Source organism: Schistocerca gregaria, chromosome X (assembly GCF_023897955.1).
Source record: "Schistocerca gregaria isolate iqSchGreg1 chromosome X, iqSchGreg1.2, whole genome shotgun sequence".
NCBI classification, from domain to species: Eukaryota; Metazoa; Arthropoda; class Insecta; order Orthoptera; family Acrididae; genus Schistocerca; species Schistocerca gregaria.
In genome coordinates, this window is record NC_064931.1 from 36,502,249 (window position 1) to 36,790,606 (window position 288,358).

The 288,358-nt window shown below is 42.6% G+C and overlaps 1 protein-coding gene across 10 annotated transcripts; it reads left to right on the plus strand.

The window, feature by feature from the left end:
* The first annotated feature begins 40,818 nt into the window (after positions 1-40,818).
* LOC126298657 (heat shock 70 kDa protein 14-like) lies at positions 40,819-234,263 on the plus strand. 10 transcript variants are annotated; one of them, XM_049990079.1, is made up of 11 exons: positions 40,819-41,118; positions 53,226-53,403; positions 53,565-53,645; positions 53,791-54,025; positions 127,291-127,489; positions 172,878-173,039; positions 187,292-187,550; positions 199,590-199,805; positions 225,933-226,133; positions 233,673-233,731; positions 233,993-234,263. In XM_049990079.1, exons 2-11 carry the CDS (start codon positions 53,344-53,346, stop codon positions 234,081-234,083), a joined length of 1,563 nt encoding a protein of 520 aa, XP_049846036.1. In that variant the 5' UTR covers positions 40,819-41,118; positions 53,226-53,343; the 3' UTR covers positions 234,084-234,263. The 10 variants fall into 10 exon arrangements, with proteins under 10 accessions (XP_049846036.1, XP_049846037.1, XP_049846035.1 ...); XM_049990080.1 differs by having other exon boundaries at positions 40,826-41,118; positions 53,223-53,403; XM_049990078.1 differs by having other exon boundaries at positions 40,893-40,984; positions 53,223-53,403.
* The last annotated feature ends 54,095 nt before the right edge of the window (positions 234,264-288,358 follow it).

Sequence of the window (288,358 nt, forward strand, 5' to 3'; positions counted from 1 at the left end):
AGAATAAACACACAAAATTGTACAGTTGATGGCACAAATATGCTTTTTTTTAAATATTCAACAGCTGTAAACTGTCACCTACGAAATGTTTTACTACAAAATGTGCCTGCCCACCCCTATACACACATGTTAAACTTTTCCCTGTCTAGGGGTCAAAACCCCGAGCAAACTATCCCCAAGGACATGTGTGGAGAGGAGACAGTTGAAGAGAAAGACAGCAGACTGTAAGTGTGAAAAAAGGAGACAGTGGGAATCGGAGAGAAAAAGGATAGACAAAGACCATGGCAGTGGAACAGAGATACAGTGAAAGTAACAGAAAAGGAGACTGTGGTAAGCATGAACGAAAGAAAGGGAAGGGCGCAGTGGAGAGACAGACAGGACAAATTGCCAATGGGGAAAAAAGCAGACAGTGAGAGAGAGACATACATAGACAGTGGCAATGAGAGGGAGTTCCTGAGTATGAAGGCTTTAAAAAGAGAGACTGGGTAAAAGGCTTTAGAATGTTCTGTGTTAGAGGGAGTTCCTGAGTATGAATGCTTTAAAAAGAGAGACTGGGTAAAAGGCTTTAGAATTTTCTGTGTTAGAAGAGTGCGAATTCTCCCACTTTGCTGTTAAGAGTCTTTTAAATAGGAGCAAATTTGCCGTTTTTCAGCTTGTAGAACTTTACTTTCGAATTTGTTGAATGCTTCTAGCATGGCTTTCCTTCATTCAGTTTTTGTTTGTTTGCGCGTCTTTGGCTACATTTAAATTTGCAATGAAGTTCTCTTTGCTTTAGTAACAGCTTTGTAACATGGCTGTCGAACCCCCATAACTTGGCTTGAAACTTAACCTGCTTAAGGCATTTTATACAATACTCTTGAACTTCGCCATATAAGTACCTATGTCCAATTATTGTTATCTCTACCACAACAGAACCTAAAACATATCTCTAAAATGTATTTCCAATTTACCAAGTGTATTTGTTGTAGCCATATTGGGTTGGGAGCGAGAGAGGGACAGACAGCGTGAGAGAGAGAGAGAGAGAGAGAGAGAGAGAGAGAGAGAGAGAGAGAGAGAGAGAGATGTAACTATATTACTTCTCCTAAAACAATTTCACTCGCGAAGTATCATTCCTGATCCTATGTGAGGCTTGCTTCAGTAAATTTCTGTACTTTTAAGTGAAGCTAAACCGCCAAAACCAAAAAAAACCAGAAGAGATGTTAACATCTGTGTACGAATACACTTAGCAGCATCCACAAGGACTTCTTATTAGCATGATTCAACATACTTTCACAAGTGAATGTATATTCAACACACCAATACACTGTATGTATCTGACAAATACATGGCTGAGTGTGTTTGATGGCAGTTTCGCAGTGCAAGGGCGACGTTGCCTTCCTCTCACCTATTGCTCAAGCACCTGCTCCTCAACAGGTTAGTCGAGCACTGTTCCACACACCAGAGGTGATTAATTTACTTTTGTATCTCACAAATACGTCGCGTATTTTTAAGTAAGTATTTACAAATGTTTCAGTCTCGATTTTACCCTTCAATTTTCTTTTTAGAATACGTTGAGATATCTTGTGATTGTAGTTATTTTTGTGGAAATGGATTTGTGTACCTGATATGTACTCTTGTATCACTTTGATACGTCTGTATCAATGTTAGTTTGACTACTTCAAATGTTATGGGTAACTTAATTCTGTCCAAGATACGTGTACATAATTTGTTTTTCCAAAGCCCAGTATTTTTCATTGTCAGGTTCAAAACGGCGACAATAACAGTGCAATATGATCTCGGTATCCTCATCGACACCCAGCCAATTCACCAACTTCCATTTGATGTGGTGATGAAAAAAGTCTACCTTCACTAGCTGCACCTCCTGAAAGAACATCAAACCTCATTCTAGAGGTTCCAGGAGAGGAAGTTGACATTAATACAGAATAATAGGTTCAAGAACACGAAGAGAACTGTGATATTGAACGAAGTGTCTCAGATACACTGCCTGATTGTGAAACCAATGAGACCTCTTATGTTTGTCTCAAAAAGCAAGGAAGAAAAATACTGGATTCAGTTTGAGAAAAACACCTTATCCACATAAGAGGAAAGGCAAACAACCTCTTAAGACAACACCCAGGCCCAGTCGGAAAGGTAAAAGAGTCACAGACAATTCTAAAAAGCTGGCTCGGTTTATATGATGATAGCATGTTAGTGATGGTTGTAATGCTCACCAACATATTGATAGCATCCAAAATAATTATTCATGTTGTAGAGGTGCTAAAAAGACCGACAAAATCGAGATAAAAGCATCTATTGACCTTTTCTATATTGCTGGAACTTACAAAGCAGAGAAACTGAACTTTTTAGATTTATGGGCTGGTGCCGGATTCGGGATTTAGATATTCCGTCTTAACATGGGCATCAATATGTTTTGTTTATTAATTCAGACACAAAGATTCGATGACAGACAAACCAGAGAAAAGCGAAAAGCGCTCGATCGCCTTGCCCCTATCAGGGAAATTTTGGAAAAATCCGTCAAGAACTGTAAAGAGAGTTATCAAGTGCGGGTAGGTGTTACCATCGAAGAGAAATTGAAGGCTTTTAGGGGTAGGTGCAACTATACAGTATATACCCTCTAAGCCAGCTAAATATCGAGTTAAAATATTTGGTGCCGTCGATTCAAGCGTGTATTATAGTGCAGCATGGAAATTGGCAAGCAAGGAACAATGGTAGCCCTTTCCAACAATGCCTGGTTGCCCCTCTTAGTAAATCAGGTCGTAATATAACAAACAGCTGACAACTGGTTCAGTGATGTTACTCTCCTTCACATCTTATCAACAAAATTCGGCCTGTTCCATGTGGGGTCTCTGAAAAAGAACAAATGGAAAATTTCAAAAGAAATGAAAGCTTTGCGAGATAGAGAGGAATTCTCCAGCGTTTTCGCTTTTTAAAACAAAAGGCTCTATGGTTTCAAATGTGCCACACAAAAAAAGAATAAAAATAATGTGCTTTTGATTTCCAGTATGCATGTGGGCGGAACAATTGACAAAGGAAGTGGGAAGAAAAGAAAAGCAGATATGACTGCGTATAACAATAAACGTCAAACTTTGTGTGGACATGATTGACAAAACGTGTTCTGCCTACAGTGTCCAAAGAGGCACGAAAAGGTAGCCAACGGTAGTGTTTTCCACCATTCTAAAAGCAACTGGTACCAACAGCCAAGTTATTTGCCTGGGGAACGGATAAAAAGTGCCACCTCGCTGAATTTTCCTTCGTGAGCCAGCAGAAGAGCTCATATAGGATTACTGGGTTAGGCCGTGTCCTACGAGAGCAACGGAAGCGAGCGACATTGAGCGACTTCTGGATACGCGATACTCTAGCGACAAGCAGCAACATCGGGCGAAAACCTTGGGTGTCTTGCTGTATGCGAGCGACCACGTCGCGCTACAAGATGGCTGCTTAGCGCCTACCAGTTGTTTCTATAAAACGGCGTCCTGAACCTGTAAAATACTGTAGCTAGAGGATAAGGCTACAGAATTAGGTTTGCTTAAGAAAATATAGTGAAAAGCAATGCTGTGCATGAAATTAACAAAGGGAGGAATCTCCATGGAGAATTTCGTAAGTATCAAATGGTTCAAATGGCTCTGAGCACTATGGGACTTAACATCTGAGGTCATCAGTATCCTATAACTTAGCACTACTTTAACCTAACTAACCTAAGGATAACACACACATCCCTGCCCAAGGCAGGATTCGAACCTGCGACCATAGCGGTCGCCCAATTCCAGACTGAATTGCCTAGAACCGCTTGGCCACACTGGCCAACTCATAAGTATAGTCAACCACGAGGATCACCAGACAAGTTCTTCGGATACACCTGAATGAGCAGATGAGCATTGGACTATCTTATCAATAAATTAAATAGGAATGTTTTTTACATGATCAAGAACTTTTAACAGCCAATAAATCCAGCAGAATGACTATTACATAACTAACTACGCTAAATACAAACATAAGCACACATATTGATATCACTGAATAATCGCTAGCTGCAGTGTAGGCGTAGTGTATGCAGTTTATAGTTTTATCTGAGGAATAGGTCCTGAGTTCGATTCCCAGCGTTCTTATATTTTTACTGACTCGGTTTACTAAGTTTTATGTATACTGTTTATACTGCATCGCTAAGTATATTTTTAAGGTCTTACCAAAGATCTTGATCTTCACACCTATCCCAGTATATCACACACATTTAATTGCTAAAAATTACAATGAACCATGAAATTTAACAGATATTTGATGTTTCGAAAGTAATTCATCAGCAGTCAGTGTTAAGGCTAAGCCTTTCAATTACTCTAAATAGTCTGTAAAAGTAAAGCTTACAAAACTTTTGAAAAAGAAGTCAAACGTTTTGTGTAATGATTTGTCTAAAAGTATGAAATAAAAAATATTAGGGAAACGTTTGGTGCACCTCATTTTCTGTTCATGATTTCGAGCATTATTCAAAGGCACGTACAGCGTTTCTCTAATCTACTTATTTCTTGTACACGAACCATTTCATGAAATATTTGACTGATTTCTTTCACTTTTTTATAATTTCAAGTTTTATTCATATCTTACTGACTCCTCGTTTGCCTTCCTAACTTACTTAATTCGAAGGAAGCCTTTTTGATATTTAAATATCACATGATAGATTGTATGATTTGCTTAAAAATCTATCGAACTACGTTGTGTATAAATATCGCTCCGTTCATGTTCTTGTTCTTCTTTACTGTATGCTATTAATTTAAGGCACTTTGAGATCTGTTACTATAGATCGATATGGTGTGCTAAGCTCCAAGACTTGGTGAAATTGGTGGTGCACTTGGAAGGATTAGGACAAGGAAAGCTCTATTCAGTCAAGATAGGTGGAGTGTAGCTGTATTCGTCTGCTCGGTTGAGGAATAATTGGGTAGCGATGTTGCGGGGTAGGTAGGTCAATGCCGAGGTGAGGATGGTCTTTTAACGTAAGAGGACTAGATAGCTCTGTGACCGCCATACGCAGGAGATTGATAGAGTACTATGCGCGAGGTCTTAGAAATATGTATAGCGTTGTCTGGTATAATTTGATCGTCTTTATGTGTTCGAGAATTAAGTGTGAATGGACGTGCTGAGCAGTCATCTATGAATGGTCGCAATGATACTTGCAAAGTAGAGGATGTATGGTTTAGCTATGATACTGAAATTAAGAAAACAAGCTGTCACATGATTGGCCAGTGTTGTACTTATTGTAAAATTTTTCGCGATATCAGCTGTGATGTATAATATTACAGTAGATCTGTGGTGTCTTATCCATCGCATCTGCGCATTGGGTATGACATAATGATTGACTCACAATGCTTGCTTGAGTTGGGGGAGAAATTTTGGTTGATGGACCGCAACTTCCAGGGTTGCTAACACCGAAAACGGTGATCCTGTACTTGTGTGCAAAAATGACCAATCACTAGAAATTGAATGCAGAGTTATAAACTGTTTGGTCACTGCGACATATGAGTTTAAATGTAGAGGTGGTCAATCACTTTCGAGGGAAGTCGCTACAACGCCACCAGGCTCTTTAGTTTCCTTATGTTGTGGCTGTCGTTCATTTAAAATCATTCAATGTTATGCTATCGACTGTAAGAATATGATTTATAAGGTGCAAGGTATAGCTTCCTGTGAGAGACCGTGCATCAGTCCGTGTTAATGTCTGTTTAGAATCAGACACTGACTTCGAAGTCGCGGCAGAAAGACGAAATGCTCGGCAGTGTGCAAAAGCGTGTTAGAAAACACTGTTTGAACAAGGGCCAGAGGCAGCTTCTCATTCGCTTAGAGTATGGGTGATCAAACTTTAAAGGGGTCTCTGCAGTGTGTGTGTATATTTAACATTATCTTGTTCATATAGGCATTTGTAGTTTGAGGTGTTGGATTTGGTGAGCTGTTAGGAATTCTTGGATGGTTGCACTCTGAGTTATTTGGGGGGGGGGGGGGGAGTATTGTGAATTCCGTTTGTCCGGGCTGGAGGTGGATCGCATTGGTGCCTTTGTGACTTTTTCACTGTCTGATGGTAGAGGATAAAGATGATAGGGTGTTAAGGATCTGTTGTACTTGTACCTAGTTTGAGGTGTACAACATTGCGCGCATTTCCGGCGAATGGTCAAAACAAGGTCTTGTTGTAGTAACTGAGATCGTTCTGTTCATAGACAGGTTGCAGAAGGTAATAGATATGTCTTTCTCCGAATTAAATTGCAGAGGTCAGATGGGTGAAGATAAATGCATACTATCTATGCTTAGAAAGGGAGAATGGTTTTTTATTATTAAGTGAGTTTTGGTAGGGGTGAATATGGTTTTATATATGCGAGTGGAAATTATCAGCGAAGGGTAATTGACGTTGGGTTCGCTGGCTGGGGGAGACACTGTTTACATGTCCTGTTGGAGATGCAAGGGGGAGATAGAGATCTGCGCTATTCAGGAATTCATATGTGCACTCTATGTCGTTAGACAATAGCTGGAAGGCAGGTATAGGGAGAGCCCACTTCAGCATTCTGGTCCTGGGGCTGAGTGGACGGCTGTTTAGATGGACAGCTATATGGCTTTGACATGCCGCCGGCGGCGCTCGGACACTCGCTTTGTAAGGCGCTATTGGATTAGTTTGAGCATTTAGTACTTGTTTCGGTGGTTATTGGATTAAGAACTGTAATATTGAAGGTCATGTCCTCAGCGAGATCGCTGTGTAATTGAGTAAGTGTGTTTACGTATTTGAAGATATGTTTTGCGAATGGTAATGTTAAGTTGATGGTGCAGTTTAGCTACCACTGTAAAAAAAAAAAAATAGCTGTCTGCTGCTGAAAGAAGGAAAGGAAGAAAGAAAGGGATGACCTTGCTCCCAGACCTGATGGATGAGTTATTAGATAAGAGCAAGTGATAGTTGAATGATGCTATGTGTTCGGATATAGGAGTCTCTAAACGTCAGGACGAGATTTTTTTATGTGAAAATTTATGCAATCTATAGACAGTGATATTCGACCGCTGGGAAAGATGAGTTGATTGGTGTTTAGATAGAGGCTACGTTTGTAATTCGAAAAGAGGGGATGAGAATGGTAAATTGATTGATGGGCATGGTTTGTGGGGTGATATCTGAGTGTCAAGTTAGGGTTGAGGACGTTTGCGTATGTTGATGGTGGGACTGCGTGAGGTTAGGTGCGGTGGGAGGTGTAAATTAGATCTTATTTTTTAAAAAGATGTTGTAAAGTAAGAATAATATTGAGAAGGTTTTTAGATGGCTGGTCACGCGACGAGGCGAGAGCAGGGATGTGTAGTTATGTTTAGTTAAAGGGCCGTGTAATGTCGTGTGAGGAGCAATGCGCAGTGTGCTTCGGTGTCATAGGAGGTAAAGAATGTGCTGCTATGATGTGTCTAGCGTATGGAGGCTGCACTTTGGAATTATCCTACGTTGATATAAAGTTGACTTTCACCCGCGTTCGGTGGTCGCGGCTCGGGATCGCGGTCCTGGACGGACGTTTGTGTGTGCTTTGACCGCTGACGAGCGCGTTGACCGCGCCAACTCACGCTTGCAGAAGCCGAGCAGAGGCTGTGAGAGGTCTTAAATCAGACGGATGGGTGACTTCACGATCCTGTGGGCAGGGTGCAGAGTGGGGGTACCTGCGCACGTCTGCTGAGTTATTTTGCAAGCGGATCTGCAGGCTCTGCTATGCGTTTTTAGGATAGTTTACTAGTACTGAACGTATCTTCACATCTGTGTGAGGAATTATTTAGTAGCAGTTTGCTATAGTGTGTACTGAAATTATGATTGGGTACGTGTCTGTGGACTGTGCAACATGGCCTAGGGCACATCTGGGATTGGTGTTTTGTGATAGCGTGATAGATACACTGTATGGTTAAATACGTTGTTCGAAAAAAATAAATAGAGTGTTCTCAATGATTACACGCGCCTGCAGTGCAGATCAGAGTAATTGGTTTTCCGTCACCATCTCGGTTGCATGCGAGTAGTAAATGTTTTCTCGGCCGTGTTAATCGAGTGTGTCAACGAGCTATGAACTATTCTGCCAATAGACGTGAAGGCAGGTCCAGACCTGAGACGCCGGCGGTATACATGAGAAGAACAATGAAGCTTTGAAATGTGTCGGCTGTCACGAGCGCTCGGAAGCTGAACTTGGCCGGAGACTCTGGAATCCCCTTCCCCGCCGACCGCACGCGCCTGCGGCCTTCCTTGGAGCGCAATCTAAGGCGCATAGGCGATATCAATTTCTCCGGTGATAGGTGCGAATGCGACTGTGTTGAGGTCATGTTTGGGGGAGGCAGAGCAGAGACTTCTGGTCCTTTTGCCAGCTGGTGGTGTTTGGGCGCGTCTGTTGCAATATTTTGCGAGCATGTCTGTGCACTGTGCTGTGCTTTATTGGAGAGTTTAAGAGTACAGCGCTCGTCTGCTGATATTGTGTACTGCATTATTTAAGAGGTGTTTGCAATTGTGTGGTGAAATTAGGAGTTGTTTACGTGTTTGTGGCCTGTGCAGATGACCACAGTCGGATCAGTGGGGGTGTTTTGTGACCAATATACTCCACGACTAAATAAAATGGCTCCAAATAAATAGAGTGCAGCCCTTCCTTACTTCCCCGAGCAGCACAGCACAGTATGAGCTGTTTTTGCGCAATAACGGCAATCTGGTCAGAATGTGAGTGAGTAGACAAATAACTGGACAAATTTATCTGTAGAGGAGTTACAGGTCTGCATTGGAATGAATATCTTGATGTGTGTGGTTGTGTTGCCAAGTGTAGTGCACTACTGCAGTTCAGAAACTGCCTTATGTCAGCCTTAAATATCGAAACCTATGAGAAGTAGAAGTTTCAAAAAGATATGTCGCAAATAAATAAAGTACACCCGTTCTTCCTTCCATCAGTCTATGCACTGAAATTATTTCCAAAAATTAGCAGTTGTTTGGCCATTTGGAGGTAAATGTTTTGCATTATTTACGAACGGTTCGCATGTCTGTAGGCTGTGCTATGAGTTATTTTTAACTGTTTACAATTAGCAAGCGTGTGTCTAGAACATTACAAATGAGTTATGTAGGAGTGTTTTGCAGGTCTGTATGATGTGGGACATGTCGGTGTGATACATATACCCCATTCCTAAATAAAGTAAATTCGTTCCTCGGTCCATGGACCTAGTGCAGGGTGAGTCCGTTTACCAGAAACGTGTAGGAAGAGGTTGCGTGCTAGTGGCTTAGTTTGAAACAATTTTCTTAGGTTGGTGGCGGAAGCTCAAGTGAGCTTTGTTTACTGGCAGGTTTCAAATTTGGCGCTGGTTCCTAGGAGGAGGGGGTGGCGGTCTGATCCTCGAAAAGTAGCTGAAATTTGGGAGTTGAACACGTTTGCATACGTATATGAAATTGTAAATTGAATTATTTAATATGATTAAAAACGAAAATATAGCGGGGTGGTAAGAGTGAATTAGCGAGCGTTCTCACGACGAGCAAACGCGCTGTGATACGGTCATGGTGGATTCCACTGTCGGTCAAACTTTGGCGCCAAACGTATCCTTTGTCCGGAACGCGGTCGACTGGTTCCATCCTGTCCAGCGTTAAGTGCTCGCGGCCGCGGAAAGATTTTTACGTAGTCGGACTCTGAGGCTAGCGCGGCTGAGCGTTTGTGGCGGGACCCTGAGGCGCCACTCGCCGCCTACCTGGCGCGCTGGCCGTGGGGGTGAGCGGGCACCGTTGGTCGCTTGATGTCAGCCGGCCAGGGAGCTGTCGATGGAGCGGGCTCAGCCGGTTGCGCGTACATCAGCTGCGCTCTGGAGTTTCGCTGTGTGAGCATGGAGAAGTCAGTTGGGACACACCTGCATGAGCGTAATGTCTGAAATAAAGAGTCATTTTCCAGGTATTTGCAGAAGGCTATGTCCGTCGCGTGTATGGACGCTGTGTGACGTAGGCGGGGCGGCGGCGCAGCGATTCTACAGTTATTACGCCCGCACGCGAGATCGAGTCAATTAGTGGGCGTTCTAGTGCGGTCCAAACGTGCTGTTATATAGTATGGCGGATTCCACTATTGAGCAAACTTTGCCACCAAAAGTGTAGCACTGCGTTCTCGCTCGCACAGGGACACGTGGTGGACTGTGAGCGGTCGGCATCGACAGGTTTGAACGTGGCGCCAAAAGTGTGGCAGCGAACAGTCGACCATCGTGTGATTCAGCTCCGAGGCAGACAATTTTGACGGGAAACGTGCGGAGGCGACGAATACACATGTGAGCAGACAAGAGGCCGCTGTGACGTCAAACTCGGCAAGTTCCAGCGTGTCCAGCGAAAACAAGTTTACGACGTGGGAGCGATCGCTGGGCTCTGCCCCAGCGCTGGTAGCCGGCCGCTTCACATGACAGGCGTGGGCAGTGTCTCGGCACGCTGGCCAGGGGGTGGCGAGGATTTGAACTAATTCAGTTGGAGCGCGGACGCCGTGGTAAATGCACTGCGATATCAAAGATGTGTGCTGACTGTGTTGGAGAACAAGTGATGACCGTACTGCTTGAAATAAAGTCTTCAGTCCCTTCCCCCCTGAAAAATCAAAGGACGTGACTTAGGTTACCTTAAGTGCAGTTTATTATTTGATGTGATTATGATCATACATGTGATCAATTATGGTGTTGGGGATTTGAATTGGTGATAGGTTTTTGTTATGGATGTAAGGAGACTGGACATCTCGAATAAATATTAAATGAAAATAATATATAGAAGTACAGTTTTCGAGATATTATCGTGTTGGAATTTGAATTTGGCGCAATTTTCTAGTGGAGGTAGGCCTGTAATAATAAATGATAATGAATGATAATAAATGACAATGAATGATAATGAATGTTAATAAATAATAATGAATAATAATAAACAAAAATAAGGTTTTGAAGCCATTATCATGTTGGAATTTGAATTTGGAGGGAATTTTCTAGTGAAGGCAGGTCAATAATAATAAATGATAATAAATGATAATAAATAATAATAAATGATAATAAATAATAATGAATGTTAATGAATGATAATCAATAGTAATAAAAAGACAAGTACAGTCTTTGCATGCATTATCCTATTGGAATTCAACCTTCCCGCCATTTTTTTCTTCTGGAGGCTTAGGTTAGTGGACGTAGCACAATTGGACTATTTTCCCGCCAAAATTCAAAATTCACCCCATTTTTTCTTGAGGTTAGGTTAGTGGACATAGCACAATTGGACTATTCTCCCGCCAAAATCCGCCACCTTGGATGACGTAATGCACTGTTGCCAAGACTACATACCGCCATCTTGGATGACGTCATCGCCGCCATCTTGAATAATTTGGCAACAATTCAACGTGTGCTGGCACCACCCTTGTCCCCCTGCTCAGGACTACCTCTGCCAATCTACATTTCTAGGAACCGTCCGTCAGGGAATCGAAGCACACGATGACTGAAATGTGCCGGCCCCCTGTCATGTTGGAACCACATACGTTGTCCTGTAGGGAGCGTGATGTCTTCCAGCAATTCTGGCCATGCCCTGGCGACAAAATTGTAATATTGCCTGCCATTTAATGGCTTAGGTAGCAGATACGGCCCAATTAAACAGTCCCCAACAACACCGACCCAAACATTAAAGAAGAACCGCACTTGATGAGCGCTAGTGACTGTGGCATGTGGGTTATCCTCACTCCAAACATGCGAATTTTGCATGTTGAAGACTCCATCGCGCCCAAACGTTGCTTCATCGGTAAACAAGACAGAGGATGGAAATATAGGATGCATTTCACACTGTTCTAGGTACCACTGCGAAAACTGTGCTCTGGGTGGATAATCAACTGGTTCCAGGTTGTGGACACGCTGTAAGTGAAATGAATGTAACAGTTGCTCTAGAAGGACTGTTCTTACATTCGTCTGATTCGTCCCCATGTTACGTGCAATTTAGCGAGTGCTGATTGAAGGATCCCGCTCCACGTGCTGCAAGATAGCTTCCTCAAATTGCAGCGTTCTTACCGTGCGACCGCGTCCCTCACAAGGTAATCTGCTAAATAACCCCGTCTCAGGCAGACGTTGGTACACAGCAGCGAAGGTCGTATTATGCGGGATACGGCGATTAGGATATTGTTGTTGATAAACCTGCTGTGCAGCTCGTCTGTTGTGGTGCACTACGTACTACGCACCAACCATATCAGTATACTCTCTGCAGGTGTATCGCTCCATTAGTAAACAGAGACAATGCACTACTACACTGGTGGACAGCAGTTGCCTACAACTGAAGAGCGTAATATGCCCTCTAACAACTGAAGATCGTAATACGGCCTCCACCAGTTTAAATAATCCCCACAGGAAAAAAATGACATTAGGGAAAAATATTTGTTTTGATGTCCCCTACAAACTCCCAGAGTTTGTCAGTTTAAATACTTTTCACCCTGTATACAATTTGACGCCTTGATACAAACGAAGATTTAAATATAATGTTTACTGATAAATCTATGATTCGGTAGTTGTCTTGAATTTTCTTAAATTTAGCAGCCAGCATAGCAATCTGCTGTTTTTGGTGAATGTTGTGTTGACTAGTAGACTGTCACAGCATATCACTCTGTTGGTTTTCCTTTGTGTAATTTAGTTATTTTTTTTTTACTTTGCAAATGCATCATATGTAAAGTGATTGTGTGAAAATGGCATGGTATGTGTTGTCCAATATCTTATCACTAACACAGGATCTATGTTTACTTAATAGTTAGGTGTGTTAGTTTTGAATTCAGATGAATCCCAAGAAGTCTTGCATAATCACAGGCATTTTCATCATCTAATATATAAACTGAAGAGAATATTTAGGTTTTTAGTGATTAACACATAGTTAATTGATTCCCAAATATGTACTAGCTACTGTAAGATGGTCCCTACTTTGATTATTTAAGCTTCTAAGTCTTTTCCAGCTGTGAGAAATGTGCTGACCCCTGTATGTAGCATGATATTACATGACATAATACTAGTCAAGTCATTTACATACATTATAAATAGCAGAGGTCCAAACATGTCATCTTGCATCATTCACTTAGAGAGGCCAAAAAATGCTAATTTAAATCTGTCTTGAAAATATGCTGAATTAACAACTTAATAGTCATGTTATTAAGAACATTTCATATTACAGGACTGTAGCTTATTAGTGTTTTATTGGAGATATATCAACTCTAAACAAGATTTTCCTTTGAGGTTCATGATAAATTGGATACTTTGGCCTGAAATGTGCCAGAAATATTCACTTCACTAAATTTTCTCCATATTTCTTCCTCGGTGCATTGCTTTCCACAGGAAACCTGTATCTGGATGCCAGGTGGGGATGCCAACAGCCATCCTCACAAATATGAGTCCAGTGTTGTATCACAGTGCCATCTCTCTCAGTGTGTCTGTTAGTGCCTTCATGTCAATAACAAGCAGTTCAAGTACATTTATTGTTCATCTTAGGCTGTAGACCATGGCTGGCTTCACTGGCAGAGCATCTGGTGCTTATGCAATGGGTGGCAAGTTTCACAGATGCGAGGAGGACAAAAATATCTTCGCCATAGTCTTCATATTTTAGAGCTGACGTTCCTTAGTACTTTGAAACTATTACAGAAAGTAACTAAAAACGTTAATAGCGTCTAAAATCTTAAATCTTCAGTTTTTGGGGTGAAGACCATGAGGTCTTGAGGACCAATGCACACAAGTAGGGTTGTGTTGCCTTGAGTGCAGAACTGTACTAATCTCTTTCCTGTGTGCAGAAAATGGTCAGCACTTCAACTGTCACCTTGATTGCTTAGCTTGCTAAAGGCTGTCATGATCGGTCAGGTTGTGCCAAAGACAGGTCTCCATTAAACCATAGAAGCATTAAACAGTGCTTGGGGATGACGAAGTTGCTGAAGATATGGGAAGTGTCTGTTCAAATATTTCGTCCTGGATAAAACTTGTGCGGTTTAGTTTAAAAATTTCAAAAAAAAATCAAGTCACATTTGTGAGAAGACAGCAGTGTATTACAACTGAGGAAACTTTTTCTATCTTTGCCTTGGGGTTTAATATCTTTAACAAGAGAATGGTTGGTTATGGCACTGTGGACCCATGCAAAGAGTCAGTATGCACCTACGGCTGTGAAACGTCTTAACAGAGGGAGACCTGCTTGGTTTCCAAACGATTTATTTTTTAGGAGGTAATGAGGTAAGTTTTGTTCGTATTACTGGTCTAAGAAACTATTAACAATCAGTCATTTGAGTCATCGTCATCATTTTCTATTTAGTTTTAATCGTCATAACAATGATGTAGAACTCATTCAAGAACTGGTTTTAAAATTAGAATTGTCATTTTAGGAAGGGACTTGCAGTACTGGCGGCAGAATACCGTAGTGAATGGAGGGAGTGGCTCATTCCATATGAGTAAGCTGAGACACATGTCATAAATTGCAGAGGTGCAGAATCCGACATATCCTTTTTTTTGAAACTTCCTGGCAGATTAAAACTGTGTGCCGGACCGAGACTCGAACTCGGGACCTTTGCCTTTCGCAGGCAAGTGCTCTACCAACTGAGCTACCCAAGCACTACTCACGCCCCGTCCTCACAGCTTTACTTCTGCCAGTACCTCGTCTCCTACCTGCTTCTGTAAAGTTTAGTAGGTAGGAGACGAGGTACTCGCAGAAGTAAAGCTGTGAGAACGGAGCCTGAGTCGTGCTTGGGTAGTTCAGTTTGTAGAGTACTTGCCCACGAAAGGCAAAGGTCCCGAGTTCGAGTCTCGGTCCGGCACACAGTTTTAATCTGCCAGGAAGTTTCATATCAGCTAACACTCCGCTGCAGAGTGAAAATCTCATTCTGGAAACATTCCTTCCTTGTTTTATAAATGTCCTGTTCATGGCTGATGATTAAATCTGTAGGAAAATGCATGAATGTTGAGATCTATTTGCATAGCAATGTTGGTAGGTGCATAGTTTCGTATTTTTTCTGTCTTAATAAAATGAAACTGAGGCAGAAATATTTATCTAGCTCACCAGTGTTTCGACGAGTGTGGGTTCACCATATGAAAATCATTTTGAGGCTGACCAGCAGACCCGAGTTGAAATCACCTAGGGTCGAATGAAGACAGCAAATAACTTCCACAGTCTAAAGGTCTTGAGATGGTGGCGTAAAGCCACCTTAGCAGGTTTCGATTGCTCTTAGTGGAAAGAGAAACAAAACACAGGGTGACATTTAACAATTCACTTGTCTAAACAATAGTTTTTATTTCTTTCTACGTGATTTGAACTAATAAAAGCAAACTTCACAGAGTAGTTTTAGTGTCTTGACTAGTGTTAATTATTTTGGTGGTATAACATTGCAAAAATCAGAGTACAAAGACTTGGTAGCGCTTAAAATAAAAAAAATTATTAGACTTACCCACCATTTTACATGGGCATAAAATAATGTGTCCAGAAACCAGCTGCCAAACTGGGTGATAGGCTGGCTCCTACCACTAAAACTTCAGTCACAAAGCTGATTTAACCCTCATATAAGCTCACATACCCTTTTTGTTTACTTTATGGTTTGCTCAAGTATTACTTGTTTGACATATCTTTACGAGTGAGAAGCAAATGTGTCGAAATTATTTTACTTACAAATGGTGCAGCATTGAAGGCAATATCTTAATCTGGTTTCCTGCATTATCAGGTTGGAGATAAGCGATCTATGAATGTTAAGTTATTGTGTTCTTACACTGAAGAGCCAAAGAAACCTGTACACCTGCCTAATATCATGTAGGGGCCCCGTAAGCATGCAGAAGTGCCACAACACGACGTGGCATGGACTCGACTAATGTCTGAAGTAGTGCTGGAAGGCACTGACACCATGAATCCTGCAGGGCAGCACATAAATCGGTAAGAGTACGAGGGGGTGTAGATCTCTTCTGAACAGCACGTTGTAAGGCATCCCAGATATGCTCAATAATGTTCATGTCTGGAGAGTTTGGTGGCCAGCGGAAGTATTTTAACTTAGAAGAGTGTTCCTGGAGGTCACTTTATAGTAATTCCGGAAATATGGTGTGTCGCATTGTCCTGCTGAAATTGCCCGTGTCTGTGGGAATACACAGTGGACATGAATTGTTACAAGTGGTCAGACAGGACTCTTACGTACGTGTCACCTGTCAGAATCATATCTAGACATATCAAGGGTCCCATATCACTCCAACTACACACGCCCCACACCATTACAGAGCCTCCACCACTTGAACAGTCCCCTGCTGACATGGAGGGTCCATGGATTCATGGGGTTATCTCCATACCTGTATACGTCCATCCGCCCGATACAATTTGAAACGAGACCCATCCAACCAGGCGACATTTTTCCAGTCATCAACAGTTCAATGTTGGTGTTGATAGGCCCAGGTGAGGCGTAAAGCTTTGTGTCGTACAGTCGTCCTGGGTAGACGAGTGGGCCTTCGGCTCTGAAATCCCATATCGATGTTTCGTTGAAAGGTTCACAGGCTGACACTTGTCGATGGCGCGGCTTTGAAATCTGCAGCAGTTTGAGGAAGTGTTGCACTTCTGTCATGTTGAACGGTTATCTTCAGTCGTCGTTCTTGCAGGATCTTTTTCCGGCTGCAGCGATGTCGGAGATTTGATTTTACCGGATTCCTGATATTCATGGTACACCTGTGAAATGGTAATATGGGAAAATCGCCACTTTATCGCTACCTCAGAGATGCTGTGTCCCATCGCCGATTATACAATACCACATTCAATCTCACTTAAATCTTAATAACCTGCCATTGTAGCAGCAGTAACCAATCTAACAACTGCACCAGATACTTTTTGTTTTACATAGGCGTTGCCGACCGCAGCCCCATATTCTACATCCCTACATATCTCTGTATCTGATTATGTATGCCTACACGAGTTTCTTTGGCGCCTAAATGTATAAATAATCCTTCATTAGTCACAATAGAAAAAAACACATACAATCGTTGATAACTAGTTTCGGCTAAACAGCTAGCAAATATTCAGATCACATAACACAGACATTGCTGGGTGTAATTACCAGGATACGTTTCATACATGGTCTGGGACTGCACATGAAAGAGATAGAAGTAGATTAGTTACTTAAAAACGCAATTAAAAGAAAGCAACAAAATTATAGTCTTATGTACAAAATACGGCATTTTTATGCAATTTAACCTCAAAATATTTATGTGGCCTTGATCTGTACCACCCATGCTGTGTTGCCTTCTTTTCGAGACATGTCATGCTATACACCCAGTACAGTAATGAGCAGCCCTATCTATCAGCAATATAAAAATTTGTACATTTGTAAGTATAATTATAAACTCAATGCTCTTTCGTAAAATATAGGTGTTCATACGAACTGTTAGGCATGTCTCCTTGGAACCTGAAAACAAGAACGACAGGATCTAACTCTTTTCATGAAGTATGTGCATCATTGCCTAAATATGTGACAACAAAATGTTGATGACTTAATCCAAACACTTGGTATATCTTACATTCCAATTTAGTACCAGTAGTTTTTATATCTCATACACCACAACTTCCTTGGGGCCCACATGAAGAGTAATCCACCTGTTCAGATCTGCTGGCCACTGAAGCCATGCCTTAGACCACATCTACCAATTAATTTACTGCCCAAAGTGGTAATTACACTTGCTTGCTAAAGTTAGTTTGCTTACACTGCACATTGGTTTCTGCAAACAAACCAATTACTTGCAACAATTCTGGCAATATATCCTGTAACAACATCAGATTTGTTACACCTGATAGGATAGGTTAGAAGGTGTTAGATTTAATAAAGTGTGTAGCGCCAAAAATTCACTGTTGGAATGGAGGGACAACTTTCCATGTGTTTTACGTCTACAAACATATTCTGCAAGCCAGCATATGGTAGGTACTAGTGTGTGTTCTGTACCTCTGCTGGTCATTTACTTTGCTGTTACACTCGCAAACAGAACAAGGGAAAAACGACTATCTATATGCCTCTCTACTAGCCCTTATCACTTTAATCTGATCTTCATGATATGTACACAAAATGTACGTTGGTCACAGCAGAATCGTTCTGCAGTCAGACTCAAATGCCAGATCTCTAAATTTGTTAATAGTATTTCTCGAAAGGAACATCGACTTACCACCTGTGACTCCCAAAGCATCTCCATAATACTGACATATAGTTTGACCCCACCTGTAACATATCTAGCAGGCCACCTCTGAATTGTTTCAGTGTCTTCCGTTAATCTGACCTGGTACACAACAGTGTGTCGCACTAGTGCCATATATGCAGACGTCTTTACGGATGAATAGGTAGTCTCAACAAACCGAAGTCGACCATTTGCATTCCCTACTATAACCCTTACATGCTCATTCCATTTCATATAGCTTTACAGCATTACATCTGGATCTTTAACTGATGTGACTCTATCAGTCAGCAGACTAGGAATGGTGCGTTAAAATGCTATCGATTTGTTTTCCCTACTCATCTGCATTAACTTTACATTTTTCTTCATTTAGAGCTAGTTACCACTCACATACCAACTAGAAATTTTATCTAAGTCGTCTTCTATCCCTCTACAGTCACTCAACGACGACACATTCGCCTACACCAAGCATTATCAGCAAATAGCTGCTTACTGCTGCTTACACTGTCCGCCTTACGAAAATCTAGGAATATGGAATCTGCCTGTTGCCCTTAATCCATAGTTTGCAGGATGTCATGTGAGAAAATGGCAAACTGAGTTTCGTAAGAGCGATGCTTTCTAAAACCATGCTGATTTGCAACCAGAATCTTTTCTCTCTCAAGGACATTTACTATATTCGAACTGAGAATATGTTTAAGGAGTCTGCAGTAAACCTATGTTGAGGATATTGGTATATAATTTTGCAGGTCCGTTCTTTTACTCTTCTTATTTACAGGAATCACCTGCGCCTTTTTCCAGCAGCATGGGACTTTGTGCTAGGCTAGAGATTCGTAATAAATGCAAGCTATGTTGCCATTGACTAACTTGAAACAGCTCATGCTAGCATTATTTTTTCTTGAGAAACATGAAACACTGTTGTTTCCTGTGTACAGTGGCAGCAACAACTAAAGTTTTAGGGAAAATGTGGATAACCTTTGTGATGCAGATAAATCTGAAAGAAGATTCAAAAGATCGCTATGACTTCATTTGTAGTTTGCAAACGGAATGTAAATCAGCGTAATTTGGGCATGTATCACCTGAAGATTATGTAGTAAGAATCGAAATACTTCGTAGTTATATAATGAAACCAGTGATTAAGTCTGTATTTTTGTTGGTATTTTAAGCATACTGTAATAGACTCAACAACCATTTTTCGTTGAACGACAATATTTTGAAAAATGACATGTGATAATTAGTTAACATAAGTAACTTAATAATAATGGTAATACTGGCTTAAGAGACAACAGAATAAATCATCAAAATTTTATTTGTACATTTCCAATTTCTGTTATCGCTGTGGCCATAAATGGAAGTGTCTCATTTGCTACCTCACTATCATTACTTTCTATGCCACCCACTCCTAAATTTTTGTAGCCTGATATATTCTTTCCATTCCAAACTATTTGAAGATTGGCGAAATTATTGGGTATTTGAATAGGACAACATAAACAACACAAAATAACAAACAATAAACAAAGTCTGTATCACAAGTTAAAGCACATCAGTGAGGTGTGGTCCAAAAATACTGTGAATAATTTTGTTATAAACAAAGTAATAAACTTACATAGAAATTGATTTAATCTCATTCAAAGTGTTGCCCCATGGTAACAATGCAATTACACCAATTTTGATTCCATGTCTGGGAGCATTTATGGAAGGCTTCTTTTGGAAGAGCATTTTCCTTTAACCATGGATTTAATTTTTGGGATGAGTCAGAATTGCATGGTGCTTAATCTGGTGAGAAAGGTGGATGTGGACAGACATGAATACTTTTTCGGCCAAAAACTCTCGAATCAAAAGCGAGGTGTGGCACAGCACTTTGTAATGATGAACAAGGAAGTCATTGTCCAATTTTTCTGGTACTTTTCTTTGTACATCGTCTCGCAAATGTTGCAGTACACACTTGTAAAATTTGGCGTTTACAGTTGTTCCCCTTGGAACGATTCTGATCACATTATGCAATCAATATAAAAAAAATGAGAATAGCTTTGATACTTCATATTGACTTTCTTGGGAGAGGAGATTCACCGACTGTCCATTGAAACTCTGAACTCTCAGCATCATATCCACAGACCCAAGTTTCATCCCCAGTTACAATTTTTGACATGAAGTCCAGATCCAAATGAAGACTATTCTTCAACCCTGTGCAAATTTTCCTTCTGTTCATCACTCAAAAGTCTGGGAACAAATTTTGTACTCGCTCCTCTCAATTGCAAATTACCGACTTGTGCACAATGCTACAGTCTTTGGTAAGTTTTCGAATAGTTATTCGCCTGTTTGAATGAACAATTTTTGCCACTTTTTGCACATTTTCTTCTGTTTTTGAGGTTAACACTCGGACGCCCAGACTTTGCTTGCCCCCTCAAACGCCCAGAGGGGACATTTTGACTCCTACCATTTAACAAGAGTTCTTTGTACTATTATTTTGAAATATTAACAATTTATTATATTTTAATGTTTACCAGATTTATAGTCATTTAGTATACAGAGTTGTGAATAAAAAGAACAGACACAAATTATATTATTTATTGACATATAAACAAATTTTAGTGAACCTTGTAACACCCAAACAAGTGGAAGCAAGTGCTAGGCTTTCCTTTGTTCCAAATTCACTAAAAATTGAACTTTTCCTCTGTACAGAAATTTCAGCTACTTCGCTGTTTTATGCAATTGACACTTTTGCATTCAGTTTCCTTTGTACATTTTCCACAAACCATCTTACAAACACTGCACTTGCAAATAGTTTATTACATTTGCAGAATTTACGAATTTGAAATTTACGGCTTTTCTGTAGCATTTCGTCTTCATCTTCATTTTCATTCTTTTCATACTTGTCTGTGGTAATACGAGGAAAGCGACTCTTCAAGTACTCAGAGCGTAGTTCATCTGTAAGCTGCTGAATGAAATGTCTTCTTTTGATCTTCTTCCCAGTAACAGCCATAAATACTACATATTAATTTATTCCTGCTAGGTCAAGGATATTGTTGAAGGAGAGCACTGGCCATCTTCTTGAGGAAGCCTTGACTGAATATTGCCTCGGCATTTTGTCTACTATGTCAATCCCATATTTTGTTTTGTTGTAATAACATACAGTTTGTGGAGCTCTTTTCTCATTTGTATTTATGGTTACACTAGGATGAAGGAAACACATTACTAGCACATTTTGTTTGCTTTCTTTCCTTGATAGACTGTCAACGAAATTTTGTCATGTTTTAAAACTTTTGTGGAATACGGATGCCTCTTCAAGTACTTCAGAGAATGTGGTATTTCTCTTCTTGCTCTATGTACCGTTCCTACAATGGAGCTTGATTTTTCTTTCGATTTTTTTTGGCTAGTTCAGGTTAAGTGAAGTAATTGTCTGCACTGTCATTTCTACCTTTTCCCTGAAAAAGTTCCATAAGTCGCATCACTACATAATCTGAAACCCTTTCTTCTTGGAATTGTGCAGTATCCTTACCAAGATAAGGGAAACCACTGAGTATATACTTGTTTTCAACATCTAAAGCTAACCAGTATTTTTGCCCATACTTGTCAGGCTTTGAAGCCATGAATTGTGTGAACAGGCACCTAGATTTACTCGGGAAGAGCTGTGTGTCTATTATTATGTCACTTCCAGGTTTGTAATGCATTGTACAGTTTTGTATGAATTTGTTCCAAAGAGCAGAAACCAATCCAAACTTATCATTCTGTAATTATACAGAGCGTGTAGACTTCTCGTCGAAGCTCAGGAATCTCACAATCTCGCAGAGTCTATTTCTACTCATGGTTACCACACAAAATGATATGCCCCTGGAATCTGACAATAAGGTGTGAAGGTCTGTACTTTGGTAACCACTTACCCCACGAGCATAAATTATTGCAATAAATGCTTCCCGTTCTTCTGTGGTCAATGACCAGCTGTCATTCGCTAGTACTCTGTGTGCCTCTGTTATAGTACATTTAAAGATTTGTTTGATTATACAAGGTGGTCTGTTGATAGTGACCGGGTCAAATACCTCATGAAATAACCAACAAACGAAAAAATCGGAAATCTCAGCCGGCCGAGCGGTTCTGGGCGCTACAGTCTGGAACCGCGCGACAGCTACAGTCGCAGTTCGAATCCTGCCTCGGGCATGGATGCGTGTGATGTCCTTAGGTTAGTTAGATTTAAGTAGTTCTAAGTTCTAGGGGACATGACAGATATTTTGCACGCGTTGTGTTTAGCGACTAAGAGTAATTCACTAATTGTATGGCGACGACTTTGAACGTCGTGTACAGTTCTGCCACTGGGCACAAGATAAATTACGAACGGTTACAGATTTTTTGCACGCGTTCTATTTAGCGACGAAGCGTCATTCACCAACAGTGGGAACGTAAACCGGCATAACATACACTATTGGGCAACGGAAAATCCACGATGGCTCCGACTAGTGGAACATCAGCGATCTTGGCGAGTTAATGTATGGCGCGGCATTATGAGAGGAAGGATAACTGGCCCCAATTTTATCGATGGCAATCTAAATGGTGCAATGTATGCTGATTTCCTACATAATGTTCTACCGATGTTACTACAAGATGTTTCATTGCATGAGAAAATGGCGATGTACTTCCAACATGATGGATGTCCGGAACATAGTTCGCGTGCGGTTGAAGCGGTACTGAATAGCCATGGCGCGGCCGTTCAACGGATCTGACGTCCCCGGATTTTTTTCTGTGGAGAAAGTTGAAGGATATTTGCTATCGTGGTCCACCGACAACGCCTTACAAAATGCATCAGCGCATTGTCAATGCATGTGCGAACATTACGGAAGGCGAACTACTCGCTGTTGAGAGGAATGTCGTTACACGTATTGCCAAATGCATTGAGGTCGACAGACATCATTTTGAGCATTTATTGCATTAATGTGGTGTTTACAGGTAATCACGCTGTAACAGCATGCGTTCTCAGAAATGATAAGTTCACAAAGGTACATGTATCACATTGGAACAACCGAAATGAAATCTTCAAACGTACCTATGTTCTGTATTTTAATTTAAAAAACCTACCTGTTACCAACTGTTCGTCTAAAATTGTGAGCCATATGTTTGTGACTATTACAGCGCCATCTATCACAAAGTGAAAAAAGTGGTCCAACAAAAACATTCATATTTCTTTACGTACTAGACGAATATGTAATGAAAATAGGGATTCCTAAAAAAAAAAAAAAAACGCTGTTGATGTCCGTTTGACCTACGACAGCGCCATCTAGCAGGCTAACCAAAACAGCGCCATCTGGTTTCCCCCTTCAAGTTAGACAAGTTTCGTTCTTTTTAGTTTTTTCCTTTGACGATTATTTCGTGAGATATTTGTCCCAGTCACGATCAATGGACCTCCCTGTATAATTGTGTATGAACAAGTGCAAAGTACTTGATACAAGTTCATCACTTACATTTCTTTTTGCATGTGCTGTAGGTCAAGGAGATTCTCTCAAAATATTGTGATTAGGAAGACGCCCACCTTGTGAAATAGGCACTGCTTCTATCCAGACTATTCCATCAGGGGCAACTTCTTTATGTCTTTCATCAGATGATGAAGAAGTAGTCACTTGTTCTACGCTCCAAGGAACAGGATTATCTCTTCTTCTGTTACATGATTCTTCGTGATCTATAGAGCACGAATAATGGAACAAATGTTAGGAAGCCACCATAAAATCTAAACTAAGTACAGTAACATTATATGTAGATAAGAATATGATGATTATAAATTAGCAGCAATAAGAATAATATTCTTACTAGACTGTAAACTTCTATTATCTGTATTTGAAGAATCAGAATCATTAGTATTAGATGATTCATCTTCACTCAATGTCTGTGGTAAAATCACTTCCTCTGAATCGTCAGAAAAAAATTCGCCACCATCTGAATCACATTCCATAACTCTTTGTATCTCTGGAAGAATCTCTTCAGCTTGTAAAAACTCTTTCTGATTCATTTCAGTCTCACAATCACCTTTGAAAGGCTGATTCTTACCAGGGAATGACGAACAATGTTGAACCAAGTCCGTTGTTGTCGTTTCATATGGCAATAATATGAACGAAAGCAAATTATTGCAATACAGAGTAAAGTAGTCGAGGCTAGAGAATGCATGAGATAAATGTATGGCATAACTATAAACAAAATTATAGCTTTTTTCTAAAGGGGTCAATATGACCCTTCTGGGTGTTAAAGGTAAAACTGGAAAAAAGTGATATTCAATTAGGCGAAATGCACAGTTTTTAGTATAATGAAAGTACATGCCAAATAAATAAATGTCACGAAAGTAAATGTCGCTTGAATCATTGTTCAAAACAAATCTAACACTTAAAAACCGAAAAGGGTCATTTTGACCCCTCTGGGCGTTCGAGTGTTGAACGTTCAGAACGTTGCTCGTCTTCTACCGGCTAATTTCCGCTTCTAAGTCGTTCATACTACTCGTAAACAGTCTTCAGAATTACAGAATTATGGGCATACACCAATTACAACATTTCTTTCTTCAGCACTTGTTTGCAACGTGAAACAGAACATATTCGCAAGGACATATTCATACGTTGTTCGAAATCCATGATGAGCAGCACCTATGAATCACCTCTTTATCTGGACTAAATTGATGGCCATGAAAGTCTTTCTTCAGGATTCCAAAAATATGGAAATTGCATGCGGAGAATTCAGACCTGTATGGAGGATGTGTAAAGGCTTTCCAGCAAAACTTCTGAAGTGTAGTCGAAACAGCCTTGGCAACATGTGGGTGAGAATTCCTGAAATAACTTTTACATGAGGCATACACAACAATGTTCTTTCACATGATGCATAGGAAGCTGATATACTCATTGCTATTTGACTTAATTTGTACAAATCATGTAACACGAGCTTAAATTGCTCTAACAACTTGAGCAATGCAAGTAAATTGTCACTCTTCACTCTGGTTTGCTGTTTATGTCTTATGATATGATTTTTCACTACCTTAATTTCTGCCTCCACCGAATCTGGATTGCATACATAATTTTCTGCCAACGAAAATGGCATTTGTTTATTGATAAAATTTTCACTTTTTGGAGTTAAACATTTATTTATTTTATTTATTTCGTGTTCCATAGATCCATATAGGAATATATCCCTGGATATAGAACGACTCAAGGTTTTTACAAGTTATTGTTTTGTGCACAGATACATTGATCTATCATTATATTGAAGAAACTGTGAAGTTTAGCATATACCCTTACATATTAGTTAAGATACAGGGCATCTAAAAGAATGTACAGTCATACATAAATTTGGGTATTGTATCAAGTTACACTGTACTGACAGAGTATGATTAATAAATTTTAGAGGTCACACTGTAAGGTTTAAGCAAAAACAAGAGATTCTGTGCATTTTTGCTAAGAGATTCATCAACACTGTAACAACATTCATCTAAAAGGAACTGCTTCAGATTTTCTTTAAACTTTGGCATGTTTCCAACCAGTTCTTTAATGTGCCCTGGGAGGGCATTAAAAATCTTGGTGCCACTGTATAAAACCCCCTTCTGGACCATGCTTTTCGTTTTTAGTTCATAATGGATATCCAGTTTCCTTCAGGTGTTATAACTGTGGTATGAGCTATTGATTTTGAATAAGTTGCTATTTTTTTTAAACAAAGCACATCAGGGAAAAAAATATTAGGCAGGTGTTGTACGGATTTGTAGAGCTCTAAACATATCCCTGCACTAGTGCCTAGGGTGTACTCCACACATAATTCTTATTGCTCGCTTCTGTGCATGGAACACTTTTTTTTTGTTATTGGTTGATTTCCCCAAAATATTATACCATAGGCCATAAGTTGATGAAATAGCCAAAATATGCAGTTTTTATTGTGCTCATTTCCCTAGTGTCTGAAATTATTCTTAAGGCAAACGTTGCTGAGCTTAGCCTTTTGACCAGATCTTGAATATGGTGGTGCCACTTCATTTTGCCATCTCATGCAGACCCAAGAATTTGGAGGACCCAACTTCGTGCTCACCCATTTTTAGGTTCATTTCAATAGTAGCATATATGTTAGAAGAGAAATGAATGTAAATTGTCTTTTTTAGGTTGACTGTAAGGCCATCGGTTTCAAACTACTTTGTCAAATCTGCAAACGCTCTATTTGCAGCCTCATTTGACACATTCCCTGAGAGATTATTAACTGATAAAGTGGTGTCATCAGCAAACATGAGTATTTTCCCATATGCTGTACATATTGCTAAGTCATTTATAAATATTAGAAAGAGCAGTGGGCCCAATACTGAGCCTTGAGGTACTCCTGCAGTAATGGAGCCCCATTCTGAAGATATCTGACCACCATGCAGTCCTTCCACAATTACTTTCTGTTTTCTACCGCACAGATAGGATCCAAGTTAAGTGCCTACAGTTCCACCCATTCCTAGGGTCTTGGCTTTACTCAAGAGAGTATGGTGACTTACACTGTCAAAAACTTTTGAGACGTCACAAAATATTCCAACCATCATCATATTATTATTTATGGTTTCCATAACATTGTCAATAAAGGCAAGTATTGCATCCACGGTTGATACCCCTTTCCGAAAGCCAAATTGGCTACTGCTGCGGATGTTATATTTACTAAGATGCTCACCCATTCTGCTATGCATCAATTTCTCTAGTACCTTGGAGAAAACTGAGAGTAATGAAATTGGTCGATAGTTTGTAGCCTTAGTCTTTTCTCCCTTTTTATAAATTGGTCATATAAGCCCATATTTTAGCCTGTCGGGAAAAACACCTTCTTCCAATGACGTATTACTAATATGGCAGAGGACTGTACTTATTTCTTTACAACAGTATTTCAGTAGCTTGCTGGAAATGTGAACTCCAGAAGAATTTTTACATGTTAAAGACATAATTATTTTTTCTAATTCTATCACTGTAGTTTTCAAAGATACATCTCATCTATTTCCTTAGTTAAGGTGTTATGCAAGTATTCTGTAGCTTTCTTTACAGAACCCTGGCATCCCATTTGGTTGGTGACTTTTAGGAAATGATTGTTAAAGGTATTAGCCACCATTTCGGGAGCATCCACCGAATAGCTCCTAGTTCTTAAGCTAATTACTTCTTTGGCAGATAGGCTTTTCCTCATCTCGCTTTTAACATATTTCCATATGGTTTTCATTTTGTTATTTGATTTGTCAGTTTCCTTTTTTAGATACATACTTTTACGTTTCTACATCACCTTCCTTAATATCTTAGAGTACACTTTATATTGCCCCATCACTTCAGTATTGTTAGACTGTCTGGCTGAGGCATACAATTCTCTTTTTGTTTTACATCAAATTTTGATGCCCTCGGTAATCCATGGCTTAAATGCAGGGTTACATTGATATTCTCTGACTCTTTTATTTGGAAACATCTCCTCAAAAAGATTTGATGTTAAATTAATAAATACATTAAATTTTGTGTTGACATCTACTGAGTTGAATACTTCAGATCAGTCAACTAACTGTAGCGTCTGCCTGTCTGTCTCCATTCTTTATTTATTTATTGGTCTCACATTTTTCCAGGTAGCATTTGGTTTTCTGTTAAGATTTAAATGGGAGACTGTCAGAAGTATAGCATCATGGTCTGACAGCCCATTTAGGACTTGACTGACTGTCAAGCTACTGTGCCTAGACTTATCATCAAACACATTACCAATTAGAGTACTGGACTAGTCAGTTACCCTAGTGGGAAATTCAACTACTTGTATTAGAGTGTAACAGCTCATTAGTTGCTCCAGCTCCATTCTCTCATAACTTTCATTCAGGAAATTTACATTAAAGTAGCCTAGTATTATGACTGAAATATTTTTTCTGTACAATTTTTGATAACATTGCTTCAATCTGTTTGAGAAAGATTCCAAGATCCCCTGCAGGTGCTCTATAAATTGATAATATGACTACTGATACACTATTTGTTGCCAGTTCTATACCACACACTTCAAAGTGCTGCTCAATACAAAATTTGCTTACATCAAATCTTCATGTTGGATCTGCAATACTGAGATGCTAAACTGAATCTGTCTAAACACAACATCTGAATACCACAAGTGACATGATGTTCAGTGAAGCATAGTATACCTGGTTGCTTTTCTCTTTCAATATCATTTATATTTATTAGTAGCTGGTCTAGTGAATTTTTAAGTCCTCTTAGGCCAATCTTCTGATAGAAAATTGTGAGTGGTTTAGTCTTTCTTAAATCTGCACCGTTTTTACGATTAGATTTACTTGGTATCAGGGTACTTTCACTGTGGACATGTAGGCCTAATGTTGGTTTGAGCTTCGGAACTTCTGCTATATCCTCTTCCTCCACATTGAAGGATAGCAAAAATCCTCCTGAAGCCTGGAAGTTATCTTTCTTCTTGACTGATTCACCACTTTTATGGTCGCTGCTGGAGATTCCAATGGTTCTGTCTGGTTGCTGTGTTGAAAACTCTGTATGTTGCTGGCACAGGATACTGCATTTAAGCGAGTTGGAAAATCAGTTGAGAACGAACTGTTTTCGTTAATTAGGGTACTTAGTTCGATCTTTTCTGTAATCAGTTCGTTTAATCTTTCACACAAAAACCGCTTCCCCTCATACTTCAAACGTAATCCATGTACAGTATGCATGCATTTATCTAATGCCCCTATAACCAAAATAGAACATTTTTCATATCTTGAACAAAGCAGTTTAATCCTTGCATTTGTTTTTCTGATCTCTTTGTTATCACACAAATGGTATGTTAAATCATGCCGATGTGGAATGGTAAAAACAATAGTATTTTTACATTTGTTTTGTTCTAAAAACGTGGACAAGCTTTCGACACAGGTCTCAGCTTCATTAAACGCCACGTCATTTGCGCCTGCTATACACACGATAAAATCATTGTCCCGCTACATTTTTTGTTCTAAGTCTACATTTGCTAAGATGTTTTTGGTTTTTGGTCCTGGCTTCACCACGCTGCTTACTTGGATTTTATTGTTTACACTTTGCAGGGTTTCCGCTAACTTTCTTCCGTGACTATCAGCAAGCAAGAGAATATTACACTTCGATTTGGATTTCGGATTGAATTTACAGTTGTTATCGCGCATTTTATTGGGCTTGTTTATCTTGTAACTGTCTTCTTTCCACTTGTCTGGATCGTTTAACTACCTTTAGTTACAGAGCTTCGATTTATGTAGCAATTTTCTTTGTGACCTGGTTTGTTTTGGTACTCGCTGTTTATGGAGTTCATTGTCCTCAGTGTGTAAGTCACTATTTGTCGACAGTACTGTGAATCTGTTTTTTTCGGATAACGCAATATCATTTACAAAGTTAGATACATGTTTTGCCCATCCTTTGCGCTTCTCGAGATTCTCTACAGCTCCAGTTTGCAATTTGCTTACAGTTTTATCGTTAGGAACACGACACACCTTCTGCAGCTCGGTATTTTCATTTCTTAGTTGCGAAATTTCACGTCTTAGGACTTCCACGACTTTTTGTATACTTGAAATGCGTTCGTTTAATTTCGCTATTTCACTGTCACACTTTCCACAATTTACTTTTTTTACGGCAATACTGTAACTTTTTTTCGCTTGATCACTATGAACAACCACACTAGACGCCATCTTGCCTGAGTATGTTGTCAACTAATTTCCAAGTGATTTATTTAATTATTCTGGAGTTTGAGATAAAACATCTCTCAAGTTCATTGTCTATTATATATAAAACTTTATCATATACAAAATATTTGAAACCAGTTGGTTATACAGGTTCCAGACTGTCTTTATTCAGCAAATCACAAACCTATTAATCACAAATTTTTTGCAGCTTTCGAATTCTACCAAGAAAAGCAGAGTCTTTGTGAATATCAGCACCAAGTTTTGTTGCCATATCTACACTCTCTTTCCATACACAAGTGAAACCTAAGCCTGATCTATGCATTTGGTTGAAATGATCACTTGTAGCTCCTACTAAGTTGATTGCAGCAACAATATCACAGTCTTTGCCCTGAAGGAAATCATATATTGATGCACTTTTCTAGAAAACTTGGGAACAGGCATAAAAGAAGAAGAAAATAAAAATTAAACTTTGCACAAAACCCTAATGCTTCTAAATCTCGGTCTGAATTTTCTGCCAGAATGTGTATTAGGGTTACAATGATAACTTCAACTGTCTTATTTATAGCCAAACATAAGCCATAGTAACAAGTCCATCTAGTGTCACTAACTTTTTAATTTCATTTCTCCCCTCTTCAGTTTTCTTGTGCATCAGTAAACATTTTCTGCACTGCTCCCCTACTCATAAAAGTTCCTGCAGTGTCATACAAAAAAATCTGCTGGGTCTTGATCCCTCCACATGTTGCTACTATGATGAAATTCAACTTATGGTTCATACAGCAAATATATATATATATGGCTTGTGTGACTTCCCTGCTTAAAAAAGCTTGAACAACTACACAAGAACCACAAAGAACTGCAGTTTGTGCAACACAGTAATTTAAATTATCTTCACAGTGTGCTACTTTTTTTTATATGCAGACTATCAAAGGAGACGCGTGTAGTTATTTTGATGGTTCAAAGCCTAGATACCTTCGAGAGTGTTACCATGAAATAGTATTCAAAAATGGTTCAAATGGCTGTGAGCACTATGGAACTTAACATCTGAGGTCATAAGTCCCCTAGAACTTAGAACTCCTTAAACCTAACTAACCTAAGGCCATCACACATATCCATGCCCGAGGCAGGATTCGAACCTGCGACCGTAGCAGTTGCGCGGTTCTGGACTGAAGCACCTAGAACCGCTCAGCCACCGCGGCTGGCAAACATCATTCAATTGCAGTTGATAGTTACTCAGTTTTTGAACAGTCTTTTGACTCATAAACAATTAGGTCAGAATACTGGGCTTGTTTTGCTTCATCTGGAATATGTTCTAGCATGATCATGATTATGGTGCTAAGAATTTCATTTTGTAATAGGATGACCGGAGCGAGTGTCGTGGTTGGGGTTGTAAGGCGTGGCTGGGTAGAAGAAGGTGGCTGTTATTAGCTATCTTCCTCTTTATTGTTGGTTTTCCCAATACATTTTCCGATAGCTCAGCCCCACCGCTCGTGTCGTGTTGGAGGCATGCTGATGCACGCAGTCCGAGGAATGTAGCGCCACGCTCGCTCAGTGGCTGCACAGGGGTTATCATGCTACTTATAGGGAGAATTAGACCCAGTTGCTCTTTTGCAGTTACTGAAACACTCGCTCATAAAACTAACCAATTCTGTTTTTCTGCCTTCAGTTTGGGCATGCAAAAATCGATACATACAACAAAATGCAGCATCACTTATGATACTATATTCCAGCCATGGGCGAATTTTGTACCAACCTGGCTGGAATTTTCAATTGTCTCAGTACAAGTGAAAAGAAAAATGCCATAATAGAGGTAGTTTTGATTCATCAGTAGGTTTTGTGGATGTATCACAAACTCAAGCAGATGCTGGGGCTACTGCTAGGAATAGAAAATAAATCGTTACTTTTATTTTCACTCAGATTTTCATTTTACAAATGTTTTAATTCTTCTGCTACTGTTTCATGATCATAAAAAGGTTTTTATCTACTTCAGTTCCTGGATCGTGAAAATTAAACTCTTCAGTTACAGACAAAGAGATTGTAATGTCCTAATTTGGTTTAATAACTTTTCGTTGGCGACTCAAGAAATCTGATATGCTAAGCTGTTCTGTCATGTTACTATGATCACATACAATTCACTACAATAAACAAATCACACACCATGATGATGCTAAATATTATTATATTGTTCACCATTAATGCAAACTATAAAACTCACGTGCCAATAGAAAACAAAAACTGGGGAAAAACTGTTGGTTCAATAGATCGATCGACTGGTTTGCTCACTTGTAGCTCAGCATGTAGGCATCAATATATAGGTTGACTTTAACTTTTTTCATAAAATTCACTTCAAATATATTTGTTTCGGTTTACAGCTATAATACGGGACAATACAAATCTGTTTGACAAATTGATGGAGTGCTTTACCAGATGCCTATAAATATATTCAGTTTATTTTAATTTTAGCTTTAGTATTTTATTCTGAAATTTGACCATCTTTTTTGTGTACATCAGAATGTGGGCCAAGAAAATTATAAGTGAGCCTGGGCCCACCCTGGCGCCGCCATTGTTTAAAGTCCAAACAACACATACCACCACTTGGGCCACCATAATGAGAGAGGTGCCAATATGAAAGGGGCATCAGAGGCGTCACAACCAAATATTTCTCTACAGGACATATCACAATTAGTCCTTTTGCTGTTGCAGACATGCTCTCTCCATTATATGGTGAAGGTGGCTTTTTGTATGGCCCTACTACTCACCAAATGTTGTAATGCCCATTCTGAGAGGTAGCGTTCTGGCCGATACGATATAGTTACTGTGGTGTCACCGCCAGACACCACACTTGCTAGGTGGTAGCCTTTAAATCGGCCGCGGTCCGTTAGTATACGTCGGACTCGCGTGTCGCCACTATCAAGTGATTGCAGACCGAGCGCCGCCACACGGCAGGTCTAGTCTAGAGAGACTCCCTAGCACTCGCTCCAGTTGTACAGCCGACTTTGCTAGCGATGGTTCACTGTCTACATACGCTCTCATTAGCAGAGACGACAGTTTAGCATAGCCTTCAGCTACGTCATTTGCTACGACCTAGCAAGACGCCATATTCAATTACTATAATTACTGTCTTCAAGAATGTATTCTGAAAAGATAATATAGTGAATCATGTACCATCAAGAGCGACGTTCATTATTAATGGATTAAAGTTAAGTATCAAACTAATTACGTCTGCTTTATGAATTCTCATTCCTTGTCATGTTCCAGACCTCACGTCAGTATAGCTCTTCCCTCCTCACGCCTGCCTGCGTGAGCTAAAACGCGTGCATTTCGGCCTCCACCCAGCGTCGGCTCTTTTGCTAACACAAAATTGGCGACGAGGAGTAAAAATGGTGTTCTTAACTATACTGCCATATGTCGTTGAGACTGCCTCGATTTCATTGTGTAATGGCTTCGCCACAATCTCTAGATGTACTGTCCGAATTTTATCGCTTACAGAATCAGCAGACGCAGGCACCACTGGATGCCCTTGGACAGCTCGTCCAGGGTCAACTTGCAATGCAAAACGATGCGGCAGCCGCCGCTCCACCGCTAACGCAGCCACAATACGAAGTTGCACCGACCTTCAGACCTTTTGATGCTGCACTGAAAAGCTGGAGGAGTGGTCACGCCAATTTGATTTCCATATCGCCGCCTACAGAATTCAAGGTAACGAGCGGCAGTCTTTTCTTTTGTCGTCCGTGTGATAGTCAAATTATTTCCCCAGCGCGACGTAGCAACTCTGTCCTACGAAGAAATTTTGTCTGCATTACATGCATATTTCAAACAATCAGTCAATGTAGTTGCGAAATGGTATACCTTCTTTCGTACAAAACGTACGGCGGGTCAGACTAATCGGGAGTGGGTTGCAACCTTGCAAGGCCTTACTAGGGATTGCGCTTTTGAGTGTCAATGTGGACTCCCATATTCAGATACTATGGTATGTGATGCAATTACACAGAACGTTTCTGATGTTCGTATAAGGGAACAGATTTTGAAACTAGTCAATCCCTCCCTTCAACAAGTGATGGACATATTGGATCGGCAGGACACACTTGACTTTTCTCAGGAATCATTTGAAACTTCGCCAGCAGTGTGTCAGGTTAACCGGCCCGCCGGGCGAGCTGCACGGAGCAGTAAACAGCCCTCGAGCGCAGCCACGCCGCTGCCGCCAGGCTCTCAGCCACGTGTGCCGCGCCGGCAAGCAGATGCAGTGCTCAAATCATGCCCGCGGTGCGCTACTAAACATTCACGAGAGAATTGCCCGTCACGCCAAGCTATTTGCTTTTACTGTAATAAAAAAGGACATGTTCAGAGTGTTTGCCAGAAAAAGCTCAGATCAGAAATTCAAAACCATTCCAGGCCCTTTGCTTCGTGCCAGAAACGGAATTGAACCAAGGATACTCAGGCTCGCGAAACTTCGCCCATGGAAATTCATGTAGTTCATTCCACTCCGCCGATTGCCACTATCTCTAACAGTGACTGTGTTCGCGCCACAAATAGTGTGCGTCGACATCGCTGGAACTCCCGTCAAGTCGCTATTGAGTTTGTACAGTGTCAGTTCACGTTGCACGAGACAGTCGCTCTTGTCGTCAGCAGGACAATAAACTTTTTGTAGACTTGGACATTAACGGCAAAGTGATACAATTCCAGCTCGATACCGGAGCTGCAGTTTCACTTATCAATCAAGCCACTTACAAACTGCTGGGCACGCCTCTGTTGCGTGCCGCAAATGTTACGTTAACTAGCTATTCAGGTCAAGAGATCCCAGTGTTAGGACAGTGCAGCCTTCTTGCGACATACAAAGGACAAACAAAACTTGTGTCATTTTACGTCCTTCTTTCTTCTTATGCAGGGAACTTGTTTGGTTTCGATTCATTTCAGTTGTTTAACATGTCTATAGTAAATCAGGTCCTATCAGTGAACCAGACGGTGCCTTCAGACAGTGTTTATCGCCTCTGTGAAGAATTTGCACACTTTTTGCACGAGACCTCGGTTGCGCTAAGAACTATAAAGCACATTTGGAACTGAAAGTAAACACGCAACCGAAATTTGTCAGAGCGCGCAATGTTCTCCACGCATTGCTTCATGAGATCGCAAAAACATTACATGATTTGGAATCACAAGGTGTAATTGAACGTGTGCAGACTTCTCTCTGGGCATCACCCATAGTAATTTTGCCAAAACCTTCCGGCAAATTGAGACTTTGTGTGGACTTCAAGGCAACAGTGAATCCACAACTAGTGATTGCAACTTTTCCTTTACCATGCCCAGAAGACCTTTTCGACAAACTATGCCCAGGCACATATTTTTCGAAGTTGGACCTCGCAGATGTGTACTTGCGAATACCGGTGGACAAAGAATCACAGCGCGTTTTGGTGGTTAACACGCATCTTGGTTTGTATCGATTCAAACGACTGTCATTCGGGTGTGCATCCGCCCCAGCATTGTTTCAGCAATATCTACAAACTGTTTGTGCGTCGGTCCCTACTGCAGCAAATTATCTGGACGATATTGTGATCTCCGGAAAGACGGAAGAAGAACCTTTAGCCAATCTCAAAACATTATTTCAGGTCTTGCGACAAAATGGTCTTCGCTTACGGAAGGAGAAATGTGTGTTTTTTGCTAGTGACTTGCCATACCTGGTACATGTACTCAATGCCCAAGGCATACATCCCAGTCCCACGCACCTCCGTGCCATACAAGACTTGCCTTCACCACAGAATTTGAAACAGGTACAGAGTGTGCTAGGAAAAATCAACTGTTATCTCAGATATGTGCAGCATGCCTCTTCCATTTCAGTTCCGCTTCATCGTTTACGCCGTAAAGGTGTTCCGTTCGTCTGGACGACGAATGCGAACGTGCCTTCCGCCGGTTGAAATCGGCGTTGCTTCCTAATACTTGCCTTACGCCATTCGATCCCCAGAAGCCCCTTTTGTTGGTGGTGGATGCATAAGATTTCGGGATCGGTGCTGTGCTTGCGCACAAAGATGGCTCGCACGATCGCCCTATTGCCTTTGCGTCCAAATTGCTCTCGTCTGCACAAAGAAATTATTCACAGATCGTGAAAGAAGCATTGGCTCTCGTAATTGGTGTTACAATGTTTCATGATTTCTTGTGTGGTCGTCACTTTACTATAATCACAGACCACAAACCTTTGACATCGCTTTTTCATCCGAACAAGCCTGTACCTCCACGTACAGCACAGAAATTCATTCACTGGTCTATTTTCCTCTCGCAGTACCGCTACGATATCTTGGATTGGTCCACTGCTAAGCAAGGAAACGCTGATGCGTTGTCCCGTTTGCCTGTTGCTGAGGATAGGGCACTCGATTCCTCCTAACTTGCTTGCATGTTCATTGATTCGGAAACCAATGACGTGATCGACTCGTTTCCGATTGATTTTCGTCGTGTCGCTACAGCCACAGCTGCCGACTCTGTCCTTGCTTCCGTTCTGCGTTTTGTTGCTACGCAATGGCCCTTGTCAAAGTCACGGATCGGGGACCTGTTGGTTCGCCGGTTTTTTGCTCACAAGGTGAGACATTTTGTTCGACGTGGTGTTTTGCTGTTGCGTTCTGATAATGATCAGTCCAGGGTCGTGGTCCCACGTTCGTTACAGTCCTCTGTCTTAAAGTTTCTCCACCAAGGACATTGGGGTATAGTGAGAACGAAACAACTTGCTCGTCAGCACTGTACTTGGTTCGGAATCATTGCAGCGATTACAAAGATTTGCTTTTCTTGTACGGTTTGTGCAGAACAACAATCAGCACCACCGCGGAAATTCTTTGCATGGCCAAAAGCTACTTTCCCTTGGCAACGCTTACACATCGATTTTGCCGGTCCATTCTGGAATGCTCGATGGTTGGGTGTGATAGATTCATTCAGTAATGTTCCTTTTGTTGTCCAGCTGTCTTCCACGACATAATCTGCCACCATCCAAGCGTTATCTGCTGTCTTTTGCATTCAAGGTCTTCCACAGACAATTGTTTCCGACAATGGCCCACAATTCATGTCTACAGAATTTCAGTCATTCTGCAATGCCAGTGGTATTTGACATCTGACGTCCGCGCCGTTTTCGCCACAGTCAAACAGTGCCGCTGAACGATTGGTGAGGACTTTCAAGTCACAGATGTTGAAGTTGAAAGAGTCGCATTCTCGGGAGGACGCGTTATTGCTCTTTTTGTCCTCGTATCGCTCTCAGCCCTGAGATGGTCGCTCGCCGGCTGAGTTTCTCCACGGTCGCCATCATCGAACCTTGATGTCTTTGCTATATCCGCCGCATCAGGTTCCTGTGCAGCGGCAGACACCTGCTTTTGCCCCAGGCGACGTTGTATACTACCGTCACTATCAAGGTTCACGGCGTTGGCTAAAAGGACGCATTCTTCGCTGCCTCGGATGTGCTATGTATCTGGTTTTGGGGGCCTCTGGTGAGGTGCACCGGCATCTCGATCAGCTGCGCCTCTGTCGTCGCACGGGATCTGCCGCTCGCCGTCTGCCTTCAGCGACGGTGCCGTCCGGTCAACGCCCTGGGCCCCATCTACTGGCTCGCCTCATCCCCATGTGTTACCAACGCTGCCTTCCATTTTGCCCCATGGCGACGCGCCGCCGCCGCCTGTTCTCCCGCCAGTGACGCCCTCTGTGGACGCGTCGCTGCAGCCGCCGGGCGCCCCCTGGGTCACGCGCCGCTGATCGCTCCCCGTGACCAGTTGTCCTCCGACATGGAACTCTTGCCCGCTCCGGACCATATGTCGTCTTCGCCCGTCGGGTGCCCCGGCCTGATGGAGGTCGACCCTTCAGCCCCTCCTGTCTCTCTACGGGCGCATACACAGCATGTTGGCGTGCACCCTGGAGTAGGTTTGCAGGCGTTTCCTAGCTCCCCGCGGTCCGATTGGCAGGGTGCGAGTGGCACAGCCTCGCCTGTTGTTAGGCTCCCCACCTTGTCGCATACGTCAACATGGGGTCCTCCCCACGGCGGGCGGAGGCCTTATACCACAATCGTACGCCGTTTTGCGTGGGAGGAATGTGGTGTCACCGCCAGTCACCACACTTGCTAGATGGTAGCCTTTAAATCGGCCGTGGTCCATTAGTATACGTCTAATCCGCGTGTCGCCACTATCAGTGATTGCAGACCGAGCGCCGCCACACGGCAGGTTTAGTCTAGAGTAGAGGTGGGCCAATCGGTTATTCTGGAGTAACCGTTATCACAGTTCCAGTTATTCTCTCATAACCGTTATTGTTAACGGTTATTAATAACTGCCAAGTTATTTTTCACTAGCGAATACCGAATACTCCGAGAGTTAAATAACGACGTAGTGATAGTTGGAATTTATCAGTTTAGTTATCAGTATAACTGCGAGTAGTGTGAAATGGCAGGAATGTCGTATGAATCGTGTCATAACCTTAGCTTATTAACTCCGGGTACATTTTAGTTGATGTTAGAACGATTATTAGTGTTTCATGTTATATGTTTGTAGGTTATCGGTCGCTATTAGAAATATTATCTTCGCAGCTGCATCAGAAAGTACGTAAAACTTCGCCGCAGCACTGTTTAAGTAAAATGTTAAAAACGTGCGTTTTTAAGTATGAAGTAATATGTAAACTGAGTACTGTAGGTTAAATTCGAAGCTTAATTTCTTGTGCTGCTCACATAAGAGAATAAAGTGTACAAAAAATCTACGTAATGTGACAGATTCGTTTACTCCTGTGCTGTAAAAGCTAGTCCTATTGGGGAAAGTGTGAGTACGCTAATCCAAGTTTTATGTGAGATTTGGAAACTGCTCGATTTCTCCAGCTACAGCATGTTTATAACATATGAAGACATGCAGATCGAAAGGGTTGACAGTGTTACATTTCTGGGACTACAACTCGATAATAAATTCAGTTGGGAAGAGCATACCACATTTTTTTCACTCTTATTATTTCATAAGGGAGCATATTCTGTGGTAGCTCATCAAACGTAGCAAAAGTTTTTTGCATGTAAAAGCGTGTAATAAAAATCGTTTGTGGTATAAATTCAAGAACATCATATAGGAATCTGTTCAAGGAACTTTGTATTCTAACCACTGCTTCCTAGTACATTTATTCCTTAATTAAATTTGTTACAAGTATTTCCAACCAATAGCTCAATAAATAATATCAGTACTAGAAATAGGAACAGCAATCTACATAAAGACCTAAAATCACTTACCTTGGTCCAAAAGGGGTCCAATATTCAGGACCATGCATTTTCAATAAACTGCCAGCAAGTCAGCAACCATTAAAAACTTGGTTTCGGATAAAGTACGGTTTACAGCGTGTTTGAAAGACTTTTTGATACAGAAGTGTCTGATTCCACCCGTCATCAATATGCCGGAAATGGCTATTTTAAGTGTGTCCATGACGTCACTACACACACACACACACACACACACACACACACACGGCAACAAACACGTACATATAAATAATACAATAACATCAACCACCAAAAATACGATCAAACCAACAGGACAACTGTGGGAGGTGGGGGGTTTTAGGGTGAGGACAAGCTGGTAAAAAAAAAAAAAAACACACCATGATCCCAAAACACAAAATGAATAATAAAAAGAAAAAAATACAGCATTCTGCTACACCAACAAAAAACTGCAGGAATCGGACACTTCCCTTGAACACTACAGGTCAACCATACGAGACCATACCAAACCCCAATACCCACAACTAAAAGCACGAAAATTGGAATCGGACATTTCCCTTGACCTACATAGGTAAACCTCAGATGACGATAGCAAAACATCAACACATACAAATATGAAAATGGGAATCGGTCATTTCCGGTGACCTATATAGGTCCACCACAGCTACTGATGTCAAAAAACCAACACCTACAACTGCGAAAAATAAAACCACAATCCCAAAAGTCCACAAATCAATCATCCCTACATAAATTAAATCACATTCCATACTCCATAAACACACAAAACATCACAGCTAGAAAAGAAAAATTGATTACCACCAGCAAATTCCGGCATTGCAAACTAGATCGGCCAGCCCCCCCCCCCCCCCCCCCCCCAACACACACAAAAACCAACTCATTAACACCGTGCCGTAATGACATTCACACACCACAACTACTTTTTACGCCGAAGCAGATGGGTGGAATCGGACGCTTCCATTGACCCCCCCTTCTACTCTGTAGATGAATATAGATATGATAGACCAGCTTAGGTAAAAATTCTGCTATATTTCAGTTTTTACAGCACTTGGTTGCAACAGTCAAGGTCGGGTATTCTGTGTATGATAAATTTATTGAAAGTGCGTAACTGTGTTTTATTCTGACAGTGTATCAGTTCTGTGAATATTAGCAGTTACTGTAATATATTCACATATTTTGACAATCTCCTGACAAGTGATGAGGATAATAATTATTGTATTCAACTTATTATGTTATTCTTCCTGACATGTTATTTGTCGTTCGCGATGGCCAGCGGCTATTTCCGAAGTAACTATCGTCTCTGAAATATCACCGGGGTCTAAGACTGGAGTCACTGTATCAGGTACACACACACAGTTATTCCGTTACCAACTTCCAGGTTACCTGTAATGGTAGCCGGATAACTGCCAGAGAGCGAGAACCGTGAGGCAATAAAGATAACTGCCAGAGGAAAATACAGATCTCTGACAGTTATTTCCATAGTCGCTCGAATTCCTTATGGTACCTCTCTTTATACTACCCGTCCAAGCTAAATTGACATATGAGGCGGTGGCTTAAGGGAACGACCGTACTTGTTAATGCCTGTACTGAAGCTCCTATCAGCCACCGCTCGGACATTAACTTTATTTAATTGTTTGTGCTAAAAGTAACGAGGATGCACGATATAGTACACAGGCCTTATCAACAGATGGCGCGCAGTCTCACAGTTATTCCCATGGCCTATAGAACGCCTTCCAAATGGTCTACCCTCTCCCTAGTTCCTAGCCAGATCTATGAGTTGAAGGGAAAGCGTAGTACGATCTTCGGTCAACAGATGGGGCGAGGCACTGTTGACATTAGACAGTTATTGAAATAACTGCCTGTATCAGAGAAACGGTTATCGCAGTAACCGTGACTTCTCAGTAACCCGTTATTTCTATCAGTTAAGTTATTTTTTGCCACCTCTAGTCTAGAGAGACTTTGCTAGCGATGGTTCACTGACTACATACGCTCTCATCTGCAGAGACGACAGTTTAACATAGCCTTCAGTACGTCATTTGCTTAGACCTAGCAAGGCGCCATACTCAGTCACTATAATTACTGTCTTCAAGTATGTATTCTGAACAGATAATATTGTGAATCATGTACAGTCAAGAGCGACGTTCATCATTAATGGATTAAAGTTAAGTATCAAACTAATTACGTCCACTTTCTGAATTCTCATTCCTTGTCATGTTCCAGACCTCACGTCAGTATAGTGCTTCCCTCCTCACGCCAGCCTGCGTGAGCTAAAACGCGTGCATTTCGGCCTCCACTCGCAACACGGTGTTGGCTCTTCTGCTAACACAAAAGTTACCATTCGATATTTCGAAAACAATCAGATGAAAAAATTTGATTTTTGCTCATCTTATAGTCTGATATCTTCACTCAATAAGGATCTAATTTCTTTCGCTATCCATCATACTTACTGCGCGACGTCAAATTAAGTAAAACATTGCACAAAGTTTGTAAGAGCCTGCAGAGGTAAAAGTGCATTGCGTCAACGTTGTATGTTGTTAATTTTAGCTCTAAAATTGCTGAGAATGAAATGTAGGTAAGATATCGAAATTTTATTTAAAATTGAGAGGAGAACAATATCTCATTTCGTTCACTAGTTATTGGGTTTTATATCCGACGGACGGTCGGGCGCAATGAACTCATTCAGATCCTTGCACATCGGGAATCACGTGGTCATAACAATAGTCTTACCTCATAAACGATACAGGATATCGAAATGACGTTTTTTGCGAATGATAACACGCACTAATGCACATACGTTGTATAATAAATACACCAAACATTTTTATTCAGCAAGACGTGTAAATAACACGTCCACAGCAGCGGGAACTCAACAGGTCAGGACGCAGACGTCCACAGCACAATAGAAAAGCCCAAACGGCGAGCTTATACAAGTCCACAGCACCTCGAGATCGGTATAGCAGGAAGTGTATACACGTCCTCAGCAGAGAACGGGTTAGTAGCGAAAACTGACATGGTCAGATGAGTATGAGAGAAAAGGGGAAGTGAAGTGGGGCACCAAATCATGAGTCACTTGTGTGAAAAAATATTCTCAAACCAGAGATGGGTGAGACACACTCATTACGAAGTATCACTACAAGTAAGAATTTTCAAATTACTAACATATGATAAAGATCATAGCATTTTGAGTAAATGATTTCTATTCGAAATATTGGTCTTTCATCAATGTGACTGACTCCTTACATATTTTTGTAGTTTATCAACAAAACATTCGTTTCCAGACTAAGTTGTCCGGGTGCAATTCTATAATACAAGACAGCGATTGTTGAACACTGACACTGTATTGAGCTAATGGTGCTAGGGACATCCAAAGTGGAAGTAGGTCACTGCATCCACATTCCTGCTCCCCATAGTGGGAATGCAAATTTTGACAGGGACAGGGATTCCGAACAAGGCAACTGCAGTACGTATAGAGGCATCTCACACCCTCTTGGTAGGAAGTTCAAAATAATCCTATAGACCAAATTAGCAACTGCGGATAAAATTTTGGCAGGGGCAGGAAAACTCTAAACTAGTTCATGCTTACTTAGTTACAATGGAAGATGACCAATCTCACCGAAACTTATGCCAATGCCTGGGAGGCCCTTGTTCAGTATTTTTTAAAATTTAAATTTTTCCTCTATTACTCATGTTTCTGGTATTTAACGAATGGTTACGAATGTCTCCTTATCGCTAACCTTTCAGGATTGTTTCTCAAATGATAGAGTCTCGGTAATGGTATTCTACCTGAATGCTATTGGTGGTCTTAAATTGTAGGGCGAAGCAATTTCTGCAACGAAATTTTTCTTTGTATGTTAAATCACGGTCCAATAAAATGGTAAGCCACGTCCTTCACATTAAATGTGCAATGACAGAACAAGCAGTGGGAATGGCCAACCTAAAGAAGTTTTTTTTTTTTTTGTTTTGTTTTGTTTATGCCTTCTGGCTGGATCAACGGAAGCGTCCGATTCCATCCGTCTGCTTTGACCCGTGACGTAATGGTATTGTGGTGTGTGACGTCACTACGATGCAGAGTTTTTGAGTTGGTTGTGTTTGTAGGTGTCATGTTGTTGTATTTGCTGGTGCCCTCTGGTGGTAAATGTAGACGTACTGAGTTTAACGGGTAATATTGTGTTGATTTGAGTTTTGGTTGTCATCGTGCTAAAGTGGTTTTGAGTTTCCGTAGTTAGTGCGATAACGTGGGTTGTGAAGTACTTTCAGTGAATTATTTAGGCGAATAGCCTAGGAAGAAATTGACTCCTTGTGAGAAAACGTAAAAACTGAAAATTATGACCGGAGTGTTGCGGCATTTTTTGTAACACAACTCGGAAAAAAAATAATGAAGGAAGACCTTAAAGAATATGGTACCATTGTCTAGGTGAAAGATACGTATGCATGAGAGAATACAAATTTAGGCTGAAGTTCTGTAGAAGCCAAATTATTTTATTGTTGCCAGTGCCACATATGCTTTCTGTGTATGTGATTCACACACTTTTAACTTTTGTTGCAGAGTTTTAAAGGTGGAAAGAGAATGTAGCAACACATCAGGAACATTCGTTATGGTCATACAGTGCAGTATTTGTTTCATTCAGTCCTGCACTGCTAGTATGTTCTTACATCCATGTCCCAATTATTAAAGCACGATAAGATGGGTTGGAATGACACTGACGAAATTACATACAAATATTGTTTAACAACAGAGATCAAGGTACTACGGTGTTTGCTACGACTTTAAACAGCTTCTACAACACTAATTTATCACCCAGCAGGGGCTGCAAATCTTTCGGATACTAAAGACGAACGCAAAGTAAAATGATCTCGCGTTCGTAATATGCAGGTATCACAACAGTTCACATACCATATTTCGATCACTGCACCTGACTTGGTGTAAGGCACAATGGACCCCCATATTAAATATTTACACATCTAAATTGTCACCAAATGAGGTAGTGCAGTGGTTAGCACACTGGATTCACATTCAGGAGGATGATGGTTCAAACCTGTTTAAGGCCATACTGATATAGGTTCTTCGTGATTTCCCTAAATCGCCGGGATTGTTCCTTTGAAAGGGCACAGCTGACTTCCTTCTCCATTCTTCCCTAATTTGATGGGACTGATGACCTCGTTCTTTAATCCCTTCTCACCAAATCAAACAACCAATCTAAATTGTCAGTATTATTATTCTGTAGCTGTACAAAGCACATGTTAGCTAAAATAATATGCCTATCAAAGGTCATAATGTTAATTTAAAGTCTAAAATATAATTCAAAAATACATAAGCTTCATTAGCAATATAATGTTTATGATAATGTTATTTCCATATCCAAAATGTCTGTCAAAAATACATAAAGTGTGTAACTTGCAGTACTTCCATGTCTTGTAATATTTATCAATAATATCTAAGCACAAATATTGATAACGCCAATATTGTTTCCACGTTTATATCATCTGTATTATTGATCTACAACACATGTTAGTTAAAATGATGTGTCAGTTACTGGAAGAGTGCAGTTTTTGTATAACTTACACTTGACACTTAAAAATGATTATGGTCTCTCAAATTAAGTGTCACAGTGCTATTTCCAAGTCTAAATTGTCTATATTATTAGTCTACAAAACACATGCTAGCTATTATAATGTGTCAGCTACTGGAAGAGTGCAGTTACTGTGTAACTTGGACCTGACGCATAAAACAAGATTGTTGGCTCTAAAATTAAGTTTGCAATGCTATTTCTATGCCTAAATATTTTGATAATAGTACAAAACACATGTGGATGAAAATAAAATGCTGCAGTAGCTGTTGACGCTTCATCCTACACCTAATTGAGGCTGTGTTGCAAGTATAAACTGAGCAAGCATCAGTTTAGGAGAAAAGAAAATAATGCACCAAGAAAAATATAATGAAGGTTATTACCTGGCTACTATAGCTTTTTCAATTACTTTAGCTTTTCAATTACTTTTGATCTGGGATCTATCTGTGGTAGCATGTTTAGCCACCATCACATTTTCTGACCCTTGAACATACCATACTGTACCTAAAATGGCACAGTTTAATGAGCTCTTTAATGTGTTGTATAGCTTAAACTGCAAGACACAAATATAACTATGAAAACTGGATAAGGTTCGATACAGAGCGGAAATTATGATACCCCAAAAATTCGATTATTGCACCAAAATAAAATGACTTATGAAACTATGTAAAGATTTTTTTCACAAAACACATATGGACTGTATATCATAATATGCAAGTATAAGTGCAGGTCACAGAGCATGGTCGAAAATTCAGTCTTTGTACCAAAATAAAATCGTCTGTTTTATTTATCAAAATATGTAAAGGTTTCACTTACCAAACATACATGTCACTACTGTCATACTTTAATTGTTCTATAACATTTTAAAAAATCACATGGTTCACTTATTTGGACTACTGACATAAGTTATAGGCAAAACTGCGCTTGGCAACGAGTCTAAATCGATTGTTGTACCACACTTGAAAAACACTAAAAATTGTTTACATTTTTTATCAAAAAGTTAGGGTTTGTTCCACAATATTACAAAACACACTGTCACTGTCACTGTTGCTGATCTAACTTATAGCTTAAAGTGTGTACTTGTTGAAAACTGCTGTCTCACAGTGGAAAATACATGACACTTTGAATTAGCACACTGAACAGTAATAATAGACATTCATATACGTAAAAAATGAGGGCTGTTAAGCTGTTGACTACCCACTTTCAACAACTTTTGAGTCATCCAAATATTATAGAGACTCCAAGTTAGTGTATCAACTTCATTTTGCAGTAGAAAATGTTTGGCATTTTCTGCTGATAATGCTAACTTATGTTACTGCACAGTGGAGAGTACATGACAATTTGCCCCATACATCACCATTTTACAGTAAAATAGTAACAAATTGACCCCCTACACTGCCGCGCAGTCAAGGGCGTCTTGCCATGGCTCGCACAGCTCCCTCCGTTGGAGGTTCGAGTCCTCTCTCGGGCATGGGTGCATGTGTTGTCCTTAGCATAAGTTAGAGTAAGTAGTGTGTAAGGCTAGGGACCGATGACCTCAGCAGTTTAGTCCCATAGAACTTGACACAAATTTCAAATTTACCCCATACACAGGCCTGTTACAGCAAAATTGCAACAAATCGCCCTATGCATCGTTATGTTACAGCACATTTGTAGCTGATTGCCACAATACATCCCCATGTTACATAAAAGTGTAACAAATTCCACCGTACCCCGAATCAATGGTGACAGTGTGTGTATGTGATATAACCAGAGAGTGGTTGTCAGCTACTGAATCCCAAATAGTATTCTTAACACTAGGAGTTAACAGTATGTGTATGCCTAACTGCCATTACCTCAGTCATGGTGACTATCACTATGCCAAATGCATGGTGGTGCTATCAGGGCAATGATGGTCAGGTGACATGGCGAGTGCCATTAGCCCAATTAAGGTGTCTACCATGAGCTCAAACGCATGTTGGATACTACTGGTGTCATGATAGTAAGTTTACATGATGATTGCTATTATCCTGCTCAGTACAACTACCATTACTTGTAATGTATGATTTTACTCAACAATTAAAAAAATAATGCCCTGTCAGTTGGTCTCAGCTACTGGATCTCAAAACTATACTCTAATACCAAAAGGTTGTAGTGTATGTGGCATAACCTGACAGTGAGTGTCAGCTACTGGATCTCAAATAGTATTCTAACAGCAGAAGTTGACACATGTGGCTATAACCCAACAGTGAGTATCAGCTATTGGATCTGGATCTTAAACAGTATCCCAAACACCAAACAAAATTCCAAAACATGGGTCCATTCATCAGCACTACTTTACAAAATTGTAACAAATTGCCCCATTCATCACCGTTGTTGCACGAAAGTGCAAGATATCACAACTCTTACACAAAGTTATCAAAAATAGCCACATTCATAAACATTCTTGCACAAAACTGTAGCAGACAGCCCTTTTCATTGTCATTGTTACACAAACTGCTAAGAAATTGTTTCATACATTGTCATTTATGCTGAGATGTATACATATTCTTAGTTAGCAACATATGGTGCAATTTGTTACAATTTCATGACGTATGATACAATTTGTTAGTTTTGTGAAACACGAGGTGTATTGGGGTAATTTGTTATAATTTCGTGTACCAATAACAATGCAGGGGCAATTTGTACAATTACATTTTATGCCTAATCTGCCTACATAAGTGACTGGTCAGCATAAATGGTTGGCACACGGAGGACCTGGGTTCGAGTCCTCCATACTGCCAAGGATTTTTCCTTGGTGGAGGGCTGGTATGGGATGTACTCAGCATTGTGATGGCAATTGAGGAGCTACTTGACTGACTAGTAGTGGCTCCACTGTCCAGAAAATCTGCCAAAAGGCCAAGATAGCAGTGTGCTGATCACATGTCTCTCAATAACACGTCTGCTTGACACTGCAATGCAGAGGATGACACGGTGGCCAGTGGATAGCCCTTTGGCATTCATGGCCTGGCCAGGAGCTCGTTTCTTACCTATAACTGTATGTAAAATGGGAGAACTGGTTACAATTTTGCTGTATCATGGTGACATACAGGGTGTTGCAAAAAGGTACGGCCACACTTTCAGGAAACATTCCTCACACACAAAGAAAGAAAATATGTTATGTGGACATGTGTCCGGAAACGCTTACTTTCCGTGTTAGAGCTCATTTTATTACTTCTCTTCAAATCACATTAATCGTGGAATGGAAACACACAGCAACAGAACGTACCAGCGTGACTTCAAACACTTTGTTACAGGAAATGTTCAAAATGTCCTCCGTTAGCAAGGAAACATGCATCCACTCTCCGTCGCATGGAATCCCTGATGCGCTGATGCAGCCCTGGAGAATGGCGTATTGTATCACAGCCGTCCACAATACGAGCACGGAGAGTCTCTACATTTGGTACCGGGGTTGCGTAGACAAGAGCTTTCAAATGCCCCCATAAATGAAAGTCAAGAGGGTTGAGGCCAGGAGAGCATAGAGGCCATGGAATTGGTCTGCCTCTACCAATCCATCGGTCACCGAATCTGTTGTTGAGAAGTGTACTTATACTTCGTCTGAAATGTGCAGGAGCTCCATCGTGCATGAACCACATGTTGTCGTACTTGTAAAGGTGCATGTTCTAGCAGCACAGGTAGAGTATCCTGTATGAAATCATGATAACGTGCTCCATTGAGTGTAGGTGAAAGAAACTAAAATGAGCTCTTAAATGGAAATTAATCGTTTCGGGACACATGTCCACATAAAATCTTTTCTTTATTTGTGTGTGAGGAATGTTTCCTGAAAGTTTGGCCGTACCTTTTTGTAACACCCTGTATAGGGGCAAAGTGTCAAGTAGCCTCATACCTTAACAGTACCCATCATACATTCAGGGTAATGGTAGTCACCATGTCAAATGACCATCATTACGCTCGGTAGTATCAACCATGGAAGTCACCATAATTAAGATTGTGACAGTCACAGTCTACTGTTCAGCATGTTATTTCATCAAAGATTCTTGTAGTCTCCACTATGTAATAGCATAAGTTAGCAATGTCAGCAGAAGATCAAGAACATTTTGTAATACAAGATAAAGTTAATACCTTAGCATGGATGCACTATAATGTTTGGCTGACTTTCTAAAGTAGCTGAAAATGGATAGTTCAAAGCATATCAACCCTCATTTCCAACCTGTGTGAAGGTGTATCAATGTTGTTTCATTGAGGTTTCATGTAGTTTGAACTGAGTGACAGCATTTTTCAGTCCTTGGCAAGTGCACTTACAAGCTGGAAGTTAGGTCAACAGTAATGTTACATGTGTTTCATAATTTATACAACAGATCTTTAAATATTTTGATAAATAATGCACACACATTTTGTTCTCTTTAAAGCATAGTGCAGTAATCAAACTTCGCTTGTTGTGATGTGCATCTTAACCTATTAGATATATCAGTAGTGCCAATAATCTGTATTTTTTTAACAATATTATAGAAGAATGAAATTACTTCAGTAGCACCTTTTATGTTTTGTACTTCATATACACACATAGTTTAATTGCTTCAAAGACTGAATTTTTGTTAACAATCAGAGACCTGTAGCTGTACTTGCATTTTGATAAATAACTTTGTTTTGATAAAAAGATTGCATTTTCAATACCTGGAATTTTCATCTTTGTGTGAAACCTTTTCCATCTTTTCCTATTTTACATTATGTATTTGGTACTTTTAACAGAGCAGGAAAAGATAGATTGCTACTTGCCATACAGATAACCTGCTAAGTTGCAGATAGGCCCAATTAAAAGACACTTACACATAAGCTTTTGGCCATAGTCAATTGGAAAAAGAGAAACACACACCATTCATTACTACAAGCAAGCACACCTCACGCATAGTCCGCCCAGATAGCCGTGCGGTCTAATGCGCTGTTTCCCGAGTGGGAAGCGTCAGCGATTGAGGGCTGGTTCCCCTTATTCCATCTCAGTTACACTATGTCAGCGATTGCTGCACAAATTCTGTCTCCATGTACGCGTACACCATAATTACTCTACCACACAAACATTTGGGGTTACACTCGTCTCTGGTATGAGACGTTCCCGGGGGGGGGGGGGGGGGGGCAAATGGGGGATGAACTGCACAATAAACCTGGGTTTGGTGTGGGGCGGCAGTGGAGTGGGTGGACTGCTGTGGTCTATTGTGGGGTTGTGAACTACTGAGGGCTATGGCAGGACGAAGCCTCTCCATCGTTTCCTGACTGCCAACTCTGGCAGCACAGGCTGGAGTGCAACTATACTGTGAGATAGAAGCACTGTGAGATAGAAGCAGTAACTTGAGTGGGGTGGGGAAGGGGAAGTGCTAGCAGTGTATAGGTGAGGGAAGAGAGGAGTGCCATCTTGCGGGGTGTGCAGGTACTAGAACGCTACCAGGCACAGTATCAGGATGTTGTGGAGCAGGGAGGTGGGGAAAATGGAATGAAAAAGGAGAGGAGTGGAGAAAGATGGGCAGGTGCATTAGCAGAGGATGGCAAAGAAAGAGTGTAGGCGGTGAGGATGGGGAGCAGGTAATAGGACAGAGAGAGTGGGAAATGTTGGGTGGAGGGTGTGGGGACAGTATGTTACCATAGGTTGAGTCTGGGATAATTACAGGATCACAGAATGTGTTGTAAGGGTAACTCCCATCTGTGCAGTTCAGAAAAGCTGGTGGTGGATGGCTTGATTAGTGAAGCAGCCACTGAAATCAGGCATGTTATGTTCAGCTGCATGTTGTGCCACATGGTGGTCTACTTTGCACTTGGCTATAGTTTGGTAGTGGCCATTCATCCAGGTGGACAGCTGGTAGGTAATCTTCATGTAGATTGTTCTGATTCCTATGACATTTAACTGGTGAATAAATAATGCTGAAACTTGTAGTGCAAAGAAAGATAGATAGCTCCATGTCATGCATTTAAAAAAATGTATTAGTCATTTACAATAAAATTCAGGCACAATGTGAGATATACAATAACGGCACATTACAATATGTAAATACACCGTTTTTCTAACCGTATACAAATTACAGGGTGGTATTTCTGTTGTCACAATAAACTGCCAGCACATACAAAAATGAGAACTTTGAATCCGGCCAAAGGTATAGCTTGTTAGCGATGCTTTAAAGTTCTCTGTAGAACATTGTGTGTGAATTCCCAGTTATAATTTAGTTATCAGAGGAAGAGTAAATTATTTTTGGACGTATCTACTTTTGCATGTATGGGTACACATACAGCAACCTAGAGCACTTAATACATTAGATGAAATGTCAGCAGCTGTTTCCAAAGTGGTAGCTTCAATGTGAGCAATGTTTGACATTCAACTAAATCAGTTTCCAGAGGATTAGATCAGATGAGGAGAGGGAGGCGGGAAGTATTTGCTTGATTCTGTGAGGAATGTAATGAAAAAGGACATTAATGGATCATTCTATGTAAACAACACAAAGCAATCCTTTCAAGTTAAACATCTCTGATTTCTGCCACATTTTCTATGTTCAGTCATCTTGGTAAGAGATGAACAGCTACCAATCTCCGCCATACACTGTCAGATGGCTTGCAGTGTATGGATGTAGAAGTATATGAGAACCCTGTGGAAATTACAGCTCTGCAAACAACTAAAATTTACTAGAATTGTGATTCTAATCTATATAAAACAATGGACTTACCACCAGAAAATTAATTTAGTAGGCCCTTGCATTAATATGCAGTATGACGTCACATCCTCCAACTAACCTTTTCCCTTCCTACCCCAGATTGTCACCAGCCAGCAGTCAAGGTGACCTCGGCTGTAGGGGAACCTTTCTTAACTTAAATGTGTTGTATCCTAGAGACTTCCATAGAATGACATGAAAGTGTGTATATGTGCCACTTCCATTTTCATTTATCAGTGCAATATAATGAAACTATCAGGTTTCTTTCCATGCAGAAGGAGGTGTGCATAGTAACTGTACTAATTTCAAGTAGTAAAGGGTACCCCTTACTACTTGACATTGAAACTAAATAACTCAAAATATACCAGACAGAATATATAAATATACTTTTATGAGGATTGGATAGGAAATTTACGTTTGTAGTATAGATTTTAATTAAAATTGTGCCAACCATCACCACCTCACACATTATCATTAGCACTTTCGTCAGTGAAATTAATTTCATAATTACGTTCTTGAATGTGCAATGACAGAACAAGCAGTGGGAATGGCCAACCTAAAGAAGTTTTTTGTTTTGTTTTGTTTATGCCTCCTGGCTGGATCAACGGAAGCGTCCGATTCCATCCGTCTGCTTTGACCCGTGACGTAATGGTATTGTGGTGTGTGACGTCACTACGATGCAGAGTTTTTGAGTTGGTTGTGTTTGTAGGTGTCATGTTGTTGTATTTGCTGGTGCCCTCTGGTGGTAAATGTAGACGTACTGAGTTTAACGGGTAATATTGTGTTGATTTGAGTTTTGGTTGTCATCGTGCTAAAGTGGTTTTGAGTTTCCGTAGTTAGTGCGATAACGTGGGTTGTGAAGTACTTTCAGTGAATTATTTAGGCGAATAGCCTAGGAAGAAATTGACTCCTTGTGAGAAAACGTAAAAACTGAAAATTGTGACCGGAGTGTTGCGGCATTTTTTGTAACACAACTCGGAAAAAAATAATGAAGGAAGACCTTAAAGAATATGGTACCATTGTCTAGGTGAAAGATACGTATGCATGAGAGAATACAAATTTAGGCTGAAGTTCTGTAGAAGCCAAATTATTTTATTGTTGCCAGTGCCACATATGCTTTCTGTGTATGTGATTCACACACTTTTAACTTTTGCTGCAGAGTTTTAAAGGTGGAAAGAGAATGTAGCAACACATCAGGAACATTCGTTATGGTCATACAGTGCAGTATTTGTTTCATTCAGTCCTGCACTGCTAGTATGTTCTTACATCCATGTCCCAATTATTAAAGCACGATAAGTTGGGTTGGAATGACACTGACGAAATTACATACAAATATTGTTTAACAACAGAGATCAAGGTACTACGGTGTTTGCTACGACTTTAAACAGCTTCTACAACACTAATTTATCGCCCAGCAGGAGGTGCAAATCTTTCGGATACTAAGGACGAACACAAAGTAAAATGATCTCGCGTTCGTAATACGTAGGTATCATAACAGTTCACAAGGAAAAATTCACCCATTAGAAATGCAAATACTAATTACGTCTGTCATATATGGAAATATCCGACTTCTTTCATTACACATTTCTACATGATCCCACTCCTTTGTTCTTTAATTTTGGTGAGATGATCACAAATAAATAGGCAATACGATTTTGGCTTGTTTATGCACAGCCTTGACTTATCCGCGTTATTACCGACAGACATTCCTTTACGGAATTAATTATACTAAACGAGTTGATGGAAAATAGCACTCTTTGCAATTAACTAATATCATATTTTTAAGCTACACAGAAAAAACACTATGAAACGCGAAAGATAATATGGATCACAATTTCATTTTTGTTTTTTTATGAAAATGTTATCAATTAACAATTCAGTCTTGATATTTTTATTTCTTTAATATGCGCTATTTCGCTAGTGGCATCTGGAAAAATGAAATTCGTACTAATTACTGAATATTTCCGTATTTTTTATTTTTATGACTGACATATCTCCCCTTCTAACTTCCTTGATTACGTCTTTGACAGCAGAATACTACTTTGAACGCTATGCAGAGGAAAACAAAGACATGTGAATATTTGTGTTTTGGCGGCAGTAGTGTGGTGTTCTCGCCTCGTGTAAGGTTTGTCGACGGCGAAGACTAGCAAAATGGCTGGTGTTTTTGGAATTCACGTGGGTAATTCTTCAGCATGCTTGGCGTATTGTAAGGTTGGTAATGTTTTTCGTATTTGTTGTTCACTGAGAGTTTCTAATGTGCCAGAAGTGAAGTTATGAACGATTATTCTTCTAGCTCGAATGTATTCGTGAGAAACGTTCTAATAAGATGATATCAATGTAACTTTGACATTATTTTACGTTTTGTTTCTCAGGATGGGAAAGTTGATATAATAGCCGATGACAGTGGCAACAGAATAATGCCTGCAATAGTCGCGTTTGTTGACGGTGAAGAGGTAAGGAAATTTTGTACTAAGCAGCAGTTTATTTGAATAGTGTCCTCTAAGCTGAAATTGCCTGTTACTTCTTAATTTACTTGGTTTACCACTGTTCCGTAATTCCGCTTCGTGATCAAAATTTAAGAGATCGATTGTGTTTCAGACTGTTGGTCTCCCAGCGAAGGCAGCTCTTGTTAGAAATGCCGCATGCACCATTGTTAGAAATAAGAAACTCTTAAATGACCGTATTCCTGACGACGAACTTGAGAATCATATAAAGTCAGTGAAATGTAAAATAGTGACTGAAGGAGGTTTGAAATACGAAATCAGAGATGAAGACAAGATCGTCGTGTATACCCCAGAAGGAGCCATGACGTGCATATACAAGAAGCTATTCGGTATGTAGAAATGTTTTTATGCGTAATGCCCCGATCTCATATTCCTACGAGTAGCTAGTATGCTTCATTCCGTGTAATCTCACAGGCTGTGAAAAGGTGGCTATTTCAGAATTTAGTCATATTTGGAACATTGATGCCCACATGTCTCAGTAGTAAAACTGCCAAATAACACTGTTCTAACTCTAGCCATTTTTGATAAATTCAGGTTTGAAGATTCATGTGTGGGTACCCAGTCATTAGTTGGGAACCAGTTTCCGTATTCTCAGGCACTTGCTATTTAGTAATGAGGTGACCTACAGACGTGAAGTATTTTAGTCATGTACTGTGTGGGTCATTAAGTTGATATATTGCATAAAAAGTACGATACATCTCTGTTTTTTATGAAAAATGTTGAGAATTGCTCTTTCTCCGTGATGTGCTTTACATGTGTGATATTTATTTTTTTTTTTAATTATAACTTCGCAGAGGGGAAAAAACACAGACTTCATCTTACATACTATGACTCTTTAGTGCTAGTATTAAGTATAAATAACAATGACAAACTTTTGGCATTGAAATTAGTAGTTTTTGACTTCACTTGAAGATGACTCCATCACAAAAAAGTCAAATTTGACGAATTTCAAAGTCCTGTGGGGTACATAGATAATTGAATCAAAATATGATTTTTGATGAAATGTTTATATATGTCAGCAATCTTAACTGCAAAGAATAATATCCAAACTAACTTTATTCGTTGTCAAAGAATAAAATGAAGATGTCAGTTACATATGCCACCCACATTTAGCACTGCAGGGCATTAATAATAAAAACGTGTATTCCTTGAAAAATTGACCTTTAGGTCAGACCTGTAAACAATTTAGAGCTGAAAACAGTTATGAATCATTTTTCTCAGTGTATATGTTGTATTTCTCTGTTAAGTGTCTTTCCTGTGTAAAGAATTAAGGGACAACGTGGGTGCACAAATGAGGTGATATATCCATATTCGGTCACTGCAACTTAAAAAGACAACTTAAATGAAACATAAGAAATTGTGTAAGCAGTAATGAGACACAGTAATAACTTTAAATATGTACTTGTATGTACATATATAAAAATTTTGCAAAGAACATTTTGATAAACAAATTCAAATATAAAGAAGGAAACTAACTTTAAAACCCTTCCACCTTGCATATAACTCTTTTCCTCGACATCTTGATGCAGAAGCAAAATGAGTTCACTTAAATGTGAGAGATGATATTTTTTCCGAAGCACTTATTGTCATGTTTATACAACTCCTCACTGTGTCTTTGTAATGATGGGAATCTGCCTTACATGTAGCATTGGAGAAGGGGACCAAACAGCATCATTCCAAGCTAGCCATGAAGGGAATTGTAAATCAGCAGTAGGCATGCAGTTAATCTCAGCATCTTTAAACTCATGTGATGCCTGGGAAATGTGTCCTGTGTGCCCGATTTTGTTGTATTTGAAAGCCACATTCTGCCTGACTTGTAACCTTTCTGCAAACCATTTCATGAGCTCCCATTGCAACACTGCTCGTTTTTATATGTTGGAAGTCTCTTTATTATAAAGGTGGTAATTGCAGTGAGTAGTAATGTGTGGTGCAATCATATTACTGGAAATGTCATCGCTATATTGTAACTGTGTTCTGAGAAACCTTAATGTTATTTGATCTGTGAAGAAGCAAAGAGCATATTAGCACCCTGTATTGTGTGGAGTGTCCTGTGAACAATGCAACCAATTTTCCGATATAAGGAGCTCCTAACTCAGAAATGTAGAATTCAGCTCGTAATGGACAGTTTCAAGTTTTTATTATTGTCAGAGTAGCTTCTACTGATGGTGTCTTAGAGCACATCGGACTTGGAGAAAGAACAGTTAAAGAGTCATGGTGTAATTACTGCTCCAGAATGCAGGAGTGGTCAAAAGATGTTACCTGGAATTGTCAGAGAAGAAACAATGATATCTTACGGAAATGATAATATTTCAAGACTTTGTGCAAGGAATTAAAGACTCCTTCCACTATGGTTCATAACATGAAGATTCACATAAAATTGCATGAAGGTTTCCTGAAATACAGGTACAGCACAATGACAGTTTCAGAAACTCAATTGAAACGAGCATTTCTAGTCATTGCTACTATCACCTTTCTAATGAAGAGACTTCCAATGAATGCAAATGGGAGCACTGTTGCTATGGAAACTCGTGAAAATGCTTTTTCGGAACAATTGCAAAATGAGCAGAACGTGGCTTTCAAATTCTACAAAATCTGGTACACAAGACACATTTTCCACCAATCACGTGAATTTAAAGATGTTGAGATTAACTATATGCCTCCTACAGATTCACTATTCCTTTCATGGTCCATTGGAATGATGCTGTTTGGCTACCCTTTGCCATTGTGACGTCTGAGGTAGATGTCCTATCATTACAAAGACATGGTGCACAGTTTTATAAACATGACAATAAGTGCTTTGGAGAAAAATCCCTTTAAGTGAACTCATTTCATTTTTGCATCAAGATGTCAAGGAAAACAGTTATATGCAAGGTGTGTGTGTTTGAAAAATGCAGTTTCCATCTTTATATTTGATTTTTTTTAATGAAACTTTTCTTTGTGGAGGTTTTATATCAGCATATACTGGTATATATTCAATGTTCGTAACGTCTCTCATTATTGCTTGCTGCTTTTCTTACTTTTCACTGAAGTTTGTTTTTAATTTACAGTAACAGAATAAGAATATATCACCTCATTTGTGCACCAAAGTTATCTATAGTAATTCTTTACACTGAAAAGACAACTAACAGTGAAATAATAGTAATAATATAATAATAATAATAATATCATTGAGCTCTTGCAGCAATAGACAGTCATAAGCGCACGTTTCTATATGAACTACTATATCAATGTAATTTAGTTTACATGAAATAGGTAAAACTAGAAATTATATGTTAGAGAGTAGCATTTTCATTTCTAAAACATTTGTCAACTGGGTAAAGAGGTTGTTTACTAAGTAGCTTATACGGAAGCGCCTGATTCCACCCGTCTGCTTTGACCCATGACGTCACAAATATGGAGGAAGCGACCGTCCACTATGACTCCAATATGGCACCTATGACTTAATTACATAAACATAACAAACATGACAATACATCAAACCCCCCTCCCCCCCCCCCCCCCACACACACACCTTCCACAGAAAACCTAATCAAACTAACGAGATAAGTGTAGGAAATTGGGGGCGTTTTGGGTGGGGTCAGTTAAATACACACACACACACACACACACACACACACACACACACACACACACACCAAAATGACAAGACCCCACAACTTTCCCAAGTTCCACTACACACAAAATCCACTGGAATAGATCACTTCCCTTGGTCGACAGAAACAATTGCTACCACACTATAAATCTCAGAAATTTTGCCAGCACCACACTTAATCCTACCACAAATACAAAAAAAGCAAAAACTCACACACTAGAAAATCAAAATTGCAATCAAACACGTCCCTTGACCTGTTATCCTTAAGACATATCCACATATAGCTATCTCTGGTCAGAGACGCCAAAACTTTAGTAAGTCTCATTTCTTCACGACTTCAGCCAACAGCCCACATTGCTGAAGAAATTTTATTAGAGGCAATGCACTGTCCCCCATCATCGCAGACAACCAAAAACTGTTGACCTTGTCAGTCATAGCCATACCTACCAAAGACATAAGCAAAGAAATTTACCAAAATTCACACATGAACTGAAAAGAAACTACAGTAATATCAACATAACAAAACCAAAATCATTAACTCATTGAAATATATTCCACTGAAAGCACTGTCACCACTGATACTACACACATGCAATGCTACCACACAAGTGAACCCCATATGCCACATAACACGCTACCCATAAACACACCACCAGAGAGAACCACCTACCGCAACAATACGCCACCTATAAACACGCTACACACGCAAACTAAACCAAAAACATCACCTAACACTAAATACACCACTAGAGACCACCACCGATCACATCAAAACAACACCTACAAAACACGCCACTCTCACAAACTAAACTGCGCGCCGTGGTGACATCACACACCACAACAGCCTTAAGTCACAAGTCAAAGCCGATGGGTGGGATCGAACGCTTCTGTCGACCCGCTTATAAAATTTAGCTTTAAAAATATTTATAGGCAATTCTGTAAAATCTACCCTTGGCCTATTAAACATCCTTAATCCAAAGACTAGGTAGGAGTTACCTGATTTAGATGATGTGTGGTATGGTATGTCTACATGTGTGCTGTTTCTAGTGTTAAAACTATGTACATCAGTTTTCATTGTGAAATTAGAAACATTGTTTCTAACATACAATAAAACAATATAGATGAATAAGTTTACTATTGTCAGACATTCCAGTTTAATGAAGAGAAGTTTACAATGTTCTGTTTTATCAGAATCTGTTATTATTCTTATTACTTTCTTCTGCAACAATAAAATGTCATTTGCTTAACAACTGTTACCCCATGAAAAAATTCCGTATGATATGATACATTGGAAGAAAGCAAAATTTCGTGATCTTGCATAGTTATTTGGAACATGTCTTTTTAAATTTGTAGTTAAATGAATAACTCTTGAAAAGTCTAGAAAATATATTTTTAATGTGTGGTTTCCAGGCCAATTTATTGTCAGTAAGAACACCTAAATGTTTAGTAGTTTTTAATTCATGATTGTTAGGAATCTCTTAGAGGCTAAAATTAAGTACCTGTGTTTTACTTTAATTTACTAAGAAAAACATCGCAGTACCCACATCCTGCGAGGCCTCACTTAGTGAAAACTGACCAATATGCAAAGATGTTTTGTGTTGGCCTTGTAAGTACTGCGACGTTTGCATATGTCTGGTTATGATTAACCATTAATATGCGCTCATCTGGAGATAGATTGAGTCGAAAGTTGATCGAAGGGTAGCGATTTGAAGGGCAAAAGGGAAAAAAGTTCCAAGGGAACGAAACCTATGTGATAGTTGGGTCAGATTTTACGAGCGGTAGCAGTTTTCTTGCTGTCTACAACAGGTCACGCAAGACTTGATTTTGATTCTAATGGGTATCTTGCAGGCAGATGTTTTTGATGTTGTGCAGTGGTGATTCTCGGTGGCTGCAGCTTCTCTGTCAGTGTCAGCATACCAGTAACAGTTAGGTTCATCATCATTTTGTGTCTGATAGATTGTATCTTGGATTGACAGTGTAGGGCAGTGTTGGTGGTTTTTTTGTGCATTAGTGTGCAAGCTTGTCAGCTTCCCTGTTGTAGCCTGTTGCAATGTTGCTGATGTTGTCATGTGAGAATTTATAAACACACACAGATTAGTAATAAAAACAATAAAGGTCTGAGCACCGATCCTTCCAGCACTCCAGGCCTAACATAAACCAAATTTGACTTCTCGCAATCAATGCACACAACTTGGTGTGCTGTTCTCTAGCAAAGATTGAAACATATTTAAGCTGTTGCCATCAAAACCATAGTAGAATAGCTTATTCAATAAAGTATCATGCTCTGTGCAGTCAATGCTCTGCTCAGGTACAGAATGTAGCTTGGGAAAACCCCTTAGCCTCAAACACATCTAGGACAAATTTTACTAGAGAATCCATTGCATCAGTTGTGGATTTACTTTTTCTAAATCCAGATTATCACTAATTATATCTGATTTATCCAAGTAAACACTAACTTGGAGGAAAGGACAGATTGCTGCTTACCATAAGGAAGGTACATTAAGTTGCAGACAGGCACAGTTAAGACACATACAGCCTTCATCAGTAACACACACACACACACACACACACACACACACACACACACACACACACACACACACACACACACGTCACTGCCAACTCCAACATCTCGAGCCAGAATGCTGGAGTTGGTGGCTGTGTGTGTGTGTGTGTGTTATATTATTTTTTTATGTTTCTACCTGCAGTTTCCATTGTTTGATAAACACGAACTTAATCATAAAATTTTTTATAGAGTACAGGGATTATGGATATAGGTCTACAACTAGAGGGACTGTTCTTTTTGTCTTTTTTTATATATAGGCACAACTCCAGAAATTTCTAGTAGCTCAAGAAACTTACTATTACCTAGTCATATATTTTCACAATAAGTTAAGGGATAAATTATACAGTTAATAACATCTTTCAACAAATTACAAGACAGTTTATAGGTATCAACACTAGCTTAGCTTTTGAAATTTTTCACTATTTTCGGAATGTTTTTTGGACATTCTTCCGTGTAAGTAAACATGCCCAGGGGATGCTTTTCGAACCAGTTATCCATTATATTAAGTGCATTTTCATGGGGGTTTATTTGTGGCACCACTAATATCTTCAATAGATTGAATGCAAAATTTATTAAATTCTTCTTCGGTTATGGCAAGTCATTTTGTTTGGTGTGTACAATAGAGTTGATTACACTCCAGGCTTTTTATGTTTGTTATGGGACTTTTCAGTTTGCTATATTATTTAGTTCATTTGCTTCATCGATTACCTGTCTATACTTGTATATACCTTTATATCTATATATACCTTTAGCATACAATACTTTATGCAATTCATGATAATTTTTCCTTTTTACACCAATGTTCACTTAAATATAAAACGTCCAACATGTTTTCATTTGAAAAATCAGTAACTATTAGATTTTTATCTGCCATACCTTGAACATTGAGGTAACCTGTCCTAAACTCTACTTTTGGCATTACTTTTTTCGTATATACTTAATTGACATAGGACAATGTTACTATGTAAAAGTTGATCAGGTTGTGTTCTTGTGACACTGGAACATCCAACCTGGTCTAATCCTGTAAGTTTTTTATCATCTCAGTTGAAACATAATCCAGAGTACTGATCTGTCTTCCTACCTAAGTTTATCCAATAATATTCTTAGACTTGCATCACTTAAAACACATTTACCTAGTTTGTTGAGATGTTGGCCATGCTTGGTATGCCAAACTCTGCGGTAACTACTATTGTTAGGTAAGGAAACATTCCGAAAGTGTTTACAGATAGCTTTGTACTTCTTGTTGGTTTTCTCCACTTCCTTAGTCACACATGACTACTGAGGCAAATCATGTTGACGAAGCACGTCGATGATGATCACATTGGTGTGGGTTAACACTTAGTGTCTTCTTCAGTGTCGATGTAGCTGTCTTCCTCTCATTTCCACTGATGATGTTCACTCCAGCCATTACAACTACAATTTAACAATTCCTTCTATTTTAAACTCTTCCAGCACAGAAGGTACACTTTCCATTAACATAACTGATAATCCTCGCGCATAACTGTCTGTGTTAATCTTGATTTTACATTTCTTCTTATATACTAGTTTGCTATTTACTAAGTTTTGAGTGTCTTGCATTGCCTTATCAGTTGAGTGTGCTGATGCAATTTCAATATCATCCATGTTTTGCAATGAATTATGTTTGTTGTTAATTGGTAGAACAAAATCCTTCTCATGTTGATGGGTTTGTAAGGATTCCTCTTTGATTTCATAATTTCCCATGCTCTGCTGGACCTGCTCTCTGGCAATCCTTCTGGTTTAGATATATTTAGACATACCTGGTGATTACTCTCTTTCAAGGTATGCTGGAGTCTTTGGTTTTCATCACTCAGTATTTTTAAGTACTGTTGTAGCTCAGCAGTGATTCATAACAAAGAATTTTTATCTTCATCAGATAAGTTTTACAATGTTACTTATTGTATCACCACACCTTGGACAAATCCACTCTGCGCTTTCTTCAGGTCGGTCATTTGTGGTAATGTTTGCACAAGTGAAGTGATTCCAATGATCCCACAAATCACCCAAGATACCATTTCTGTTACATTTCACACACGTTTTGGATCAACCTGTTTTTTACGGTAGCTGAATCAGTACCTACTACTTCGATCGGTGCCATGTTGTGCAACATATATACTGAGAAAAAGACTGATAACTGTTTTCAGCTCTGAAGTGTTTACAGTTCTTATCCACAGGTGAACCACACATATATTTAGGGGAAAAAATTCACAGAATACATGTTTTTATTTATCGGTGCCCTGTAGTGTTGAATATGAATGGCACGTGTAAGTGGCATTTTCATTTTCTTCTTTGCATCTATTGTTGTTACCCGATATGTAAAAATTTCAGCAAAAAATAAAGTTGTGATACAGTTGTCTATGTACCCCACAGGACTTTGAAATTCGTCAAATTTAATTTTTTTTGTGATGGAGTCATCTTTAAGTGAAGGTAAGAACTACCAGTTTCAATTGCCATTTGTACTTGATACTAGCACTAAAGAGTTACAGTGCATAAGATGAAGTTTGTACTGTTCCCCTCTGGAATATTGTGATTTTAAGAAATCACAAATGTAAAGCACATCATGGAAAAGTGTGTTTCTCAACATTTTTAATAAAAAACTGAAGATGTATCCTACTTTTTATGCAATATATCAACTTACTGACTGGCGTAGTAGATGCCTAAAAAAACTTGAGGTCTGTAGGTCACCTCATTAGTGAGTAGCAAGTGTGTGAAAATACAGAAATTGGTTCTTTACTAATGACCAGTACACACCATTGTGTCTTCAAACCTGAATTTATCAAAAATGGTTAGTTATAACAGTGCTATTTGGCAGTTTTCTATTAAGATATGTAGGTACCCATGTACTGAATATGACTAAATCCTGTCATCGGCGCCTTAGGAGCTACCAAAATATAATTTTAAAGGAATGACCCATACTGCTCTTGGATCACAGAGATGTATTACTTTTCTCATCTTGACATTAAGATTTATAAGAAATATAATTATCAGCTTGAGCTAAATTTTCTTCTAGGTATGGCTGCTTCACACTATTTAAAATTAATCACCAGCTGCTGGCTGGAGTATGGTAGTGCCACCTATCTCAAAACAGTGATTGTCATGACAGGTTTACATTAATTTGGAATGCTGCAATTTGATTGTGAGCAGGCAAAGGCAACGAATGTGTTTCAAACATAAAGATTTTGATAACTGATTGACATACAGTGTAGCCTGATGTGTACATTTCCACAGTATCTAATGCACTTTGGCATATTTGACCTTTCTTGTCATGCAAACTAGAACTGGAAACTGAAGTCTAAATACCTTTATTGAGTAATAGACATATCTTCTCCTAGTATTCTGGTACATACAGTGTGGGGCAAATAAAAGTAGCTGGGCAAGAATATACGATTAGACGACCATTTGTGGCAGCATTGACAGAAAGGGAAGAGACATACAGTTACTTCCAGCATGATGGAGCCAACTCCCCATACAGCTGGCTGAACTTTAGAGCACATTTACACAGTCTACATGCCTTACTGAGTTGTTAGGAGAGGTCAGTCTTGTTGCGGCCCTGGCTGGTCAGGCAGGTCACTTGATCTATCATTGTGTGATTAATTTGTGTGGGGAGCCCTCAAGTCTAAGGTGTATGTCACAACCCTCATTGTCTTCAAGAACTGCAGCAGAACATATCAGATTATATTGCAGTAATTCCAGCAGATCAGCTTCGATCCATCTGCAGCAACTTGCTGATAAGCGCCCAAAAGTAGACCAAAAGATAAATGGTGATTACTTTTAAGATCTGCTGTTATCTGTTAATACTGTATATTCTTTTCTATGCTGTGTTTCATTGTACACTGGAACTATGTTCCCAGTGCTACTTTTATTGCCTCATCCCGTAGATTGTAAATGATATTAAAAAAAAAAAAAAAACTCAAGAGAAGGGGTAAGTTATGTTTCCTGAAAATTTTTGATTCAGTTTAATTCTAAGGCACAGGAAAGGGAAGGAGGGTGGGTGTGGGTAATGCCTGACACTGCAAATTTTGTTATACTAGTGATGCCAGTTAAGGGAGATTTGGCGAAGAAAGCTTGATCATAGCCAAATCTCTCAAAACTACTAACTGAAGCTTCCCCACATTTAATGATTAATCAACTGATTCAAAACCATGTGGTGTTCTGGATAATTTATCACTACTACTCCAGTGTCTGCCAGAAAAGTCTTCTATAGTAGCATAGCTAAGTTGGTGGTGAGGATGGGAACACCAGTTCTCCCTGTGCTAATGTCCTCTTCTACATGAATTGCCAATTAGTCGTTTGCTCATCCTCTGACTATGTATGCATGCTGTTGCCACAACTTCATTTTTACAGTGATTGCTATTCAAATATCGCCATAAGGAGACCGTGCCTTTCAGTGGCATATTTATGTGACACTACTTCATCTGATTCATACAGCTGTTAGTGGTACAGTTTTAATTATCTGTTGTTGGTGATTCAAATCAGATGTGTGTAGACTGTTTACAAGTGTTCTTTTGCTGTGCTAGACCAAGTGATTTGAACCACCATCCTCCTGAATGCAGGTCCAGTATTTATTACTGGGAAAGACCAAGTGGAAGTTGAACTTTCTTTCTGAAAGTTTGTGGTTCACACAATCATTCAATCATTCAGATACAGATCTTCTAGGGTTTCCCTAAATTGTTCAAGACAGGTGCTTGGGTTGGTCCCTGTAAAAAGGATCTAGCCAACTTCCTTACCCACCCTTCTACTTACAAGCTTGTGCTTCATCTCTAATGACATTTTATTGTGAGACTTTAAATCCTACTATTTGCACAGAGAGAAGAATGTGTTCCTTCTCTTAAGGTCCCAAATTCTTGGTTGATTACAGTTTGCTGCACTTTCTTAAGAGAAAGCGAACTTTGCAAACTTGTTCACGTATTCTATATTGTTTCTTAATTTTGAGTCAGCTTGAATCAGTCCCAAGATAGATGTACACAAAGGAGGAATCACATAGGAAGTGTATGAATTTATTTATTTATTTAGTTACTTTTTATTTTCACCTCAAGCTCCGTATGACCAAATTGAGGAGCAAATCTCAAAGGTCGTGGAACATGTCAGTACATAAAATTAAAGCATAAAAGTAATAACAGATAAAAATAAATGCTTATGAACCCGAAAAAAGTCAGTCCATAATACTGTCTTAAAGGTCATTAATATAAAACATGAATAGCAAGGACCCCAACACACTTTCCTGGGGCACACCTGAAGTTGCATGTACTACATCTGATGGTGATCTCCATCCATGATAACATGCTGTGTCCTCCCTACCACAAAATCTTCAATTCAATCACAAATTTCACTTGATACCCCATATGAACATACATTTGACAATATGCATAGATGTGGTTGTGAGTAGGATGCCTTTCAGAATTCAAGAAATACTGCATCTACCTGACTGCCCTGATCCATAGCTTTCAGTAAGTCACATGAGAGAAGTGTGAGTTAGGTTTCATATGTTGGAAGTTTACATTCTGTTTGTAATACCACATTATGTTTGAGCTCAGAATATGTTCTAAGATTCTACAAGAAATTAATCTCAAGGGTAATGGCCGGTAGTTTTATGGATCATTTCTACTATCCTCCTTGTAAACATATGTGATATGTACTTTCTTCCAACTACTGGACACAGTTTTTTCTTTGTGATATTAGATAGGTTCTAGTTAGAAGGGAGGCTAACTCAGCCCCACATTCGGGATGGACTGTGATAGGGATTCCATCAGGCCATCAGCTTCGTTCAGTTTTCACGCTTTCAGCTGTTTCTCAGCTCCACTAACACTTACTGCGCTCATCTTTTCAGTGGTAGAAAGATTAAACTGGGGCAATTCTCCAGGGTTTTCCTGTGTAAAGGAACATTTGAAAAACAGTTAATCGTCTGTGCTTTTCCTTTGCTACCCTTAATTTCAGTTTGTATCTCGTATGCGAGTGACTGTACATTAACCTTGGTGCCACTAACAGCCTTTACATACAACCAGAATTTCTTTGAGTTTTATGTAAGATCATTTGACAGTATTCTGTTGCAGTAGTCATTGAAGGCTTCATGCATTCCTTTGTTGACAGCCAAATATGTTTGACTCGGCATCTCCTATCCATAGCCCTATGCTTTCTTTTACACCTGTTATGTAGTAGTCTCGGTTTCTTTAGAAGTTTCTTTACAGTGACTGAATCGTGGAGGTTTCCTCCCATTATGAACTGTTCTACTGGGTACATATCTTTCCAGTGCCTGGCCAACTATTCTTTTAAACTTGAGCCAGAGTTTCTCAACATGCTCCTGGCGTGTGCTGATAGTGTAAAGTTCATCATTGAGATATGTCACTACTGATTTTTTGTCTAGTTTACTGAACATATATACCTTTGTCTTAGTTTACCTTTGTACTTTGGTAATCATTGTTGCAACATTCGTGTCATGATCACTAATACCAGTTTTGATGTAGTCAGTCTCAAAGAGATGAGGTCCCTTAATTGCTTTTTGATCCAATATACACTCCTAGAAATGGAAATAAGAACACCGTGAATTCATTGTCCCAGGAAGGGGAAACTTTGACACATTCCTGGGGTCAGATACATCACATGATCACACTGACAGAACCACAGGCACATAGACAGAGGCAACAGAGCATGCACAATGTCGGCACTAGTACAGTGTATATCCACCTTTCGCAGCAATGCAGGCTGCTATTCTCCCATGGAGACGATCGTAGAGATGCTGGATGTAGTCCTGTGGAACGGCTTGCCATGCCATTTCCACCTGGTGCCTCAGTTGGACCAGCGTTCGTGCTGGACGTGCAGACCGCGTGAGACGACGCTTCATCCAGTCCCAAACATGCTCAATGGGGGACAGATCCGGAGATCTTGCTGGCCAGGGTAGTTGACTTACACCTTCTAGAGCACGTTGGGTGGCACGGGATACATGCGGACGTGCATTGTCCTGTTGGAACAGCAAGTTCCCTTGCCGGTCTAGGAATGGTAGAACGATGGGTTCGATGACGGTTTGGATGTACCGTGCACTATTCAGTGTCCCCTCGATGATCACCAGAGGTGTACGGCCACTGTAGGAGATCACTCCCCACACCATGATGCCGGGTGTTGGCCCTGTGTGCCTCGGTCGTATGCAGTCCTGATTGTGGCGCTCACCTGCACGGCGCCAAACACGCATACGACCATCATTGGCACCAAGGCAGAAGCGACTCTCATCGCTGAAGACGACACGTCTCCATTCGTCCCTCCATTCATGCCTGTCGCGACACCACTGGAGGTGGGCTGTACGATGTTGGGGCGTGAGCAGAAGACGACCTAATGGTGTGCGGGACCGTAGCCCAGCTTCATGGAGATGGTTGCGAATGGTCCTTGCTGATACCCCAGGAGCAACAGTGTCCCTAATTTGCTGGGAAGTGGCGGTGCGGTCCCCTACGGCACTGCCTAGGATCCTACGGTCTTGGCGTGCATCCGTGCGTCGCTGCGGTCCGGTCCCAGGTCGACGGGCACGTGCACCTTCCACCGATCACTGGCGACAACATCGATGTACTGTGGAGACCTCACGCCCCACGTGTTGAGCAATTCGGCGGTACGTCCACCCGGCCTCCCGCATGCCCACTATACGCCCTCGCTCAAAGTCCGTCAACTGCACATACAGTTCACGTCCACGCTGTCGCGGCATGCTACCAGTGTTAAAGACTGCGATGGAGCTCCGTATGCCACGGCAAACTGGCTGACACTGACGGCGGCGGTGCACAAATGCTGCTCAGCTAGCGCCATTCGACAGCCAACACCGCGGTTCCTGGTGTGTCCGCTGTGCCGTGCGTGTGGTCATTGCTTGTACAGCCCTCTCGCAGTGTCCGGAGCAAGTATGGTGGGTCTGACACACCGGTGTCAATGTGTTCTTTTTTCCATTTCCAGGAGTGTATTTTGAAACACCCCCGATTAAATTTCCTTTATTGGGTTTTGAGCAATTTACCGAAACCACCAAACAGTTAATGATTATATGACCGTGTGCTTAATGGAAGAAAGGCTATCAATTTTCCTGCTGTGGTTTCGTTGATATTCCAACCGAGTGCGGCTATTCTGAGACTGAATAGTGGAATGATTGAAAGTTTGTCTATTAAGGACCACGAAGGTTGCAATGTACAAACTGTATTGTATTTTATATAATAACACACAAATTCTGAGGCAGTTCTACCTTCGTCTTACACATCTAATCACAGTTATATCTTTTTATTGGTTGTTGATTTTCAGTACTTCGTCACACGCAATGCTGATGGTTAACATTCACAACAATCCTCACTGCAATTCATGGTTGTTGCTGCCCGACGCGGTTGACGCGAAACACGTAATTCGGCACTTGTCACTTTGTTTCATATCACTCGTGAATCGGTATTAGTGAGGGTCAACCCCACGACGATCAGGGGGACATGCTCACTCGTCGTACTCCGGTGAATTTTACGCGACCACCATTCTTGCCCGTCTTTCCCGCATTCCTTTTCACTCTACACTCTCCAGTACTACTACGCACTCGACAATAGGTCTCACTGCCTCCTGCAGCACTTGACAATCGACTCCTGTCTACTAACGACTTGGGCGTCGGATACTAGCATCTATGCTTGTGGGATCACGGATCCCTTACAATTTCCATCATGAGTGGGGTTCTGAACTATTTGTTCTAGGTAGTTGTCAGCAAAGGTATTTAGTACATGATTTCTGGTCATGTTCACTACTAAGAAAACTGTAAGTTTCCCAATTTATTGTTGGATGATTACTGCGTGATTGGGGAACTTAGGCATAAGTTAACTGAAGTTTGGTTTAAAATTTTCAGATAAATCAGGAGGGGAATGTGGCAATCGATAGAAGGATCTAATCACCACTTTATGCCCACTCCTGATACTGAGTCTTGCCAAGTCAGCTCTTTGATATGCCCATCATCTACAGCCCCATCACTTTTATTTAAAATCCCCCTCCCCCAGCATTCAACCAACCACATTTGTGCTGTTGCAAGGTATTTAGTACTACGAGGACATGCCAAAAAGTAATGCCCCCGAATTTTTTATACGAAAACTCTTAAAGCTTGTTATATAAAACAGATGTTATTACCATGTCTTCATGTCTAAATATTTCTCAACATAAACACAGGTCATGGACACATTTCCACAAATGAGAGACAAGTTTGTAATTTTTATTTTATTTATTTATAGACACAATCACATGTCTATGACACAGTCATAACCAGTTTCGGCCATGCAATGACCATCTTTAGTTTCTAAACGGGGGCATACACTGAACACAGGTTCATGGGTTTGACAACGCATGAAACTGTGTTCAGTATATGCTGCCTTTAGAATCTGAAAATGGTTATTGTATGGATGAAACTGGTAATAACTGTCATAAATATGTGATTGCACCTACAAATAAACAAAAAAAATACAAAATAATCAGTCACGCATTCCATAGACAAGTTTGTTGATACCGCCACTGTAGAATGTTTGACTTCGTTGATGGAGCCACAACCTCACCTCTGCTTGCAACACTTCATCACTATCAAAGTGAAGGCCTCGAATGTGTTCTGTAAGTTATGGAAACATATGAAAATCGGATGGGACCAAGTTGGACTGTGTGGAGGATGATCAATAACAGTGAACTCGAGGCATTGAATTGTTGCAGATGTCGCAGTGCCCATGTGGGGTTTGGCATTGTCATGCTGAAGGAGTGGGTGATTCATGTGTGGACACTCTCTTCAATTTCAGAACCCGATTACAGCATGCTGTTTCTCGTGCACAGACTTGTTTTATGCTCAACTCGGAGACCTCTAGTGGCAGATGGCTGCAAACATGTAGAAGTGAATTATAAAGATGTAGAATATTCATAATTTTCGTTTTATTTAAAAAGTGTTAAGAGTTTTCACAAAAAAAAATTCAGAGGCATTACTTTTCAGCACACTCTGGTTCCCTTGCTGTGTTTGCCCCTTAATTATTTGTAGGACGTATGCAATGTGCTATATTCCCCTATACTTCTCCGAACACATCTTTTTCTCTGCTTTTTGATGTAACATTGATAACATATCCTCCGACCTCCTCACCTTATTCATCTCCCATGCATTAAATGACAGTGTCACCATCAGTCAGTGACTGATGATAACATCCTCTTGGCTGGTAAATATAACTTAACTTTCCAACTGATGATCCTTTGGCACTGCCGTTCCACTCTTGCTGAAGAGATACAGCACTGCCATGATAGGATTCCCTTGATACCCATCTCTGGTGCCCAGCAATCTGGGAAAAGGAAACTAATTATTCTCCCTCTCCCCCCTTTGAAAGATCTGATGTCTCCTGACACAATTTGTTGAATTTATAAATAATACATCCTTGACACGTTTAACACTTGTGTATTTTCCCCTTTGTTACTATGTGCATTGCTTCTACAATCTTGTAACTGGTGTCAAGCCGCAATGCATTTTTCATACTGAGGCTGATGACATTGACTCTGGATATGCCCTGATCTTCCACACCTGTGACACCTTATATCAGCAGAAAACGCACTTTGTTTATTGCACACCCCTATTGCTATATAAATCTCCTCTAACTTTGTACCAACCTAATGGCAGCTTCCAGGTCTGTCAGGGTATCTGTCTGAACCCTCGTAGATATGTTAGGTGGCATGCTCCTGTGGAAGGCATCTAGTGCCCTATTACATCCAGCTTCTTGGAGTATAATCCTGTGTGTGTCTCCCCCCCCCCCCCCCCCCCCCCCTCACCAGCTCATCTGTGTGTTCACTAACTTTCCAGATTCTCTCAGCATAACTTTCCACTGTTTCATTGTATTCCTTCGCTATTCCACTTCACTGCTCATGTCAATATCTAACACCATTGTATTTTTTTATAACATTACCGGAAGCCCTGCCTCCACTCCTCAAATGTCGGTGCAATTTTAAAGCGTTTCATACATGTCACAATAGCTCTTGCTTGTATCAACATCCGGCTTGCCATTTGCAATAGATGACGATCCACCCTACCCCAGATCTTTGCTGTGGCTCCCAGGTCATCTAAGAAAGACATCACATCCTCAGCTGAGAAGGGAGTAATCAAATTAATGGCATATGAATCTGTTGGAGAACTAGCTGGCTTGGACAGTACCACCTCTTCCTTTCTAGTGACAAGTTGCCTAGGCAACTCTTCATTATCTGCCGTCATTGCACTACTTTATTAACCAACAACTGAATAGCCTCCTGCTCTGGGACACCTATGTTCCAAATTTGACCATTGCGGAAACCTTACCTGCAGTACATAACCAATTATACAAAACAACATCACTGTAAAACAATGTTTCTCACATTCGTAACCATACTGTATTATTCACACTTTGATGCCTACTCATTAACTTCTATGACTTGGCACACTGGCTAGCGGATGACAATACATTGCCATTGCCACAAGTCTGATGAATCAGCTGGTTCTAACAACTTCACAAGTGCTACCCATAAAACCAGCTGACGTCCTTCCTTGAACCCACCTCCCATGCACGCGAAAGTAGGGAAAAAAAATTCTTCACTCACGCCACTGTATGTTGACACTGAGAGTTGCGGCTGTGATGTGATGATGCATGAAGCTGCAAACATCAGCGGTTGTCAACTTTTCCAACACTACGTGGATGGCCTCTATGGTGGTAGGGTTGGATGATAACAGCGGTGGGTGGTTGTCGAGATGTTGGCCATCATTAACATGTGAAAACAGCATCTCATTAGTCAAATATTTTATTCAGGCTCGAGCTAAACACTTGAAGTGCTGCATCGTACTGACTATGTCCCCTTGTGGCATGTGGTGAGGACAGTGTGCATAGGACAGCTCAGGCCAGCTGTGATGCAAGTGACCAGAGCAATGCTGACGCCCTGATCTGTGCAGTGGCATGTGCACCAACTATGCACGGCGAGGCTGCTTGTGCCAAGGTCTGCTGTGGGATAGGGAACTCGGTAATTAAAGCAGGGGATATCAGCCCTCAAAAGTGGAACTTGCCCTAGTGGACGAAGGTGCTCAGCACCAGGATACCTGCAGCAGCGTAGGACCCCCCTGCGGTTCCAGGGGTTAGAACAGGCCCGAGGTATTCCTGCCTGTCATAAGAGGCAACTAAAAGGAGTCTCAAATGTTTTGGCCTTCAGTGAAGGCCCCCGAAGGGTTTGATCTCCATTCTCCAAAATTCTTGTGAAAAGCGAGCTAATTGGGTTAGGGAGCCTTACATGGCGCATCGTGTCTCTAGTGCACTGAAACCTTCAGCGTTCTTTATCACCGTGACTTTGCAGTTCCACTCATTCTCCATATGTTTCGTGAGGGTATCTTCCAGCAGGCCTTTTCCTCCATCCGCTGTGCGGTGTCTCTTTCTGCGCTGGCGATGATCATGGACTTCTTTGCACCTCATATCCAACATGGTAGTCAGTCCGTTGTGGTGGGGCTGCAGTGTACCCTATTGGTTGTAGCCCCCTGACAACACAGGGATCACTGTGCTGATGCCTGCGCCGTTAACTCCTCACATATGCCAAGGAGTAGATGTCTATCTCCCTGGTGCCTTTGCTGAAGCTGGGTGGTGCCCATGGTGAGGGCCCCTGGTCAGAGTGGGTGGCATTAGGGCGAATGAGATTCCGTGACGTGTACTACGTCATCTCTTGCTGGTGGTCCAACACCAGCATTCTCTAAATGGTAGAGATCTAACTTTAATGCGAAGAAGTATGACTACAAATCGTGACCACACCAAGGGAGGAACGCCTGGCTAAGTATGGCAGTGAACTTAATTTGCACCAGTATCTCGTACATACAAGAGCTGATGGGGAAGCTTTCATCTTTTTTGTGGAGTATTTAGAGGACAAGTTTGGGTAGGTGGAGGGATTGTCCAAAATGTGATCTGGGTCAGTCTTGATAAAAACAGCATCCTCTGCCCAATCACAGGCATTATTCGTCTGTGACAAGCTGGGGGATGTTTCTGTTTCCATCACACCCCATAAGAGTTTATAAATATGTTCCAGGGTATTCTATTTCACAGGGACTTTCTTTCGCAGTCTGATGATGAGCTACATTCCAATTTAGAGCGGCAAGGGGTTCATTTTGTGCGCCGCTTCCATCGGGGTCCGAGGGATAATCAGGTTGCCACCAGTGCCTTCATCTTGGCCTTCGTGGGTGACACTTTACCTGAGAAGGTCAAGGTCTACTGCTGTGGTGTCAAGCCATGTATCCCTCCCCCAATGCGGTGCTGGAAGTTCTGCCATATGTCTTCCCATTGTACTTCCAGCATCACCTGTCGAGATCGTAGACGTTCTTCACATCCCAATACTCTATGTGAACTTGATATGTAGTGAAACTGTGCCCCTTCAAACTCCTCTTGAAGCTGTGGCTGTCTGGAAATAACAGTCCACAATGTACATCTTCCTCCAGGTGGTGCCGTATCCCTGAACATATTGGCTGCACTGATTCATCAACATATTTTTATGCCCATAACTCCCTTGTGGGGTGGCACCATGCTTACTGGTAGAGGTCGAAAATTTACTGTCTAAACTCGACCTCTGCCTCTTAAATACTAGGGCCCCACACATTTCAGTGTGGCTCATAGTACTTACTTGGCCATTGATTTATTACTTTGCAGCCCAGGACTTCTCCCATCTGTCCACTGGAGAGCCCACAATGACTTTGTGGTAGTGACCACTTCCCCATCTTCCTGTCACTCCTCCGGCATCATTCAGCCAGATGTCTACCCAGGTGAGCTTTAAACAAGGCAGACTGGGAAGCTTTCACCTTTGCTGTTACCATTGAATCTCCCCCACATGGTACCATTGATGTGGTGGTTGAGCGGGTTACCAGAACAATCATTTCTGCAGCGGAAAATGTGATCCCTTGTTCCGTAGGGTGCCCCCAGTGGAAGTCAGTACGTTGATGGTCGCTGGAAATTGCTGAGGCCATTAAAGAGTGTTGATGAGCTCTACAGTGACATGAGTGGTGCCCTTCCCTGAAGCACTTAATAGCTTTTAAACGGCTCCGTGCCCACATTTGCTAACTTATAAAAAGAGCCGGCCGGAGTGGCCGAGCGGTTCTAGGCACTACAGTCTAGAACTGCACGACCACTATGGTCGCAGGTTCGAATCTGGCCATGGTCATGGATGTGTGTGATGTCCTTAGGTTAGTTAGGTTTAAGTAGTTCTAAGTTGTAGGGGACTGATGACCTCAGCAGTTGAGTCCCATAGTGCTCAGAGCCATTTTTTTCAAATAAAAAGACGAAAACTGGTGTGTTAGGAGAGGTACATCTCAAACATTGGGTACCATACGTTGCTTTCAAAAGTCTGGATGAAGATCAGACGTGTCTTTGGGTACCAGACCCCGTCAGGTGTTCCTAGCCTTAATATCAATGGAGTGTTATCTACCAACGCAAATGCAATTGCCGAGCTCTATGCTTGAGCCTCTGCTTCGGAGAATTACTCCGCAGCCTTTCGTACCCTCAAACGGCAGATGGAAGGGAAATTCTTCTCATTCACTGAATATCACAGTGAACCCTATAATGTTCCATTTACTGAGTGGGAGCTCCCCAACGTCCTTGCACATTGTCCTGACACAGCTCCTTGGCCCTATCAGATCCATGGTCAGGTGATTAAACATCTCTCATGGCACTACCAGCGAGACCACCTCATGATCTTCAACCAGATCTGGTGCAACAGCATATTCCCATCACAATGGTGGGAGATCATCATCATTCCAGTGCTAAAACTCGGTAAAAACCTGCTGGATGTGGATAGCTACCAGCCAATCAGCCTCAACATAATTCTTTGTAAACTGTTAGAATGTATGATAAGTCGGCAGTTGTGTTGGCTCCTGGAGTCATGTGGCCTACTGGCTCCATGTCAGGGCAATTTCCACCAGGCTCGCTCTACCACTGATAATCTTGTGTCCCTAGAGTCTGGCATACGAACAGCCTTTTCCAGATGCTTGCTGTTTTTTCTTGATTTGCGAAAAGTGTATGACACTACATGACGACATCATATCCTTGCCACATTGTATGAGTGAGGTCTCATAGGTCCACCCGTGATTTTTACCGAGAATTTCCTGTCGCCTTGTACTTTCCATGTCCAAGTTGGTGCCTCCCATAGTTTCCCCATATCCAGGGGAATGGGGTCCTGCAGGGCTGTGCATTTGAGTGTCTCTTTATTTTTAGTGGCCATTAATAGTCTAGCAGCCATTGTAGGGTCGTCCGTCTCACCTTCTCTGTATGCAGACGATTTCTGCATTTCATACTGCTCCACCAGTACTGGTGTTGCTGAGTGGTACCTACAGGGAGCCATCCACAAGGTGCAGTCATGGGCTCTAGCCCACGGCTTCCAGTTTTCGACTGCAAAGTTGTGTGTTATGAACTTCTGTCAGCATCGTACCACTCATCCAGAACTTAAACTTTACCTTACTGACGATCCACTCACTGTAGTGGAGACATATTGATTCTGAGGACTGGTTTTAGACACTTGACTTTGCTTCCTCACCTTCGTCAGCTTAAGTGGAAGTGCTGGCAGCCCCACAGTGCCCTCCGGTGCCTGAGCAACACCAACTGTGGTGCAGATCGCTCTACACTGCTGCATCTCTACAGAGCCCTTGTTCAGTTCTGCCTTGACTATGGGAGACTGGTGTATGGTTCAGCAGCACCCTCAGCCTTGCAGTAACTAGACCCAGTGCACCACTGTTGAGTTCGACTAGTGATGGGAGCTTTTAGGACAAGTACGGTGACCAGTTTACTGGTGGGGGCTGGAGTCATTCCATTACAGATCAGGCGTGCACAACTGCACACGAGTTAGATCACACACATTCGTAGTTCTCCTGAGCATCCAAATTACTGTCTCCTTTTCCCAACCATCGTGGTTCATCTCCCGCATCGGCGGCCCAGGTCAGGGCTTAAGATTGCTGTTTGCATCCGATCCCTTCTGTCTGAATTGGAGTCCTTCCCTTTACCACCTGTACTCAAGGTCCATTCACATACACCTCCACGGTGTAAACCTAGGCTGTAGCTTTGTCTGAATCTTTCACGTGGCCCTAAGGACTCAGTTAAACCCGTGGCTCTCTGCTGTCACTTCCTCTCAATTCTTGACATGTCCCAGGGCTCTGAAGTAGTTTAAACCGATGGCTCGATGGTCACGTTGGTTTCGCCTATGTTCACAGAGGACATATTGAACAGCACTCCTTGCCAGATGGCTGCAGTTTCACTGCAGAGCTGGCGGCCATATCTTTTGCTCTTGAGTGCATCTGTTCATGTCCTGGTGAATTGAGTTGTTTCTTCTCTGTAGTGACCCCTTGAGCAGCCTCCAAGCTATCGACCAGTGCTACCCTTGTCATCCTTTGGTAGCGACCATCCAGGATTCCATCTATGCCCTGGAATGGTCCCATCATTCAGTGTTGTTTGGATCCCAGGGCACGTTGGAATCCCAGGCAATGAACTTGGTGACAAGCTGGCCAAACAGGGTACACGGAACCCGCTTTTGGAGATCGGCATCCCTGTAACTGATGTTCATTCATTATTAAACCGCAAGTTTTTCAGCTTTGGGATTTAATTTTATGTTTTATATGTGAGGGTGGGTTTTATCATTCTATCTATGTTCTAGTGCATGTCCTTTGTCCCTCTGTGTCCTCCACCCTAGTGTTTTTATGCTGGAGGTTTTAATGTGTTGCAGAGTGGTTGCCTTATGCTCTCGTGATCAGCCAGCCATGGTCATCTGCTCTCTTGTTTTAATCCCTTCTACCTGTTTCTTGCATGTCTCTGTGGTTTTCTTGTCCTATTTTGTCCATTGTAGTGTTCATTGCTCTTCTGTCTTTCTTGTGGTTTTTCCCCTTTCTCCCAGTTTTGTGTTGTAAGTTGTGTTTGTTTTATTATCACCCTTGTGGAATTGTTTTAATAGCAACAAGGGACCAATGACCTAGCAGTTTGGTCCCATGCTCCCCTCTTTAAACCAACCAACAAACCAGTGTAGGATGGTGAATGACTGCATTGTCCTGGCCTTGAATTATTGTCCTCCAGGACAGAAGTCCGCTGTGGCCTGAGCAAGTTGTAGGGCAGCTCGCCAGTGCGAGGGCACCAAGTCCAAGAAGGTGGATTGTGAGTCTGGTGGTGAAGGCTCAAACTCTTGGTGGCTGCTTGCAGGACCAAATTACCTTGTCAACTGACATAGCCCTCTCCTCATGGTTGGCACTGCCAGAGTGGATTCCCTTTAGCTAGAATTACTGGGTATTTGTACTGGTTCTGTGCTCATTTTGTTGCGGCGATGTACTGCTTCTAACCATGTACAGTATACTAAGTCCAGTGCTCAGTGTGGAAACTGGCCATCCACCCCCACTGTAGCCATTACCTCTTGCTGTGTCATTGGTATTGCAATGCTCAGGCCAGTTCAGCTCACAATGTGTGAATAGGCCGGTTGCTGCAACTGCCATGATGGTGTTTTGGCTCCTACCAGCTTCTAAGGTTTCGCACACGTGCTGTGGCGAAGCTGCAGTTTTCGTAGTAGCACACAAACACTAGTGGCTGTGCTACGTACGTCATCAGGCCTGCAAATAGACGTCCTTCCCACCCCTCCTAAAGTGGTATTCTGCTCCTCACCCAACCTCCACAATGTCCTGATCCATCCCTGTGACACTCCCACTCCCAACCACTGTCGCGGGGGTTGTATCCCTGTGCAAGATCCAGCTGTCAGACCCGCATCATTCACTCACACAGTACACCCTACTCTAGTCCTATCCCAGGCTTATCCTGTCCCACCAGAGGCAGGGCCACCTGTGAAAGCAGCCATGTCATATACCACACCTGCTGCAATTCCTGCACAGCGTATTACCCGTGTATGACCACTGCCAAACAGCAACCAGGAGCAGAGTTGACCGACCACCTTGTGGCAGAACACTCTGCTGAGCACAACATGCTGGAGTTCAACAGCTGCCTCACAACCCATGCCATTTGAGTTTTTCACCCAGGTACCAGCCTTTCTCAACTACATGGTTGGGAGCTATCCTTGCAACATGTCCTCCATTCCCACACTCCTCCTTGCATCAAATTTCTGCTAACCCACTGCACCCACACCTTCTACGCAAGTCTCCCTTCCATCTTCTCAGTCACCCTTCCCAGTGCACTTCTCCATATTATCATCATCTGGTGCCTGTATGTCACATTCCTATCCTGCATACCAGCTGCCTCCCTCTTAGCTGTCGGCTATCTTTCCCCAACCCCTCCTGTCGCTTCCTGCCGCCTTACTTCTTCATCTGTGCACTCCCTCCCTGACAACACACAAAACACCTAACCCCAGTATACTTCCTAGACTGCAGGCCCAGTGATGTGTGTTCAGCTGGCCCAATGTAACTGCAAGAGAATGTGGATGTGTGCGCATATATATGTGTACTCTAGTTTGTTAACTGATTTGTCCCTAAGCTAGTAAAGTTTTCATTCATTTTGTCTGCATGTCTGTGGCTCAGTATTTGTACTATTCAGTGAAGTGCCTCATTGATTTCTTAATTATTTACTTCAAGAAAGAGATAGGTATGGCATTTCTGAAGCTACTTACATTATTTCCAAGTTTTAGAGTGACAGTAACTCATGTTTTTTCCCTGATTTGGTATTCTGCAGACATTAAAGGCATTACTAAATAGCTCCAAGAGCCACAGGAATACTGTGTGATGAGTGTTTATTGCCAGGAGTGCCCTAGGGCAGTGTAATAGGACTAATCTTACTCCCTATATGCATAAATGATCTGATGGACAGGGTGAGCAGCAGTCTGTGGCTGTTTGCTGATAATGCTGAGTTGTACGGGAAGATGTCATTGAGTGTCTGTAGGAGGATACAAGATGACTTAGACAAAATTTGTAGTTGGTGTGATGAGTGATAGCCTGCTCTAAATCTAGAAAAAAATTAAGTTAATGTAGATGTGTAGGTAAAACAAGTCCATGATGACAAAATGGAGCAATACCAGTGTGCTGCTTGATACAGTCATGTCGATTAAATAGCTAGGCATAATGTTTCAAAGTGAATGGAACAAGCACATAAGGATGGTAGTAGGGAGGGCCAATGAGTGACTTTGGTCTTTGGAAAGTGGAGATCATATGTAAAGGAGACCGTGCAAACCATTCTTGAATATTGCTAGAGGGCTTGGGATCCCCATCTGGTTGGGTTGGACATCAAAGCAATTTAGAGGTGGGCTGTTAGATATGTTACTGGTAGGTTCAATCAGCACATAATTATTATGGAGATGCCTCATGAATTCAAATGGAAATCCGGGGGGGGGGGGGGGGGGGGGGGAGATGATGTTTTCGCAGAACACTGTTGAGGAAATTAAAGAACCAGCATTTGCAGCTGACTGCAGAAAGATTCTGCTGTTGGCAACATACATTTTGCATAATGACCATGAAGATATACCCCCCTGCAGGTCTGGGGGTTAGAATAGGCCCGAGGTTTTCCTGTATGTCGTATGAGGAGACTAAAAGGAGTTTCACACATTTTGGCTTCCATTCTCCAAAATTTTCCCGTAGAGCGAACCAATTGGGGAAGGGCGCCTTACAAGGTGTGTCGTGTCCATCTTGTATTGAGATCTTTAGCCCACTTTCTCGTTGTCGCTCTGCAGTCCTGCCCATTCTCCATCTCTTGGGTGAGGACATCTTCCTGGGTGCGTTTTCCACTATGCACTATGCAGTGTAAATTTCTGTGTCTACGATGACCATGGACTTCTTTGCACCTGATATCCAGCACGGTAGCCAGTCAGTTGTGGTGGGGCCGTCACGTACCCAGTTGGTTGTAGTCCCCTGACCACACAGGGATTGCTCTGCTGATGCCTGCGCCATTACCTCCCTACGAAGGCCAAGGGGTAGATGCGCATCCCCTGGGGCATCGGGACTCCCGGCAGTGACCATACTGCCAGGTGGCCTTTGCTGTGGCTGGGTGGCGCATTTGGGGAGGGGCCCCTGGTTGGAGTCAATGGCATAAGGGCGAATGACGCGCGACGAAGCATAGTCCATCATCTCTTGCTGGTGGTGAAACACCAGCAGTCTCCAAGCAATGACGAGCTCAACTCAACGAACAGAGTACGACTCCAAATCGTTCCACTCCCTGGCCACACAATGGGAGGAACGGCAAGCTAAGGATGCCAGCGAATCTTATTTGCCCTGGTACCTTGTATGTTCGAGAGCTGATGGCGAATCTTTCAAGACAGTGAAACCTCAGTTTTTTGTTGAGCATTTAGAGGACAAGTTCGGGGAGGTGGAGGACTTGTCCAAAATGAGATCTGGGGCAGTCTTGACCAAAACAGCACCCTATGCCCAGTCACGGGAGTTACTTGCATGTGACAAGCTGGGGGGATGTTTCTGTAACCATCACACCCCATAAGAGCTTAAATATGGTCCAGGGTATCATATTTCACAGAGACCTTTTGCAGTACGACGATGAGCTGTGCACCAATTTAGAGCGGCGAGGTGTACATTTCGTTCAGCAAGTCCACCGAATTACTACCTGTGTGATGTAAAGCCCTATATCCCTCCCCCAATGTGGTGCTTTCATGCTGGAAGTTCTGCCATGTGTCTTCCCGCTGTACTTCCAGCATCACATGCCGAGATTGCGGACACCTGTCACATCCCCAGGATTCTCCAGAAAGAAAGGAAAATCATGGAGTAAAAGACTCTGGTCAGACTGACCTGCACTGAGGCTAAGAGAATATTTGAACGCCTGCATCCTGTGCATATGACATCGTATTAACGCCACCGCTACAACAGTTCTGGCACCATCAGCTCCACCAACACAGGTCACCTCTCAGAGCTGGAAGACTACAGCTGCCCCTTTGATGGTGGAGGTCATTTCCCTCCCTGTTGCTCCTGCACCACCTACTTGGGGAGAAACAACCCCCCCCCCCCCCCCCTCCCAACCATCGAGGACATCAATCCCCACTTCTAAGCCAGTGAACTCCTCTGAGCCAGGGAAACCCAAGGAGCAGCGAGGGAAATCCAAAAAGAAAACCCCCTAAGACCAAGGAAATTGCGGTGGCACTCACATCACGGCTACCTACAACCTCTGCGGCTGAGTATAGGGTGGAGATTTTGGCGTCCACTGAGGACCTAGATCTCTCCAGACCCTCAGACACAATGGATATAGACTGCTCAGGCAATAAATTGGTGGCAGTTGATGACTGTGAGGCGTAAACTGCCTCGTTGAATGTTCCATGCATTCCCCGTCTCATGTCGTCCTCCAATGGAATTGTGGCTGTTTTTTCCACTGCATGGCTGAGCTGCGGCAACTGTTAAGCTTTACACCTGCTATCTGCATTGCCTTCCAGGAAACCTGTTTCCCAGCAATGTAGACCCCTGCACTCCACAGCTATAAGAGAGATTACAGGAACCGTAGTGACTATAATCGAGTGTCAGGTGGAGTTTGCGTTTTGTGTTGTAAACTCGGTTTGTGCTGGAACATGTGCTGTTTCAAACCCATCTTGAGCCTGTGGCTGTCAGAATTACGACGACACAGGAAATAACTGTCTGCAATGTATATGTTCCTCCAGATGGTGCAGTAGCCCTGAATGTATGAGCTGCACTGATTGATCAACTCCATAAACCTTTCCCACTTGTGGGAGATTTTAATGCCCATAACCCCTTGTGGGGTGGTACCATGCTTACTGGTCGAGGCAGAGATGTTGAAACTTTACTGTCTCAGTTCGACCTCTGCCTCTTAAATACTGGGGCGCCACACATTTCAGTGTGGCTCATGGTAGTTTCTCGGCCATTGATTTATCAATTTGCAGCCCATGACTTCTCCCATCTATCCACTGGAGAACACATGATGACCTGTGTGGTAGTGACCACTTCTCCCATCTTCCTGTCACTCCCCCAGCGTCAGGCACACGGATACCTGCCCAGATGGGCTTTGAACAAGGTGGACTGGGGAATTTTCACCTTTGCTGTCACCGCTGAATCTCCCCCACACGGTAACATTGATGTGACTAGCATAATTGTTTCTGCCACAGGAAAGATGATCCCTTGCTCTTTAGGGTGACTGAGGCGTAAGGCAGTCACTTGGTGGTTGCCGGAAGTCGCTGAAGAAGTGTTGGGAGAGATACGTCTCAACCATTGGATGCCACGTGTCACCTTTCCAAGTCTGGGCAAAGATCAAACGTCATTTCGGGTATAGTCCCCAACACCTGTCTCCGGTGTTAACATAAGTGACAAGTTATGTACTGACGCAAATGCGATTGTCTAGTACTTTGCTGAGCACTTCGCTCATGCCTCTGCATCAGAGAATTACCCACCAGCCTTTTGCACACTCAAACGGCAGCTGGAAGGGAATATCCTCTCATTCACTACACGTTGCAGTGAAAGTGAATCCTATAACACCCCATTTACGGAGTGGGAGCACCTCAGTGCCCTTGCACATTGCCCCAACACAGCCCCTGGGCCTGATGGCATCCACAGCCAGATGATTAAACATCTCTCATCTGACTACAAGCGACATCTTTTCGTCATCTTCAACTGGATCTTTTGCGATGGAATCTATCCATCACAGTGGCGGGAGAGCACCATCATTCTGGTGCTCAAACCCGGTGAAAACCTGCTTGATGTGGATAGCTATTGGCCTATCAGCCTCACCAGCCTCAGCAGTTGGATTGGGTCCTGGAGTCATGTGGCTTACTGGCTCCATGTCAGGGCAGCTTCCGCCAGGGTTGCTCTACCACTGATGATCTTGTGTCCATCGAGTCTGCCATCTGAACAGCCTTTTCGAGACGGCAACACCTGATTGCCATCTTTTTTGACTCGCGTAAAGCATACGACATGACTTAGCGACATAGTATCCTTGCCACATTGTATTAGTGGGGTCTCCGGGGAACACACCTGAATTTTATCCAAAACTTTCTGTCGCTCTGTACTTCCTTTGCCCAAGTTGGTGACTCAAATAGATCCATACATGTCCAGGAGAATGGAGTCCCACAGGGCTCTGTATTGATGAGTGTCTCTCTATTTTTAGTAGCCATTAATGGTCTATCAGTAGCTGTTGAGCCCTCCGTCTCACTTTCTCTGTATGCAGACAACTGCATTTCGTACTGCTGCTCCAGTACTGCTGTTGCTGAGCGGCGCCTCCAGGGAGCCATCCACAAGTTTTCAGCCGCAAAGTCATGTGTCATGCACTTCAGTCGGCAGCGTACTGTTCATCTGGAACCCGCACTTTATGTTAATGACGATCCACTCACTGTAATGGAGACATATCAATTCCTAGGACTGGTTTTTGAGGCCCAGTTGACTTGGCTCCCTCATTTTCGTCAGCTTAAGCCTCATTTTTGTCAGCTAAAGTGGAATTTCTGGCAGCACCTCAGTGCCCTCCATTGCCTGAGCAACACCAGTTGGTGTTCAGGTCGCTGTACCCTGCTGTAACTCTACAGAGCCCTTGTCCAATTGTGAATTGACTATGGTAGTGTGGTTTATGGTTCGGCAGCACCTTCAGCATTGCATTTACTCGACCCTGTGCACCACTGTGGGGTTCGACTAGTGACAGGAGCTTTTAGGATGAGTCCGGTGACCAGCTTACTGGTGGAGGCTGGTGTCCCTCCACTGCAGATCAGATGTACGCAACTGCTTGCTAGTTACGCAGCACAAATTTATAGTTCCCCTGAGCATCCAAATTACCGTCTCCTTTTCTTGCCCGTGGCAGTCCATTTCCCACATCAGTGTCCCAGATCGGGACTAACGGTTGCGGTTCGCGTGCGGTCCCTTCTCTCCGAACCAGAGTTCTTCTCTTCACCACCTCTACTTGCAGTCCGTTCACATACGCCTCGGCCGCAGCTTCGTCTGGATCTTTTGCGTGGCCCTAAGGACCCCATTAATCTCGCCGATCTCCGCTGTCACTTCCTTTCGATTCTTGATGTGTTTTGGAGCTCTGAAATGGTTTACACCGATTGCTCAATGAGTGTTGGTCATGTAGGCTTTGCATATGTTCATGGAGGACATATTGAGCAGCACTCCTTGCTAGTTGGCTGCAGTGTTTTCACTGCAGAGCTGGCGGACATATCTCGTGTTCTTGAGTACATCTGCTCATGCCCTGGTGGGTGTACTGACTAATTGAGCAGCCTGCAAGATATCGACCAGTGCTACCCTCTCCACCCTCTGGTAGCATCCATTCAGGAGTCCATTTATGTCCTGGAACAGTCCCGCCGTTCCGTCGTGTTTGTGTGGACCCCAGGACACGTCGGAATTCCCGGCAACGAACTTGCCGACAGGCTGGCCAAACAGGCGACGCCGAATCCACTTCTGGAGATAGGCATCTCCGAAGCTGACCTACTTTCTTTCTCACACCACAGGGTTTTCCGGGTTTGGGAGACGGAATGGCGTAACAGCATGCACAACAAACACTCATTAAGGAGACTATGAATGTGTGGAAGCCTTCCATGGAGACTCCTAGCAGGGAATCAGTTGTCCTCTGCCAGCTCCGATTTGGCCATACGTGGCTAACGCATGGTTACCTACTCCGACACGAGGACCCACCTCAGTGTCGCTGTGGCTCCCAAATGACAGTCATCCACCTCATGCTGGACTGCCCACTTTTAGCCGCTCTGCAGCAGACTTTTAACTTTCCCAGCACCCTGCCTTCGGTGTTGGACGACAGTGCCTCCACAGCAGCTTTAGTTTTACTTTTTTTCTGTGAGAGTGGGTTTTATACTTCTACGTAGGTTTTAGCACATGTACTTTGTCCCTGTGTGTCCTCCACCCTAGTGCTTTTAGGGTGGAGATTTTAAAGTGTTGCAGAGTGGCTGACTTTCCCATTTTATTCTCATGGTTGACCAGCCACTGTAATTTGCTATCATGTTTTACTCTCTTCTGTTTTTAGTGTCTCTCTGTTGCTTTCTTGTCCTCTTTTGTTCATTTTAGTGTTCGTTGCCTTCCCTTCGTTCTTGTGGCTTTTCCTTCCTTTCTGCTTTGTGTTATATGTTTTGTCCGTTTTATTCTCGCACTTGTGGCATTGTTTTGTTAGGAAAAAGGGACCGATGACTTTGTAGTTTGGTCCCTTCTCGTGCCTTTAAACCAGCCAGCCAGCCAGCCAACCAGCCAACCATGAAGATATATATGGAAGCATATAGATAGTAGTTTCTCACACTATTTGCGAATGGAACTGGAAAGGAAGTGACTAGTAGAGAGACAAGATGTCCTTCGCCATGCACCGTGAAATGGCTTGTGGATTATGTATGTTAATGAAGGTCTAGTTAATGAATATTACTAGGGGAGTTCAATGTGTAATGCTACACTTTTGTTCTGAAAACCAGTACGTTTTATTCAGGATTCCAATACATCAGAGCTGGCCACAGTGTCAAAGATTCATGTGTGCAGCATGTGCAGGCTGTGGGCAGGCCAAGACTCAGCCTCCCACTCTGCTTTGCCCAGTCCTTAGAAGTACATGGAACAGCACCACATTTCATTTAGCATTGCAGTTCGGTATTTTTCAGTTGGTAAAACTCGGAGTTCGGCAGAATCGTACTGTCAGTGCCGTTTAACCTTCGCTGTTTGTTCGTGGCGTGAAGGTCCAGTGGCTGTTTGCTCAGAAAGAGGCAATCTAGCGAACTGTCTTCACAATTTGTTAAAATGAATGGGAATGACAGGAAAGAGGGATGAGAATTCGCAATTTGCTTAAGCGACAGATACTACATATTTGCTATGAAATGACATTACAATACCACGCAGAAAGAATTTAAAGATTTAGTTGACAATGAAAGAGCAAAGAATTACAATGATCAGCAGATGTAACTCATTGTTCTGTATATCAAAAAGCACTTTGTGCTAAATTTGCTGGCCTGCAGCATGTGAAGAAATTGGTGATACAAATAATAAAAATTTCTGAAGTCGCACGCATTATTCCATTCAGATTCAACAGTTTTCAGTGGAACTGAATGAAGAGTATGGATACTTAATATATTACTGCAAAGTATGTTGGTTAAGTCAAGGAACATGTCTGGAATGATTTATCAATTTAAAACTTGCTATTGTTTAATTTATTAAGGACAAAGGTGTGCAAGAACGAAAATTAGAATGGAATGTAGACTTCATGTTTTAAATGGATTTCACTGCACATTGCCCCCAGCAAGATGTTGCAAAGTAACTTATATCTGATTTGATGGGGATGCATTTAAAAAGAAAATCAAATTGTTGAATGCAAAGTTTGAAGAATTCAGTGTGGCCTTGAAGGAATTACAAGAATAGTTTTATCAAGATCTTGAGGGCACTGTCAATCTTACATCTGTTTCTGATCTGTTTTCGAGATCATTTGCCATTTAAGTTGAAAGCACCACTGTGCATGTGCAGATGTAACTGATTGATCTGCAAGGTAATTCTAGTTTTAATGAGAAAGCTCTTTGTGTTAAAACTGCCCAACATGTCTGCATTGCTTTCCTCAGGTGGAGTTCCCAAGTCTCCATAATGAGGTTGCAAAAACGCCAGAATACTTTGACTGACATATTTGTGTGAAGGATCTCTTTTCCATTATGAAATTAAGTAAGTTGCGATATGTGGCAAATTATGTGTCAAACTCAGTGAAATTGTATAGATCTGTCTATACACCAACAGTTTGTACCAGATAAAAATCATATTAAGTCTTCAGTGTGCCAAAATAATTAAAAACTACTGGAAATTTGTTGTGTGTGTGTTCTATGTTGTTGAGAAATGTAAAATATGAAACAAAGTAGCATGCAATGTGTCTGTACTGACATTTTAAATGCAGCACATTCAGTTTTCCCTCTTACCCCTCTTTGTGCTCACAGTGTGGTGTGGTAGTGGGGAAAATGTGAAGCAAAGCTAAGCACTTTGGCACTCGTGCCCAGGCCAGACCCATGAGCTGAATTCTTGGCCATCCATGCAATACATCATTTTATTCCCCACTCTTTTGGCTACAAAACCCTATTTTACAACGTAATTCCAGTTCAGTGTGGCAGCCTTATGCCCTCTTTCAGGGAGGGCTTGTATGCCCACATGATACTACTCTACTGGTCGATGTCAGAGCTAACATCTTGCTGCATCAATAACCGCCCCATCATCCATGTACTGCTTCCCATGGAGTGCATCCTTCATTAGGCCAAACTGATGGAAGTCTGAAGGTGCACCACCTTGGCCGGGCTATAGGGTGGATGAAGAGGAGGAGTCCAATGAAGTTTTGTGAGCTCCTTTTGGATGCACAGCCATATGTGAGGCCTTGCAGTGTCATGAAGAAAGATAAGTTTTTGCATTTTTGTGGCGCTGAACACTCTAAAGTCATTTCTTCAATTTTCTGGGGGTAATGCAATACATTCCTGAGTTCACTGTTATGGTGTCAAAATGTATAGGCTCCAGGACAGCCAGGAAATCTGGCAAAAACCCTGGAATTTTTTTTTTTTTTTTTTTTTTTTTTTTTTTTTTAAGTCTGGGTTTTTAGTTTTGAGTTAAATTATTGTGATTGTGACTGGTAAGAACTGATACACTAACAGAGTTTTACTTTAGCCCACTACTACAGCAAACTACTGCACCAATAAAACATAAATGAGAGAAAAACACCAATATAAAACTTAATTTACAAAGAAAATGCACCACTTGCAATAAAACACAGTGCACACAACTGTCTGCCAGCAACAAAATGTGTCAAAGGCTTTAGGACAAAGACTATGCAATACTCCGTAACAACAAACTGCTTTCGATGAGCATGGCATCACAACAGTTTAAATTCTAACAGGTTGCGGTAAAATTTGTGAAACGTGGTTTGAGAAACTTCACTTTAAAAGTAAATATACTTTTATACAAGATAAATTATGTTAAGTGTCAGACTGTGCAATGAATTTTTTAAATCACAGTGTGTTTGACTTTCATTCAAACCTTAACACTTTGTTGACCAGTCACTTGGAAAAATTTTGAGCACAGAAGACCAGCCATTGATGCCACTATTTCAAATTTTGCCAGCACATTTGCGTTTGATATGTCTTGCGGTAGCATTCTCGCTCCCCGAGTACGGGGTCCCGGATTCAATTCCTGGTGGAGTCAGGGATTTTCCTTGCCTCGAGATGATTGGGTGTTGTGTCATCTGCATAATCATCATTCATTCCCATTACGGTCAGAGGAAGGCAATGGCAAACCGCCTGCACTAGGGCCTTGGCTAGTTGGTGGTGCGTGTGTCCTGCATTGTCCTCTACGCTCCTCGGAGTATGGGACCTCACCATCATGTCTTAAAGGGGTAATATACGCTAAAAAAAGACCAATATTATAAGTGAAACCATAGCTTTTCTGCAGCTGTGCTCTATTTATATTAATTTAAACTATAAGTTTTTTCTGATTTGTGTGTTCTCATTACTGAAGAGTGATGTTGGTAATGACTGACTACATCAAATGTCCTATGCTCTGAATGTCTGCTATCATTTGCTGGCAAGGTAACATAAGCTATGACTGGCTAGTAGATGCACATCGCAATCTTGATTTCAGTGCTATGGAAACTAATGTGCTGTATCTGTTGGAATTCGTATTTATACTTTCGGAATACGAAAATATGCAGTGTTCATGTTGCTGTGCATCAAAGATCTTTCAAAAGTGTGTAATTTATTTTGCCGGGTTTCATTTTCTAAAGTGCTGGGAAGTCCTATGCTGGTGTATAAAACCTTTACCATTCAAAGGATTGATAAGTTTTGCAGTTCTGAGGGAATGTATACTGTCACTTAACCTGGAAAAATATGTATTTGCACCTGGGAGCAAAATGTGTATTTTTAACCGGGAAATCAGGAAATTTTTTTCCTTGGCTGCATGGACCCCCTGACCTTGACGGAGGACATCAAACAGAACAACCCTTTTGGAGTCCCAGAAGACTGTTGCCATGACTTCACCAGCTGAGGTTGCAGCTTTGAACTTTTTCTTCGAAGGAGAGGTGGTGTGGTGCCACTCCGTGGATTGTTGTTTCATTTCTGGTTTGAAGTGATGAACCCATGTTGCATCACCTCTGAAGATGTTTGACAGAAAATTTTCACGATCAGCCATGCAATGCGCCAGAAATTCTCCACAGATGGTCCTTTGTTGCTCTTTACAGTCTTCTGTTAGGCGGTGAGGAACCTGGCAGGCAAACACCTTTGAGTAACCCAACTGTTTGCCGAGTGCGTCAGCACTACCAGTAGAGATGTCCAGTTGACCAGAGAGATGTTTGATCACGATCCTTGATCACCTCGAATGCGAGTGTCTGCACGTTCCAACACTGGAGGAATCACAGCTGTGTGTGGCCAGCTGGCACGCGGTAGACCGGACAGCTTTGCGTGACCTTGTTGTGGTGATGACACACACCTCACCCAATGAGTCACCGCACTGTTGGTCACTACCAGGTCTCTGTAGAAATTTTGTACACATCAGTGAATAATTGCGATGCTCTGGTTTTCCGCCCAAAGAAACTTGATGACAGCTCTCTACTTGGAACACTCCTCTGTTAGACACACCTGTTTGAAGGCGGCACCACTTATCTGAATTTCATGAAACTATAGCGACTGAAGTGGAAATATTCCACGGTGTCTACTACTTCTGCATTTTTTCAGTCAAAATTGGCTGAAAAAAAGTGTTGCATTACTTATTGAACGCCCCTCGTACATTCTGACCAGCAGATTTTCCATTTCTGCACTTATCCCTTACTGAGCTTGTTTCCTCTTCAGAGAGGGTTGTAGTCAGTTGTTAGTGTTATCTTACAATTTTGTCCCTTTACATTTCACTTGAATTTTATAGACTATCACTTTTGAGAAGATGGAATGTAGTCAGGAATTCTCATGTGTGTGGGTTAGCTGTATTTGCAACATTTACTTTTGACTGCTTCATCCTATGTTAATTTCTTCAATTAACTTCATTCACTGAACTCGATATGTACATGATGCAGAAGAAACTATTCCCTGTCCATATTCAAATATTTTATCACTGATAGCATGTTTTTCAAATAACCTGTTACAGTAATTAGGTTTCAGGTTTTGTACATGAATATTGTTAGGTGCCCCTGGGAGTAGTTGCTCTCATTCAAGAGCGAAGGACATCAGTTAAACAGCTGAGATGTGACACAGTCGTAAAACTTTACTAGCTGAAATAAGCCTTTTTGGCTGGACATTTTAAATCTACCATTTCAACCAGCCAGCCTGCGGAGACTACAAGCAGTAGCAGTACACTGCTGGACATACAGTTCCAATGGGAAAACAATTGTAAATTCATCCTCATGTGCCTAGAAGGGAATATCATTCATTATGACTAGGGATCTTATCAAGAACCATTAATTTAGAACATCAGTCCAATGGCATGAGAGCTTACTATTCTAGTTTGTCATGGCAAGTCTGATGACATTACCATGGATGCTTTTTGTGACTACTAGAATGTTATATTTCTGATTGACTGCAGTGTCAGCTGGGTGTTAAACTGTAACTTTCTATTTGAGTGGCAATTGTGCCACAATGTTTGTAATGTCATCATCCAGAAATATGTACAAAAAATGACTGGCAGAAATCTTGGTCAAAGTTAGTTCTGTTTAGCACTCACATGATTTGAATGAAACCTGGCAATATTTCAAAATACCATAAAGACACCCTGTAGAGCAAAATTACATAATATATAATGTGAAAATTGTCCTCTCAGTTTCTTAGACTCTTGTCTATGGTGTGTCCCACTATAATATGTGAAACATAACCATAAAAATGACAGTGTGCTATTAATTCTCTCTTTCTCTCTCTCTCTCTCTCTCTCTCTCTCTCTCTCTCTCTCTCTCTGTGTGTGTGTGTGTGTGTGTGTGTGTGTGTGTGTGTGTGTGTGTGTGTGTGTGTAATTACGTGAAACAAAGGTAAAATAGTGTCTGGTGATTGGTGTGAAGTGACTCAAGTCATGTGTCCGCTAGCAAGTAACTTCTACAAGCACTTTCTGAAGTGCATTAGAACAAAAACTTGTGCAAGTTTTCTTCTCCAAGTAACTTTGAAAAATGAATTCAGGAACTTGTTGCAGATACTTGCGAATGTATTACCGCAGGAGTTGCGTCATGAGACAAAAATGGATCAGCTGCCTCTATTGTTACATTATTATTATTATTATTATTATTATTATTATTATTATTGATATTGATATTCTTATCACTGAAGTAAATTTTTTTTAGAAAAAATGAAGTTAAGAAAAAGGAAAAATTTGAGTGAAGAAATGGATATGGAGACATATGTATTTAAGTTATCAAGAAATACTATTGGATGAAATAGTCAGAATACTTTGCTCAGTTTAAAAACTTTCTGAGAATGTCATGTGCTAGTTTTGAACATCTCTTTTCTGTTGTACAATCTAATATTTGAAAACAGGATACAAAAGTGTAGCAAGCTATGTCACCAAGAGGTGACCTTTTATTACTCTTTAAATTTTGCGTACAGGTTCCATAACAAATGTAATGTGTTTGTGTTTCTGCTAACATTAAAAAATACGTAAAAATTTAAAGATATCTACTGTCATTTCACACATCCTTAGGTGCAGTGCCAGTTATATCCATTTCGGGGTTCCAAAGGTACATTTGTTTCACTACATCTGTCTTTGTGCCATTCCCCTTTTTGACACAGACATTTTTATACCTATATTGAACACACAAAACTTCCAGCAACCGGCAAGTTCAGCAAGTACTTATAGTGAAACACAGGAAACTGTTTGCACTAACTTGCAGAAGTTGATGAAACTGGAGGAAGTCAACTTGCTAGCGGTGTTTCCATTTGAAAGAACTTGCAGAAGTAACTTCTGCAAATAACTTGCAGCTAATGAAAACAAGCTATAACAGCAACCTAGAAATATACTGTCAGCAACTTCTGCTCTTGGCCAATGGAAATGGGATGGCTCTGACTCCTACAAAAAATAACGGCAACAAAACTGTACTAATAACACTGGTCTGCAAAAACTTTAAATTCGTCTCTGACCTTTACAAAAATAGTCAGTTCCATCCAAATTGAGGTCGAAGGCTAAGAACATGGCACCAGAAACTTGTTACCTCGTTGTTCAAAGATATTTGTATATGGAACTTACCTCTTTGATCTCTTACATATTTAATTATTTACTTGAGTGTTTCTGAGACACCTCTCATGACATTCCAACAATAGTCTGTAAGCATAGGTGAGTTCCACTTGCGCTGATACCTTTTTTCCGCCGCTGAAATGTCTTGGAGGCGATTTCCATGCTCATCTCTCGCAGCACCCTAATTGCTTGGAATGAAGTTGAGATGTGAGTCCAAAAACTGGATCTCGAGTGACATATTAAACTTAGCTGTTGGTATGTCCTCGGGAGTTCAGTAACAGCTGGACTGTAATTTTCAGCTCTTTCATTTCCCAAAGAATTATGAACAACAGTGTTGAAAGTTTTCCAAACTGCATTCTCCCCTTCAGTGGTCCTATTTAATGTTCCATCCTTCAACAGTTCTCAAATTTGTCATAATAATGGTAAATGCTGTCAGTGTTCATGGGGTCAATTCAAGTTTCTTGAGAAGAAAGTCGTGTCACCACACACATAGTAAAAGCTATTTGCACTGTAAACACATTTTTGTGTTACTTAGTCGAATTAGTTGAATATATAAACAAAATAAATATATTTAAGAAAATTTAGGTTATGATTATGTCTTTTGAACCCATGAAGATAAAGGTTTGCCCTGAATTTCCTATTTAAAATTTATAATCAGGCACACACAATTACACGTATTCACATGCATTACTGTGCGCTGGGCCGCTCTGCACACGTCCTCTCACTGCTGCTTGTGTTGAATTTCACATGTAGTCCATTGTCAAATACTGTTGCATATTTATGCTATAATGAGCTTGAGGATAGGTGATATATATGTTTTATTGAGGTACATCTTCCATGTCTAAGGAGGTCAATAGTTTGGCATCTGAGCATGTGACTTTATACTCGTAAAACTGTTTGTGAACCAACAGGTGGTCAACAAATCTTCTCACGGCAACTGTTGCTGTTATTTATTTATAAAGGCTGACATTGAAAAATTGCTATTTACCATAAAATTAATTCCTGTATTTTCTCAAGGGAGACCTAATTACCATTTCAAACATGGTATTCATTTATTTCACATCAAAATGAATAGAAATTAACTATTTTTAACTAAGATTTTGAGTGTTGACTAGTGTAATGAATGAATTGTCACACAGTTGAGCAGAAGTTTGTCATTTATCAAAAGTTCATTAATCATTCTACTTAACAACAGTATTAGGAACACAGAGATTTTATTTGATTTAATTTCTGAATTATATTCGACATTTGTAGGTTGAGTACTGCACCTTCGTGTGCGGCTGTCCGTGTCAAGCTTGCCCTTGGGGCCTCCTAATCTGTGTACCTGCACTGGCAGCCACTTCCGCAGACTACTCTGTGTGCCTGAGCTCTCCACTCAGCGGTCTACGCCCTGGCCTAAGTATTTCTGGAACTGCGGCAGTCGTGACAGTCTTGCAGTTAGTGTGATCGCCGACATTACAAATAAATGCAGGATATCTGGATCATTATTCCGTAGCTTTGAATCTGGAGATGAATTGCTCGACATACCTAATGTACACTGAAACTGCTCATGCTGCTAACATGTAACTCCTCATCAAAGGCTTTCTTTCATTTGAAATTAGTTCTTGAGAATCGTCATAAGGTCTCAGTATACATCTGTGTTTTATTTGGCATACTGATACTTATCAGATGTTTGTACGCAACTTACAATGTAAATGCTGTAGTATCCGTAATTACCAAACATTGACATTCTTCTGTGCTAGCACAATAATTTACCTGCAAACAACCTTTGAGGGAAGTGTCTGGATGCCGAGACACACTTTTGAAGTTAATCGCTATATTTTGAGAGCATTAACCCAATACATTATCCCCGAGGAAACGTCAAAATCAAAAATTCAATTCTAAATTCTCTTTATATGGGATGCAATTGTTGTTGTACAGTAGAAATAAACAATGATTTATAACTTTTGTTTAAGAATTAGATCAGGAAATACTCAAGTTTCTAAACTACCTAATTAAATGACCTTTTGTGCTTCAGAAACAGGCGAGTGTGTGCAACTGACCAACATGTGCTAAAACACCCTTCCATGTGTAGACTTGGAATTTTTTCACAAATCCAGTGTCCTGGAAAAATAGGACAGCAATCTGTTACTGAATATTACTAGAAAATTGTTGCCTGGGTTGCAATAAAAGATATTTATCTAAGCGACGACTAGTTTTGGGCGAAGCCCATTTTCAAACAACCGTGTCAAAAAGGAATGTGACAAACACATTATAGCTGTGAATAAAACCGTAGAATATCGATAGCTATCCATCTTCTATGGTTTTATTAACAGCTATAATGTGGTTGTCACAGTCTTTGTTTTACATGGTGGTTGGAAAATGGGATTCACTCAAAACTAGTCGCTGCTTAAATAAATATCTTTTACCACAACCTAAGCTACAGTTTTGTAGTAATAATAATGCTAGAATTTCTTTTGTTTAATTAATGATATTTGCACCAAGTTTAAGGTTTAACTTCTACGAAGATGTTGTGGAAGAATCCATAAATTAGTACTAAGTTTTTATTTTTGCACCTTCTGTATGAACATTTGAAGCATCCAGTCTGTGTTTGTCAGCACAGACTGAATGTTTCACATGTTCATACATAAGGTGTTTGTCAGCAAAGTATTTCATCTGGAGCTCTTCAAGCTCAAATAATTTGCTGATAATTTTTTTTTTTTTTTGCACAGTTATGTTTCCCATCTTTCTTTCTCATCCGGCCTTTGGACTGGCAATGGCTAAGTTAAAAACATTTTTTTAAATTTTTGTAATTATTTTTATTTTTAAATTTTTAAGTAATTTTTTTCAGAAGTAAGGGCCTCATTTCATCTTCTAGCTGTAGCAACTTGACTAAACGTTCTTCTTTGTGTGCTATGTTTCAAAGCATGGGTCAACACACGAAGGTACATTGCATGTTTTGCATTTGTATTTCATTTCTTGACACACATTCTGTTTTGAGCAGACTGCTCATCTACACCACAGTCTGTGTTTCTTGGACTGGTCACTTGGAATGACGTGTGAAAAGTGCCTCACAGCAAAGCAAAGAGGATTCTCATCATCAGAGTGTCTTCCTTTCCTATCTCCTCTCCGTCCTGTAGCAAATTTTTCCTAAAGTTCTCGTACCAGACATAAATGAAAATCTGCTAATGAAATTTTGCTCCCTGTCACCGATCTGTGAAGAGTGTGAGCATTCAAAACACAAAGGTTCGCAAGATGGGGGAAAAAAAAACCAAAAAACTTTTAGTACCATTTAACAGATTTACGCACAGATGCAACAGAGCTTAATAGCATATCAGAGTGGTCTACTGCTCCCATATTTGCATTGTAATCAACAACACATTGCGGCTTCATTACTTTTTGCCAGTCGGCTGTTTGTCTTTCTTGTCACGCATTTCTGTAGTGTTGCAGGTAGTCAGCATGAACACTTCTCTCTCGGTGCACCACTTGATGGCAAGCATTGCATCAGTTGACATAAAATCAATTTCTCCTCGTTTCCGTTTCTTTTGTAGCTTTGGAAAGTTCGCCTGTTCCTACATACAGTACCGCATGCTGCTGTTCTCTGGTTGTGAAGCCAGAGGAACAAGGCTGTACTTGTATACCAATTTTCAACATACAGAGTATATCCACGATCAAGGTATGTCTTCATTAGTGTTGCCACAATATCACCAGATTTCCCCAAATTATGGACTTCAATTTCTGTTGTTGTGCCTGTGTATACAATGAAATCCAAGACATGTCCAGTTTTACAGTCGCACAACACAAATGTTTTGATTCCAGATCTACTTCATTTCAAAGTAATGTATTGCTTAAAAGATAAGCAACCTTTGAACAAGAATAGGCTTTCTTCGACACAGCGTTTTCTGTATGGATTAAATGCACTGCGGAACGCCACATGAACTGTATCCATTATTTTCCTAATTTTAAACAAACAGTCATCTCCATGATTGGTCGAGTTGTCACTAAAATGTAACATTCTCAAAAGTAACAAAAAACGGTCACAGGACATAGCTTCGCAAGAAATTGGAGTACTCAGAAGCACATCTCTGGGCCAATATTCCTTTATTCTCTCCCTCTTTTTGTCCACCTCCTCCTCCTCCTCCTCCTCCACCACCACCACCACCACCACCACCACCACCACCACCACCACCACCTTCTCTTTCCATCTCTTCCCCATCTCTCTGCTTAGCCATGGCCATCCACACATGTAGCCCCCCTGCTGGGCATATCAGTACTACCTGTACAACACACCACGTCCACATGTCCCCACACTCTGTCCACCCACTCCTCCTGTCATCTGTCTGTCTGTCTGTCCGTCCGCCTGCTCCTCCTCCCGTCGTCTGTCTGTCTGTCTGTCTGTCTGTCTGTCTGCCCAGCTGCTCATCCCCCCCCCCCCCCCCCAACCACCCTTTTGCCTGTCTGCCAAGCCACTCCTGCCCCCCCCCCCTCCCGCCCTTTCCCTGTCAGCCCCACCGCTCCTGCCCCCCCACCCACCCATCCTTTCCCTGTCTGCCCCCCTTCCCTATCTGCCCAGTAGCTCCCCCCCCCCCCCCCCCAACCAACTTTTCGTGTCTGACCAGCCACTCCTGCCACCCCTTTCCCTCTCTTCCGTTTTCATCCTCTCTCCTATCTGACTGACTATCTGCCCAGCCCTCTCTGTTTGCTCCCTATGAGAGATAGCAAGTTCTAAACTCACAGTGCTGATTCTCATATAGCAAGCAGCATGTGTACCAGATTTGGGTGAAATTGATCCAGCAGTCTAGGAGGAGATGCTGGGCATACATGCTCACATACATCTGGTCTGTTACATATAATGATCATAGTAAATTTAATCTGATAAATCAGTACTCTTCCCAGATGTGAGTGGATGAGAACTGATTTTCTCAGAATGTTGTCTAATATCACTTATGTTATCAGTGAGAAACATGTATTTTCGTAGCTGATTAGCTACTTGTGCTGAATGTGTCGTGCTGCTAAGCCAGGGGTGGTGGGCATTAATTTTGAGGGAGCCACTTTCTGAAAGCAGAGATTAGCAGAAGGCCACACTTTCTTAAAACTAGTGCATGCATTAGTTTACTTCGTATTTAAGAAAAGGTATAAATTGTTACATTAAAATTCTGTCTCGATGGGCCTTACAAAAACCATTAGCGGGGCCCTTTTTACCCTCACCTGTGCTAAGCAAATTGTTCACCGGTGGACCTTCTAAAGTTTGGTGCTACCGAGCTGAAAGAGTGCTAAAGTTCAAAGAGGCTTTTATTCCAATTTGTAGAATCAAATAGGGATAAAAAGAAAAGTTAAAGCTGTCAGCAACCTGAAGGTTGATGTGAACACCAAAGTGCATTACTATGGGTGCATCTATGTGAGGTGGCGTGCTGTTGCCTTCCTCCTAACTTTGAAATAACTTGCCCAGCCAGTTAGAGAAGGACCTACAATTAGATTTAGAATAACTATGCAGCTCACCATTTCTCACAGCGAACATTGCCAGAGACGAAAGAAGTGTAAATTGACAACTAAAAATCCTAGGATTGACAGTAGATCAAACCTAAGGCCTTTGGATCTTTAGTGTGGAACTTCACAATGGCCATCAAGCCACACACATAGTTTGGAATAATTTTCAGGTGCCTTGACACCAGCCGATGCCATCTCTGTCCATTAGGTGATGTGGTGATGTACTGAATGAATGCTGAACTGATCACCAACGTCCCCCTCCCCATGGGGCATGTCACTCTTTGGCTGGTTTGTGTTTGGCCACCACGGGGCCCCAGCCTTTGGAGCACCTTTTCCCTTCTGTGTTGAGCATGTCTATCCTCTTGCTATTATTTTTCTCCTCCCTTGGGGAACATGTCTGGGGTATTATTGGGAATGTTCTGCATTCTGTTGCTGACCTGTGAACAGGCTCAACTTTCTTTTTTGGCTAATTTTTCCTTTCTCTGTTTCCCATCTCCTCTCATTCCTCCGCTTCAGTGTTTGAGGATCCTCCTTTTTTTCTTCTTTCTCCCTGTGCGCTCCTGAAGGTCGTCCCGCACGTCTGACGCATAAAAGGTGACTGGGTAATGCGTAATTCCCTGCCCCTGGTCGACAAGTAGGGTTTGAACATACCCCCTGGTACAGGCCAGGCCCAGGGAGGCGGTGATTGCCTGAGCTGTAACCTTCCCAAATTGCCCATTGGTCCCTCCATCAAGTGTTCAGGTGGTGTGACCTGAGATGTGAACAATCACCTAAGGTGGGTGCGCCCCCTTGTGTAGCGGGCTCCCAGTTGGAAAGAGTGCGCCATCAGAGACGCTGGCAATCGTGGGGGATTTTCTCGCAATGAGTCACTCGTCCTCTCCATCGACATTGATGAAATATAAACATAATGAGGCTACGGATTCAAAGACTCTTCCCGCTGCACCACAGTTCCTTGTGGTATCACATACTGAAGACAATCACTCCTTTGCCACGGTCAGTACATTTATTATTCAGAAAGGTGTTGATGCAATTGCTGGCCCTGTTAAATTGTGCTCTCGTTTACGGAATGGTAGCTTGCTTTTGGAGACAGCTTCTGATGCTCAAGCACTACTACTACTTACTGCCTTGCTTCTCCACGGCTACCCTATTCATGTTGAGGCACATAGAACTTTGAAGCCGGCTGCTGTGGCTGATTGGTTCTAGGCGCTTCAGAGCGGAACCACACTGCTGCTGCGGTTGCAGGTTCTAATCTTGCCTCGGGCATGTATGTGTGTGGTGTCCTTAGGTTAGTTAGGTTTATGTAGTTCAAAGTCTAGGGGACTGATGACCTCAGATGTTAAGTTCCATAGTGGTTAGAGCCATTTGAACCATTTTAGTTCTTTGAATCCTTCCCGTGGTGTAATTACACGAGGTTGCTTGACAGTCTAACCGAGGCTGAAATAATCTTACATCTCTGATCAGGGTGTCATTGCCGTCCATCCTGTAATGAAAAAGTTAGATTCCTACTTAGTGCCCACCTGCACTCTCGTTCTCACCTTCGATTGGGTGGTGTTTCTGTACAAGATTTTAGCCACTTATTTCTCAGGGTCGGGCCGCAGCCCGCTTTGCCGGACATTTTAGCGGATGACGTGCGAGCTGTGGCTCGCATTGTTCATCGTGTATTGAAAAAGGTCGATTCCTCCTTGGTGTCCCCCAGCCATCAGAGATTAAAGCAGGCTATGAAAGCACATGCACGCCAATGCTGTTGACCCCATGGAGCAGGCTGCTCCTGCTTCTGTGCCCTGTAGTAGCGACATTCCACCGTCTGTCCCTCGGTGGATGCTGAGTTGACACCCCTATATCTGTTCCTCCTCATGACTGTCCTCCAGTGGAACGTTCACGGCCTTCGGTCCCACAAAGAGGATTTGTAGCTGCTTCTAGCATCGCAGCATCCCCTTGTACTTTACCTTCAAGAAACAAAATCGTGCCCTCAAGACCACTTGGAGATTCCACATTACTTACTGATTCGTTTTGACCTTTCCCATGAGGTCGGCATCCCATCTCATCTCATGGGGGCGTCATGCTGCTTATACAGGATAACCTTCATAGTCAACCTATCTCCCTGACTACCCGTCTTCAAGCTGTTGCAGTTTGCCTCTTCCTTCCCCAGCTGACTTTCACTCTCTGTATTCTCTATGTACCTCTGTCCTTTGATGTCACCAGGGCTGACTTCCTTCAGCTTATTGGGCAGCTATCTCCACCGTTTTTTTACTTGGTGACTTTAATGCGCATCGTCCCCTTTGGGGTTCTCCCAGGACCTGCCAGAGAGGTGCACTCTTAGGTCACATTCTTAACCAACTCAACCTCTTCTGCCTTAACACTGGTGCACCCGCTTTCTTTTCTGATTCCTCCCAGACCTATTCCCATTTGGATCTATCCTTTTGCACTTCCCAGCTGGCCCATCATCTTGACCGTCAGGGGGCTCAGCATTTAGTTGCTGGGTACGGGCTTGGCAACCCCAGGGTCCCTGAGCTGGGGACTGCGAAGTGCCACCAGTTCTCAATACCGTAAGCTCTGAACGTGCTTCAACAAACACCGTAAGGCGTGACGGTGGAACGTTGTATGGTACAGAGCCTGGGGATCTTGGCTTAACTGCCTGGGTCATGAGGATGATACAAACCTCTATAAAAAAACCTCAATCTAAAGTTGTGCTGTGTGCTGAGGAGATGCATGGCTGTTGAGGTAGAACAGTTGCTAGCGGGTGACCTCTGGGGAACCTGCCGCCTCCAGGTTGTATTAGGCTTACTCAGGCAAGTGGGGCTCTGTCTGGGTGGACATTCCTTTCCCTAGCTGCTTGTGGGACCACCATGAAAAGAAATACGAATAGTGCACAAGCATGAGTCTCTAAGAAAGGGAAGTTCAATGCCTTAACGTATGGCCCCCAATCGGTCCCTTCCCTGCCTGCACCAAGAGAGGAACGGTGGTCTAATTTACCCGGTGAGACATATTCTCCTCGATTTCTGATTTGCAGCTGAATGGGTGGGAACTCATTTCTGACCAAAAAGCCTCAGTTTTTTGTGGAAAATTTAGAGGACAAGTTTGGAGAAGTTGAGGGCACATCTAAAATGAGGACTGGAGCAGTCCTCATAAAGACAGAAACCCCTGCACAGTCACGAGCATTGCTTGCTTGTGACAAGCTCGGTGATGTTGCAGTCTCCATTACGCCTCATAAGAGCCTCAATATGGTTCAGGGACTTATTTTTTATCGTGACCCGTTGTCTGACGACGTGCTCCATGCAAATCTGGAACGCTGCTGTGTCCACTTTGTACGACGTGTCTTATGGGACCTAAAGATAGTAGGGTCACCACCAGCACCTTCATCTTGGCTTTCGAGGGTGACACTCTGCCGGAGAAGGTCAGGGTGGTGATATATCAATGTGATGTTAAGCCTTACGTCCCTCCTCCCATGCGCTGCTTTAAGTGCTGGAGGTTTGGGCATATGTCATCGAGGTGTGACGCCAACACTACCTGTTGGGATTGTGGACGTGCCTCCCACCCCAATGTACTGTTTTCCCCACCCCCTGTTTGCGTCAACTGCGGACAGAAACATTTACCTTGTTCGTCAGACTGGGCGGTTTATCAAAAAGAACGGAAGATTATGGAGTATTAAGACCTTGGACAGGCTCGCTCACACAGAGGCTAAACGCAGGTATGACAGACTTCACACTGTGCGCATTTGATCGACGTTTGCTGCAGCAGCTTTGATGTCGCCATCCCTGGTAATGAGCCCCCAAGCTCGACCGCCTTTTGTGGGCCCTCCAGCCTGGCCATCTATTCCTGCCCCCCCCCCCCCCCCCCCCCCGCCCCGTAGTTGGGGGAACACCCTCTTCCATTGCTCCCCCGTTTTCAACATCGGGAGTAATCACCGCTCCTTCACCTCTGAGCCGGAGAAGTGTTCTCCTCCTCCTCCAGCTCCCCTCACTTGCTTGGTGCCCTCCCTTCCACAGTTACTGCCCCTCCAGATGTCAGCCAGTGGCTGAAAAAGCTGTAGGGCTTCCAGGTCTTCCTTGGTCCCTGAGACTGGGTTGGAAAAGCCCACCCCTCCTGATAAACCAAAGGACAAACGAGACCCTACCAAAAAGAAGAAAAAGCAAAAGCAGGAGGACGTAGAGACAGAAAAGGAGTTCACCACTGCACCTGAAGATGATGTGGAGCATCTAGCGTTCACTCAAGAGCTACATGTTGCTCGACCTGCAGCTCCTATGGAAGTTGATCAGGCTACTTCGCAATCGGTGGCGGCGAGCGCTTCTAAAGCGTGACCTATCCCCTCCAGGTTCTTTCATGTCTTCACAGTTGGATGCCATTATCCTTCAATGGAATTGCCGAGGTGTTTTCTACCACCTTGCTGAGTTGAAACAGCTTTTGTGCCGCTTCCCTGCCACTGTTTCCTGTTCGGCGGACCCCCTCCCTTTGTGGTTACTGGGGTTACTATAAGAACCGCATAGAATATGACAGGGTGTCTGGCGGTGTCTGTGTTTATGTTCTCGCCACTGTTCCTAGTGCTCCAGTGCCACTTGACACGGCTCTCGAGGCTGTGGCTGTTAGAATCAGGGCAGGAATGGAGCTTACCATCTGCTCCCTCTACCTTCCCCCAGATGAGGCTGTCCCTCTTGCTGACCTAGTTGCCTTGGTCGCCCAGCTCCCCCCTGCCACTCCTACTTTTGGGGGACTTTAATGCCCACCACCCTTTATGGGGTGGGGCCCAGATCTCGGGCCAGGGTAGGAACGTTGAGGCTCTCTTGGCACTGCAGGACATTTGCGTCCTTAACACTGGTGCTCCCACATATTTTAGCTTGACTCGTGGCACATAATCGGTCAGTGACCTCTCTCTTAGTAGCCCAGGTCTTCTTCCATACCTCAGTTGGAGGGTCCATGACGACCTCTGTGGTAACGACCACTTTCCTATCCTGGTTTCTCTTCTTCAGTCCCAACCCCCTGACCAGCTGCCATGATCGTCTCTTCATGGAGCTGATTGGGCAACCTACACCTCAGCTACTATGGCCATTGCTCCGCTTCCTGGTGACATTGATTTGGCAGTGGACGAGGTCACTATGGCCATTGTTTCTGCTGCCGAGGTGACTGTCCCTTGTTCTTCGCGTGCCCTAAGGCGTAAGTCAGTCCCTTGGTGGACACCAGAGATTGCAGAAGCTATCCGGGACTGCCGGCGAGCCCTGCAACAACACCGGCGTCGTCATTTCCTAGAGAATCTTTCTGCCTTTAAATGGCTGCGGGCCTGGGCAGAGCGGTTAATCTGGTGGAGCAAACAGGATGTTCCTGTTGGGAACGATATGTTGCTACCATAGGTTCTCACACCTCCCCCTCTAAAGGTGTGGTCGCGGGTTCGGCGCATTTTAGGCTTTTGCCCTCATGCGTCTATCCCTTGTCTTTTTCTTCTGGGTACACTTTGTACTGACCCACGCCATTAAAGAGCAGGCTGAGCGTACACAGTTGTCGTTTCGCACAGTGTTGGGAACGATACAACCCCTCATTTAGTGAATAGGATTTCCAAAGTGCCCTTACAGCTTGCCCCGATACCTCTCCAGGTCCAGACTGAATTCACAACCAGTTTCTTTGCCATCTCTCGGCGCACTGTCAGGGTGAATCACTTGCCCTGTTTAACTGCATTCGGACGGAGAGCATTTTCCCAACTCATTGGCAGGGTAGCGTTACCATCCTGGTGCTGAAACGTGGTGCAGGTACGCTGGTGGTTGATAGCTATCACCCTATCAGCCTTACCAACGTTATGTGCAAGTTCCTGGAATGGATGGTGAGTCGGCAGCTCATGTGGATCCTCGAAGCTCGGGGCCTCCTGTCCCAGCAACAGGGGGGCTTCCATCAGGGCTGCTCAGCAATCGACAATTTAGTCTCGGTAGAGTCGGCTATTCATACAGCTTTTACTCGGCGAGAACATCTAGTTGCTGTTTTCTTTGATCTTCAGAAGGTTTATGATATCACCTGGCGCCATCATATCCTTGCCACGCTGCACGAATGGGGCTTACGGGGTCCACTTCAGATTTTTCTACGGAATTTTCTCTCCAATCGCTCCTTTCGGGTTAGAGTTGGCACTTATTTTAGCCCTGCTCATATTCAGCAGAACGGTGTCCTGCAGCACTCGGCTGTCAGTGTTCCCCTCATTTTGGTGGCGATTAATGGTCTTGCGGCTGCGGTGGACTCATCGGTGTGTTCCTCTCTATATGCCGATGACTTTTGTCTTTATTATCGTTCCCCAAGCATCTGTGTCACTGAACAGCAGCTGCAGGGAGCTATCAGTAAGGCATATTTTTGGGCATCCAACCATGATTTTCAGTTCTCAGTCTCTAAGACCCAAGTGATGCATTTCTGTCATCGTCAAATGGTCCACCTCCATCCATTGCTTTACCTTGTCAATGAACTCCTTCGTATTGAGGAGATGCATCGCTTTCTTGGCATGCTATTTGATGCTCAGCTCACTTGGACACCTCATCTTCGCGAGCTTAAACAACGGTGCTGGCGGCAGCCACACCGTTTGGGGGGCTGTGCGAACAACCCTCCCACAGCTCTATAAGGCCTTAGTCCAGTCCCGTCTCGACTACGGGAGTGTGGTGTACGACTCAGCAGCATCTTCAGCGTTGCAGATCCTCGACCCGATTCTCCATTGTGGCACCAGACTGGCGACAGGTGCCTTCCGTACTACTCCAGTGGCTAGCCTTCTTGTAGGCCACAGTTGCTTACTTCATACATCACCCGTGTCCATGCCTCGTCCAACCACCCAAACCACAGGCTCCTTTTTCCATCTTCTGTACTCCCCTCCCCACAACGGTGGCCTAGGTCGGGTTTCCCGATCGCGGTCCGCGTTCGTTCCCTTCTCTTGTCACTCGAGTCCTTTACCCGTCCTTTATACTTCCAGCCCTCTCCTTCTACCTCTCCTTGGCCCCTCCCTCGCTTGCGGCTTTGCATGGATTTTTCCTGCAACTCCAAGTCCTCCGTTCCAACTGCCAGTCTTTGTCAACATTTCCTGGCTCTTCTTGCCTCATTTCGCGATGCAGATGTAGTCTACACTGATGGTTTGTGGTCGATGGATACACTCTGAATTGTGAGTGCTACAATGCCGCCTTCACTATGAGGTGGTAGCTAGATCGTGCTCTCAGTTCATCCCTGTCCTCCACACCAGGACCAGACACTATCCACATTCAGATGTTGCAGCACCTCTCTTGCGGGCAAGCACTTTTTGCTTAACACGTACAACCACATCTGGGCTGAGGGCACATGTTCTGGATGCTGGCATGAAGCTACTGTCATATGCAGTAAGGACAAAAACCTTCCTTCTAGCTACCGCACCATCTCTCTTACCAGTTAAGTTTCCAAGGTGATAGAACGTATGATTCATGCCCGGCTGGTGTGGTGTCTCGAATCTTGCCATTTACTCAAAAATGTACAGTGTGGATTTCGAGTGCAGCGTTCTGCACTTGACCATCTCATTACTTTGTCCACCCATATCATGAATGGTTTTCTGCAGAAGTCCCATGCTGTGGCCATGTTTTTCAATTTGGAAAAGGCCGACGAACTGGTATCTTCCATACTGTTTACACGTGGGGCTTCCGTGGGGGCCTACCCCGTTCTTCTAGGGCATTTTTACAGAACCGAGTTTTCAAGGTGCATGTAGGTTCTGCTTTGTCGGACACCTTTATTCAGGCAAATGGTGTACCTTAGGGTTCCGTCTTGAGCATCATCCTCTTTGCTATCGCCATTAACCCTATCATGGCCTGTCTCCCGCCAGGCATAACCAGCTCTCGTTTTGTCGATGATTTTGCCATCTATTGCAGTTCTCCACAGACCTGTCTCATTGAGCGACATCTTCAGTGCTTTCTTGATCGTCTACACTCCTGGAGCATCGCCGTTGGCTTTCGCTTTTCCACTTACAAAACAGTCTAAATTTCTGGCAGCGAAAATGGTTTCCCCCACATCGCTACATCTTGGGCCTGTTGCCCTTCTGTTTGTTGGCACTACAAAATTCCTTGAGCTCATGCTTGATACGAAACTCTCTTGATCCTCCCATGTATCTTGCCTGCCAGCCCGCTGTACACAGTCCCTCAATGTCCTATGTGTCCTCAATTGTACTTCTCGGGGTGCCGATCGAACCACCCTCCTTCGTTTGTACTGGTCCCTTGTCCATTCGAAACTCAGCTGTGGGTGCTTCGTTTATGCACCCTGCATGCCTATCCCTTTTACGCTGTCTCTACACTATCCATCATCGTGGCATCCATTTGGCGACAGGCGTATTTTACACCATCCCGGTTGAGAGTCTGTATGCTGAAGCTGCTGAACTACCACTGTCGTACCGCCGTGACTTTCTCCTCAGCAGGTATGCATGCTGTTAGTCTGCCATGCGTGGCCACCCTTCCTATACTTCCTTCTTTGATCATTAGTATGGGGCTCGTCCCTCTTCTCTGTTACCTCCTGGAGTCTGTTTTGCCACTTGCTATCGGTGGCTTAACTTCACGCTACCTGCAACTTTCCCCTTGGGTGTGAACCCTTCACCACCTGGGATTCGTGAAGCAGTCAATGTTAACCTTGGCCTTCATTTGCTTCCTAAGGACACTACTCCAGCCTTGGTCTATCGCCTTCAGTTTCACGACCTTTGCATGGAACTTAGTGATAGTACCTTTGTATACACTGATGGCTCTTGGACAGACCATGGATTTGGGTGTGCATTCGTCATTGGCACCTATGTCTTTCAGTATCGGGTTCTGGCTCACTTCTCAGTATTTACTGCTGAGCTCTCCTTGTATCAGGCCGCAGAGTACATCCGGCGACACAGCCTTCCCAACTGTGTCCTCTGCTCTGAGTCACTCAGCTCCCTTCAGTCTCTCTGCTCTGTACACTGCTCATGCCTTAGTGGGTACAGGAAAACTGTCACTTGCTTACTCTTGGTGGAGCCAATGTCATGTTTCTGTGGGTCCCTGGTCATGTTGGTTTGCCAGGAAATGAGCCTGCAGTCCTCTTACGTCAGCCCGTGAGTACCTCTATTCCCTCCAATGACCTCTGCGTTGCCATCTGTCAGGAGGTGGTGTCCCTTTGGGATTGCCAATGGTCCTCCCTGCATGGGAATAAGCTTGCATATTAAGCCTCTCCCAGCACCTTGGACGACCTCCTCTTGGCCCTCCCACCGAGAGGACTCCTGGCCCTCCCACCGAGAGGAGATTATTTTAACTCGGCTGCATATTGGGCACTGCGTTTTTTAGCCATCGTCATTTGCTCAGTGGTGCTGCCACACCACTTTGTACACATTGTGCCCAAATTTTAACTGTCTGCCACTACCTGCTGGAATGCCCCCCCCCCTTTTTTTTTTTTTTTTTTTTTTTTTTTTACTAATTTACGTTCCATCTTGGGTTTGCTGTGTAATTTATCAGCTGTTTTAGCAAATGATGTGGAGGCTGTTGCCCACATTTTACTTTTTATCCACCGAAGCAGTATGGCGAAGTCCATTTAATTTTTAGTTTGGGATCTCCACTTTTGTATGGCATTTTTTTAGTCCTTTTTCCATGTGCCTTATGGAGATGTCTTCTATTCTTCCCATTGGGACTGACATCTACTCGTTTCCCTTGTCTCGGTGTTTGCGTCCTATAGTTTTGACTTGGGTGCATCTGACCTCAGTTGTTTTTTGCATCCTAAAACAAAACAAAACAGAACAATGAACAGCTTTCTCAGTTACCTGCCTAATCAATTTCGCTTGAGTATTGAGTCCCTGGTATTTGGAATTGATGCAAGTGAACACACAGCTCTGCTGTAATCTTGGATTAACACTTTTTGGATGCTTGTATAGTATTAAAGTCGAAAGTAATATGTCAAGTATTTGAATTTTTTTTCCCAAAAGAAATTACATAAGTTTTAGTTTAAATTTAGTATTACTTCAGGCTACCAGGAAACTAAACATTCTATCAGCTGTTATTGGAAAGTTCTTGTAGAATGTAAATACTTTTGGGTTAATGGAGACTATTCACTGAAAAGCAGAAGTGTTTAGTTGTCGATAAGTACACACAAAAGCAATAAAAATTGCTAACTTTTGGAGTTATGCTTTGATGAGCTAGAGTAAAAACACACACAGGGTCAGGGATTTTCTCTGCCTCGTGATGACTGGGTGTTGTGCGATGTCCTTAGGTTAGTTAGGTTTAATTAGTTCTAAGTTTGGGGGGACTGATGACCATAGATATTAAGTTCCATAGTGCTCAGAGCCATTTGAAACACACACACACCACACACACACACACACACACACACACACACACACACATATCTATGCCCCTACAGGGTACTGTCCAGACTAAGACTGCAAGTGCTCCTTTTCGGCAGTCGAATTGGCTGTTGACAGAGTAGTATCAGATGGAGTGGGTAGGGAGGCAAGGAGAGAGAGATTGTTGATGGGTGGCTAGTGGCTCAGAGGGATGCGGCCAGTTTGCCTGCTTGGAGTGTGTGAGGGAGGGGTGGCAAGTACATGGGCTGGCCTGATTGTAGCAGCTGGTTTAAAGCAGCACATGCTGAAGGTGATATGGGTACATGAATTAGAAGGGGATGACAGGTTGGAGTCCTTTGAAGGGAAAGTTAACAAACAACTTAGTGGCACAACCATGGGCACCTTTATGACACCCTCCTATGCCAACCTCTTTATGGGCTATCTAGAGGAAACCTTCCTGCCTCCAAAAACCCTCGAGCCTAGTCTGGTTCAGGTTCATTGATATCTTCATAATCATTCCTTCACAACCTCAACACCTTTTCTCCCATCCCCTTCACTTGGTCCTCATGTACCCAACATGCTGCCTTCCTGGACGTTGACCTCCACATCTCTGATGGCTCTATCCACACCTCTATCCATATTAAACCCACTGGCCCCCAGCAGTGCCTGAATTTTGACAGCTGTCATCCCTTCCACAGCAAAAAATGCCTGCTGTACTACCTAGCCTGGTATGAATGACATACCTGTATGAATGACATACCTGTAGTGACAAGAATTCCCGTGTCCAGTGTGCTGAAGGCCTCACAAAGGCCTTCACAGACAGGCAATACCCCCCAAACCTAGTCCACAGACCCCCTGCGGGTTCGGGGGTTAGAATAGGCTTCTTAGTTTGTACGAGGGCTGATGGGGAGTCTTTTCTCTCCACAAAGCCTCAGTTCTTCGTCGAGCATTTAGAGGACAAGTTTGGGGAGGGGCAGGGCTTGTAAAAAATGCGCTCTGGGTCAGTCCTGATACAAACGGCATCCTCTGCCCAGTCACAACGGATACTCGCTCGTGACAAGTTGGGGATGTTGATGTTACGATCACACCTCATAAGAGTTTAAATATGGTCCAGGGAGTTATTTACCATAGGGATCTTCTTTTGCAGTCTGATGAAGAGCTGCGCGCCAATTTAGAGCGCCGAGGTGTAAATTTCGTCCGGCACGTTAATCGGGGTCTGAAGGAAAATCAGATTGCTACCGGTGCCTTCATCTTGGCCTTCGAAGGGGATACATTACCGGAAAAGGTCAAGGTGATGGTCTACCGATGTGATGTTAAGCCCTATATCCCTCCTCCGATGCGGTGCTTTAAGTGCTGGAAGTTCGGCCATATGTCTTCTCGCTGCACTTCCAGCCTCACATGTCGAGATTGCGGACGCCCATCACATCCCAATACTCCATGTGCCCCGCCTCCCATCTGTGTCAACTGCGAGGAGCACCATTCACCTTGCTCGCCAGACTGCCGAATTTTCCAGAAAGAGCGTAAAATCATGGAATACAAGACCTTGGACCGACTAATCTATACTGAGGCCAAAAGGAAATACGACCGACTCCATCCTGTGAGAATGACATCTTCCTACGCTGCTGCTACAACACCTGTGCTAGCCCCGTCTGTTTCTCCAATTGTGGCCAGATCGACGAGTAGTACAACTCCTCCTGCCCCCTCGCCAGTGGGAGGCTCTACCCACCGGGTTGCTCCTGCGCCACCTACCTCAGGAGCAACACCATCCCACCCATCGGGGACGTCTGTTCCCACTTCTAAGCCTTAGAAGTGTCAAACTTCTTTGGCATCTCACGCTCGCAAGGGGTCCCTTGGGTCCCTCCCTTCCCAGGTTCCCGCCAGCGAGAAGCCTGACGACCGACAATGGCGTAAGTGCCCGCAATCAGCTGGTCGTAGGGCTTCACAGAATTGGTGAAGCCCTCCCAGACGGTGCGACCCAAGGAACGGCGTGAGAAACCCAAGAAGAGCTCTCAGCCCAAGGAACTCGCGGTGGCAGCCATCCCACCGCAACCTTCCAGCTCTGTGTCTGAGAATGCGGTGGAGATTCTGGCGTCCGCTGAGGACCTCGATCTCGCCGGTCCATCAGACGCCATGGAAAGCACTATCACAGGTGCTAAATCAGAGGCAACAGGTGACCCAGCAGCGTAATCTCCCTTCCCAGTCCCGTCACGCCTTTCTCAGCCATGGACAACACCATCCTCCAGTGGAACTGCAGCGGTTTCTTCCACCATCTAGCTGAGCTCCGCCAACTTACCAGCCTTCACCCTTTCCTCTGCATTGCTCTGCAGGAAACTTGGTTTCCGGCAATGCGAACCCCCGCCCTCCGTGGCTACCGGGGTTATTATAAGAACCGGGCAGCTTATGAAAGTGTGTCTGGTGGCGTCTGCATATATGTCCTGAACTCTCTTCACAGCGAGACTGTACCTCTCCAAACACCTTTAGAGGCTGTTGCTGTTCGGGTGTGGACGCCACAGGCTGTTACCGTCTGCAGTCTTTACCTTCCACCAGATGGTGATGTCGCGCAGCATGTCCTGGCTGCTCTGATAGCTCAATTGCCTCCACCTTTCCTGTTACTGGGTGACTTTAACGCCCATAACCATCTGTTGGGTGGGTCGGTGGCAACAGGTCGAGGCGCCATCGTTGAGCATTTATTGGCGCAGCTCGATCTCTCGATCTTAAATGATGGTGCCTTCACACACTTCAGTGTGGCGCATGGCACATACTCTGCCATTGACCTTTCCATCTGTAGCCCTAGCCTCTTAACGTCTGTCCAATGGAGAGTTCATGACGACCTTTGTGGTAGTGACCACTTTCCGATATTTCTGTCACTACCACAGCGTCAGTCTTCTGGGCGCCCTAGCAGATGGGCTCTGAATAAGCCTGACTGGGACTTGTTCTCCTCCACTGCCGCTATTGAGCCTCTCTCTAATGATGACATTGATGCAGTGGTTCAATTGGGTCACCATCGGCATCGTTACTGCCGCCGTCTCTGCCATTCCCCGTTCTTCTGGGTCTCCTCGGCGACGTACTGTGCCTTGTTGGTCGCCTGAGATCGCTGAAGCGATTAAAGCTCGCCGGCGGGCGCTCCAGCGTTACAAGCGACATCCCTCAATCGAACACCTTATCGCCTTCAAACGGCTGCGTGCGCGAGCCCGCCGGATTATCCGCCAACGCAAGCAGGAGTGCTGGGTGTGGTATGTGTCCACCATTGGCCTCCATGTCACTCCATCGCAGGTCTTTGCCAAGATTCGCCACCTCTATGGCTATCGGACCCCTATCAGCGTCCCTGCGCTCTCACTGAATGGAGCAGTTTGTACTGACTCCGACGTCATTGCAAACCGCTTGGCAGAGCACTTTGCTCTGAATTCCGCTTCTGCCAACTACCCCTTGGGCTTCCGCTCCATTAAAGAGCGGATAGAACGTCGGAGTCTTTCTTTTTGCACCCACCATCCTGAATTGTACAATGTTCCATTCAGTGAATGGAAATTCCGCAGTGCCCTCGCCACTTGTCCTGATACCGCTCCTGGCCCAGATAGCATCCACTCTCAGATGCTGAAACACCTTTCAGTGGACTGCCAGCGACGCCTCCTCGACCTTTACAACCGCATTTGGGTCGAGGGTGAGTTTCCGTCGCAATGGCGGAAAACTCTTGTTGTCCCCATTGTGAAACCGGGGAAGAACCCTTTGGAGGTGGACAGCTACCGTCCCATTAGCCTCACCACCGTTCTTTGCAAGTTGCTTGAACGGATGGTGAGCCGGCACTTGAATTGGCTTCTGGAGTCTTGGGGCCTTCTGGCTCCGTCTCAGGGTGGGTTCCGTAAAGGCCGCTCCGCCGCCGAAAATCTGGTGAGCCTGGAGTCGGCCATCCGTACTGCCTTTGCCCGCCGTCAGCATCTGGTCACTGTCTTTTTCGACATGCGGAAGGCGTATGATATGACATGGCGTCATCACATCCTTTCTACGCTTCATGGATGGGGCCTGCGGGGCCCTCTGCCGATCTATATCCTCAATTTTCTGTCGTATCGTACCTTCCGCGTGCACGTTGCAGCCTCATATAGTTCCTCCCAAGTCCAGGAGAACAGTGTGCCACAGGGTTCTGTTCTAAGTGTCTGTCTGTTTTTAATAGCCATTAATGGGCTCACTGCGGCCGTGGGAAATTCTGTCTCTGCTTCCCTGTATGTTGACGACTTCTGCCTTTACTACAGCTCTATTGGCATTGCAGCTGCTGAACGTCAGCTACAGGGCGAAATCCGCAAGGCGCAGTCTTGGGCTGTAGCCCATGGTTTTCAGTTTTTGGCAGCGGACATAGTTCTGCGTTTTATTCGGGCAGGGGGATTTTATCACTTAATGTAAGTGTGTGTGTTTTTGTGTTGATTCTGGCTTATGGCCTACGATTTGTCTGAATTTTTTTTTTTCCTCATGTATTTCTCGGTGGTTGGCTTTTCCCTTTTTGTTTGTATGGTCGGCCAACCACTGTTACACTCTGTGTGATTTTAGTTCGTTTTGTCTTGTCTGGTCTTTGTCTATGTTTCTCTTTTTCTGTGTTGCCTGGCTTATCATCTGTTGATTGTTTTTATCCTCTGTGAGTGTTTTTAGTATTTGGAAAAAGGGACCGATGACCGTAGCAGTCTGGTCCCTTTAACCCACCACAAACCAACCAACCTTTCTCTCCCCTCTTCGTGACGATGGTGGTGGCCTCATCTTATGCAACTGCTTTCAAGATGCGTAAGCGACGAAATGAAAACATCCCCTTATTGTTCACATCTTGGCATGCCGAATTATGTAATGAACCTTTCACTGACTGGAAATTGCTTCAGGCATTTGCTTCATCTCATGGTATAGTCCCAGGGTACTGCTCTATCCGGTTGGCGCTCTATCCGGTTGGCGCTCTATCCGGTTGGCGCTCTATCCGGTTGGCGCTCTATCCGGTTGGCGCGCTTTCCCGTGTGCCCATCTCTTTTTCCTCTGCTGCGGTGTTTGGGGCCATTCTTTCTTTCCTCCTTTCCTGCTTTCATTCATATCTTTTCTTCTCCTCCCTGTGTGTGCCTGATGGCCACCCATGCATTTGTCGCATAGCAGGAGACTGAGTAATTGGTAATTCTCAGCCCTGAGTTGGCATATAGCCCCCCCCCCCCCCCCCCCCTACATATCCCCTGGTACAGGCCACGCCCAGGGAGGGGTGATTGCTTGAGCTGTTACCTTCCTCCTCTGCCGATTGGTCCCTCCGTCTGTCCTTTGGGAGGTGTGACCTGAGGTGAGGACAATAACCTGAGGCGAGGGGTTCCCTTTTGGAGGGCCCCTGGCTGGAAGGAGCGCACAATCGGAGATGCTGGCAATCGTGGGCGACTTTTTCCCAATGACTGACTTTCCTTCTCCTTCTCTTTCTCTTTCTCTTTCTCTGAGTGTTTCCTGTTAACGAAAGTGGAATGAGGCTCCTGCCTCAATTTCTCTTCCTGTTGCGCCTTGATATCTAATGGTCTCATGTTTAGACGAAAACCAGACTTTTACTACTGTCAACCCCGTTTGTTATACAGAAAGATGTTGATGGCATCACCGGCCCTGTAAAGTCGTGCTCTTGACTCCGCAATGATACTCTGCTTTTGGAAATTGATAGTGCTCTCCAGGCCCAGAAACGATTCGAGGCCCAAATCATCCACAAATATGCTATAAAAGTGGAGGCTCACAAGGACTCTAACTCGTCCCGTGGTGTTATCTACAACTGGCTGTTGGATGGTTTGACAGAGTATGAAATAACTAATTATCTGTCGGATCAGGGTGTTGATGCTGTTCATCGAGTTATGAAAAAGCAAGCTGCCTCGCATGTTGTTCCTGACTTTCATTCGGTTAACGCTTCTTACCAAGATAAATGCAGGCTATGAAGTCATCTCTGTGCGCTTGTACATTCCCAATCTGTTCAGATGTTATAAATACCACCAGTTCAATCATAGCAGAACGTCATGTAGAAACGCAGCCAAATGTGTCACTTGCAGCAGGGATGCACACGAAGGTACCTGTCCAGCTCCTTCCTCCCCACTGTGTTAATTGTCATGGAGACCATGCTGCTTGTGCTTGTTCTTGTCCTGTCTATCAAGACAAGCAGGTTGTTCAGGTGATAAGGGTGAAGAAGGTACCTTTTTCTGTTGTCCGGAAACTGTCGGCAACCCGTAAATTGACTGTCCCTTCGTCTGGAAGCTACAGCACTGTGTTAGTCTCTCCCCATCCCATGAAAAACACGGCTACGCAAACTTGTGACTTACAGTTCAGTTAGATGGTGGCCTTCGAGCTGACACTCCATCTCCCACTTCCCAGGCTGCAGATTCTGCTACGCGTTCTTCAACCTCACCGACGAAGACGGTTGCAATGCAGCCAGCGAACCGTCAATTCAAAAAGGAATATTCCCGGGAAGATTTCTTGCATACCTCAAGTTTGCAGCCGTCTGGCCATTCTGCCAATTGCCAAAAGCTAAAACAATTATCCAAAGGCAAACAGTCTTCCCTCTCTTTGACTCGTCGGCCCTCTTTGACTCGTCGGCCCTTTTCAACCAACTGACACCGGGGAAGCTCCATTGATCCTGCTGAATTGATGGACGAAGATCCTCCACCTGTGGATTCCAGTGGCCGTCCTCCCTCGATGGCTCACCCTAAGCAGCCATCGAGTGAGTGTTTCTTCTTCATTCTCTGGTGTTCCTAAATTTTACGGCCCTTTTACAATGAAATATCCGTGGCCTTCAGTCTAACAGGGCGTACCTCCAGCTGCTCCTGCGATCGCAATGTTCGCTTGTAGTTGGGGTCGTGCTGCTTCTACGAGATTATGTTTGTCATCATCCTATCCCATTGCACACCCACCTGCAAGCAGTTGCTGTCAGTTTTCCTTCCCGAATTTATCTTTTTCCTCTGCACTATTTACATACCTTCGTCTTCTGCTGTCATTAGAGCAGACCTGATGTAGCTTGTTGCTCAGCTTCCTCCACCCTTTCTACTACTCGTCGACACCAGTGCCCATCATCCTCTTTAAGGCTTGCCTGTCTTCCCATTGGGTCCAGGTCCCTTGGTGGATTGTGGAGTGCAGCAATGCGATTTGTGTCCGACGACGTGCGCTTTGTGTCTTTCACTGTCATCCTATGTTAACGAACTGCATCCCCACAAGCAACTACGTGCACAGTGCCGTTGCACTATTAAGGAAAGCAGGAAGGCATGCTGGGTTTCCTTCACCAGCTCGTTCAACAGATTTACTTTTCTTTACTTGGGGTGGCCTGCACTGGCTTTTCGGGACTACTGCCCCCTCCCTGATTCCTGGTCTGACTGTGGCGGGAAACGTCGTAGTCGACCCTGTCGATATTTCCAGCGCTTTGGGCCGGTACTTTGTGAAGGTTACTAGCTCCACCCACTACCATCCTGCCTGCCTTCCTCGGAAACAGGTGGAGGAGGCTCGTGCAATCTCTTTTCTCTCTTTGAATCGAGACTGCTACAATACTCCTTTTACTATGAGGGAGCTCGAGCGTGTTCTCTCCTCATCCTGGTCTTCTGCTCCTGGGCCCGATACAGTCCACGTCCTCATGCTGCAGAATCTTCTTCCTGCAGGAAAACGCTTTCTCCTGAATACCTACAACTGTATTTGGACTGACGGTGTATTTCTCATGCTTTGGCAATAAACTACTATTGTTCCCCTACCTTAGCCTGGTAAAGATAAAATCTCTTCCTTCCAGCTATCGTCCAATTTCCCTTAGCAGCAGTGTTTGTAAGGTGATGGAACGCATAATAAATGGTCGATTAGTGTGGTGGCTCTAGTTACACCACCTTCTCACTAATGTTCAGTGTGGGTTCTGAAAGCGGTGCTCTGCGGTTGATCATCTCGTCACCATGTCGATGTTCATCATGAATAATTTTCTACAGAAGCGATAAACAGTGGCCGTTTTCTTTGATTTGGAGAAAGCCTATGATACGTGTTGCCAGACAGGCATTGTACGTACTATGAACACATGGAGCCTCTGTAGTGGTCTTCCCACTTTCATCTTGAAATTTTTAACGGACCAGAGTTTTCTGGGTATGTGTAGGTTCCTCCTTATCTCACACCTTTTCACTAGTAACAGGGTGCCTCAGGGCTCCTTACTGAGTGTCGTCCTCTTTGCCGTAGCCATCAATCCTATTATGGAGTGCTCTCTTTTTGTTGAAGACTTTGCTATTTATTGCAGCTCCCAGTGGATGTCTCTCCTGCAATGCTATCTTCAGTGTTGGCTGGACCATCTCTATTCGTGGAGTGTCATAAATGGTTTCCGCTTTTCTACTACCAAATCCATTTGCGTCAACTTCTGTTGGAACAAGGCGTTTCTTCCACCGTCCTTGTGAATGGACCAAAATGGTCTCCCGTTCGTGGATGCAATAAAGTTATTAGGGCTTATGTACGATAGGAAACTTAGTTGTTCTCCCCACACGTCCTACCTGGCCTCACGCTCCACCCGGTCCCTCAATGTCCTTCGTGTATTGAGTGGTACCTCTTGGGGAGCTGACTGGACTGTCTTCTACTGCCTCTTATCAATCTCTTGTCCACTCCAAGTTGGATTATGGATGCATTGTCACCTCCTCTGCACAGCCTTCTGTACTAGCTCTGTTGAAAGTCTCTACGCAGAAGCTGGTGAACTACCACTTTCATACCAGCATGACATCATACTAAGTAGGTATGCGTGTCAGCTTTCTTCCATGCCAGGCCACCCAACCTTTGACCCTTTTTTTTATGACATTCTTGACCGCCATTACGAGATGTATGTTTCTTTTCTGTGGCCTCGCGGCGTCTGCTTTCGTCACCTGCTTCAGTAGCTGCAGTTCACACTTACTGCCACTTTCCGAATCGGGGAGAGCCCTTCACCACCCTTCAGACACAGGTTTGTTTCCATTTTGACCTCAGCTTGTTCCCGAAGAATTTGACTCCCCAGCTGACCTATCTCTCACAACTTGCCGATAGCATATTTTTGTACACTGATGGTAGACTGGACCACAACAAGAAAAAATTGTCAGGTAAATGTGGACTCTAAAATGCATACCTTTAATAGCTTTGCTACTGTGAAAGACATCTTTTCTACTGAACAAGGGTTCATAGCTCTTAAGGTATGCATTTTAGAGCCTATGTTTACTACACAATTTTTTCTTGGTTTGGTCTATACTACCCGCTACCAAAATATGGAAAGCAAAGAGCTCATGATAGAAGAGATTTGGTTGACAGAATCGAATATGAGGTGTTCGTAGCTCTTACGACATGCGTTTTGGAGTCCATCTTTACCAGGTTATTTTGCTTCGAATGATTGTTCCTGTAATATCCCTGAATATAGACCATTTGGTGTTGGCTGTGCTTTTGTCGTCGGGACCGATAAGTTTCAATACCGGCTTCTTGACCAGTTCACAATTTTTACAGCAGAGCTTTGTGCCCTTTGTCAGGCTGTTCGCTGCGTCCAGAGGCACCAGCTCACTCGCTGTGTCATCTGCTCAGACTCTCTGTGCCCTTCAGAGTCTAGATGATCCCGATCCAGTCAACCCCATCGTCCGGCGGATGCAGGACTGCCTCAATTTGTTCCCAGATGGAAGAGCCCAAGTGATGTTCATGTGGGTCCCTGGTCATGTTAGTTTGCCTGGGAATGACACAGCTGATGCTGCAGCCAGGGCCTCCGTCCATGTTGGTCAGCCCGCCTCTTACTCTGTTCCCTCGCAATATATTTGTACTTTCCACTATTGGCGTATCATGTCACTTTGGCATGTGGTGCTCCCTTCATGGGAACAAACTAAGAGAAGCCAATCCTCTCCCAACAGCCTGGTCGACTTCGTTCTGGCCGTCTCACCGTGAGGAAGTACTGTTAGCTTGGTTGCGAGTAGGGCACTGCCACTTTAGTCACCACCACTTGTTGAGTGGTGACCCTGCAACCAGCTGTCCTCTCTTTAGCCAGCCATTAACGGTCAGACATTTCTTGATCCTCTGCTCATATTTTAGCCACATACATTTCAGGGTTGGGCTGCCACCGCTTTGCTAGACATTTTAGCCGATGACGTGCGAGCTGTGTCTTGCATTTTAAGTTTTTTAAAAAGCAGTGATATGACGAGAGATTTGATTTCGACCTGGAGACTCCGGTGTCTTGTTGATGTCTTTCAGATACTCTTCCGTAACGTCTTGATGTTTTAGATTTTTTTCACCTCATAACGATTTTTTACCCTTGCAGTCCCAGCATTCTGTGGTTCTCTACTGGGTGCCCATGACCTTAGATTTTTTGCGCCCTAAAACCCCACAAAAAGAAAAAATGACAAACTGGTTAACTTCTGCAGAAATTGTTTTCTTACCACCACACACAACAAAGCAGTTTAAATCATTTTTAGGACTCTGTAATTACTATGGGGAATTTGTTGAGGAGTTTGCCAAATTTGCTAAGCTGTTGAATCATTTGTTGAAAAACGGTGTGGAATTCCCGTAGTCAACTTTCAGACAGCATTTGAAAAATTGAAAGGAGCATTGACAACGAACCTTGTACCAGTGTTCCCAAACTATGAGTGAGAATTTATTCTGTCGTGTGACATGAGCAGTCAGGTGATTCAATGTATTCCCAGTTCGATGTAGATGGCAACGAACACTTGGCAGAATATGCATTGACACAGATGAATGAGCAGAACAGAACTGTTCAACCACAGAGATAGAAATGTTGGCTGTCATTTATGCTATAACGTATTTCCATTGTTATTCGTACACGAAAAAGTTTGAAGTTGTGACAGACCATGCTGTGTTGAAGTGATTGCTGGGACCACAAGAGGCTCCAAGTGTGTTAACGTATTGTGCTCTGAAATCAAGTGAATTTAACTATGAAGTCATACACCAATCAGGAAAGAAAAACAGAATTCTGAGAGCCTAAGAAGGAAAATTTGATTTCAAGTATTTAGGACACAGCTGCAGTCCACAAAGCACTATGGCCTGTTGTTTCGAAGATGAAATACAGCCCCAGTGTGGTGCCAACTGCGGTTGAAATGATTAATGACTATCATATGACCTTATACATGGTAGTTCATTACAAATGGTCTATATTCAGGGTTATTACAGTAACGATCATTCGAAGCAAAAAAATCTGGTAAAGATGGACTCCAATATGCATGTCGTAAGAGCTATGAACACCTCATATTCGATACTGTCAACCGAATCTCTTCTACCATGAGCTCTTTGCTTTCCATATTTTGGTAGGGGGTAGTATGGACCAAACCAAGAAAAAATTGTGTAGTAAACATAGGCTCTAAAATGCATACCTTAAGAGCTATGAACCCTTGTTCAGTAGAAAAGATGTCTTTCACAGAAGCAAAGCTATTAAAGATACGCATTTTAGAGTGCACGTTTACCTGACAATTTTTTCTTGTTGTGGTCCATTCTACCTCATCCCAAAATATGGAAAGCATGTTTCATAGTATCAAAGATGAAGAAAGCTCATAACTGTTACAGTATGCATTTTAAAGCAAGTACAGTGGCAAAGACAATGGTGAAAAGCTGGTTGCTGAAGTTTAGTGTTCCTGATACAATAATTACAGATCAGGGCACTAATTTTATATCCAGTATGATTAAGCACCTATGTCATTTACTAAGCACTCACAAGCTCAGGACTAGCCCTTGGCTCCCTCAGTCTATCAGGAAAACAGAATACATTCACTGTACAGTTGGTAAGATGTTGAGTTCTTGTTGTGAACTTCCATATGTCACGTCAGCTTACAATTCTTATGTCCAGTGTAGTGTTGGTCTATCACCATGTGAGGTAATATATGGTACAAACCTGCCTTCTCTTTTTGAGGTGATTAAGCAAAAATTGGAAAAACTGGGAATCCGTTACGAAGTTTGCAAAGACGTTACATCATGTTTGGAAGAAATTAAAGAAAGCAAACACAGAAGCACTGGAGCGTCAAGAGCAAGCAGGATGACACATCGGCCAATTACTGCAGTTTGGAATTGGCCAATGGATCTTAGTGACGAATCCCTGCTCACCTAAGGATGAAACAAAGAAATTCCTGACAACAATACGGACCATAGCAGATCATAAAAATGAATTCACTCATTAATGTAAAGTTGTAATAACCAACAAAGACCCCTCATTGTTCACCAATAGGGGCCACTAAATCTAAGAAAGCAAGGGAGGAAGGATCAGCAGAGTGCGCATTAAGTGCCTTACGCAATTAGATCACAATGAGGAGTAATAATGATTGTTTCGTTTTAAGGTGCTAAAACAACTAAGGTCATGCACGCAAATGTCAGAAGAGGAAAAAGGTGTTAAAAGCGACTACAAGTTAGCCCAATTGATGGACAGCCATTCCCTTGGAGAAACAGCCATAAAATATGGAGGTCCTTAACTAAAGATTAAATCATAGAAGTTTCATGACAATGAGCATAAAGTGGTGAGGGATTCCACTTAACAAATGGCGATGGTTAAAAAGATAATGCCCAACACGCAATCTAGCTAAAATGATCTTCTCATGGTGAGAAGGGAAGACCAATGGTCTTGCCAAAGTGGCACGACTTGCTGACAGATGGCAATAAGGACATCATCGGAAGGAATGGAAGAACTAGCTAGTCAAGATAGGACTGCAGCCTTGGCAGCAGTAACAGCAGCCTCATTTCCCATCAGACCGACATCCCTGTGGGTGTCTGAAGACCGACCAGTGTGTTCCCACATGTTGCCAGTGATGGAGTAATGTGTAATTCCCCATCCCGGGTAGACAAGTAGGACATGTACATACCCCCTGGTAAAGGTCAGGCCCAGGGAGGGGCGATTAGCCAAGCTGGTACCTTCCAAACATGCCCATTGGACCCTCCGTCAGTTCTTCGGAAGGTGTGAGCTGAGGTGTGGATAATAACCTAAGGTGGGAGTGCCCTCAGAGACGGCCCCCACTTCGAAGGACTGCGACATCAGAGACGCCAGTAATCATGGGTGATACTTTTGTAATGGTTTCTTCTGCTTCTACAATCTCTGTCCACAAAAGAAAGCTAGATGAGTCTCAGCCACAGAAAATTCTTCCCTCACTGAGAAAGTTCCTAGTTGTTTCTCGATCTTGTGAAGGTCAAGACTTCTCAACAGTAAACCCTTTTATTATTCAGAAAGGTGTCCTGTAAAGTCTTGTTCCCAGTTACACAATTGGGACCTTGTGGTTAGAAACAGACAGTGCCCTCCAAGCACACAAATTGCTTCGAACTACACTGCTACACACCTTCCCTGTCCGGGTGGAAGCACACCATACATTAAACTCATCACGTGGGGTGGTCTATACACGATCACTTGGCGGATTGTCAAATGAGGACATTCAAAATTACCTGTCTGATCAGGGAGTAATGGCTGTATATAGAGTAATGGAGAGTTGAAAAGGAATTGGTACCAACCCACACTCTCTTCTTGATGTTTGACAGAGTTCAACTTCCATCGAACATTAAAATGGGATATGAGGTAATTTCACTTCACCCGTACATCCCCAACCCTACATGTTGCTATCGGTGTCAGAGGTTTAATCATACCAGCGAGTCGTGTTCCAATGTGGCCAAATGTGTTACCTGTGGCAGGGATGCCCATGAGGGTGATTTTCCACCCCCTATCCTCTAACTGCATCAATTGTATGGGTGACCACACTGCTTCCTCTAGAGATTGCCCTATTTTTAAAGATGGACGAATTATTCAGGGAATTTGAGTGAAGGAAGAGGTGTCTACCTTTGCTGATCATAAGTTATTCTCCAGTAGAAAGCCCACTGTGCTCTCAGCGGGTAAATACAGCACTGTCCTCGCCTCTGCTCAACTTACTAAGTAGGTAGCCAGGTAGCCATGCAGACTTGCGATCTCACCTTTAGGGCTACGGTCACCAAATCGGCCAGCCTAAACATCACCTGTTCAACCCCTCCACTATCACCCGCTCACTCTAAGGCTCAACCTTCATCGGTTCCTGCTAAATTTCAGGCCCCAAAATCGGACTCCTGGACTTCCAAAAAAAGAGCCTACTTGTGAAGATTTTTTATGTACCCAGACCTCAAAACCCTCCACTCCTCCTTAATCTCAAAAAGGCTCATAAGAAACACAGTTCCTCTCCTCCTGCACCGCGGCGTCTCTCTCTTAAGTGCCACCCAGTTGCAGCCACCCTCGGAATTCTTCCATGTTGCCAAGACGCATTGCTGGCAGCCAATCGAGCAACCAATCACTGACATCAGGAGCTGCCCCCACTTAACCTGTGGATCAGGATCTTCTGCCACTGGCTCTCGGCGGTTGCCGAGTTGACGGCAACTGTGGTGAGATTTTTCCCTTTTTTCGTCCATCCTATGTCTTTTATCCATTGGAATACACTTGGAATTCACTCCAATCAGGATGAACTGCCGATCATCTTACAATCCTACTCCACAGTCATCTCCTGTCTTCAGGAAACAAAGTTACGTCCCCAAGATCACTTTGTCTTCCCCCATTTCCAATCAGTCTGGTTTGATCTCTCCTCTGTTGTAACCACTGCCCAATGCAGTTTCCAAAAGCGTTGTTCCACAGTTGACCATCTTGTTGCTCTCTCCACTTATATCATGAACAACCTTCTCGTGAAACGCCGAACAGTAGCTGTATTTTTTGGTCTGGAGGAGACATAAGATACCTGTTGGATGACAGGCATACTCCACACACTGTTCTCTTGGGGCTTTTGAGGTCAGCTACCCCTTGTCATCAGTGAATTTATGACAGAGCGAACATTTCAGGTGCGGGTGAACACTACCGTGTTCCATACCTTCTCCCAAGAAAACGGGGTGCCCAAGGGCTGTGTACTAAGTGTTGTACTGTTTGCCATCACCATAATTCCAATTATAGATTGTCTCCTTACCGACATCTCAGGCTCTGTCTTTGTCGATGAGTTTGTGATCTGCTACAGCTCTCTTGAATGATGTCTTCATGGATGTCTCGATCACCTCCATTCGTGGAGCATCGAAACCGGCCTCTGCTTTTCTCCCAGTAACACTTTCTGCGTAAATTTTTGGTATCGTACAGAGTTTTATCCACCTTCCATACATCTATGGCATGTTGTCCTTCCATTCATGGACGTCGCCAAATTCTTGTTACTTAACGTTTGACAGAAAACTGTGCTGGTCATCCCACGTTTCTTATCTTTTGGCTCACTGTCTGCAATCCCTCAACACCCTCCCTGTTCTGAGTGGTATCTTCTGGGGAGTAGCCAGTGTGGTCCTCCTCCACTTATATACCCCCTTAGTGTACTCAAAATTGGACTAAGCTTTCTTTACTGCTCTGCACGGCCATCTATTCTACAGCATGTGGACTCTTTCCACCACCATGGATTGCGTTTAGCGTCTCTGGAGCTTTTTACACCAGCCCCTTGGAAGAGCCTTTACACTGAGACTGCGGAACTTCCACTGTCCAATTGGCAAACTGTCCTAAGTCATTATGCTTGTCACCTGTCTTCCATTGCCTGTTCATCGGACCCTTGCATCTTTTCATTTTCATCTTTCTTTTTTTATTTTATTCCCCCCATCCTCCCCCCCCCCCCCCACCCCACCCCACCCCACCCCCTCTTCCTATCTTCTGCCACCGGGAGCCTGCTTTGTCAACTGCTATATTCCCTTTCCTTCCAATTTCCTAAAACTTTCTTGACAAATAGGGGTACAATGCCACCTTCCGTGACCTTTGTCAGCTTCCCAAGGACAGTACCCTCCCTATAGTTTGTCGGGCATTTGCTGCTCTAGGCGCACAATTGGAGGATGCCACATTTATTTACACTGATGGCTCCAAGATCACCTTTGGTGTCAGGAGTGCCTATACCCCTATTAGGCTTCAGTTTCCTGACCAGTGTTCGGTTTTTTCTGTGGAGCTTTACTCTGTTCTCCAGGCTGTCCAATACATCTGTTGCCATCAGTTGATATTTTATGCTCGGATTCGCTCAGCTCTCTTCTCATCCTTCATCCTGTCTACCCCCTGGTCCAACGGATTCATGACTGCCTCCACATGCATCACTTGGGGGAAAGGGGGCGGGGCATTTCTCTGGCATTCCTCTGGATCTCAGTGCATGTTGGTATCTGCAGAAATGAGGCAGCCAATATAGTGGCAAAGGCTGCTGTCTCTCTTCCTTAACCCACTGTTCACATGGTTCCCTTTGCCGATCTACAGAGCATTTTGTGTCATCGTGTTGCTCTTTTATGGCACACACATTGGTCTGCATTTAAGGATAATAAATTACGGGACATACAACCTATTCCCTGCGCTTGGACCTCTTCCTCCCAGCCTTGTTGTTAACTAGACTCCGTATTGGGCACTGTCTTTTTAGCCACTGACATCTTTTAAGTGGCGATCATCCCCCATTTTGTCCCCACTGCTCTCAATTGTGGACAGTGAGACACCTTTTACTTATGATGCACGCTCACCTTGTTGCATCCTTGACTTTATCAATGTTAGTGAGAAGACATCGGTCATTTGAAGCTTTCTTTTGGAGAAAACAACTCTCGTCAATAGCAATTTTCTAAGATTTCCTCCCGTTTTTAGTTTCCCTCCTACTGTACTAGTATTTTGGAGGAAAGTTGTTTGGCTCCCAGTCCAGCCAGCCTGACTTAGGTTTTAGGTTTCCTGTGGTCCCCCAAATTTATTTTAGTTGTATACATCCAAGTATACCATGGAATGGTTGTTGACACCATCTTTGGCCAAATAAACTAATACTCCACCTTTTATGACACAGAGGGGTGATGGCTTTTTAAACTTTCAATTCTTTACAGTAGAGTTCACCAATGCTGCTACTAAACTGAATTCACAGAGATTATTCTTTTGTTAGAAAATAGTGCAAACTTGGTTTTTAGTTAGCATATTTGTTTCTTGATTAAATGTATTAAGCTACTCTAAGAAATGTATCAAACTGCTTTGCACCAAAGTAGAAAAATTGTAATTACATTTTATACTGTCTAGTGTTGTAAGAGTTGTAACTTTTGTGTGTGTGTGTGTGTGTGTGTGTGTGTGTGTGTGTGTGTGTGTGTGTGTGTGTGTGTGTGTGTGTACACGTACACAACTTGAGTAGGCAATACAGCTTACTCAGACATCACTGATCACTGTCCACCCTACCTTAGACATTATTTTTCCTTCTTTTCTTTATCTATGTCTGAAAACGTGGTTGACTGGATTTCCATTATTCACTAATTGCTAGTATAAGCACAAAAACTACAGACAGAAGCTACAGACATTATTAAGAAAAGATACTAAGAGCACTGACCTTCAGGCACTTATATATGTTGTCTGATAGTTGTTTTCAGAAACCTGTAGCAGTATATTTACTCATATTGTTATGATTCTTTGTTTGTCAGTTATGTATTAATACTGTCTGTTTCATGTTTTTCTTATAATACAACTAGTTTATAAACTGACAGTAGGATCTTAACTACTTAATGATCCATTTGGGCGTCATAGGAGATATTCCTCAGAGTATAAATTGTATCAGTCGACACTCCATTCTTAATACTATACCTGCATTGTTAGATTGTGAGTAGTAATTACTTAAAATGATTCTGTTGTTCAACACACTAGCTGGAAAAAATTGCAACATATCTCTGTTGTAATTAATCCAGAGGCTGACAAAGGTGTTATGCACAATCCAGTAACAACAGTGTGACCACTGCCTATGTTTGAAATCAGCATGAATAACCACTCACAAACAGCAGGTGGCAGCGCGAGCAAGGAAGGGTATATAAAGTGTGTTGGGGAACGTGGAAAACATTGCAGTCGTTATAATGTGTAAACAGAGCGGTTTATCTGACTTCCAGAAGGACATGATCATTGGCTTTCAGGCCAAGGGTGGAAGAATTTCCAAAACAGCTAAGTTATGAAACTGTTTGTGTGCCACTGTGTTTAAAGTATACCGTGCATGGTAAAATAGGTGCTATACAAAACCAGCACAATGGTAGCTATAATGCACTACGGGCCAGAGATGACTGGGGTGAATGACAGCTGTGTAGATATGTATGACTGAGCATCTGACTGCCCAGATAAACCCATGGGCTACGAAAAATGTCTCTTCAATGACCGTTCAGCAAACATTGCTGTGTACGGTTCTCCACAGTGGGTGTCTGGTTTGTGCACCCTTGCTGACTGGTGTTCATCGGCAACAAAGACTGGAATTAGCTCGCCAGCACTGCAGCTGGATGTCCACTGAGTGGTGACAGTTTTGCCTTTTCAGATGAATCACATTTTATGCTCCATTGGACCGCTGGCCATTGGTGTGCACGGTGTGAATCATCTGAAAGCAAAGGGGTCCAGGCTGGAGGATGGAGCTTTATGGTCTGGGAAATATTTTCAAGGCATTACCCGAGTTATCTTGTCATTCTGAAGGGCACAGATGATTGATATAAGTATATATCTAGCCTTGGTTACCATGTTCACTCATACATGCAGTTCGTTTTTTCCTTGACACAATGACATTTACCAGCAGGACAATATAATGGGTCACAGAGCTCACACTGTATGTGTGTGGTATGAAGAGCACCATGATGAATTTACTGTAACCCCCTGGCCACCAGACCCTCTGGATTTAAACCTGATCGATAATCTGTGGGACCACCTCGATCGAGCTGTTCTCGCAGTGGATTCTCAAGAGAAACCTGTCACAATCTGGCCATGGCACTGGAGTCTGCATGGCTCCATATCCGTGTTGTTACCCTCCAGAACTTCACTATCACTATTACTGCATGTCTCGCAGTGGTCTATGTAGCAAAAGGTGGTTATTCAGGCTTTCGACTAATGGTCACATTAATGTGACTGGACAGTGTATATGTAACATGTCAAAATTACAATCTTACTTTGGTTGCTATCTTTGCGAGCAATCTGTACAGAATTGGATCCTGACAAGGCAGCCAATTTGAAGAAGTTTTGGGGTCATGAGTTTTTAAAATTTTATACACATTTTTTTGTGCAGGGTAGACACACATCCACCAAAGAGTGGCTACAGATTTTATCAGGTAGTGCTATGGTTAAATACATCCATCCTGTATTATCACAGATATACTTCTATCTTCCAAATGCTGACTTCCTGTGGTGTAGTGCTTTGACATGTTTTGCTTGTAGAAGCTGTCAAGTGGGAATATGATTGCTAAAATAGAGAGAATGATTTGGTCTCGGTGACTTTTCACTCTTTATTTCACACTGTCCTATTACACAAAATGATTAAACTATTAGACTTTTCCTTTTGAACACATAACTAATAAGTACTCTCATAGGGGAATCAATACTTTGCAGTAACAAAACTCTTTGGCCCGTTCACAAAATGTTTCTGCCCCTAAAGAAAATGAATTACAAATTTTTGATGCAGGTACCGAACTAATCTATGGGTGGTTTTTCTGATTCTGTAACTTTCGAGGAATTTGGTAGTAGAACAAAGTAATTTACAGGAATACTTATGTTGCGAATGCAATATCCTGCTTTTAATGGGGGTTGCATGTCAATTTAACAAGTTTTCCAGTGCTGCATCATATTTGTACTAAGAGTTTTTTTAAGTGTTTCAAATTATTTGATGGAAAAGAATAAGCTGTAGGCATTGAATCAACTGACAACCAGCCAGCTAGCTGTCAATCAACAATAAATATAGTATTTGTATACAAATATGAAGCTTGTGGTTTGGTAATAATGTAAAGCATTTCTTTATTTTTTGTTATTTGTTTCAGGGTTTGCATCCACGTGTGTACCTCCAGATACAGATCTGCGCACTGTCCTGTGTGTGCCCTTAAATTTTTCAAAGTATAGTCGTCAGGCACTGGCACGTGCAGCTGAAGATGCAGGATTCGATGTTCTGCAAGTAATTAGTGAACCTGTAGCAGCCTTGCTTGCTCAAGGGTATGGTGTTGAGTCCCCAGATGAGAGAGGGTGAGTGCTGTAATGCAGTATGTTATTTTTGGTGTCAGTGATAAGTTATGAAACAATCTGCGCTATCTTCAGCAACTAAATGAGGTGTTCAACATTGTTAACATATATTTTAAGGCGAATATGCTGCTCATAATTGAAATTGTTGTTTCCACTATTGACTACCCTACATAAGATTGGAGGAATGCATGTTTTCTCCAGAGACTTTACTCTCTGAGGGCTTTGGCCCCGAAACACTGCATAGCATGTGCACATAGTCTGATGTTTTCATCAATAGAGCTGATAAACATTCCACACTGATACGTTTCAGTGCTGTGTTTTGTGGGTTACATTTCTCCAAATATATTATTTATGTTTTATTAACAGATGAAACTTTTCTGTTAAGATGTCAGTGGTTCAGTTTGTTCAGGAAATCTGCATAAATAGCAGTAAAATATTATTTTATAGTGAAAACAAAGATTCCAAGACTTTACCAAGTGGGAAAGCACCGGTAGACAGGCACAATAAAATAACACAGAAACACGCACACAAAATTTCTAGCTTTCGCAACCAACGGTTGCTTCTTCAGGAAAGAGGGAAGGAGAGGGAAAGACGAAAGGATGTGGGTTTTAAGGGAGAGGGTAAGGAGCCACTCCAATCCCGGGAGCGGAAAGACTTACCTTAGGGGGAAAAAAATTAGGGGGAAAAAAGGATAGGTATATACTCGCCCGCGTGTACACACACACACACACACACACACACACACACACACACACACACACACACACACATATACAGACACAAGCTTATACCTATCCTTTTTTCGCCCTAAGGTAAGTCTTTCCACTCCCGGGATTGGAATGGCTCCTTACCCTCTCCCTTAAAACCCACATCCTTTCGTCTTTCCCTCTCCTTCCCTCTTTCCTGAAGAAGCAACCATTGGTTGCGAAAGCTAGAAATTTTGTGTGTCTGTTTGTGTGTTATTTTATTGTGCCTGTCTACCGGCGCTTTCCCGTTTGGTAAGTCTTGGAATCTTTGTTTTTAATATATTTTTCCCATGTGGAAGTTTCTTTCTATTTTATTTACATCATTATTTTATAGTGAAGTGTATATGAGAAAGACATGATGACTGTTGTTACATGAGCCCACATCAGTTGCTTTATCTTTTGACCCTGAGGTCAATGATCCTGCATTATCTAGACTACGGTCAGATTGCTCATTATTAGGTGTTCCAATTTAACGCAGATGATGGAACTCCTCGGGGAAATAACAATCAGATCATAATGGAAGTCCTTCGGATATCCCATATGTTTACTGTGGGAAGGTCTCATGAGATTCAGAAGCAGCTATGCAGCCATCTGTTTAGTGCAATGGTTACAGCTGGTTGTAAGTAATGCTTATCATCTTAGTTCCTTTTGGTGGTGAATAGGGTTACTGTCACTCGTCTAATGGAATCACAGTTCACAATTTGTTGTTTCATGCCCAGTATTGATTGGAATCCTTGGTTTGGAGCCAGGTAAATTTAAACTAGAGGCTCCATTGATTTTTTGGTGATCTTGGTTGCAGATTTCTTGACTTAATCTGTATTGGATGTAGAATTTTAAAGTGCCTCCCTGAATTGGTTAGGCATGCTGTAACCGCAGAAAGGATTTCCTTCAATAGCGCAATATGTATAGTTTGCATTTTTTTTTTTTAATTAGATAAATTGCTTTGTAAGCCTGTTTACCTTTAGATGTTGAACACCAAAGAGCCATGATCACTTCACATGTATTTCATATTGAGGAGATCAAATAGCCATGTAAGTCAACTGAGAAAATGAAAACTGAATATTAGGTAACGGGACAAATATTCAAGGTAAGATCACTGAATTACTCTGACTTGCTTAAACAGCATTGCTTGTGTAGCAAGTGGAACAGAAAATTGGGTGAAACTAGAAACAAACAGAAACAAAATCTTAAATTCTGACTGGAATATATATGTGACAAGTCTCTTTTTGTGTAATGAGATAAATGCAGTCAACGATAGATAATTTGGGTAAAGTTAAGGCTTAAAGGTGGGCCAAAATCTATTGGTGACACACTACATCAGTTGAGATGGCATGGAATGCTACGGAAGATTTGTGGTAAAATATTTCTGATAAATTACCTGATCGTGTTTTAGCCATAGAAGAGATTCCTGTTTGCCAGCCGTGCATGACACAGATGGCAGGGATGGCGGTTCTAGTGAAATTGTACTAAATATCTTATCTGAAAATTATCTTGGGCAGCCAACTAAGTAGAATACATACAATGTAAGTATCCAGTTTATGCGGTCAATAAAAAAATGTGAACTTTTCAATTCAGTAAAAATAAGTGGATAAATCAACAAACACAGAGCTACAGCAGCATCATTGATCAGTAGTGTTGAATGAAAAGTTGTGCATGATGTGTCAATAAAATGATGACAAACTATCTGAGCAACTATTTACATCTGGGAAGGAGAATATTGATTAATGGGAGAAATTCACAAGCCTTGTCAGAAGCATGCTGGTTGAGTTTGTGTGGTGGGATGTAGTGAGATGTGGGGAAGGACCCACCAAGGTTCAATGACAATAGTACTCATTTAGCCCCTGAGGGCTCACAACTCTTTTTGTCAGTACCTACCTGATTGGCTACCATGGGGCCCCATGCTTTGCAGCGTTACTTCGTTTCTGTCCTGCAAGCTTATACTTCCACTGACCCTTTCTCCCTCTGCCTCTCCATCTAATGGTTTTCTTGATGCAGACCCAGCTCAGATCTTGTTTGTGACTGGGATTAGAGTTTCTGCTTCTTTTGTTTTCTACAACTTTTCATTAAGTAAAGACATAGTCCCCGTTTTTAGGTTTGACCTGCCATCAGTTTTCAGATTATCCAGAAGTGCTTACCATGCAGGGAAGGTCACCCAATGCAGTGTAAGCTCCACCTTTGTGCCTTTCCATCTTTGTACTCTTCCCTTCAATAAGGTAATACACCCAGAACCCAGCAGGGTGGCCATCCTGTCATGGTCATCAAATAGCTGCACAGTGGTATCCCCCTGGCCACGTGGGTATCGTATTGTTGGTGCCTGAGCTGAAAACTTCCCATGTATGCCAAGGTTTATGTGCATGTGCCAATTGTGACTGGGACACGGGAACTCTGAGCAAAGGATTACTGGCCATGTAGCCATTTTCTGAGGCTGGGTGGTGCGCATGGCAAGAGCCCCCATTCGAAGTGGGTTGCACCATGGTGGATGAGCTGCAAATGAATCGGGTGAAGTCATTGTCCGCTGGTAGCTGTATGATCCCAGCAGCCTCTATGGAAGGAAAGTACTATTTAAGTGCATAGAGATATGACCATAAAATGTTTCCTTCCATAGGGCTAAGTGGCAAGCAGAGTAATACCCCCCCCCCCCCCCCTTCCCCCAATAATTAGTTTGCTCAAGGATTGATGGGGATTTCTTCTTGGCCACAGAGCCGTTCTTCTTTGTGGAGAACATAGAAGTCAAGCTTGGGGAAGTGGCAGCCATTTCTAAAATGAAAAGTGGGTCAATTTTGATCAAAACAATATCCTCTGCTCAATCACAGGTGCTACCACCTCTTAAAAAGGTGGGTGACATACTGGTGACTGTCACTCCCCATAATAGTCTAAATATGATTCAGGGCATTATTTTCACAGAGACCTGCTCTTACAATCTGATGCTGAGCTACGCACCAACTTGGAGTGTCAGGGTGCACACTTTGTTGGTCATGTACATGGTGATTCATTACCAGAAAAGGTCAGGGTGACATTATACCGAAGTGATGTGAAACAAAGCATCACTCCCATGGATGTCTGCCCAGATGGACTCTCAGCCGTGTTGACTGGGATGCTTTTGCCTCTTTTGTTGCCCTTGTCACTCCACTGCATGGAGATATTGACGAGGCAGTCCAGAATACAACTACAACCATTATTTGAGCAGCTGTTTTTGACGATTCCCTGTTCCTTCTGTGCACCTCGACAGAAGACAATACTTTGATGGTCATCAGAAATTGCAGAGGCCGTTGGAGATCGTAGGCGAGCTCTCCAGCACCATAAGTGACACCCATCGATGGAGCACATTATTGCCTTTCAGTGGCTCCATGCCTGGGTCTGCCACCCAATAAAACGATGGAAAAAAGAATGCTAGGAACAGTATGTTTCAACCATCAGACCATGAACCTTCCCTTCATAGGTTTGAGCCAAGGTCAGATGTATCTACAGATATCAGACACCTGCAGGTGTACCTGGTGGTGTTACGTTGAATGGTGCCACCTACACTAACACAGACACCACATTTTTCTCTGCATTATGCTAGAGCCTCTGAGTCTGAGAACTGTCAACCCTTTCTTGTGTCCTAAAACAGTGGGTAGAGCAAAAGCAGTTATCTTTTACTGCACACCACCTGGATCCGTATAATGCTCCATTCAGTGAGTGGGGATTTGTCAGTGTCCTAGCCCACTGCCCCAGGATCGGACCACATCCTCAGCCAGATGATCAAGCACCTTTCTGTTTATTGTCAATGTCATATCCTTGCCATCTTTAACTGCATCCTGGAGCGAGGGCGACTTCCCATTACAACGGCGACAAATCATCATCATCCCAGTACTGAAACAGGGCAAGCACCCTTTGGAGATGAATAGTTATTACCCAGTTAGTCTCACCAGTGTTCTCTGCAAGTTGTTTGAATGCATGGTGAGCTGGCGGCTGTGTTGGCTCCTTGATCTCGGGGTCTTCTGCCTCCATCCCAGGGCGGTTTTTGCCGAGGTGACTCTATACTGAAAATCTGGATTGCCTGGAGTCTGCCATTCAAACAGATTTTGTACAATATCAGCACCTTATAGCCATCTTCTTCGACCTGAAAAATGCTTAAGACACCACATCCTAGCTACTGTACACATCTTCTTGTCCCACCATACTTTGATGGGGTACCACAGGGCTCTGTTAGTATGGATGTCACTGAACATCGACTGCAAGGTGCCATAGGAAAGGCGCAGTCATGGGACCTCACCCATGGCTTTCACTTTACAGTGACGAAACTCTTGTTATGCACTTCTGTCAACGTTTTAGTGTTCACTCACAACCAGAACTTTACCTCAACAGCCAACTACTCAATGTGGTGGGAACTTTATGGTTTTTTGGACTGGTCTTAGAATCTAAGTTGACGTGGATTCCCCATCTATGCCAGATTGATCGAAAGTGTTAGCTGCACCTTAATACGCTTCGCTGCCTGAGTAACACCAGCTGGGATGCAGACCGTACTACCTTTCCACAGCTATACAAAGCCCTGATACAATCCTGTCGAAACACCGGAATCCATCCCCCGCGACAGCAGTCCAGACCAAGGATTACAATCACAATCCACATCCTCTCTCTCGTCTCTGAACTCCAGTTGTTTCCTCTATCATCTCTCCTCCAGGCCCATTCACTACACATTCATGGTGCATCCCTCGGCCACAGCGTTATCTTGACCTATCACCAGATCTGAAAGACTTGGTTCCTTCCGAGGCCGTCTGCCACCAATTTTTAGCCATTCTTGGCATATCATGGGTTTCAGAGTAGTCTGTACTGATAACTTAATGGGTGATGGTCACGTGGGCTTTGCTTATACTCGCATGGGACACTGAACTGTGCTCCCTGCCAAATGGTTGTAATGATTTCAATGCGGAGTTGGTAGCCATCTCTCGTGCTCTTGAACATATCAGTTTCTGCACCGGTGGATCCTCTCTCATCTTCAGCAACTCCTTGTGCAATTTGCATCTCTTGACCAATGTTACCTTCACCATCCCTTGGTAATTGCTGTCCAGGGTTCCCTGTATGTCTGGACCCCCAGGCCATATCTGGATCCTGGGAAATGAACTTGCTGGTAGACTGGCCAAACTGGCTACCTGGAAACTCATTTGTGATGTTGGCATTCCAGTAATAAATCTCAGATCAGTATTATGCCATGAAGGTTAAGGAATCTGGAATGGTTCACTCTGACGTTGCCAAACAAAGTAGGGTGATGAAGGAGACTAGAAATCTGTGGAGGTCGTTCATGTGGGCCTCTCTCAAAGACTTGATCGTCCTTTTGCTGGCTGCGTATTGGCCATACTTGGCTAACTCTTGGTCATCTCTTCCGTTGCAAAGACCCACCCCTCTGTCATTGTGGTTCCCATTTGCTGGTGGTCCACATTTTGCTGGACTGTCCGAACTTAGCCACCCTGCAGTGGGCTCTGAATCTCCCCCACTCGCTGTCTCTGGTGTTAGGAGACAATGCCTCAGTGGCTGACTTAGTTTTACGTTTTATTCTTGAAGGGAGCTTTCACCGCTCTCTTTAAGGTGGGTCCACTTACCCATATTGGCCCATTGATGGGTTGGCAGAACACTCTTTGCCTCCTCTGCCGAGTCTGGGCTGTGGCTATCTGGGCATTGTGGTGCAGCCTGGTCCTCACCTTACCTGCTCTTTTACTCTTCTCCCCCCCCCCCCCCCCCCCACCCCTCATGTGGTTTGTTAGACTTGTTCATCTTTTGTGTCTCTGTACTTCTCTCATCGTGTCCATGTTGCTAGTCTTTCCTAGGTGATTTCTGAGTGGGCTAGATATGGTAGGGGGGAGATGGGGGCTGGGATGTATGTTTCCTCATTGCATTGCACTGTGCTTTTTCGAAGGCTTCTGGCTGCTCCCTAGAGGGAACATCTTTCTTGTGCTCTCTCTCTGTCTTTCCTTCTTTCTGTCTTTCTTTCTTTCTTCTTCTTGTCCATTATCTCACCTTCATAGACACTGGGGTTTTCCTCCCCTGGATTTTGTGTGGTAGGCTATCTGATCTACAGGCATGTAGACCTGTCTGTCTGAGGAAAAAGGGACTGATGACCTAGTAGTTTGGTCCCTTTAATCATCCAGTCAACCAACCAACAACTCTTAAGAATGTTATGTTCTTAAATATAAACTGCCGATTGAATAGGTCATCACGCGTCAGAAATTGTGAATCTAGCATACCTAAAATACATAAAACCATGTCAGTATTATGAAAGGGATAGAGTGCAATTCTCCATGTAGCAGAAATGTTGAATTGCACATAGGCATAATTAAAAAGACTGTCAAACAAGTAAGCTTACACACGTGCGCGCACGCACGCGCGCGCACGCGCGCGCACTCACACACACACACACACACACACACACACACGCGCGCACAGAGAGAGAGAGAGAGAGAGAGAGAGAGAGAGAGAGAGAGAGAGATTGCGACTCAAAATCCCTGCTATATGGTGATTGGCAATCTATCTTTTTCATATTATCGACATTATTCCATCCTGGATTTTTCATTGTTAGATGTTATAATGTCTGTCATCCTTAATTAAATAAGAATGGTGGTGTTTTTATTCTAGTCATAATTAAGAACAGATTATTTAGAATAGTAATCCACCAGTCACAAGCTGCGAACAGTTGTTACAAACTACTTGCAAAAAGAGAAAAAAGAAACAGTTTCTGTTGACACTCCTGTCCCGCATACAAACTGTAACTTCGACAACACACTAAAGTCATACACACCCATGTCATAACCTTTGAACACCAAGACGAGTGAAATGTGACTGCACATTAAGCCCAATCAATGGAAGGAAAGGCAGGTGAAACAAGGACTTACTCTTGGAGAAAGGTACACGAAATATGCCATAGAGACTATGAAGACCGTGAATTACAGATTAAATGTCGTTCACTATATTGCTATGATGGATAAAAAGTAAAACACAATCAACATCCAATGTGCCGTTTGACCGATAACTCAGACGACATCATACAGTAGAACGTAAGTGGTTAAAAAAAAGACATTTGCTCAGGAAACAGCTAATGGTCAAAGGTTGATGACAATGAGCACAAAGTGATGCTGGGTCACCACTTAGCAAATGGCGATGGCTAAAAAGACAGTACCCAATACGTAACCTATGTAAAATCATCTCCTTGCGGCGAGAGGGCTGAGAGAGGAGATCGGCCTAGCTACTGGGAGATGTTTCATTCCCTGGAGTTTGTTCCCATGAATGGAAGACCAATTGTAATGTCAAAGTGACACCACCTTCTGATAAGACAACATGGAGATCATTGGAAGGAATGGAAGAACTAGCTGGATGACATAGGAGGACTGCAGCCTTGGCAACAGTGTCAGCAGCCTTGTTTCCTGTCAGACCATCCACCAAGACAGAGCAAGTGGAAGCTTTCTTAGACCTGTTGCACTAAGGGATAGACAGTGTACAGCATACAGAGGCTCTGAAAAGCACTGAGAGAATCTGAGCAGATGATGAAATTGAAAAGCCTGTGTCGCTGGATGTACTGTGTGGCCTGATACAGAGCAAAGAGCTCTGCTGTTAATACTGAGCAGTGTTCTGGAAGCAGATATCGAAAATGGTCGGTGGCAATGATCAGGCATACCAGACACCATGGTCATTCAGAGAGCCATCAGTGTACACAAATGTATTATCACTAAGTTCCGTGCAAAGGTTGAGAAACTTACACTGATAGATAGAATCTGAAGAAGTTTCCTAAGGAAGCGAATCAAGTTCAAGGTGAACATGGGCCACCACAGAAAGTCAGGGTGGTGAAGGGTACACATCCATCGGGAAAGTGGCAGATAGCATGAAGTGAGGCTGCTGGAGCAGTAACCAAAAGCGAACTCCATGAGGTAACAGAGAAGAGGGACACACCTACTGGCGGTCAAATGAGTTGTTGAAGGAGGCGACATGAGATGAGTGGCCAGGTATGGCAGACAAATGGCATGTGTATCTGCTGAGGAGAACTTAATGTCGTTATGACCGCAGTAGTTCGGCAGCTTCTGCATAGAGACTTTCAACTGGGCTGGTGTAAAAGGTGCCAGTGGCCACATGGATTCGATGGTGGTAGATTGTATTTAGACAGTTTAAGATGGATGGATGTGCAGATGCATAAACGGAGTACCCATAGTCTACTTTCAAAAGGCCAAGGGATCTGTACAAACGGAGGAGGGTGGTCCAGTCAGCTCCCCATGAAGTACCACTGAGGACCCGTAGAACACTGACGGACAGGGTACAGCAGGCAGCCAGGTAAGACATGTGGGAGGACCAAGAAAGTTTCTATCAATCATGAGCCGCAGGAATTTCGTAGTTTCAATAAACAGTAGAGCAACAGGCCCAAGATACCGGGTGATCAAAAAGTCGGTATAAATTGGAGAACTGAATAAATCATGGAATAATGTAAATAGAGAGGTACAAATTGACACACATGCTCGGAATGACATGGGGTTTTATTAGAACCAAAAAAATACAAAAGTTCAAAAAATGTCCGACAGGTAGCACTTTATCTGATCAGAATAGCAATAATTAGCATAACAAAGTAAGACAAATCAATGATGATGATCTTTACAGGAAATGCTCAATATCATTCCTCAACAATAGCTGTAGTCGAGGAATAATGTTGTGAACAGCACTGTAAAGCATGTCTGGAGTTATGGTGAGGCATTGGCGTCGGATGTGGTCTTTCAGCCTCTCTAGAGATGTCTGTCGATCATGATACACTTGCGACTCTGGGTAACCCCAAAGCCAATAATAGCACTGACTGAGGTCTGGAGACCTGGGAGGCCAAGCATGACGAAAGTGGCGGCTGAGCAAACGATCATCACCAAACGACGCGCACGAGAGATCTTTCACGCATCTAGGAAAATGGTTGTGTGTTTTTTAGTAAAACCCCATGTCATTCCAAGCATGTGTGTCAAATTTTACCTCTCTATCTACATTATTTTGTGGTTTATTAAGTTTTCAAATTTATACTGACTCTTTGATCACCCAGTATAAAGAAGGTGGAAGAAACCCATTGTGCAGCCAGAAATTCATTCATACAAATGGTTTTGTCAGTGGAAAAGTGAAAGCCATTGTTGATGCCCCATGGGTAAAGACAATGAGACAATGCTGAAGACTTTGCTCAAGGAGACAAGTCCATGAGGAACTGCAATAGGTGGCAAAATCGTCAACGAAAAGGGACCCAGAAATACCTAGCGGGAGACAGGCCATAATAGCGTCAATGGCAATAGCAAGGAGAATGAATTTCAGGATGGACCCCTGAGGCATCCAATTTTCATGGATAAAAGTGTCCTACAAGTCACATTCCACACGTACTTTGAGAAGTCTGTCTTTTAAAAATTCCAGAAGGAAACGTGGCAGGCGGACTGGAAAGCCCCAAATGTAAAGAGTACAGAGGGTACCAGTCCTCCAGCTGGTGGTGAAGGATTTCTCCAGATCAAAAAGCATGTCCACAGTCAGTTATTGTTGCAGAAAACTGTTCATGACATGGGTTGCCAAAGTGGTGAGATGGTCAACTTCAGAATGGCACACCTGAAATCCACACTGTGCAGTCGTCAGTAATTTGCGAGACGTGAGTCAGCATACCAGCCGGGCATTAATCATACGTTCTAAACCTTGCAAACACAGCTAGCGAGGGAAATGTGGTGGTAGCTAGAAGGAAGGTCTTTGTCCTTACTGGGTTGAAGAATGGGTATGATGGAGGCTTCATACCAGTGTCTGGGGAGCATGCCATCTGCCCAGATGTGGTTGTATGTATTAAGCAGAAAATGCTTACCCGCAAGAGAAAGGTGCTGCAACATCTGAATGCGAACATCATCCGGCTGTGGGGTGAAAGATGGGCATGAAGTGAGACTGTGATCAGCTCCCACATAGGAAAGGCTGCATAGTAGCATTTGAAATTCTAAGAGGAGAAGGGTATTACCCAAGCCGCCTCCATTTGTTTCCAATGGAGGAAGGTAAGGCAGTAATGGGTGCAGCTTGAAATCTTTGCAAAATAGTGGCCTTAGGTGGTGGATATAGTAATGGGTTCCACAATGACATCTGCTCTGATCAGGCCAGAAATTGGTGAATGGACCTTGGACCCAGAGAGTTGTTGGAATTTAGCCCACACAATGGAAGACAGGGCGGAACTGATGAAAGAATTAGTAAATGAAATCCAGGTATCTCTATTGGCATCCCAAAGAGGGTGATGACATTGCGCACGCTACTGTTTACAGCAAATGAAGTTCTCCATTGTTAAAAACGCCGAGAGTGTCTCTCTGCACGTGAATTGTCACGGTACACCTCAGTACACCAAGGGCTGGGACATGATGTGGTAAAGTGGAAATGTGACGAATGGAACATTCTGCAGCGGTAAGGATAACGTTTGTAAGGTCATCACAACTGGGGAAATGTCGTTTATCAAAGGTCACCAGGGAGGAGTAAAGCCTCCAGACTGTCTTTGAAAGCTGCCAATTAATTAAGTAAGTAGATGAGGGAGGAGTCGGCAAACAGATAGGATGTGGGGAAACGGTTCCTCAAGTATGTCTAAAAGAGAACAGACCACTCGAGACGACGGGCAAGCTGGGAAGTGCAGAATGAGAAGTCCAAATGGGAATAAGTGTGTATCGAGTCTGAAAGGAACGTTGGTGCTCCAGTGTTAAGGCAGAAGAGGTTGAGTTGATCGAGGTCAGCCGAGAGGGCACTTTACGGACAGGTTCACAAAGAGCCACAAAGTGGATGATGCGCATCAAAGTCACTGAGCAGCAAAAAAAGTTGGGAATTACCCAACGAGCTAGAGGAAGTCTGCCCTGCTGAAACCGAATGACAGTGATTTAGGCGGTACCAAGAGAAAAGGTGAAGCAAAGAAGGAAAATGTGGACTGCAACAGCTTGCAGCCGGATGTTGAGTGAGAGGGTTTGACTACGAATGTCATCACGAATAAGCAGCACGACTCCACCACGAGATGGGTTGCCATCCTTGGCCATATGTTCCTTTTTTCATGTACATTTTCTTCTCTGGAGAACCAAAAAAAATTACTGATGGAAAGAAAATTGACTTGATATTGTATACATTGTCTCCATAGGTTATAAAGCGATTTTTACCTAATTCATGTTTTAACCTATCTGGAAAGTGACTGTGTCTCAAAGACATGCTGAACAGGGGACTGAGTACCTCTAACGTAATGTGTACAGGTCATTCCCAGCCTAATTGATATTTGTTATTTACAGATGAGTCTTTCCACTATTTTAATAACTGATTAAATGTTCTTGCTTTTGTTGGGTAGCTGCAGAAAAGAAGGCTGTCTCAAAACACGAACTGTGATGAGATGTAATATGAGCAGTCACCTACTGCTGTCAAACTTCTTTCACTACTTGCATTATAGTTTTAATTTTGTTTACAGGTCTACTTACTGTCTTGATACAGTGAATTGTTTTATCCTGTATTTTTGTTCAGCCAGATATGCTCTGCAGTATTAGATTTAAATGCCTATGTTGCAATAGGACCCATATCTCTAAATCTGTGATTTGCTGTTGTGGAATGTGAGTGTTTCAGTGTTGGGGCCACTCCTGTTCCTTATTTATGTAAATGATATGCCCTCTAGTATTATGGGTAACTCTAAAATATTTCTGTTTGCTGATGACACTAGCTTGGTAGTAAAGGATGTTGTGTCCAACATTGGCTTGGTTTCAAATAGTGCAGTTCATGACCTAAGCTCATGGCTTGTAGAAAATAAACTAACTCCAAATACGGTAAGACTCAGTTTTTACAGTTTCTAACACACAATTCAACAAAACCTGACATTTCAACTTCACAGAGTGGGCATCTTTAGTGAAACTGAACAGTTCAAATTTGTAGGTGCTCAGATAGTAAATTAATGCTGCCATTTTTACTATTGGAACGATATCTGAAGTGAGTGATCATTCAACACAAAAATTAGTCTACTTTGCTTATTTTCATTCGCTTATATCATATGGTGGTATATTTTGGGGTACGTTGTTGTTGTATTGTAGGTTGCATTTACTTAAATTTATGGATTGACTTTTTTTGGGTTCATATACATTTTATTTTTATCTATTATCACTTTTATGTTGTAATTTCGTGTACTGACATTTTCCATGACCTGGGAGATTTTCTCCTCAATTTGGTCCTATGGAACTTGACATGTAAATAAAATAAATAAAATTTTTGTGAATCATTATCTGACAGGCCATTACTAAATTTGATTACATTGTGCTTCTCAATTTGAAGACAAGCTATTGAAAACAATATGTATGATCGTGCTACTATTTCCCCACACTATAGTTGGAAAGTATGACATCTTTATCAGATTGAGAGTTTATTTATGTCATTTTTGCTGTAAATTAGTCAACAATATAATATTGAAATCTTTACCAAATTAATTTGATGTGTATCTTATAAACTGAGATTGACAAAGTCCTAAGTCTGGAAAGTAAAGTCATCTCACTGAACTGAGAGGTTAAGTGAAAACTATACTTAAAAATAACCTGTCTTTAATCCAGTTTCTGAAAATATGGATTGTACCTAGTAAGATGTCCTAGGTCTTCGAGGCATGTGGTTTACAATATATCACGTGAGTTTGGTGTGAATTATTACATCAGTGTAATCACATTATCAATTAACAGTGCGAGAAACACTCCAAAATGTATAACTAAGACATTGTGAGAAAACAGCCATTGCAAAGCATCGTGTTACCAACACACACAAATTATTATTTGACAACACTGAAATCCTGGCACACACCTCGTGTTACTGGGATTCATTTATTGAGAAAGCAGTGGAGATCCACAAGTGTCCTAAATTTTTTAATGGAGTTGATGGCGTTTCCTGAATCCCAACATGGAGGAAAGATAGAGAAAACTATAAAACTCCATACTAATGCGAGTGGCTGATCTGTTTCCTTATCACTTTGTGATATTATTGGTAAAGCGAGCATAAGCATGAGCATGAGCAGTGCTAAAGAAAGCACAAAAGCTTTAAATCTGACGGACGTGTGTTGACTAGAGTTTGTTTACATCTTACAGCTTGTCATACCAAGGTATTAAGGAGACATTTTGGGCACTTGCTTACCTGTTTCACCTGTTTCGGTGAATTTCAGTAGTTGTTTCTGTTCGAGTGAGTGTATGTTCAGTGAGTTCTGGAAGTAGTCAAATTTATAGGTTTTTAGTTATTCCAAGATAGATACCAGAGACTTTATGCTCATTTCATTAATAATGTATCAAGTTACCTCTTCATTTTAATACTTGGTGGCTAAAATCTGCTTCATTTTAAATGGTCAAGACTTTTTATTAAAAAAAAAAAAAAAAAAAAAAAAACATGATCTTTATCAAATCTGGTAGAAGTAATATTACTGAATATATTGCTGTGTTAGTCTAGAACAAAATTAGGTAAGTAGAACCCAACAACGTACAGATACTAACTTTATATAAATTAATCCATTGAGTAGGAGGAGTTGCCAAACAGAAATTATTTTAATTGTTTTTAAAACTTTTATTATGTGCCTGCACCCTTAATTTGTAGGTGATGTTCTCAAATATTTTTACAGCTGAGTAAGTTAAGTTGTGAATAGTGGAGGCAATTTTTGTTCCAAGTGTTAGACTTACAAACAACACTACTATTTTTAAATGGTGTCTTATGCCTCACAACAAACTTCATAAGAGAAGTTGTTAGGATGCTTAATTTTTAAACAATTGCCTTCATGAAATTTGAGGATGACCACCAGATATCCTTACAGAATATTTTTGTATGATGAATATCTTGGTGGTAAAGGATGTTGTGTGCAACATTGGCTCGGATTCAAATAGTGCAGTTCATGACCTAAGTTTGTGGCTTGTAGAAAATAAACTCACACTAAATCACAGTAAGACTAAGTTTTTAGTTTCTAGCACACAATTCAACAAAACCTGACGTTTTAATTTCAAAGAATGGGCATATGATTAGTGAAACTGAAAAGTTCAAATTTCTAGGTGTTCAGATAGATAGTAAACTGTTGTGGAAAGGCGAAGTTCAGGATCTTGTTCAAAGACTTAGTGCTGCCACTTTTACTATTCGAATGATATCTGGAGTGAGTGATCAGTCGACATGAAAATTAGCCTACTTTGCTTATTTTCATTCTCTTATATCATATGGTATTATATTTTGGGGTAACTCTTCCCACTCTAAAAGGATGATTTTGGCTCAGAAAGAGGCAGTTCAGGAAATAAGTGGTGTAGGTTCACGAACCTCTTGTCGAACCCTGTTCGCGAGTCTGGGTACTTTGACATTGGCCTCTCAATATATATATATTCCTTACTGTCATTTCTTGTTAACAATATTAGCTTATTCCCAACAATAAGTAGCTTTCACTCAGTTAATACTTGCCAGAAATGAAACTTGCATTTGGATCAGACTTCCTTAACTGTTGTACAGAAGGGTGTGCAGTATACTGCTGCATTCATTTTCAATAAGCCACCACAAAAATTCAAAAAGCTTAGCATTAGCACACACTCTTTCAAATCGAAACCAAAAAGTTTCCTCATAACTCACTACTCCTATTCTGTCAAGGAGTTCCTTGAAAATTTAAGCTGATACTTTCTGTATGGTTGATTGCATTTACTTAAACTTATGGCCTGACTGACTGTCGGGTTCATAAACATTTATTTTTATCTGTTGTAACTTTTATGTTTTAGTTTCATGTACTGACATGTTCTATGACCTTGGAGATTTGCTCCCCAGTTTGGTCCTACAGAACCTGACATGTAAATAAATAAAATAAACACACATGAACAGTTAGGTGATTGAATATATTCCCAGTTAGGATGTAGATGGCAACGAACACTTGGCAGAATATGCATTGATACAGATGGATAAGTAGAACAGAACTATTCAACCACAGAGATGGAAATCTTGGCTGTTATTTATGCTATTACGTATTTCCATTGTTATTCATACACGAAAAAGTTTGAAGTTGTGACAGACCATGCTGTGTTGAAGTGATTGCTGGGACCACAAGAGGCTCCAAGTGTGTTAACGTATTGTGCTCTGAAATAAAGTGAATTTAACTATGTAGTCATACGCCAATCAGGAAAGAAAAACAGAATTCTGAGAGCCTAAGAAGGAAAATTTGATTTCAAGTATTTAGGACACAGCTGCAGTCCACAAAGCACTATGGCCTGTTGTTTCGAAGATGAAATTCAGCCCCAGTGTGGTGCCAACTGCGCTTGAAATGATTAATGACTATCATATGACCTTATACATGGTATTTCATTACAAATGGTCTATATTCAGGGTTATTACAGGAACGATCATTCGAAGCAAAAAAATCTGGTAAAGATGGACTCCAATACACATGTCGTAAGAGCTATGAACACCTCATATTCGATACTGTCAACCGAATCTCTTCTACCATGAGCTCTTTGCTTTCCATATTTTGGTAGGGGGTAGTATGGACCAAACCAAGAAAAAATTGTGTAGTAAACATAGGCTCTAAAATGCATACCTTAAGAGCTATGAACCCTTGTTCAGTAGAAAAGATGTCTTTCACAGAAGCAAAGCTATTAAAGATACGCATTTTAGAGTGCACGTTTACCTGACAATTTTTTCTTGTTGTGGTCCATTCTACCTCATCCCAAAATATGGAAAGCATGTTTCATAGTATCAAAGATGAAGAAAGCTCATAACTGTTACAGTATGCATTTTAAAGCAAGTACAGTGGCAAAGACAATGGTGAAAAGCTGGTTGCTGAAGTTTAGTGTTCCTGATACAATAATTACAGATCAGGGCACTAATTTTATATCCAGTATGATTAAGCACCTATGTCATTTACTAAGCACTCACAAGCTCAGGACTAGCCCTTGGCTCCCTCAGTCTATCAGGAAAACAGAATACATTCACTGTACAGTTGGTAAGATGTTAAGTAGTAGTTTTGAACTTCCATCACAATGATTGGTACATTTACCTTCTGTATGTCCAGTGTAGTGTTGGTCCATTACCATGTGATGTAATATATGGTACAAACCTGCCTTCTCTTTTTGAGGTGGTTAAGCCTAAAATTGGAAAAACTTGGAATCAGTTACGAAGTTTGCAATTACATTACACGATGTTTGGAAGAAGGTAAAGAAAGCAAACACAGATGCACTAGAGTGTCAATAGCAAATAGGACCACATATCGACCAATTACCACAGTTCAGAATCGGTCAATGGGTCTTAGTGACGAATCCCTGCTCACCTACGAACAAAACAATGAAATTTCTGACGACGCCACAGACCATAGCAGGTCATAAAAATGAAGTCACTCATTAATGTAAAGTTATAATTACGAACAAAGACTCCCATTGTTCATTATGGACATGTTAAGCCATTTAAGGGAACTGTGATGCTTTGCTGCAAGTGCTGATATCACTGCCAGTAGAGAGCACTAAATCTAAGAAAGCAAGGGAAGAAGGATGAGTGAAGTGTGCATTATGTGCCTTACGCAATTAGATCACAATGAGGAGTAACAATGATTGTTTTGTTTTTGTTTTAAGACACTAAAACAACTAAGGTCATATGCGTCTATGTCAGAACAGTAGAACACAAAGATGAGAAAGGAGTTAAAAGCAACTACAAGTTAAGCCCAATCAACGAACAGCCTTTCTTGGAGAAACACCCATAAAGACAATGGAGGTCCTGAACTAAAGATTAAATGTCTTTCGCCATACTGCTACAACTGATAAAAAGTAAAACACGGTCAACAGCTCTCTCACTGTTCACTAAAATGGCCGATAAACATACAGTACAACTTCAGTGGTTAAAAAAGGGCTTCCCATCAGGAACAGTTAAACGTAGATGACAATGAGCCTTAAGAAAATGGTGGGAAACACCACTTAACAAAGGATGGCTAAAAAAGACAATGCTCAACACTCAACCTAGCTAAAATGATCTCATGGAGAGGGGGCCAAGGAAGATTGTCCAAGCTACTGGGAGAGGTTTAATTCCCCGCAGCTTATTAATGTGAAGGGAACGCTAGTGGTGATGCCAAAGTGACACCACTTGCTGACAGATGGCAATAAGGAGATCATCGGAAGGAATGGGAGAACTAGCTGGCTGAGGTAGGAGGACTGCAACCTTGGCAGCAGCATCAGCAGCCTCGTTTCGCATCAGACCAATGTGACCAGGAACCAACATAAACATCACTGTGGCCCCACCAAGAGAGAGGAAGTGAAAGCTTTCCTGGACCCACTGCACTAAGGGATGGATGATGTGCATCACACATAGCCTCTGAGGATATAGAGTCACAGCAAATGACACAACCGAGCAGCCTGTGTCGCTGGATGTATAATGTGGCCTGATACAAGGTCCCACTCTGCTGTAAATACTGAGCAGTCTTCCGAAAGATGACACCAAAAATGCTCTGTCCAAATAACAAAAGCACACCCAATACTATGGTCAGTTGGAGAGCCATCAGCATTCAAAAAGGTACTACCACGAAATTCCGTGCAAAGATCGAAAAATCTTATGGGGATAGAGCGAGTCTGGAGTAGTCTCTTTAAGAATCAAATGAAGTACAAGGTGAACGTGAGCTGCTGCATGAAGCCAAGGTGGTGAAGGGTTCACACCCAAAGGAAAAGTGGCAGGTAGTTTTAAGTTAATCTGCTGGTGCAATAACTGAAAGCAAACTCCAGGGGATAACAGAGAAGAGGGACATGTACCATACTGATGGTCAAAGGAGAGGTCAAAGAAGGAGGCATAGGATGAGTGGCCAGGCACGGCAGACAAACGGCATGCATACCTACTGAGGAGAGCATGTATGTACAGTATGTAGTGAGTTGTTTGGGTGCACGACAGCAAGGTCTTCAACACCCACTCCCAGTACCAGATTAAGATGGGTGTCAGAAAATACTCAGAATAGTCAGATAAAACAGAACATAAAATACAGGTAACAAGCTAGGAAAAATATGTGCCTACCCACACCGAAGTGTGGGACGAAGCATGCTGTCAGCGGTAAAACTTGGACAACACAGGAAGAAAGTGGTAGAGGGAGCTAAAACAATGTAGTAGATGGGAGTGGCTAGCTGACCACAAGGAAAAAAGGGAGGAGCCAGCCACTTCCCAAGACACAAAAATCTCCAGCCTAAAAGTTTAGACCAGAGGCCAGACACCTCACAAAACTTTAAAACCCCAGACACACACATATCATTAGCTAAAACAAAGGGCAGATCCCCATCAACTTGTGCTTCTGCCCTTGCATCACAGTATGAAATGCAGTCTGCTAAAACGTGCCAGGCAGAAATGTGCGCACCACAAGCATCACAAAACGGGGGATCCTCCCCCCGTAATAGAAAGCTGTGTGTAAGAGGACAGTGCCCAATCCGAAGATGCATGAGGGCCACTTCTTCCCACCTCAGCAACTGGCAGGAGGAACGCCACAGCCGAGTTGTTGACTTCACCAAACACAGTTTATTGGCAGTCACCGCCAGCTATTAGTAGTGATGGCAAAGACAGACACACTTAAAACACTACCCTGAGGGACACCGTTCTCCTGCTCAAAGCAGTCAGATAGGACATCACCAATTCGGTATCCAAAATATCGTGGCGAGAGGAAGGACTGAATAAAAAGAGGAAGACAACCACGAAAACCCCATTCATGAAGCTGCTCCAGGATGAGACGCCTCCAAGTGGTATCGTAGGCCTTCTTGATGTCAAAAACTGCACCTAGAAGGTGGTGATGGCGGAGGAAAACTTGTTGTATAGCCGCCTCCAGGAGGGCAAGGTTATTGAAGGTGGAACAAACCCTCCTGAACCCACACTGAAAGCGACTAAGGGCTTGCCGGGATTCTAACATCCACACAAGGCGTCGGTTGACCATCTGCTCCCAGGTCTTTCTCGTGCAACTAGTGAGGGCAACACTATGGTAGCTACTTGGGCTCGTGGGGTCTTTCCAGGTTTTAAAAAGGGAATTATATCTGCCTCACGCCACGAGTCAGGAAAGTGACATGACGCCCAAATCTCATTAAAAAGTGCGAGGAGGATTTATTTGTTGTGCCTTGTGAGGCGCCGCAGCATACTGTAATGGATCCTGTTGTGACCAGGTGATGTGTCACGAGCTGCAGATAATGCAGAATCCAACTCCCACATGGAAAATGGACAATTGTAAATTTCATTAGAGGTGGACTGGAAGTCCAGAGTATACCTCTCAGCAAACGCTTTATGGCACTGGAAACCTGGATCCTGACTGGCTGTTGCAGTAACTGTGGCAAAATACGCTGCCATAGCGTGGGCTATGTCTCATGGATCCATGTGGAGAGTGCCATTATTCATTACAGCAGCCATGGGTCACCTCCCTCCTCTCCCAGGATTCTCCTGACGGTCTCCCACACAATGGAACTTTCGGTGGAACGATTATTGGCATTCAGGCACTGTTGCCACGACCTCTTCTTGCTCTCTCTAATAATGCGGAGACATTTTGCCCTTGCCACCTGAAAGGTTGCAAAATTCTCAGCAGTCGGCCGACACTGGAACAACGCAGAGCCGCACGCCTGGTCCTGATTGCAGAGGGGCATTCAGCACTCCACCAAGGGACAGGTTGCCTCTTCCGGTGGCCTGTGGAATGGACGCTGCAGCGGCATGGTGGACCAGTTTGGTAATATGATCCACCCACACCTCAACATTCGCACTGTGTTCAAACTGGGCCAACTGGCTATAAAGTGACCAGTCGGCCCCACTGAGCACCCATCGTGGTGGTCTCCTTCAGGGGCCCACGCCATCTGGCAGGTGAATCCAGATTGGGAAGTGATCACTGCCATGCAAGTCAGTGGCCACTTCTCATTGAGCACTGGCGGCAAGAGCTGGAGAGCGAAGCGAGAGATCAATGGCAGAGAACGACCCAGTCGCTGTGCAGAAATGAGTGCTATGTCCTCCATTGAGCAAGTTGGCACAGGATGACAGGAGAAGCCTCTCAACTGCTCTACCTCTGGGACAGGTAATGGCAGAGCACCAGAGTGCATTGTGGGCTTTAAAATCACCACAAATAATGAACGGCTGGGGGAGCTGTGTAAGGAGGTCAGTGAGGGCTCCTTCATGTAGTGCATCATGTGGAGGCAAGTAAAGACAACATAAGGTCAATGGATGACACACGTGCACAGACACAGCGAAGGACTGTAAAGTAGTCGTATGCGAGAGAGGCGAGGAGTGGTAGTCCATCCAGACGAAAATACCTACGCCTCCTCTAGCTCTCTCTCCACGAAGGCTGTCCTTTTTGTGGAGTGTATAGCATCATAGCTCAACGGAGTATGATGGATTGAAATAAGTCTCCTGGACACACACACACACACACACACACACACACACACACACACACTCACACACACAGTGGTCTACCCTGAGAGAGTAGACAATGTTCCTCCACATGCATCCTGAACCCCTGCAAGTTCCACTGAAGTATGGGAGCCACCTATGACGGTGGTAGCACTTTCATCCTGTCTTTCTGATGGGGTGGGGAGACTGCAGCAGGTGGAACGGCAGGAGTGAGGCGAGATGATTGCCCCACACATATGGGGAAGAGACAGAAGAAGCATCACATAAAATGACATCTGCATGGTTGGACAGTTTACCACATGATCTGACCCGCTGTTGCTGCTGTATAGCAGCTTTCTGCAGTTTGGTGGTCTTTGGGGGAGCCAACGTGGGAATGGTAATGGACGTACTTGGCTTCGGAACAGCCTCAGCTGTCAGAGGCGCCATTGTACATGTGTCTGCCGTTGGAGTAGTGGCTACAGGCTCAAACACTGGCTGCGTTGCACGTGCACTGACATCTGCAGGTGTTAGCACTAACACTCACCACCTCTGTCTGTGTAGAGGCATCAGCCATTGGAGTAGGCTTCTGAACCATGGGTGCAAAAGATGTAGCAAATGTGGCCGGTTGCATTGACTTTTACATCTTTTTGGCCTCACCATAGCAGATACGCTCAGTTGTTTTAATTTCCTGGACTTTGCATTCCTCTAAAAATATTCGGCAGTCCCTACTCCAAACAGGGTGGTTTCCAGAGCAATTTATACATTTGGTTGGAGGCGAGCACCCAACTCCTTTATGAGCAGCCTTACCGCAGTTGCCTATGTCGCTTCGCCTTTACACCCTAAGGTGGCATGCCCAAAACGCTGGCATTTAAAACAGCGCATTGGGGTCAGGAAATAAGGCCTCACACTAAGGCAAAGAAAGCCAGCTTTAACATAGTCAGGAAGTTTCGTGCTACTGAAGGTCAGAATAAAGGAGTTGGATTTGCTAAGATTGCCATCAATTCTCTTCACGATATGTTTTACACCAACAATACCTTCCGAAGCCCACTCACGTTGCAGTTCTTCCCTGGGAATGTCGACTAGATCCCGGCATGTCACAACATCTTTGCTATAATTCAAGGCGCTGTGCATTTCAGTGTCTACGGCATACTCCCCGAGGTATTTAGCAGATTAGAGGTTAGTTGCTTGCTGGGAAGTAGAAGTTTCCAATAGCAAGGTCCCATTACGAAAACGCTTCATCGATTTTAAGGAGCCACAGATTCCCTTCAATCCCTTTGTATACAAAAGGGCGAAATCATCTTGAAACTACCCACCTCCTGTTTCACAATGAGAAACACGTTCTGATTACCAGAATGCATTCTGTTACCAAAGACTTTGTGTGTCAAAGATGTGCTGCAGTCAGGGGGACTGACTGCACAAGCCCTCTTCAGAGACTGGGTGTTAGAACCTTCCAGTGGTCCACCCTTTCCGCTGGGAGGAGGAAAAGAGGATTTCAAAGGATCCATTTCAGTCCCATGAGCAGCTAGGGAACTAGAAGTCCACCTAGACAGAGCCCCGCATGCCTAGGTAAGCCTTATAGAACTTAGGTGCAGCAGGTTCCCTAGAGGTTGCCCACTAAAGACTGCTCCACCTCAACAGCCATGCATCTTATCAGTGTGCAGCACACCTTGAGACTGAGGGGTTGTTTATAAGAGGTTCATTCCATCCTCACGATCCGAGCGGTCAAGCCAAGATCCCCATTCCCTGAGACACACAGCATTCCACTGCCGCACAGCACGGTGGACGCTGAAATATGCCCACAGCTTATGGTGTGGGACTGGCGGCACTTACCAGTTCCCAGCTCAGGAACCCCAGGGTCGCCAAGCCCGTACCAGGCATGTGAATGCCGAGCCGCTGGGGACACTGAGGAGAGCGTCATGTACGGTGAGACAGTCACAGTTTGGCAGCTTCTGCATAGAGACTCTCAACCAGGGTAATGAGAAATGTGCCAGTGGCCAAACGGATGCCATCATGATGGATTGTGCTTAGACAGCGTAAGATGGATGGATGTACAGATGCATAAATGAAACATTCATAGTCTACTTTCAAAAGGACAAGGGACCGGTACAAATGGAGGAGGGTGATCCAATCTGTTCCCAAGGAAGTACCACAGAGAACACACAGGATACTGAGGGACAGAGTACAGTGGGCAGCCAGGTAAGTCATGTGGGGGGGACCAAAAAAGTTTCCAATTGAGCATGAGCCCCAGAATTTTGTAGTTCAACAAATGGAAGAGCAACAGCCCCAAGATATAAAGATGGTGAAAGAAACCCATTGTGCCACCAGAAATTCATAAAAACAGTTTTGTCAGTGGAAAACTGAAAGCCATTGTCAATACTCCATGATTAAAGAAGATTGAGACAGTGCTGAAGACACTGCTCAAGCAGACAAGTCCATGGAGAATAACAATAAGTGGCAAAATTGTCAACGAAAAGGGAGCCGGAAATGCCTGTTGGGAGACAGGCCATAACAGGGTTAATGGCAACAGCAATGAGAACGGCAGGATGGAACTGTGAGGCACAATGTTTTCCTGGATAAAGATCTCCGACAAGGCAGAACCCACACATTCCCTGAAAACCCTGCCTTTTGAAAATTCCTAAAGGAAATTGGGCAAGTGGCCTTGGAAGCCCAACATGTATTGAGTAGAGACAATAACAGTCCTTCAGCAGTGTCCCAGGCTTTGTCCAAATAAAAAAACACGGCCACAGTCTGATATTTCCACAGAAAACCATTATTGTATGAGTTCACATAGTGATAAGATGGTCAATTGGAGAACGGCGTGCTCAAAATCCACATTGTACAGTGGTTAGTAAACTGAGAGACTCAAGCCACGATACCAGCCTGTCATGACTCATACATTCCATCACATTGCAAACAAAGCTAGTGAGAGAAATAGGGCAATAGAGGAAAGGAAGGCGTCTGTCCTAACTGGGCTTAGGTACGTGTATGACAATGGCTTCATGTAAGCATCTGAGAAACGTGCCCTCTGTCCAGATACAATTGTACATATGAAGGAAAAAGTGGTTGCCCGAAAAAGAAAGGTGAACATCGTCTAGCCCTGGGGTGGAGGAGTGGGATGAAATGTGAACATGATTTAGCTCCCTCATAGTAAAAGCAGTGTTGTAACACTCAATTCTGGGAAGAGAAGGTTATCACCTGAGCCTCATCCCCTCGTTTCCGATGGATGAAGGCAAGGTGATAGTGGGTGGAGCTCAACACCTCCGCAAAATAATGGCCAAAGGTGTTGGAAGATAGCAATAGAATCCACTACATCATCATCTGCTACGGTCAGGACAGAAACTGGGGAATGGACCTTGGTCCCAGAGAGCTGTCCGAGTTTGGCCCACACGATGGAAGAGGGAGAGGAACTGTTAAAAGAACTAGTATTCACCTGTCCTTTTTGCCATCCCAAAGAACACGACAACACTGCACATGCAAGTGTTTATAACAATTACAGTTCTGCATCATAGGATGATGGTCAAAAACGAGGAGCCTACGTCTCCGTGTGCGAATTGGGTCACAGTATACCTCTGTCAACCATGGGACAGGGACATCGTGTGGTGAAGACGAAGTGCAAGGAGTGGAATATTTTGTGGTGGTTAGGATAACTTTGGCAAGGGCTTCTACCTGGTCGTCACAATTGTGGAAAAGTTGTTTGCCGAAGGTTGCTAGGGAGGAGTAAAGCCGCCAGTCGGCTTTAGAAAGCAGCCATTTTAGTTTGCACATTGGGGGGGGGGGGGGGGGGGGGGGAGTGTGTAGGAGTCAGCAAATGGATAGCACACAGTAGTAAATGGTTACTCAAGTATTTATCACAGAGAATAGACCACTCCTGGCTACAAGCAAACTAAGCAGTGCAGAATAAAAGGTCCAAATGGGAATCAGTGTGTGTCGAGTCTGACAGGAACATGGGTGCTCCAGCATTAAGGCAGATGCCAAGATGGCATGTCAAGGACAGGTTTGCAAAGGGGATGATGGGCATTAAAGTCATTGAGCAGCAAAAAGGGGTGAGGGAGTGGCCAACTCAGCTGGAAGTAGTCTGCCCTGGTGACACCAAAAGATGGAGGAATGTAAACAGTACAAAGGGAAAAGGTGAAGCGAGGAAGGAAAATGCGGTCTGCAACAGCTTGCAGCTAGGTGTTCAGGGAGACGATGTGACTATGAAGGTCATCCCAGATGAGCAGCATGACTCTCCTACAAGATGGAATGCCATCCTCATGGGGGAGGTCAAAGCAGAACAGAAAGAAATGCGAGAGGTCAAAGTGATTGTGAGGACACAATTTTGTTTCCTGGAAGCACAGAATAAGAAGACACTGCTATTCCAAGAGCATCCATAATTCCTACTTGTTGGATTTAAAGCCATGAATGTTCCACTGGATGAGAGGTCTTAACAGGGAAAGGGGAGGGGAGAAAAAACAAAGGGGTGTCACCTAGGCAGCTGCCAAGTGCCAGCCCTCGAAGATACTCTGCTACAGGGAATGGTGCAGAGGCCGGAGGATCTTGCTCCACGAGATCTACAGAGGCATCTACATTCTCCCACAGTCACTCTGTGGAGTCCAGGGCAGAAAAACATTTGGTGTTGTGCACTGGAGACACGGAGGTCAGCCAAGTGAGGGTATCACATGGTGAAATCATTGATGAGGATCTCCATGCAGGCGAAGGACCGTTTGCCTCTGTTTTACTTCTTGGAGTCTTTGTGGTTGGCAGATGATGATTCAGGTGTTTGTTGGCTGGAGGGACGTGAAAAGTCTTTGTAGGAGTATTCCTTCTGTTCTTTCCAGCCTGCTGGTTGTGGAACAGGTGATTTCCCTGAGTGAGGTGAAAATTTGGTGGCCGGTTGCACAGTTGGAGCAGAAAGAGATTGGGGTGCTACCATGATAGGGCGATTTTACAACATCTTTTGTTGAACGAGATGTAGCAGGAATGGTATCTTAACTGCCGGATGGTAAAACGCAGGGTTTATGACTAGCCAACAACGTACGACTGATTGGATAAGGTACCTTTTCCTTCACTCAGATCTCCTGGACAGCCCACTCATCAAGATACGTGGGACAATCACGGTAGGAGGCTGCGTGGTAGCCATTGGAATGATACATCATGGAGGAGGAGGAGGAGGAGGAGGAGGAGGAGGAGGAGGAAGACACTTGTTCTTGTGAGCAACCATACCACAGGTTAAACATTTGGCCAGGTGCCGACAGGACAGTCGAGTGTGGTAACGATGACACAGGCAGCAGCGCATTGGGTTTGGAATGTACAGTCAGACTGTGATAACTTCATAGCCTGCTTTGATCTTCGATAGAACCACAACCCTATCAAATATGAGGAAAAGAGAGCGAGTGGGCACTAAAGATGCATCTACCTTTTTCATCACCCAATGGACTTCAATGACGCCTTAATCAAAGGGGTAAGTTTGGATTTCTGCCTCAGACAGACCATCAAGCAGCCTAGTGTAAATAACACCAACGAAGAATTCAGTGTTCCACGGGCCTCGTCACGAACAGGATAGCCGTGGAGGAGCGAAGCTGCAAGCAGTTGTGCTTAACAATCACAAGTAGTCTCCAAAAGTACAGTGCCTCTATGTAAACGAGAGCAGGATTTTACAGGGCCAGTGGTTGCATCAATACCTTTCTGAATAATGACTGAATTAATCGTAGCAAAAGACTGACGTCTTCAGTACACAAAACCACAAGGAACTGCAGTGCAGCTGGAGGGTCTTTGAATCGTTAGATTCTTTCAGTTTTTGTTTTGTGTACTGAGATGATAATGTTGGCTCACTGAAGGAAATACCCCACGATTGCCAGCGTCTCTGATGGCACGCTCCTTCCGATTGTGGGGGCCCTCCTCACAGAGGGAGGGAGGGGGCACACCCACCTTAGGTGATTGTTCACACCTCTCAAATGCCTTACAGAGGGACCAATTAGCAATTTGGGATGGTAACAGCTCAGGCTATCAACCCTCCCTGTGCCCAGCCTGTACCAAGGGATAGGTGAGAACCCTACCTGTCGACCTGGGGATGGGAATTACACATTACCCAGTCACCTGATACGCACCAGGCGCACGGACCAGCCTTCAGGAGAGCGCAGAGAGGAAGAAGAAAAAGAGGATACTCAAACACTGAAGTGAAGGAAAGATAGGAGAATGGGGGGAAAAAAACACAGTGGAATGATTGTTCTGATATCAGGCTACTGAAAATGCAGGTTACATTCCCAAAAATATCCCATACATGCTCCGCAAGGGAGGGGAAAAAGAATAGCAAGAGGATAGACGTGCAGCATGAAAGGGAAAATATGCTGCAAAAGCTGGGGCTTCATGGTAACCAAGCATGAACTCGCCAATGACGACACTCCTGGGGGTGGGTGGGTGGGGGGGGGGGGGGGGGGGGGAGGGGGCGGCGTTGTGTTTTGGAGCTTCCTTCACAAACATTCAAACGGGTGCAATAACCCTCGTGATTCCACATCCCTTCACGGGAGGTGTAGTGGACGCACTACAAAACTGAAAATTTGAAACGAGAGTTTTAACCTCTTGCCACTGAAGCTGAGACATGATGCATAAGAGATAAGGAACAAAATACAAAGACTGCAGGAAACATTAGTGGAATTGCATTGGGAAGCAGAAAAAGGAGTATTAACAAAAATATGGGGAGAATACCAGTGGTTATACTTTTGTACGAGATATATATATAACAGTTATGTTAGATAATGGACTTAGCACCATGAGCATTGGTGTGATTAACAAGGATGGGGTAACAGTTCAAATATCAGTGTAGTTCCCACTGTTGAGTGGGGATACATGGTTCATCGGCACTCAGTGAAATTGAGAGCTATAGGCCAATTTGTATTGGTAAAACAGGGGAAGTGTCACTAGTCTTAGACCGGAAGGAAACCTACGTACTGATGTCGGCATACGATAGTGCCGAAGAGGGAACAGTACAGTATGTCAGAAGAGGTGGGTTCAGGCTAGTGTGCTAGCATGTGAAGTACAACTACTTTCAGAGGAGCCAGGAGCACCCATATGTCAGAAGGAAGCACTAACATTGCACCCATATTTTCCAAAATTAGGCATGCCTTAGGTTCATTCTGTATTTTCCCCACAGGTGGCAATAGTGAACTGCTAAGAGCAAGAAAGACCGAAGGGAATCACAAGGTTAGAGTTACAGGACAGCGGAATGCTAGTCAATGGTACATAGCAGGGACAATGTTTCGGCTTCCAGTTACTATCACTGAAGCAACGATGAGAAATCTGACCCAGCATTTATTGTATTGGCTGGAGATACAGCCAGACATGTTGACTACTAAGAACCTAACCTTTCTGAATGAAGCACGCAGGATCTCCTCAATTCATTAGATGAGTTGACAGCATCACAAGGGGGACAGATAGCCACTGAACACATGGCACAGTATGTATGGGAGCATCGCGATAAGCAACACCACAGTGTTTTAACTACATCAGTTTCTAGTGTTGTATTGCTTCTGATTGCATTTTCTGTTCTCTATATCTACCTTAAATAGAAACCCAAACACCATCCTTGAACTGAGAAGTACATCAAACACCAATCAACTGGATAACTGGTAGCAAGTAAGGATTACCCAAGTAAGATAGAAGTACAACTTACTCTTTAAATGACGAGAAATAAGTGTGATTCTTAACTGTAAAATGTTTGAGAGAATGTGTTAAGATGCGAGAAAGGGATCAAATGATTGTACTAGCTTGTAAATAACTCAGTGGGAAGGCATTTTCATGGGGGCACAAGATTGTCCAGAGGACTGACCTTAGCTAAGATGTTTCACCATTAAGAATATGGTCAATGAACTTGTGATTTAAACCAGACTAGAATAAGGAAGAAACAAAGTGTCCCATATACAAATGTCATTTTGTGAATATATATCAAGAGTTATAGAAGCACTTTAAGCAAAATCTGGGGCATACTTTTTTAAGGAGAGGGGTGTGTGGCACCACAAAATATTGTACTTGGTGTAGCCAGGTAAAAATTAAGACACCTTCCCTGGTATTGCAAGAAGCCATAGAAAGGATGAGTGTTAAGCAATGCCCTAGTCTGTCACCAATTCTGTAAAACGACAACATATGGAGATACGTGGCAGCACTCTCTTGATCACAAACTATGGGAAGGGGGGGGGGGGGGAGGAGGAACTTGTTCAGAGTGTAAGAACACTCATTCGGGGATCTGACAAAGCAGAAGAGATTAGCCATTGCCTCCAGAGAGTGAAGTTGGTTAATATTACCTCTCTGGTTATGTTCCTGCAGGAGATGACAAAACAAGAACGGCAGAACAAATGTATTTATCACCAGTCGAAAGTGGTGTCAGGCTACTACGGTTTGTTGCCTTTTCTAGGCTCGGGGTGCCGCTGTCTGAAGTGACCAGCAGACTCTCATAGTCTCTTCACTGCCCCTGTATCGTATCCCTATTCTCAGATGTTCCCAGACACGCTACATCTGCTGACACCCAGCTACGAAGAGCAACCTATGTTGATCCGCTGTCTACTCATCTAAGTCTGCAATCTTCTACAGAATCACAAATCCCATCCTGGTAACACTTCCACTGCTAGTAGCAGTGCCACTATTTGTGCCGTGTCTGATGCAACAATATTAGTGCCCTCTTCCACTGGGTTTCCTGGTAGCCTAAAGTCTGAGCGTGGAGACTTGCAGCCAGACTTCCACCATTGCCAGGGTAAGTGGGCTTGCTGTTACCCACTTCTGCTTCTGTTGGCAGACTCCAATGCTGGGGCTTGCATCGCCTGTTTTGGGAGCTGCAACGTGATCTGGTACGCCTCTGCAAACCCTGTGCCGAGATGTTCTGCTACAACTAGGCAGTGCAGCAGACAAGCAGGAGAATGACCTGCTGCTTCTGACATCAATCACCATGACAACACTGGCCATGAGCTGACAATAGCATCCCTCGACTTAGTGCTTACTGCTCGACCTACAAGGACTAGTGGCCTGAATAACAAATGTTAATGTTATCAATACTGTTTTTGTAACACCCCAAAAGGCATCTGCCAGGCATCCACTCACCTCACAGCTGATCACCCTGACCTAGGTGACTAATAATGACCTTCTGACCTCGATCTACCCATCACTGCCAGGGACCTCAACAGTCGACCAATACGGTCATTACAATATGCACCGGTACGGCCCACTTAAAAACTCTTACAGATATTTCCCTTGGATTCTGTTGAGCCATTACAATCATCATTACCATTATTTCATTTCAACTCTCAATTTGAGGGGGGGGGGGGGGTGCTAATCCCAGGAAACACTAGAACTGTATTGGAATCCTAGTAGTGCAGTGAAGTATATATCTATATTCTACTTGTGTGTGTTCCTTGTGTTAGTTATATTAGTTATTAATCTCTATACTCTATATAGTGCTAAGAATGTAGGTTGCAGTAGGTACTGGGAGATGATGAAGCTTGCGCAGGATAGAATAGCATGGAGAGCTGCATCAAACCAGTCTCTGGACTGAAGACCACAACAACAGCAACAAACAAACAAACAAACATATAGTGTTAATACAAAATGAACACTCCTTGGGCCCATCTGCATCACCACTGATTCAAAAGGGGCAATCTGGCAGGAGCAGTATGATTTTGCAAAACAGACATGATGTAGCTGTGTACACAGAGTGGGGACTCACCTGGTTAATGTTGAGTTTACAGACACATTACAGCATCGACATAATGCTGAATTTAATTTCACCTTTGCCTGTTATGTGCCACAATCTGCACAAAACTCTCAGCTCCTAAAAACATTTCTGCCATATTACAACTTGGTGACTGTTGCACATCACTCTTTTGAAGAGCTTCCATTCAAAAAAATTGAAGTTCAAGAGCAGTGCAGGAAATATACACTGAATTTAAGAGATTTAAGAGACTGTTTCAAGAAGTAAAGTCACACAAAAGACCACACATTGTTTAATACTTGGCTCATAGAGTTTTGCATTGACCCTCCCATATAATATTCTCCACAACTGTGGACTGAGAAAAGTGTGAGCAAATTTAAAGTAACTAACTGTGGGAAAATACATGACTGTTATGCAGTTATCACTTTTAAAGCCACACAGTAAATACGGGCAGTATTGCAAATATCACCAATACAGCAAAGCCTATCAATTATTTCCGATAATACCTAGAGTAAACAGCAACAATCGAATATGCATTCCTAGGTTATAAGCCCAGGTAAACTAAACCAAATGATACATTATGAACTGGCTGAGAATGCAGATAATTTTTAGTTCCTTTCTATAGTTCCACTGGACTGACCATTCATTCACAGTAAGATACCTGCTTTCTGGTGTGTCCCAATTTTTTCTCCCCTAAAAAGGGTTGGATGAGAAAGCAGTAAACTTCACAGCAACTTCAACAAAGCAATAGAAAAACATCTCCAAATTTTAGCACTGTATTACAGTATAAGCAAACTGCACGACCAGTTCAAATACTATAAAATGACAGTAATTACTAAATTTATCAAACATTTATCAGTGTTGGTTAGAATGAGACTGATAGCAAGTAGCTAGTTCCAACATGGGCAGCACTGGGATTTCAAATCCAGCCTCACCATTGGCGAATAAACACTTTCAACATTCTCTCAATGAATAGCAATCTGTAATTTGTTTTATACACTAGTAGTTTTATATGCCCTTTTACCTGAAACTGCTTCTTAGATCAGTATTTGGAAACTGAACTCAGGAATTTATCAACAATATGTTTCAAGGCATTCGATTCATCCTCATTTACGGACTATCATAAGACATTGTGTATAATAATAATAATAATAATAATAATAATAATCTTCTATAAATACACAATTTCACTTCCGTTTTCTAAGGAAAGTATTTATCGATAAACTACAAAGCAAGGTACTGTCTGCAAGTGCTGCTTAAATTGTTTATTGATATTCTCGTGTGCAGTATAAACAGAAACAGTGTATCACATATACCAAACACACGCAAAAAAAAAAAAAAAAAAAAAAAAAAAAAAAGAAATGTTCCAATAAACTCATCAAATGTACAATATGCTGAAATACCCTTAAGGGAGGAGAAGTGAAAAGAAAATTGTTGGAAACACATTCCATGATCTCATCTATTCATTACATGCAAAATTGTTAATATATTGCAGTTTCCAAAAATCAAGAAATACGCCATCCATTTAAGTGCCACAGGCTACAACCACTGCACAATTTTTGACATGAAAAGAGCAAGTAACATTTTTTTAATCTCTGTGAAGATACTTAAAAGGAACAAAAATTATGATTTAATGTCCTCTTGAGGGCAAAGTCATCAGAGTAGGAACAAAAGCTTGGATTGGTTTGGGGGGGGGGGGGCGGGGGGGGGGGAGAATCAGCAGTGTCCTTTTCAAAGGAACCATACTGAGATTTATCTTAAGAGATTTAGGAAAGCCACAGAAAATCAAACTCTGGATGGCCACATATGGATTTGAAAAACTGACCTCTCAAATTTCCGACCACCATATTAGCCACTTTATCCCCCTGCTAGCTCAGATATTTAAAGAAAATTTGTTTAACTTCTTTTTTCTATAAAATACTTATACAGGTTGGCCCACAGGAAATAGTATATCTTCAATTGGCCACCCTGCAAAGGTGTAGATGTATTCACACCATCTACTGCATCTAATCAGACCCACATCATATGCCATTCAGTTCAGTATGGAATGCTGGCCATTGCATGTGCATACTGAGGCAATAGGGGAGTTATGTCACATGCAGAGCATTGCAGCAGTCTATGCTCCATGGTAGAGTCTGCCTATTCCATGTTCCAGACAGATGAAACAATGGCGTAAGACAGACTGTGGAGCCAGTGTGAAACATAAGGGACCTGAAATGACAATCTGAATGCCAGTAAATATCCAATGATTTCATGCAGCTCTACAACAAAGCCCACAGTGATCAGTCAGTCACCATTATAGACCATCACAAATCCTTCACACGTCTTTACTGAGGATCGTGAAATAGGATTTAAAGTTTCCTCCTTATAAGGTGCAAGTGGCTCAACAGTTACGGCGGGGAGTTAAAAGTGAGTTGGTACAATTTCCACGCAATGTTACTGGATAGAATTGACCAGTAAGAGGCATTTCTGATGAATCTCGTGATGTTTGATGAGGCAAAATTTCATATGAATAGATTTGTCAATAAATCAATCTTTCAATATTACTCTAGACACACATCTGTAGCTCATTCATGAAAAGTTGCAGGATAGCTCCACATGTCATCATCTGGTGTGCTTTTTGGCAGTTCACTGGTATCATTGGGCCATATTTTTTTGAAGACAACAACACTGGGAAGTCAGTACGTGTCAGTTCTGAGAGGTATGCGGCCTTTATCAATAATTTCTTCAGTCCACACAGTGCAGGGAAGTTTTCATCTAAACACAATATGGTTTCAGAAAGACGGGGCTTTTAACTCAATTACTAAACTGAGGTGCCACTTTCCACATCGATTACTATTATGATTCAGTGTTATCCCATGGCTAGTGAGAGCACCTGATCTTTCGGCAGCAAATTTTTTTCTGTGGGATCATCTTAAGAAAAAAGCTTTTTTCATGGCTCCACTGTACTGATCAATTGAAAGCCATGATACATAAAGAAACAGAAAATTCTTCAAGAAATAGTTGAGAATTCAACAAGGACCTTCCACAAACCTCTTTAGCAATGTATCACCAATGATGTACTTTTTATGAAATAAACTTTTGTTTGGCTTTTAAATAATGGTAACGTGTGTAGAACAGTTATCTATAAGTTATACTGGTCTAAATATAAGCTAAACTTCGTAATAACCAAATGAAAAAGTACTACTTCCTGAGGGCAACCCTGTATTGGAACAATTTATTAAGCACTTCTGTGATGTTCTTGTTATGGTTAAACAAATGTATGATGAATTGTAAACCTGTTATTTGAATCTCATCCATTAACCCAATTTGGTAATAACACCAAATTGCCAAAGAATTGGTCAAATAAAGGTTTCATAGGTGAGCTCCTTTTTGAATAAATTGCACTTCCTACAAATACTTTCAACAAATAAAAGCCTGGCTGGCATCCGATTTCCTCAAAATCAGATTTTTGTGTCTATTCCACCTTATATCACTAAGCGCATGAACTCTACATCCTGATTTCTACGACTGATCACTGATTGGGCAGTCAAACATTATTATACTTTTCATTTATCTAGAAGCACAATATTAGATTTATTTATACTGACGGTCAGTAATCAGTCTTTGCACCAAGTACTGATAAATTACAAGTCTTTCTGGAATTTGTAACAATTTTCTAATGTCACTTTTCTGTACTAAATTGTATCAGTTTGTAAACAGTCTCCGAGAGCTACAGTATTATCTGGCACAACATAACACAATAAAGTGAACAGTAACCCCACTGAAACTTCCTGGTGGATTAAAACTGTGTGCCAGATTAAGATCTGAACTGGTAGGAACCTTTGTCTTTTATGGGTAAATGCTCCACCAAGTGAGTTATCCATAAACGACTTGCAACCCCCCCTCCCCAGTTCTAATAATATTCCTACTGCACTTCCGTTCAGTACACAGGATGCTACTTTATTTCTATCTGTGGATCCCCTTTACTAACAACATAGTGGACTCTTATTTGCAAGAAAGTCTTCAATCCTGCTTCATGCCTGTTCTGATATTTTAAAAGCATATAGCTTATTTACTATGCAACAGTGTAGAACTGCACAGCACATGCGATCACAAGGTTTTCCTGAAATGAAAATTATTTAATTGTGACAAATCAAAAGTTGAAACTCATGCTTTCAATCTTCTCATCCTTATAACCAGGAAATCAAATTCGAACTACTAGGTGCCACCCCCAGACACTCCTACATTGCTGTAGGATAGGCACGGGTAACCTGCAGGCCTGATTCGCATAATTACTTAAGCTCACAGACCACTTTTCAAGTGATGCAATAGTAATGCTTCAGGCGCAGGAAGTGAAAACTGTAGCATCTGTGACAATGTTTATGGGAGTGACATACCACTATGAATGGCACCCCGCTGCCATTTAAATCAGCACATTTCCTGAGTAGTCAGTAGTTTTCTTGTCATTGTCACCTGTTACCAATGTTTACAATCCATCAATGTGTAGCACAGATGTAGATAGTACGCAATAAGTAACACGTTGGGGAGTCAGCGGTGGTATAATTGCATTATGCATGTGCAGAGTAAGAAAAACTGACAGTGGTCTGTGTCACGGGTTGCAAACCCGAGGCAAGGTGAGCATCAGCAGAAATATCAAAAAATAGGTCTTGGATGGAGTACAATGTGAGCACCTCACACTCTCCCCAAAAATTTCTTCTGCAGGTCAAACTGAAACCAATGATGGGCCGAATCCGGCCTGCAGGCAACTGGTTGCCCACCTATCCTATACATCATCACTACTATTGTCAGTTCTCGAACAGCCAATCACAAAATTCAAGAAAGGAAAGCATTGCAGAATATGCAATAACCAGTATCACAAGCACAAATTTCAGATCACTCCAACTTCTTCAATAGATACCAGGATTTTAACTCTCAAGAGCAAGAATTTCTCATAAGGATGATAGTATTTCAACCAAAATATTAAAAGCATGTACTCCTGTTACAGCTGATGTTTACATCCATATTTTTAATGCATCACTTTCACAAGGTATCTTTCGAGACCAGCCAAAGCCTAACACTATTAGAACACTTTTTAAGAAAGGTAATAGGACACACGTTAATAACTAATGACTAATTTCACTATGAACTTCATTTTCTAAAGTTGCTGCAAAAGGTAATGTATTGAAGAATGGTCACGCCTATCTACAAATATACTGTCAGTCAAAATTAGGATGCCAGATGAGTCTCTCCACTAAATATGGCATCTACCATTTCACTGAGCACATACTGAAATATCTGACTGGCGAGTCAATACCTAGCAGGATGTTCTTGTGATGTATGTAAGACATTTGATTTTGTAAATCACAACATTGTTTTGGAGAAACTTAAAAGTTCAGTTTTCAAGGTACAATGCTTTAAATAATACTGCACTGACAGGAAGAAAAGGGCCATGTTAGATAGCTCATGAAGTTTTCATGATGAATCTCCCCCTGAGTGTGGACAAATTATTACAGGCATTCCACAGAGTTCAATTCTGGCAAAACTCCTGTTCTTGATATGTATAAATGATCTTCCACCTTACAGTAATAAAGCAGAAATGGTGTTCTTTGATGATAATACAAGAATCACAATCAAGTTCTTCAGGGGTGTGACAACAGACAGATCAACGAAAGAAATGCTAAAAAATATTCATTCTCGGAAAACAGTCTATGACTTAGAAAACATACACTTCACTGAATTTTGTACAAGGCAAGATATATCACCAGCAACAATAATAGAACACTGGGAGATGGGAAACATGTAAAATCAATTGTTCAAAATTCCTAGGTGCACATATAGACCAAAACTTGAATTGAAAATCACATATTACAGATTTCTTAAAATGCTTGAATTCAGCAACATTTTTTCTACATGTAATTGCTGATTTTTTTAATGAAAGCATTAAAAAACCAGCTTGCTTTGCACACTGTCATTCATTAATGCCATTGGAAATAGTTTTTTTGAGGCAATTCTACACACAGACATGAAGTATTCATCATACAGAAATATTCTGTAAGGATATCTGGTGGTCATCCTCAAATTTCATGAAGGCAATTGTTTAAAAATTAAGCATCCTAACAACTTCTCTTATGAAGTTTGTTGTGAGGCATAAGACACCATTTAAAAATAGTAGTGTTGTTTGTAAGTCTAACACTTGGAACAAAAATTGCCTCCACTATTCACAACTTAACTTACTCAGCTGTAAAAATATTTGAGAACATCACCTACAAATTAAGGGTGCAGGCACATAATAAAAGTTTTAAAAACAATTAAAATAATTTCTGTTTGGCAACTCCTCCTACTCAATGGATTAATTTATATAAAGTTAGTATCTGTACGTTGTTGGGTTCTACTTACCTAATTTTGTTCTAGACTAACACAGCAATATATTCAGTAATATTACTTCTACCAGATTTGATAAAGATCATGTTTTTTTTTTTTTTTAATAAAAAGTCTTGACCATTTAAAATGAAGCAGATTTTAGCCACCAAGTATTAAAATGAAGAGGTAACTTGATACATTATTAATGAAATGAGCATAAAGTCTCTGGTATCTATCTTGGAATAACTAAAAACCTATAAATTTGACTACTTCCAGAACTCACTGAACATACACTCACTCGAACAGAAACAACTACTGAAATTCACCAAAACAGGTGAAACAGGTAAGCAAGTGCCCAAAATGTCTCCTTAATACCTTGGTATGACAAGCTGTCTATTTTAGCAATCATATTCCCACTTGACAGCTTCTACAAGCAAAACATGTCAAAGCACTACACCACAGGAAGTAGTTTTAAAGAAAGCATTACATTTATCATCTATGTTATTGGCACTATAAACATCCTGCCACACTTGTTCCTTGACAAGGTTTAAAAAGCACTCTAATGCTGTTGGATTAACTTTCCTACTTAGTTTGTAATTAAATGTGACATTTGAGTACCAAAGCCTTTCAAGTGTTAGGATTTTTGCATCATGGTCTGAAAGGCCGTTCACCCTTTTCCTAACTGAATGCCCATCTAGTAATGAAGAGTGAATAAAAATGTAGTCCATGGCTGTGCTGCTGTTCCTCCGCACCCTAGTTGGAAAAAACACAGTGTGCATCAGATCATATGAATTTAGGAAATCCACCAACATCCTGTTTCTTGCACCATCATATACAAAATTTATATTGAAGTGACCACATATAAATAATTTCTGATACTTCCTACAAAGTGATTCAAGAACACTCTTTACCTTGAGCAGAAATGCCCTGAATTCATAGTTAGGGGACCTATAAACAACAACAACAATTAGAAGTTTAGTTTCAATAAATTCAACTGCTCCTGCACAACATTCAAATATCTGTCCAGTGCAGTGCCGTGGTATGTTTATGGACTCGAATGGAATACAGTTTTTTATGTACATAGCAACCCATGAACCATGGACCTTGCCGTTGGTGGGGAGGCTTGCGTGCCTCAGCGATATATATAGCCGTACCGTAGGTGCAACCACAACAGAGGGGTATCTGTTGAGAAGCCAGACAAACGCGTCGTTCCTGAAGAGGGGCAGGAACCTTTTCAGTAGTTGTAGGGGCAACAGTCTGGATGATTGACTGATCTGGCCTTCTAACACTAACCAAAACGGTCTTGCTGTGCTGGTACTGTGAAAGGCTGAAAGCAAGGGGAAACTACAGCCGTAATTTTTCCCGAGGGCATGCAGCTTTACTGTATGGTTAAATGATGATGGCGTCCTCTTGAGTAACTTATTCCGGAGGTAAATTAGTCCTCCATTCGGATCTCTGGGTGGGGACTACTCAAGAGGGCGTCGTTATCAGGAGAAAGAAAGCTGGCGTTCTACGGATCAGAGCATGGAATGTCAGATCCCTTAATCGGGAAGGTAGGTTTGAAAATTTAAAAAGGGAAATGGATAGGTTCAAGTTAGATATAGTGGGAATAAGTGAAGTTCGGTGGCAGGAGGAACAAGACTTTTGGTCAGGCAAATACAGGGTTATAAATACAAAGTCAAATAGGGGTAATCCAGGAGTAGGTTTAATAATGAATAAAAAATAGGAGTGTGGGTGAGCTACTAAAAACAGCATAGTGAAAGCATTATTGTGGCCAATATAGACACAAATCCATGCCTACTACAGTAGTAAAAGTTTATATCCCAACTAGCTCTGCAGGTGATGAAGAAATTGAAGAAATGTCTGACGAAATAAAAGAAATTATTCAGATAGTGAAGGGAGACGAAAATTTAATAGTCATGGGTGACTGGAATTTGGTACTAGGAGAAGGGAGAGAAGGAAACGTAGTAGGTAAACATGGATTGGGGCTAAGAAGTGAGAGAGGAAGCCGTCTGGTAGAATTTTGCACAGAGCACAACTTAATCATAGCTAACACTTGGTTCAAGAATCATAAAAGAAGGTTGTATACATGGAAGAAGCCTGGAGATACTGACAGATTTCAGATAGATTATATAATGGTAGGACAGAGATTTAGGAACCAGGTTTTAAATTGTAAGACATTTCCAGGGGCAGATGTGGACTCTGACCACAATCTATTGGCTATGAACTGTAGATTAAAACTGAAGAAACTGCAAAATGGTGGGAATTTAAGGAGATGGGACCTGGATAAACTGACTAAACCAGAGGTTGTACAGTGTTTCAGGGAGAGCATAAGGGAACAATTGACAGGAATGGGGCAAAGAAGTACAGTAGAATAAGAATGGGTAGCTCTGAGGGATGAAGTAGTGAAGGCAGAAGAGGATTAAGCAGGTAAAAAGACGAGGGCTAGTAGAAATCCTTGGGCAACAGAAGAAATATTGAATTTAATTGATGGATGGAAAAAATATAAAAATGCAATAAATGAAGCAGGCAAAAAGGAATACAAACGTCTCAAAAATGAGATGGACAGGAAGTGCAAAATCGCTAAGCAGGGATGGCTAGAGGATAAAAGTAACGATGTAGAGGCTTATCTCACTAGGGGTAAGATAGATACTGCCTACAAGAAAATTAAACAGACCTTTGGAGAAAAGAGAACCACTTGTACGAATATTAAGAGCTCAGATGGAAACCCAGTTCTAAGCAAAGAAGGGAGAGGAGGAAGGAGTATATAGAGGGTCTATACAAGGGCGATGTACTTGTGGATAATATTATGGAAATGGAAGAGGATGTAGATGAAGATGAAATGGGAGATATGATACTGCGTGAAGAGTTTGACAGAGCACTGAAATACCCAAGTCGAAACAAGGCCCCGGGAGTAGATAACATTCCACTAGAACAGCCTTGGGAGAGTCAGTCCTGACAAAACTCTACCATCTGGTGAGCAAGATGTATGAGACAGGCGAAGTACCCTCAGAGTTCAAGAAGAATATAATAATTCCAATTCCAAACAAAGCAGGTGTTGACAGATGTGAAAATTACCGAACTATCAGTTTAATAAGTCACGATGCAAAATACTAACGCGAATTCTTTACAGACGAATGGAAAAACTAGTAGAAGCCAACCTAGGGGAAGACCAGTTTGGATTCCGTAGAAATATTGGAACATGTGAGGCAATACTGACCCTATGACTTACCTTAGAAGAACGATTAAGGAAAGGCAAACCTACGTTTCTAGCATTTGTAGACTTAGAGAAAGCTTTTGACAATGTTGACTGGAATACTCGCTTTCAAATTCTAAAGGTGGCAGGGGTAAAATATAGGGAGCGAAAGGCTATTCTCAATTTGTACAGAAACCAGATGGCAGTTATTAGTCGAGGGGCATGAAAGGGAAGCAGTGATTGGGAAGGGAGTGAGACAGGGTTGTAGCCTCTCCCCAATGTTATTCAATCTGTATATTGAGGAAGCAATGAAGGAAACAAAAGAAAAATTCGGAGTAGGTATTAAAATCCATGGAGAAGTAATAAAAACTTTGAGGTTCGCCGATGACTTGTAATTCTGTCAGAGACAGCAAAGGACTTGGAAGAGCAGTTGAACAGAATGGATAGTGTCTTGAAAGGAGGATATAAGATGAATATCAACAAAAGCAAAACAAGGGTAATGGAATGTAGTCAAATTAAATCGGGTGATGCTGAAGGTATTAGATTAGGAAATGAGACGCTTAAAGAAGTTTTGCTATTGGGGAGCAAAATAACTGATGGTCGAAGTAGAGAGGATATAGAATGTAGACTGGTAATGGCAAGGAAGGCATTTCTGAAGAAGAGAAATTTGTTAACATCAAGTATAGATTTAAGTGTCAGGAATTCATTTCTGAAAGTATTTGTATGGAGTGTAGTCATGTATGGAAGTGAAACGTGGTCGATAAATAGTTTAGACAAGAAGAGAATAGAAGCTTTCAAAATGTGGTGCTACAGAAGAATGCTTAAGATTAGATGGGTAGATCACATAACTAATGAGGAGGTGTTGAATAGGATTGGAGAGAAGAGAAGTTTGTGGCACAACTTGACTAGAAGAAGGGATTGGTTGGTAGGACATGTTCTTAGGCATCAAGGGATCAGCAGTTTAGTATTGGAGGGTAAAAATCGTAGAGGGAGACCAAGAAATGAACACACAAAGCAGATTCAGAAGGATGTAGGCTGCAGTAGGTACAGGGAGACGAAAAAGCTTGCACAGGATAGAGTAGCATGGAAAGCTGCATCAAACCACTCTCAGGACTAAAGACCACAACAACAACAACAACAACAAGCAACTTTCCCACCCCGCAAAAAACTCCTTGAAAAACAGCCAGCTAATCTGTCTCCTAATAAAGGAAGCCCCTGAATAGTCAATTATTATGTGGTACTCCAATATACCAATATTTCCAGAACCACATCTGTAAGCAGTTCACTAACTTTATCTCTAATATCTTTTATATTTTGATGAAATATGCTAATTCCTTCTCTTCTTGGAAACATGACTTCCTCTGAATATAAACCTTTAGTTAGAGGGATGTCCTTTAAGCAGGTTAACGTATCAGTTGTCTTCACTCTAAGATAGGTGTAGCTTCAACACCAACTACTACAGTAAATTTTCCATGAGTGATCCCACCAACACCCACTACACTGCCGGCTATAAGCTTTGCCAGCTTCGCCTTCCCATACCTTCTGAGGTGGAGACGATGCCTAGTGAAACTTGACAGAATAAATTGTCCCTCATAGTTTGGGAATATCAGTACCAGGCTTGTTGTCAGTGCTCCCTTCAATTTTTAAAATGCTGTCTAAAAGTTGACAATGGAAATTCCAAACCTTTTTTCAACAAATGATTCAATAGCTTAGCAATTTCGGCAAACTCTTCAATGAATTCCCATTAGTAATTACAGAACCCTAAAAATGATTGAAAGTACTATGTAGTTTGTGGTGGTAAGAAAGCACTTTCTGCAGAAGTTAGGCGTGCATCAATTTTCACATCTTCCTCTCATTACTGAGTGTTAACTGTGCTGGATTTAGCCTCTTAAAGAATTCCTCTGACCATTGCATGTGCTCTTCCATATCCTTAGAAAATGCAATTATGTTGTTGAGATAAAAAATCCTCTGAGCACTCCGTCTGATACTAATAGCCTCAGAGATAGCTGGCACGTTCTTCAGACGAAATGACAGCCTAAAATATTGATAGTGACTCCACGGGGCAGTAAATGTGGTCTTTGGCCGCTCTTCCTGAACCACTTCCAACAGTGATAACCACTCTTCATAACATTGTGAAGTATTTACATTGACTTAAGTTCTCTCTAATCTCCATTATATTTAGTACAGGATGTCTGTCCATCATCTCTCTTGCATCAAAATCTATCCTTTTTTGTTCCATTCTATGATTTTTTCAGGACTATTACAATGGTAGCTGCCCATGGACTGTAACTTGATTCAATATTGCCCTCAGCCAGCAGTTGGTCAATAAATTCTTCCAGTATAGGTTATAGGTGCCTAGGGATCCTGTACGGCTTCTTATACACTGGAGCATTGTTAATTGTTGGTATGGTATGGCCAGTTACCAGTATTGCAGGTAATGATCAAGCAGGATTGAACAGGTTGACAAATCATATTAACAAGACTTTCATTGTTGACTTATCTTTTCCCTCCAACTTGTTTTAACTTCTTGCATAATGCAATTGTGTTGATGCTTTGCTTGTGGCAAGTGTGGATGATTTTAGCTCTGACAAGTTGAGCTTATAGATTGCAAGCTTGGAGATCGTGGACGAGTATAATCTGGGGAGGTCCTCACACGACCTACCCAGATTATACTCGTCCATGATCTCCAAGCTTGCAATCTATAAGCTCAACTTGTCAGAGTTAAAATCATCCACACTTTTCAAAATCATAGAATCCCCATCTATTTCCTTCACATGTACCAGGCTTCAGTGCACAATATAGTGCAACATATCCATCTTGTTATTGCATTCCAGTAGCTCTGCAACACGCATCATCTGAAGGTCAGTATCCACCAACATTTGTAACAGTGAAGTTTTCTACATTGCTTTTTAACATGGTCCATATGTCCACAGCTGTAGCATTTCACCTTTGTGTGGAAAAAAGAAACACACAACCCTTATCTTGTCCTCAGGCCACAATACTGATCTCTTCCACTTGCGTAGCAGCCATAATGGTGGCAGCAAAATCCTTTGGGTTTTCCATTGTTGCTCTCCTTGACATGTCTTCTGGAAGTCCTCTTAAAAACACATCTGATTCCTGTTCTCTTCTTGTGGAGTAATTCTGTCTGCTTCTACTTTCTGTGTAAGCTCGTACAAGTTAGCAGTGATTTTCCTATTTCTGCCTATGAATGCCTCTACCAACTCGCTTCACTTTTGAGACAACCCATTAAGCTGTTCTCTAAAAAAAAACCTTGCTATATTCTGCTTGCGATAACGTGGTTAGTGGGCCTTCTTGAGCTGCTTTAATGTCTGTGTTTTATCCATCACTTGATGGTACTGATGTATGCTGCTTGCATCACAACCAACTGTAATTTAGACACATCCAAGGATGTCTTGTCTGAGCAACTACCCAACCTAGCAGCAGCTTCCAGGTCATCACTGAACATTGAGACATCCTCGGTTGCCCTACCCGAAAAAGGAGTTGCTAGATTAGCTGTGACAGAATCCTCAGAAGGGATAGGTGAACTAACCAAAGCTTTTGCTTCCACTGCATCCACTTGTTTATGCTCATTCTCGCTATTAAAAGTCTCCCTCTCTTTGCAAAGCTTCGTTTATCTCCTTTAGTTCGGCAAACTGCCTTGCCAAGAGTTCATCCATTTCCTGGATTGTCATTGTTTCTGTTTTTGGCATTTGTGCAAACTCTTAACGCACCACGCAAATGAAAGCATCAACCACAATACGCACAGTTACAGGAACAAACTACACTATTCCTTATGAAGGATAATATCCCAATGTGAACACTGATGCACTTTGTGGCCATTGCTTCATCTTGTGCTGCACACAGCTGGCACCATTCACATGCGTAGGAAGTCATTCCCAGCCAAATTAAAATACTGGCACCTCACTGGTTGTAAGTAACATTCCTTATAATTACACCTATACAACAGAATCCCAAATTCCTGAAAAGGCAGCAGGTCATAGTTATCGGGCAGTGCCATTGGCTGGTGATGACTTCATTCATTTCTGGTTGTTTGGTTTAGTTGGCTCCGGAAGTAGCAGTTTAGAATCGCAGACAGTCTAGTACCAGCTGTACAGCTGTTCTACATTCTGAGGCTCTCTCTCTTTTGCATTTTATGCTAATGAAAATTCAGTAACAGGGTGTAATTTGTGAGAACTGTAAAATACAGATATTTGGTTATGTTATCTATGTAAACCAAAGTGTGTTTGCAGAGACTGTGGTAGATGTTATAGATCTTGATATTGATCTTAAACCTACATAGATGTGTGAAAAAATAATAATATAATTTAGGTGCAAATCCCCATGTCCTATATGGGCATCCATTGTTCAGTGTGTGTATATGGTTGTGAGGTATTTAGTAAGACAAGGGTAGTGTGGATACTTCAGACTTTTATTGAGAGAGAGAGAGAGAGAGAGAGAGAGAGAGAGAGCTGCAAAAAGGGACATAATTGAAATGTAATCATCAAATGATTCTCTTAAATTTTTTCAAATTGAATTGATATAACAAACCAAAATCTGAACTCACTTTCAAGATGAGTGAGGTTCAAATCTCCACCTGGCCATTTTAATTTAGGTTTTCTGTGATATCCTCTTCTGACTTCAAAGAAATGCAATAATAATTTGATTCCAGTGCCATTTCCTTCACGTCTCCTCATGAGCTAATGTTCTGTTTCTAATGTTCTGGGCTGACAAAATGTTAACTTTTACATTTCTTCCTTTTTATCTGATTAAATAAAGAAACCACATACAGAAATATGTGCATGTGTTATCCAGTTGTTTCTGCTTGGACTGTGTTATAATGAAATATGTTGTTTTAATGGTGACAGCATCTTTCAAGAACCTAGAGGACAGATGTCGTGTGAGAAAATTTATGTATTCTTCTTTATTATTTTGTGTAATCCTTAATTTGGATGGTAGGATGTGGAATCAAACCTGTATACTCCCATATAAATTAGTCAGTTCTTGTAAATAATTACTAGGTTTAATTTTTTTGTTTTTATCCAGAAATTGAGTAATCATTGTTTAGTATAACATTGTTTGTAATTATATAATTTGTATTTATAAATAATTTGAGTAATGATTACATATCTCCTGTAGGATGTGCCTCGTTTATCGCCTGGGGGGAGCTACAATGGATGTTACCATCGTATTGTGCTGTGCAGGAATGTACACAGTGAAAGGCCATGTGTATAAACCAAACTTTGGAGGGGACAAGTTCACAGAAATACTTGCTACCTTTCTTGCTGAAGTATTTCACCAGTGAGTTCAATTGATCTCTGTTATTACAAGATCTCTCTCTTCTTGACACTGTGTTATTGTGATATTGTTGATAATTACCGTATATATGATTTGTGATAAAAAAGTAATGGAAATTTTTATTTTCCTAAAAGAATCTTTGTTTGTTCATAATCATCAGCCTTTTCTGCTTCAAAGTAATCCCCCTCAGGTATGATACACTTACTCCAGCACTTTTTCCAATCTTGGAAGTGCTTCTGAAATTCACTTTTCGTTATGATGTTCAGCTCCTCCAATGATTCTGTTTTCATCTCCTCAGTGGTGGCAAAACAACGTTCCCTCATTGTTCTCATCGGCCTCTGGTATAGGAAGAAGTTGCATTTGGCCATGTTTGGTGAGTATGGTGGCTGAGGCAACATAACGTTTTTGGCTTTTGCCAAAAAATCATGATCAAGCATTGAGATGTGAACAGGAGCATTATCGTGGTGCAATTTCCACGAGTAGTTTTGCCACAGTTCTGGCAGTTTTTTTAGGACTGCTTCATGCGAACAGCACTTAACTTACAGGTAGTGTTCCTTATTGACTGTACAACCATAAGACAAGAACTCTTGATGCACTATCCAATTGTCATTGAAGAAAACAGTGAGAAGAACCTTGGCATGTGATAGAATTTGTTGAATTTTTTTCAGTCCTGGCTCTTCAGGCAGTTTTCATTGGGACGATTGGGCCTTGGTGTTGGTGTCGTACCCTTATACCTGTGTTTTGCCACCTGTTTTAATCTTATTTAGAAGTTCTGGATTGTTGTCAGCTTTGTTCAGCAATTTCTGAGTGAAGTCTAGGTGGTAACGTTTTTGGTCAAAATTCCACGATTTTGGTGCAAACTTTGCTGCTGGTTCACGTTTAATTCCCCCCCCCCCCCCCCCCTCACCCCCACAAAAAAAAAAAAAAAAAAAAAAAAAAAAAAAAAAAAAAAAAAAAAAAAAAAAACCAAACAACTTGGCATGAGTCAAAGGATATGCCGACATCATCAGCAACATCTCTGATGGTGATTTGGTGGTTTTCCAGATCCATTTTCTTTACTACTTCTACTTTATCAGTAATGATGTGCTAGGGCATCCAGAACGGTTACTGTCTTTGTCTTCTCAACCCCCTGTGGCATGTTCATACCCCTCATAAATTCTTGTCTTACTCATAGTAGAGCTGCCAAAAGCCACAGTCAAATGTGCGGAAAACATAGATTGCTACTTACTGTAAAGATAACACACTAAATTGGAGACAGGCACAGTTAAAAGACTCAAATAAGCTTTTAGCAATGGCCTTCATTGGAAAAATAGAAACACACACCATTCATTCTCGCAAGCAAGCACACCTCACGCACACATGACCACCAACTCTAGCATCTTAGGTGTGACCCCAGCTGCCGGAGTTGGTGGTCAATAGTTCATGAGGTGTGCTTGCTTGTGTGAATGATTGGAGTGTGTGTCTCTTTTTGCATTGAAGGCTGTTGCTGGAAGCGTATTTATAAGCATCTTTTAATTGTGCCTGTCTGCAACTTACAGTAAGTAGCAGTCTATCTTTTCCTATGTTGGATATTCCTGCCTGGAGTTTCCATTGTTTAAAATTTAGCATAAATTCTTTGATCCATCTTTTTCAAAAGTAAAACATTTTTCAGGTACTCTGAAAACACGTATAGCTTTTCGACTGTGAACAATAAAATAAATATTCAAAACAGCTGAAAATCCCAAACATATATCAGGAACATGTGTATCAATAAGAGGAAAAAAAGGAAAGAAATTGAAGGTCAGATGTATGAAGCCCACGAAATAAAAAAATTCCCATTACTTTTTTTTATCACACTTTGTATTATGTGTAGTGATGATTGTTGTCCCGCTCCTAGTAGTTTGTCATTTTGACAATATGGCAAAATGCACCTGTCTCCTTTGAAAATATAATATTTTACTGTCAGTTCCTTTCCAAACACTACAGAAGACTGCCAGTGGTGTATGAAATACAGTTATATTAAGAACAGTAAATTGTTTTGGGTTTATCAATGAGTTTTCAGTGATAATGAAAAGTGTAACTTGCCTTGAAATAGAATACATGTATGATGCAATTTGAAACAGTATTGAGATGTATTCATAGTCTTAAGTTTGTTGTGTAAACTATGTTACTAAACATCTAACCCTCTGTTTGGCATATGGTTCACGATTCCAGTTACAGATTGCCTACCTGATGGCTTCCAAGGGCAACAAAAATTTGACTTTCAGTATTTCATTTAATTATTGGCCAAATTTAAAACATTAAAATTTTGTCATAATTTACTTGTTAAAAGGTATAAATCTTATGTTAAAAGTCGGGCACAGTAATAAAAGTCTTATAGTTAGAAATGATGTACTTATCTTGAGGCAGTGTAACTCAGGGCGTGCAAGTTGTCCAGGCTGTATTCACCCAGAATTTGAGAATGAGAGCACTTAGCAACTTCCAACAAGCTTTACACGTAATTTCAAACATTTTCTAAACTTTTCTCACTTACATGTTTAATGTCAAATATATTTAACACACTAACTTGTTTATAGAGTAATCATACAGTTTGAAACTGTTTTATACATGAGTGTTAGATTCTTTAAAGAATCTTCACTGAGGTGTACTGTTAATTACTAGGATGTGATCAGAAAATTGGCTATAGCAGTTGTCAATGCTAGTATTGCAAACCCATGCAAGGTTGCGTTTATATGGTGAGATGATTTATAATGTGAGATAATGTAATGGAGAAAAACTGTGTAGCTTTAATACAGGGTGTACACAAAGTCCGGGAACACTTTCAATTATTTATTGCATAAGAACCAAACATTGTACAGATATCATACATGTCGTCTTGAAGAGAAACCCTGCAAGTTTTTTTTCCACGTATACGAGCACAGCGTAGTTTGGTAATTTGCCGGTAGTCAGGGCTAGTCGCAAACGTGGCGAGTTCAGATGCGGATCGAGCTTTCTGTGTGTTGGAGTTCAACAAAAACGAGTGTGCTACAGCTGTTCAATGGGTGCTTAGAACCAAGTATGGTAAGAAGCCACCAACAAGGAAGGCCATTTAGCACTGGCACAACAAATTCATTAGGATGGGTTGCTTGTGCCCAGAAAAGAGAAGCGGATGTCCCAGTGTAAGTGAAGTGAATGTGGAGTGTGTATGAGAGACTGGGAAGGCAATTTAACCAACCAAGATAGCATAACTCTTGTTACAGATCCTTACCATTTTGAAATGATGGGAAATATTAGCTCAGAAAATAACTGGATATGTAACCAAATATTTGCTAAGTAAATGTTGGTAAATATAAATTTAAAGATGGAAAGAACCAGGACATAAACAGTGGAATTATATCTTGATTGCAAAATGGACAGTGTGTGACATAAACTTGAGTGCTGTGCATAATTACCTGTAAACACTATTTCTAACTTTTTCTTTGGTTTCCTTCACTGCTTGCTCATTGTACCAGTTGAATAACACCAAGGATAGGCTGGGATAGAGCCCTGTCTCTTTCCCTTCTCAATCACTTCTTCCCTTTCATGCCCTTCAACCCTTATAATTGCTATTAATCTTTCCTGGTGTTGGCTTCTACCAGTTTTTCTCTTCTGTAAATAATTTCAGTATTTTGCAACCTCGAATTACTATACTGATATTTTGGTAATATTCACACCTGTCAGCAACTGCTTCCTTTGGAATTGGAATTAGTTATTCTTCTTGAAGTCTGAAGGTATTTTGCCTATTGTCTCATATATTTTGCACACCAGGGTGCGTAGTTTTGTCATGACAGGTTATCAAAAGGACATCAGCAGATGTTACTGATAAAAATCTACCTCAGGGGCCTTGTTTTGGCATAGATCTTTTGACCCTAGGTCAAATTACTCTTGCAGTATCATAGCTCCCATCTCATCTTCATCTACTTCCTTTTCCCCTTCCTATGATATTACCTTCAACTTAATTTCCCTTGTATAGCTCATCTATATATTTCTTCCACATTTCTGCTTTCCCCTGTTCACTTGGTACTGGTTCTCCATCTAAGCTCATGATATTCATACAGCTGCTTCTCTTTTTTTCCAAATCCCTCTTAATTTACTCGTACGCAGTATCTATCATTCCCTTGCAAACATTTGCTCATGTCCTAGTGGAATGTCCGCCTTATAAAAATATCATAATCTAGTCAGTTACTTTATGTTTTAAGATTAAAAAAGAAATATTTATTAATTTTTAATGAATTCTTCTACCAGATTCTGTAAATGCTTTAAAATTTTCAGTTAAACTTGCCCCAAAAATTTAATCTTTGGATTAGATGTCACTTTCCCAGTGAATGTCATACTAAATATTTTCAGGTTTAGGACCATACTTGCACATCAGTAACTATTTAAGTAGTATGTTGTAAATAAAAATCTTGATGAAATTTCCATTTTTTAAATTATTTTTATGGCGGGCTTAAAGTAGTACTCATTGATAGCCCACATTACTGAAAGTGCGTTGATATCACTAAGAGTTTGGTAAAAGATATTTTCAGGTTCTGGACCCTACTTACATATTAGTATGTATTTAAAAAGTACATTGTTGATACAAGTAAAGAACAAATAAGGAATATTTTTGTTTAAATTTTTTTTAGGGCAACTGTCGGGAAAAATGTGTTGGTATTGCTAGAGTTAAACAAATGTCTTCAAGATGATCATGAGTGAACATTACATAATATTCTGGCCCCACATTTTTGAGCAACGAAGACTTACAAAAGAAAGATGAGTTACCCCAGGACATTATTCCAGATGACATTATTGAATTAAAGTATGCAAAATATGTCACCTTACTGATTTGTCTCCGCAAGGTTTACAATGATTCTAAGTGCAAATGCAGCTGAACTAAGCTGTTTTAAGAGCTCCAAAATTAAATCCCTGGAATATACTGCTAGACTTACTAAGTACAACATTCTGCAGTCTTTTGTTTAGCTATGGCATTGATTGGTTGGTTATACCAACAATCCCACCAAATTTCAATTTATCTAAGAGAATGCTGTGATTCACATAGTGAGATGCCTGAGATAAGTTGCAGAAAATACCAGACAGTGCTATTTTATTATTTAGTGCTCATAAAATTTGCCAAGTGAATATGCAAATGGCATTCTCAGTAGAGCAACTCTTCTGAAATCCAAACTGTGGTTTGTTGAGGATATCAGTGCTGCTAAGGTGAGATAATATTCTAGAATACATCACTTTCTCAAACATTTTGGAAAACGGTGTCAGCAGTGTGAAGCTGGTCAGTAGTTATTCAATTGACATCTCTTTTTATCCCCTTTCTTAAAGAGAGGTTTGACAACAGAATATTTCAGTCTCTTTGGAAAAATGAGTTATGTTAGTGATTCTTCACATATTTCAGATAAGACCATGCTTTTTATATTGGAACAAAACTTTATAATATTGTATTGGAAACACTATCTAAACCAGATGAGCATTTATTTTCGAGAGTATGGATAATTTTCTGAATTTCAGAAGGAGAAGTTGGTAATACATTCATATGATTGAATTTTATGAGAGTTTCAACACACTGCTGTGATTTTCCTCTTTAACTGTTTGTCCCTACACTTTCTACCAATTATTAAATGTACTGACTACCTGTGACTCATCATTACATCACTGCCATTCAGTTCAGTAGTGGTGATATCCTGTGCCTCGTTGTCCTGTCTCTCGTTTCACTGCATTCCATAAAGCCCCAAGTCTGTTGTCAGAATTACTAATTTCTGACATGATGTGAAGGTTTCTTGAATTTTTAATAATTTTTCTTAGTAATTTTGAGTAGTTTTGTTGTGTGCAACTACAGCTGGATCAATACTTGTTCTTGCTAATAGGTAAATTTTCCTTTTCCTTGAAGATGATATTTTAATCGCTGTAGTGATCCATGGTTTTCAAATGGCCATTTAATATTCTTTCCAATTAGCATATATGGGAAGGTATTTTCAAATAATTAAACGATTTTATCATGGAATAGATTAAATTTAATTTAGCATTTGGTTCAGCATAAATTTCATCTCGGGTTCTCTCTTGTAAGCTGTCCTTAAAAACATCTGTTGTGGATGCATTAATTATTCTGATTTCCACTTAAGTGTGTCCATACTGTAAGGCAGAAGGTAATTTATCCTAACAAACAGTGCATCATGTTCAGAGAGAGCATTTGTTACTGGGTAAATGGTATTTTTCTGGCTTTGAGCTTTAAAACCAATTAGGGTCCTACAGTCTTTATCCATCTGTGTTGGAAAATTAATTACTGGAATCAAATTGTGTGATCCACGTAAAGTTTCCTATTTTTCCTATCAGGGTCCTTTAGAAAATGTGCATTGAAATCGCCTCAGACCATTAACTGCTTGCTGCTGCCTGACAGCACAGTAAGGAATCCAGATTCCTCATAAATAGTTTAAAATTTCCTTGTGGGCATCTATATAATTCACAGATACACTTCTCTGTATGCTGATCACTACAAAACTACTTGCCTCAATGTTTTTGAACTTGTATTCTGCCTTAATATATGTAACAAATCTTCCTTTTCATATATTATTTCAGTATGAGTAAGCTGCTGGAGTTAATCTTTTATACATAATAATAACAAGGAGCATATTAAAGAGTATCAGAAAATAGTCTTGCTGCATATAATGTTAATTTGTAGCAGTGCACTTCAGTAGTGAATCTTTACACACCTTGTGATCACATGGTTTCTTTGCCAATGAAAGTCTCTCTATTGTATAACAGATTTGTTTTCGTGACCACTCACACCATTAATCCTCACATAAATCCATATTTTATGATTGTAGTCTCATTTTCCATTTCTTAATAGCTGTACTTTATTTACATGTATCATCTCGAACATGCAAATCTGAAGTGTCCTCCAGTTTCCCCCCATTCGTGTCCTGTGAAAGCCTACACTCATCTACTTTGTCTTATTTGTTGCTGACAGCCACATTTCCCTGTGCACTCTAATATGCATAACAAGAAGTTACAAGCAGAGCATTTGAACGTAATTTTTAAAATATTAAATGTAAATCACACTATTTCATAGTTTTACAATTCCAATTTTTCTCTCTCTTATTCCGTCGTCATTCCATCATTTACAAAATTCAAATGAATAAAGAAATGTGTTGATGAACTGCTATGATAAAAATGTCTTTGCTTACAGTATGAACGTTACAACAGCTACTAGTGATAGTTAGGGCTCTAATCGACCTACCGTATGCGGCCGATCACTACACACACTCCTCCCTGCGGGTCCAGGGATTACAATAGGCCCGAGGTATTCCTGCCTGTCCTAAGAGGTGACAAAAAGGAGTCTCATACGTTTTGGCCTTTATGGGGTGGTCCCCTGTAGGGTTTGACCTCCATTTTTCAAAATTTTCCCAAAGAGTGAGCCAATTGGAGAAGGGCGCCTTACACGGTTTATCCTGTCCATTGTCTATAGAGATCTTTAGCCCACTTTCTCGTCCTCGCATTGCAGTCCAGCTCATCCTCCCATCTCTTGGGCAAGGAACCTTCCTGGATGTGTTTTCCACCATGCACTGTGCAGTGTCGCTTTCTGCACCAACGATGACCATGGACTTCTTTGCACCTCATATCCAGCATGGCAGCCAGTCCGTTGTCGTGGGGCCACCATGTACCCTGTTGGTTGTAGCCCCCTGACAAAACGGGGATGGCTCTGCTGATGCCTGATCTGTTAACTCCCAATATATGTCAAGGATATGCCTGTCACTCTGGGGCATCAGGACTCCCTGCAATGGCCATCGTGCCAGGTGGCCTTTGCTGTGGCTGGGTGGCACCCGTGGGGAGGGCCCCTGGTCAGAGTGGGTGGCATCAGGGCAGATGATGAGGGATGAAGCGTACCACGTCATCACTTGGTGGTGATCAGCCACCAGCAGTCTCTAAGAGTTCCACGTCTCAGTACAATGCAAGAAACTCTGACCCTCAATCATTCCCCTCCCAGGCCACACCATGGGGGAACGCCAGGATAAAGATGGCAGCGAAGCTTATTCACCCCGGTACCTTGTATGTACGAGAGCTCATGGGGACTCCTTTGTTTCGATAAAGTCACAGTTTTTTGTAGAGCATTTACAGGACAAGTTTAGGGAGGTGGAGGGCTTGTCCAAAATGCGTTCTGGATCAGTCTTGATAAAAATGGCATCCTCTGCCCAGTCATTGGCTTTACTCACTTGTAAAAAGTTGGGGGATGTTTCTGTTGCCATCACGCCACATAAGAGCTTAAATATGGTCCAGGGTACTATATTCCATGGAGACCTTCTTTTACTGTCTGACGATGAGCTGTGCGCCAATTTAGAGCAGCGAGGTGTACATTTCGTCCAGCATGTCCAACGGGGTCTGAGGGATAATCAGGTTGTCACCGGTGCCTTCATCTTGGCCTTCGAGGGTGATACATTGCCTGAGAAGGTCAAGGTGGTGGTCTACCGCTGTGATGTAAAGCCCTACGTCCCTGCCCCGATGGGGTGCTTTAAGTGCTGGAAGTGCTGGAAGTTTGGCCATATGTCTTCCCGCTCTACTTCCAACGTCACATGTTGAGATTATGGACGTCCATCACATCCCAATACTCCATGTGCCCAGCCTCCGATCTGTGTCAACTGGGGTGAGCATCATTCACCTTGCTTGCCAGACTGCAGGATTTTACAGAAAGAGGGGAAAATTATGGAATACAAGACCCTGGACTGACTGATGTAGACTGAGGCTAAGAGAAAATATGAGCGCCTGCATCCTGTGGCTATGACCACCTCACATGCAGCTGCTATGAGAACAGTTGTAGCTCCATCAGTTCCACGAATTCCACTCGACTCTTGCAGCCAGAAGGCTACACCTGCCCCCTTGATAGTGGGGGCAATTCCCTCCTGTTGCTCCCGCATCGCCTACCTCGGGAGCACTGCCCCACCAACCATCGGGAACACCAGTCCCCACTTCTCAGCTGGAAAAGTGTAAGCCTTCTTCGGCTCCTCTCGCCAGGAAGGGATCCCTTGGGTCACTTCCTTCCCGGCTTTCTGCTAGTGGGAAAGATGATGCCGCCAGTGGCCGAAGTGCCCAAAAGTAGCTGGTTGTAGGGTTTCAGAATCATCCTCAGTCCCGGAGACGGAATTAGTGAAACCCTCCCAGCCAGAGAAACCCAAGGAGCAGAGAGAAAAGCCAAAAAAGAAGACCTCTATGACCGAGGAAATTGTGGTGGCACGCACACCCACACCACCGCTACCTACAAGGTCTGCATCTAGGGGGTGAGGTGGAGATGCTTGCATCTGCTGAGGACCTACACTACTGGCCGTAAAAATTGCTACACTACGAAGATGACGTGCTACAGATGCGAAATTTAACTGACAGGAAGAAGATGCTATGATATGCAAATAATTAGCTTTTCAGAGCATTCACACAAGATTGGTGCCAGTGGTGACACCAACAACGTGCTGACATGAGCACAGTTTCCAACCGATTTCTCATACACAAACACCAGTAGACCAGCGTTGCCTGGTGAAACGTTGTTGTGATGCCTCGTGTAGGAGGAGAAATGCGTACCATCACGTTTCTGACTTTGATATAGGTCAGATTGTAGCCTATCGCGCTTGCAGTTCATCATATTACTACATTGCTGCTCGCGTTGGTCGAGATCCAATCACTGTTTGCAGAATATGGAATCGGTGGGTTCAGGAGTGTAATACGGAATGTTACATGCCACAGTGAACACTATAACGCCCCATTTACATAGTTGGAGCTCCTCAGTGCCCTTGCACATTACCCTGTCACACCTCCTGTGCCAGATCAGATCCATGGTCAGATGATTAAACATCTCTCGTCTGACTACAAGTGACATCTCCTTGTCATATTCAACCGGATCTGGTGCGTCTCGTCTTTCCATCCCAGTGGCGGGAGAGCACCATCATTCCGATGCTTAAACCTGCTTGAAGTGGATAGCTATCAGAACATCAGCCTCACCAATGTTCTTTGTAAGCTCCTGGAGTGTGTGGTGTGTCTGTGGTTGTGTTGGCTCCTGGAGTCACGTGGTCTACTGACTCCGTGCCAGGGCGCCTTCCTCCAGGGTTGCTCTACCACTGATAATCTTGTGTCCCCAGAGTCTGCCATCCGAACAGCCTTTTCCAAATGCCAACACCTGGGCGCCGTCTTGTTTGATTTACAAAAAGCATATGACACCACCTGGCGACATCATATCCTTGCCACATTAGACGAGTGTGGTCTCAGAGGCTCACTCCTGTTTTTTTATCCAAAATTTCATGTCACTTCATACTTTCTGTGTCCAGGTTGATGCCTCCCATAGTTCGCCCCATTTCCAGGAGAGAGGGGTCCCGCAGGGCTCCGTATTGAGTGTATCTTTATTTTAAGTAGCCATTAATGGTGTTGCAGCAGCTGTAGGGCCGTCCATCCCACTGTCTCTGTATGCAGACGACTTCTGCATTTCATACTGCTCCACCAGTATTGGTGTTGCTGAGTGGTGCCTACAGGGCACCTTCCACAAGGCACATTCATGGGCTCTAGCTCACAGTTTCCAGTTTTCGGCCGCAAAGTCGTGTATAATGCACTTCTGTTGGTGTTGTATTGTTCATCTGGAACCAGAACTTTACTTTAATGTCGATCCACTCATTGTAGTGGAGACATATCGATTCTTAGAACTGGTTTTTGATGCCCGATTGACTTGGCTTTCTCATCTCAGTCCCCTTAAGTAGAAATGCTGGCAGCACCTCAATGCCCATCACTGCCTGAGCAACACCAATTGGGGTGCAGATCGCTGTAAGCTACTGCAGCTCTACAGAGCCCTTGTTCAATCCCGCCTCGAATATGGGAGTCTGGTTTATGGTTTTGCTTCACCCTCAGCGTTGTGTTCGCTTGACCCAGTGCACCACTGTGACGTTTGCCTAGTGACAGACGCTTTTAGGACGAGTCCGGTGAATAGTGTCCTGGTGGAGGCCGGAGTCCCTCCATTGCAGGTTAGGTGTTCACAGTTGCTCTTCAGTTATGTTGCATATGTTCGTAGTTCTCTTGCGCATCTGAATTTCGGTCTCCTTTTCCCGCCCGTGGCGGTTCATCTCCTGCATCGGCGGCCCAGGTCAGGGCTTACAATTGCAGTTCATGTCCGAACTGCAGTTGTTGCTTCACCACCCACACTTGAGGTTCATTCACGAACATCTCAGTCGTGTACATCTAGGCTGCGGCTTCGATTCTCGTCACGTACTGAGGCCACGAAGTGGTTTACACTGATGGCTCGATGGCTAACAGTCATGTTGGCTTTGCCTATGGTCATGGAGGACATATAGAGCAGCACTCCTTGCGAGATGGCTGCAGTGTTTTCACTGCAGAGCTGGAGGCCGTATTTCGTGGTCTTGAGCACATCTGCTCATACCCAAGTAAGTCATTTATCTTGTCTAGTGACTCCTTGAGCAGCCTACAAGCTATTGACCAGTGCTACCCTCATCATCCTTTGGTAGAGACCATCCAGGACTTCGTCTATGCCCTGGAATGGTCCAGTCGTTCAGTGTTGTTTGTCCGGACCCCAGGTAAAGTCGGAATCCCGGGCAATGAATTTGCCGACAGGTTGGCTAAACGGGTTATGCAGAAACCGGTTATGGAGATTGGCTTCTCTGAAACTGACCCGAGTTCAGTATTACGCCGCAAGGTTTTGTGGCTTTGGGTGATAGAATGGCATAACCTCAGTACGCACAGCAAGCTGCGTGCCCTTAAGGAAACTGTGAATGTGTGGAAGACCTCTGTGCGTGCCTCTCACAGGGACTCTGTGTTTCTCTGTCGGCTCCGCATTGGCCGTACGTGCCTGTCTCATGGTTACCTCCTCTGTCGTGATGACCCACCTCGGTGTCACTGTGGCTCACGAATGACACTCGTCCATATCTTGCTGGACTGCTCACTTTCTGCCACTCTGCAGCGGACTTTTAACCTTCCCAGCACCCTGCCTTCAGTGTTGGGCAATAATGCCTCAGCAGCAGCTTTAGTTTTACATTTTATTCGTGAGGGTGTGTTTTATCATTTGCTCCAAGTTTTAGCACATGTCCTTCGTCCCTGTGTGTCCTCCATCCTCGTGCTTTCAGGGTGGGGGTTTTAATGTGTTGCAGAGTGGCTGGGTTTTCCTTTTTATCCTCATCGTCAGCCATCCATGGTAACATGCTTTCTTGATTTAAGCTCTTCTACCTGTTTTTTGCGTCTTTGTGGTTTTCTTGTCCCCTTTTGTCCATTTAAGTGTGTGTTGACCTTCAGTTGTTGTCGTTTTTCCTTTCATTCATTTTGGTGTTGTCTCATTGTCTTACTCTCACCCTTGTGGCATTGTTTCCTTCGGAACAATGGACCGACGACCTCATAGTTTGGTCCCTTCCTCCCTCTTTTAAACCAACCAACTAGGCCAGTCTGTTGATTCCTGGCTTGCCCAGCATTATTTGTGCCAGGTTTACTTGATTGGTACACTACATGGCTATGACAATTGAAACATGATGTCCTCCCTCTCTCTAAATGGAAGAAGAAGAAGAAAAGACCTCATAGATGTGTGCGCTGATGGGATGGATGACCATTGATGCAAAATGGTCGTTAGTGGTAACCTCAGGTGAATCGGCCACACCATAGTTTTATAACACCTACATAGGCAGTCAGTGCTCTCTATCTGGGTGGACTGTACAGAAACCCATCTGTTTGTGGGAATGCATGTGGATCCCAACTAAGACGAAAGAAATATCACCATGGTATGGGTGTCGCCAAAATCCTCTGGAACTGCACCAGGAAATTGAACTTTGATCATCGTTGAAAGGCACAATCTTGTCAGAATGTCTTTGTTGTGGAGTAGAAAAACACGATACCCCCAACTACCATAAGGTCTTGTAAGTTGTAGGGACGTCATGGACATTGACACTGTTAAACCAAAAAAGTAGTGGTGAATTGGAAGCATAACAGAAGAGAGAAATTTGATGATGTAAGTGAATGGTGAACTGTAGAGAACTGATGCCTTCAACGTAACATTCAGTTGGCTATCCTAGCACTCAAGGTTTTATTTTTTATACTAAAAGTAAAACTTTAGGTACCCAATCTAATGTGGTGCTACAAATGCCAATGGTATGGTAACACCACAGGAAAGACACCTTCAAAGCCAGGACATTATGTTCAGTGCCAGACTCAATAATGGGTCTCACAAGTGTTCTATACACTATCGCATGCCGCCCCCCCCCCCCCCCCCCCCCCATTCCAGGGAAGAGAATGTTTTTATCACTTATATGAATGATATTCCATAACAGACTATTTGTTTGTAACCTGTATAAAATCAGGTCACAGATATCAGGATATTTAGACTCGAAACTAAAGAAAATCCACTTCCGAACAACACTGTCTCCCATGCTCATGTGCAGTCAGGTGTTTGCTTATATGAACATGGTCTCCTGTATAATGGACTTGTAAGAGCTTTACAGTTAGTTGGCTAGTTTTTTAAGTGATCGTCTCTGAAGCTGGGTGTTTTACATTGAAATGCAATTTTGGCGTTATTTTTAAATAGGCTCGTCATTGATTTTAAAGGATATTATTGCGTTTTACTTAACAACATGTACACATTTTATGGAAGCTTTAATGCTGCTTGGAAGTCCATGTTCAAAAGAAATGGACTTGGCTGCCTTTTAATCTAGGTACCTTAAATATCCTATTAAATCATTGTGTCTTACCAATTGGTATGAGCCTCTTACGGTGGCTGTGAACCAGCACACAAACAAGGTTTGCCATTTCATCTTTTTTTGTGTCATCTCTGCCTTTTGTGGTGCTACAATAAATGCAGAACACCATGTATTAAGAGATACAGTCTAAATGTGTGTATTTTTAAACAGTGGAGACATTGGGCCGTAGTGTGTAGATGGAGGGGGTGGGGGGGGGGGGGGGGGGGGGAAGAGAGAGAGAGAGAGAGAGATTGTCTACATCTGATAAATGATTTAGTATTTTAGCTTATAATGTCACAGTCTTCTTTCAGTGTGCCTGTTTGCCACCAAGCACCTCCCATATGTGGTGAGTAGTAATCTATCTTTTTGATATGTAATTATCAGTTCCCTTAATTCTACTATAGAGTTTCTTATTGGAACACATCAAAAACTGAGCAGTTGTTGTGGTGAAAAACTAATATAACAACCTTAACTGTTCGCTTTCCAATTTTTTAATAAAAGAAGGAAGACTAACTAGCGATATCATTATTCAATATGTGTGGGCCATTTAAACACAATACTTTCTTCTTATTGCAGAAAATGGAAGTTGGATCCAAATGATAGTCGGCGTGCTATGGCTAAGTTGTACAACTCTTCCGAGCAGTGCAAACACATTTTGTCCACAATGAGTACAGCTCATTGTTTTATTGAGTCTCTGTGTGAAGGAACAGACTTTAGCTACAATGTAACTAGAGCTCGGTTTGAAAATTTGATTAGCGCAGCTGTGAAAATGTGCACTGCCCCCATAGAAGAAGCACTGAGCCAAGCAGGCATTCATTACAGAGAGATAAACAAGGTGAGTCATCTGGTAGAGTTACTACCATTTTACATCATCACCCTTTCTCCGTCCCTTCCCCAATTCCTCATACCCTTCCATGCCCCCAACCATCCCTTTTACCATTCTCTTTTCCACTGTGTAACAATTCTGAGTCAGGTGTTTCTTCCAGTGATAATGCACATGTTCTATTTCTTATTTTTTAAATTTTATTATACTGTATTGCTCTTCTGTGTCAGTGATTCAAGGCTATGACCATAGCATCATACTTTCAGGTGAATTTTCAAGCTCTACGTCTACATACGTACTCGGCAAGCCATCTTATGGTGCATGACAGAAGGTACCTTGTACCAACACTAATCATTTCCTTTCCTGTCCACTTGCAAATAGAGCAAGGGAAAAAGCAACTGTCTATGTGCCTCCATATGAACTGTAATATCTCTTATCTTATTGTCATGGTCCTTAAGCAAAATGTACTACATTGATGGCAGTAGAATCATTCTTCAGTCAGCAGCAAATGCTGATTCTCTGACTTTTCTCAATAGTATTTCACAAAAAGAATGTGGTCTTCCCTCCAGGGATTTCCATTTCAGTTCACCAAGCACCTTAGTAATAATCATTTGTTGATCGAACCTACTGGTAACAAACCAAGCAGCCTGCCTGTGAATTGCTTCAATGCTTCCTTTTATGCGACCTGGTGGGGATCCCAAACACTCGAGCAGTACTCAAGAATGGGTTGTACTAGTATTCTATACTTGGTCAGCTTTATGGATGAACCACACATTCCAAAAGTTCTTCCTGTAAACTGAAGTTGACTGTTCACATTCTCTACTAGCATCCTTATGTGCTCGTTCCATTTCATATTACTTTAAAACAGTATGCCTAGATATTTAATCAGTGTGGTTGTGTCAAGCAGGACATTACTGTTGCTGTATTTAAACATTATGGGTTTGTTTTCCTACTCATCCACATTAACTTACATTTTTCTACCTGTATAATTAGCTGCTTTTCATTTAGTCACTAGAAATTAAGTCAGTCATCCTGTATCCTCCTTCCGGCACTCACTGATGACACCTTCCTGTACACTACATTGTCATCAACAAACAACTGCAGATTGCTGCTCACACTTTCCATCAAATTATTCATATATAGAGAGAATAAGAGCAGACTTGCCATCAAGGACTCCATACTGGGTTCTATTACTTTGAGAAGTCTTTGAGGCACCCACATATCTTGGAACTTATTACATATGCTCATATCTTCATTAACAGTCTGCAGTGAGACACTGTTTGAAATGCTTTCCAGAAGTATAGGAATATGGAATATACATTTTGCCGTTAATTGAGGATTCACGTATATCATGTGAGAAAAGGGCAAGCTGAGTTTCACATCAGCGATGCTTTCTGAATCTTGCTGATGTGTGGCCAGAAACTTTTCTATCTCAAGGAAATTTATTATATTTGAACTGAGAATATGTTCAAGAAACCACTGTTTAGGAATTGGTCTGTTATTTAAAGATCTATTCTTTTACCCTTCTATACAGGAGTCACCCTGCACTTCTTTCCTGTTGTTTGGGACTTTATCATAAACACAAGCTAAGTAAACGATCAGTACCATAGAGTACCCTCAGTAGAATCAAATTGGACTTCCATCCAGACCTAGGGGCATGCTTGTTACCAACTCTTTCAGTTGCTTCCCCACACAAGGAATGCCAAATACTATGTCCTCAATATGGGAGTCTATGTGATGATGGTGTGTATTATTGGTTAAAGACTGAATTTTGAAATACAGCTCACTGTCTTCTACAAGTAGCAACCAAGTTTTCAATTTTACTTCCATCTTGCTACAGCAAGTTCGCAGATTACTGATACACTAAGAAACTTGTATGGGCATGCGTATTCAAATACAGAGATATGTAAACAGGCAGAACACGGCACTGCAGTTGGCAGTGCTTATATAAGACAACAAGTGTCTGACACAGTTCTTAGATCAGTTACTGCTGCTACAATGGTAGGTTATCAAGATTTAAGGGAGTTTGAATATGGTGTTATAGTCGGCACACGAGCAATGGGACACAGCATCTCCAAGGTAATGATGAAATGAGGATTTTCCCATGCCCCATTTCATGAGTGTACTGAGAAAACCAGGAATCTGGTAAAACATCAAATCTCCGACATCGCTGTGGCCGGAAAAAGATCCCGCTAGAACATGACCGACAACGAGTGAAGAGAATCATTCAACATGACATAAGTGCAGCCCTTCCTCAAATTGCTGTAGATTTCAATGCTGGGCCATCAACAAATGTCAGCATGTGAACCACCCAACGAAACATCATCAATATGGGCTTTCGGAGTCAAAGACCCACTCATCTACCCTGATAAACGCACAACACAAAGCTTTACACCTCGCCTGGGCCCATCAACACTGACATTGGATTGTTAATGACTGGAAAGATGGTGCCTGGCCAGACCAGTCTTGTTTCAAATTGTATCAAGCGGATGGACGTGTATGTGCATGGAAACAGCTTCATGAATCCGTGGACCTTGCATGTCAGCAGGGGACACTTTAAGCTGATGGAGGCTCTGTAATAGTGTGTGCAGTTGGAGTGATGTGTATTCTGATATACTTGGGCAATTCCAGCAGGACAGTGTGACACCCCACACATCCAGAATTGCTACATAGTGGCTCCAGGAACACTCTTTTTGAGTTTATACACTTCCACTGGCCACCAAACTTTGCCAGACTTGAACATTATTGAGGATATCTGCGATGCCTTGCAACATGCTGTTCTGAAGAGATCTCCACTCACTTGTACTTTTATGGTTTATGGACAGCCCTGCAGGATTCATGTTGTCGATTCCCTCCACCACTATTCCAGACATTAGTAGAGTCTATGCCACGTCATGTTGCGGCGCTTCTGCGTGCTAATGGGGAGGCCCCACACGATATTAGGCAAGTGTACTAGTTTCTTTGGCTCTTCATTGTATGTGAAAGATGCAAGGCGATGATGATGATGATGATGATGATGATGATGATGATTATGATGATTATTATTATTATTATTATTATTATTTTACATTATTCTTTTCACTTACCTATGTTTCCTGTTAGGAAACACTGTGTGTGTGTGTGTGTGTGTGTGTGTGTGTGTGTGTGTGTGTGTAAATTCTCAAAATATGTGAATGCATAAGGTTTGCCCAAAAGAACACACCATTGTGCAGAATCTGCGGCTATGAAAAATTAAATGTAAATTGAAGGGGGATAACTGCTGTCAGCTGCCGCAGGACGTTAAGTGGAATCAGTGGCGATGAGCGAAAATGTGTACTGGACTGAGACTCAAATCTGGGCTCTCCTGCATACTAGACAGGTGCAGTAACCACTGAACCATCTGGGACACTGTGTGAAGTTTAAACTTCTGTGAGTATTGTTGTCTAGTGTATACCAGCAGCAAGTGCAAGGCAAATAAATGAGAATATTAGTTCATATGTCTTAGCTGCTTCAGATCAATTGTCAAGATTTTCAGCTCCAATTAGTCTGTCGCAAGCTGTGCTGCTGTATGTAAGAAAGCGAAAAGAGTGAACTCTGGAAGCACTCAGTATTTTTACATATATTGGTCACAGAATATGGGAAGTAGGCAGAACTTAAGAGCTCTTTTTTTTTTTTATATAGTGCATTTTGCCTGGTCTCAAGTTGACTATGGTTGTGTGATGTCAGTATGCTCAGTCATTCTAGATGAAAACCTGTGAAGCAGTCAATCATGCGGAAATAGTGTTAGCCACCAAACCTTTTATGATCAGCTCCACTGTATGCTCTGAGGCTAGCAAGCCACCTTTTGTAATAGCGTAGCAACTCATCATGGTGTGAGAAGATTATAAAATTTCCTTAGTGCAGAAGACACAGGCACACCATATCGTCGGTCACCCATTGACAGAAAAACACATTAAATAACAATTTTTGAGCAAGTATTGAGCCTTTGGAATACATAGAAGTTAGGGGACGCTCATGGAGGCCAGACTGATTGAACTTTAAAAACGTAAGTGCATTATTAGTAAATGTTACTACATGCGACATAAGAGGGTGAACCTTCCATCTACTAGCCTCAATTACAAGAATTGTGCAATTGAACATCTCACGGACAAAGTTGTAATTGCCGCAAGTGCCTTTAGAGTTGTTACCAATGCAGAATGTAAAATTTGTTAATCAAACTCTAGAACCTGACCTAATCCATTCCCTAGGAATGATTTATTGCTGTGCAGGAAGGGGAAATTTCAGCCAAGCACTTAATGCAACACACAGAGCATTTCAAAGGAGGATGACAACATATGACAATGATTGTGAGTGCTGCAGTACCAAGTGCCACAGTGGCTCTGGCTCTGGTGTGTGTAGCTTTTATTCTTTTGAGGTGGAGAGCCAGTCATCAGCATAAACCACCAATACTCCAGATTTTAGTAGACTAGATCCATAGGGCAAGAGAGAGAGAGAGAGAGAGAGAGAGAGAGAGAGAGAGAGTATGACTTTGTAGTGTGAATGCAGAATAGGTGTAAATTTAGGATTAAGAGAAAAGGAAGCACTGGGACAAGCCATGAAGGTTTAAATTTCCACACCTGAAAACAAGAACAAAAAGAAGACTTCTAAGCAAATAGCAACAAGCAGCTTAGTTAGCCTTGCTCAAATTCAAAAGAGCCATCATATGTAGTAAAGGCAAATCAGAAGAATTTTTTAATTAATATTGTATTTAACTTTTCTTGCAATATAATACACACAGATAAATAACATTTACACTCCCAGAAAAAAAACTTTAATAATGAATGTAAAGTACATTCTTTTGGAAGCATGCAGAAATTTTTTAGATCTTCACTAATTTGTCAGGTCCTTTCTCCTAAATTATTTCTTAATTTTGACCAAACAAGCCAGTAGGTGGAGAAGATCCTCTCAATGGATGCAGTGCTAGCAGGGAAAGAAAAGGGGCCTAATAAAGTAATTGTAAGAATGGGTTTCATTTTGAATAAGTTAATAATAGGAATTTTAATTGAACTATTGCCAACGTGAAAAATAGAAAAAACAATAAAACCCACAAAAGCTAAATTTGACCCACTGGGTTGGATTTTTTTAAAAAATACCCATGTTTATCTCAACTCTCATGTATGGCCATATTAGAGTGAATCTGAGCAGTGCATTGCCACAGCTATGAAAGCAGGTGAGCACGGGATGTTGTCACTGTAATAATTCAACAAGGGCAGTGCAGTGTTTTGAGGTAGGTTAGCTTGTTGAAACAGTGAACTCAGCTGTACTGCATATACTAATGCAGCAAAGGGCAAGGCAGTTGTCCAAACTGACAAGTGCAGTGGAATTTTAGGATACGTGACTGATAGTGCTGCATATGCACGAATGGTGCACTGCTATTGACAATAAGGACAAGTAATTTTTGTGATGGATTTATTCTTAGTCTTGCAGCCAAATTGGGGCGACAGGGTTTTGCCAAATGAGGATACCATGTGGACCTGCCAATAAAAAGTCACTGATTTGAGGCCACAGATGGACAACAGCTCTATACACTAAGTCCCTCCCCACAATTAGTCCCAATTTGCAGTGGGCTACACCAGCTCATCTCCAGTAGCATGGCTGACTCCTGCTCAGATTGCAGCAGGCATCCACACTAGGCATCTTCACATGGTAGGCATCCCCTACTGTGACTCGGCTGGGTGTCAGCCGGGGCCACACAGCATCGTCGAGAACATGCTGCAAATGCCCGGGGCAAAAGTTGCATCAGTGTTGTGTGGAATGTGAGAAGCCAGCACAGTGGAATTCAGTGGGCAGCTGGCCACTGGTGGAGTCTATCGAGCAGCTGAGATGCCTCAATGCAAGAACTTGTTAGATTTGCAGCTGCCTTTCCCTGGAACCTCTCGGGCTCCCACCTCGCCTCCGTCGCCTGCTTGCACTGTGCTGGCTCGTAGACACTCCACCCTGCACCAGGGAGCACTATAGTTAGCACACTGAATTCATATTCAGAAGGACCAGAATTGAAATTGACATTGAGCCATCCATATTTAGGGTTGTCATAGTCCCTCCCTCTCCCCCTCTGAAATCAGTATATCATTTGCTGGGATTGTTCGTTTCAGAAAAGCTTGTCCAATGTCCTTCCTCATTTTGATCATATCTGTGCTTGTGTTCTCTCTCTGTAATTACAATGAACGGTACATTGCAATCTATTATCTTCCTTTTGCAAATGCCGGGATGTTTCCTTTCAAAGGGCACAGCCGACTTCCTTCCCCGTCCTTCCCTAATCCAATGACCGATGACCTTGTTGTCTTGTCTCCTTCCCCAAAACAACCAACTAACCAACCTATTGTCTTCCTTTTCCTTTCTTTGTGGTTTTTGAGAAGGACAATGAGTGCTAATGCATCCGTTGTCACTTTGATTCCATTCTAAACTGCAAGCACAATGTTTCATTTCCTGTCAGTATGAGTCAAAGGAAGAATTACACAGTAATTAAATTTACAGAGATTTCCATAAATTTTGCCTTTAAGCAGGCAAAATATCTGCTTTCCATCTTCTTCCAGGGCAATGATGTGGAGCACATTTTGTAATGCACAATTCATCAGTTGTCATTTATAGAGTCTACTTTTCACACATTTTTAATCCTGGAAGTGGTTCTTCATGTCAGAAGCTGACACTGGCTTTGACACAGTCTGTCACTCCCGTGCCATTCCAAAAGCAGTTGACCTGATCTTAAACATATTTTATGTTGGCATCTTCTATACTGTTGCTGTTTTCCCCAATCTGTAAGACATGGTGTATATGACCCGGGAGATCCGGGAAAAACCCGGGAATTTGTTCGTACGGGAGAAAACCAGGAAAAACCCAGGAATTTTTTAGAATTCTGGAAATTTTTTGTTGTTTTAGTTTCCAGTTAATTTTTTGTAATTTTGACTGGTGAGAACCGATACTCTAACAAAGGATATTACTGTATCCCACTACTGCAGCATTAAAACATGAACAAGAGAAAAATGAAAATAAAACTTAAATTGCAAAGGAAATGCGCCATATAAAATAACACAGTGCACGTACAAGCGTCTGTCAACAGCAAAATGTGTTAAAGCCTTTAGTAAGACTATGCAATACTTCATAACAACGAATTGCCTCCAATGAGTGTGACGTCACAACTGTTTAAATTAGATTCATTTAAGCAGTTACGAGCGGACTCATGCACACGTGCAGTTGAGTCACGTATAATTAATACCATCTCCCGCTTCTGGCTACAGAAATGTGGCTGTTGGCTATGCAAGCAGCAGTAGCAGCAACCATCCACATGGGTACCTGGAAAAATTTTACTGGCACGCAAAAGCTGCAACATTCACGCGTGCGCAGCAGTCCTGGATCTAGTGGAGGGGGGGGGGGGGGGCAGCAAACAGTTGTATCTGAACCAGGCGACAATTTTAGGGGGAGGGGGCAGATTCATATTCTTGAGGGGGAAAACCTTCTTTTACAAAGCACCTAGCATCCAGTGCACGTCGGTCTGTCGATTGTTCATACGATTTTGAAATGCACCCCTGCTGGTTTTTGGACATTCTTGAACACATTCTAAGTTGATTTTTGAATGCGTGCATAGTGTATGTGATATCTCTGCCAGTAGAATCCTCATCGCATCTAAACGTGAAGTTTCCTGCAGACAAAATGGGACGGGGCTATACGAGCTGAGCGGAATAAAGCCGAACCAGTGAATGCCAACTGCTGCTTGTTTATGTTGTTGATTCGGTTTGCAAATGTTCAGCGTTGTTATAATTACTAGCTAAATCCATGGATTCAGATTACCAGAGTTGAAATAAATGACTAACAGGAATAACAGGTAAGAAAGATTATGTATTATCTTCTCGGTGTATCCAAGAAAGTGAATTCTGACAGAAAATTTTTGGCCACATCGCTACATTAGACAGGGCCAGTTGTAGTCACGGGCTAGCAGCTGCTTAAGTTCCATTCTGGGAGTAGCGCGGAAAATGTATTGTACGAACACATACTAATGCCTAACCGGAGAATAATTGCTGGATAACTAAACCAGTGATTGTGGCAGGGTTAGTAAAGTTGACAGTAGTAGGAATAGTTACAGAGTTAGTGATGACAAGATTGTTTGTTAGTACGAGGAAGGAGAAGAAATGGGGACATCACACAAATTATGGAAGAATATGACGATTCCAAATTCATACAAAAATGTTGTTCTACTACTTTTCGGTCTCGTGCATGAGAAACTGGAGTGTATGAATGAAATTTGAAACTAGTTCCTAACACAAAGCATTTTAATTGTAGTAGGAAAAATAGATATTTTGTGTTGCTACTTCGCGACTTACATTGCCGTAATATAAAAATGATCATTATTGCCAAAACAGTCTTGCTTATTTGGTGTGTGTTAAAATTGCTGCAGTATTAGAATGACCTATTTTGTTTTATCCAGGAAACAATGACAAGATAGATGTAGTCAGTGGGTACTATTTGTATTAACAGCTTTTTCAGTATTAGACGACATTTCAATTTATCATGTAGCAAAATGTTTGACAAACTTTGATGAGGTAATAGTTCTTTCGCAGAAAGGAAAGCACACCATGTAAAGCTGTAGCAAGATTAGAGAGAAAAATCACTAGGACCTAAGGACTGAAAAAATGTGTACTGTCTTTTGCATGTCTCTTGTCTTTACTGGGTTTAGGTATCCTATATTTAATTTTATGTCACACAGAGGAGCAAGTTATTAGCTAATAGGCAATAAAGAGTCCTGATTTTGTGAAGAGTTCTTGTTCTCCTGGTTACAAATAGTCCCATCCAGTATTAAATGTGTGGTTCTTTTTAAAAAAAAAAAAAAAAAAAAAAAAAAAAAAGAGGGGCAGAATGTCAAACCAGCTGACAGGGAGTAGGAGAGGCACTACAGGACATTTTAATTTCCACTGTCATGACATAGTTTGATGGCATCCATTACAAAATATACACCTTTGAGTTACACAGAGCGAAATACAGTGATGTGTGGTATAAGAATGTTGTTTGAAGAGGTGTGGCACTGCACTTCAGCACACTTAAGACCAAATAACATCTCTTACATTTCCTCTCAGATATGTTTTATGTATAAGACTCTTCAGAAAGATGGCGCTACAAAATGAACTTTTTTCAAAAAGTCTTTTTTTATGTGGAGAGCAGTCTGAGCTATAGTGGAGGGTCTCCACGTGACACGTGTTTACGTTTAGTGATTTTTTGTGTTTCCTCTTCGTTTACTGCTCTCACGTCAAATGAAAACAAGACGGATTTCTGTGGTTGGGAGCTATCAAGTGAATTAAAATACATTCACATAATTATGGTAGGCTAAAATGTGTTACTAGTTTCAGAATTTATTTTATTTCCACCTTTCTGACAGTCAAGCATAATCACCTTGCAGAACAGTGTAGTTATTTTTGTCAGTTTTCTAAAGAAATTTAGCTTTTATTAAGCTTTCCTGCTGAGACAGTAAATTTATTTGACACGCAGTGTTTAATTCCACTCTATTGGCTAGTTTCAACTATTCACTCCATTTAAAGTGCACGATTCCATCTTCTAGCACGTACGGAATTATGCCATAATAAAGATCCAAACATGAGATAATACAGTATTGGTACTCCAAGAAAATTTACATCCTGAAAACCACACTGAAAAGCTTAATATCAGGTTGGGGCCTACATCATTGGGAATCTGGACATACGAATGTGCGCTTTAAGGCAAACTATGCTTTTTAGTATGGTTCACGAGCTTCTGATGCTCTTGGAGTGTCCTCTGATGTCTTGTTTCTTTCATGACATAATGTAAGAAAGAGCTTTTAATGTTTTACACGTACAAACATACGGGCTTCCTATGTCACCATAGCTGTACAAGCGTGGTGACGCCTCTTATCTGGTGCTATCTAGCAACTGCTGAAATGAATCTATTTTTAACAGGTCACAGGAAAATATTGAGAATTGCGCTTCGAAAAGCGATATTTTCAAAGTAAATTTCCATTTACGCAAAATGAACTATGTGCAAGAATGTATGATGAATTTCTTAAATCGCAGAGTGTTTGCTCTCATTTAAAAATCAACTCTTTGATGACTAGCCATTAGAAGAATTTCGAGCCCAGAAGATCATAGATTTATGTCGGTATTAAAAATTTTACTGGCGTATTTGTGTGATATATCTTAAAGTGTAACATGCACTAAACAGATCAACATTATATGTGAAAGCTTAGCTTCTCCTGTAGCATATTAATCTTTGAGAAAAATATTATATGTGAAAGCTTTTCTTTTCTTGTAGCAACACTATGTATATTAACTTAAACCATCAACTTTTCCTTTGGTGGAATTGGAATTTATACTTTATTAATACAAAAATATGCAGCATACGTGTTGCTGCCCATCAAAGATCTTCCCAGAACGTGTTTTTTCCCCCTGAGTTTCATTTTCTAAAGTGCCGAGAAATTCTATGCTGCTGTATAAAACCATATCCGTTCAAAGGATTGACAAGTTTTACAGTTCTGACGGAAAGTATACTGTCACTTAACAGGGAAAAAGTGTATTTTCACACGTGAGAAAATATATTTTTCACTGGGAGATCCGGGAATTTTTTCTCCTTGTCCGCGTATACACCCTGTAAGAGATCTGTGTGTTCCATAATTGTTCTATTCCAATGTGATAAGACTTATTTCACTGTCTACAGTAGATACCCTGTGGAGAGTTTGCTGTGTGAATGCCATGACATATATCAAAATGGTCATGTGCACTGGTGTACATCCAGCACACATTGACACTGATATAAAGGAAAATTGGCTACTCTTTTGGCTAGGCCATGTACCTTTTGTAGCTCATACAGTATATTCTGTATATTGTGTCTTTTGTGATGTACGTAGATTGCTGGGCTTCGTTTAGAAGGAAGATATCAACTCAAACTAACATTTATTTGTCTTGTAAAGTAGTTTTTTTCTGTCAGATTTATACGTTTTGTGTTTACATTTTGAGAAGTCTTACACATGAAGCTGACTTCATCCCTATTGGTAACAGGTATACTTAATTTGAAATAAATTTGTGATTGACTGTTCAGTGAGTCAAAATATGGGGGAGAGGCATCATACAATTGTTGTTCTTTGTTGCACTGCACATGCTCATTATGATGCTGTCTCTAGAGCGCATGAGGATTTATAAGTGATACCATACTGCAAATTGTCTAGCATTGCTGCTCCTCCATTGTCTCACTTGTGAAACACAAAGCTGTTTCTATCAAACATAGTGTGGTACTCACCTCTGTTATGATCTCTTCAGATACTAGTGTCTCAGTTTCCTTGTAATGAAGATGAAATACAAATTGAAGCAAACCGTTCTCTTATTTTTGTACAGCAAGTAAATGAATGATCTCTCATCATCCACTTGAACTTTTTGTACATCATCCTCCTCTAATATATGTCCATGATTCTGCCTGAGATTTTGTATAATGTTTGTATGAGATTTGTCATAGTGGATGGCGCGCTAATGTTTCCCAGCATTTGTATACAAGAATTTGTTTCCTGACGGATGCATCATTGTAGCACCTGGTTATTGAAATATATTGTTCTGCGTCCGTTTTGGGACAGAATGATCCATAAAGTGAAACAGCACGACTCCGTTATAGTTATGCTAAATAGCTTACAAACTACTGACAGATTGCTACTTACCGTAAGCATTGTGTGTGTGTGTGTGTGTGTATGTGTGTGTGTGTGTGTGTGTTTGTGTTTGTGTTTGTGTTTGCCTTTTACTTATAAAGCTGTGGCCAAAAGCTATATGTGAGTGTCTTTTAATTGTGTTGTCTGCAACTTACTGTTTCTTCTTCACAGTAAGTAGTAATCTGTCTTTTCCTACATTGCTGATATTCTTTTCTGGAGTTTCCATTGTTTGATTACAAATTACTGAATTCTTTAAATATTACTGTATTGACCAGAGTAAGATTTATGTTACTAGTTACATAAGCTGTCTATTTTACTTTTCAGACCTTTTCTTATTTGTACCAATGTTATGAGTGTACTACAGAATTCTGAAATATTTCTTTTAGGTGCTCCTGTGTGGTGGATCTGCGAAAATCCCATTAATTCAGCAGTCTGTCTCTGAAATGTTTCCCAATTCAGAGTTATTATGTAGCGTAAATCCTGATGAACTGATTGCCCTGGGTGCTGCGAAGCATGGTTGTTATCTGAAAGAACCATTTGACCCAGGTTGTGATCATCTATCATATGATATCCCAGTTGTTACAAAATCAATTTTTATGAAGGTAAGGAACTCAGTTAGTGTTGTTCTGATTTAGTCCTATATCATCACACGATCTCCTTGTGAAGATCAGCAGTTAGGAACTTCTTGAGTGGTTTCAATGGTTGGTGTGCTTAAATACTTTTATTATTATTATTATTATTATTATTATTATTATCTGTAAATTATAGATTGCAGCAGTCAGTCATCCTTTTTTAAATTTTATTATACAGATTTAGACTTCGTGGGTGAAGCCCGATCAACAGGGACTTACATCCTTTGAGTGAAAATAACAGTGCATTGAGAATGGCTAGCTTCTAGCCGAAATGTAGATCTGCATAATAAAATTTATAAAGGATGACCGATTGGTGCAGTCTATAATTTACAAGTTAATATAACAGTCCCTCAGTGCAACTGCTTTCAGAATGGAAGGTAACCTGATTATTATTATTATTGTTGTTATTTCCTGTGTTGAGGCAGTTCTGATCATGTTAAGCTTTGTTGGCAGTGAGCTTCATTTTCTTCTTTTCTCAAAATTTCTTCATTCGGTTTCTTCCAATTTTGTTGTTATAAAAATTAATTTCTACACAGTTGTGGAAATTAAAATTAAACTCCAGTTAGCACCAACATACAGTGGTTGATACAATGCTTGCAGGCTTCTTCCTTGTTATACTTTCCATTTCCTGATAAAAGCTGTTTTTCAGATAGTATGCTTCACCAAAACCAGTTTGATTCAGGATAAGTTGTATAATTTAAATGAAAACTGTGATCCATTTAACATAAACTGAATTTTAAAACTGTTTCTCTGGTTCATCATGTAATGAAGTACTGAATTTTTTTTCTTTAAGTCAGATAATTGTGACTGCATTACGGAGATGATAGATAAACTCCAGTGGAAGACTCTGCAAGAGAGACGCACAGTAGCTCGGTACAGGCTTTTGTTGAAGTTTCGAGAACAAACCTTCACCAAAGAGTCAAACAGTATATTGCTTCCTCCTACGTATATGTCGTGAAGAGATCATGAGGATAAAATCAGAGAGATTAGAGCCCACACACAGGCATACTTACAATCTTTCTTTCCACAAACAATACGAGACTGGAATGGAAGGGAGAACCCGATAGAGGTACTCAAGGTAAACCCCCCCCCCCCCCCCCCCCCCCCCCCCCCCCCCCCGCCACACACCATCAGGTGGCTTGCGGAGTATGGATGTAGATGTAGATATATTACTATATAACTAATTCCTTGATGTGATAACAATCCATTTTTATATTTCAAGAAGAAAACTTGAGTTCACATTGTCATAAACAAGGGTATTTCATACAAGGAGGTAAAAAGCTAATAATTATAGTGGAAAACTAGTTGACATGGAATTGTTGAAATTTACATCACATAAAGAACTGAAACTTTAGGATTAAAGACCACTCGATGAAAAGCAGAAGTGTTGGGATGTTGACAGGCACAGACAAAAGAAAGAACACTTGCAGACTTTTGTAGTTATCCATTGAAGAACTAGAGTAACACACACACACACACACACACACACACACACACACACACACACACACACACACACACAAATAGGCTAATGGTGCCAATGCTGTTTTGCGGCAGATGCAGTGGTTGTTGTGATGGGGGTAGGACGTGCTGGGTGCATGGATTGGGCCTTGGTCTGCCACAGGGTTATAATCCCTGTGACATGGGGTTGGCATAGGGATGGGCTAGGGTGTTCTGTAGTTTGTATGGGCGACAGAAAACCACTTTGAGGGATGGGAAGGATCTCTGGTAGGATGTCCCTCATTTCAGAGCAGGATGAGAGATAATCATAGCCCTGGTGATGGATATGGTTCCATTGTTCCAGCCAGGGTGATGCAGGTTCACAAGGGGAGCGCTGCTTTGTAACTGACGTGTAGGGATTGTGGTAGGATTGGAGGTGTTTGAGGCAATGGTACAGTAAATATGTTTGTGGACTAGGTTTGGGGATGGGGGTGGGGGTTGCATCATGTGTCTGTGAAAACCTTTGTGAAGGCTTCAGCATGTTGAGCATAGGGGTTCTCACCACTGCAGTATATTTACCCTTTAATGAAATTTGTCCTAAATAATATATCTCTTTTTTCCAACAAACAGCTCAGTTCATACATACAATACCAGGAACAAAAATGATCTGCACAAGAACTTAAAAGCATTTACTTTAGTTCAGAAAGGGGTCCACTACTCAGGAACACTCAACTTCAATAATTTGCCAGCAAACATAAAAAATTTAGTTACAAATAGAGATCAGTTTAAAAGGAGCCTGAAAGACTTACTAGTGGCCAACTCCTTCTACTCCAGTGACGAATTTTTTTAATAGAAACATATGATGTGTTTTATATATTTATACTATTAGTATTGTTATTTCAGCTTAAAAAAAATTTAAAAAAAGGTGACATGTTCCACATCCACGAGGATCTCCTCAACATGGATCTATGGAACGAAAACTAATCCAATCTAATCTAGATATGTCATCCTTGGGTGGCTACGCAGCATGTGAGGGATTTTTTTCTTGTGGAAGAGATAGCAGCTGTTGAAATACAGGTGGTTAGTCAGTTTAATGTGGACAGAAGTGTGGATGGAGCCATCAGAGAGGTGGATGTCAGCATGCAGGAAGGGTACACGTTGGGTAGAGAAGGACCAGATTAAATGTAGGGGAGGAAAAGGCGTTAAGGTTGTAAAGGAATGTAGATAAGTTTCAACCCCACCCCCACCCCACCGAACCTAGTCAATGAACAGATTTCCTGTGCCATATCCTCACACATCCTCAATCCTTCCACAACCCCAAAAATCAGTTACAAAGAATCGCCCCCTTTGTCACCCAGTATCACCTTGGACTGGAACAACTGAAATATACCTTTCCCCAGAGCTTTGATTCTCTCTCATCCTTCGCTGAAATGAGGGACATTCTATCCAAGATCTTTCCTACCCCTCCTAAAGTAGTGTTCTGTCATCTATCCACCCTACACAACATGCTAGTCCATCCCTATGCCACTCCCAACCACTTGACGCAGGGATCATATCCGTGTAGCAGACAAAGCTGCAAAACGTGCCCAATCCATCCACCCTGCACCACCTCCTCCAGTCCTGTCACAGGCATTTCCTACCCCATCAGAAGCCAGGCAACCTGTGGAAGCAGCCATTACTCTGCTGCAAACGCAGGACAATCCTTTATGTCAGTATGACTACCAAGCAATAGTTGCAGATGAGTCATCTTGAAAACACATCATCCAGTCCCATAATCATCCTGGCCTCATTATCTGATAACCCACTGCCCCTGCACACTTCAACTAACATGCCCCAGGGGGCTCAGAGTTCTTCCATGCGTTCGTGCATGGTGCTCACAGGGCCCCAAGCTATTGCAGACCATTCTTCCTTCCTGGGTTGCATTTCCTTCCCCGTGTCCCTTCACCGCCTTCTCTCCTTCCCCACTGCCACCGCCTCCCCCTTCCTAGATTATCTTATTTATGTTGACCTGGCTATCCATCTGGTTTCCTGTATTCCTTGCAGTTTAGTTTCCCTTGCTTTTTCTCTTTCATTCTTTTTGGCGTTATTGGTCCCTCTTTGTGGTTTGACCCCACTTCTAAATTTTCTTATATGAATGTGTAGTGTCTGTTCTTTCGAAGCAACAGACACCACACAGATCCCACAGCTGTGAACACTGTACATAAATGGAAGGGGTCATTTAGTGGAATCGGCGGCATCGAGCGAAAATGTGTACTAGATCAGTATTTGAACCTGGGATCTCCTGCTTACTAGGGAGGTGCGATAACCATTGCGGAATCTGGGACACAGCATTATCGCAACTCCACAAACTACTTTGGTACGTCTCACGGCCAATCCACACTCCCGCCAAGTGGTACCTATCTGCAGTCCCTGTCCATTATACTCCCGTCACCACTCAGTTTCCCACAGAAGGTCAGATGTATTTCGTGCATTCACACTGAAGAAAGTGGATCCATTGTCCATCCAGACTTGCGTGAATGCGTAATGTCTGTTACTTCAAAAGAACACACACCACGCAGCTACTGCAGCTGTGAACACTATTTGTAAATGGAAGGGCGGTTACTGCTGTCAGCTACACTGGGACATTAAGATGATTCCACTTAAAGTCCCATGCAACTGACTGCAGTTATCCTCCTTCCATTTACATCTAAATTTTCTGTTTGTAGTGTGAGCCATTTGGGAAAGAACTCCCTCCTTAGTGTCTATGGCATGGATTCCTCTGCCCACTTCCCTCCTCTCTTCCCTCCATGCTGTAGCCCCCCTCCACTTCGATCACCAGCACGTCTAGCGTGTGGTGGGACTGTTATGTACCCATCTGACTGACTGACAACACAGGACCCACTTCTGATACCTGAGCTGTTGCCTCCTCATATGTGCCTAGGAGTGGTTGCTTGTTATTCTAGAGAATCGGAATTCACTGTTGTGGCTTCCATACCCGATGCTTCTTGTTATGGCTGGGTGGCATCGATGGGGAGAGCCTATGATCGAAGTGGGTGGTATCGAGGTGAATACTTTGCACAAGAGGCATATCGAGCTCCAAAAACCTGGCCGTTCTCCCATGGCCGTCTCTTAAAGTGGTAATGTATCATCGAATGCTGCTTCTTATGATTCTGCCACCTTCCCTTCCCTGGCCACACCCTGGGAGGAGGTCCAGGCTCATCGGCTTGGGCTGAAACACCTTCCCTGATACTGGGTTTGCACTAGGATGTACAGGGACACATTCACCCCCACAAATCCGCTATTTTTTGTGGAAAATGCAGTTGGGTTCCCTGTCGATCAAAGGTTCTTCTTCCACCCAATCTGCAGCTATTCTTGCTTGTGATCATCTTGGCAATGTCCCGCTGTCTTGTTACACATCACCAGTCTCTGAATATGGTCCAGGGAGTCATTTTCCGTAGGGGCCTCATCCTTCAAACTGATGATGAACTGCAGGCTAAACTGAAACAATGTTGTGTTCATTTTGTTTAACATGTGCAGAAAGCTCGTAAAAACGCCCACACCAATATCACCACCTTTATTCTGGCTTTTTGGGGAGATACCCTCTCAAAAGAGGTCAAGGTTATGAGAGATTGGTGTGACGTGAGCCTGTATGGCCTGCCACCCACAAGTTGCTTTTGGTTCTTGGGTTTCGAGCACATGCCTTCCCAATGTACAGCAGACCCTCTAAGTGGTGGCTGTGGCCACCCACTTCATGGGGGGAGCCCCTGTGTTCTGCCACCCGTGTCCGTAAATTGTCATGACCGTCACTCTCCGTGCTCACTAGATTGCCCAGCTACAAGAAAGAAAGGAAGATACAAGAATAAAAGTTCCTGGATCTACGATGTGTTGATGTCTTCAACTTTTGCCTCTGTTATATCCTTTCACCATCTACATCTACATGCATATCCATACTCCGCGAGCCACATGACGGTGTGTGGCGGAGGGTACCCTGAGTACCTCTATCGGTTCTCCCTTCTATTCCGGTCTCGTATTGTACGTGGAAAGGAGGATTGTCAGTACGCTTCTGTGTGGGCTCTAATCTCTCTGATTTTATCCTCATGGTCTCTTTGCGAGATATACGTAGGAGGGAGCAATATACTGCTTGAGTCTTCGGTGAAGGTATGTTCTCGAAACTTTAACAAAAGCCCGTACCGAGCTACTGAGCTTCTCTCCTGCAGAGTCTTCCACTGGAGTTTATCTATCATCTCTGTAACGCTTTCGCGATTACTAAATGATCCTGTAACGAAGCGCGCTGCTCTCCGTTGGATCTTCTCTCTCTTCTATCAACCCTATCTGGTGCGGATCCCACACTGCTGAGCAGTATTCAAGCAGTGGGCAAACAAGCGTACTGTAACCTACTTCCTTTGTTGTCGGATTGCATTTCCTTAGGATTCTTCCAATGAATCTCAGCCTGGCATCTGCTTTACCGACGATCAACTTTATATGATCATTCCATTTTAAGTCACTCCTAATGCGTACTCCCAGATAATTTATGGAATTAACTGCTTCCAGTTGCTGACCTGCTATTTTGTAGCTAAATGATAAGGGACCTATCTTTCTATGTATTCGCATCACATTACACTTGTCTACATTCAGATTCAATTGCCATTCTCTTATCAGAGTCCCACCCCCTCTGCTTGGGCACTCCCCTGTGGTTCTCACGCCCTGCCTTCTGGGTGCCACTCCACCTCCTCGGCCATAGAAGTGCCTCCCTTCTTCAGTACCCAAGAGTAACGGGTGTCCCTCCCGTGACCCCTCCTATCAGCATCAGCTACCACAACTCGGCTACATGACATACAGTCTGTGTGCCCCAAGGTTGCCTCCTCTTTCTCAGTTCTGGATCTTTCAAATTGTGCTCTGCCTCTGTGCTCTGCCCTCCTCAACCTATGAAAGAGAAGAAGAGAAAACACACATACCAGGACAATGCCCCCTCCTACAATGTCTCCTGTAGGTGTCGTCGTCGTCGTCGTCCCCCCCCCCCCCCCCCCTCACAACCTGAGTCTGACATCTAATTTATGGATGTCACCCTGTCGTCGACGGTGACCTGGTGACGTGACTGGCTCCAGCCCATTCACCTCCCATTTCGATACCCGCTCAGTGAGGAACTGTAATGAATACTACCTTCACCTCCCAGAGTTGCAATCCCGTATTGCCTTTCACTTGTCAGCTTGTGTTGTTCTCAAGGAATCTCAATTTACTAATGCTTACTCACTGTCCCTTACTGAGTTCTGTGCTTTCTGTCAAAACCTGGTTGGCCCATTGAGGGCTTCTGAGGGTGTCTGCATGTTGGTCTGTATGTGCATGTTGGTCTGTATGGATATTGTTAGTACATGGGTCTCATTCATACCACGTTGGAAGTGGTTGCCGTTTGGGTCCACTTGGACTCTGCCATCACAGTTTGCAATCTCTATCTCGCTCCCTGCCGGGCCACCTATATCTGCTGCCCTAAATGCTCTCCGGCAACTCACCCCTCCCTTCCTTCCTCCTTGGGATTTTAGTGCCTATCACCCTTTGTGGGCCAGTGCTTCTTCATCTAGTGGGGGGTTCCTCCTTGACCAGTTTTTTGCAGACCATGACCTGTGTCATCTCCATGATGGTTTCCCTATTCTTTTAGTGCTGCATGTGGCACCTCTGCCACTGATTTCCTCTCTTCCCCTCTCCTCCTTCGTTCCTTACACTGGTCGCCACACAGTGACCTCTGTGTAGTGACCATTTCCCGTTGGTTCTCTCATTCCCTCCCCACCTCCTGATGACCAGGTTTCACTGCTGAGATTTTTGTCATTGTCCTCTGTATACCTCCCGTGTCATGTTTCCGCCTTCTTTGTCATGTTGTCGTCTGTGATGTGTCAGATGAGAGAGTCTGTGCTGCAGACATTGCCGTTCCCACTTGATGGGCACCAGTCACCATTGGCCAGTTCCATGACAGAGCATGGCTATTGCCACCACTGTTTGCAATTGTTGTAGCACCTTGCAACATCTGAAGCGGCACCTGTCCTTCGTATTACCTTTGCGCCAAAGCCCGTTACTTACACAGCCTGAGCAAACGGGTGTTTTGGGACTGCTCTCTGTAGTCTCTAGGTTCTTCTGGCTCTTCATCGTGGGTGTGGGCCTTCAAGGTTATCAGTGGCAGCCTTCCATTCCGTCCTTGCCCTTAAAGTTGGCCTTTCTACAGATCCATCATATTTAGCTCTAAGGCATTTTCTCCTCTCAGTGGAGAGACTATTGAGGTTTCTGTCCTTAAGCCTAGCAAGTATATATCATCCATTGATAGTTACCGGCCCAGCAGTCTGACCAGTGTCCCCTGCAAGATACTACACTCCTGGAAATTGAAATAAGAACACCGTGAATTCATTGTCCCAGGAAGGGGAAACTTTATTGACACATTCCTGGGGTCAGATACATCACATGATCACACTGACAGAACCACAGGCACATAGACACAGGCAACAGAGCATGCACAATGTCGGCACTAGTACAGTGTATATCCACCTTTCGCAGCAATGCAGGCTGCTATTCTCCCATGGAGACGATCGTAGAGATGCTGGATGTAGTCCTGTGGAACGGCTTGCCATGCCATTTCCACCTGGCGCCTCAGTTGGACCAGCGTTCGTGCTGGACGTGCAGACCGCGTGAGACGACGCTTCATCCAGTCCCAAACATGCTCAATGGGGGACAGATCCGGAGATCTTGCTGGCCAGGGTAGTTGACTTACACCTTCTAGAGCACGTTGGGTGGCACGGGATACATGCGGACGTGCATTGTCCTGTTGGAACAGCAAGTTCCCTTGCTGGTCTAGGAATGGTAGAACGATGGGTTCGATGACGGTTTGGATGTACCGTGCACTATTCAGTTCCCCTCGACGATCGCCAGAGGTGTACGGCCAGTGTAGGAGATCGCTCCCCATACCATGATGCCGGGTGTTGGCCCTGTGTGCCTCGGTCGTATGCAGTCCTGATTGTGGCGCTCACCTGCACGGCGCCAAACACGCATACGACCATCATTGGCACCAAGGCAAAAGTGACTCTCATCGCTGAAGACGACACATCTCCATTCGTCCCTCCATTCACACCTGTCGCGACACCACTGGAGGCGGGCTGCACGATGTTGGGGCCTGAGCGGAAGACGGCCTAACGGTGTGTGGGACCGTAGCCCAGCTTCATGGAGACGGTTGCGAATGGTCCTCGCCGATACCCCAGGAGCAACAGTGTCCCTAATTTGCTGGGAAGTGGCAATGCGGTCCCCTACGGCACTGCGTAGGATCCTACGGTCTTGGCGTGCATCCGTGCGTCGCTGCGGTCCGGTCCCAGGTTGACGGGCACGTGCACCTTCCGCCGACCACTGGCGACAACATCGATGTACTGTGGAGACCTCACGCCCCACGTGTTGAGCATTTCGGCGGTACGTCCACCCGGACTCCCGCATGCCCACTATACGCCCTCGCTCAAAGTCCGTCAACTGCACATACGGTTCACGTCCACTCTGTCGCGGCATGCTACCAGTGTTAAAGACTGCGATGGAGCTCCGTATGCCACGGCAAACTGGCTGACACTGACGGCGGCGGTGCACAAATGCTGCTCAGCTAGCGCAATTCGACAGCCAACACCGCGGTTCCTGGTGTGTCCGCTGTGCCGTGCGTGTGATCATTGCTTGTACAGCCCTCTCGCAGTGTCCGGAGCAAGTATAGTGGATCTGACACACCGGTGTCAATGTGCTCTTTTTTCCATTTCCAGGAGTGTAGAATGTATGGTGGCTCGTAAGCTCAATTGGGTCCTTGAATCTTGGAACATGTTATCGCCCCACCAGTGCTAGTTTTGGAAGAGATGGTCTCATCTGCTTCGATTGGAAACCACAGTTCTGGAGGCCTTTTCTGAGTGCGTTCATCTTGTTGCAGTTTTCTTCAATCTTCATAAGGCCTTTGACACAGGTTGGTGCCATCACATCATCCTTACTCTCCATGAGTGGGATCTTTGGGCCTCCCTCCTGATTTTTATTCGTTAGTTCCTGTCGCACTGGTCATTCAGAGTCCATGTTGACACTGTTCTCAGTTCTCCGCGGACTCAGGAGTGTGGTGTTCCACTGGTCTCAATATAAGGTGTCTTTCTTGTAATTTCTATTAATGGACTTTTGGCTTCTGCCAGACCATTGCTCACCCCTGCTCTTTATGTGGACGTCTTCTGTATTTGGGCTAACTCCCACTCAGTGGCCTTTGCAGAATGACAGCTGTTGGGGGCCATCCTGCGTGCTTTCATATGGACACACCTACATGGTTTTCAATTATCTCTCCTTAAGTCAAGGGTGGTGCATTCCTGTCATCCTACTATGGTCTGTTGTGATGCACAACACCTGACCACGGTCCCCCAGTTCCTTTTCTTAAGTCTTCTTTTCAATAACGAGCTTACTTGGTTGCCCCATAGCCATCATCTGAAGGTTGGCTCTTTTCGTAAACTCAATGTTCTTAGCTTACTTGCCCATGCCTATTGTGGCATGGATTGTTTGATCCTTCTCTGCCTTTGCTAGGCATTAGTTGTCTTGTCAGGACTATGGTTGTCAAGCTTACGGATCAATTGCCCCTTCCATGGTGCTCCACTTGGACACGGTTCACCGCCGTGGTATCCATTTAGTCACTGGTGCCTTTCGCATTAGCTCTGTCGATAGTTTTCTGGTTGATGTTGAGATCCCTCCCCTATCGATTTGGCAGTCCCAGCCCCTGGTTTCCTATGCCATCACTATCTGCTCTTACCCTGCTTATCCTTCTTATTCTGTTCTTTTCACTGCATCAGGCAGTCACCCACCCACCCTCTGGTGGGTTTACAGGTTGGGCTCCATCTCGCTTCGCTCCACTGTAACTTCCATCTCACCTCCTTGTCTTCTTCCCCATGTTTCCTCGTGACCACACCCCCCTTGGTTAGCTCCTCTGTCATGGATTCAGATGAATCTCTTCTAGGGATTGAAAGTGTCCACCATTCCAGTGGTGTCTGACTGTTTGTTCGGAAGGTTCTTACGGGTGTTTCAGGATGCCATGGTTTTTTACACAGGTGGCTCTAAATCCACTTATCATATTGGATATGCCTTCACATCTTTTTTGACACTGAACACCATCTCTTGACTGCCAAGTATGGGATGTTTACTGCGGAATTGATGGCCACCTATTAGGCCCTCTGCTTTATTAAACGGTCCTCCCTCGCCCGAGTTTTGTTATGTAGGGACTGAAAGAGTGGCCTTCAGGCTATTGGTCGGTGTTTTTCCTGCCACCTCTTGGTCTCTCCCAAACTTCTCGTGATCATGGTGATGCTGCTAACTTGGTTGATTTTCGTTGGGTTCCTGGCCACATAGTTATCCCGAGTAATAAGGTTGCTTATCATCATTTGGCGGGAGGGGGTGGGGGTGGGGGTGGGGGGAGACTACGTACACATAAGTACACATAACAATATCCAAATTGAAGGAAAATTGCAGTATATGAAAGAAAATTACACATTATAAAATATGGGGCAACTTGTACAGTACATGACATATGAACACTTTCTCACTTCTGCCACAACCAAATTAACTCGATGTAGAAAGACATAGCATTTTGTTTATAATATTTAAACAATTTGGCAAAAACCAATATTGTCAATACTGCACAAAATGCTGGTGCTGCAATCAGCATTCAAGTTTATTCAGAACTACACATGTGATGAGACCCTTCAATGCTTAGATAATATTTTTTTGTATGAGAACCCCTTTTCTTCCACCAACTTTGAGGACTCTTTGCTCGGAGAATAAGTACGGCATGTTGCTGTGGTGATATTAACTTTACGCAGACTATGATAGAAAGAAACATCACAAACATCATTATCAGGCCAATAGGACGACGGTGATGCATGAACCTTACTGTAACGTATCCTTCACAAATAACCTTCTTAACAATTTCCAAATACCAAGAAGAGTCTCCTGCACATGCAGTATAGCAGTTGGGCTGCACAGTGTGTTCTGGCCCTAGTGGCAGAAGTGCATCTGAGAAATCATCCACAATACTAAAATCTGTTATCACAGCTCAGCCTTTTTTCTCCAATCTTGGTTGGTAACTTTGGTACAATGCGGTGCATAGATTGTGTTCCAGCAATTGTTTTTGCACTTGGGAAGTGCTGAGAAGATAATGTCTCACTTGCACCATTTCATTTTTTGAAACAAAGATAATTGAAATGCCTTGCAGGTTCTCATGACAGAATTCAAATACCTGTGAAGCTGTAAGTATTTGATCTTTCCAAACTCTTTGCAAACTTGTTTTTGTGACAAGTCTTTCAACAGTGCCACCAGTACTATCACAGGGTAATTTTCCATGGCTGGTAGCAAAAAGGACCCGCTGAACTTCACATTGAAGTTGTGTTCGTGGTAGCAGATATTTCTGAAATCCTTACAATTTTTATATTGTGCAGCACAACCATCAGTGAAATATTCAAGATACACAAGATGAATTTCATGAAATTCACACTTCAAAAAATTCAATACAGTTTCTGAGGCTATTAAACCAAGGCAACATCATGTTCTAGCTCATCAAAAACAATACAAATACTTCTTGCATGCAACTGTTTGTCCTTTTTGTAATATATATGGACAGTGTGAAGAGTGCAGCTGCCATTGATCCAATGGTATCCCTGTACTTCATCTTTTACAACAAAATTGAGAGTTTCACTGAAATCCATTAAAGTTAATACTGATCCTTCAAGCGGTTCCTTCTTCATTTTCATATAATCAGACTGTGATTGAGAAATAAGAGTGTGGAGTAATTTTTCAGTTTTCTTAGTGTATCACAGGATTCTGATAGAGAAGTGATTTGAACAGTTAGTCATTCTATGAGTTGATACCCATTGACTGTACTGAACCATCTCATCAAGATCATAGTCTTCTATTTCATTTTCTAGGTGAGTTTGAAGCATATCACATGTTATTATTTTAATTAGATCTTGGTATGTTTCCTAATAGAAATGGAATTTAGAAGCAATTTAACATTTTGGTGGTAAATGCACACACATACGGTGTGTGTTCCTGATGATCCTGCAAGCATACATTGCTTTGGTCGAAGAGAATCAAATTTTGAGAATCATACTTTGCTTTCAGGATAGTTTTTTTTTTTTTTAGTATAGAGAATATAGCAAATTTTCTTATGTAGAGAGAGTCTGTGCAGGTACTTGTATTTGTGTTTAAAACACACACACACACACACACACACACACACACACACACACACACACACACACACGAAACACTTAAATCACAGTATGAATGACCATTGCTTCCCCATAATAAAAGTTCTTATTCTTCACTGGTCAGTTCATTCACACAAGTCAGGGCATTATCACATATATCTTGCAGATACTGTCCAAGAAAAGACTACCTACTTGTACTTTCAATAATGCTTCAGTCATAATACCAATATTTGTCGTAAATAATTCAAAAGATGATTGGTGTAACCTAAAAAGTAATTAATTAATGAAAAATCATTCTTTCCCATTGTTTCATTACAAAAGTATTTCACATTATTATTGTCACATGAGGGGACTTACTTTTGTTTTGGAATGAATAGTTAAAAATTGCTACAATCGAATTTTTAACCAATAATTGTCTCTGCGTACAGCTCGGTACAAGAGCTCAGACCTGCATGCTCAGTGGACACGTGACCCAAAATCAATGGAACTGGATGGTGCAATACATATAGTGGCAGTAAAACAGTGTTCTCAGATATGATTTGTTCCCAGGGAAATCCAGTGCAGCCAACTCCAGCAATTTTGTGGTGACATGGTAGTCATCAATTAGCAACTTCAGTATTTCTTTTACAATAATGTTATTTTTTACACTTCGCATTATTTCTACAAACTTATTCGTTTTGCATGACATAATGTAATATGTAGTGTGTTCATGGCGTTTGTAAATTTTTCAAAAGTATCTATGAGGAGGCAATACCTTAAAAAAACAACTATAATGTCCATGCATGGATTTTGTTTAAAAGAAATTATTTACAAATTTTTTCTGAGATGTAGATGATGGACATTGTTATAACCTTCAACCACAATAATTGCGTGGATTTCACACTCTCTCTTAGAAACAATAGCTGATCACATGATTACAACTCAGTCTCTCGTATTCGACTGCTGTGCCATGACATGCGGCCGGTGCCGTTCGTAGCTAGGTGGCGCTCCCGCGCTCATCCGATTTGCGGAGCGCCTCTATCGCCGTTTGTGTGTACTGTCGTGGCGGCACTGTTAAATGTCGTGGCACTATCACAACACTTTTCCCCCCTTGAAAAAAATAAACACTCACTTCCTTGGAGACATGGACAGCGCAGAGACATCCATGGACTCTTGTGAGGCCCCGAGGAGATCCCGCGCAGAGACACGGGAGTATGGTCGAAAATGTCCAGGACGGAAGCTCGTGCGAGGAAGGTGCCTCCTGGATGAGATGATGGGTGAAAACTCCGGAGCAGCATCCATAGGTGTCATTGACCTGGGAGTGTGCTCCAGCGAGATGGGTCCCGGAGAAGGCGGCGTCGCCACTGGGGCCGGTTCCGGAGTACTTGGAAGCGGCAGCGACGGCGGCTGCATCAACACGGACGGTAGATTGGTAGCAGCGGCAGGACTGGCGTCTCGGGCTGGTGGAGGCGAAGGATGGGGCGGTGGCACAGGCGTGGCCACCACTCGTGGGCGCATCTGGTCGTAATGGCGAACAACCGTGCCGTCGCCCGTATGGATTTCACAAAGCCGGCGGCCGCGAAGAGCCTTGACCTCCCCTGGAATCCATTTAGGGCGAGATCCATACCCTCGTGCCCACACGTCGGTGCCCACCGAGTATTTTCCCGCACTAGGGGACACAGTACAAGGCCTGACAGGGTGAAGCAGGTGCAGTAGAGTGCGCGGTTGGCGGCCATGCAAGAGTTCAGCAGGGCTGCGATCACCCAGAGGCGTGAAGCGATAAGAACTCAGAAATTGCAGCAGGGCGTCATCTGTGGAAAAATCACTAAGGAATTTTTTCATCTGGCATTTGAAAGTGCGGACAAGGCGCTCGACCTCCCCATTCGATTGCGGATGGAAGGGAGGTGCGGTAACATGATGAATCCCTTGTCCAGTACAAAAATCACGGAAGGCCTGCGAAGAGAACTGAGGGCCATTGTCCGTGACGATCGTGGATGGAAGACCTTCTAGCGCAAAGATTTTGGACAAAGCCCGCGTCGTCGCCGCAGTGGTGGGCGACGGACATCTAACAACAAATGGAAACTTCGAGAAGGCGTCAATCAACAGTAGCCAATAAGTACCGAGGAAGGGGCCAGCAAAGTCTGCGTGCACCCGTTCCCATGGCTGAGCTGGATCAGGCCATGGAGAGGGCATTGTACGAGGTGCCGCCAGTTGTTGAGCACACTGGCCACATGCAGCAACCATATGGGCGATGTCCGAATCAATGCCGGGCCAATAAACGTGCCTGCGGGCCAGGGACTTAGTCCGAGAAATACCCCAATGGCCTCCGTGCAACAGTTTGAGAACATCTTTGCGAAGAGAGGCTGGCACCACGACCCGTGGAGATGTGCCATCCGTGGCCAGAAGAACAACACCATCACGAACAGACAGACGAAGGCGCAATGCATGGTAGTTGCGAAGGGGATCCGATGCCCGGCCCCCGGTCCTGTCCGGCCAACCTCGTTGAACAAAACCGATCACCCGACGCAGGACCGGGTCCCGCGCAGTAGCTGACGCGACCTGCGAACCTGTAAGTGGAAAGCCCTCGACCGCACGACGTTCTTCCTCATCAATGTGGAAACAGAGGAGTTCATCACGATCGAAAACAGGGTCGGGGCCCATCGGCAATCGCGACAATGCATCAGCGTTGGCGTGCTGGGCCGTGGGGCAATAGTAAATCTCATAATGAAAACGAGACAAGTATAAGGCCCAACGTTGCAGGCGGTGAGCTGCCTTATCCGGAAGTGACGCCGAGGGGCTGAACAGAGAGACCAGCAGTTTGTGGTCGGTGATGAGGTGAAACTTAGAACCATACAAAAAAACGCTGAACTTTTTTAGAGCATAAATGATAGCGAGCGCCTCCTTTTCGATTTGAGAGTAATGCCGTTGCGCCTCGTTGAGGGTCTTGGAAGCATAGGCAATGGGTCGTTCCGACCCATCCTCATACCGATGGGCGAGAACAGCCCCTAGGCCATACTGTGACGCGTCAGTCGCCAGAACCAAGTGCTGACCCGGACGGAATGTGGCAAGACAAGGCGCCGACTGCAAATGAGCCTTCAGGCGAACAAAAGCCTGCTCACACCCGTCGGACCAACAGAAGGGAACGTTTTTGCGTAACAGCTGATGCAGAGGATAAGCTACCGCTGCTACGGATGGAATGAATTTGTGATAATAAGCAATCTTGCCTAGAAACGCCTGAAGTTCTTTGACCGTAGACGGCCGGGGGAGAGCGTTAATGGCCGCAACGTGCTCACGGAGAGGGCGTATGCCCTCACGGGACAAGTGGAAACCAAGATACTCAATGGAGGGTTGGAAGAACTGTGACTTGTCCAAATTGCACCTCAACCCAGCCGAATGCAAAACCCGAAACAGTGAACGTAAATTACGAAGGTGCTCCGCAGTGGAGGCTCCCGTGACAACAATGTCATCCAGATAGTTTATGCAGCCGGGAACGGAAGCCGTGAGCTGTTCCAAAAACCGCTGAAAAATGGCCGGTGCGCTAGCGACGCCAAATGGTAATCGCTGGTACTGATACAACCCACAAGGAGTGTTGATAACGAGAAATTCCTTTGGAAGGAGCGTCCAACGGCAACTGATGGTACGCCTCCGATAAGTCAAGTTTGGAAAAGAACTGGCCCCCAGCGAGCTTGGTAAACAACTCCTCAGGACGAGGAAGAGGATAAGTGTCAATGAGGCTGTGAGCGTTGACAGTGGCTTTAAAGTCACCACACAATCGCAGACTCCCGTTTGGTTTAGAAACCACCACGATCGGCGATGCCCATTCGCTGGAGGTAACCGGAAGGAGAATCCCTGAAGCTGTTAACCTGTCTAGCTCAGCCTTGACAGGTGCACGCAACGCCACCGGAATAGGGCGTGCCCGGAAAAACTTAGGGCGAGCCGTAGGTTTAAGAGTAATGTGGGCTGCAAAATCCTTGGCACAACCCAGACCAGCAGAGAACACGGACGAAAATTCACAACACAATCCATCCAGCTGTTGATACGGAATGTCCTCAGATATGAGGTGCACATCATCATCAATGGAGAACCCGAACAACTGGAAAGCATCATACCCGAACAGGTTTTCAGTTCCCGCATGATCCACCACATAAAACGTGAGGGGCCGAACAACAGACTTGTAGGCAGTGGAAGCATCAAACTGGCCCATGATAGGAATTTTCTGCTGATTATAAGTCCTCAGATTGCGCGTAACTGGAGACAAAGGAGGGGAGCCCAACGCCAAATACGTGCAAGAATTAATGAGAGTTACTGCAGAGCCAGTGTCCACTTGCATGCGGATGTCTTTATTCAGAACACGAACAGTAACAAACACCTTATTTGTTTGAGAAAGCACACAGTGAACATCCATGTCCGACGCCTCGTCCTCGTCGACAGGAACTTTATGGGACTGACACACAGAAGCAATGTGGCCTTTTTTCCTACATGAATTACACGTGGCCCAACGTTTTGGACACGCTGCCCTATCGTGCTGTACGAAACAACGGGGGCAAGAAGGAAGCGCGGAACGAACCGGCTTCTGTGGTTGCTGGTTTCGCTGCGAGCGTTGCGGCCCAACGCGACGTTGTTTACGCGAGTGAACCGCCGCCACATCTTCGTTCTCCTGTGCAACAGGCAAATTGTCCTTGTCGAGAGTTGACTGTACAGCGCCTACATCACACCACGCGTCTATTTGCGCACCAGCAGCGTGAGACACTTCAAAGGATTGAGCGATGCTTAGAACTTCCGACAACGACGGGTTTGGCAGTTGTAGGGCACGTTGCCGAACTTCTTTATCAGGAGCAAGCCGTAGAATAGCATCCCTAACCATTGAATCAGCATAAGACTCGTGATGAGTGTCCGTGACAAACTGACATTTCCTACTCAGGCCGTGTAGTTCCGCCGCCCAAGCCCGGTAAGATTGATGGGGCTGTTTACGACACCGGTAGAACGCCACGCGGGCGGCAACGACGTGGGTGTTTGTTCGATAATAGGCAGACAATAAGTCACACATTTCTTGGAAGGACAAGGAGGCTGGTTCCCGCAGAGGGGCTAACTGAGATAGCAGCTGATAGACCCGAGGGGAAATCCAAGATAGAAATAACGACTTACACATAGGAGCGTCGACAACGCCGAAAGCCAAGAAGTGTTGCCGCAAACGCTTCTCATAATTCTCCCAGTCTTCAGCGGCCTCGCCGTAAGGAGGTAATGGAGGCGGAGAAGAGGAAGACAGACGATGAGTAAGCGACGTCGACAACGCCTGAATCGCTGCCGTCAGCTGTGTTTGTTGTTCAATGAGCGCTTGCATAAGCTGTTCCATGTCTGCCCCGTCACGAACACGCAAATCCACAACGCGGTGAAAATATCCCGACCTAATCGCCAAAAAGTGTTATAACCTTTAACCACAATAATGGCGTGGATTTCACACTCTCTTAGAAACAATAGCTGATCACATGATTACAACTCAGTCTCTCGCATTCGACTGCTGTGCCATGACATGCGGCCGGTGCCGTTCGTAGATAGGTGGCGCTCCCGCGCTCATCCGATTTGCGGAGCGCCTCTATCGCCGTTTGTGCGTACTGTCGTGGCGGCACTGTTAAATGTCGTGGCACTATCACAACAGATATGTACTACAAGAAACATGACTATAAAAATATAAACCTTCCTCCTTAACCCTTTAACTGCTCTGGACATGTTAATGCGTGTGCATCTGTACCTGTCCGTGTGTGCTCTTAACGTCTTTACGCGCGCCACCTGTCATCCTACCTGGTACTCTGAACGTGTCTTCACGTAGACATGTTCAGAGTATCAGGTAAGAGGACTGGTGGCACGCGTAAACACGTCCAGAGCAGTTAAATGCTTAACTAAAAAAAAAAGTTTCCACTGCAAAAACTGTACAAACTATTGCATTTTTAAATTATAAAGGAGCTTTTTTGTGAAAGCCTGAATTCCTGAATCTATACAACTTCTTTTTGTGATAAGTGAAAAAGTAATTTACCTACAACATTTACATTTTGAAAATCTGAATATATCTAGGTAAACTTCTGCTACCTAAAATTTCAAGGATTTGCTTGACAATGGTGTCATTTCCTAAAATTTCTGGATGATTTGATGGGGAATGACCCCTATGCAATATTGGGACATGCGTTACGATGAAGTAACAGCACCCTTTGTCACACACCATTAGACAACAGTGGTTTTTGATGGACATGCTGCTTCATAAATATTGTTCATCCAATTGGATGTCTACCGGTATGTGTTTACTGGTATGTGTTTTTCGTTTGCTAAGAAAAGAACACCACCACGTTGATCCTGTTTGGACGCATTGGGTAATAATGTCACCATTGTTTACCTTTTGCATTTACTACATGAATGTCAGAAATACACGAATGCCACACTAATACCTTGCCAACAAATTGGTACTTATATGTCCGCATCAGACTCACCACACACAATTCGACAAAAACTGACATTTTGATTACACAGAATGGGCATATAATTAGCGAGTCTGGACAAATTAAATCTGTAGGTATTCAGATAGATGGTAAGCTCTCATGGAAAGCCCGTGGGTAAGATATTGTTCAAAAATTGAATGCTAATACTGATTAAGTTCAACCATTAAAGATGTTGTAGAACCTATGACTGTTTATTCAATGTAAACACATAGAACTGGAACCAATCACTGTTTTGCAATAGTTATTTATTCATTCCGTGAACCAGTTTTCAAACCTTTCAGGCTCATCTTCAGATGGTTTTCAGAAGTTGCATAGCTATTTCAAGCATAATGCTGGGTGCTGGTTTGCAACAGTATGGGCCGCTTTTGTTGTTAGTATCCATCTGTTTGCTTCCATTGTGATGACCAGTTGGTACCACATCACTCACTTCCCACAATATGTATGCACATGCTAGATGCTGGCAAGGTTTCATTATCACAGTGTATATGCACAATATTGTGTAAAACTGAGTGATGTGGGATGAACTGGCAATCACAATGGAAGCAGTCAAATAGATACTAACAACAAAAGCTGCCCATACTGTTGCAAACTAGCGCCCACCATTAGTTATGTGATTTCTGGAAAACCATCTGAAGATGAGCCTCAAAAGTTTTGGAAACTAGTTCATGGAATGAATAAATAAATATTTCAAAAAATTGACTGGTTGCAGTTTTATGTATTTACCTTTAATGCTGCTATATTCTCCATTAGAACAGTATCTGAAGTAAGTAATAGTCCAACATGAAAATTAGTCTATGTTGCTTATTTCCATTCACTTGTGACCTTTGACATTGTATTGTAGACTATTTTTGGCTTAGAAAAGATAGTTCAATCAATATGTTGTGTAAGTTTGAGAATCTCTTGTCGACCCTGTTCAGGAGTCTTGAAACTTTGACATTGGCATCTCAAAAAAGTTAAGCATATTTCCAAATTACCTACCAATAATCACTATGGGCGTCCCTTTTGTGTTTATGTAGGAAGGTGGTTGTGTAAATATTGTGAACTCATTAGTCGTTGCCACTTTGCCTCATCAGGGGGAGTGCAGTCACGGCTTATAAAGAAATGCAGTACACCAGAGCTATGAATGCACAGTTGTCCGTGTGCCTCTTAATGCAGCAGAATGCCTCGGCACAGGCTCTCCATGGCAAACTGTATCAAAATCATCACATAGATGAGATTAAACACAAGACAAGTTGACATTGTGAATATTGTTCACATTAATCAAAGTGTTGTCTCCAGACTGTGGAAAAGTTCCAGGAAATGGATTCAATAGTGGATCGACATCGCGAAGACCGTCCACGCAAAACTACGGCAGCTCAGGATCGGTATGTAATGATATCTGCACAGAGACGCCCTATAAGGAGAGTGACTACTCTGTGCCATGAGCTTCAAGAAGCCACGGGGGTTTACCGCAAGGACCCAATCTGTGCACAACAGACTTTATGATGGGGGTTCGTACAGCTGAAGACCTCTCAAGACTATAGCACCCTGTCCACATCACAGGGGTGCTTGCGTAAGAGAGGCTAGAGCACATGAACCTTGGACATGAGTCCACTGGACCAAAATGCTGTTAACAGGTGAAGTGCAAATAGGCTTGCATCCTGACAACAACTCTGTTCGCATATGGAGGTGAAAAGGGGAACATAGACATCTCTAAATGACTGTGGATCGTCATTAACAATCCGGTGGCTCAATTTTATTATGGCCAGATATCGTGTATGGCCACCACACACCGCTCATTCCCATTGAAGGCAACACGACTGCTGCAGTGTATGAAAACAACATTCTCCAACCCATAGTCAGTTGTTTGGCAGAGACTTCAAAGTGTGTGTTGGTATCTTACAGGATGTGAGATCTGAGGATTGGATTGGGCAGCATGCTCCCCAGATATAACTACATAGAGCGTGCTCAAAAAAGCGATTTCTAGTCGTCAGTATACTCCATTAATGACTGAAGCTCTCAGGAATGCTGCCATTGAGGAGTGGGACAAACGTCCCAAGAGGCCTGCAATGATTTGGTACTGAGCGTACCCTGTCCCATTCAAGAGTGCCTGAGGGTTCGTCGAGGACCTACGCATTACTGGACAGTGTGCCATACAAATCATTTAATGTTTTGTGATGTTGGAGGTCATTGCAACTTTTTTCCCCAAATGCTCCTTTTCATTTCGTAATTAGTTCCAAGAGAATGTATAGCTTTCATTTGCATAATACTCTGTGACATCAAAAAATACAGTATAAGATATCTATCTTATTTTAAGATGTGAGAACCAATTATGTGCTTAACTTTTTTTAATTGGTATATATTTTCTTTAGTGTCGTTTATTGTTAACAATATGAGCGTATTCCAAGAATTAGCAACTAGTAGGCAGAAATCGAATCTGCATTTGTATTGCACCTTGACTCTAGTACAGAAAGGCATGCAGTATTCTGCTGCATTCATTTTCAGTAAGCTGGCCACAAGAATTAAAAAAATCTCAGCAGTAATCTTTGCACTTTCAAGTCTAAACTGAAGAATTTCCTCATGGCTCACTCTTTTCAATTTTTCAGGGAGTTCTTGGAAAACAATTAAGTTAATTCTGTATTATATTGTTGATTATGCTAGTATACACTTGCAGCTAGTCATCTGCATGGGATTTGTGTATATTTTATTTTTTGTGTTATTACTTTTCTGAAGTCAATTTCATATACTGACTTCATTCCATGACCATGGAGATTTGCTACTTAATATGGTCCTATGCAGTACATGTAAATACTATATAAGTAAATAAATAAAACAAAGAAGATGAGTTCAATACCAGGGATGAATTTCAGGCTGAACTGAAAGAAACTTTTGGTGACAATCAACAGAATGTTACAACAACAGAAGAATTCATCAAGTGGTACAAGCACGTCAAGGAAAAGCAATAGAAAGGAAGACGGCTGATTCCTGAAAGTAGTCCCTGTGGAAGTTAAAGAAGACCACCATGATCTCACTACTCTCATATACCAGATTGTAAGAGAAGAGAGACAGCATTTTGTGGCAGCCAGAACTGTCAGACCAAGTACACTCAAGAATTAGTGACCAGTAATGTAGACCCCATACATCAGGAGGTAATAGAAAATGTTGAAGGAGAAGTGTATTGTTCTATGGCACTAATCTTCACCACCTGTGGGATGTGCCATGAAAAATGGACTTGGACTCATGTTGCTGTTGTCAGATGATAACCCAGCATCCAACTAACACAGGTAGAACCAACTAATCCACCATGTAAAACACCCTGCAGAAGAACAGACATTTGAGGGTGGAGGACAACAAACAGTTTTTTTTCACTGTTGGTGGCGTGGATGCTTTGTACGCTACTGCAGAGGAAGAAGACTATTAGATGACTGTTATGCCACAAGACATCAGCAATCACAACAGTCCTATTCATACCAGTCAACTGCAAATGATTATAGTTGATCTGTGGACCGAAGCTAATCACTGTATCCATGATGGGTCACTCCCCAAGATGCCATAGGCATTCCCTGTCACTGTACGGAGGCACCAGCCACTCGGCTAACCACTGAAAGGCTGCCACAGATGAAAATCCTCTATGGACAACAGTTATCAAGATGTCAGGAAAACTCACTGACATCATTCACGGCCAACTGTGTCAGGTGCTAGTCAACTCTGGGGTTTATTTTTGTGTTATGTCAAATGCTTATTGATAGCTAAAGAATCTGCGTTCCGTGATATGAAAATAATTGTCTGGAAGTCACAAATAGGAAATATGTGTAGCTGACAGGAACATGTATTGCAGAAATAACTATCAATAACAGAATACAGCCTTTACAATTTATCATTTAAACAGAACAAAGTCATGATATTATTTTCAGGGGAAACTTGCTGTAGGCATCACAGGCAATCATACAGTGTGGAAGATCAGAGCTCCAGACTGATAAAGCTATTTCAACAACCATAGATAACAAAGATTGCTTCTGGGCATTTGTTTGCCATTGAAGTTGTTGTTACCCCTTCATCGACATCGAGACATCTCCCAAAAGAAATCTACAAACCAGTAGTGATAATAAGCATTCTAGATAGGCAAGGAGTGTCGTGAGCAGCCACAATTCATCCCTAAAGGTATGTGCTTAGAGATAGCCAAACCAGTCCAGGAGGGTCAGCTTAGCGACATCAATGAAGAAACGTGCTCTACTACCACTACACATGACACAGGGAAGGAAGCTAGTATTGAACTGCCAATAGGGCCTGATGTGACCGAGGGACAGTGTCAGTTGTGGTCACTCTGCATCAGTTTTTAGATGCTTTCAAATCCTGAGTGAAGAACAGCCAGGGAAGCAGCCTATGGTAAAACACCATATCGACACTAAGGATTATTCACCAATTGGCCAGCACTCATATAAAGTTTCTCTGGTAGAATGATGGATGATCCCGGAGGGGTTGGAGATGATGTTGCAAGGTAACGTCGTTGAATATTTAGTGTGTCCTTGGTCCTCTTCGATGGTCTTCTGCAATGGTTCTTGTGAAGAGCAAAGATGGCACATGGCATTTCTGTGTCGGATCTTGGATATTAAACAAAGTCACAAAGGAAGATGTCTATCCATTGCTGTGTGTTGATGACACCCTGGACTTCTACAATGGAGCAAAGTATTTCTCAGTTATGGACATGCTGACAGACATTAGAAAATCAAGGCTGACCAGGATAAACACTGCATGCCTTCCACACATGAATGGCCTCACAGTACGCTTTAGTAACAGGTTGGCAGGTATGGTCTTGATGTACATTGACACGGAACAGAGAGAGTGGGATCAATACTGCCTATAGCGGCATTCGCACACAACTGAGCGAAGCGAGAAACTACAAGCTTCTTACTTTTCTTTCTGTTCCGCGGTTGCAAGGCGAAAACAACTGTGGATACCCTATTCCTGTTTCAGCTGGATGATACTCAGGATGACTAAATGAAACACATTACAAAGACCAAAGAAGCAAAGCAGCTGGCTCGAATATGAACCCTATATGCCCAGATTAAATACTGAATGCGCTCTTAATGCCAAGCACTGACCAATGAGGTACAGCCAAGGGGAGTTGGTACAGAGTTTGATACCTGTGCGGATAGTGAGACTATTGGAAATGTTACTATAGTCCTAGTTTGGGTCTTATCATACCCTTAATTGTGCATTGCATAATACATACAACATTTAGGACTATAACCCTTTGTCACGAAGACGAAAGCAGAAGTCCTCTGTGTGAAGCCCTGATACAGTCCAGACACACACATTGATGGTGGGAGGTTGAAGAAAACTGAAGACCAACTCAAGGATCATGGAGCTTTAAAGGGAGGGGCTACTTTCAATCCTCATACAAGTGAAGAGGATATAATGACATGACCTCAACATGAGGATCCACCAGCACTGCCTTACAGAGGACAATTGACAAGATCTAGATCTAGGGTGCTGTAGTCTGCTCCAGCGAGAACTAATGATGAAGCGAGCTGTGGCACATGAAGTGTAGTGTAGTGGTGTAGTGTAGTGGTTAGCATCGTCGGCGGCGTGCTGTTGGCCACCAGTTCAGGTCCAACCACCAGCAGTTATTTGTTAGTGTTTATCATTTCTGGGAGGTTCTAGAAATATCTTATGTTTGTAATGTTTTAATAATCTGGAGTATTAAATGACTGTATAAATAGCTGTAGTCTCTATGCAGGTCATTTCTGGTGTGGGTACTTTGGTGTCAATAATAAACATGCTTTGAGTTCTAAGTGTTGTGTTTTTGTTTTGGTGTGACAAAATTTCTCACAGACAGCAGCAGTGATCCACTAAAATTCCAAACTAATGGTGATGGTATGCTGTCTTATATTTAATGAGGTAGGAGTCTCATTCTGTTCTCACAGTACTTTTACTTGCTTATGAGATGTACAGTTGGCACCATAACATTGTTTAAAATGAAATGCAGCATCCATGCAGACGGGGGAAAGTTGTGGACGTATTTTTTAATGTTCTATGACTGGGTCATTGACAGAAAAACTGGTTTTTCTGGAAACAGCTGCAGGTCATCTTGCAGGAAAGTTGTTGGTTCCGGTTTTGAATGCTGACACTAATGACTGAGTTTGCATATTCTTCCAGTATTTTCATTTAATGATGCTTTAGGCAGTAGGTAAAACAGTGAAGGGTTGGCATTGTATGGTCACCTAGGGCTTATGTCTTATCAGTTTTTTCTGATATAAAGAACAGTGTGCAGTAGTACAAACATCAGGTATTAATCTATATAATTTCTAAACTATGAGCAGTTATATAGGTTCATGACCAAGGAATAATGGACAAAAATGATGTCCTAATTTCTTCGCATGTATATGACAGAGAGGTGTATGATGCATTTTGTTAATACATTTGTGCTTAATAGATTTAGTGATAGTGGCTGTGTTGAAGAGACAGCATGATTATAATCAAAACAAATGGAATAATAAGGTATAATGTGATAAGGGTGCTGTGAGATCTTCTATTGGTTGTTGGTGTAACAGTTAAGTGCCCTATTACAAGAACAGACAGTTTTGCCAGAAAATGCTTCAAAAAGTAATAGAGAGAGAGAGAATCTTAATTAATAACTGATTTTTAAGTAGATCAAAATAATAATATTTAAATCAATTGAACAAAAAGGGTGAGAATACCTTGAATGCATCGCATTTCCTGTATTGCTATTATCAAGTTCAGTTCATTGTGACACAACCTTCGTCCACTTTCATGTGAGATAACATAAAACTATATAAAACCAACAAGAAATCCAATTTTTTAAAACTTTTGTCATATTTTTCTGTCAGTTTTTTTCCTAACTTATTTTGTTTGTTTCATTTTTATCTACTAATTCACTTTGCTGTGGTTCTTATTTCTTTACTGAAATAAGTATTAAAAATGTTGAATGCTTTAATATCTCATTTGGCAGTTTCATTTGGTCTGTGCATGACTTTTTTCAGGCAAACGATGATAAAGTGTTGGTTATACCATCACAGACACCTGTTCCGGTCAAAGTCACAAAGAGCCTTCCATTCACAATCTCCGGAGAAAGTGTACTAGTTCAGGTTTGGGAAGCTGATGATGATGATGATGATGATGATGATGATGATGATGATGATGACGATGATGACAAAGAACAGCGAGCTGTAATTTTGGGAAATGTAAGTAAAAGTTTGTACACATTCTGTCTAATGATTTTAGTAGGTTTTTTTTTATTTTAGTGGACAATTTGGTTTTAATTTATAAAAGTGATAACGTGCATGAGAATATTCGTTAGTGCACCTATAGGCATTACCAAACAACCCCCCCCCCCCCCCCGGTCCCCGTCCCTTCCAGTTAAAAACACACACACACACACACACACACACACACACACACACACACACACACACACAAAATCATAGTCGAAGTGATGAAAGAACCGTCTGTTTTGTAATATGAAACTGTGGGTACTAGCAGAGATCACCCATGAATTTAAACTACCTCAGTTCTATAAGGAGGACACTTGATTCAAAGTTGATTGTGTCCCAATTCAAAGAGTGGCATTTTTAAAGAATGGTTTAATCAATATGTGAATAATCTGTTACTCTGCCAAGTTTCAAGAGGCACCATATTTCAACATTATTGAACACCTTTTGTGAAGGGGCCCTCACACACTCAATATGTATGCGCAGTAATATTGTGCCAATATATTGCAGGAAAGTGCAAGGCCAAGGACAGCACAATACAATTGTGCAATATTCATGCCTTTGTAGTGAACATGTTGGTGAGCAACAATGTGGAACTCATATGTATTGTTACTTGCGTTGCAAAACACAAGCAGGAATTATGCAGAATACATGAAATTAGCCTGAAAATCTTCCAGTACATCTTTCCATGGGCCACTGGCTGCGTTCACTGTGTCGTAGCTTCATAAACAACAAAAACTAATTAAAAATTAAACAAGGATATTGTAAATTATTGTGTACACATGCTGTGTTTTGTGTGCATTCTCTACTGTAACAACTGTTCCAAAAAAAAAGAAATTACTGATTACTAATTGAAAGCTTATGTGATCTTATGTCTGTGGAGTGCGAGGAAGAAAAAACATTTATACTGACAGGACAGCTGCCCTGATCCTGTTTGTCAATTCTGAAAACTGCTATAATTAAAATAAACTTTTCTGCTGACTATCATGACACATGGGCTTCAGTTCCCTCTGCCATTTTAGACAATGAGGTATATGGCATCTGAAAAAAGAAGTTTGTGACTGTTTACAAAGTACTGCATGATGCTTTAATATACATACTCCAGCACACATCCTGATCTTTTGTCATCTAATTTTTTCATTTCTCTGCAGAAATTCATTCAGTGTGAATTGAATTTCTCTTGATCTCGGCAGGAACTACTGTTTATTGCACATTACTGCCCTTACATGGTACAGTATACATTGCCATATAGTGAATGTGTGTCAGAATTGTTTGAAGCTCTACAGTCTCCTTCAATATATTGTACAGACTGTCAATACTGCTCATAGAGGGTCAGTATTATTGCAAAATAAATATTGAGCATGGGAGGGCTCCTCAAGTTTTTGAGCAGATAATTCAGTACATGCTTCCTCCTCAGTTAAAGGTTGTGAAATCCCTCTGTGGGTCCGGGGGTTAGAATAGGCCCGAGGTATTCCTGCCTGTCATAGGAGGTGACTGAAAGGAGTTTCACACGTTTCGGCCTTTATGTGATGGTCCCCGGAAGGGCTTGACCTCCGTTCTTCAGATTTTCCTGAAGAGCGAGCCAATTAGGGAAGGGTGCCTTATAAGGTGGATCGTGCATTGAGATCTTTAGTCTACTTTCTCGTTGCTGCATTGCAGTCCTGCCCATTCTCCATCTCTTGGGCAAGCACACCTTCCTGAGTTCATTTTCGACCATGGACTACTTTGCACATGATATCCAGCTCGGCTGCCACATACCCTGTTGGTTGTAGTCCCCTGACCGCACAGGGATTGCTCTGCTGATGCCTGCGCCATTATCTCCCAATGTATGCCAAGGAGTAGATGCCCATCCTCTGGGGTATCGGGACTCTCGGCTATGGCCATCCTGCCATGTGGCCTTTGCTATGGCTGTGTTGCGCCCGTGGGAAGCGCCCCTGGTCGGAGTGGGTGGCATCAGGGTGGATGGCACATCGTGAAGCGTAGTCCATCATCTCTTCCTGGTGGTGAAACACCAGCAGTCTCTAAGCGATCATGAGCTCAATTCAACGCACAGAAGTATCACCCCAAATTGTTCCCCTCCCTGGCCACACCATGGGAAGAACGTCATGCTAAGGATGGCAGCGGATCTTATTCACCCCAGTACCTTGGATGTTCGGGAGCTGATGGGGAATCTTTCATGATGAGGAAGCCTCAGTTTTTTGTTGAGCATTTAGAGGACAAGTTTGGGAAGGTAGAGGGCTTGTCCAAATGAGATCTGGGTCAGTCTTGATCAAAACAGCATCTTCTGCCCAGTCACAGGAGTTACTTGCTTGTGACAAGCTGGGGGATATTTCTGTAACCATAACTTATATGGTCCAGGGTATCATATTTCACAGAGACCTTCTTTTGCAGTCCGATGATGAGCTGTGCACCGATTTAGAGCGGTGAGGTGTACATTTCGTCTGACATGGCGATCGGAGTCCGAAGGAGAATCAGGTTGCCACTGGTGCCTTCATCTTGGCCTTTGAGGGTGATACATTGCCCGAGAAGGTCAAGGTGATGGTCTACCGGTGTGACGTAAAGCCCTATATCCCTCCCCTGATGCGGTGCTTTAAGTGCTGGAAGTTCGGCCATATGTTTTCCCGCTGTACTTCTAGCATCACATGCCGAGATTGCGGACGCCCATCACATCCCAATACTCCATGTGCCCTGCCTCCCATCTGTGTCAGCTGTGGAGAGCACCATTTGCCTTGCTCGCCAGACTGCAGGATTCTCCAGAAAGAAAGGAAAATTGTGGAGTAAAAGTCACTGGACAGACTGACCTACACTGAGGCTAAGAGAAAATTTGAATGCCTGCATCCTGTGTGTATGACATAGTCTTAAGCCACTTCTACAGCAGTTCTGGCATCTTCACCTCAGTGGTGAAGGCTGGAATTTGCATGCCAATACCACAATTGGATATTTACTGAGTGATGATAAATGGCCTTTCCAGATTAATTGGTCGGGTGACCGTTGGTGTGTATGGCATGAAACATCTGAAAGCCAGGGGTATCAGGCTGGAGGTGGGAATGGGGGTGTGGGGCATTCCAGCAGAAATGCGTTCTATTGGCTGGAGCCCGCTGACATGATGGTGAGGCAGCATAGCATAGCACAGCAGTCTGATTATTCAGTAGATGTACTGCACCACACTTTTGTGGGGTGTTATTCATTCATTTTACTTTCAATTTGGTTCAATACATAGTTGAACAAATTAAATAAAGTGGCATGACAGATGTATTACACATTAGGACTACATAAATCGTAATTAAGATGAAACATAACTCACTCGTTAGGTGTAGAAACAGATGGTAGTGTAGACTGTTCCACATTTCTGTTGCCGTTTATCAGATGAAGGTGAAATCCATAGCATCTTCCTCCTTGTGCATACTACTTCATAGTTTCCAATATTGCTTATTGATTCATAGACCTAATCCTTATGTATGTTCTTGTTCCTTCATAAAGAGCAATAACTGTGTGGAAACTGCTTCAAAATAGAGCACAGAGACTTTACAACATTTTTTTTGTTTGCGCACTCCATTTCTGTTAATATCAACAAATTCTCCTTCAAATTTCAACATGTTGTTTTTCCGTGCTCGTATCGGAGAGTAATGGTCATCATGAGATATAAGTGATATCCAGTCAGCAATAGACTCTTCTAATTCACTTTTTGCTAATGGAGTAACTAACAATTTATCATTGTTTTGGTACTTAAATGCAGTATAATTTGCAGTGTATTTCACTGCATCTGGAAGAAGATCCAGAATTGCTGCACCACCACACAGCTTTACCTTATCCATACAAATTATAAAAGTGGGTGTGCATATATATGTATGCATGTATGGGGCATTCAGAAGCCAAGCTGACTGACTCCATCAAATGAAAATGTTCAGTGCAAACAATTAGTTATTATTTTTTTTAAAAAAGCTCTAAAATTTTTCAGCATATTTAGAATAAACTGATGTTAAGGTTACGTTTTCAGCACTTTATAAATATATAAAAAAATTCAATGGCTGTCTCTCCCATAACAAAAACGACTTTGTATGGAGTCAGTCACATTGCCGACTGAAAGGTGTTGACAAAATATTGTGAGTGGTTTGTATACAGACAATTTTATGAAACAAATAAACACAAGCAGGACCATTTTACATTGTTGAATGGAAGTTTTCGTGGTTCATTTCTGTGAGGTAATCAGTGTTTCTTTCCTTGCAGCTAAGATCATCATCATACTGATCTCTTAGACAAAAGATGTGATGACTAGTTTTTATTCTCTTCTTAATAAAAGAAAAATCTGTATCATTTGGAAGGTAACTATTGACTTGAAAGTTCCTTCTGCCAGGACACAGTTTGTGTTACCTCTCGTATTTTGCAGGTATTTTATAAGAGGGAGAAAAACATTTGTGTTGCAGTTTTGATTGCTGCATGAGCCAGAGTATATGAAAATATGTTTGGCATTACTGCCATGAAGAGTCAGGTGTTTTATTAGACAAGAGCTTATTTCTTGCAAACCTCTCGAACCACCAGTTTGGGACCATACATACATGTAATCTATTTTGTAGTTAAACATGAACACCAAAATCGTGGACATAAGAGTTCCTTATAACATTGTAAGACATTTAGTTAGGGAGATATGAGGTCATAAAAAGTGAATGCGTGAAAAACTACCGCATCAAGCATGATGGTTAAATTTATTACTTCTTTGCTGCTAACTAAATTTGCAACACATTTCGCAAACAGTAATCACACATGCCACTGAATGTACCTAAAAGACTGTATCATTACATGACATACAGTACAGGAGATATGACATTACAAACACAGAGATGCTTGAGAAACGGCCACACCATGCATGATTTTTTTAAAATTTATTGCTTCATTACTACTAACTCTATTCACAACACATTTTGTAGACTGTATCACATATGCCACTTTATGTACCTGCAAAATTATATCATTATACAGCATGTAGTTCAGGAGATACGATATAAACATTAAGATGCCTGAAAATGAAACTGCAGGTTGAAATTCGCTAGACATACACTCAAAATATATGTACAGATATGCGTGAAATATGTTAAATATGTGTGAAATAAATTTGACATGTGGATATACGAGCAAAGCCGTCTGTAAACAACTCATCGTAAACCCCTGGAACAATTTCTGATTTGGTACACGCACTGGTTACAATTTGGAAAGAAATACTGATGGGGTAAGAACTGGCAGTCTCTTGTTTGGATGATTGTGATAATGTGGAGAGAGAAAGGAGGAGGATGGCAGATACTGAGGGGGGGAGGAGGAGAGAGGCACAGATAGGAGGAGACAGACAGAGCTAGGGGACAGAGAGGGGAGAGGAGGAGATTGACACAGAAAGGAAATGGCAGGAGATGAACATAGAGGGGGGGGATGGACTGATAGATAGAGGGGGAGGAGGAAATGGACAGAGAAAAGCAAAAGGATGAGATGAGATGAACAGAGAGAGGCAGAGGAGGAGAGGGAATGGGCAGATAGACGGAGGAGGAAGCAGCACATTGACAGGGAGGTGGGGGAGGAGGAGGATATGGACAGAAAGAGGAATGGGAGGTGGTGGTTTGTCAGAGACAGGGGGAACGAGATTGACAGAGATAGGGGGAAGGAGGTGGACTAATAGAAGATTGGTATAAATACATACCATGGCAATTCCAAGTACTCAGCTAGCATGTTAATAAATTTTCTTCAACATTCACAGCTTCTGGGATTTCTCCCGTTGGTGATCCCTCGACAACATTTATACGTAGGGATACCGAATCTGGGTTGACATTACACTGAAAAGACTCTGCATTTAATTCTTCAGTAATTGGTGTGTTTCCAGAGAAGGAAGTATCACATTACCTGGAAATTTAAGGAGACACACCTCATTTCTCTCTTCAAATACAAAATATTTCTAATCCTCACACCCTAGGAGAAATTTTTTCCAAGCAATCTTCATTTATTCTGGAAGTTAATATATAGCTGACTTTCATGCTTTTTAGGCTTTCAAAAAGTCCAGAGAGATCTTATTGACGTAATGAAACCTTTTTCGAAAGGCAACAAACTGTCTCTCTCACCACCTCGCACTCGGGAACAAATGTCTAGGAGTCTCTTTAGAGTATTCTCCTGAATTGTGTCATTCATTCCACATCCCCGACGCAGAGGTGAACATTCATCTTTTGGAACTCTTAGAGCTCGAGAAATTAAAGACACCAATAACGAATTCATTCTGCCATCCTTAAATTCTGCTTTGCACGTCCTCTTAGATTTAAGTGTGCTTCAGTACTGTGATTTGTTATCATTAGGTCACTTTTTATGTTTAAAAATTTATTTAAGATAATTTTTTTAGCTATAATTAATTGAAGTGTTATTTATGCTCTTGCTTCTTACCTCTTTGCTTACATCCTGGCTTTGTATAGTTTCTTCTCCATGTCAGTTTATGCTGGGAATTGCTTTGGGTAGTAGCTTCCTTCTGGAAAGTAACCCTAGAAGTTTGTTTCTTGAGTCTCATTCATAATCTTCAGGCCAAAAATGAATTGAATGTTCATGTACAGTTACCACATTCACTTTGGCTGCATATTTGTGTCGAACTGTTGCTCATCTTTGGGAAATGCGTGATAAATAATGTTTGTTATCTTTTGAGCAATATTAATGCATTGTACCACAGCCCAATTTCAGTTATTTTCTTTACACGCACAGCCACAACAGTTATCAAAGCGACATCAAGGCGTACAGAGGTGTCGAAGAACTTCTTGCTCACCTGGAGCCAGAATGGTTTACCTCCTTATTCTGTTGTCCGTGGGAGGAGGGAACGTTATGGTCTGGGGAATGTTTTCATGGCATTCCCATGATGATCTTGTCATTGTGGAAGAGAGACTGCAGCAATGAAAGTATGCATCTATTCTTGGGGACCATGTTCGCCCTTACATGCAATTTGTTTTTCCTAGGCACGTTCACATGTACCAGCAGGACAAGGAGCATGTCACACAGCTCACACTACACATGTGTAGTTCGAAGAGGGCCAGGATGAGTTGACTGTGCTCCCCTGGCCACCAAACTCCCCGGATTTAAACCTGATCAAGAATCTCTGGGACAACCTCGATCAGGCTGTTTGTGCCCCTCGATCAGGCTGTTTGTGCCATGGATCCTCGACCATGAAACCTAGCCTAGCTGGCCACAGCACTGGAACTGGCATGGCTCCACATTCCTGTTGGCACCTTCCAGAACCTTATTGCACTTTTCCTGCATTTCCTGCAGTGGTCTGACACTTTGTGTGTGTGTGTGTGTGTGTGTGTGTGTGTGTGTGTGTGTGTGTGTGTGTGTTTCTTGCAATAATTATATCAGTTATCAGCATCACTCAGTTCAGTTTGTGTGTATATTGTTGTTTTTGCAATTTGTTTAAACATTATGTTGAAGTCTAAGAATATGTTTTTAATGAAGCAAGCAGTAGCTTTAAATGTCCTATACAGTAAATGCAATAAATTGTTTCAGCTGACGCTTGATGGTGTGTCCGCTTCCAGCAGTTTGACTGCTGAAATAAATGTAAACAGGTATGTAAACTTCATATTTTTGAATGTGAAGAGGGAGGTGGTTGTTGTTATTTTAATGTATGAATAGTCAGCAAAAAAATATATGCCTGCCACATATTTGACCAGTTGACTGACCCGCTTTTTTTCTTTTTTTATTTATTTTTTTAAATTTTTATTATTTGCTAATGTTCAAAGTTTAAAAATTTAATTTTATGGTATGTGTTGCAACTTTGCTTTGCTACTCTGTTGCCTTTGATATTCATTCACTTTTCTCCCTTTTAGTATTGGAAGTCTGCATGCAAGCATAACTGATACTGCAACACAGAAGAAATCTTCCTTTCGACTGGGTCCTCCACCACCAGATAAACAATAGTTCTCAAACAAGCTGGTTAACAACCATAATTTAGGGAAACAATATTTAACAAAATTTTTGCTAACATGTGTTGACATAAATCTGTCAATAAGCAGAATGTGTTCAAAAATATGTTTTTTTAAATTTGAAAAATGATATGTTGATATTGCCTGTGATATTAAAATAAAATGATTTCATATACTTATTGAGCATTCAGCCATCCTCTCCCCTTTTTCTCCTTACTGTTAACAGTAGTAATTCGAGAGTGGTTTTTATGCATTTGGATGTTGCATATGCATTGGCATATTTGGCTCCTTCTCACTGGTTATTGCATATTTTGACTAAAAACTAGTAATCATGCATATTTTCGCCCTATGGTTACAATATTTTAAAAATTTAGATGGGCAGTCTCTAGCTCGATCTAGTTTTGATGTCTTACAGATGGACCGCAACCTAGAACTGCATGCAATCACTAACCGAGAGGCCACTGCATAGTGAAATCATTACAGAAGAGGAACAGGAACAGGCAGACAGTCAATGCTCCTGCTTTGGCTAATCCAGGTTAATCCCCTCCACTGTCATACCGTACGTGTCGGTAACAATTGAATTAAACTAATTAAGATTTCAATCGCATGTCCGTGGTTTCAGTTTATCTTTCCATTTACACGCAGTTGAACGTGTTTACAACATGCTGTGTGCCATGTTGCCTGAAAAAAGAAAAGTCATTTCGTTGATAGCTGAACATCCTGGAACATTTACATATGACGAAATTGCTGTATATTGTCGAGTTTGTGAGAGAAACGTTTCACCCCCCCTCCCCCCCCCCCCCCCCCCCCCCCCCCCCACACACACACACAAAAACCAGAATGTCACACAAGTTGTCATATCACAGGAATGCAGAAGAAAGGACCATGCCATGACAACAACTTCTGAAAGCAGCAAGTTGCAGTACCAGGGATTTGCCCAAAGGAAAACAAAAAGTCGGTTGAACATGGATTTGTGTGAAGCATTCATTGCAAGCAACATTCCTCTTCACAAACATACAAACCCTATCCTGAAAGGCTTCCTGCACAGATAATGCTTAAATCATAATATATACCAGATGAATCAACACTGCATGGACAGCATTATCTGGATTTCAGTTGATAAAACAGACACTTGTGGCCTTTACATTGCAAACTTAATTGTTGGTGCTTTAAAAGAAGAGCCTTCTTCTACCTATTTAGCGTCCTACAAAGATCTTGAAAAACTAAATCATCCTATGATTGCCAGATTTGTGAATGAGGGTATTAGAAAAATATTTCCAGAATCTTCTGCAGATGAAAGGGTGTTTGCGTTTATTTCAGATGCTGCTCCCTATTTGATCAAAGCAGGAAAAGCCCTCAGAGTGTTTTATCCCAATTTGATTCATGGGACGTGCTTTGCTCATTGAGTACATCACCTTGCTGAAGAAGTACGTTCCACGTTTGTGAATGTCAGTAAACTGATTTCATCCTCAAAGACAGTGTTTCTAAAGCTGCTGCTTGCATCAAGACCCACAAAGAAAAAACCACCAAACGTGCCTTGACCTCCCGAACTAGTGGTAACTCGTTGGGGTATGTGGGTTGAAGCTGTGTTTTTTTAAATGATCATTTTAAGGCCATTAGAGGGGTAGTAAACGATTTCGATAGTGCAGAGATGTTGGCAGTTTGCCAGTGCAAGGAAGCTTTTAATTATTCCTGTAATAAAAAAGACATTGCTGTTATTAGTACTCATTTTTCCCATATACCTGCAAGTATTAAAAAACTTGAAACTCAAGGTCTGGCATTGAATGAATCTATTCAGTTAATGAATAAAATTATTCTAGTGAACTTCTCGTTGCCGGAGGTATTCCCAAGAAAAGTTTGAAAACATTTTAAACAATAATCCAGGCTTTGAGCCCTTGTGCCAATTTGATAGTTTTATTAATGCAACAGGTGAACTTTTACCAAAAACAATAAGTGCCAACATATTGTAGCTGTGGGCATGGATAGTGTCAGTATAAGTGGGTATAATTTAGCATCTTACACTTGTAGATCTAGGATAGATAAAGGAGTTTCCATTTTCATAAAACAAGGGTTAATTGCAAAACTGTAGAAGTAAGCAAATTTCGTGTTGATCTGCACTTTGAGTTTTGTGCATGTGAACTTCAGCTAGATAATGTAGTATTGATATTAGCAACAGTCTACAGGTCCCCATGAGGAGACTGGGAGCTATTCATAAAAAGAGTCTGTCAGACAAAAAGTAGTAGTTATTAATCTGTGGTGATTTCAGTGTAAACTTTCTAAGTAATTCTGATAGGGAAAGTGAACTAGAAGTGTTATTAACAATATATAACTTGGAATCAGTGATCAGTTTCCCTACATGTATAGCTCAGGACAGAAGCTCGCTAATAGATGATGTATTTGTACAGAAAGAGGATGTAAAACACATGCCTTTCTTGTGGTATATGGATTGTCAGACCATGATGCACAACTGATTAACTTACAGAACCTAACAAGGTGTACAGTTCAGAAACCATTAAGTAAAAGTGTGAGCTCGCTCAACCCGGTATCTATAGAGCACTTCAGAGAAAGCTTAAGAAATGTTAATTGGGGAGATGTATATAATGCGCCAAATGCTAATGATAAATGCAACACATTTCTTGATAAATTTATATCCCTTTATGAACATTGTTTCCAAAAGAAAATTACTAAATGTAACACCACACACTTTTCAAAGAAACTTTGATTACTACATGTATTAAAGTGTCTTTATAAAGGGAAAGAAAACTGTGTGAGATAGCAAGAACTGGTAAAGATCCAGAAGTAGTTTTACACTATAAAAATTATTGTAACACACTAAGAAAAGTTGTAAGGAAATCAAGAAATATATATGTTATAAAAGAAATTAACAACTCTGTAATAAAATCAAATCAATATGGAATGTTGTTAGGAGGGAGACATGAAAAGTAACTGCAGGGGTAGCTAGTATTACTATTCAAGAGAATGAGACCACCCTAACCAACAGTGCACAAGTAGCTAATGTATTTAACAAACATTTCTTAAGTGTAGGAGGAAAAATTGGAGAGAACAGTTCAAAAGAAAAAGCCAGAGAGTACATGGAAGACTCTGTTTTTAAAAAAAATGTAGTCAGATTAACTTTCACCTAACAGCCTCTTGTGAAATAAGTAAAATTATTAAATCTTTGAAAATAAATGTTCTGTTGGAGTAGATGAATCTCTAATAAGATATTAAAACAATTGGAGCAATTACAGCTGATGTTCTGAGTCACAAATGTAATGCATCACTAACTCAAGGTATTTTCCCAGACAGGTTAAAATATGCCATTGTCAGGCCTCTCTACAAAAGGGGGACACCACACGTGATGATTATCGGCCAGCATCCTTGCTTAGAGCATTTTCAAAAATCTTCGAGACAGTAATGTACTAAAGAGTGGTTAGCCATCTCAACGGTAATGGGATACTTAGTAAATCACAGTTTGGATTTCAAAAATGCTGTTCCACCGAGACAGCAATATACAATTTCATTGTCCACATAATATAGTCTTTAAATAGTAAAATGTCACCAATAGGAATTTTATGTGACTTTTCCAAAGCATTTGATTGTGTTAACCAGGATATTATGTTACAGGAAGCAAAACGTTTCCTTATATAGGTCCAATGATTTAAATTAGTTTGCCACTTCATCTAACTGGGATGAAATTACATTAGGTGTTCCACAGGGTTCGTTCATGGGTCCCCTTCTGTTCTTGATATGTGTGAACGACCTCCCTTCCTATCTGAAACAGGAAGCTGAATGGACACTGTTTGCTGATGATACAGGCATCCTTATTAATTCAGTTAAAGAAACTCCAATTGAAAATTATACGAATAAGGTCCTTGGAAAAGTCATTAATTGGTTTTCTGCAAATGGGCTTGCTCTAAACTTTGAAAAAACACAGTAAATCCAATTTTCTGCTGCAAAAAGTACAGTTTCTTCAATACATATAACACATCAACAGAAGTCAGTAGACAGGGTAGAGCATACTAAGTTTTTTGGGTGTACATATAGATGAGAATCTTAATTGGAAAATTCATATTTTGGATCTTTTAAAGCGACCAGGCTCAGCAACTTTTGCAATCAGAATAATTGCCTATTTTGAGGGTATAGAAATTAGTAAGCTAACATGCTTTGCATACTTTCACTTTGTGATGTCATATGGAATAATATTTTGGGGTAACTAAACATTTAGACAAAGTATTCACTGCTCAAAAGAAAGTGGTTAGAATAATTTATGGGGTTCATAGTCACACATAATGTAGGCATCTTTTTAAAAAATTGGGAATTCTTATAACAGCATTGCAGTACATTTACTTACTAATGAAATTTGTTCTCAACAACATGGACCACTTTAAAAACTACAGTGACATTCATGATTATAATACCATAAAAAAGAAAGACTTACACTATCATTTACTCAACCTATCTTTGCCACAGAAAGGGGTAAAATATGCTGCTATAAAAAATTTCGACAAATTACCAGATTAAATAAAATGTCTGACAGACAGCAGTAATAGCTTCAAAAATAAATTGAAATCATATCTCCTTGACAACTCCTCCTATACCATAGATGAATTCTTGAAGAGGAGTAAATAAATCTATAAATATAGTATATGTATTTTGTGCCATTTAAAAGATGAATTATTGAAGAGGAGTAAATAAATATATAAGTATAGTATATCCATTTAGTGCCATTTAAAGGAATGGGGTAAATAATAGAAATATTACTCTCGAACTCTGTGTTGTATTACAAAATCTTATTTCATATGTGCATTGCTTGTGGACTTGACACGTTCCACATGATAACGGCTACTGTACGGTGCGATTTATCAATGGAACACGTTAAAAAAAAAAAAAAAAAAAAAAAAAAAAACCCAAATTCAAATACTGCTTGGTTATCTCAGTTGATGTAGAAAGGTCCTTTTCTGCTTATAAAAATGATCTGAGTGATAAAAGACAAAATCTTACTACCAAACATTTGGAACAGTACACGGTCGTTTATGTTTACAGTAGTAGAAAAATGTAAAATAAATTGTGAATGATTTGGTCCAATAGTAATAACTAAAAGTTAATGCTGTAGAAAAAAAAATTTGTGATTGTATGTTGTTTTTTAAATAAAATATTTCGGATTTTTTGAGCATGCCCCTCTGCATGCGATATATCTCGAGGTTGGTCCTGTACATATTGATTGTTTCACTGCGACTCACTCGCACCACATCTGCTTGTTACCGACAACAATAGCAAAGAAGGAACAGTTCTTGAAACATGATATGCATCCCCATTTTGCAAATTTTCATAAAATAATTCCAGAAAGGTCCCCTTCCTAACCTCTACCAGAAAGTATTCGGAATATGATATCAGCTTTCTAAATGTACCGATTTTTCGTGTGGCCAGTGCTCTTCCTCATAATTGATAGGCACAGGTTCGACTTTGAAATATAATGCATGCAGTAACAAAGTTTTTTATTATTTGTTCTTGCTTATTTCATCAATTTTCATACATTTTTAAGCATGTTTCATGCATATTTTAAGGTTTTTATTGTGCATATAATCCAGCCTCTAGAAATAATACTTAAAATTGCAAATTCTGTATCTAGAAATAATACTTAAAATTGCAAATTGTGTATCAAGAAAACATAGGTGTGTGTGTGTGTGTGTGTGTGTGTGTGTGTGTGTGTGTGTGTGTGTGTGTGTGTGTGTGTGTTGATTCATAGGGTTTTGGTAGAAATGTAATGTACCATTGATGATTGAACACAAGTAAGTGTTACACATATCATGGATTTATTTCAGGATGCATCAGTATGAGTAGTTATGGGGTGTGGGAACATTACTGCCAATATCCGTAATTCAGTTTGTTGAAAAAGTCTTTACTCCTTACCGCTATTACATGTATGTGTGATCACATTGAGCAGAGTGCTGGACGAATGACTGATAATTACAAGCCTAGACATGCTTCCACACTTCTTGTCATTTGCTTGCTATGTCTCTGACATGTTCATTGCTGCTGCCTCTTGCTGATGTTGCAAAGTCAAACAGCGAGGTCATTCGCACACTGTAGACAGTTTCACAAGAGCTGAGCTGAGTGGTAGTATGAACCATCATGTTGTAAACACAGCATGTATTGTGTGTCCCACAAATCATGCCCACTGACAACATAATAACTTCCTATTTTCGCGGTGGTTCAATGAACTGTTTCGAGCTGTACATTACCCTCAGGGAATTTGTGTCACCCTTAGCTCATCAATTATCAGCAATCTGCATACTTGCTGTAACAAGTTGGAAGTAAAATTGGAAACTCGGTTGCTACTTGTTTTCCCCATATCATTCTGTGTATTCCATAATCATAACATGGAACATAACTGTAAGCATCTGCTTTCCAGTTTGACTGCCAGTAGAGTTGCGCTACTCATAGGTTACTTGCTCTTTCACGTCTGTCTTGGAAATGGACTGCCATGACGTTCTGTTAACACTTGCTCTCATAGGCTTTCAGATACAACAATAAGGTTACATTTATCACTGCTCTTGTAAGGTGTTACACCAACTACTTCAAATTTAGGATCTTGTTTCCAGGATTGAAAGTACATGTTCACCTATCACATGTTCATCAATTGTTGTTCTCTGCCATTTGGGGAACATACTCGGACGTTCTTACTTAATTAGTTCACATTGCTGTGTAGATTTAAATGTCGATGAACTACCGTGAATTGGTACTCACCTAAATGTGATGCCCACCTATGTAATCTACTTCTGGGATCCTTCAGTTTTAGTAGCCAATTCAGTTCTGCATGATACGTGATGGCAGTGAATTCTTTTCTCACTGTTGTTGTTGTTGTTGTGGTCTTCAGTCCTGAGACTGTTTTGATGCAGCTCTCCATGCTACTCTAGCCTGTGCAAGCTTCTTCATCTCCTAGTACCTACTGCAGCCTACATCCTTCTGAATCTGCTTAGTGTATTCATCTCTTGGTCTCCCTCTATGATATTTACCCTCCACACTGCTCTCCAGTACTAAATTGGTGATCACTTGAGTGCCTCAGAATATGTCCTACCAACCGATCCCTTCTTCTGGTCAAGTTGTGCCACAAACTCCTCTTCTCCCCAATTCTATTCAATACCTCCTCATTAGTTATGTGATCTACCCATCTAATCTTAAGCATTCTTCTGTAGCACCACATTTTGAAAGCTTCTATTCTCTTCTTGTCCAAACTATTTATCATCCATGTTTCACTTCCACACATGGCTACACTCCATACAAATACTTTAAGAAACGTCTTCCTGACACTTAAATCTATGCTCAATGTTAACAAATTTCTCTTCTTCAGAAACGCTTTCCTTGCCATTGCCAGTCTACGTTTTACATCCTCTCCACTTCGACCATCATCAGTTATTTTGCTCCCCAAATAGCAAAACTCCTTTACTACTGTAAGTGTCTCATTTCCTAATCTAATTCCCTCAACATCACCCGACTTAATTTGACTACATTCCATTTTCCTAGTTTTGCTTTTTTGATGTTCATCTTATATCCTCCTTTCAAGACACCGTCCATTCCGTTCAAGTGCTCTTCCAAGTCCTTTGCTGTCTCTGACAGAATTACAATGTCATCGGCGAACCCCAAAGTTTTTATTTCTTCTCCATGGGTTTTAACACCTACTCCGAACTTTTCTTTTGTTTCCTTTACTGCTTGCTCAATATACTGATTGAATAGCATCGGGGAGAGGCTACAACCCTGTCTCACTCCCTTCCCAACCATTGCTTCCCTTTAATGTCCTTCGACTCTCATAACTGGCATCTGGTTTCTGTACAAATTGTAAATAGCGCTTTTCTCCCTGTATTTTACCCCTGCCACCTTCAGAATTTGAAAGAGAGTATTCCAGTCAACATTGTCAAAAGCTTTCTCTAAGTCTACAAATGCTAGAAACGTAGGTTTGCCTTTCCTTAATCTAGTTTCTAAAATAAGTCGTAGGGTCAGTATTGCCTCATGTGTTCCAACATTTCTGTGGAGTCCAAACTGATCTTCTGCGAGGTCGGCTTCTAATAGTTTTTCCATTTGTCTGTAAAGATTTCGTGTTAGTATTTTGCAGCTGTGACTTATTAAACTGATAGTTCGGTAATTTTCACATCTGTCAGCACCTGCTTTCTTTGGGATTGGAATTATTATATTCTTCTTGAAGTCTGAGGGTATTTCACCTGTTTCATACATCTTGCTCACCAGCTGGTAGAGTTTTGTCATGACTGGCTCTCCCAAGGCCGTCAGTAGTTCCAATGGAATGTTGTCTACTCCGGGGGCCTTGTTTCGACTCAGGTCTTTCAGTGCTCTGTCAAACTCTTCACACAGTATCATATCTCCCATTTCATCTTCATCTACATCCTCTTCCATTTCCATAATATTGTCCTCAAGTGCATTGCCCTTGTATAGACCCTCTATGCACTCCTTCCACCTTTCTGCTTTCCCTTCTTTGCTTAGAACTGGGTTTCCATCTGAGCTCTTGATGTTCATACAAGTGGTTCTCTTATCTCTAAAGGACTGTTTAATTTTCCTGTAGGCAGTATCTATCTTACCCCTCGTGAGATAAGCCTCTACATCCTTACATTTGTCCTCTAGCCATCCGTGCTTAGCCATTTTGCACTTCCTGTCGATCTCATTATTGAGACATTTGTATTCCTTTTTGCCTGCTTCATTTACTGCATTTTTGTATTTTCTTCTTTCATCAATTAAATTCAGTATGTCTGCTGTTACCCAAGGATTTCTACTAGCCCTCATCTTTTTACCTATTTGATCCTCTGCTGCCTTCACTATTTCATTCCTCAAAGCTACCCATTCTTCTTCTACTGTATTTCTTTCCCCCATTCCCGTCAGTTGTGCCCTTATGCTCTCTCTGAAACTCTCTATAACCTCTGGTTCTTTCAGTTTATCCAGGCCCATCTCCTTAAATTTCCACCTTTTTGCAGTTTCTTCAGTTTTAATCTACAGTTCATAACCAATAGATTGTGGTCAGAGTCCACATCTGCCCCTTGAAATGTCTTACAGTTTAAAATCTGGCTCCTAAGTCTCTGTCCTACCATTATATAATCTATCTGAATCCTTCTAGTATCTCCAGGCTTCTTCCATGTATACCACCTTCTTTTATGGTACTTGAACCAAGTGTTAGCTATGATTAAGTTACGCTCCGTGCAAAATTCTACCAGGCGACTTTCTCTTGCGTTTCTTAGCCCCAATCCATATTCACCTACTACGTTTCCTTCTCTTCCTTTTCCTACTGTCGCATTCCAGTCACCCATGACAATTAAATTTTCGTTTCCCTTCGCTACCTGAGTAATATCTTTTATCTCATCATACATTTCATCAATTTCTTCATCTGCAAAGCTAGTTGGCATATAAACTTGTACTACTACAGTAGGGATGGGCTTCGTGTCTATCTTGGCCAGAATAATGTGTTCACTATGCTGTTTGTAGTAGCTTACCCGCATTCCTATTTTTTTATTCATTATTATACCTACTCCTGCATTACCCCTATTTGATTTTATATTTATAACCCTTTATTCACCTGACCAGAAGTCTTGTTCTTCCTGTCACTGAACTTCACTAATTCCCACTATATCTAACTTCAACCTATCCATTTCCCTTTTTAAATTTTCTAACCTACCTGCTCGATTAAGGGATCTGACATTCCACACTCCAATTTGTAGAACGCCAGTTTTCTTTCTCCTGTTGATGACGTTCTCTTGAGTTGTCCCCACCTGGAGTTCCGAATGGGGGACTATTTTACCTCCGGAATATTTTACCCAAGAGAATGCCATCATCAATTTTTCATTGTCATTCCACTCTGTTCAGAAGGTGAGTAGCAAATGCACTCACATTCAGTCAAATGTATGTCAATTCGGTACAGCATAACTGTGTGGTTTCACAGTTTTGGTATTACCTCTCAGACACTAGCATTTGTTTGAGTCTGATTTTTAGAATTTCCATTGCAGCCATAATTGGGAAGACCAAATTGGATTTCTCATTGTGCTACATTGATCTGAGCATGGTTAGCTACTGGGAAATCTCACACCAACCTGTACTTTTCTCATGTTTTTCTCTGTTTATCACTTCGTTTTCTGAAGTATATTCATCTTGGTCTGTCAGAAAGTCAAATCACAACGTCCCTTCAGTTGTGCACCCAGGTGCTATTTAACCCTTCAGCTGTATAACTTGGCTGCCACCAACTTTCTTCCTTGTTTACACAGAACATATCACAGAAATCTGATACCCTCTGTTTTCACCATGATAAATTGCATGAATCAGCAGACCTTTGTGCAGTCATTCGTTGAGCTTTTGCTTCTTGGAGGCTGAAGTAATGGTGTTCCTTCCTTTCCCTCTATCATATCGTTTAACATACTCCTACCAAAGCCCCCCCCCCCCCTCCCAGTTTGTTGCCATGTCTTCTGTGTTCCTCTTCTTGTAGTTGTGAAATGTGTCCTCCACTCTACAGGCGAAACATTGAATTTTGTCTTATATGAAGTTGTACTTTGTTGGCTGCTCCTACAATAGTTTGTTTCTGGGTATGGTTTGAAAACAGGATGATACAGTTTCTCATTAAGTTGAGGCCTCCATAGCTCTTCTATGAATTGAGCTGCCATTTGTATTGTTTCTTCAAATGTCTTGCAATGTTCCAGTCTAACTGTGCAGCCAGCTTTACTGTTTAGACCATTCAAAAATGTATGTTATGCCCTTCGTTCAGTTTCAAACAGTTCTGCCTCATTGTGTGAATTGTTCTCTCTATGGTTCTGTGTGTTAACATTAATTTTCTTATAAAAATCTCCAAAATGCTCAGTGGCATCTCTGTCCAAAATATACATATTTTTGAGTAGCTCCCGTGCTTTTCCTCTTGTTCTGTTGCACAAGTGACTGTTTAAATTGGTCATATATAGCTTAACAACTGTGTATATTATCACATGTGACAAGACAGATGGCACCATCATGGATTCAAAGCTTTGCCATGGTCCTTTTCTGAGAGTCACTCCAGAATACTAGGCTGTTGCATTCTAGAATTTACCAAAAAGCAGGTGAACATCCCGCTCTTATCTTCAGCAAAAAATCGGAACTGTAAGCATCAAAGAAATGTTCTCCAGATCCAGAGTGGTGCACAGCGGCGTGCTTTTGTGACCCAGCCCACCACATACGACACGGCCATTCAGTGCTACGGAGGGGCATGAGCGCCGAGTGACGTGCGGAAGCAGCACGTGTGTCCTGCCATCAGCTACCCTTACTTTTTTGTTCACAGGCACTGTGCTCATGTTTATGAGATATATTTTAAATGACCACAGTGAGTGTTTCATGATGGCTTCATGTGTTACTTTTGTAACAACATTCTTGATTTTTTGTTCTGTTTATTACTCATTGCAGTGGGTCATCAGGCAATTTTTTTCTTTTATTTTCAGCAGGTATTTACAGTTTCGTTCTTGCAATGTGTGGACGGGGTCGACCTGAACAAATGCTTCTCATTAAGTCTCTCGTGCGATGAGGTGGTCCTGTCAGAAAGTGTCGGCTTCTTTTCTGTTACAAAGAAAATTATTTCTAAATCAGAATTTTACATGCTCATTCAACAGAGCGGTCCCAAATTAGCCTAATGTGATTCACTGTATCAATATGTATTAGTTCTGCTGCATGGTGTGAGCAGTAAGTGGGAATCAGGACGGTGCTGTCACTGCTGGAGTACTGGCTATTCTTCTTGTTTTGCTGTCCTTGTTAACACACATTGGTAAAACAAATATCCCACTATACTTATTTGTCATCAGTCTGTCAAATGGGCATGTAAATTTCCAAAATAAAAATAATTTTGTTTGTAATGGGAAACAAAGTGACACTTTCCATCGAAGCTGGACACTGCTTAAAAGATGTGACGGGTACCAAAATATATGCGGAAACAATAGAAAAAACATGCCTGCTGACTCTCGGGTGAGACACCCTTACAAAAATTACAATCAAGACACTTGTGATTAAAGATATATATTGTCCAAAATACTAACTTCAAAACACGATTCCCCCTGCAGCTCCGGGGGTTAGAATAGGCCCAAGGTACCCCTGCCCATCGTAGGATACGACTAAAAGGAGTGTCTCACTGTTCAGCCCTATAAGTCCAGGTCCCATGTTACGGGTTGACCTGCCACTTTCCAAATTCTACAGAAGTGTGGGCCATATGGGGGAGGACACCTTAAGTGGCACATGAGTGCCCTTAGATTCAATCTCCTGAACCTCTTGTCATGGCTCTGCATCTTCACCTGCCATTCAACTATTGGTGCAAGGACACTTTCTGGGATATGTCATCTTTCACACCCCCCCCCCCCCCCTGTCCTCTTTCACCCCCATGACAGTACTGGATTTCTCTGTGCCCAATATCCAGCATGGTAGCCAGTCTGTTGTGGTGGGGTCGTCATGTATCCATTTGGTGGTGCCTCCCTGACAACACAAGGATTGCACTATGGATGCCTGAGCTGGAAACGCCCCACGTATGCCAAGGAGTAGATGCCTGTCTTCCTGGGGCATAAGGACTCCCAGCAAAGGCCATCATGCTAGGTGGCCTTTGCTGTGGCTAGATGGCGCCCATGGGGAGAGCCCCTGGTCGGAATGGGTGGCATCAGGGTGGATGACCCGCAATGAAGCGGACTAAGTCATCTCTTGCTGGTGACTGTATGGTGGTGGCAGTCTCCAAGAAGGACAAGATTGAGTACAATGCTGAGAGATATGACCCTAAATTGTTCCCGTCCCTCGCTACACCGTGGGAGGACGTAGGGCTACAGTAAGATGAGAGCCTTATTCACCTCAGTATTTAGTCTGTAGCAGAATGGATGGGGACTCCTTTCTACCAATGAAGCATCAATTTTTTGTTGAATATATTGAGGATAAGTTTGGGGAAGTGACAGCACTGTCCCAGATCAGAAGTGGTACAGTCTTGATTTAGATTTGTGACCAGCTGGGTGATATTCCTGTTTCTGTCAATCCCCTTAAAAGCCTCAACATGGTCCAGGGGATTATTTTCCATCGTGATCACCTCTTGCAGTCTGACAACAAGCTCCGTGCCAATTTAGAATGTCAGGGTGTTCATTTCATCTGGCGCTTTTACAGGGGACCCAAAGACAACAGGGTTGTTACCGATGCCTTCATCTTGGCCCTTGAGGGCGATTCATTGCCAGAAAAGGTCAATGTGATGGTTTACCGCCGTGACGTTTAACCATACGTCCCTCCCCCTATGCGGTGCTTTAAGTGCTGGAAATTCGGGCACATGTCTTCCTGCTGCACTTCCAACACCACATGTTGAGTCTGTGGACGGACGTCCACTGCATCCAAATATTCGCTGTGCACCTCCTCCCACTTGTATCAACTGCGGAGAGCAGCACTCCCCCTGCTCTCCAGACTGCACAGTACACTGAAAGGAGCAGAAAGTCATGGAGTACAATACTTTGGACCGGTTGACTTACCAAGAGGCTAAACATAAATTTGAACGATTACACCCCGTTCGGTTGACATCCACATATGCTGCAGCTACATAAACATCACCATCACAAATAAGTCTTACCACACTCTGTGCCACGAACAGTTGGCCCTCTGGGCCTCCAGACTACATGTGCCCCCTTGATGGTAGGGGGAAAAATCTCCTTCTGTTGCTCCCAAGGTACCTTCATTGGGAGCAAGGCCCTTCCAAATGCAGCGGACATTGGTCCCCTCCACCCAGCTGGAGGAGCAACAGCCTTCTCTGGATCCTGTCGTGTTGAAGGGGTCCCTTGGTATCCTCTCTCCCAAACTGTCCACTAATGCCACAGTGGACATTCGCCAGTGGCTAAAGGAGCCAAAAGCTGCTGGAGGAAGAGCTTCTCGGTCTTTCTTCGTGCCTGAAGCTACTTCAGAGAAGTCCTCCCAGCAAGCCCCTAAAGAGAAGTGAGAGGCCAAGCAAACAAAGAAGTCTGCTAAGAAAAAAGACCCTCTGGTGGCCCCAACACCACCACTCCCTACCAATTCTGCACCTGCAGATGAGGTGGAAATCTCACTATCCCCTGAGGACGTGGATCTCATTGATGCCTCATCCACAATAGGAATGGGTACAAATACTTAATCGGTGGCAGCAGGTGACCCTGAGGCACAACCTGCCTCATTGCATGCTTCATTCCTTCCGAACCTCACGATAACGTCATTCTCCAGTGGAATTGCTGCGGTTTTCTTCACCACCTGGCTGAGCTGCGGCAACTGTTAAGCTTCACTCCTGCTTTCTGCGTTGCCCTCAAGGAAACCTGGTTCCCGGCAATGTGGACCCCCCTGCCCTTTGCAGCTATAGGGGATATTACAAGAACTGTAGCGACTATAATAGTGTGTCAGGTGGAGTTTATGCCTATGTCCTGAACTCGGTATGCAGTGAACCTGTGCCCCTTCAAACCCCTCTTGAAGCTGTGGCTGTCAGGATAAGGATGATATAGGAAATAACTGTCTGCAAAGTATATCTTCCTCTAGATGGTACACTACCCCTGAATGTGTTGGCTGCACTGATTCATCAACTCCCTAAACCTTTCCTACTCTTTGGAGATTTGAATGCCCATAATCCCTTGTGGGGTGGCACTGTGCTTGCTGACCGACCTAGAGATGTCAGAACTTTCCTATCTCAACTTGACATCTGCCTCTTATATACTGGGGTCCCCACATATTTCAGTGTGGCTCATGGCACCTAACTCGGCCATTGATTTATCCCTCTGCAGCCCAGGACATCTCCCATCTGTCCACTGGAGAGCCCACAATGACTTGTGTGGTAGTGACCACTTTTCCATCTTCCTGTCACTCCCCCAGTGTCATTGCCCCCGACGTCTACCAAGATGGGCTTTAAACAAGGCAGATGGGGACACTGTCACTGTTGAATCTCCTCCACTTGGTACCATCGATGTAATAGTTGAGCAGGTCACTAGAACAATTGTGTCTGCGGCAGAAAACACGATCCCTTGTTCTTTAGGGTGCCCCCTCCCCAGTGAAAGTCAGTAACTTGGTGGTTGTCAGAAATTGCTGAGGCCATTAAAGAGCATCGGCGAGCTCTACAGCAACATAAGCGGCACCCTTCCCTAGAGCACCTAATAGCTTTTAAACGGCTTCGTGCATGCATTCGCCAGCTTATAAAGAGATGGAAACAGGCATGTTGGGAGAGGTACGTCTCGACCATTGGGTGCCATACGTCACCTTATCAAGTCTGTACGAAGATAAGGGTACTAGACCCCGACAGTGGCATTAACATCAATGGCGTCTTATCCGCCGATGCAACCACTGTTGCCGAGTGCTTTGTTGAGAACTATGCTCTAGCCTCTTCATCAGAGAATTATCCCCTAGCATTTTGCACCCTCAAACGCCAGTATCGCTTTACCATTAATAATCTTGTTTCCCTCTAGTCTGTCATCTGAACAGCATTTTCTAGATGCCAACAGCTGGTAGCCGTGTCTTTTTATTTATGAAAAGCTTAAGACACAGCCTGGCAACATCATCCCCTTGCCACATTATATGAATGGTATCTCCAGGTGCCTCTGCCTGATTTTTATCCAAAATTTCCTATCGCTCCTTACTTTCTGTGTCACAGTTGGTGCCTCCCATAGTTCTCCCCATATCCAGGAGAATGGGGTCTCGCAGTGTTCTGTATTGAGTGTGTGTCTATTTTTAGTCGCCATTAACGGTCTAGCAGCAGCTGTCGGGCCATCAATCTCACCTTCTCTGTATGCAGACGACTTCCGTATTTTGTACTGCTCCTCCAGTACTGTTGTTGGTGAACGGTGTCTACAGGGAGCCATCCACAAGGTGCAATCATGGGCCCTAGCCCACGACTTCCAGTTTTCAGCTGTGAAGTCACATGTCATGCACTACTGTTGGCATCTTACTGTTCATCCAGAACAAAAACATTATCTTAATGATGATCCACTTACTGTAGTGGGATATATTGATTCTTACGACTGGTTTTCGACGCCCAATTGACATAGCTTCCTCATCTTCGTCAGCTCAAGTGGAAGTGCTGGCAGCACCTCAATGCCCTCCGGTGCCTGAACAACACAAACTGGGGTGCATATTACTCTATGCTGCTGCAGTTCTACAGAGTTCTTGTTCAATCCCACCTTGGCTATGGGAGTCTGGTTTATGGTTCGGCAGTGCCCTCAGCGTTGCGTTTACACGACCCAGTACACCACTGTGGCAATCGACTGGCAACAGGACCGTTTAGGACAAGTCCAGTGATCAGCGTCCTGGTGGAGGCCCAAGTCCCTCCATTGAAGGTTAGGGGTGCACAACTGCTCGCCAGCTACATTCCACACATTCATAGTTCTCCTGAGCATCCGAATTACCATCTCATTTTCCTATCCACGGCGGTTCATCTCCTGCATCGGAGGCCCAGATCTGGGCTTAAGATTTCGGTTTGTGTCCAATCTCTTCTGTCTGGTGTCCTTGCCTTTACCACCTGTTCTCAGGCCAAAGCTTTGCCTGGCTCTTTCACATGGTCCTAAGGACTCAGTTAACCCGAGGGCTCTCTGCTGTCACTTCCTCTCAATTCTTGACATGTACCGGGACCATGAAGTGGTTTATACTGTCAGCTCAATGCCTGATGGTCATGTTGGGTTCTCGTTTGTCCATGGAGAACATACTGAACAGCACTCCTTGCCAGATGGCTGCAGTGGTTTCACTGCGGAGCTGGTGGCCATTTTTAGTGCTCTTGAGTGCATCTACTTGTGCCCTGACGAGTCGTTTCTTCTCTGTACTGACTCCTTGCAAAGCCTACAAGCTATCGACGCTCCCGATCTTTTGGTAGTGACCATCCAGGAGTCCATCTGTGACCTGGAATGGTCCAGACGTCCTGTGGTGTTGTGGACCCCAGGCCACGTCGGAATCCTAGGAAATGAACTTGCCGACATGCTACATGGAAACTGCTTCTGGAAATCGGCATCCCTGTAACTGATCTGCGATCATTATTACACCGCAAGGCGTTTCACCTCTGGGAGAGGGAATGGCATTGTCTAGGTATGCACAACAAACTGCGTGCCATTAAGGAGACTACGAATGTGTGGAAGACCTCCATGCGGGCCTCTTGCAGGGACTCTGTGGTTCTCTGCCGACTCTACATTGGCCATACATGGGTAACACATGGCTACCTCCTCCGTCGCGTGGACTCACTCCGGTGTCACAGTGGCTCATTTATGACTGTCGTCCACATTTTACTGGACTGCCCACTTTTATCCACTCTGTGGCGGACTTCTAACCTTCCCAGCACCCTATCTTCGGTGTTGGGTGACAATGCCTCAGCAGCAGATTTAGTTTTGCGTTTGATTTGTGAGGGTTTTTTTTTTATCGTACCATCTGAGGGTGGGCATTTAGCCTTCTCTCTAAGGTTGCCACTCTCCCTCCATTTTAACTCTGTCGCACTTTCTTTGCATTTGTTTGTCTTGGTGATCATGTTTTCCCTATATGTGTTTTTCTCGCCTTGTCTTTTTGGGGTGGAAATTTTAATGTGTTGCAGAGTGGCTGGCGCCGCCTCTTTCATTATTGTGATCAGCCAGCTCAGACTATATGCTCTAAGGTTTTAACACTTTCTTCTTCTTTTCCTTGTGGTGCATGTTTTCCGTGTTTTTTGTTCGTTCCATTCGTTTTCCTTTTAGGTTTGGGGTTGGGTGTTTTTATACACCAAACAAACAAACCAACCAATCAACCAAAACATGATAAGGTAAGGCTGATGTAAAGCTCCCAAAATTGGCCCTGTTGCTCAACAATATTTTGGAAACAAGCTAAGTTTTATTTCATACCAAATAACAAAAGTAATATGAAAAACTGCATATGTAACTCGGATATTTGCAGCAAAATGCGCAGTAAACAAAAACCTTTCACCACTACATACGGCAGAAACTGAAGATTAATGTCTGAAAAGAGGTCCAGCATATATTTCACTCATTTGTCTCTGACAGAATTATTATGAATAAAAAGAAGAGCATAAGCACTGTGCGGGTGTGTTGAAAATGAAACCAGCAGCAGTAAAATTTCTTTCAGAGTCAGAGCTAGATGCTGGTACGCACAATATTGTGCTGGTGATCTTCTGAAGAGTAAGAAAATTTTGCCTGTTCATTATCCAATAAGAAGCCACATTTTCTTCAATTTTGCAGCTTTGATTTAAATAGTACGCGTAGACACGTTCAGAGCACCAGGTAGGACGATTGGTGGCACACATAAAACACGTTCATAGCACACAGGTACAGGTACAAAGGCACGTGCATTGACACATCCAGAGCAGTTAAATGGTTAATATATGAGTACGCAAATGCAGAGCAATCATTGGAAGCAGGTATTTCCATAAAATATTTAGGAGTATGTGAATGGAGCAATTTAAAATGAAACGAACACACAAAAGTAATCACGGGAAATGCAGATGTGAGACAGGTTCATTGGAAGAATCTCGGGAAATTTTCTCCGTCAACAAATGAAGTAGTATTTCAAATCCTTTGTTCGAACAATACCTGAATATTACTCGTCAGTGTGGGATCTGTATCAGATAGTATTGATAAAGGAAATACAGAAGATCCATTGGAGGGCAGAGCGCTTTGTTACAGGTTCATTTACTGAGCATGAAAGCATCCTGGATATGGTCAACTGGCTCCAGTGGCAGATGCTGCTGGAGAGGTGTGGTCTACTGTTGAATTTCCGAGAGTGTACATTCCTAGAAGAATCGATAAATAGATTGCTTCCTCGTACATATATCTCGTGAAAATATTGTGAAGAAAAAATTAGATGGATTCAGGCCATGTGGAGGCTTACTAGCAGTCATTGTTCCTGTGAACCATTCCTAACCGGAGACAGGAAAAGGTTGAAGTGACAGTGGTACACAAGCCCTGTGACTTGTGCCACATAGATGGATAAGGAACACGGGAAGCAGTACAGGAGTATTTGCATTTGATTGTTGTGTCTACTAAAAATAAAAAAGAACCATTGCTGTAAACATTGTGAAGGCATTTCTTGTAATCGGAGCTGAAGGCAACTGTTAATTTCCCTCAGGGGGCTCAGCATTCGTTTGCTGGGTACGGGCTTGGCGAACCCAGGATCCTCGAGCTGTGGACTGGTGTGCGCCGCCAGCCTGCTGATACCGTAAGCTCTGGGCATGCTTCAGCGACCACCGTTTGGCGCAACGGTGGAACATTGTGTGTCTTAGGGACCGGGGATCTTAGCTTGGTTGCCTGGATCGCGAGGACGGTACATACCTCTATAAAAAACCCTTCAATCTTAAGGTGTGCTGCGCGCCGATAAGATGCATGGCTGTTGAGGTGGAACAGTCGCTAGCGGGCAATCTCTGGGGAACCTGCCGCACCTCAGTTGTACAAGGCTTATCCAGGCATGCGGGGCTCTGTCTGGATGGACGTAAGTTTCCCTAGCTGCTCGTGGGACGACCATGACTACCACGAATTCTTCCTCTTTTCCTCCTCCTAATTTTTCGCTGGCCAGTGGGATGGGTGGACCGCTGGTAGGCACTACCGCCCAATCCAACAAGAGGGCTAGGTTAGCCAGTCCTCCTGACTCTGGCATCAGCAGACGTACAGCAGTTCAGAGTAACAGAGCACATACTGAAAACCAGAATGTGTTTTTAATTATAAAAAGGAAAGAGGGTTCCTTTGAAAAGGTTTCGCCATTCTATATCCAAAAGGGTCTAGAAGGAATAGCTGGAACTTTAAAATCAGTGAAGCGTTTACGGAATGGGACACTGCTTGTTGAAACATCAACTGCTCAGCAAGCAGTTAACCTTCAAACAGCTAAAAGCTTGGGGAATACACTATCGATACAGAGCTTCACAGCACCCTGAACTCCAGTAAGGGTGTTGTTACCTGTAGGGATCTCGTGGACATTCCTGTAGAAGAATTAAAGAGTGAGTGGGCTTAGGAGGGAATTGTTGACGTTCAGAACATCATGAAAAGGGTGGATGGGAACCTGGTGAAATCAGACTCCTTCATTCTTACTTTCAATACCCCCAAACTCCCAGAACACCTCAAGGCAGGATTTCTTCGACTAAACGTCCGGTCTTATGTCCCAAACCCAATGCGCTGTTTCAAGTGCCAGCGTTTTGGGCATACAACTCTAGGGTGTAAGGGAGAAGCGATGTGTGGCAACTGTAGTAAGGCTGCCCATGACGGAATTGACTGTTCGTCGCCTGTCAGATGTATAAACTGTTCTGAAAGCCACCCTGTTTGGAGTAGGGACTGTAGAATCTTCCTAGAGGAACGTAAAATACAAGAAATAAAAACAACTAAGCGTATCCCCTACGGTGAAGCCAAAAAGATCTTTAAGGCCATGCAGCGCCCCACATTCGTTACGTCCTTTGCTTCCATTGTTCAGAAGCAGCCTCTGAAGGTCGATGCATCTACACAGACGGAGGTTGTTAGTGCTGGCACGAACACGTGCACATGTCAGTACATGTGCGCCATATGCTAACAGTATGTTCGCTTTACCTGCCCCCACATGATGTGCTTGACGAAGAGGCTCTCAGTGATCTTCTTACACAGCTCCCCCACCCCTTCATCCTCTGTGGTGATTTTAATGCACACAATATGCTTTGGGGCTCTGTGAGTACTTGCCCCAGGGGTAGAGCAATTGAGAGGCTTCTTCTGTCTACCAGTGCCCTTTTACTAAATACGGGTCAAAGCACGCATTTTTGCTTTGCAACAGGGTCATTCTCTGCCATTGATCTATCGCTTTGCTCTCCAGCTGTCGCCCACACTGCTGCATGGGAAGTGGTTGATGACTTACATGGCAGCGATCATTTCCCCATCCGGATTCACCTGCCACATGCAGTGGAACCAGAAAGGAAACCGCCTCGATGGGTGCTCGGTAGAGTCAACTGGGCACTGTATAGTCAACTCGCCCAGTTTGAACATCGGGTCAGTGTCCAGGAATGGGTGGATCATATTACTGAAGTGATCCACCGCGCCAGTGAAGCGTCCATCCCACAGTCCACAGGACAAACGAAGCGGCAGCCTGTCCCTTGGTGGAGCGAGGAATGCCGCTGTGCAATCAGGGCTAGGCGGGCAGCTCTGTGTAGGTTCAAATGCCGGCCAACTGTAGAGAACCTTGCAGCTTTTCGGGTGGCGAGGGCAAAGTGTCGTCGGATTATACGAGAGAGCAAGAAGAGGTCGTGGCAGGCGTTCCTGGACTCCATCAACCGTTCCACTTGTTCCACAAAAGTATGGGAAGCCATCCGGAAGATTTCCGGTAAACATAGCCATTTACCGATAGCTGCTGTCCTGAACCAGGGATGCCTCCAAACGACACCCAGAGCAATTGCTCAGACGCTGGCAGAGCATTTTGCACAAAGTACTGCCACTGCAAATCAGGATCCAGCGTTTCGTCGCTACCGGGCGACTGTCGAAAGAGCGAACTTGGACTTTCGGTCGAACAGTTCTGAGGCGTACAACTCTCCTTTCTCCAAGTGGGAACTTGAATCGGCTCTTAGTGAGACATCTGACACTGCACCGGGTTACGACCGCGTCTGGTACTCCATGCTTCGACATCTGCCAGCGGCGTCAAAGGAAATCCTCCTCGAATGTTTTAATCTCATATGGCAGACAGGAGTGCTCCCCACCTCGTCTCGGGAGGCAATCCTCATCCCTCTCCTCAAACCAGGAAAGGACCGCACATGTCCCAGTAGTTATCGTAGTATCTCCTTGACAAGCTGTGTAGGAAAGACCCTGGAACGGATGGTTAACCGGCGTCTGGTCTGGCTGTTAGAGACCAGACAGCTCCTTAGCCGCTCTCAGTGTGGATTCCGAACATTTCGGCCCACGGTCGACAACCTGACCCTCCTAGAGACGGCTATTCAGCAGGCTTTTCTCCGTCAGCATCACTGTATTGGTATCTTCTTTGAGATCAGTAAGGCATATGATACTACTTGGAGATACTGTATTCTTGCACAACTGCATTAATGGGGCTTTCGTGGCCGCCTCCAGATTTTCATTCGGTCTTTCCGAGCGGTGTTTTCGGACCCGCGTTGGTAACACACTGTCTGATCGCTTTGAGCAAGAGAACGGTGTCCCCCAGGGCAGCGTTTTAAGCGTTACCCTCTGTGCCATAGCCATCAACAGTATAACGTCTACAGTGAGGAGTCCAGTACAGTGCTCCTTATTTGTGGACGACTTTGCTGTTTTCTGTTCCTCCTCCAGTGTTGCAACCGTGAGCCGTCAGTTGCAGCTAACAGTGCGGCGGTTAGAGGAGTGGGTTGCAAAGACGGGTTTTCGGTTCTCTGCCGATAAGTGTGTTTGTGTTCATTTTAATCGTTCTCGTCGTCTGGAAGTGACTGACAATAAGCTCCGTATAGTCAAGCCCCCAATGCGTGTGTGGTGTACTTCCTTTCAGCCCCATCGACGGGATGAGGTTCTCCTCACTCGGCTTCGAATAGGCCACAGCCCTATGACGCATGGCTACCTGCTCCGGTGAGAGGACCCTCCAATGTGTGCTGCTTGCGGCGTCCAGGTCACTGTGCGCCACGTTTTATTGGATTGCGTTTTATTTTCTGACCAGCGGGCCGCAGCTGACTTGCCAGCGGACCTGCCATCTCTTTTAGGCAACACTCGGACGAATGTGGCTATAGTTTTAAAGTTCTGTGACATGTCAAATGTTTTTACAAAGATTTTAGGGAGAGGATTTTAATTTTCTCGCTGTGTGACAAGCTAGCTCATATTTTATGTAAGTGGGCAGCCAATAACAATTTCCTGTGACATTCTTGTTGCTATGTTTCCCCTTTCCTTAGGTTTTACTTTCTTATGTAACATTTTCCTTCTTTTCCTGCTTTCTTTGAGTGTGCTTTAGTTTTCTTAGGTCTGTCCACGTTCGTTCCTTTTAATGTGTGTCAGGGCGCTGATGACCTCGATGTTGAGGGCCCATAAGCCCCAACACACACACACACACACACACACACACACACACACACACACACACACACACACACACACACAACTGTTAATGGATTATGGTTGATGAAAAGAAACAGCTGTGTGCTGTAAAAGTACGAGGTGCTACCCAAAATATCTGGGATTAGTGCTGCCATCTGTTGAAAACCTTACCTTTGGACTTATGGTCACCACCACCCTCGAAGTAGTTCCCATCCGCACATACACACCAGTCCCAGCCCTTCTGCCACTGGTCAGATGTTTCCTGGAAGTCCAGTTCTTTGAGAGTGTTTATCACTTCCAGCGACTCTTCTAGAGTGTCAAACCGACGGTCTTTCAACTAGAGTTTCAGTTATGGCAATAGCGCGAAGTTGCAAGGTGCAAAATCTGGCGAGTGCGGTGGGTGGGGTACAATCACCGTGTTGTTTTTTGCCAAAAAGGTCCTGGTGAGCAAAGACGTGTGACAGGGTGCGTTGTCGTGATGCAGCAGCCTGTTCCCTCCACATCAAATTTCTGGCCATCGTCACCATACGTTTCCACGGAGCCATCGCAAAACGTACCAGTAGTACGCGGAATTCGCTGATGTGTTGGGTGTGACGAATACTTTGTGCACAATTCCCTCGGTATCAAAGTAAACAATGATCATGCTCCTCACCTGCCTGCTCCTCCGTAGCACTTTTCCTGAGATTCGCACAGAATTTAATACACATGTGCTGTTCTGTTCACGGATCCATCATAAAATCGCCACACACCAAACGCATAGTATTATGGAAATCACTGTGGGCACACAACACGTCCTCCCAGCTTAATGCCACTCCACACAGACTCATCAGATATCCAGCTGTTGCCAGCTGTAGCAGTGCAAAGATCTACTACTCTTACTTTCCAAATTGTAGCACCAGTCCCAAAAATTTTGGATTCCACCCTTTGTAGTTTTAAATTACACAAATTATCACTAATGTCTATTCTTCAATACATGTATAATTTTATTCCACCATCATTACCATTCTTCATGCATAAAGAGGTCTGTCTATGGATAGTCATTCCCTGATGACAGAAATCTGGACTGCATGTGGATGTGCCTGTTGGATGATTTGTTGTTACATCAAATATCTCCTCTCTCCCTCCCTCCCTCCCTCCCTCCCTCCCTCCCTCCCTCTCTCTCCCTCCCCCTCTCTGTCCCCCCCCTCTCTCTCTCCCTCCCCCCCCCCCTCTCTCTCTCTCTCTCTCCCTCTCCCTCTCCCCCCTCTCTCTCCCTCTCTCACCCCTCTTCCCCCCCCCCACACTCTCTCTCTCTCTCTCTCTCTCTCTCTCTCTCTCTCTCTCTCTCTCTCTCTCTCTCTCTCTCTCTCTCTCTCTCTCTCTCTCTCTCTCTCTCTCTGTGTGTGTGTGTGTGTGTGTGTGTGTGTGTGTGTGTGTGTGTGTGTGTGTGTGTGTGTGTGCATGTGCACGTACACGTGGGTGTGGGCACCCTGGCAAGGGCATAGCAGCCTCGACCCTCACATTGTACTTCAGGATAACAGCAAAGTGTGAGCCTGCCCCTGGTGCCCGGTGCTTAGGTGGGATGCAGTGGTTCATGTGGCAGTGGAGGCAAAGGTGTCTGTGTCATCAGCACAGCATGGAGCAGTGGAGTGGTGGCATCACATAACTGCCTAGCTGTTCAGTGATGACAAGCTGATTCGTGCATCCTTAAATACTGCTGCCCCATGCTGATTTCACACTAGTAGTGGAATTAGTGTGCTACAAAGAATAGTCTAGAACAGGCAATGGCCCAGATGTTGCTGTCAGGCTGCAATACTCCCTGCAGGCTGGTGCATTGTCAGCACATGTGACCTATCATCACGGAGGCGTTGCAAAGCTGCCAACCACGCTGTCCATTGGCAGTCACTGACTGACCTTGGAGGTGTCAATATTTTCATTCTGATGCTGCACTGCAGTTCAAAGTCTCGTTTATAGTTGTACCCATTACATTTTCTCCCATCTACAGAAAAAATTTTGCCCTCAGATTTTGCAGAAACACAGGTACTGGTTTATTTACAACTATTCACAATTCCACCTCCACTCACAATATACCTTTGTCCTTTGCACTATTTACATTATCTGTCTGACTTCACTGGCATTTGGCTCTACATTAAGGTCTTCATTTATGATTAACTTTGTCCCATGTCAAGTTGCTTCTGGTTGTGACTGGTTTGAACCCATAAGTTGAAGGTTGACAGAGATAGGATTGGCTTTTTGTTTGAATTTGTGGTATACGATTCCTGTTTCTGTGAAAATCAAACAGACTTCTGGGGCTGACGATCCCATAACCACTAATTACAGCTCCCAGAATGAGACTTTCACTCTGCAGCGGAGTGTGCGCCATTACGAAACTTCCTGGCAGATTAAAACTGTGTGCCGTACCGAGACTCGAACGCGGGATCTTTGCCTTTCGCGGGCAAGTGCTCTACCGACTGGACTACCCAAGCACGACTCACGCCCCATCCTCACAACTGTACTTCTGCCAGTACCTCGTCTTCTACTTTCCAAACTTTACAGAAGCTCTCCTGCAAACCTTGCAGGTCCTGAGTTCAAGTCTCGGTTCGGCACACAGTTTTAATCTGCCAGGAAGTTTCAGTACTTACAGCTGATTTTCGGTGTTGTATTTCTGTTATATGCTCTAAAAGATGTTCCATCGACATGCGGCCATGCTGCTTGGTTAACATTGAATTAAGGAGGCAAGCAGGGTGAGGTCTTAACATGTTATTAAGGAAGGTTAGATTTCCATGGATAAAATATCAAAGGCAAGATCAGGTACATAAATCAATGTGTGGGTTGTATTCAGGGTGATGGTTCCTGTCACTATGGTGGATAATCAGAACATTGGTCCAGATATGTCCCATTGGGTACCATTGATTAACAGTTCTTGACCATGTAGTTCTGTCTGCTGTGTGCCACTCTGTCGAACCTGCTTGTAATGAGCACAGGCAACAGCTGCTTGGTTTGCTATGTAGTACAACCAGTGTAGACCCACTCTTTGGAAACATACTTTTTTCTGGCATTACTTCTTTTGGGCATTCTGTAGCACAATTTTAGGAGGGGAACAAGGACAATTCACAGGACCTCGGAATGTCCCAGCCCGTCGGGACTCGCAGCAGTGGCAGCATACTGGGATCCTGTCGCACACCTGGTCAGCTTGATGGAGCAGGACAGTCAGCTGTTATTGTCGGTTGAAGACACCCAGCCAGCCTCTGACTCGCTGAAGTGCACCGGGGGTCCTAATCAGCATGACGCAGGTCGGTACTGACCTCTATCATACGCGCCATCGCAGAATATTCCAGTGATACTGGATGGACAGAGTGAGGATGTAGTGGATGAGAAGATACCAATTAAGTCCTGTGCACCACTACTCTTCTTTTCAGTGTATAATTTAACCGCTAGTGGTTCGAAACGCTTACATATTGGTACAGAAGCAACCACTACAGAGAGTGGCGTATTCTTATACAGTTCGAGAATGCAGCTAAAAGTATTAGAGTTCGGTTTATGGAGGTGGAATGGGATGAACTCTGTCGCGCAAAAGTGTATATCGTGCAGCAGTTGACTGCCGGCTATCACCCGAGCCGTCCTCCTCCGGACAATTGCAATACTGCTCTAACCCTATCCATCACAACAGTGTACAATGAGTCTGCACTCCGTGTGAAATCAGGCAACACATCCATTTATCTTCAGCATTCCACCGATCAAAACTTTTTCGATCTACAGATGGTACTATTCAGTGTGTTGGAAAGACTGAACATATGGCTGCCTTGTGTTAAAGCTGTGTACAGAGATATTGCAGAGTATCTAAGTATGAACAGTGTGCATGTAGACGACTTCGAACAGTGGGTCAGTATGGTGCCGGCGAAAGCTAATGTACCGCCAATAAGTTTGAGAGAAAAACGTGCTGAATTCTATGCTTACAAGAAGGCTTTATTTTCTATATTCTGTAATGGCGTTAAGATAAAGAAAGAACCAGTTGATGTAGTGCATCCTGTGTATGATTATTGAATAAGAAAATGTATATGACCATGTATGTGTTTTTTATTTCTTACCTCTTATTATATTGCAAGTACTAAAGCCATTGCCCCAGTATTTTCACTGGAAACATGCAACAGCAGAAAATTATGGCATTTAACTAAATTCTCATTAAAACCCCATTGCACACCAGTACTTGAAACGGTCGGCATCATGGAAAGGGCATAGTGTTCATTATCTTCTATAAAAACGGATTGCACGCCAGTACCTGACGTAGTAGTTATCATAGCAGAGTGGGTGAAGCATCAAGACTTTGTTGTAAGCGACTGGAGCTGTGACGGTGCGCAAGAAGACCGGATGGAGAAGAATGGCGCGCAGTCCTTCCCCACAACGTCGTGCAATCCAGTAGAGTCCCGTTAATCCGAACTAACTGGGACTCGACCTTGTTCGGATTACAGATTTGTTCCGATTAGCCGGAATTACGGTTCGAGTTTCTAGAATGAAGTATACCAAGCAATGATAGGTACTCCATGGTAACAAATGGGAACAAGTGTGGGAACAATGGCTCATTCTCACTCCCTGCCCTTGTTTTTGTGCATTGTTGAGACCTTTGTAGTGTCCGAAGTCAGTGCACTGTCAGCTGGCTCGCAAAGTGCTTGGTTATGTTAGCTATCGATCGCTGGCACACATAACAGTTGTATTGTATTCGTTCGGGTGTAGTGGTGTACGTATATTCGTCATGAGTAAACGGAAACATACAACGTTAGCACTCAAAGAAAAACTGAATCCCTTGAAGCGGATAGACAATGTTGATAATGTATATAAACTGGCAACAGAGGAGTGGCAGAGCGCTTCTAGGCACTTCAGTCTGGAACCGCGCGACCGCTACGGTCGGAGGTTCGAATCCTGCCTCGGGCATTGACATGTGTGATGTCCTTAGCTTACTTATGTTTAAGTTCTAGGGGACTTGTGACCTCAGATGTTGAATCCCATAGTGCTCAGAGCCATTTGAACCATTTTGGCAACGGAAATAGGTGTTGGTAAAGCAACCATTTGTGATTGGAAGAAGAACCGAGTGAAGCTTGAACAGTCCTGTGCAACGTCTTCGAGAAAAACACTCGAAATTCGGCAGACTTTGAAACAGCCCCAGTACGATAAAGTGGATGAAGCTCCTTTTCCTTTGGTTTACACAGGAAACAGAAACAACTCCATTGAGAGGAGAAGGCTGTTTACCTGAACAAGTTAATGAATGGTGATGAGTCTTTTAGTGCGAGTACGGGTCGGCTGGACAGATTCAAAAAACGTCATTGAATCCGTCAGCTAACAATTACTGGAGAGAAGCTTTCTTCTGACCGTGATGCAGTGAGGGAGTACTTGGGTGAGTTTGAAAAAATGATAAGAGAAGGAAAGTATTCTCCACAACAATTTTATAAGGCTAACGAAACTGGCCTTAATTTTAGGGCATTGCCAATAAAAAGGCTGGCATCAAAAGCAGAAGATCATGCTCCTGCTTTTAAAATGTGCAAAGATCGTGTGACTTCATTAGCGTGCAGCAACGCTGCTGGTAATCACAAGCTGCCTTTAATGCTGATCGGCAAATCTGCTACGCCCCGAGCTTTTAAAAACTGCCACACGAAGTTCTTACCCGTATATAACCAGAAAAAAGCATGGATGGATGGTAAGCTGTTCAAAGGATGGTGGACGATCGGTTTGTTCCCTCTGTTCGACGGTTTTCTAAGGAAAATCGTTTGTCTGCCTGTGAAATCAATTTGATTGATAGAGTGCCATCTCACCCCAGCACTGAGGAACTATGTGATGGAGAAATTGTAGCGAAGTTCTTGCCGCCGAATGTTACACCACTTCTACAGCCGATAGACCAGGGCGTACTGTTAGCATTAAAACTGATTTACAGAAAACAATTTGTAAGAGTGCTGATCCAAGACGATAGTACTCCTTTACTGGACAAAATGAAAAAGACGAATATGAAGGATGTTGTTTATAGGGCCGCTGAGGCATGGCAGAATATTTCAGAAAATAATCTGAGAAAATCGTGGAGAAAACTGTGGACATCTCTCGAATTTCAGGACAACCTAGTTGAAAATGAAGAGGAAGATGTACTACAAATGATACAGACAATCCTTGGATGTGAAGAAGCTAGTGCAGGAGACGTAGACGAGTGGATGGCAGCGGTTGGGGCACAACCTTACTGACGCTGATTTAGTTGCTGATGGGACTCAAGACCAGGAAGAAGTGGACTATTGTGACGAAGTGACAATGAGCCTGAAAGCGACAAAGGAGAGCTGGTGCTGCAAAGTGACACAGCAGAAGTTATTGACCTCGCGCTACGTTATTTGGAGCAACAGTCCACTGCTACACATGCTGATTTGATGTTTATCAGACAATGGCGCAACTACGTGTCATATAAAAAACTGTGGTGTGCGTACCGTAAGACCTTCAGTACACACACCATCAGATTATTTGACTTGTCACTCTAACGAAGTAGGCGAGTGTCAGCAATATGTCTCGTGGTCTTATCGTGGCGTGTTTATCTACTGCCGCTAGGTAAGACGATAGAAATGCCACTTGCACACTTAGAGTAGCAGATTCACGGTGACCAACTTTAAACAGAACTTGATTAATTTTCACACACATTTATTAAAATAATAACAAGCATAAAAATTACTTAACTTGGTTCTGGATGCTAATTACAATTGACAATCTGAAGTTCCTTTGGTGTTGGTCTTATTCTCACAAATATCTCTGATACGTGACAAAAAGTCTATACATTTATCTTCATGGCTATGTACAGGAATATGGTAATCTTATTAGGAGCAGACTGAAACTTGACTATAGACTGGTACAGACAAATGTAGGACTCGTACAGACTGGTGCAGACTGACACAGACTGGTAACCGGAGGTCTGTACACTCATTATAATACCTCGTGCGTTCATGTATCACTGCGCGAGTGCGATCCGTGAGGAGAAAAGGTTCTATGTTAGCAGCAATCTCATTGGCTGCGTTACATATTAATACACGGATCAGCGGAAGCAGAATTTGGTCCATCTCTATAGCAGCGACATCTCATAGTGCGGAGACGGACGAGTGCTGCGTCTGCGCTGTTGTGCTTAGCAGGGCGCGCTCTAGTGGGAAAGTTGTGTACGCGCTGAGTATGCGGAACTATGTACACAACACGAACTGTCTTCATTACGCCAAAAAACAGAGTTTTTGTCATATAAAAAGTAGGCATAAAGTGCTCGCTGTATTTTAGTAAGTTTGATAGCTTTTCTTTCTTGTTATGCATTGTTTAAACCTAATGTTTTCTTGCCAATTTTTCTAATACGTATTACTGTACTGTGTAAATTACAATAGTGTGTATGTACAGCAGTTTGCTATACTTAGACTAACATTCTTCATGTTCGGAATAAACGAAAGTTCGAATTACCAGGGTTCGGATTAGCGGGGCTCTGCTGTAATTGCAGGTCCATCCAACTGTGGCAAGACAAATGTTCTTGTGTCGCAGCTAACACATCCAGATGGAGTTTGCTTTGAGCATGTATGGGTATTTTCAAAAACACTGTTTCAGTCCAAATACCATCTATTACAGGAGATTCTGCAGGGTGTGACATACGCGACATTCAGTGAGAGTAGTGATATCCCTGCACCGGAAAAAGTGAAGCCAAATACAGTGTTCTTATTTGACGATGTTGTTGTGGGAAACCAAGATCAAGGTAGGCGATATTTTTGTTTCTGTCGCCATATGGCTGTTGATGTATCTTATCTGAGTAAGACATATTCCAGAATCCCGAAACAGCTGGTGAGGGAAAATGCAAACCTAATTATAGCATTAAAAGAGGACAATCTGAATTTCAAACACATTTACCAGGCTCATGTAGGAACCGACATGTCGTTCAATGATTTTGTTAAGTTATGTGCAGATTACTGGAATCAATCACAGTATGGGTTTCTCGTTATTGATAAAACAAGAGAAATGAATGATGGTAGGTACAGGAGGAACTTCCAGGAGTTCCTATACATACAACCATGCAGAGAGGTGAGTACATCAGTACACCCATCACCATGGATAAATTCGCACGCATGCTGGGAGCTCAGTTTGGTAGGAAGGGTGCACATAGACAAAACATTCGCTTGTACGTGGACGCGAAAATTCAAACTCTCGAACATAAAGTTTGAGCTGTACGCAAGGTACTAGACACGTATTGTCAAACTCTTCTGCGGCTGAACAATACACTGAATGATCGGGTTAATGCAACCGAGAAGAGAGAAGAAAGTAAACAGTTTAACTGGAGGGGGAATAGCTGTCATTGAGATCGGGACATTGTACGAACGGGTTAACGCAATTGAAAAGAAGATAGGAAACTTAACTGAAGAGAAAATAGCTGTTGCCGAGAACAGGGATTACCATAAGAAGAAGAAGAGCGGATATATACAACCTCACACAGCACAGAAGTCCGATTAATATACACTGAGAAGTTGACTAAGCATAAAGTCATCAATACACGGAAGGCCGTTCGCGAAAAGTTACGGTTGCCGAGGTTAGGCCATTTGATGCAAGAGCTGACACTGCAATAAACCTTTAAACCAGTTACTGAATCTGTCGATGAACCCTCAGCGAAATTCCGCAACGACGACGATGACGCTATTGCCGATTTCAATAACCGGCACAGCGACGCTAGGATAGAAAAAACATTCGGTGTTAGTGGTGAGAAACCATACATGTTCGGCACACAGCCTATAACTTTAAATGAAAAAACGGTACAAATGGGCGATAAACAATTTCAAAGAACACCCAGTCTACTGAACCTTATTTTCCTAAGATCCACAAAAACTGTTAATTATTCACCTTAGATCTGGAAATGTTTCGCGAAATATTGCTTATAACTGATTTGCATAAGAATGCAAAAAAGCCGAAGCAATGTGAAATACAGATCCCTTTAAGATCTATTTTGGCTGGTGAAAAATAGCAGTGGTGGTGATATTGACATATAGAATAAAAGAGTGATCAACCGACTCCCGCAGTGTTTGTATATTACGACGACGCCATTGAGCTAATAGACTGCTCACGACTGCTCATGGCATCAGCTGCCGCTGGTAATATTGCTCATTCGAATGAAGTTATTTCAATAATTTCTGAGCTTAGAGAGACAGGCATCATCGAATACGTAGTTAGAGAACTGCACAAACCAGCAAACGACCTGTGGCAGGCGGATCTTGTCGACATGAGGTAATATTCAAGTGTGAATAACGGATTCAAATATATTTTAATGGTCATTGATACTTAATATAAATATGCCTGGGCATTACCTGTGACAGCGAAAACAGGAAAGGAAGTCGCGCAAGTTGATGACCAAGACCTGCTCTTACAAGTCTTGGTCTAGGCCTATTAAACTGCAACCACCACCATTAACTACAAAGTCAGATGAGTGTAACTCTGTGCTAAAATCGAAAGTTAATGATTGTGATTATCTGTTCTTCTTTCATATAAACATACAGTGATAATAGACTTCTAGATACAGTATACAGTCGTATTAAAATGGTAGATCCGAGCAAACAACAATTTAATGTAGGTGATTTAGTTCGCATTTAAAACCACAAGACAACATTTGAGAAGTCATACATGCCGAACTGGTCAACCGAGATATTCACAGTTTCCAACGTGCAGAGAACGAATCCAACAACCTACGTCTTACATCACAGCAGTGGTACTGAAATTTCAGAATGCTTTTACACACAAGAGTTACAAAAGAGCTCGGAACCAGATGTGTATCTCGTAGAAAGGGTCATACGGCATCGAGAGTATAGAGCGTTGGTTAAATGGCTTGGTTTTCCCGCATCACAAAACAGCTGGATCGACGCTGACGATTTGTTATACAGGGTGTTACAAAAAGGTACGGCCAAACTTTCAGGAAACATTCCTCACACACAAATAGAGAAAAGATGTTATGTGGACATGTGTCCGGAAACGCTTAATTTCCATGTTAGAGCTCATTTTAGTTTCGTCAGTATGTACTGTACTTCCTCGATTCACCGCCAGTTGGCCCAATTGAGGGAAGGTAATGTTGACTTCGGTGCTTGTGTTGACATGCGACTCATTGTTCTACAGTACTAGGATGAAGCACATCAGTTCGTAGCATCAACAGGTCAGTGTTCATCACGAACGTGGGTTTGCAGTCAGTGCAATGTTTACAAATGCGGAGTTGGCAGATGCTCATTTGATGTATGGATTAGCACGGGGCAATAGCCGTGGCGCGGTACGACTATATCGAGACAGATTTCCAGAACGAAGGTGTCCCGACAGGAAGACGATCGAAGCAATTGATCGGCGTCTTAGGGCGTACGGAACATTCCAGCCTATGACTCACGACTGGGGAAGACCTAGAACGACGAGGACACCTGCAATGGACGAGGCAATTCTTCGTGCAGTTGACGGTAACACTACTGTCAGTGTCAGAGAAGTTGCTGCTGTACAAGGTAACGTTGGCCACGTCACAGTATGGGGAGTGCTACGGGAGAACCAGTTGTTTCCGTACCATGTACAGCGTGTGCAGGCACTAGCAGCAGCTGATTGGCCTCCACGGGTACACTTCTGCGAATGGTTCATCCAACAATGTGTCAATCCTCATTTCTGTGCAAATGTTCTCTTTACGGATGAGGCTTCATTCCAACGCGATCAAATTGTAAATTTTCTCAATCAACATGTGTGGGCTGTCGAGAATCCGCACGCAATTGTGCAATCACGCCATCAACACAGATTTTCTGTGAACGTTTGGGCAGGCATTGTTGGTGATGTCTTGATTGGGCCCCATGTTCTTCCACTTACGCTCAATGGAGCATGTTATCATGATTTCATACGGGATACTCTACCTGTGCTGCTAGAACATGTTCCTTTACAAGTACGACACAACATGTGGTTCATGGACGATGGAACTCCTGCACATTTCAGTCGAAGTGTTCGTACGCTTCTCAACAACAGATTCGTTGACCGATAGATTGGTAGAGGCGGACCAATTCCATGGCCTCCACGCTCTCCTGACCTCAACCCTCTTGATTTTCATTTACGGGGGCCGTTGAAAGCTCTTGTCTACGCAACCACGGTACCAAATGTAGAGACTCTTCATGCTCGTACTGTGGACGCCATTCTCCAGGGCTGCATCAGCGCATCAGGAATTCCATGCGACGAAAGGTGGATGCATGTATCCTCGCTAACGGAGGACATTTTGAACAGTTCCTGTAACAAAGTGTTTGAAGTCACGCTGGTACGTTCTGTTGCTGTGTGTTTCCATTCCATGATTAATGTGATTTGAAGAGAAGTAATAAAATGAGCTCTAACATGGAAAGTAAGCGTTTCCGGACACATGTCCACATAACATATTTTCTTTCTTTGTGTGTGAGGAATGTTTCCTGAAAGTTTGGCCGTACCTTTTTGTAACTCTCTGTATAACAGGGAGCTCAGGCCACAAGCACCTCAGTAGCATAACATGCGTGATAGGAGACGCATTAGAGAAGGAGGCGGTATTCTCGACAAACTACCAGTCGAATTACACATTCCTGGATATAACTACTGTGGACCTGGAACAAAACTTCAAGAACGATTGGCACGCACTGATAAGGGAATAAATCTACTCGACGAAGCGTGTATAGAACACGACATCGTGTGAGAAAGGATATTGGTAGTCAACACATAACAGCATTTGCAGTTGAAAAAACTATGCGCGGTAAACTTAAGTTGGGTTTGGGTGCAAAGAAGTTCAGCCAAGTTATGAGCGCAGAACGTAGGGCGCTAAGGAAGAAGATGAAAACCAAAGGGTGCATGAAAAAGTGTATCCCGACAGCGTTGTGTGCAGCTAAAAACGCCTTGAAGCAGAAAGGAGTGAGAAAAAAAGATCGATTAAACCACCCAGGGTTCTACCAATACCCATCACTTCGGGTGGAATTATTTTCTTCCTCATTCCTGCCTTAGCCGGTATGTCAGCGGTCGGTACACTGGCTGGGGGTGCTGCGGCTATTGCCAGGACAGTCAAGAATGCACAAAGCTCTCAGGAGCAATTGCAGGAGGCGCGAAGACATAACCGCGTGATGGAAGCAGCCGCCATCAGAAAAGGCCTATACTTGAAATCATACAAGAAAGACTAGATCTCTTCACAATCAAACAAAAATGCCACCTAGCTGTCCTACCAGACAGGGCGCTTACAAATGCAGATCTGCTTAAGTTTGTTACGAAGAAATTCATCATTCCGAGGAGTGTTTATGGGGAATACATTACCGAAGACTATGTGGAAATCAGGAGAATGCGGAATTGTGAATCTCGATGTAGCAGGAGGACCCGGAACTCACCGGGTAGTATACGTTAAAAAAAAGAAATACAAATAACGTCTACATTTCGACTCACTCGGCGCACCTGCACCCCTCAGAAGAATTACAACGATAGTTCACAGGCAGAAGACATGTGTTCTACAATTTTCGACACTACCAAGACTTTAATACATTCCTGTGTGGTCATCTATGCATCATACTCCTGATTTTTATGAATGATACACTATGTGATCAAACGTATCCGGACACCTGACTGAAAATGACTTACAAGTTCGTGGCGCCCTCCATCGGTAATCCTGGAATTCAATATGGTGTTGGCCCAACCTTAGGCTTGATGACAGCTTCCACTCTCGCAGGCATATGTTCAGTCAGGTGCTGGAAGTTTTTTTGGGGAATGGCAGCCCATTTTCCAAGGAGTGCTGCATTGAGGAGAGGTATCGATGTCGGTCGGTGAGGCCTGGCACGAAGGCGGCGTTCCAAAACATCCCAGAGGTGTTATGTAGGATTCAGGTCAGGGCTCTGTACACGCCAGTCCATTACAGGGATGTTATTGTCGTGTAACCACTCCGCCACAGGCCGTGCGTTACGAACAGGTGCTCCATCGTGTTAAAGATTCAATCGCCATCCCCGAATTGCTCTTCAACATGGGAAGCAAGAAGGAGCTTAAAACATCAATGTGGGCCTGTGCTGTGATAGTGTCATGCAAAACAACAAGGGGTGCAAGACCCCTCCATGAAAAACACGACCACACCATAACACCACCACCTCCGAATTTTACTGTTGGCACTACACACGCTGGCAGATGACGTTCACCGGGCATTCGCCATACCCACATCCTGCCATCGGATCGCCACATTGTGTACCGTGATTCGTCACTGCACACAACATTTTACCCAAGTTCAATCGTCTAGTGTTTACGTTCCTTACACCAAGTGAGGCGTCGTTTGACATTTACGGGCGCAGCCGCTGGATCATGAAATCCAAGTTTTCTCACCTCCCGCCTAACTGTCATAGTACTTGCAGTGGATCCTGATGCAGTTTGGAATTCCTGTGTGACAGTCTGGATAGATGTCTACCTACTACACATTACGACCCTCTTCAACTGTCGGCGTCTCTGTTAGTCAACATACGAGGTTGGCCTACACACTTTTGTGCTGTACGTGTCCCTTCTCGTTTCCACTTCACTATCACATGGGAAGCAGAGGACCTAGGGATGTTTAGGAGTGTGGAAATCTCGCGTACAGACGTATGACACAAGTGACACCCAATCACATTCGAAGTCTGTGAGTTCCGTGGAGCGCCCCATTCTGCTCTCTCACGAGGTCGCTGATATGGAGTACCTGGCAGTAGGCTGCAGCACAATGCACCTAATATGGAAAACTTACGTTTTTAGGGGTGTCCGGATACTTTTGCTCACATAGTGTATATAAGAACGGGTATTAAGCATCTATTTACCAGTCGATGTTTAGGTGCAATATCGTACACTCTGACATTATGACAACGACCGTCTGTAATACGTGCGGATTACTTCCCACCAATTGATTTAAGCGTTGGAGTTTGGAGCATCGCGCTGATTGGACTGGAGAGTCACAACACCATCCCAGATATGACAGAGGCTAACAGTAAACTGCATCTGGAAGTTGATGGTAAAGAAGAAATTGTAGAAATTTAACCTGGAGCATACGATGTCGATGATTTAAATTAAGTTTTAAAACAGTCTTTAAAAGGGATTGAGCTCCCTGCAAACATCAGTACACTGAAATCTGTAATAAGGACGGCGAATGCTTCGATTGACTTTAAGTAGACAGGTTCAATTGGCCCACTACTGCACTTCACAGAGGGACAGGTTTTGGAGACGGATCCCATTAAATTTTACAAATCTGATCAGACAGTGGATATTCTCCCTGTCAGTACAATCCGTGTTGAGTGTAATATTGCAACGAACTCATATCTCAACGATAAATTGGTTCGTTCAATTTACGGATTCTTCCCATCAGTTGGAACAGGGTATTAGGTTGTTGAGACTCCTACCACCGTTATATACCTTCCAGTGACAGTTCGGACATTGGACTATCTGGAGCTGCGTATTGTGGGTCAGAATAACCAACTTGTTACCTTCGTGGTGAGGAAATCATTGTTCGACAATATCTATGACAGGATGGGCGTAAGATATAAAACCAGTGCACGCAGCGCACTTCGCGGCAGAAATGTAAGGTGATAACACGTGCGAACTACAAGTTTCTTAAATCAGTAGGCTTGAAACCTCGCAATGACATCGTCGCTCAATATATCTTACCCAGTGGAATATGATAGACAAATCATACGCCAGGAATGCTTCTCGCATAAACTTTGTACTTCAACGACGATGAAATTAGAATTGTCATCCAACATCAAGACGCTTTAACTCTTCCATGTAAGAGTTTCATATATTTGGATGGATCCTTTAAGAAAAAGGATGGTTGTCATACTGTAGAGCACTTGCCCGCGAAAGGCAAAGGTCCCGAGTTCGAGTCTCGGTCGGGCACACAGTTTTAATCTGCCAGGAAGTTTCATATCAGTGCACACTCCGCTGCAGAGTGAAAATCTCATTCTGGAAACATCCCCCAGGCTGTGGCTAAGCCATGTCTCCGCAATATCCTTTCTTTCAGGAGTGCTAGTTCTGCAAGGTTCGCAGGAGAGCTTCTGAAAAGTTTGGAAGGTAGGAGACGAGGTACTGGCAGAAGTAAAGCTGTGAGTACCGGGCCTGAGTCGTGCTTCGGTAGCTCAGTTGGTAGAGCACTTGCCCGCGAAAGGCAAAGGTCCCGAGTTCGAGTCTCGGTCGGGCACACAGTTTTAATCTACGAGGAAGTACCAATAAAGTTATTGGAAAGTGGCGCACATCACTGTGGCAGACGAGGAGCGTTTGAAGCTTTTAAAAGTTTTGATTACCGGTACATATCTGCCACAACTTTCCGCTCAAGGGAGGTTTTTGAGTACCCGGTGCTATGGACATCGAGCAGACAAACATGGGCTATTAAAACCTCAGTGCAGCTGCAAACACCAAGATTCATCATACTTGCATTCCAGACCAGTAGAAGGGGGAATTTAGCAAATGTTTCCTTGGTATTTGACAACTGCAATTTCACTAATTCCAGAGCCTACTTGAATTCCGAATTTTATCTGTATGACAATTTACTACTACAGTGGGATCAGAATGTATACAGTCTAGCATTTGACATGTATGCAAACTTCCATGCTTCTTATTATGTAGGTGTTGAAGAGGAAGGATCCTTACTCAGTCCACGGAAATACAAGGAGCTGGTACCAATCGCCGTGATAGACTGTTCTAAGCAGAATGAGATAGTTAAATAAGGAGCAATAGATGTATAAATCGAATCTGAATCGTCACCAATTTTCCCAGAACACACTGCAGCGTATGCTCTATTTCTACATGACTGTGTGATTAACTAATGCCTACTTACTGGCGTTGTGCATCGTGCTGCATAAATGACCAAGTGCTGTGGCATGCCCAGAGCATTTCACAATGACAACTTGCAGTGTGAACACCGTTGCCGACATTCAAGGTTTCTATGATGATGAGTGTACACAGAAAATGCTGGTATAATAGAGACATTCTCTGCAAGAGTTGCATCACCGAGGCCTTTCAAGGATGTGAACTGTGCTAAAACACGGAGGAGTGCAAAGTGGCCAACACGTTTCTTCCATGGACTCCACTAGGACGATCCTGGTATACCTTATAAAGAAATGATGACGTTACTTCGAAAATTCGATCATCCTGAGACCATCATCTATGCCAAAGGCGAGGAGAAGATCGCATGACTCTTCAAGTTTGCATCTATTCAATACCTGGAATTCTACAGGTGCCCTGCTATCCATAAGCTTAAGAAGAAGAAAATGTGTGAAAATATTGTTGTGTCTGCTTGCGAAAATGTAAAATTACTTTTAAGTTGGATGAATGAAAATAAATGAATTTTTTACCTCATATTCTATATTTTTCTTTCTTTCTACCTAGCTCCTACTTAGATAGTACGTAGCTTTGCCCAGATCCTATGTCTGTGGCTTTGTTCAAGCACAGAGGATATAATACCAGCCAAGTTTGCTATATGTCTCTGGAAGAGGACACGATCACGCGCCTCCTGTTCCCGAAAACCTATACATCCAGCACGATAGGCGAAATCCCAAGCAATCATTAAATATATTTTGTTTTCGTCCATCTTAAACGTCACCTTCCCCATGCTTTAAAGTAATATCTTGTGCATCTTGCCCTGCCTTTATATTCATTTATAAATAACACATATGGTAAAGAATAACAATTTTTTTATTCAGACATAAATACTCCCTTTAGTAATACAGCTTTACATCCACAAACCTTGTTGTTTTTGCAATACACGAAATAATACTGCTTTCAAATTCATAGTTATTGTAACTGCTTGAAATTTTTTATTTACAGTTCATACTTTTTAAAAATAATAATGATTGATAATTTTTTGTACTTTACATTGCAGTACTGTTTACAGCTATTGCAGAAATACAGTTTCTCTTACACTAATACTATTACTAGTGAAATTCAACCCAAACAGAATACTTAATTCATATTTTGAACTGAGCGGCTCTAAACATTTTCCACCTCAAGCAGCTGAAATAATTTAATAATACATTGAAGCGGATGGCCCTTAAATGTTCATCCCGAACAGCTGCACTAAAATGAACTGGGTGGAACTCACACTTAAAACTAGTATGGCTTGGATAGCTAGCGGTAATTGAAACTTAAAAACTAATCTATTTACACAGGCAGTCATACACACACACACACACACACACACACAACTGCGGGCGCGCGCGCGCGCTCGGTTCAAATTCTTAAATCTTATATACATTGCAAATTTTTAATTTTTTAAAATAATTATTTATAATAATATATAATAATAATTATGTAGTTGTGCCTAGATATTATGGTACTTATTTCGAATAAAAAACGGAATATATTTACATACAGGCACACGTATTTACACAGACATCCATATTCAAATGCACTCACAAGTGTACACACAGACCACAGATGCACATAAGCACTCACACATGCAGGCACGCCATACATCACACATACAATATTTAAAATATGATAAAAGAGCCATACTATTAGGTACAAGCTGTCACTCATCCAGTCACTCTCTCTCTCTCTCTCTCTCTCTCTCTCTCTCTCTCTCTCTCTCTCTCATTCCCCCACCTCTCTTGTGCTTCAAGTAAATAATGTGAGTACAGGAGGGTTTCAATCCTGTCATCACAAATGGCTCTTTTATCATCATGAGGTGACAATCCGACTTTAGATTGCAACACAGTGTATACCTCGTGACCTTGCGGAGGTCGTGGCGGATCACGGCGAACTCCACCGTACAGGCACTGCAACGAGTCTTCCACCGTGAGGGTACGTGATGCTGCACGTCGCCCACCCTCAGCCCATCTCTGGGTGGCTTCATCTATTGTACGATATGCATACATTTTGGATCTTAGACCCACAAATTTCACAATCGGCAATCCGTTCGCCTCATCTTTCAAGTCGATAACATTCTTATTCTGAGGAACAATGCCATAAGGATTATTGGCTGCGTGTCCAGATGTGTCGAATTCATTACTGTGACACCTAATTACTTCATAGGGATTCCAGTTATTCACCTAGTAGATGAAGCTATCTGTATCCATATAATGGATGGTTCAACGACATGAATTTTAGCAAACACATAGTGGAAGTGGTACATGTGGAGTTTGGAGGTGTCCACTATTCACATACCCAAATAGACTGATTTCGTAAACTCTACTGAAGGCTTCGACATCTCCACAGCAACAAAGTTCTCACTGAAAATAGTGACCTGCTTAAAACGTGGTCTGGCAATGCACTTTCTTACGCCCCACAGCCCATACCATTCAGTCCTCATCGAAATATCGCGTCCATTTCTTACATTTTGCATGGTTTTACCGAAAATGAAATTATTCATTAATTTGTAAAAGTCTTTTTGGGAATCACTAGTTACGACCACCCTCTTTTCGGTATTTAATTCAATATACTCCTTCAACCAGTGGGACTGATTGAAGGAAATAGCCCAGATGATTCTACCTAGCTCCATCCCTAACTGAGACACTGCTGGAGATTACGATAATGAACTATACATACCTCTGCTTGAGTTCAACAGTGGTCATCAGTTTAGGGATAGTGCTTCCTCGCGGAACTTGTTGCTCTGGACATAACGGCAAGTCGCTTGTCATTTCATGCAAACTAACAGGGTATATGATGTCTGCCTCTGCCACATATCCTACATCAGAATCAGCCGCCAGACCAAATATTTTTCCATCTAATCCCTCTAATTCGTTTTCGGGCACCAACTGAAACCCACCAACTGTCAGTGACTGCATCATGGCATGCCTGTATAAGTTATTCACATCCAAATATGGAATATAACTTGGATTGAGAGTTTCGTTAAACCACTCACCCATACATGGGTTAATTGCCTTGGCATGCCTATGGACACACTGGCAAAGTCCTCCACGGATTCCGCACTCAAGGAAAAGAAGCATATCAGCATCAGTCAAAAGTTCGATGCTGCATAATACGTAGTGTTTCAAGGAGGCGGAGGGTAATTTTTGGGATCGTTCGTTTGGAGAACGAAATATACTTCTCAACACTATCTGGCAGGACACTGACCTGATTTCTCACCCAACCGAAATTAACCAACTGCTCAACTACAAAGTGAAATTCATACCCACTTAAATTATGGACAAATAGGAATGTGTCATGGTAACTGATACTTCAAATTGCATGTGTTGTGAGCTGCACAGTGGAACTTCCCTGTAAGATGACAATGATTTCTATGGGGAGTTTCAGCTTTTCTATCTAACGGCAGCCCACAAATATGACAGTTAACTGCATCATTGTATAATTTTTTATCCTCCTCCGATTCGGTTATGGGGACGTTGGTGAGGTAAGGCCTATCAAGATCCCATGAGAGTTTTTCAAGCTCAGTGAGCAACAAAACCGCTGGATTTTCCCTGAAATAAGATTGATATCAGTTAATACTTGAATCATATGAACATTCATTCAATTTGGTAAGCCACCGCATACAGTCGTTTTTTCCTGAATGTTGTATGTGAGGCTAACGGGTTCTCCTCACAGTGGGTGATAGGGGCAAGGAGACAATCGAAGTCTGCATATACAACAAGCGTACATCGTTCTTGGTGTGAGCATTCTTGAATTTAATGAACTTGTTTTCTTGTGTACGCATAACAACACGTAACGGTTCCTTGGATTCACTGTTCTCCAGATGCCTTTTCAAATACTTTTCTTCTGAAAAGTTATTTAGACACCTAAAGCAAATGTGTTTTTTATGTTCACGTTTCGACAATTGGCTGCAAAGGAGGCAGGACATGTCTTTGATCCATATGTAATGCCGATTATCAGCTTCAGAGAAGAGCAGCATGTTTACACGAAAATCACGCTCACCTGCATATTTCGAAAAATGGAGTGGTCCAACTATAGTATGCTTGTCCTGTTCGTCTGGCTTGCTTTTCTGCTTCTTCTTCAGGCAATAAACGTGAACCGATATTGCAGGATTTTGTGTATCAAATTTTGGTATGTCCTGAATCTTCATGGGGAACTCAATACCGTCAAAGCTATAACATCCATGATCGTTAAGACCTATTCCGTATCGAGATATGTGCTGCGAATCTTTTGTGTAATTTCTCACACAAGCCAGAATTGACAATCAAAACAAGCGTTATCTTTTTGATTTTTAACGTAAATGGAATCCTCATATATAATCCTTAATATCCTCAGGGAGTTTCAAATAATGGACCCTCTATTTAACGGATTATAGACATTAATCTGGATGTCATGATGTGGTATTTGGCTGAGTGCTTTAGCTGCCCCTCTTACATCCATCTCGGAAAATTGGGCCAGTGTAGCACGCAAGGTGGATTCTTGATACCTCTCGGCGATTGATGTACTCCGAGATATAACGATATTATCACTCCAGATGTAGTGCAAGGTTTTCTTCTCAGCAGCATCCTGCTGTTTGGGTGGGTGAATCAACTCACAGCAGAGCAATGCATTACATTTAATGGCCAGCACCAGGAGGTTCTAGAAACCTGGCTGGGTCATGATACCCCCCAGCCAGATTCTCAATTCTAGTAAATGAGACATGCCCCTCAAACGCCCTAGCAACCGTTGAGTATTCTATTGGGGTCATGACGCCGTCAATCTGATTTTCTTCACTAGGAGGACAGGATAGAGCGCTACCACTAGCCACAGGTTTATTATCATTAATACTACAGCTAGGTGACTACTGCACCCATGAGGGCGCTGAGGACGTGGCGCCATTGGGAAGGATGGGTATGTGCCGAGTCACACATACCTTTCGTTGCCGGTGAGGGCGAGCAGCCAGAGCGTGAGTAGTAGGAGGCGGTGGCGGTGACCCCCTGTGGGAGCACCAAGGCTGTGGCGAGGATGCTCCTGCATATTGCAGCCTTCACCATCGGCAGCCTGGGGAGTAGGAGATCGTTGCTCTGGCTGAACCACCCACGGACACCAGAGGGTATGCGATGGTTCAGCGACAGGCAATGCAGCAGCCGCATCTGCCTCTCGCACGGGAACGAGCGCCACTTTGCATGGTGGTGCAAGTCGGTCAGGTGTGTGTTTGACACTCGCCTCCACAACCACTGTTCTAGGTGCACGTGTCACAGCAAGCTCTTGTCGTTGCGGTGTCGGTGTCACCTCTGTCACATATGAATAACGGGAAAAATTAAGCACAGTGCTCAAGATTTTTTAAAAATATATGCTGTAAAGAAACAATGACAATTAATTAAATCACCATTCCAGAATAATAATTATGTGCTTAACGATGACGGTCACATATAATCACCTTTTACATTCTGGCTCCCAGGATTGAGCAGTTCAGTCGATCTTTCTGGTAGTTCTCCCACCCAGCCAGCCAAATATATCCATCTCCTGTTCCAGAAGGGAGAGATCACATTGTCTTTCAGCAGCCACCATCTCACACTCCCACTCAAGCATCTCACCCTCGCCAGAATTGTTGTTGTTGTTGTGGAGCCATCAATCCATCTCACGGAAGTCCTCTATAAGATATTGATTATTAGAAAAAACAACAAAAAATTTGTACTGAATTTGACTACATCAAGATATTGATTATAACTACGAAAAAATTAAATAAATCAGTAAAAATTTCATACCACATGGAAGTGATGACTCCTGGTCATCGTTCTCGACGCATACCCCTACCTGAATCTCATTTTCCTCTTGGGCAATAGCAACATCTATAAAAATAAATAATATATACCTCACACAACTGTATATGATGAAAAAAAGTCTAATGGCAATAGAATACAACTGTACTTACTTTCTTGCTGCATTTCAGACTCCAGCAGCAGCAGCTCAATGTCCATTAGCTGCTGCTCTAATGCTGCAACAGTGAGATCAAAAGTTTTGTAAACACTTGTTACAATCTGATTACATCAAGAGCTGTTTTCTGAACATGCAAACTACCACACAGAATTTGGAGATGTACTTACATGATGGTAGCACAAGCTCTTCCACTTGATGGGGACTTTCAGCTTCGATTTGAACACTTTAAGAGACGCTTTCTGAACATATAACTATCACACACAGAATTTTGGGACGAACTTTCATGATGATAGCACAACCTCCTCCGCTTGCTGGAGACTTTCAGCTTCCAGCTGGCGTTCTAATTCCATCAAAATTTCGGGAATGAATGCTGTAATAGTAAGAAAAAAGAACTGTTATAACCATTTGTTACGAAAATGTATCACAATCTCGAAATTTTTTAAATACTTTGCTATGAAATATTGTAATATAACACTTAAATGACAATTGACCCACGTTTGGCCGTTTCCCACCACCAATGCCGCCGGCATCACTGCTGGCTCAGCGTTTCGTGGTGCCGGAATCACACTGCCACAACTATGCACTGTCAAAGATTGATGATGATTGTGGTGGTATTGGGCTTTATATAACTTCAAACTCCACCCTCTATTTTGTAGAGGACCAATAGGAACTCAGAGTGTCATACCAGCAACTTATAACTTGCCTTCTTTTTTCTTCAAGCAGGCTCGGTGCAGTTGTTTGAGGAAAATATCACGTCTGTGGGAGGGGAGGAAAGAAAGATCTGAGACAAACATTCTGTGTTTTCCGGCAAGTGGATGGAAAATTGGATGCAGTTGCTGCCTTTAGAAAACACTCTTTCTTCATTCTGAGACAGATGGATAGTCTGACACACCCAATGCCAGCTGCATCCCAAGAAATATATATTGCTGTTTTCCTTAGAACAAAGCTGTGGGGGAAGACGCTAACTTTGCGTTGTTTTTCTTCTTGGTGCAGGCAGTTGCTGTTAGGGACAAAAAATAATAACTCTGTGAAACAAGTAGAGGTCCCTTTCCCAAAACATCTTGTGTTTGCCAGCAAGTGGAGGGGAAATTCTATGCAGCTGCTGGCTTTAGAAAAACACTTTTTGTGCAGCCTGGGACAGATGGATAGTCTGACATGCCCAATGCCAGCTGCATCCCTCGAAATATACAGGGTGGTCCATCTGAAGTTTCGGATGAGATTATCTCGAAAACTATACATTGGGTACAAATAGTGGGTAAGACATGTTCGTAAGCTCAAAGGGGGACATCAAATGACTGGGGTGGGGGGCGACTTTTAAATCTTAAATGGAAGCCCCCATTTTTTATTGCAGATTCGGGTTCTGCGTAAAAAAGCAATCAAGTTTTGTCTGAAACATTTTTTAAATCATTGACAGATGACGCTAAAATCGAGAAAAATTAAAATTGCGGAAGAACTCTGATTTATTTAAAATGATCCGAGAAGGACACATCAAATCTATACAATATGTGCACCAATTCTTTCGTTACGCCAAATTAAGCTATTGTTGTACAAAAGTGCTGTATCCTGCTTTTAGCGTTACCCAGGAACAACGACATGTGGGTCCCCTTGCCTCTCACAATTTGGGGTGCTTAATTAATGAAATTGTCCACGAAGAAATTGTTCAAAATTATCCCCATTTACCTCAATGGATAAAGTCAATCGTCTGCGGCAGTTGTCCACAGTTTTGAGCAGCACATCTTGTGGTATGGCTGCACACGCTCTTAGAATGCGTTGCTCCATATCGTTTCTGGTTGTGGGCTGTTTTTCATAAACAATAGTTTTTAAACAACCCACAAGAAAAAATCAGGAGATGTTAGGTCTGGTGAACGTGGAGGCCACTGAATTGGTCCGTCGCGTCCTATCCACCGACCGAGGTACCATAAATTTGAAACGTGTCGCACATTTTTAGCATAATGGGGAGCTGCTCGGTCCTGCTAGAACCACATTCGTTGCCTAGTTTCTAAATCAACATCGTGGAGAAATTGTAAATAAAATTCCCCAGTAACATTTCGGTCAAAAACATATGGTCCTATCAAGTAACCGTTTAAAATTGCACACCAGACCATTAACGACCATTTGTGTTGATTGTGAACGGGTCTGTGCCAGTGTGGATTGACGGGGGACCAATAATGACAATCATGACGATTTAATTCGCCATTGTTTTTTAATGTGGCTACATCGATGAACATAACGCATCTAAAAAAAATCATTGTCACCTCTCATCATTTCCAAGGCCCATTGGCAGAAATGCACTGGTATTTGTATATTTTTCGGCGTTAATGCCTGTGTCAGTGTGGTATGATACATGTGATATTTATGTCCCTTCAGAATCCTCAAAACCGTTGAGTTTGATATTCCAGTTTGTCTCTGAATCGCACGACTACTAATTTCTGGATCCAGCTTAACACAGGCGAAAATGGTAAGGATAGGAGCATCATTTTCATTGTATTCACGATGACGTGGTGGATGGTGCATGTATCCATTTCAAGCTTGTTGAGTGCAATTTCGAATAAGGTTTTCGCTTGGATGTCGTCTGCAGTTGCAGCGTAATTATTCTGTCATTCACCTAAAATTAACACCATATCAACAATCTTTGTAGGACGATAGTGAGCCATGATTCGCTAAAGAATACTTTCGTCAGTTGATATTTACGGTTAATAATCAGAAAGTCCCCCCCATGAACCATGGACCTTGCCGTTGGTGGGGAGGCTTGCGTGCCTCAACGATACAGATGGCCCTTAACGTAGGTGCAACCACAACAGAGGGGTATCTGTTGAGAGGCCAGACAAACATGTGGTTCCTGAAGAGGGGCAGCAGCCTTTTCAGTAGTTGCAGGGGCAACAGTCTGGATGATTGACTGATATGGCCTTGCAACATTAACCAAAACGGCCTTGCTGTGCTGGTACTGCGAACGGCTGAAAGCAAGGGGAAACTACAGCCATAATTTTTCCCGAGGACATGCAGCTTTACTGTATGATTAAATGATGATGGCGTCCTCTTGTATAAAATATTCCGGAGGTAAAATAGTCCTCCATTCGGATCTCCGGGCGGGGACTACTCAGGAGGACGTCGTTATCAGGAGAAAGAAATGTGGCGTTCTACGGATCGGAGCGTGGAATGTCAGATCCCTTAATTGGGCAGGTAGGTTAGAAAATTTAAAAAGGGAAATGGATAGGTTAAAGTTAGATATAGTGGGAATTAGTGAAGTTCGGTGGCAGGAGGAACAAGACTTTTGGTCAGGTGAATACAGGGTTATAAATACAAAATCAAATAGGGGTAATGCAGGAGTAGGTTTAATAATGAATAGGAAAATAGGAATGCGGGTAAGCTACTACAAACAGCATAGTGAACGCATTATTGTGGCCAAGATAGACACAAAGCCCATGCCTACTACAGTAGTACAAGTTTATATGCCAACTAGCTCTGCAGATGATGAAGAAATTGATGAAATGTATGATGAGATAAAAGAAATTATTCAGGTAGTGAAGGGAGACGAAAATTTAATAGTCATGGGTGACTGGAATTCGTCAGTAGGACAAAGGAGAGAAGGAAACATAGTAGGTGATTACGGATTGGGGCTAAGAAATGAAAGAGGAAGCCGTCTGGTAGAATTTTGCACAGAGCATAACTTAATCATAGCTAACACTTGGTTCAAGAATCATAAAAGAAGGTTGTATGCATGGAAGAATCCTGGAGATACTAAAAGGTATCAGATAGATTATATAATGGTAAGACAGAGATTTAGGAATCAGGTTTCAAATTGTAGGACATTTCCAGGGGCAGATGTGGACTCTGACAACAATCTATTGGTTATGACCTGTACATTAAAACTGAAGAAACTGCAAAAAGGTGGGAATTTAAGGACATGGGATCTGGACAAGCTGAAAGAACCAGAGGTTGTACAGAGTATGAAGGAGAGCATAAGGGAACAATTGACAGGAATGGGGGAAAGAAACACAGTAGAAGAAGAATGGGTAGCTCTGAGGGATGAAGTAGTGAAGGCAGCAGAAGATAAAGTAGGTAAAAAGACGAGGGCTGCTAGAAATCCTTGCGTAGCAGAAGAAATATTGAATTTAATTGATGAAAGGAGAAAATATAAAAATGCAGTAAATGAAGCAGGCAAAAAGGAATACAAACGTCTCAAAAATGAGATCGGCAGGAAGTGCAAAATGGGTAAGCAGGGATGGCTAGAGGACAAATGTAAAGATGCAGAAGCTTATCTCACTAGGGGTAAAATAGATACTGCCTACAGGAAAATTAAAGAGACCTTTGGAGAGAAGAGAACCACTTGTATGAATATCAAGAGCTCAGATGGAAACCCAGTTCTAAGCAAAGAAGGGAAAACAGAAAGGTGGAAGGAGTATATAGAGGGTTTATACAAGGGCGATGTACTTGAGGACAATATTATGGAAAGGGAAGAGGATGTAGATGAAGACGAAATGAGAGATAAGATACTGCGTGAAGAGTTTGACAGAGCACTGAAAAACCTGAGTCGAAACAAGGCCCCGGGAGTAGACAACATTGCACTAGAACTACTGACGGCCTTGGGAGAGCCAGTCATGACAAAACTCTACCAGCTGGTGAGCAAGATGTATGAGACAGGCGAAATACCCTCAGACTTCAAGAAGAATATAATAATTCCAATCCTAAAGAAAGCAGGTGCTGGCAGATGTGAAAATTACTGAACTATCAGTTTAATAAATCACAGCTGCAAAATACTAACGCGAATTCTTTACAGACGAATGGAAAAACTGGTAGATGCGGACCTCGGGGAGGATCAGTTTGGATTCAGTAGAAATGTTGGAACACGTGAGGCAATACTAACCTTACGACTTATCTTAGATGAAAGATGAAGAAAAGGCAAACCTACGTTTCTAGCATTTGTAGACTTGGAGAAAGCTTTCGACAATGTTGACTGGACTACTCTCTTTCAAATTCTGAAGGTGGCAGGGGTAAAATACAGGGAGCGAAAGGCTATTTACAATTTTTACAGAAACCAGATGGCAGTTATAAGCGTCGAGGGGCATGAAAGGGAAACAGTGGTTGGGAAATGAGTGAGACAGCGTTGTAGTCTCTCCCCGATGTTCTTCAATCTGTATATTGAGCAAGGAGTAAACGAAACAAAAGAAAAATTCGGGGTAGGTATTAAAATTCATGGAGAACAAGTAAGAACTTTGAGGTTCGCCGATGACACTGTAATAATGTCAGAGACAGCAAAGGACTTGGAAGAGCACTTGAACGGAATGGACAGTTTCTTGAAAGGAGGATATAAGATGAACATCAACAAAAGCAAAACGAGGCTAATGGAATGTAGTCAAATGAAATCGGGTGATTCTGATGGAATTACTCTCCTGGAAATTGAAATAAGAACACCGCAAATTCATTGTCCCAGGAAGGGGAAACTTTATTGACACATTCCTGGGGTCAGATACATCACATGATCACACTGACAGAACCACAGGCACATAGACACAGGCAACAGAGCATGCACAATGTCGGCACTAGTACAGTGTATATCCACCTTTCGCACCAATGCAGGCTGCTATTCTCCCATGGAGACGATCGTAGAGATGCTGGATGTAGTCCTGTGGAACGGCTTGCCATGTCATTTCCACCTGGCGTCTCAGTTGGACCAGCGTTCGTGCTGGACGTGCAGACCGCGTGAGACGACGCTTCATCCAGTCCCAAACATGCTCAATGGGGGACAGATCCGGAGATCTTGCTGGCCAGGGTAGTTGACTTACACCTTCTAGAGCACGTTGGGTGGCACGGGATACATGCGGACGTGCATTGTCCTGTTGGAACAGCAAGTTCCCTTGCCGGTCTAGGAATGGTAGAACGATGGGTTCGATGACGGTTTGGATGTACCGTGCACTATTCAGTGTCCCCTCGACGATCACCAGAGGTGTACGGCCAGTGTAGGAGATCGCTCCCCACACCATGATGCCGGATGTTGGCCCTGTGTGCCACGGTCGTATGCAGTCCTGATAGTGGCGCTCACCTGCACGGCGCCAAACACGCATACGACCATCATTGGCACCAAGGCAGAAGCGACTCTCATCGCTGAAGACGACACGTCTCCATTCGTCCCTCCATTCACGCCTGTCGCGACACCACTGGAGGCGGGCTGCACGATGTTGGGGCGTGAGCGGAAGACGGCCTAACGGTGTGCGGGACCGTAGCCCAGCTTCATGGAGACGGTTGCGAATGGTCCTCGCCGATACCCCAGGAGCAACAGTGTCCCTAATTTGCTGGGAAGTGGCGGTGCGGTCCCCTACGGCACTGCGTAGAATCCTACGGTCTTGGCGTGCATCCGTGCGTCGCTGCGGTCCGGTCCCAGGTCGACGGGCACGTGCACCTTCCGCCGACCACTGGCGACAACATCGATGTACTGTGGAGACCTCACGCCCCACGTGTTGGGCAATTCGGCGGTACGTCCACCCGGCCTCCCGCATGCCCACTATACACCCTCGCTCAAAGTCCGTCAACTGCACATACGGTTCACGTCCACGCTGTCGCGGCATGCTACCAGTGTTAAAGACTGCGATGGAGCTCCGTATGCCACGGCAAACTGGCTGACACTGACGGCGGCGGTGCACAAATGCTGCGCAGCTAGCGCCATTCGACGGCCAACACCGCGGTTCCTGGTGTGTCCGCTGTGCCGTGCGTGTGATCATTGCTTGTACAGCCCTCTCGCAGTGTCCGGAGCAAGTATGGTGGGTCTGACACACCGGTGTCAATGTGTTCTTTTTTCCATTTCCAGGAGAGTAGACTAGCAAATGGGACACTTAAAGTAGTACAGGAGTTTTGCTATTTAGGAAGTAAAATAACTGATGATGGTCAAAGTAGAGAGGATATAAAATGTAGACTGGCAATGGCAAGGAAAGCGTTTCTGAAAAAGAGAAATTTGTTAACATCGAGTATAGATTTATGTATCAGGAAGTCGTTTCTGAAAGTATTTGTATGGAGTGTAGCCATGTATGGAAGTGAAACATGGACGATAACTACTTTGGACAAGAAGAGAATAAAAGCTTTCGAAATGTGGTGCTACAGAAGAATGCTGAAGATAAGGTGGATAGATCACGTAACTAATGTGGAGGTACTGAATTGGATTAGGGAGAAGAGAAGTTTGTGGCACAACTTGACTAGAAGAAGGGATCGGTTGGTAGGACATGTTTTGAGGCATCAAGGGATCACAAATTTAGCATTGGAGGGCAGCGTGGAGGGTAAAAATCGTAGAGGGAGAACAAGAGATGAATACACTAAACAGATTCAGAAGGATGTAGGTTGCAGTAGGTACTGGGAGATGAAGAAGCTTGCACAGGACAGAGTGGCATGGAGAGCTGCATCAAACCAGTCTCAGGACTGAAGACCACAACAACAACAACAATCAGAAAGTGAAGTGACGTGTGATCGCATTGCACCGACCTTTATACTGAGCCATATTTGGCAGTTTGGCCACGGTAGCGGCACAGTCAGGTGAGTAATACAACTTTAAAGAGGTTCCTAACTAGATTTTAAAACTATTCCGCATCCCTCCATCAGAAACTGTGCCAGGTAGGATACATTTTGTAGAAAAATAGCTTAACTTGACGTAATGAAAGAATTGGTGCACATTTTGTGTCGATTTGATGTGTCCTTCTCGGATCATTCTAAATAAGTCGGAGTTCTTCCCCAATTTTAATTTTTCTCGATTTTAGCGCCATCTGTCAATAGTTAAAAAATGTTTCAGACAAAATTTGATTACTTTTTTATGGAGAATCCGAATCTGCAATAAAAAATGGGGGTTTCCATTTAAAATTTAAAAATTGACCCCCACCCCACCCTACCCAAGAGGGCGGGGCCTGGGTGTCACGTGTAGTATCATTTGATGTCCCCCTCTGAGCTTACGAACATTTCTTACCCACTATTTGTACCCGATGTATAGTTTTCGAGATAATCTCATCCGAAACTTCAGATGGACCAACCAGCATGTTGCTCTTTTTCTTAGGACGGAGTTGTGAGGGACAGGCAATGACCAACAAAGCGCGCCTTGAGAGCGGAATTGTACACCGATTCGAGCTGCTGTCTGCCGCCCCCTGACCGCCAGACATGGGATCGCCCAGTGTGTTGCAGTTGTGTGATTAGGCCGCCTGAGAGTTAGGAGCTCATGTGGCATGGCGCCTTGCATGTCACAAGGCCCGCAGCTGGTAAGGGAGCGGGCGGCAGTGAGCCGTCCACCTCCTGGGCCCTATTCTGTATCGTACATACCGATCGGTGTAGACGGTTAGTCTCGGTAGCGTCGTCATTTTACGTTCTTTATCGAAATCTCCCATTCAGTAAGCTTCTGAGACCTGCTACCGAGCGGTCCTCCCACCGATTTTACGACAATTGTACCGAGAGGTTTTGGATTTCGGTGTGACCCTGTCGATCGGTGAGCTGTGGTTTATGTACACCTATAATTTGTTGTTTTAAACATATTTAGCGGTTTTAGCTTTGGATTTAGTGACTGTCTTACTAAAGAATTACCAGAGGACACATCTGGTTGGAAAGTGAGTTCATAATAGACTAGTTTCCGTTCTTATAAATATGGTTAGGTTAGGTTGTTACTGTGAAAGATAACATAAAAAAATACCTTTTTCGATCAATATTCTCTCAAAATATGTGTTACTTTTATGTAAAGAAAAGTTTAAAGATCATAAAATATCAAGACGTCGGCTCTGCTTACGTATATTAAATGAGTGTGAACTGACATTACTAGTGACTTTGTGTACTTTTCCCTACAAATGGTTTAGTTAGTACTTATCGATACTTGTTTACAGCTTTCAAGTACCAGTGGAAACCAATTATGTGAAGCCTGATATTGGAAACCTTCCAAACTATCACGCATTCCTACTCTGTAGGAATCAGCATGGGTTTCGAAAAAGACGGTCGTGTAAAACCCAGCTCACGCTATTCGTCCACGAGACTCGAGGGCCTTAGACACGGGTTCACAGGTAGATGCCGTGTTTCTTGACTTCCGCAAGGCGTTTGACACAGTTCCCCACAGTCGTTTAATGATCAAAGTAAGAGCATACAGACTATCAGATCAATTGTGTGATTGGATTGAGGAGTTCCTAGATAACAGAACGCAGCATGTCATTCTCAATGGAGAGAAGTCTTCCGAAGTAAGAGTGATTTCAGGTGTGCCGCAGGGGAGTGTCATAGGACCGTTTCTATTCACAATGTACATAAATGACCTGGTGGATGACATCGGAAGTTCACTGAGGCTTTTTGCAGATGATGCTGTGGTGTATCGAGAGGTTGTAACAATGGAAAATTGTACTGAAATGCAGGAGGATCTGCAGCGAATTGACGCATGGTGCACGGAATGGCAATTGAATCTCAATGTAGACAAGTGTAATGTGATGCGAATACATAGAAAGATAGGTCCCTTATCATTTAGCTACAAAATAGCAGGTCAGCAACTGGAAGCAGTTAATTCCATAAATTATCTGGGAGTACGCATTAGGAGTGATTTAAAATGGAATGATCATATAAAGTTGATCGTCGGTAAAGCAGATGCCAGACTGAGATTCATTGGAAGAAT

Bases quoted from the DNA above. Each gene is read 5' to 3' on its own strand.
- LOC126298657 (XM_049990079.1), top strand. From the start codon at position 53,344: ATGGCTGGTGTTTTTGGAATTCACGTGGGTAATTCTTCAGCATGCTTG. The intron at 226,134-233,672 runs GTAAGTAAAAGT...AAATTGTTTCAG, and splicing joins GAGCTGTAATTTTGGGAAAT to CTGACGCTTGATGGTGTGTC. The intron at 233,732-233,992 runs GTATGTAAACTT...TCTCCCTTTTAG, and splicing joins GCTGAAATAAATGTAAACAG to TATTGGAAGTCTGCATGCAA.